At 34.2% G+C, this 288,358-nt stretch overlaps 8 protein-coding genes and 1 long non-coding RNA gene across 26 annotated transcripts; 6 read left to right on the top strand and 3 right to left on the bottom strand.

The window, feature by feature from the left end:
* Positions 1-2,478: 2,478 nt before the first annotated feature.
* Positions 2,479-7,214, top strand: LOC126817815 (dimethyladenosine transferase 1, mitochondrial). The gene is made up of 5 exons (XM_050544981.2): positions 2,479-2,752; positions 3,953-4,244; positions 4,815-5,169; positions 5,952-6,105; positions 6,882-7,214. The coding sequence occupies exons 2-5, from the start codon at positions 3,969-3,971 to the stop codon at positions 7,174-7,176; spliced, it is 1,080 nt and encodes a 359-aa protein (XP_050400938.1). The 5' UTR covers positions 2,479-2,752; positions 3,953-3,968; the 3' UTR covers positions 7,177-7,214.
* A 12,157-nt stretch (positions 7,215-19,371) lies between these two features.
* Positions 19,372-24,384, top strand: LOC126817820 (uncharacterized). The gene is made up of 4 exons (XR_007679126.2): positions 19,372-19,484; positions 19,968-20,059; positions 22,045-22,132; positions 22,971-24,384. It is a non-coding gene; the product is annotated as an uncharacterized LOC126817820 (long non-coding RNA).
* A 58,409-nt stretch (positions 24,385-82,793) lies between these two features.
* On the top strand, positions 82,794-115,349 carry LOC126817818 (ankyrin-1). Its single transcript, XM_050544984.2, has 24 exons — positions 82,794-82,906; positions 87,943-88,044; positions 88,419-88,619; positions 89,267-89,365; positions 89,521-89,622; positions 89,827-89,928; positions 91,765-91,863; positions 92,654-92,782; positions 94,409-94,537; positions 95,254-95,370; positions 96,218-96,316; positions 96,503-96,703; positions 97,205-97,303; positions 97,805-97,912; positions 98,467-98,571; positions 99,652-99,753; positions 101,577-101,675; positions 101,805-101,942; positions 104,353-104,460; positions 104,955-105,152; positions 106,786-106,992; positions 107,374-108,739; positions 109,656-109,805; positions 110,539-115,349. Exons 1-24 carry the CDS (start codon positions 82,871-82,873, stop codon positions 110,742-110,744), a joined length of 4,302 nt encoding a protein of 1,433 aa, XP_050400941.2. The 5' UTR covers positions 82,794-82,870; the 3' UTR covers positions 110,745-115,349.
* Positions 115,350-116,462: 1,113 nt separating this feature from the next.
* On the bottom strand, positions 116,463-156,934 carry LOC126817812 (inositol hexakisphosphate kinase 1). 4 transcript variants are annotated; one of them, XM_050544972.1, is made up of 6 exons: positions 156,875-156,934; positions 126,359-126,657; positions 124,134-124,335; positions 122,843-123,021; positions 121,784-121,959; positions 116,463-120,693 (listed from the first exon to the last, which is right to left on the bottom strand). In XM_050544972.1, the coding sequence occupies exons 2-6, from the start codon at positions 126,552-126,554 to the stop codon at positions 120,196-120,198; spliced, it is 1,251 nt and encodes a 416-aa protein (XP_050400929.1). In that variant the 5' UTR covers positions 126,555-126,657; positions 156,875-156,934; the 3' UTR covers positions 116,463-120,195. The 4 variants fall into 4 exon arrangements, with proteins under 4 accessions (XP_050400929.1, XP_050400931.1, XP_050400930.1 ...); XM_050544974.1 differs by lacking the exon at positions 156,875-156,934 and adding an exon at positions 130,853-130,876; XM_050544973.1 differs by lacking the exon at positions 156,875-156,934 and adding an exon at positions 128,120-128,244.
* A 2,014-nt stretch (positions 156,935-158,948) lies between these two features.
* On the bottom strand, positions 158,949-166,479 carry LOC126817817 (peroxiredoxin-like 2C). Its single transcript, XM_050544983.2, has 7 exons — positions 166,138-166,479; positions 164,278-164,314; positions 162,847-162,878; positions 162,578-162,631; positions 161,834-161,942; positions 161,203-161,325; positions 158,949-160,797 (listed from the first exon to the last, which is right to left on the bottom strand). The coding sequence occupies exons 1-7, from the start codon at positions 166,348-166,350 to the stop codon at positions 160,670-160,672; spliced, it is 696 nt and encodes a 231-aa protein (XP_050400940.1). The 5' UTR covers positions 166,351-166,479; the 3' UTR covers positions 158,949-160,669.
* A 4,653-nt stretch (positions 166,480-171,132) lies between these two features.
* Positions 171,133-212,676, bottom strand: LOC126817803 (uncharacterized). 3 transcript variants are annotated; one of them, XM_050544952.2, is made up of 32 exons: positions 212,503-212,676; positions 212,075-212,131; positions 199,954-200,035; positions 199,190-199,339; positions 194,248-194,378; positions 193,613-193,756; positions 192,852-193,052; positions 192,578-192,689; positions 192,192-192,310; positions 191,139-191,780; positions 190,761-190,836; positions 190,278-190,357; positions 189,940-190,057; positions 189,552-189,660; positions 188,801-188,909; positions 188,166-188,351; positions 187,601-187,732; positions 186,698-186,858; positions 185,987-186,122; positions 185,657-185,726; positions 185,061-185,267; positions 183,526-183,698; positions 182,989-183,057; positions 177,160-177,282; positions 176,445-176,586; positions 175,987-176,100; positions 175,503-175,585; positions 175,258-175,325; positions 174,940-175,003; positions 173,847-173,943; positions 172,608-172,675; positions 171,133-171,318 (listed from the first exon to the last, which is right to left on the bottom strand). In XM_050544952.2, exons 1-32 carry the CDS (start codon positions 212,554-212,556, stop codon positions 171,280-171,282), a joined length of 4,116 nt encoding a protein of 1,371 aa, XP_050400909.1. In that variant the 5' UTR covers positions 212,557-212,676; the 3' UTR covers positions 171,133-171,279. The 3 variants fall into 3 exon arrangements, with proteins under 3 accessions (XP_050400909.1, XP_050400910.1, XP_050400912.1); XM_050544953.2 differs by lacking the exon at positions 212,075-212,131; XM_050544955.1 differs by lacking the exons at positions 199,190-199,339; positions 199,954-200,035 and having other exon boundaries at positions 212,503-212,562.
* On the top strand, positions 212,638-226,685 carry LOC126817814 (minor histocompatibility antigen H13). The gene is made up of 11 exons (XM_050544980.2): positions 212,638-213,024; positions 216,451-216,549; positions 217,027-217,109; positions 218,869-218,957; positions 219,315-219,400; positions 220,260-220,385; positions 220,724-220,781; positions 221,482-221,602; positions 222,556-222,664; positions 222,978-223,063; positions 223,756-226,685. The coding sequence occupies exons 1-11, from the start codon at positions 212,836-212,838 to the stop codon at positions 223,829-223,831; spliced, it is 1,122 nt and encodes a 373-aa protein (XP_050400937.1). The 5' UTR covers positions 212,638-212,835; the 3' UTR covers positions 223,832-226,685.
* Positions 226,686-229,347: 2,662 nt separating this feature from the next.
* LOC126818969 (dual specificity protein phosphatase CDC14A) lies at positions 229,348-253,801 on the top strand. 5 transcript variants are annotated; one of them, XM_050546693.2, is made up of 16 exons: positions 229,348-229,726; positions 230,600-230,690; positions 232,800-232,875; positions 234,614-234,706; positions 236,287-236,366; positions 238,881-238,947; positions 239,686-239,748; positions 242,069-242,156; positions 243,196-243,426; positions 243,628-243,766; positions 245,456-245,621; positions 245,939-246,051; positions 246,397-246,594; positions 246,982-247,023; positions 248,755-248,884; positions 252,097-253,801. In XM_050546693.2, exons 1-16 carry the CDS (start codon positions 229,678-229,680, stop codon positions 252,115-252,117), a joined length of 1,647 nt encoding a protein of 548 aa, XP_050402650.1. In that variant the 5' UTR covers positions 229,348-229,677; the 3' UTR covers positions 252,118-253,801. The 5 variants fall into 5 exon arrangements, with proteins under 5 accessions (XP_050402650.1, XP_050402649.1, XP_050402651.1 ...); XM_050546692.2 differs by lacking the exon at positions 242,069-242,156 and adding an exon at positions 241,121-241,208; XM_050546694.2 differs by lacking the exon at positions 246,982-247,023.
* A 4,366-nt stretch (positions 253,802-258,167) lies between these two features.
* LOC126818974 (uncharacterized) lies at positions 258,168-269,197 on the top strand. 9 transcript variants are annotated; one of them, XM_050546701.2, is made up of 7 exons: positions 258,168-258,435; positions 264,023-264,082; positions 265,564-265,667; positions 266,215-266,401; positions 266,892-267,029; positions 267,433-267,562; positions 268,123-269,197. In XM_050546701.2, the coding sequence occupies exons 3-7, from the start codon at positions 265,576-265,578 to the stop codon at positions 268,263-268,265; spliced, it is 690 nt and encodes a 229-aa protein (XP_050402658.1). In that variant the 5' UTR covers positions 258,168-258,435; positions 264,023-264,082; positions 265,564-265,575; the 3' UTR covers positions 268,266-269,197. The 9 variants fall into 9 exon arrangements, with proteins under 9 accessions (XP_050402658.1, XP_050402657.1, XP_050402661.1 ...); XM_050546700.2 differs by having other exon boundaries at positions 265,560-265,667; XM_050546704.2 differs by lacking the exon at positions 258,168-258,435 and adding an exon at positions 260,264-260,357 and having other exon boundaries at positions 265,560-265,667.
* Positions 269,198-288,358: the final 19,161 nt, after the last annotated feature.

The following is a 288,358-nucleotide window of genomic DNA, read 5'->3' as shown; positions in this document are numbered from 1 at the left end:
ATTAAATACTGAGTTAGGGGAGTAGCTCCTTAAAATAAAAATCCCACAAAAGCGAACTTGAACTGTAAGTCTCAGGACCGACGGAAGCAATTCTTGATTTGGGGGCGGGGCTACCTTCCCAGGACTTTATGCGAGGCCCGTCTAGGCCCCGGATAGGGGCAAAGTGAGAGGGACGTAATGACGAACTTTGCGTCATGGTTTTGAGTTTTGTTCCTCATGCAAAATCATGGGTCACCACGCCCCTGGCCCCGGAAGCTCCTGGGGATCTAGATCGTCAGAGACGCTTTCTGGCTAATGAAATAACTCAGCAATGAAGTTAAATTTTATTTCTTTTCTAAATATCTTACCATGCAAACACAGTCGATGGTGGTTTCCTGCGATGCTTAACTTGACAAATAAATATATAATAATGTCAATGTTGTGGACACTCTAGAGGTCACAATTTTTATACGATTTTATTTCTTTTCTAAATATCTTACCATGCAAGTCGATGGTGGTTTCCTGCGATGCTTAACTTGACAAATAAATATATAATAATGTCAATGTTGTGGACACTCTAGAGGTCACAATTTTTATACGATTTAATGAAACTGACAATGTATGTTTATAACCGAAATATCTCGACATTTTTAGCTTGCGGTGCCCTCTAGACCTCACAGTTTTTATTTGATTGTCAATACCGTTGAAATATATCACCGTAACACCATAATGACGACTGAGTTCAAATTTCGTAAAAATCGGACCGAAACTGCCCGACAAAATGGCCGCTATCCTTAAAACCATGTAATACCCAGGGCCCTGTTTCTCGAAATCTTAACTAAAGATAAAATCCAAATTTTAGTAGATACTTCAATTTTGATTGGCTAAGCACTAAAATCAATCTAATATTATTCATTCAAATTACTAAAATTTGGATTTTATCTTAGTAAAAATTTCGGGAAACAGGCCCCGGTTTTGAGGTTCGAATTTTCATCCAATTTTGATATATACCAAAGGTCTAGGTTCCTTTCGATATTGGCGCGTATTGGACCGTAACTTTCTGGATTATGGAGAAAACCCACGAGGTTGGACAGACGACCCTACCCTATGTCACGTACAACCGGGGAATCGAAACCACGCCAGTTGACTCAATGACAGACCTTATGATACAGTGCACGTGCTAACCATTCGACCCCCCCCCCCCAAAAAAAAAACCCCCAAAAAAACAAAAAACCCCCTTATAACCCCATCCGAAGAAGCCTAGAAGTTACAATGATTAATTTAACTAGTAGATATTTACTTTTATCACCCAATAATACATCCTACAGTAGATATCGCTTGTGTGATATATTTTCATAATCTACTGCGATATAGATATCGCTTTACATGAATTTGATTGGTCAGTTGAAAAGGAACTACTTTTTTTTATTTTCAAAGAACAGTTCATTTCTTATTAAAAGTACTTTTTTAAAATTAAAAATGAACTATTGTTATTCAATTGACCTTGATGGAAACACTGGGTCAATATAAGGACTTTGCAATGGTTGAATTGCTGTCAAAAAATGATGTATCACTACGCCGTAATGTTCAGTAAAAGTGAAATCTACAGCAAAGAATTATATTTATCTATTTGTGCATGTAAGAAGGGATTGAGTGATAAATAAAATCTCCTACTCGTCTTTTTTGATATCTCTATCTCAACACTGGAAACAAACACCCGTGAATGTGTAGGCTACATTTTGACCCCTGCCTTAGGAGAAACTGAATTGTATTTATACTAAATCCTTCGGCTAAATTTTTTCGTTGCAAAATATATGTTCGTAAATTTTGAAAATCTATCAGGGGGGCTTTAATTTAGACTCAGGAATTAACAAGTCTAGCAAAACCATATTAACGAACCATTTCAAGGTTTACATTATCATCGTCAACATAGTAAGTTTAAGCTTATTATTGTAGTTTCTATGTTTTATTAATCTGTAGACTATATACACCCTACGCAAGCGAATGATTGAAATAAAACTGAACTATGTGTTAGTCCCGAAATGACCTAGTTTGTGTCGATTGAACGTTACCCCCCTCTCTCTCTCTCTCTCTCTCTCTCTCTCTCTCATTATTTATGATAAATTTATTATGAGGTCTGTAAACGGGGTTAAGATATATAGAAATATCTTCTGACTGTCGCATTGTGAAAATGTTTCAGGATAGGCGTTTTAATCGCCACTTGACATTACCAATGCCAATACCATGTACCTTAAATGACATGAACTGCAATGTATTTTGTAAAGAGTTTTAGCCCCACCCCACTCTAACTAAAAAAAACTAATTAAAAAAATAAAAATAAAATCAAGTCTTATCAATTAGTGCAATAAATCAGAATATGTCTGTAATTCTACATTTTAATTACACATAATTCCGAGAATAATGGATAACCTTCACTTGTTGCCCGGCTGCGATTATAATTTCGTTTCGTAAATTATTATTGTAATTCCACATTTTTTACCAACCAACATGGCAGCGCCCATGAAATCTAAAACTTCTATTCTAATAATAATTAATGTACACATTTTGTAGTATTCTCAAATGAAGAAATGAAGAAAACGTCTGCGGAATGTATCTCTATCCTGTCTCTAGCTCGTCCAGTTTGAGACTCTCCTCAGTTCACTTCACAGTTTGATCTAAACAAACGATCGTTCTTTCATTCAGTCCCTGCACTCCAGTCTCACTGTATTTGTACTATTTCTATGAAAGAATGATCTTTCCAAATTGATCATAGGTAAATATTCGCTTGGCAATTTTGCAACATTTGAATCTCTGGGCCATTGCTTTATAAACTGGGGGGTCTCGGTTTAAAAGCAAGGTGAAGGTCTGGTGTACCGATTGGCATGCACGTAAAAGAAACCATGAGAGTTGGAATTCTAAATAAAAGTAGCCCGCAACACAGCTGTCGGGCCAAATTTCCCACATAGAATACTATGGCGTATACTCGTCTTCATTAGAACAGTTGGTGCAGAAAAGTTGGAAGTTAAACCTCATTTCATTTTCATGTTTTTATAAATTGAACATGTCGATCATTTACACCAGAACTGAACAATAAACAATTCTTAAACCCTTACAACAACACATTGATTTTCATAAACATTGTGCGAGTGAATGTAAACATCTCAGTGAATAAATGATCTAGTCGTAGACTAATCCTGATAACATGCAGCTAAAAATATACTAAATCCACAGATTATAAAATGAAATGAAATGGGATTTAACTAGACAAATAATGCCAGGAGCCACGGATTAAGAGAGAGGGAGAGAGAAATGTGGTTTAACCTCCACTAGGTCATTTCAAGACTAACATGGTCACATTTTATTTCAATAATTCGCTAGCACGTAGTGGTCTTTAGCAATGGGAGGAAACCAGAGTACCCAGAGCAAACCCACAAGGCTGGATAAGTCGACCATATGACTTCTGAATTTCTTTCACTTTAAAGTGGGGTTGGGTGGTTGAATGATCTTATGCATGTGTTTTAGATCATAAGGTCTGTCATTGAGTCAACTTGCATAATTCCACTCATCTATGTGACAAGGAGCACGGTCGCCTTCCTATTCTCATGGGATTTCTCTGGGTTCCAATTTCCTCCCACTGCTAAAGACTGACACACAAGCAAATTATTTAAATACAATTGTACGACATGTTAGCCCTGAAATGACCTATTTTGTGTTGAGTGGATGTTAAACCCCATATATACATGTATCTCTCTTCCACTTCAGAGATGATCACACCATAAATACTGGTAATTTTTATAATTCGCTACCACCATTTGCTTTTTATAACATCATGCTACTCAAGATGTTTCAATAGTACCCATGTTCTCTTGCAGAAGAGATGACTTCCCAGCAGCAATGAATTGTGATTTCCTATTCAAATGGCGAAGTCATGCTTTTCTAAACAAATATAAACTTTATATATTTTTTTTCACAGACTCGTGATTTACAATATGGCTGGTGTAAGAATAACACGTTTACCTCCCCTGCCAACAATCAGTGAGATTATTAGAATATACAGACTACAAGCAAAGAAAAAACTTTCTCAAAACTTTTTATTAGATATGAATTTGAATAGGAAACTTGTAAAAATGGCTGGTAAATTAAAAGACAATTTAGTGATTGAAGTGGGTCCAGGACCAGGGGGAATAACTCGTGCAATACTGGAAAAAGACATTCACAGTCTAGTTGCTATTGAAAAAGACAGAAGATTTCTACCAGGGTTACAGGTAAAAAATAGTAGACACCCGTGGATGAAATGAAATTGAAATCTGCGAGTTTTCATATTAATTTTAATTTCTATTGTTTAGATGTGTACAATGTTTGTCAGGGTATTGATAAACAGTATCCTAGATTAGTTGATTTGATATCTGAACACTGAACAATCACATAGTTTACTTTCTGGTACCACAGGTTGTATTTTGGGGGCCTGTTTCACTAATTGTCTAAACCAGAGGCCCATGAATCAGTGTGAAATTAGTAGAAACCAACATAAACTTTCAATAGTCATTTAATGAAAGCACAGTTTGATTGTGTAGGCTAGAGTACATGTAAAAGTAATTACTCCATTTAGTCTAGCAGGTCACAAATTTCCACTCAGTACTCAGCTTAACTGAAATTTCAGTAATACATATATCTTATTTTTGAAGTACTCAGCTTTACTGAAAATCTTATTTTTGAAGGCCATTTTTATTTTTTGCATGGAGAGAATTTAGTTGAATGGAAAATTTTCTGTATCCAAATTATTTGATACACAATATATGGGTCTTTGAAACCGAAATAATTTGTATTTATTTCAGTTACTAGCTGACGCTGCTGATAAAGAAATGAGAGTATCACAAGGGGATATTATGGACTTTAATCTAGATCCACTAATACCTGATGAGTTTAAAAAACCATGGGAGGCAGCTCCACCAAATATCCACATCATTGGTAATTTACCATTTAATGTTTCAACACCATTAATTATCAAATGGTTGCAAGCTATCTCAGAAAAAAATGGTGTCTGGAAATACGGTCGAACACCACTTACATTAACTTTTCAAAAAGAAGTTGCAGATAGAATGGTTTCCCCTATTTTAACAGACCACAGATGTAGATTATCAGTGATGTGTCAACATTTGTGTGATGTCTCTTTGCAATTTGTTATTCCAGGTAATATTTTAAAATTGTATGCATGCATCTGTGTAATAATAATGAAAAGCATTTCATTTGAGCAGTACATGTACCCAGGCCCGGTCTTCCGGGTGCAAGTAACCATAAAATCAATTAATATTTTAGGTAAACTGCTAATGCAAAAAATCGATGACTAAAAATTATAATTTTATTCTAAAAATTACAATGACTTTTTGCTCTAAGTCTGTCACAATGTCATTCATTAAATCAGGCACATCTCTGTAGTTATTTTCAATTTGGATTATTATACATTCTGATTAAAAAGTTTCTGATTGGAGGTGAATATAGATATGAATTTTATAATAGTTTGGTTAGATGGGAGGAAAATATAAAGTTTAAAATGGTTGGATGGGCAGTGAATATAAATATAAAGTTTTTTAATAGTTGAATGGGCAGATAATATGAATATAAAGTTTATAGTAGTTGGATGGATGGTGGATATAAACATAAAGGTTATAGTAGTTGAAATAGGTGAATACAAATATAATGTTTTTAATAGATGTATGGGAGGTGGGTATAAATATAAAGTTTATGATAGTTGGAGGAGGTGAATATAAATAAAATGTTGATAAAAGATGGATGGGCGGTGGGTATAAATATAAAGGTTATGATAGTTGGAGGAGGTGAATATAAATATAATGTTGATAATAGATGGATTGGAAGTGGGTATAAATATAAAGTTTATAATAGTTGGAGGAAGATGAATATAAACATATCAGAAACAGAAAAACTATTTATAAATGGTTTTTTTATATTTATAGGTAAAGCATTTACTCCTCAACCAAAGGTGGATGTGGGTGTGGTCAAGTTTACTCCTCTGATAAAACCTCTTATAGATCTTCCCTTTAAACTCGTAGAAAAACTCATCAGACATATTTTTCAGTATAGACAGAAAAAATGTAAACATGGAGCAGCGTAAGTTTATTATAATATAACACCAATATTAAAGCTGTTGATCGTTTTCAGACAATATCTAATATTTTTATGTCTGGTATAATCAATATTAAAATACACTCAAATTGATTATTTAATATTTAGGCCTAATTATAGAAAATATGAACAGTAGGTAATCTCCCAGCTTTGATTCAATGGGATTATAAAGGGGCTCATCAAAAGATTTACTGAACAGGTGGCACTGGCTTGTTTATATCAAGAGGCACCCAGCACTTGCCGTACCTACCATACCGTAGATACACCACTGGCCACTTTTGAAAGAAATCTGGCAACCTATTTTTTCTAATTCACTTTACCGGATCCATAATACTGTACAGCTAGATTCCTTCAATCTCGTTCCCATTTTTTATCTGTTCCATATTATCACCTAAAGATGTTTGGTTGCACATTATTTGCCTCTAAATGCAACACATCTATGGAACTCTAGGGCTCAATTTACAAATGATTCAATCTCTCAGAGTATACAAACTACATCTTAAACCCTGTTTAAATGTTTATATTCAGAAGCTATTTTACTGGATCTTTATGTCAGCTTTTTGACCATATAGTATTGCTTTTTGTCTAGCACTTCATAAGAACCCTTAGTATCCTAATCATCATCAATGAAATATCTGGAATCAAAATAAAACAAAGCAAAAACCTTAGATCTGGTTCCATTATATTATGTTCAACAAAATAATAAATAAATAAACATATGAAAGTTACACTATTGTTTTAGTGATTGTTTTTTATTTCAGGACATTATTTCCCTTGAATCAACAAGAATTAGTAACAGAACTGTTTGATAGAAGTGGTGTTAGTCCCGACTCAAGATCTTTTATGATAACTATGGAAGAATTTAACAGACTTTGTCAAGTTTATAGTGATATATGTGATAGACACCCAGACATTTTCACCTATAATTTTAGAAGTGCTGATAATGCTAAAGCTATCCGTCAAAAAAATCATTTACAAGTTGTACAGTTTGAGAAACAGATTTTATATGGTGATCCTAGTGACTTTAAGAAAGATTTTGATATTGATAAGAATTAGAAAATGTGATCTATTTTTAAATAAAATATGAAAAATAAGACATGTTGGTTTATGGATGTCAGCCCTGTCAGTTCAATTATTGGCCTGTCTGCAATTGTTGTAAACAATATGCAGTGATTGCTAGTTTCTAGGATTATTTGGCTTATTTTAAAAATTATCTCTATCAAAATTCAGAATCATGCATCCATTTTACATGCCGACATGTTAATCAGTTCTTTATTTCAAAACTGTTCAAATGACTAAACTGTGGGGAAGAGTATGTTTGCTGCCTGGAAACCCATGTTTTATGTCTGGCAACCTATGTTGTGTCAATTTATTGCCAAACCTTTGGGCGGGACTTATCGACTGGCCTACTGCTTTGTACACCCGAAGCACGTGGTTTATGTAAACAAATGCCAAGTTAGCAAAATGTCGATTTCTGCCACACCGGTAAAAGCGATATATAATATTTGCTAGTGGGTAATATTGAAATACAGTCTTTACCATTGTAAACTGTCTTTATAGTTTCAGTCTGTTTATCTTTCAAAACAAGTTTAGATACTCCTAAATTTGTCTCCGCAAACAAAACTGCTTCTGTGCAATTATCTTTCATGGGTGCCGCTATATTGAATAATTAGTGATTCCGCTCTGAGCAGTTTGATATCTTTCATACACACAACGGCTAAATAAACATATTTAATTTCATTCAATATGACAATAGAAGAGAAATAAATACTTTCTAAAAGCATACTCAGTGTTTCGGCTAAAATCGTCGATTTAGGAATTTAAATGTCGGTCAATCGGGTTAGGGCCTGTTCTTGGGCGGAGCTAGCTGTAGACAGGCAGCCTAAGTTTGGGATGATCAGATTACTTGCTTCATCTTCTTGGCGTTCAACACAAAATGACACCTGTTACGTATTAAACGGAGACCAACGATGCGTATTGTGGGGGTGGAGGTGTTTTGTAACAGGGGGTATTTGTAATATGCTTTAAGAATCTATACTAATATTTGTGACTCGTTTGTCTGTCTGTCTGTTTGTTTGTTTGTTTGTCTGTTTGTCTGTCTGTTTGGGGTTGGCGGCTACACTAGGTCTGCCCCGAGTCTGAAATTTGGGGTATAGGGGTAGCTCGGACCGGGGAGTAACATAGGCCAGGTGGCGTTAGTCTACCACTTCCGGTTTCGGAGTTATGACCCCCGAGCGAAGCCGGGCATTCTTCTAGTATTATTTAATTTCTATATTTTTACTCTTAGTCCGGAATAATGTTCATCGAATAAGCCTTAAAATTAGCAGAAGTGTAAGTATGTATTGTCGGAAAATACCTACAATTATATGTCTGTGGGAATGAACGGTGCCCAATTAAACGGATTTTGTTTGCCCCAAGATTTTGATACTACCTGTTCTACCCACCGTTTTCGTTCAGTTTGCTGGTAGTTTGGTAACGCAAGACAGGACAGAACTTTCAATGAAAATTTAAATTCTGTTATATAAGGGGAACTCGAAAGAATTACAAAAGTTTTGGATCATAAGTTTAGAACCCTTTATTATTTCAATCATAATTTAACTTTCTCAGTGGGATTTGCGGACACTGATTTTAGAACTAGCAGGTATGACTTTGTTGCTGGTGGGTGTATTATGGAACCTGACAATCGACAGTACATATGACCGACCGAATAAATATGCAAATTGATAGGTCTTTGATCTATATATATATATATTTATATATTCCTGTATGATAATATACGTCAAGAATCTTCTGACATTTGCTAGGACCCATTGATCGTTCTGTTTAAAAGTGTTACTGTAACATAGTTTATATGTTGAAGTTTGTTATATCTAAACAGACTTGTAGGAGTCAGCCATACATAGATGCGTGTTATACAGTGACACAAGTTACGGTAAATAATTAAATATAGAATGCTATAATAAAGGACAAACAAAAAATTACACTTATTATATTCTAGTTAAAACTACATGATCATTTTATTAATGCTCGAGAGAGAGAGAGTTGTTCACACCACACAAAGTAGGTCATTTCATGACTAACATATGGTTTAATTTTATTTCAGTAACTCGCTTGCGCATGGGGGCCTTTAACTGCAGGAAGAAACCGGAGAAAACCCACGAGGTTAGACAGACGGCCCTACTCCTTGTCTCATAAAAAGCGGGGAATTGAAACCACGCCACTTGACCCAATGACAGACCTTATTATGTAATACGCACGCGTTAAACCATTTGCCAACATAACGCCCCTCCAATAATCCTGAAACCAATTATCATCTGATTTTTAAAAAAAAAAAATATATATATATTGTTGTTGTTTTTTTTTTGGGGGGGGGGGGGGGCGAGTATGGAACCAATAGATTAAGAGTTCCGAAATTTTATAAAAAATAAAAGGTATTAGATTGCACCCCTAACACCAATAGCAAACATAGCCAGGAAATGACTAGATCTCTTTGATTTGTGTCTAAAATAAGTCTTATTTCATTCGTTGGTGTGTTTTGTGCGCGGGGTGGGTGGGTGGGGTGGGTCTGAATGGTTAGCACGCGTGCGCTGTATCATAAAGCCTGTCATTGAGTCAACTGGCGTGGTTTCGAATCCCCGGTTGTACGTGGCGTGGTTTTCTCCGGGTCTTCCGGTTTCCTCCCACTGCTAAAGACCCCTACGCGCAAGCGAATTATTGAAATAAAATTAAACCATATGTTAGTCCCGAAATGACCTAGTTTGTGTCGAGTTGACGTTAAACCCCATTTCTCTCTCTCTCTGTTTTGTGGGCTGCGAATCTGTCTTCCTTGAAAATTCGGTGTCTACCTACGGATAAATCCATGGTTTAGATATAACCGATTTCAGCTTCGTCTTTCAAAACAGAAATTTAACGTAGATAAACTGTCCTACAAATTTAATGTAAATAACATGTCCCACATTTGACCCACATCAAATCATGTCAATACTTTATTTTGAATGAAATCAAATAGGGTTAGCTACTTTTAATACCCGAAAGTTTGCCCACTCAATTCAAAGGAATAAAATAAAACCCAGTACAAAATTCGAAGTCCTAAAAAAAAAACGGTATAGGCAAAATAGTGTAATACGGCAAAACAGTGTAATCAGCATATGGACTGTTCACCGTGTACAAAATACACGACAAACAGTGGTAACAGGTGTCCGGAAGAGTAAGCTTACCCTGTCTGGCGCCACACCCGCCATGGCTGCATCCAAACTAATAATAGGTTTAGCATCCATTTCTCTGCTTCGACTGGGCTAATGAAGAAGGGCATGGGGAATATTTCAACTGCCAATGTGTACACGGTTTTTCGTCCCATCCGAACGACTATACGTTATCCCTTGCCAGGACCTACATCATGTATCACTGGGTGAACCACGTAGGAAAATCCCTATGAACTTTTTCGATCAACACATGGATCGAACACGGGACCTCAAGGTTAGCAAGCCAACGTCTCACCCGCTGAGCCACCAATTCAACCAATTCTTGTGGTACTTAGAGACGTTTGGGCATATAATTTATTAGTCAACAGGTGAAGAAGTATGACGTCTGTCTAAACTCTAGACCTGCAGAAATGTTTTAATTAAAATCGCTGAATTACAGACATTGCTTCCGGTGTAAAGAAAAGCCAATGATTTTAGAGATTTTATTCAATGTTTAAATAATTCTATCGAATTTCGATCATTGTGCAATGAATTTTGATGACGAAGACCTGAACAATATTGACTCATGATTTATTTTTCATGTTTAACGCTTAATAGTAAATAAATCTTGAAAAAGATATGAGAAAATAAATCTAGGTATCTTATAAATTCAAATTACGTAACAAATTAGACAAATATTTAATTTGTTAAGCAATACTTCCCTTATATGATTTTGTAAATTTATAGTTTGTTTTCTGCGTGGTGTAGTATAAATAGTCTTTTATTTTTGGTTTCTATTTGAATAAATGAACAAAAGGAGCTGAACTGGAAACTAGATAACATCAACGACTACAAGCCCAACCTAACATCAAAAATGCATTAGACATCGACGTGGTCTAGAGTAAATTAGGAAATTTATGAATGGTATAAAAACATATCTTTTATTAACTGTAATTGGCTCATCAAATTGATAAACGAATCTGAATTGATGACGGTATTGATAAATTGAGTTTATTATTGAACTATATTTTTATAATATGTATAAGTCAGAAAATATCAAATAAACACACAGTTATTCTGACGACAAGATGAAAGACACACACACTGAAAAAAAAAGCTTAATAATGTTTAATGTTATCTGTATTTGATAATAATTAGAGATTTTAGTAAATTTACTTAAGAGCTGTGGTTATAGAAAAAATAGACTTTAAACGGCAATGTTTTTTTTAGTGCTTATCGCCTATAAAGTGTTATAAGATATTGTTGTAATACCAAGTATGATTTTTAAATTGTTTTTTAAAAAGTGTTCAGTATCTGATTAAAAATTAAACATGGCTATGACGTATAAATCTATGGATATTAAAGAATTAGAAGACCGTTACCCGGGCAATAATGTAAGTAAAATTTGCATTAGATAGGGGTTAATATACTTCATGTGGACAGACATGGGCAACGCCAATATACGATCACATCAACATGTTGGGACAGTAATTTAACGTAATAGGCCTAGTCTAGTCAAAATACGCCAATATGGGGATCAATCCACCACAAATTCCTTTAGACGTTTTTTTGGTACGAATTTGATTAGCGCGTTTCCGTGTATACGGTCCATGGTTAATTCATCAAACCGAAAAACAATGAAATTTCACAAACCAAGGGTGCAAAAGCTGCCATTTTTTCTCAACGGGAAGTAGAAAATTTGAGCATGTGGGTCTGTTTAATAATGAAATCTATTGAAATCATTCAGCGCTCGGGTCTTGATTTTGGCACAATCAAGAGTTCACATTCCCTTCAGTATGAAGTATAAGAACAACATGACACTTCTTAACAATAATCAGAAAAACGTATATAAAGGTTGTTATCGCTGTCGGAGACCGTGCATTAAGACTTCTCTGGATTAATTGCGGGTTCTTAAGTTCTGCTGGAAGCTGGAGAACCACGCGTTTATGTAATACTAACATAACTTGTGTATTTTGCCGTACAATAAAATCAATGTCTAATCATCGAATTTTATGAGGGGTTATGGTGTATAACAGAAGAACACTAGAACCAGTTTGTTTTAAGCCTGATATATCACTACACTGGACAAATTATTACAATAGGGACTGTATAATACCTCACGAAATGTTAACCGTTATGTTCCTTTTTGCGACTGTGACACACATATAAATAAATGTTACTTTTTTGTTACTTTATCAACTTGTGTTGATATTTTTTGATATCAAAAAAGACTGGTAGAAGATTCTCTATATATTAGTCCAAAATGTTTTTTTTAGAAATAACGCTGCTCAAGAGATCAAGCAATAGTTAGTATATCAGCACATATCACAGTTTACATTTTTGTTCCCCCGCCTTTCGAAGAAATTAGGAGAATATTAAAAATGGGGTTGTCGCATCTTTGAACACATTAACTATGCTTCAAATTCAGGAACCATGTTTACAAACTGTGTATTAGGTGACTGTCTTGATTGTCGATCGATGATGAGCATTATCCGGTCCTATTAATCACCAAACAGAACCGACAAGAGTGGTTTGGGGTTTTTGTCAGTAGCGCCCAAATTTTTGCAAAACGTGACCGACAAGGAAAGACATGTTATAGACATTCATATTCTACGTATCATATCCAAAATTTAAATGATTTCATACTAAATTGACAAAATTATGGATAACTGAAATTTGGAAAAAGCGGCGTACTACCGATAGCGAGGAACTGTAGCATACACCGGATAAACTATTGAAAAAATCGGGTGATAGATATATAATAATATGTCATGTAACTCATATAAAAAAACCCAATCTGTTCAGTTGAATGGAAATTAAGGAAGATATGGGGGTTGTATAGTTGATGCATCTCTCACAAACCATATTTTTCCACCGTTCATATTAGTTTGTGGAAAGTTTGTGAAATTTAAATTATATGTTTATATCCGAAACATATCGGATGGATTCGATTTTGACACACATTGGACCGTAACGTCCTGGATTATTGCTCCCGATTGTACGAAAACCACCGATACATAGCTGGGGGGAGGGGGCAGCATTTTTTTTATATTTTTATCTGGGATAAGTTCCATTTTGCAACTTTTGCGCCCTAACTTCCTGGATTATTGCCCCTGACTGTACGAATCACAAACATGTCCCGTGGACCTTTTAGAAGCATTTAAAGATACATTATGGGAGATTTTAATAGAGAGTTGGCCATTCTTGCTATAACAGTTCAAACATAGATGATGAAAGAAGAATATATTATATTGGAAATTTCAGTCAAATTACTTTATTCTGAACAAAGTTATCACTATTGTAATTTTGACTAGAAATAGGAGTCAACTCTCTCTACACCGTCTCCGAGAATGGACGATCGTTTGATTGACAGGCGTTAACTCCACCTACATAATCTCGATTTTCAAGTAACGTTTTCAATGGCTGTGGTTTGAGACGGGGTTGCAATTCAATTCGTATCACATTTATTTTTACTACAAATTAAAAATAAGACTTTTAATATATAGATAAGAAGCGAAAGTTTGAAAGAAATGGACCAAATCAATGAGGCATAATTATAGCCGACTTTTTGTTAGCCTGCGTGTACTCTTGTACTGTAACTGGTAGGCCTACGTACCTCCCGAACAGTGATCCAATGGAGCTGCAATTCAACTGGGGTGATGTTAACTGCGATGTTTATCAATTTCTATAATTTTTCTGTAAACGCAAGTGACAAAAGAGCGTATAATACCGACATCTAAACTCTCATTTTAACCACAACTAAACATAATATCAAGGCCGTATATATCAAACTTTCAATCAAATTGATTGACATAAGGTCTCGCTCAACAGCGGCCTCGCTTCGTACAATCTATCATTTAGCCTCGATCTAAAATTATTTCCGGGAGTATGACGTCAACGTAACGGTTAATCTCCGCTTACGACGCCATTTAAAAATTTAATCAATCGACGAATTCCTGTTTAAAGCCAAGCCGAATCCAAGCCTTCCGTGGGTCTACAGAGTTGATTTTGTGCTTGTTGTGTAAATAAAGATCTAATTTATGATTTCTATGACATCTGAAGCCTAAATAAAGACTTGCAATAATCAGATTTAGCTCTTGCATAATGTATGTTTAATATACGAAAGTTGTGGACCCCAGGCCACAATATTTGTCTGGTTTAGACGAAACTTCAAATATGTGGTGCACATCGGACTACAACTGTTTAAGTTATGGCTTCTGTCTTTTACGCATAATGTGAAATATGTAAATAATCTATCACTCATATATGATCTGAATTACAAATAAAATTCTGTTCTCTTCTGTACGAAGTTCGTGGACACTCCAGAGATCACAATTTTTGTCCTATTCAAATGTTAAGGAAGGATCAACCGATCTCAGATTAGTTCAGTTGCGGTGCGTATCGGACCGCAACTTCTTTGATTTTGGCCACTGCGTTTTACGCCAAATGTGTAACAAAGATTGAGAGCTTCCTCGACCCTCGTGTAATGAATTTGTGAACACGAAAGCACGAAATCTGTCGATTCTCGTCATTCTATGCAGGTCTTTCTGTCCGTCAGGGACAAACCCTTACGCTAATCAGCATGCCACGACCTAGTACTGTTCCGGGGTCCCCTTGTCGATGCTTTATGGAAAGATGACTGTGCAAGTAATTAATGACCAGCATCCATTCAATTTGGGCTTCAGGTGGGGATCCATACGCTTCAAGGTTGGGCGTGTTTATTATTATGATAAGTTTGTTCCGCCTATTTCTGTAGATTATGTATTGTATAGGTTTATTAATAATACGTAGGCCTACCACACGTGTCTCTATAACCACAAGGGGTGGGGGGGGTGGATGGCTGAATGGTTAGCGTGCGTGCGCTGTATCATAAAGCCTATCATTGAGTCGACTGGCGTGGTTTCGAATCCCCGGTTGTACGTGACGAGGAGTAGGGTCGCCTGTCCAACCTCGTGGGTTTTCTCCGGGTCCTGCGGTTTCCTCCCACTGCTAAAGACCCCTATGCGCAAGCGAATTAGGCCTATTGAAATAAAATTAAACCATATGTTGATCCCGAAATGACCTAGTTTGTGTCGAGTGGACGTTAAACCCCATTTCTCTCTCTCTCTCTCTCTCTCTCTCTCTAACCACAAGACGATGTAATATTATTGTGATATGGAATGTACTGTTTAAACAACAGACACCTGATTAATCATGTTTATTGTTTTGTCAATTAATACTTTTTAGGTAGCCCACTTCTTGCTGTAATCACTTGATTGATTGTATTATTCTCTTTGATAAGTTTATGTTTTCGATAAATTCCGGCAATATCCGGTGCGTTTGCAATTTTTTAAGCAGGCGAAAGTGTTAAACTAGAAATTATTTCCCGTTAAGGACTGGGTGACCCTCGAGTGATAATGCCTATTTCCCAGCAAATCCATTCCATGGGCAATCTACCCCGGTTAAAAAACATGGCAATTAACGTATTTAGATAGGGATTACTTAAACATACATAATGCAAGAGCTAAATCTGCCTATTGCAGGTCTTTCTTAGGCCTGAAATTTGTTATCTAAATTATTAATTAGACCTCAATCAACTCTCGGTGTCAACTCTAGCCTGCGATATTTATTGGATTATTATCCGATTTGCTGCTCATCTTTAATTCATGATTTAATCATGAAGTGGATAATCGAGACTATGTTTTTTTTATCGTACTGACTTTAGTGATGATGATCGTGGCTATAAGGCCGAAATTTCAATCGCTTTATTCTAGGTTCATGGTGGATCAATTTGACTGAAATTTACAGAAAATTGCCTTTGCATTATCTAGTTTTTAACTATTATAGTGAGAACTGCCAGTACTTTATCTAATCTCCCATAATGTATCATTAACAGATTTTAAGCGGAATGCCACCGCTTTAGTGTAGTCCCTTTAGCTTGTGATTCTGAGAGAACTTGTCTCAGTTTACATACAAGTGGGCTAATAACACTCATTTTCCTTGTAATCACATAACGTATCCAGACTGTGTGCTTATTTCACGCATTTCTGTGTAGTCATAACAAATTACAGTTATGAAATGATTGTAACGACCCACATTTTTAACCAATCGGGCTAATGAAAACGGCATACGTCGTGCAGAATGCCCGTTACAAGGTTTGCATATCTGTTATTGCTGTTCATCATGAAACCGGGCAATACTTTACGTTAATAACATTTACTAGGTCATTACGACATGTATTTAATGATATTTATACAAATAACAAAGTCATTTTTTCTCTATTTTCATTTTATTGTCATCTTTGTCAGTGACGAATGTTGGATATATTTGGGTAGCAATTTCATTGAAGTGTGAAACCGTTAAAATCGTCAGGCCATTATCAATAATGTCAATATAATTGATTTCATCATCAATGACCCTTTGTTATCTCTGAATATGGCGTGCAGCATTATGCGCAAACACTGCAGATAAAGGGCTCTAACTGTAGTGATTGTTTTGTCTGTTTATTTAAGGAGGTGTTTTGTTTTGAATAAATGCAAATATCAGGAATATGAAATTTATAGAGCAGTTTTAAATAAGAGCAGCGGCGATTAAATCGAAATTCGTGTGTGTATGCAGGATTTGTATTAAAGGAACCCGGGATTGTCTAAGCAGATATAGATTGAAATAGGTCACTTCGGCGGAATATGGCATAAATTTATGTTCATTGGCCCTTGTAAAAATAACTACTAGCATAGTTGACATTTTTTTTTGTTTTGTTTTTTTTTTTAGGTGGGGTTGTCAGGTGGGGGTTGTGAGTGGGTCGAATAAAGGACATTTTTGATTGAACGTGGGAATAACGGCAGCAAGAATTACACACAGACCAGACATTAATGAATACAATGGTGTGCGAAAAAAAGGGCACAACTACCGGTTGAGTTAGACGTTTTCTTATGCCGCCCAATCATGTGTTCATCAGTTCAAACGGCAATCTCCAAGTCTCACACTCCATCTTAATTAGACGTTGCGAAATTTTACCTTCTTCTTAAACTTCCAGGAATTTCCTTGAACCATGCAGTTGTTTAAATAATATTATGAAGTATGTTTATTCAAGTTATGAGTTGCTAGGTCAACCCATATCATGATACCAAATACACAGCAAAACTATTTATTAAACAAAACACACCATTTCCCGTTTCTACTTAGTTCGATTTTCTTTTATGATGCCAATCAACTATTACTAAGCAGTGACCCCACTAATAATCAATCATCCTGTTTATTTTCATCACTCGCAATAATATCTGAATCGATTATCTCCCTGGATGAATTCTTATATAATAACCAGTCTTTAATATCTCCGACACTCAATTCAAGCAAAATTACAAAAGCTCTTCTAAACGGAAACAAAAAAATAAAAGTTATGCAGAAAAACGTCGATCTCTTCCGATTTGTTTTTAAATTTCTTGAATTAACCAAACGTTTTAAATGATCGTTAAGTACTCGTATCTCAGTCAATTTACATGTACACGAATACAGAATTACATGTACTACACTGAAAAAAAACTTGTGTTGGATCTCAACACAAGTACTTGTGTGAAAATTATTCTACACAAAACTTGTGTTGTTTTGCATTGCATTAACACAAACTTGTGTTCTTTTTAATGCATTAACACAAATCTTGTGGGTTTTTTCATATAATTAACACAAGTAATGTGTACCGTCAACAATTTTTTTTTTTTTAAATTTGAATTTATAAGAAAAGTATTTTTTACTCAGACATGATGGCCAGACAGACTTGGATGCTAATTGGTGTTAAGATGTCTGTAGTTAAAATAAAGTTGTTGATTTTTTATGGACCCAATAAACTGGTAGATCAAAGGCCTATTGAGCGCTCATGCCCGGTGTGATTTTAACAATTGACTCCAAATGCGTTGACAGGAAAATAAGTAAAACTATTATTTAATGTGATTGGTTGATAAAATCAACGTACTATAGGCTACATTTTGTCTGCGATATCATCTCGGTGCAACCGGACATTAAATGAATTGATTGCACACAATTCATTTACCATTTAACAGCGTGCTGAAATGATTTTTGAGCAGTGATATGTTTGACAAATGTAAGCTAATGGTCACAGAGAATAAAAGAACGCAGGTGTGTGTATATATTTATATAAAACAAAATAATACCATGTTTGTAATTTAGCATCGATATTGTTTTTGTGTATAATATTAGTATTTCGTTTCCTTAAAAAAAAATCCAACAATTTAACCCGGAAGTTCATGTTTAAAATGGCGGGGACAGGGAAAAAATTTCGGCATGTTATTATCAAATCTGTTCAATTTTTCTGAAATCGTGCTTAATTAACATTAGTTGTTCGGCGCTACGATGTTGTTCAAATACTTACATTACAGAATCACATTATGTTTAAACCAGAAACGGCTCGACTTGAACCAGCAGGTAAGAATCTGTTTTGAAATTATATCTTGGGAGGTTGGATTGGCGTGGGAGACCCGATTGGCGGCCATTTTGATTCTTGTTTCATGATTTTTTATTAGATTTTGCCAAGAGTAGACATAAACGCGGGCACAGACTAGAAAAAATCTTTTTACACTTTTGTGTTAGTTGAATTGTAATCTAAAAAAAAACAACCTTAAATCAAATAAGCAGATATTTTCCCCAATTCTCCGTTCAACCTCTGACTCTGTGTAATATTATTAGGCCCCTATTTTCCTGATTCAGTCACAGTTAATAAATAATGAAACTAGAATCAGTCTCTCTAGTTTCTCTATAGTTTCATTATTTTTTCCAGTCAGTGATGATATGACTCTTTCCACCTTACAGCAATTATTGAGAATTTACCGTTCAAGGACTCCATTGGCATTGAATTGAAGAAAAACTGGTAACAATTTCATTTAATTTTTATATTTTCTATTTTTTTTTTTTACCAATGTCCTACAATGATTAGTGTATGTGAACATACAATCCCAATTAAGTAAAGTATTTATATGACTCTTACATGCAACAGAGAGAGAGAAAAATGACATAAAACAAGGCCTTACATGTACTTGTATTTGAAGAATCAAGTAGTCCAAGCTATGCCTATATGCATACCGGTAATCAACTACGACGACGATTAGCTTACTTCCGTTTCCACCCTTTCCCTGCACACTGTTCCATTCTACTTAGCCTACAGACGCTAGGTCGTTTCGGGAAAAAGGACAGGTAAGGTTAAATTTAATATGAATAATTCGTTTGCGGGTATGGGTATTTTACTATTTAGCAAACGGAGGAAATCGAATGACCCAGAGAAAAAACTCAAGAGATTGGACAGGCGACTCTACTCCTTGAAATCGAAACCATGCCACTTAACACAATGACAGACCCTGTGATTTCATGTGCATGCATTAACTACTAGACCATCAGCCCCACCCCATATTGAATAAAAGTATGGCTTATTTCAAATATGATATTTACATATAAAGAAAGTAGAGAGACTTCAATCTTACTAGAAAAATACTAGATTACCTGAAATGAAATGGGGTTTAAAGACAACGTCCTACTGTTCAGCTCTGACTGGTCTAATGCAGTGTGCTAAGAGAAAATGTTTGTCCGGGCAACGACACTATGGCCTACTAACATTTTTTGACTTAATCAAAACTGTCTAGTCAATTTAAGCCAACTAATACATTGCATATTTTTTTTCAGTTACCCACCTCGGAAGATCAAGACAGTTGGAAAGGGCTATTGATATTGTGGAAGCGTTTTCTCACAGATGTTGCTTATCAGACAAAGGCTATGTAAGTACCATGCATATTTGCTTTTTGAATCATTAACTGGTTCTATACACTTGGTGGGGGGGGGGGGGTGGATGGCCGAATGGTTAGCATGTGCGTGCTGTATCATACGGCCTGTCATTGAGTCAACTGACGTGGTTTCGAATCCCCGGTTGTACGTGACAAGGAGTAGGGTCGCCTGTTCAACCTCGTGGGTTTTCTCCAGGTCCTCCGGTTTCCTCCCACTGCAAAAGACCACTACGCGCAAGCGAATTAATGAAATAAAATTAAACCATATGTTAGTCCCGAAATGACCTAGTTTGTGTCGAGTGGACGTTGAACCCCATTTCTCTCTCTCTCTATACACTTGGTAATCTAGTTCTTCTTTTTGGGGCATAGTCTAGCGCTATGCCATTTCAAATACGATCAACATGAAACTCAGCAGGCTTGTTTGGTTGATATACAGTTTTGATATATTACTTCAAAACTATAAGATGGATGCAATGTTACACCCTTTCATAATCATTATTATGAAGCGTTCAAATGCATGAATTTGTAAAATATAATTAATATCATATTGTAATACTGTTTGCAATACTGTATTCACAATTGCCTTAGTGGAGATAATTGGTAAATCAAATGATTATTTTTTCATTATTGTCTTTTTTTCAAGACTTTTGTTCTGGCTTCTGACCCATTGAGGCATAATAATCTACCTGGGTCTGTAACTTGAAAAGGCACAATAAGTATTATGCAAAGTTGAAACAAAATAGAGACTCAACGTGTGGAAAAATAAGTTGTTTATTTAATAATTCTGAACCGTAGAAAGTATATTTATTGCCAACTCAACCATATACTATCATCCGGGGTTTATGGACCTTCTTATAGTCCAACCTTCGACGATGGGTTGTATGTTCAATCTAGTTGGAGGTGTACGATTGAACATACAATAATTCAATAACTCACTTCTCTTAGTATAATCTTATATTCTGTAACAATATCTGACAATGATAATATATACATATAATACTGACCCACAGGCTAGGTAACGTAATAAGGAACAGCATCTAAGAAATAACTTGTCACTATATCAGAGACCTGCCCTTCAGTATGTCCCGCTGCCTGCCTGTGGTTAACTCGCCTTTTTCTAATATATACAATTTTCAGGACTTTTATACCTTAGCTTTGTTTCTTAGTTACCCTAACTTTATAATCCTTAATACCTTACTGGATTAACTTTACAATAGATAATAATTTATGAAACAATGTCTCTCTAATATAATTACAGAGTTTATTTTAATTAGGATTCTGGCTAATCTATAATGGCTGGGGCCTCAAATTAACTATGCTCTAATTCTACCTGGTCATAATACTTGAATATTAAGCCATCAAATTATTTTATAATTTTGAAAATGAAATGAAATGGGGTTTAACATCCTACATCCTAGCTCATAAACTGGGCTAATGAAGATGGGCATACACCATACAGTGTGCTATGAGGGAAATTTTGCCCGGGCAGCGGCACTACAGCCTACTCTTATATCGAATTCAAACTGCCAAGGGATCTTTTACGTGCACGCCAATGTGTACACAGGACCTCGGTTTTTCGTCCCATCCGAACGACTAGACAGTTGTCCTTGTCAGGTCCTCCGTCTTGTATCACTGACAAGGGGAAGACACGTCGGAAAATCTGGATGAACTTTCTCAGCCAATTCAGAGATCGAACACCCGACCTCCAGGCTAGTGAGCCAGCGTCGTAGCCACGTGATCTCCTTATAATTTTGAAAAAGAATGTAGTGATTGTAAAAGCTAATAAGTTATCTGTTGCATTTGGCCTGTTATTTAAATATTTTATTTTTGTTTTTAATGTTAAATATCCCTCTCAAACACAATTATATTTTAATTCTCTCCAGAAATTTGTGTAAAATATATACTGTAAATTAAAACTTTCATCTTTTAACTGTTGAGTCAATTTAAGTCATCTAATACATGTATGTTTTTTTTCTCAGTTAACTACATCAGAAAGATAAAAACAGTTGGAAATGGCTATTCATATTGTGGAAACTTTTCTCACAGAGCTTGATAATCAGGCAAAATGTAAGTAACATACATATTTGTATTTTTAATCAGGAAGTAGTTTTATACACTTGCTTGGTAATCTAGTTATTCTTCTTGGGGCAATGCCTAGGACTCTGCTATTTTAAGTACTTGGCATGCTTGATTTTTGCCAATCACATCCATTGATTTCCTTCAAGTTGTGATAGGGCCTATGTGTAATTTTTACAGTAAATAGCAGTAAAATAATGATGGACAATATTTTACTTTTCAAATAGATTTCAATAGATTTTAAAGGGTAATATCCAATTTGTTGTCAATGGAAATAAAATAAGAATGGGTCCAAAAATAATTAGACATTGCCAAGTAAATAGGTGCTGCCATGATGTAGTAGGGAATCTAGATTTGCAGACAATACATGTATGAACCGGGTGAATAGTTGACCTATTATGAGACTTCAGTCCCAAATCTCAAGACTTTTTTCTGACTTAGCCTGACAAGGACAGCTGTCTAGTCCTTCGGATGAGACGAATATTGGAATGCACGTAAAAGATCCCCTGGCAGTTGGAATTCGATATAAGAGTAGACGATAGTGCCGCTGCCCGGGCAAAATTTCCCTCATAGCACACTGTGTGGCATATGCCCGTCTTCATTAGCCGAGTATAGGAGTTGAACAGTAGGACGTTAAACCCCATTTCATTTCATTTTTCTCTCTTTTATCCATTTGATTTGAGCATAATAATCTGCCTGGGTCTTTAAGTGGACAAGACACAATAAGCGTTACGCAAAGTTGAAACCAAATAGAGACTCAGTCTCGATGTGGCAAAATAAATTGTTTATTTAAACATTGTATTCTTATTGCCTACTTTTTATTTTTTAGGCTGGAACACCCTTGAAAGAGTATTTGATGCATGATAACAAGAGAACCCAAGCATCAATTTATTTTATACTTCTGGGAAAGAATGCATTTGACCCAATTTTTAAATATTTATTTTTTGTTATTAATGTTAAATTTTCTTCCAAAACACAATTAGATTTTAATTCTCTTCAAATATGTATGTATAATATAGCAAGTAAAGTGACATATAAATCATTTAGAATTTGGTCGGAAATCATAAAGTATTTAATAGGCATTACTAGAAACCAAATGTAGATCAAATACACCCAGAATTACAAAAAACCTTGACCTACATTAAGGTGACTTTCCCTTGCTTATGAAATGAAATACGGTTTAATATCCTGCTTTTCTGTGTTCTTAGAGTGATTCTACCCTACCCTTATATCAAATATTTCAACTGTCAAGGGTTCTTTAAAGGGAACTCAGGGGTCCGAATGGTTAACACGCACACATTTGATCAGAAGGTCTGTCATTGAGTCAAATAATTCAATTTTCAAGGGTTCTTCAAAGTGAACGCAGTTGGGTTGGTTTCGATTCTGGGGGGTGGGTGGTGGCCGAATGGTTAGCACGTGTGTGCTGTATCATACGGCCTGTCATTGAGTCAACTGGCATGGTTTCGAATCCCGGTTTTAGACAAGGAGTAGGGTCGCCTGTGCAATCTTGTGGGTTTTCTCCGGGACCTCCGGTTTCCTCCCACTGCTAAAGACCCCTACGCGCAAGCGAATTATTGAAATAAAATTAAACCATATGTTAGTCCCGAAATGACCTAGTTTGTGTCGAGTGGACGTTAAACCCCATTTCTCTCTCTCTCTCTTTTGATTCCAGACTTGTACCCAATTATCCCTTGCCATATCCAACACTACTGAAAAGTGGGAACTATGCCGGAAAATCCAGTTGAAATTTCTTGGCCAACGCCTTATACTCACTGAACCACTGTGGCTTATGACTTGTGATTGTATATAAATTTTTTGTACATATATTTTTTTATTTCAATTCTGTAATCTTGATGCTTTGCTTCTTTTATTTATAAAATATTCATTTTGTTTGGGTTTTTTTTATAATGAGGAAAAGGCTCTACATCATTTTATTACTCCTGCAAAATAGTGCATTTTTCTTTTGTTAGTTTTCTGTGTATGCTAGTTATTTCTAGATGCCTCACAAATCACTTGTAGTATGATTTTGTAGCACTTTTTAGTTTTTGAAATTGTTTCAATTTAGTGCATAATTAATCTTATTAGTGCTTGGTTTGGATGTTATTAAATTTAGATATATTTGAATTATATATTTTGGGGTATGGGGTAGGGATACTGTGTACATATCTTTATATTCTCAGTTCTTGTTTTGGGGTAAAGAACAATTTAAATAGCTATTTTATATTTTGTGATGGGTAAAGTGGGGGGGGGGGGGGTCATTATATATAACACAATATAATTAGTATTAGAATTCTCTGTTTTTCTGTTAACATTTCAAATTTTGATGTATTAATTTACTTTTTCCTATGATTTTATGAATAAATAATAATCTTACAAATTTTTTTTTTGTTTCCTTCTTTTATCAAACTTTACAGGTCTAACAGAGCAAAGAGAGGGGTCCTGCATAGAAAGGTTGCTATACTGGATATAAATTGGGGAAAAATACAACACAAGTTTTTGTTGATGGTTATACACAAGTTTGTATGAAACCACACAAGTTTCAGAAATTTTAACACAAGTTTCAGAAATTTTAACACAAGTTTCAGAAATTTCAACACAAGTTTCAACACAAGTATTGTGTAGATTTTACACAAGTTTCAACACAAGTTTTGTGTTGTTTGATACATTTTAACACAAGTTTTGTGTTGTTTCAACATTTAACACAAGTTTTGTGTTGTTTCAACACAAGTTTGTGTTGTTAAATAGAGACACCTTACTTGTGTTGAAACCAACACAAGTTTGTGTTGTTTCAACACAAGTTTTTTTTCAGTGTATTAAAGGACAATATTGGTGCCAGTCATTATCACATATGTGATAGAACTAATTAAACACGTTCCAAATATAATTTTAACTCAAAGATCATTGCTACGATAGCTGAGTTATACAGGATTCCTGAATCGGAAGTGACGAGAGCCAAAGGAAAACACGAGACATACCTCTATATAACTGGCTGAAGTGCCGACTGATAACAGATACATGGGCGAATTTCTGCTCACTAATAATTCCTTCGAAGACTAAAAGTTGTTGTGTGAGACTGTGAGAGGATATCTAACAAGAGAACACGAAAGAAAAACAGTCCGTGCATTACCATGTTTTTATAAGGTAGGGGAAAGCGGGGTTAGTCCGACCCCATTCATATCTCGCGCCCACTCGGCCAAACCTCAGCAGATTCCAGTACCCTACATCTAGCCTCGGCTGTATGACGAAGTCCGCCATTGGGACTACTTTCAAGTTCCTGATTACCAACGCCGTTGCCCATGACGACGCATTTAAAGAATGTTTTACCAAGATTTCAAAGTCTGAAGCTGTTTTTCTTTCAAGTTTATCCTATTTCCTTTAGACACGGACCAGTTTGAACTGAAAAGTCTACATACGCTTCGAACGACGCAGTTTTGAGAACTTCTTTCTAAAAGCGGCAAGTTTTCCTAATAATACCCCCGTCAGACCGGGGTAGCGTCCTTACTTCGCTGCTACGGCGATGGAAAATAGTTTTAGAGCGCGTTAAGATAGCCATAAGCGTAGTGGAAACGCCAGCTATCGTGCTGTAGTCACCATGGTCGCCAATGATCGCCGAGTCACCGCGTTTATTTTGAGCATGTTCAAAGCAAACGCCAAGGTTCTGTGATCTGAACTGTAAAACTATGAGAATACGACTTTTTTTTCAAGTTTGTAGTTTTTGGGGACATTTTCGCGGGTTGTGTTCACGTTTGCCGGCGACCTTGTGCATTTTCTGGTCGCCGTACGGTCGCAGCAGCGCAGTAAGGACGCCACCCCGGTCTGACAGGGGCATAAGTAAACCGGTGCCGCATCGCAATTGTATAGGCGTAGGTACATATCACTTACTGTCATACAGCCGAGGCTTGATGTTCGCTCATTCGGACATGGTGACTTTGAGATGAAATTACTTGGATACGCCTGTCAATAAAACTATTTAATGTATGCCGTAAATTAGCCAACTCCACTGTCTTTAATCTAGTATGGTCTGCGGCAGTGGTTATCAACCTTTTTGTGCCAACGGCACACCTTGAAACACATGAAAAAAACAGCGACACACCCGACTTAATATATATGAAAAATATTTGATTTTTTTGCAAAATAAAAAACATGGCAAATCATAGACGGCATACAACTGTAGCCACAGACTAGTCATAGACACATAGTATGGCTCAAACTAAACGGCACACATAGGAAGATCTCACGGCACACCTGTGTGCCGCGGCACACTGGTTGGGAATCACTGGTCTACGGTAACGTAGCTTCAAAAGTTATCGAGATATGTTGGTTTCATTAAAAATGGTGCGAACTAGCCCCGCTCTCCCCTATAGAATGAATATAAACAAGGGAATGTACGGACTATTTCTATTTTTCTCGTGTTCTCTTATCTAATGACATTCAATTACTGTATTGAATTGTCAGCTATCCTCTTACAGTCCCATATAACAACTTTTGGTCTTCGAAGGAATTATTAGTGAGCAGAAATTCGCCCATGTATCTGTTATCAGTCGGCACTTCAGCCAGTTATATAGAGGTATGTCCCGTGTTTTCCTTTGGCGTTCGTCACTTCCGATTCGCGAATCCTGTATTACTCAGCTATCGTAGCAGTGATCTCTCTGTTAAAATTATATTTGGAATGTATTTAACCAATTCTATCACATATGTGATAATGACTGGCACCAATATTGTCCTTTAAAACAAATCAACCATAAATGTGTATTTATTAAAAAGGCTTCGGACATGTTATACATTAAAGATACATTCCTGGTTACAAACTGGGTGATTTGATGATATATTTGGACTAAAAACATATTCAAACTAATTAATTTATCATAATTGTGCTTCAAATCCTTCTCAAAACATTGCAAATGTCAGGGAATAGCCAGCTATAAATAAATCGACCAAAAGAGGTCATGTTTGTGTCACGTGACACAACGGGTGCGAGGTCGGAGGAGAATTCATTGCATACACAAGACGATGTTGCCTTTATCGCTGACTATTTATTACAAATATCGAAGCCTAATTAAATTCTCGGATTATCCACTGCCCGCGTCTTTTTCCGTGATTTTTATCTCAGAAAGTGTTGTACGTCCAACTCTTCATAAAGTTTATCAACATGTACATCAAGCGCTCAATCTCAGCGCGCAACATTCGACGTCACGCGTACAGGCACTCCTGATCATCGGGCTGTCGATTAGGGAAACCCGTACATTTTTGTCCTGTATGTGCTTCATAGTGTTTTTCAGGGAATCCATTATTTTTGTAGTAAGATTGGATATTTCTACTTTCCATATGTGTATACCAAAATTGCCATACTTTTATTGGAAATAACCACCCGAAAAATATCTATTACATAACTCCCTTGTTTGTCACTTTTCCCAATACATTGGATTTTATTGACCGAAATTGTATACAAAGTTTTATTTATGATTGATTTTTGTAGCCGAGGGTGCCCTCTTTCAGAATCTGTCGGGTCCAAGACGACCGCCATTTCAAATAATCCCCTATAATTCCCATAGTATTTAGTCTAGGGTGCTAATTTTGGTGTCTAGCCGTATGATTTTGGGGCCAAGGAATACACTTGAGATCGTTCATTATGTTGTAGGATGATTAGATGATAGTAAACTCTAAAATGACAGACAATATGGCCCTTTAACTCGCTAGCGGTGGTTGTGGGCGATTATTTCACCAAACCAAACATATCTAATGACAAACTAGATATTTCTAGAAATAGGAGCATATGAGTGATACGATAACACTACATACATGCCTATACAATGCTATAATTTCCACGAAATATTGGGTTTGGCCTCCGGAATATTGTTGGTCCTTGTCAGTGATGAGTAGTGCCCGCTCAAAGTGACAGACAAGGTGTGTGAGTTAGTTGTATTTTACGTCCGCTTCTATCGAGATGATGTCGCAGACAAGGAAAGGTATTTTATTGATATACATATCTAACACGCCATATCCAAAAGAAGAAGCCGTAGTTAATGTGGATAAACTTTCTGGTATGTGTCATGCAACGTACAATGTGTCTTGAGATAGCTTTTAAAATTATTTGACATTTTTATAATATTGGCCATGTGTGGATTCTATATTACATGTGAAATAAACATAAACCAGTGGATTGTATATTACACCTGTAATAAACATAAAGCAATGGATTGTATATTACACCTGTAATAAACATAAACCAGTGGATTGTATATTACACGTGTAATACACATAACGCAATGGATTGTATGTTACACGTGTAATAAACAAGGACAAATGGATTGTATATTACACCCGTAATTAACATAAACCAGTGCATAGTATATTACACCTGTAATAAACATAAACCAGTGGATTGTATATTACACCTGTAATAAACATAAACCAGTGGATTGTATATTACACCTGTAATAGAAATAAACCAGTGGATTGTATATTACACCTGTAATAAACATAAACCAGTAGCAGTTGATTTAAGATGCAATACAAACGGATCCGTGGCAGTACATGCTGACCAGAGTAATTTACATTAACAGTCTAAATGACATGGATAATTGAAATCTTAACAAAGAGACCAACTAACGAAAATGGTGAACTATAGGATGAATAAACTATTTATTATAAAACTAATAATATTGATATCTATTCCAATGTAACTATTTTGGATATGGTAAGCAGCAGATATACATTTTTCTTATATTTCATCGTGTCTGTACGTTTTTGTCGTGTCTTGGTCCTAGTTTGTGACTGTATCACGCTTATTGATAAAATTCCGGCATGGCTTCCCCTTACAAGATTTACCTCTCATAACACACTGCATTGCGTATGCCCGTCTTCATTGGCAAGTAGGACTTTAAACGCCATTTCATAGATTTAAAAAAGTATGATTGCTTCAGATATGGCTTTCTCAAAATTTTAATTTTGTTAAGTTTATGAATATGATGTGTAGAATATACAATGCACATCTATAACATACACTTTCTTGTCGGTTACTATTTGCAATGGTTTGCGCTAGGCCCAAAAAATAAATCCGCACTTCTCTGTGATTAGTAAGATCGAACAGGAAATTCCTTCTTTTCGATCTAAATGCAAAATAAAGTACAATTAGTCAAATCATATATTATTGATATTATTTTGCAGTGTCCAATATAATATAAATCTGACTAAATCCTCTTATATATTGTCGTATTTAATAGCCAAATCAAGTTTTTCAGATTAAATAAGCAAAGGCTGATTTGTTTGATATCGTTAGTTATTTCTCACAATATAAATTCGCTAAATCGCCATCCAATCAACGGACTATTTTATCAATACTATAATCTGTTTTAGTAACTCGTCTAAACTTCTTGGTTATTAAGTGAACAGCCCGTTGACAGATTTCTGATTTTACTAGACATGTGTAATCAGCCAGAATTGGCTTTATCTGTATTTGGTACTGTAAAGCAGTGGTTTTATGGTTTCTAGTATTCGATGTCGCTTGTGTTTCTAATTTGTTTTTAAGATAACCAACTGACACTACTTTGGCACATTTCCGGTGCAATTTTCGTTTTCATGTTTACGGAGATTGACTTTGAATTTGGAATTCTGTTGTGAAGTGTAACACACTAAATGCCAATTTCTGTTGGGTTTTTTTTTCTTTTTACTTTTTTTTCTTTCTTTTTTCATGAACGTAAGTAAGCTTTCCGGATTCCATTGGATATATGCTACGTTATTAGTTAAATAATGCCAGGTAGGGTTCAATATATTCTTTATTCTTTGATGAGAAGAATAATGTCGCTGTAGTATCACAGTAGCATTTACTTTAAAATGATGCGGAATAATAATTAGAATTAAATAATGTTATTTTTTGCATTTATATTACATTTCAAATTAAAGCCTGTTGTGTGCGGAGAACTGTCCTAACACTGGGGATATTACTTGAAAAGGTGCGTCTTACTGTCTTAGGGAAATATTTGTACGTTTTGACTGATTTAATATTTTGTGGTAGGTTGTTCCACAAGTCGGTAGCATTATAAGCAAAGGACTTCTTTCCAAATGGCGGGGTTAGATGGACGAATTATTGAAATAAAATTGAACCATGTGTTAGTCCCGAAATGATCTAGTTTGTATCGAGTGGACGTTAAACCCCATTTCTCCCTCTCTCTCTCTATACTGTTGGACTCTCTCTCTCTCTCTCTCTCTCTCTCTCTCGCCCTCTCTCTCCTTTAGTTTTTATAGTTTCTGGTTTATAGATCTCTTATAGTTCTGAGTGGTGTATATTTTGTAGAAATTCATCCATTGACATAGATAACTTGAATCCGGGCCGTATATAGAAACCTTTGTAGATATATACAGGAGAGTATTGTATTCTGTTTTGATTTCATAGGATGCCAGTGGAACTTGCGAGTAATCGAATTTTGGATAGATTATTTAGTTGGTCTTGTGATATATTTGTGAAGATGCTATTGCTGTAACCAGGCCGCTATATGATGAATATGGAAGCGTCCAGGGCTTTAATCATACTAAACTTACGCTGTTTGTCTACAATAATTAGCTCCCCTTGAGAACAGACACTAACCTAGTTGACGGACATTTTAATCCTAAATACTTCGAGAAATTTTACAAGTATTTATTCCACTTCCATTTAATAAATTTGAAAATGTTTATATAATCGTTGTGTATGTGACATAATGTGAAACGGAGTAGAACCGCATTACAAAATAGTATACTAATGTTTCGATATGGCGGCCAATCAGGGCAAAGATCTATTCCCGAAGTATAGATTGTTCTCGGTGTTCAGAGATAGATACCGCGATATAAAAATAGGTAACTTGTCAACTTATTGTGATCGTTGCGATGATTTTACCCTTATTTTGCCGAGTTAATTGACTCAATGCACAATGTTGTATGTCGTCATTTCGTTTTAAATGGGCACAGCGAAATGGAATATGTTGACAAAGCATTATCTTATAATGTAAACGTGTGCACACAAAACTAAATAATGACGTACAACCAAGTTGTCTTTTCAGGGGTAAAATCGTCGTAACGATTATAATATGTTGACACGTTCGCTAAATATCGCCTTGCGCTATGTCGATATATTTTACTACAGCGAAATGGAATATGTTGACAAAGCATTATCTTATAATGTAAACGTGTGCACACAAAACTAAATAATGACGTACAACCAAGTTGTCTTTTCAGGGGTAAAATCGTCGTAACGATTATAATAATTATGTTGACACGTTCGCTAAATATCGCCTTGCGCTATGTCGATATATTTTGCTACAGCGAAATGGAATATGTTGACCAAGCATTATCGTATAATGCAAACGTGTGCACGCAAAACGAAATAATGATATGCAACAAAGCGCTTTGATTCATTTAAATCGGCACAAGTTGTCTATTCAGGGGTAAAATCGTCGTAACGATTATAATATGTTGACACACGCTTCCATGGATGAGGGATAGGGTTCCGACGGATAATACAAGCGTAGTTGCTGCTGAGATATAGAAAGGAGTCTACCATGATTTATATTCTGAAATACAGTGCCAGAAATTCAATTACTTCAATTAAATTTATTTTTCAGATTCCAAGTTTCATGATTTGTTTAAACTGAATACTGATTCATTTTGATACTCAATAGTTATAAGTATATATTTACATATCATTATTTGAGTCAAGTATGTTTGATTGTAGGATTGTCAGACATAGTGGTTCGTAACAATACATTGACGTGGAATGATCACCTATTCCAGACTATGGTGATATAACATCATATTAATATGCAATAAATATTTTCTAACAATATCTACTAATCTACCGATAATCCCCTGGGCACGACCGTCTCTTAATAGATTTCTAATAGCATCAATCATCCATTATATTTATTTATTACGATAAATTAGGCTTTCATATGAATATATCATAGAGATATCTATAGATAATCGAAGTCTTATCACTTCATACACTGTTAAATATTAAGCAACGGTTGTATAACTGCCCTACAACAATCCCTGACCATTACACATCTGTACAAAACCACTATGAAACTTGAAAATCACAAGCATTTTAAGGTTGTTATTCTATTTTGATTTGTTTATGTTAGAATATAATAATTATGTGTTACAGAACGATAATGATTATTAAATCCCATAACATCAAAATGTTTTAATATAATAGAGTTCTGCGTTTTTAGGAATTATAATAGCGATATCCACTCTAGAATATAAATATTGGATATATCGATTTCAGTATTGTTGTGAATCTTCATCAAATAATATTGTGATAATTGAGATACTGTGAACTTATTGTATAATTAGTGCTCTGTACTGAGAAATCACAGTACGGCCACAGTCTATTACGCCACACCTCTATTTTAACAAGGTTTTTACAGTGTATAAACGATTTGCTTTCAGCAATATTTGTGCCAACGCGTAGAATTAATTAATAATTTACCCTTCGGTGTAAATATCGTGTGGTGCTTTACCTTGTGGACCGTTATGTGTAATTTATAAATTTGAAAGGTTTAGTTGACAACCCGTGAAGGATTTAGGGTTTAATATGGATATGTTCTCAACGAATCAGATTTTATTAAATGGTTTGACAAGGTATTGGTCATTTATCGGCAGTTGGTCCTTATGTTAAATTCTATAATGTTTTATTCTAATTATATACCAAATATTAATAAGCTTTTTTTTACGGGTATGCAGATACAGTTACAACCCACTCAAGTTAAATTAATTGCGTAATCCTTTGAAAAGAATGCCAATCTAGTCCTTTAATTTTATTACGTGCTATCATAGCTAACATTATCGATAGTTTCTGATAATCTATTTACCAAATACCCCAATCTGTGTTTCATTTGAATACAAGGGAGGACACGACTCACGTGGATTGAAAATGGATCTTGCAATATTTGAAGTATCACCGGAATACATGACGAGAAACATTTCCGAAATTGACAGGTACTGTTTGTTCGGTTTTTATTTTTGCACGGATAGTTGAATTAATAGCGGAAGTCGGCTTGTTAGCTATTACTAGTTTTGTTTTGCCTTTAGGTTTTGAAGGTTAAAATAACAGGTGGTAACTAAATAATAGCTTAATCTACGCCGTTAAAATTTGTTTGTTGTAAAAAATAAACTACATATCCGGATTGATTTAATCGATACTTTCGTTTTTTATCCAAATGTGGTGTTTTATTAAAATATTGTTTGATTTAGGTTTTAATATTGGGTATTAACATTCCATGTTTAAAATATCCGAAGAAACATAACTGCAACGTACATGTACATGTATTTCATGATTATGAGTAATAATAGGTACTTGTAAATAATTCAATTATGGTTCAACGGCGGTTCAGCTAGGTTTAATTCCGGTGTTAGACGTAAAATGCACAATCGTGTATACGTTGTCAATAAACCAATTATTAAGCATAAACATTATTTATCAATAACACAGTTATGCACTTTTAATAATATTCAACAAATAATTAATTATACTCCATTTCCTATTGATTGTTATATTGTTAGGAGCGGATCACTCAATGCAGTTGCACGAACCGTAGTTTCCGGTGTGAGGGAAAAACCAAGAGTCTGTATTTTTAAAATGTATGGTGTAGCTAGGAGTGGGTTTACTATCTAGTGATTAATTGGCTGTGAAATGAATTTATACACAAAGTGTTACCAAGTTAATGCTATGCGTCACAGAACGTCACAAAATTAACAGTAAACGTCACTAAAGTAAAAGTAAACGGTACTACTCGTCACCAAATTAACAGTATATTAAACGGCCATCTCTCAATTAACAGTAAACATGACACATTTATCCCCACCCTCCAATCCACCCTTACCAGTGAAACAAGTCCTTCAATGAATTCTTAGTTGTTAAATAAATGTATAGACCAAACTTTACCAAAACAACAGTAAGGGTCACCAATTTAACGTCACAGAACGTCACCACATTAGCAGTAAACGTCACTAAAGTAACAGTAAATGCTTCATCAAATTAACAATAAATTAAACGAAAATCTCTCAATTAACATTAAACGCACGGGAAGTAATTTGAAAGCAATTTGCAAGAAATGCATCTCCCCACCCGTTACGGTAAATCAAGTCGTTCAGTGATTTAGTGGTTGTTAAATGAATGTATAGACTAACATTATCAAATAAGCAGTAAGCGTCACCAATTTAACGATTGACGTCACATAACGTCACCAAATTAACAGTAAACGTCACTAAAGTAACAGTAAATGCTTCACCAAATTAACAATAAAATAAAGGACAATAAATCAAGTCGTTCGGGTAATCTAAAATACAGAGGACTTCCCCCAGAAATCCTTTGTAAGAAAGATTTGGATATTATTTCAAGAGATTTATGATTTAGGGAATAAGGATTCTGTCTTGTTAACAATAAAAAAAAAGATTAATCGGATTAAATATTGATTTGTAAGCGTGTTGATCCCTGATCATATAATTTTGTTTTGGTTACCGCCCTCATAAGATAAACTTTAAATCTGTTAGATCAAGGAAGGGTTTCATTCATAAAGTTTGTCATTATCCGGTCTTTTATCAGATCTATTAGAATCTATAGACCCATTCGTCAGTTAAAGCATGTTCCCTTATCAGCCATAATATTGAATATTGACTGAAATAATAGAATTTCACACAATATTAAACCAGATTGATTTTGTTTAAATATCTCGCAGTTTTATGAGCTCCTCAAAACATGGGAACTATTATGTTTTATACATAACGACGATTACATTTCTTCTCTCCGTTATTTGTATTGCGCAGCTTTACGAGCTATTCACATGGGAAAGAGCCCTAGGTTACCTGAGGTAAAATCAGGAAATTATTCATTACTAAAGTTTTTTTCTATAATTATCATTCATTAGATATTTGATATGACAAAATTAGTTGGGCTGTAGGCAACCAGCACTCCTGAATAGAAGAATGGATTTTCTTAAAGAAGCGAAATGATTTGGATAAAGTTGAAAAGAAATGTTTTTTTTATTTTGTTACAGGTGTATTAATTTGATATTTAGTCATTTTTGTGGTAATTAGTTATTTAGACTACGTTGGTAAAATGCTGAAAGGATTTATTGTAAGTACATATATACTCATCTACTGGCTTTATGTATATTGTATACATCTGTCCTTTGGGGCTTTTCGCGAAAAGTTCTTAATGTTTGCAGACATTTTGACATTGGATTTTTAAAGTCATTTTTGTGGTAATTAGTTATTTAGACTACGTTGGTAAAATGCTGAAAGGATATTTTGAAAGTACACGTATACTCATCTACTGGCTTTATGTATATTGTATGCATCTGTCCTTTGCGGCTTTTTGTGAAAAGTTCTTAATGTTTGCAAACAGTTCGACATTGGATTTTTTAGCAGATTAGTTCATAATAATTTTGATACAGAATTAAAAAAAACATGTTCTGCCTTAAAGTACAACACCGTAATAGAAACAACCAAAAGGAAATATCAGAATGTAGATTTCCTCCGCTCGTCGTTTCGATGTTCCTGGTATTTTAGTTGGTTATATTTAAAACGGGACTAAATTAAAATATCATAAGCACCAATATCTGAGACGGCGCTACTTGTTCTTTTATGAATATCAGCTTGGAATTAATTCCTGTTATTTGAAACTGTATGTTTAGTTTGGTTTGTTGCTTGTATATGATCGGTTAGTTGGGGAGTTCACATATGAGCACGTGTGTGTATGTGTGTGAAATAGCTTTATTTAACTCCGCTTCCACCGAGGTGATATCGCAGACAATTACATGTTATATGTTATAGATTATTTACAATGTGATTAGCGAAAAAGGATTAAATGGATAATTAAATATTTATATATATGTACAGAAAACAACAAATGACGGGACGAAACGTTATATAAGAGTGCAAAATAAAGAAGTGCGAACAGAGACAATCATAGACATTTTGCAAACGCACAACACGAATATTTGACAAAACAGACATGAATGTGGACGAACATTTAGAAAAAGTGACATAGGTCGGTCTAGTCGATTTGTCCGCTGCATCTCTTCCTTGGGGCTTGTTGGCGAGTGTAGGGCCTGGTCCATTCTTCCTTCCATTTCTTATTCTAGTCCGGCATGGTAGTTGATTCTTTAAATGACACCTAGAAGCACGGTTAACTATTCATAACTTGAAAACGTGACCTATATGTGTTACGAAACGTCGCTATTGAATAATAGAGAAGTAGTTATATCCATAATATACCGTGTGTTGTGTTTTGTTATGAATGGTAGTTGATCTCATCTTTACTTCTGTTTGTTCGTTCCTTTTGTTCGTTCCCTTTGTTATTGGTCCTCTGAAGGAAGAATCAAGCACCTGAAAAGAAAGAAAGGAGGGAGAAAAATAGTGTATTTGGTCTTACAGTGGTTTTGGTTTCTTCTAATAAGGCTTCCTGGGGGGGGGGGGACAAAAAAGGATCAATATGGCAATCTAAATGTATGTTTATACGGTTCATTTATATACATGTATATAAATATTTTGGAAAATAATCGTTATTTTAATTTCATATGCAATTACAATACAACATTTAAAGTAGTTACATGGGTGTGCAATTAATCGTAATTTAAGAATTGGCAAGATATCAGTATAATACGTGTAATATATCTGTAGCTGTATATCTTGTTTTGGCACTATTTGATTAGATATCTTTATGTAAAGACAAGTGTTACCATAAACGGTGGCCTCTGCATCATTATAATATACTATAACTCTGTGATATGTCTAGACAAAATAAGACATCATAATGATAATTTGGAGCAATTTTGAATTGTATATGGTGTTTTTTTCCACGGGCGGTTGGAAGTATTTGCTCAAGTAAATGTCTCACTAAGACTTAGTTCATGTGTTTTGATTCTTACTCTGCCTCTGATAGTAATCCGTTGATACATGTCGACCTGGGTGAAAATCCGAAAAAATAGGCACACTGAGGGTTCGGGCGGGGGATTCCAATCCTTAAAAGGACCATATCCACACTATTAAAACATTTATCCGGCACTTAGTTGGAAACCTTACTTTTTCACAGTTGAATCATCCCTTAAGTACATATCTTTGATTATTCTAGAAGAGTTGTCGTGGCAAAGTGAACTCGTTCAATAGCTTTCACTATAGTTTCAGCCGATAGACCATGGGTGTAAATATTAAAATATGATATTTTTAGGTTAAGTAAAGATTCAACTTCCCAAAGGAATCATGTGCCCTATGTTTTATCATTTTAAGTCCAACCTGTGTACCAATATAGTTTCCTTATTTCTGTGTATAAGACCAGCAGAAATCTCTTAATAAATTTGTCTGCGATATCACCCTAGGTGGAAACGGACGTCAAGTCTTAATGAACGAGAGGTGGCGCGGGGACAATTTGAAATGATCGACAAAATGTCAGAAGTTAAAGAATAAATGTTGAATTTGCGCACTTTGAATAAGTTCGCTATCAATGAAACAATGAAAATCTAGTCGGTAACTTCGTAAATTTATGTCCCTTTTATTAACATTGACAATACTAGTTTTCATTAGGTAATAATGTATTCATAATGTTCGAAGATCTGAAAACAAATGTGCAAGGAATTCCTGGTGACTAATTATTAGACAAAATACTTCATATTTAACAGTGACAGGATGACAAAAAACTTTAAAAAAAACATGTATTGTTTCAGATGACAGATTGATGGTACTGTTTGGTTTACCTTAGCAACAAACCATCTCCCATATAAACAAATTGATTTTCAAAATGTAACGGACATTTAGGGTTCCGCTAAGAACATCACAAAACCATTTGCATTACCGTTTCTAGGTTGTTTTTTTAGTTAATCACATGTGCTTTTAGTGTTATAACGCATGCATCTTAACGGTTGGCATAATCAGATTTTAGTTAGCGACACTTGTAGAGTTATTCAGGATACGACTTTCTGAGTTGATCAGATATTTGTAGGGAAGTTCAGCTTTAGGTTTTTATATATGTTAGCGGTACTTGTTGTTCATGTTAAGATTGTATTACCGAGGTACTATCAGTTTGTACATAAGTCTATGTTTAGTTTTAATGACTTGCTGGATTAAAATAACAAGACTTTTATTAAGCATTATTTGTTGGTGTGTTTTGTGGAATAACAACCGTATCTTCACCGAAAGGTTAACGTCTATAGACACATCTAACGGTTTTGTGTTCTACTGTCGACGAAATTAAGTTAAAATGTAAATTAAGAATTTGTAAACAATTTAATAGCATTGCCAACAAATAATCGAGTAACACATAAAATCATCCCAATGCAATACTATATTTTTCTCTAAATCAAACAGGTTTAGCTCCTATAAGACTTAACGCGCGAGTGATGTCTGTAAAGTTATTCATGCCAAGAATGTAATAGTGATATCTGTTATCAAAGAATTTTCAGGATAGTTGTTAGTTGTATCTGTACAATTCTCCCTATCAGTGTAATAATCAGATTACCTTTAAATGAATTGCAGTATATCGCAAATTTAAGAATGATGGACGTGTTGTTGTTGGTATCTCTGTACATTTGTAAAGGTTAAAATTAGCCTTTGAATGTATTCGGATACACCGTTCATCAGATTAAAATTCCATCTGTAACTTGTTCTGATTAATATTCCATCTGTTGTTCCGATTAATATTCCATCTGTTGTTCCTATTAATATTCCATCTGCTGTTAAGAATAACATTCCATTTGTTGTTCAGATTAACATTCCATCTGTTTTTGAGATTAACATTTTATCGGTTGTTTAGTTAAACAATTCATATGTTCAGATAAACATTTCAAGAATATTAAATAATATCCATTAAGGCTCATTAGGTAGGCGTATCCTTCTTTTTATTGTTGTAATGTTGTGTTGATCGGAGAGCGATTTAAATCTCGGTTTTCCTTCTGGTGTTCTGATGAGGTACATGGTATGGGCGATTGGTGGAAAGCTTTTTAATTGATAGTTTTAATTGCTATTGTTATCTGCTTTATTTGTGAAATAGGTACATTTTATCGTAGCTATTTTTGTATTGTATTTTTCTATTCATAGACAAATGGTGATATAAAGATTGTGCATTCCCAGAACATAGTGTTGTAGTGGTGTTGATTAAATAACGACAATATCTCTGCTAACTGGCTGTCACGGTTTCAATATAACAGTTCCGTTTGCCACATAGTGACTTTGTATTGCCTGCCTCTCAAGGAATTCCGGTGGCTTAATTTATAAAATCTAAAATGTTTCTGGATTACTATACCAGTGTGAAACTATTCAAAAGTGTATGAACCATTGTGTAAGGTCATAAGTTAAGTTTCGAATACAAATATTGTATTCAAAGATTGATACATGAAAATGGAATCTAACGATAAAAAACCTATAGAACCAGCTGCACCAGTTGACCCACAGAAGTCTTCAACACCAGACGATAAAGTAAGTAGTCTTTATTACTCCTCCAAACCTTGATCAAACATCAAAGATTCGGGGACAGGGACCTATCTGAGTTTGGAATTTAATCGTTATTCATAAACTCTTTTACCATGTACCTTTGGTGTCTCAAATCCATTTGGCTCCCAGTAGTGACGTGTCATGTGCATGACACAAAGCATGTTTACCCTTTTTAGAACACAACTGATTCCTATTCTCACATTTAACAAATTTATGTCGGTTATTTGTTGTACATGGATAGTGATGTCCGTACTGATTATAGTACCGGTTAACCACTTTGTCAACTGTTTCAAAACAATCTTGTGTATTCCCGTTATGAGGCCCATCGAAGCCACAGTGACTGGCACTGGTTCACAAACTGACCAGTAGGTCCAGGGATTTTCAATTCTTGTCACGCATTGTCAGAGGTATAGAACGGAAGACATTGCAGGGAAAAGCGTCTGGCTGTTTAGATGTGACAAAAACAGAAGTTCCGTGTATACAATTGGCAACACATTAAAGGTTCTCTGAAAATTCGAAATGTAACTTTTGGCCACGACCTTAAAACCATAAAACACAGGCTGACCATTACTAGTTTCCGTCATGCAGGCGAATATTCTGCGACTATTCGTCTGGATGAATTGTCAACATCTAGTTCACTGGATAGAGTAACTGGTCGTTTATGTTATGTGCGAATTCTATTTTTTTTTCAGCCAAAGAGCATAATTAGGGAGGTAAATAGTCCCAAAACAAGACGTTGACGCGCACGAAATCATTTTCAAGAATTCAGACAAATATATTTACCTTACCGGGGGGGGGGGGGGGTAGCGAGAGAGAGTGAGAGAGAGAGAGAGAGAGAGAGAGAGAGAGAGAGAGAGAAATGGGGTTTAAAGTCCACTCGACACAAACTAGGTCATATCGGGATTAACATATGGTTCATTTTTATTTCCATAATTCGCTTGCGCGTAGGGGTCTTTAGGGCCTTTAGCAGTGGGAGGAAACCGGAGGACCCGGAGAAAACCCACGAGGTTGGACAGGCGACCCTACTCCTTGTCACGTACAACCGGGGAATCGGATGGCCGAATGGTTAGCACGTGCGCGCTGTATCATAAAATCTGTCATTGAGTCAACTAGCGGGGTTTCGATTTCCCGGTTGTACGTGACAAGGAGTAGGGTAGCCTGTCCAACCTCGTGGGTTTTCTCCGGGTTTTTCGGTTTCCTCCCACTGCTAAAGACCCCTACGCGCGAGCGAACTATTGAAATAAAATTGAACCATGTGTTAGTCCCGAAATGAGCTAGTTTGTGTCGAGTGGACGTTAAACCCCACCTCCCTCTCTCTCACCATCCAACACTCTTAAACATGCATTATACAAGGGCTAAATCTGCCTATTGCAGATCTTTCTTTAGACCTGAAATGTTATATAAACTATTAATTAGACATTTATTAACATGAAAAGACCTTAATCAATCCTCGATGACATCTTATGTGTCGGATTTTCACTGGATTTGAATCCGATCGGCTGCTCAACGCTCATTGATGATTAAATCCAAAATGGATAATCGAGACTATGTTTTTTATTGTACCGACTTTAGTAATGATGACTAAGACAAGGCCTAATATTCAATCGCTGCTATCTTGATTCAAAGTGGAGCAATTTGACTGAAATTTTCAGCATATTCCCTTTACATTACCTCGGTTTTAACTATTATAGTGAGAACTGCCAGCTCGTTATTTAATCTTCCATAATGTATCCTCAAGTTTTGTATTTAAGGGTCATATTTTTTAATTTTCTTTTTGTTAATTCGTCTTCACGAGAAGGGATACAACTCTTTCTTGGCTAAAAAAAGCTCCCATTGCTCATGCGTGACTGAGTTTTTGATTATTTATGTGGTTGATTATCCCGTCACATTTCTTCAAATATGGAAAATTCCGAGACGAGACTATTTACCAAAGATAGCTAACTGTAGAAGAGCGAGGTGAAGACCAGACTTGTTTGTGTTATTTAATAAGTTTATCGTCTATTAAAACCGTCCATATAGGCTAATAATGATATTTTATTATATTGAGTGTTATCTTTTGTTTTAATGGTTATAAATTAATATGGAAGTGCAAGGTATAGATATCATAATTCTGTAGGTTAACAGGGTCGAGATAAAAAGACAGCAAAGTAAAATATAATGTTTTACATCATTGAAACGGAAGTTGGCAAAGTAGTTCAGGGTTTCACAAACGTCATATCAATACAGTGTATTGATTGGACAATTTTATTGCATTGTTGTGACGTCAACGGTTGATTGCCTTAATCCGGTGACCTTTCAGCCAAGAACCGAACAGTCTATATTAAAAAAAAATGTTTTACAATATTAATATTTGTCAATACCTTTTGTCGTTTATCATCACCGACAATAAAAATATCATTAATTATTAGTTCCACTTGATCACACACTGTTTAAGATACAAGATTGTGGGGATGTTGAAGATCCAGAGAGTGTTGTTTGGTGTTTTTTTCTTGTTTTTTTTTTAAATAAAAACTCTCCTGGCATTTTCGCTTCATTTGCAAATATTTCGTCACGTGTCGTGGTTTTATCCGTATCCGGAAATTTACTAGAAATGTTATATAATTAGATTTCTCGAACATTATTCCAATTGTGATGAGGAATGATTAATAGTACTATGTTCGGTCAAATCTGATTAGTAGTTAAAGCAATCAAGCGTTGACGTACCTGTCTTTTTGTTATTTAAAAATTCGTTAGAAGTTTGGGGAATTTAGCTGGTCGGTAATGCCCCCGTCAGACCAGGTGGCGTCCTTACTGCGCTGCTGCGACCGTACAGCGACCAGAAAATGTACAAGGTCGCCACCAAACGTAAACAAAACGCGAGAAATGCCCCCCCACCCCCAAAATTACAGACTTGAAAAAAGTCGTGTGCTTATACCCCAGTCAGGCCAGGGTGGGGCCTTTACTGCGCTGCTACGGCGACGGAAATTGGCCCCAGAGCACGTAAAGATCGCCATAAGCTTGATAAAAGCGTGGTGGAAACGCCAGATATCGCGCTGTGGTCTCGATGGTCGCAAATGATCGCCTAGTCACGGCGTTTGTTTTGAGCATGTTCAAAACAAACGCCGTGACTCGGCGATCATTCACGACCATCGAGACCACAGAACGATATCTGGCGTTTCCACCACGCTTTTACCGCGCTTATGGCGATCTTGGCGGGGCAGTAAGGACGCCCCCCAGTCTGAATTGTAGTAATATGAATAATCTGTCAATTTATTACTAAGATATACACGTTTTAAGATTTGGTACGCGCCCTAGTGCACATTATCGAGTGGCATTTTATTATCGTGTAACGTGGATATGACGTGCATTGTCTAAGCCACGTGATGATCTAGAGTGTTGATTATAGGCTTGTCATCTTTAGTGTCTAAAAACATTTAAGGCCAGAACAAAGACCTGAAATAGCTCTTGTATACTGCCTCTTTAAATGGACGAAAACGCCCACTCATATTACCCTGGTGGCCGGTATACTTAAACTAAATTTGACGAATTTAGCAACTTCTGCAAACCGAAGTTCATTCTGTTTCTATTTTATTAATGATGCCGGCGTTGGTGATTTAGGCTACTGGCAGGTCATAACACTGATCAACACGCTTGAAAACTTGCAAGGGCCCGTGAACCAACTGCTTAAACCATATATCTGTGATTATAATGCAATTGCAGAATACTATACATCCATAATGAAGAGTCGTTACTACTAGTTAGAAACCAGCTGAGATAGATAACATTTAATGTATGCCGAATATTCGAATATCAGACTTATATTCGAATATCGGACTTGTATTCGAATATTGGAATACAAGAGTTATACGATCGATTATATGAGTACTCTGGTCGAACACTACTCGTTTTCCTTTCTTTTAGGAGGTTGAAACAGGGTCAGGCAATGTTAGAACCCTTTAAAAATATAGAAGTATATATATATATATATATATATATATATATATATATATATATATATATATATATAGCTGTAGTGAGTTGTTGTTCTAATGTACAGTATCATATATCATAGTATAAAATATAAAAATAACACCGATTTGCTTCTACATGTTTCAATATATTTTCATCAGGAAGCCATTAGTTATTAGTATCAATGGCTTCCTGATGAAAATATATTGAAACATGTAGAAGCAAATCGGTGTTATTTTTATATTTTATACTATGATATATATATATATATATATATATATATATATATCGTTACAACATCTGGACAAAATCGGTAAGTTTGCAGTGGTCAAAACGATAAAAGTTGTAACTAAAACAATATTGATTTGGAGATACCTCTGTTTCCTAACTATCTATAAAATTGTCCAATAACAACCGGATTTGGTCATCGGTTTTCAATATAACCCGTTTGGTCTCGTCTTAAGACAGGTTTCTCGTTTCTAAGGATATGCTATTTTAATGGATCCGCTAATGTTTGAAATAGATTGTAAAGATAGGCTACTGACTAATAAAACAAATGAATATTTTTTTATGGAATGGTTCAGAAATCGAGTTCCAGTCCATTATGATAGGCGAAATTCAAGTAGACAGCCTTTGAAAAAGATAATAAAGCGAAATATTTAGAGGACCATTGCCTGCCCCTTGAAGGAACTTCCTGCTTGTAGTAAAACACACTGTAATAAAGGCGGTCTTATTACGATTCTATTTCACACATTTTATAATCTGGTAATGTTTCATCAGACATTTCCTTACCATTTAGATGGTGAGTGTTTTATTTTTCGTTTTTTATTTTATTTCACTTGTCATAAATCTTCGAACCACACTTTAATTCGGTTAACATAGAATTGGGTGAAAATCTTGGTGGGAACATGGAACCCGAAACGAAGACTTTTGACCTCTCTCTAGTAGAAAACCCTCAAATTAACAATCAATAGCTCATAATGGATCTTTCAATATTTGATTTAATAAGACATTGATAGGATTGGTTAAACATACATTTTGCAGGAGCTAAATCTGCCTATTGCAGGTCTTTCTTTAGGTCTGAAATGTTATCTAAATTATTAATTTGACATTAATTAACTTATCCAGACCATAATCAAATCTCGATGTCATCGCCAGACTGCGATGGTTATTGGATTTGGTTCCGATTTGCTGTTCGACTTCCATTCATGATTTAATCATGAAATGGATAATCTAGACTATGGGTTTTTTTTTTATCGTACCTAAAATCTCGGTTCAGAGTGGATCAATTTGACAGAAATTTTCAGCAAATTCCCTTTACATTATCTAGTTTTTAACTATTATACATCGTGAGAACTGCCGATAAGAAACGGAAATACATCGATGGGTATATCATGTTTTCATGTATATTTCTTGCGAAGATCAATAATCTCCAAATTAAAATCACTGGAAGTTTGTCATGCCCGTTGTTTCTCGCGAATCTTCTGTTTCATACTCATGATCTTCAGCGTCAGTTTCATAATACGCTCTAATTAAATTACACAATCTTAAACATACATTATGCAAGAGCTAAATCCGATTATTGCAAGTCTTTATTTAGGCTTCAGATGTCATAGAAATTATAAATTAGATCTTTAATATTTACACAACTAGCACAAAATCAACTCTGTAGACCCACGGATGGCTTGGATTTAAACGGGATTTCGTTGACTGATTTAATTTTAAATGGCGTCGTGAGCGGAGATTAACCGTTACGTTGACGTCATACTCCCGGATCGAGGCTAAATGATAGAGTGTACGAAGCGAGGCCGCTGTTGAGCGATACCTTAACAAATGACATCCAAACTATTTAAAAATAAACACAACTCTCGCTTTCTGTCTACAATTAGCTCCACTTGAGAACATTCACGAAGATAGTTGACCGACATTTTAATTCCTAAATCGACGATTTTAGCCGAAAACACTATGGTTCCTTTGAATGAAATTGATTTTTTTATTTTTTTAGTCTTTGTGTGTAAGAAATATATAAAACGGATTTGAACATCATTGCCAAACAGTGTGCTGTTGTGGTTTTTAAATATGGGGGGCCATTCAGGGCAGAGGTCTTATCACACGGTGGATTGTTCTTTGATTGCAGAATAGGTACATATGTACAAATATTGTAATTATTATTATTATTTTTATTTTTAAAGTCGATATCCTTTAAATGGGATAATAGTAACTGTTTCTGTCTAAAAACCCGGTTAAAATGGTATAGGTAGCAAATGGTCGTCAAAAAGGCATATTTAAAGACAAGAGTCCCATTATTATGCCAGAATATTGACCGCGCAAGGGGTTTCACCTGATAAACATCTTTGCCTGACTGTATGTATGCAGTCTTTGAAGTTACTAGGTCACCGTGTGCACGCAGAGGCCAGGTTTCTAAAATTACGAAGCCATTCAGGTCTTATTTCTCTGTATACATTTAGCTTTCATGCACACGACTATTTTACCAGTTTAGTACAATGTTGTGGCATGTCGTGATATAAATATTGATCTATAAAGGAAAAATAAATCCGTCACATTAGATTTCTACCTTTATATCCCTTTAACGGATAATTCTTAGGTTTGTTTTCATAAACACTTTTAAGAGTTCACTTCGATTTGTGAAATTTTAGTTTTAAAGTAAATAATACTTCTAAGTCCATTTTGGTTTTATCAGCCCGTGATATTTCAGAAGAGCGAGACGGATCACATCTCGGCAAGAAGCTATAAACAGTTGCGTCCCTTGGTGCTTATGGCCCAGGAACTAGAACCATAATTTATCTCCCCTTTGATATTCTCCCGTCGTCTCTTGATTAAATGTCACCTTCATACAGTCTACAGTCGATTGACCTGAAACCAAATGTAAATGAAACTTATTAGTAATCGATATATCGATGAAGTATTTAACATGTGGAACAAACGGTTCTTTTCGCACAGGGTCTAACATTATTAACACGGCGAGATATTTTGTTAGAGATAGGAATGAGTTACTTCATTGGGAATTCTTATTTACCACCCTTTCATATGCACAGCTATCCATGGCAATTATAGGATCTCCATAACCTTTTGTCACGTTAGGAATCAATTGTTACTTGGTTTTATGACGCGACTTATACATGTTCACCAAATTAAATAAAATATAAAGAACATTAGAGTGGTTCGTCGTGGGTTTATAGACTTCAATAAAACGATAATATAGGTTGTATAGAATTGTATCTTTGTAATCAGCTTTCACCAATATCATAAAATACAATTTCCCAATTAGACAGGTAATGTATATAAGTATCAATATATTTTCAATCATAAGATTTATTTTTTCAGATGGTTACATCAAATTGTCGTATATCAAGCATAGGGTTATGTTTTGTGCCCCGCTTTGCTTTATTAGGACTACCCCCATCACATATACGTTTTATTTCAATTAAAGGGGGAAAAAGGTTGTCTAAAATTAATAACAGACAATATCGACACAACCACTTAGACGGGACATCGGAATTTTCAAGCGCGGTACTCAGGGGTGGTGCCTAGTTGTTCGGATAGGACAAAAAAGGTCCACACGTGTGTACATAATCGTGCACGTAAAAAAAATATGGACAGTTAGAAATCGAAGGAGAGTATACGGAAACCCCCACTGCCCGCTGCAAAATTATTGTACCTGGCATTGTACACATAAAAATAAGAATTATCACGTGTTTGTCTAAAAATAACCGAAGTGTTGTGTTGACGAGACATTAAACACGATTGATACCACTCTTCGTAACATACTACATATAGTTAGGGTAAGTGCTAAAACATTTCGGATGGGTTTGCCCCAGCCTATTATTTACTGTTGCAAACTCCCCTTTCGTCTAAAATCCCTAAAAGCGCTACCTTGCCGGTGAAATGACGACCGAGTAGTGTTATTATTTCTACTGGGATACATTCAAATTTATTCTGTATGATATCATTTGGATCTTCAGCCCCAGGGTTAACATGTAATATGTCTATATTCAATCACGAATCGACAGTTGCCAGTCTATAACTAAATAACACTTTGGGCCTGTCTAGCATTGCTCAACGGAGAAAACTATTATTTTCCCTCCGGGAATTTGGTTTTATTAGAGACCATATTGTCTATTTACTTACTTAATATTAACAGCTCTCTGCTTACAGACACAATTCAATATACAGATAAAATTTAGATATAAAATGGCTTTTGTCCACATAGCGTCTTAGAATGAACATTTGACATTTCAGAATATTGATAATGTATAGAAACTATTGACATTTACATTTTTATTAATTTTAGTGCAATTGCATTGTCCCCTATCTTTCATTTCCATCAAATCGAAATAAAGGAGTTTACGTACACACTCATCTCTGGAATGGAGGGTACGTTGCATATACCAAATGGTTTGAAATAATTCACTATATACCCTGGATGCCCATTTGATTATTGTTATTGGTTTACTTATACTCTAAATAGCTAAGGGGTCATGCACCCCTTTGTCTTCTTTGTCAGTTTGATGAACAAAATATATAATAGTATACCTCGAAACTTTATCAATGTTGAAATGGACCAGTGTAAGACCTTGTTAGTGCTCAAGTGGCTCTCCGTTCTGATAGTTTACACAAAATCTAAAAATTCAGGTGGTATTCTTGGAATATTCTAGGTCGTAATCACCCACAAAAAACACCTGCCATAAAAGTGACCAATGTAGATAATGCTGTTAATGCACTTTAAGAATATGAACAGGTGGTTTAAGTTTGCCACCATGCCTCCGTGATGCATTTGACTATGGAAAAGGGCGATTGGTGTTGGTTGGCCACACAACATAATGTGTGCCCGTCAGTTATCGACATACTGAGCCATCGGCGCGTTCATGGCGAGAGTAGTGACTTCAAATCTCTGAGAAATAATGCTGAGATGTGTAACTGGAAATAACACCAGCGATCAGACCTTGCCATAGAGATGAAATTCCCAACAGTTAGTCCCAGAGCTGTTTGCTAAGACGATAATGTTAGACACCCTTTGCTCATATCGCAACTGAACAATGTCACGGTCAACACTTTTACCCCACATGGCCCCAATGAGACAAACTGGGTAGACGTGACTACTCAGTGGAGAGCAGTACACCATCACAGGATCGGCAACAGCTAAGAAACTTCATCAACTTCGGCTGCAGATGATTCCCTAACAATCTCTATAGGCGTGAACCCCAATCGAAGAGACGTCGGGATGTGTAGCAACTTTGACTTCAAAGAGAACCATACACCATCACGGGACCTAAATAAATTTAATGGCTCTTTAAGTTGTGATTCCTCAATAATCATCGCGATGTTTATCATGTCTCACTTCCGGGTAGACGTTTTAACAAGAGTCCATTCAGTGAAAACCATACACCATCACGGGTACTGCTAGAGCTAACAATATTGATTGACTTGAGTTGCAAGTGATTCGTCAACAATCTTTATGGGCGCGAACACCAAGAGTCTCTGCGCTGTGTAGCATGTGTCACTTCCAGGGGTGAATGCGCCCATTACCGACTCTGTAACTATCTGACTCCTAGTGACTTGGGCGACTTGTGATAATGGCATCATTACATCCATTACAATATTGATTATACATCGACGAAGCATTTGTTTCTTATAGCTTTTAGTTATTGCAATATTATTCTATACCCCCTCAATTGTTTTGATTTGTATAATATATTATTATTATGCTTTCCTCTTTAAATGATACTGACTGAAATTGGTAAGAAACCAGAGAGTCCATAGACAACCTCCGATTCTCATTTGTGACAGACATGTCTACTCGACATCAGGCGTTTATCTGAAAATTGCACGATTTGAGGCGAACCCTTAAGATCTACTTATTCGTGACATTGCCTTCGACAAATCTTTTCCGGAATAAACATTCATCAGTTCCAGTTTGGCAGTTGGACCATTATCTGTATAAAAGAGATGTAACTTGGGCGGGAATAACTGTTGTTTATAATAACAGCCAACGTCTGAACTAAATGCGTTTCCAATTATCGCTGAATATGCTGTGATTGTCGGCATAATTTACCAATTATTCTATTAAATTACGATCCTTTATTGAGAAAGGCGTTAACAGGAAGCACACCCCTATATCAACCGGTGCTATTATTTACAACGAGTCGATTCCATTTCAGGGAAATCAGGTTTCTTTAAAGTTAATAAAAGTTTGTCTAACGTCGTCATAGACGATCAATGTAGTCTTTTGTGATATAAACAAGCTTTCTATTAGCTTTACAATTGTCTCTTCGTTATACTAGCCACGCAGGAATAGACGCCAGTCGATTATTCTTATTACTTTGTAGATGTCAATAAACACTGAACCCCCCTATTCATTCCTGTGGTTCGTTCGATGTCATCCATCATGGGTACGTATTCTTAGTAACCATGGTGTCATGCTTCGGTGTGGTTTGTAACGAGAGTTTTCGAGAAGTCATGCTGATGTTTGGTATTTTCTATATAAGTTAATGTTAAACAGTTTTATTTTGTTATATCAATTTAAAAATGACGTGTTTAGAAACTGGCGTGATTAATTAACCAAAGGAAATTGAATAAATTAGAACATTTTGAGAAGAATCATATGCTCAGAAGTTAATTTTTGCCACAAAGGATATCAGAGTGAAGACGTCCACCAACTATTCAGATTAGTTTTACAGTTGGGAAATTTTGATTAATTATTGCCGATTTGAATAATTATCAGAAGGAATTTATAAATATTCTATGGATGGTCGTTATATTAATTAACAGGAAGCGTCAAAGATTCTTAAATCGTCACAAACCAAATGTAAACAGATTTAATTACTCTAAAACGGACTTTTAAGAATACGAAGTAGAGTCAACAGGATTAAAATGTCAGAAATATAATCGACATTTATCTGTAATATCTACCATACATGCTTTTCTTTGAGCACATTGTGACTGCTTTGAGTCTGTAGACCATCAGCATAGTATTTAGTATAGATTTTTTTATATCTTTAATTATTCAGATACAAAAACATAACGCTACCGTCAGTTTGTTTTTAAGAACTGTTAAAGTAAAGTTTGTCTATTATTCACATGGTGAACGCTTGTTATTAATTGTTTCTTTGAAAATACGTTGAACTGTTATTTCATCGACCATATGTATGTACAAATTTGGAGCAGAATTTGAACATGCAAGACGTATCGTTTCCAAAGAACTCCCCGTCAGCATTCGGCAAATACCAGTACCATTTTCAAACGAATTCTTTCAAGAAATATAGTGATTCGATTTGTTTCTTTGGATATATTTCGTTGATGTAAACACGCGTGATGAATACGATGTTCCAAATTAGCAATCTTATAAACATTGTTGGTGTTCACAAAATCCCGCCCGTGACAAATTTTCTCTATTTATTAGGACTTTAATTATTAACCTGAAGTAAAGGTGGAATTAGGAGTACAAAAATGTTGAAGTTCAGCAAACAGAATCTTGATCGAGGTTGAGAAAATTAAGGTTAATACATCTTGAGACAATGACGTTTAATAATTGTAAAAGGAGGAATAACTGTTTTTGTAATTCTGCTTGTGTGTACCGAAGAAACTAAACAATATCTATTGGCAAAAACATTTTAACCAACAAAATGGATAAATTGAGTCGGGACGGACGTCCAAATAAATCATCTGCCGCGAGTACAACCAGTTACAGCACAGGCAGCAGTGGGATTGGTTCCTTGAAGAGTGATGACCATTCTGATTCTGCTTCCCAAGGGTCAGATGGAACAAATAAACCCAATTCTAACCGAATTCTGAAGCTGATCCAGAAAGGAGATTGGATAGTTTTAGAGAATATTTTGAGAAATATAGAGAAGGGTCATAATGATCTCTCTCAGAGAGAAGAGGTAAGCTAGAGCCTTTATAGTTTCAGGTTTATAAGTGTGGGGCAGCCTCCGAACAACGTATGGAAGCTTTAAATTTTCTGAGCCCAGATCTAAAAACAATATGTATTCGGGTTTTACTTTTGGAACCCTTTCCGTGGCAATCAGTCCTTTTTTTTTATCACATTTTAATAAAAATAATTATTTACTTTCTGGTTCAGTGGGCTCTAATCATTTTATTAATCAATGGGGCTGGGATGTATCAACTAGTGTCTGTCAGATTTGGCCCTGATTTTGTATTAATGATGTTGGAAACCAACTAATGTTATGTGCCTCAATCAAAGACCCATTTACAAATTGCACTTTACAATGTGATTATAATCAGATGTTTGTTTAATCAGGGTTTTTTCTTCTGTTTTATTTTTCGTATTATACATAATAGGAACCATACAGACGAAACGAAAGAAAAAAATAATTTTAATCAGATCTTTCACTAGAGAACATTTATGTGTAAGTTTGCCTGTACAAAAGTTCACGACCACATGCCGGGATCGATGACACGGTTAGGTCCAATGTTAAGTTTTCCTGTTTGATTGGATGGAGCAGAAAGTAGAACGTTAAACCCCATTCCATTTCATTTCATTCTGTGGATAGATAATCCAAAGATGTAAAACTGAATTTTCACTGCAATGGTTTTTAAAGCTACTATGTAAAACAGTGTACTAAATTTCAATCAAATAAATACCCCAAAGCTTAACCTAAAAACAGAATGCTCATTAATTCTGATTAAAAAGAGCCAAAATTCTGTTTTAAAACTGACGCTGTCTCACAAAACCCAGGCAAACTTGATCGGTATATCCTGTATTATATACAACAGTCCATCAACCTTTAATCTAATACCCCAAAGTGAAACCTAAAAGAATTCCTGAAAACGGTGTTTTCTTTGATTTGAAGTACACAAAGGGCCATAATTGAACAATAATGCGAACTTAATTCATAACTATGTAATATTCAGCAACGCACAAACCCTCAATCATATACTTCGAAGTTTAACCTAAAAATTCCCGAAACCCCAATTTTCGTTTAATTTAAATTAACAAAGGGTCATAATTCGTGGCTAAGTGAGTAAGACGCTGACTCGCTAGCCTGGAGGTCGGGTGTTCGATCCCTGCATTAGCCGAGAAAGTTCATCCCGATTTTCCAGCGTGGATTCTCCTTGTCAGTGATGCAGGACGGAGGGCCTGACAAGGACAGCTGTCTAGTCGTTCGGATGGAACGAAAAACCGAGGTCCCGTGTACACATTGGCGTGCACGTAAAAGATCCCTTGGCAGTTGGAATTCGATATAAGAGTAGGCCGTAGTGCCGCTGCCCGGGCAAAATTTCCCTCATAGCCCAGTTTAGGAGCAGAACAGTAGGACGTTAAACCCCATTTCATTTCATTTCGTTAAAGAAGTAACGGAATCCCACCGAAGGCTAACTTGATCTTAACTCTGCTATATCAGTGTACCATCATCAATCAAATACCTGGAACGTAATATTCATTGTGAACAAAGGGCCATTAAACAGTATCCAAATAATGGATTCCCGCAAAACGCTATCTTAATCTACTATATACAGCCGTTTAATAATGTTCAATAAAATATATTTAAGTTAAATCTTAAACAAATCCGGAACACAGAACACATTTAACACATGGGAAAAAGAAATCTGGTGTACCAGGTCTATCCTCTATTTCCTTTTTCGTATATACTGGTATATTCATCCACATGTATCTGGGCCTGCTGTGTACCGTCGTATTATAACTTCTCTTTCCATCCACGAGAGGACATATTTTCGGTATCTTTTAAATTAAAACGGTATTGTTACTTAGCTCAGGATTAATCATATCAGCAGTTTCAAAACTTTTGTTTTTGAATTCTTTTGTTCAGTTAGACCAAACACTTCAATTCGTATATGAATTCTTTGCTTCCAGTCGTCTCAATAATTACAAAACCGATTTTCGTAGAATGACTTATATAAACTACCGTTCCATAGTTGATTATTTCTTTAATATAGTTTCTATGATCATTTAACCACAGCGATTCCCAAGAGGATGTTAGCTACAGTCTTTGTTTCAAAATTCATACATTTAAGTTTAAATAACTTATATACAGGGCATAAAAGAATATTTTAGTGGTATTGATATCGAATTCGTAATGGGAATACAAATACTCGTAATAGTAAAGAGAATTGTATAGAAAAATACAAACATTCTTCCCAAAATATAATTATGATTAAAATGGTGATTATATAACAGATAATTGTTTTATACATATTTATTTGCAAATTTAAAGAATTCTTTGCGTGAATATGTATCTCAGCAATCAGTAATCATCCAAATGTCCAAACCGGGATTAGAATATCAAAATGAAAAGGTATGATACACGAATCTGGAAAATATTAACTGTCCATGGGTGACAGTTAAAGGGTAGTTTCCATATACTTTTTTCTATATCAAAAATTTAAAGCAAGGAAACCACAAATTGTATTGTATTAGAAACAAAAATTAGATCAATTGTAAATTAGCCATATCTAGTAACGATGGACCCGGTCGTCTTAAATGCTCTTGGGAGGCCTCCGTCACCCAGCCTCCAGGTCTGGAATTTCATTGGCCTGCAGTCAAGAGGTCTACGGGCGAAGAAGTCATTTTACACCTAGAAAGATGCTATTTGAAGGAAACCATTTCTGTTTTAAGTGGATATGCCAAAATACATATCGAATACGATTTCCAGTCATTGCAATCATAACACCACCCTGGAATTCCCTATTCCTGAACTGGATCGCAAACGCTGTTTCCATTCCAGTAATATCTGGCATTATATGATTTGTATTCTCGAGAGGGTATAATTAGTTATGGGCATTTAGACTCTAGACGATAATTATGTCGTGTTCAGACTGTATTGTGTTCTATTCACTCTGGTATTGTAATAAACACTTGATGAACTCCATTTGGGTATTGCAATTTGAGAGCTTTCAAATCACTTATATATAGCAGGATTGTTGGAGATGCCTATAGAGAATATTTTACCTACATGCCAGTTTATCTATTTGTTTTAATTCCATTGTTGGAGCAAAGGCGGCGAAAACGGGAATACAAAGGTTGCGAATCCGGTAATGGCAGACCTGATCGAAACAAGAGTTTACCTGTTCTCCTGTTCTGGGCTATTGCTACCAGAAGCTACATGTATATTGATCCTACCCCCACCCTCTTCACCCAGTCCAGATATTGTACGGACAGGCATTCAAGTCCTTCCTTGGCATCCTAAATCAGTTTATTGTACACCACAAACCTTTCATCGGAAGGTGGTCTGCCGTGACCGTGAGATATACGAATACTGCGGTTGTTGGTTTAAATCGGATGTCGTATATCTCTAATTCGGACATTGATCCCTGACATCGCAGACCCTAGGTTTGTCGCTAGCCTGGAGGTCGCGGGTTTGCTCGCGGTGTTGGCCGAGAAAGTTCAGCTGGATTTTCCTCCGTGGTGCAGGATGGATGGCCTGACAAGGGCGGATGTATATTGGTGTGCACGTAAAAGATCACTTGACAGTGGGAATTCGATATAAGAGTAGGCTGTAGCGCCGCTGTCCTGACAAAATTACCCTCATAGGATACTCTATGGTGTATGCCCGTCTTCATTAGCCAAGCCGGGGCAGAACAGTAGGACGTGAAACCCCATTTCATTTCTTTTTTTTTTGCAGGATTATACGACAGGTCAATTTTAGTTTTAAAATAAATCCTACCAAAGTAAGAACCCTCCAAGTCAATTTATAGTCGCGGAACCCGAGCAATCTGTTAAGGCCTCGGATTACTCTTACTCTTGTGCTTGGAGCTTCAGAGCCTGTATTATTTGCCGTGTCCATTGAGATACCCGCTTAATTTGATTCATGTGTTAGTTCGGTATGGATATTATGTTTTGTGCAGTCAGTTGATACATGTTGGTCGAGTATAGCGTATGGCCACAGCTCAAAATGCATGGAAAATCCCCGTCGTTCTGTGCCGAATACAGGCGCAATATAGATACCAAGCAAAAGGAAATTGAAAATAAATTTGAATGTTATTAGCAAAAGGCCGTATGAGCAAATAGGAGGAATCAAATGGGCGATCAGTGGAATCTTTCTCGTTGGGTTGGTTGCTATATATAATGTTATTGAGAATCTTTATGAATTGTCTGCGATATCACTTCGGTGGAAGCAGGCGTTAAATAAAGCCATTTCACACATTTTTTATACATTGTGTACTTCAAAATTGTTCATTAAAACATTTCTTCTCTATGAAAATATAACTCGTCAGTATCCCATTGTTGTGGGGCAGTGGTTCTCAACCTTTTTTGCTAACGGCACACCTTGGTACACATAAAAAAATAGCGGCACACCAGACTAAATATATATGAAAAATATTTGAATTTTGCAAAATAAAAACATGGCAAGTCATAGACGGCAAACAACCATAGACACAGACTAGTCATTGACACATATAATGACTCAAACTAAATAAAGAAATAAAGAAAAATACAGCTATGAACTTACCAGTAGGCACCAGTGAATACGCAATTGGGATCACGTCGTTTTTCGCATTTTCTTAGTGTGCCGTTCAAAATTGCGCGGCACACTTAGGAAGATCTCGCGGCACACTGGTTGAGAATCACTGTTGGGGGGGGGGGGGTCATGTAAAAATACGATGACGAGAATATAAATGTATACTTTTGTCAGACAGGGACAGACAGGTTTTAATATTCAAATAAAAAAACATGAGATGAGAAAATGTAATGTAAATCAGTTTATATACGTTCATATTATATGCGTTGCCACCCCTTTGTTTCCATTTCTAGTTGCCAAAGAATACAGATTTAGGCCCTTTAACTATATTTTAAAGGAATGTTTTATGAATGGTCCGTAGCCATTCATTTATATACGACTGGCTTATATTGCAAGTTTTTTGGGGAGCATTTATCTGCGATAACACCCTGGGTGGGAGTGGACTTTAAGACCCACGAACGAACGGCGCACAAACATGGGCTGAACTAATAAGCACGCTTGAACTATCGCGATAAAATTATGCCAGGATGCCAGACTGCGATTTCTTCTACCCAGGATGCTCCTCTCAGAATTGGTTAGGGCAAAAGCGTCTCCTTCTAGCGTTTCGTTTAACAAACCGAGCACAGTGAAGTCCCGTAGGGTGCCAAAATGGTAGAGAATGAGAAACCACGCTGTGTGCGAGAAAAATCAGATGAATAAAAAATCTGGGGAAAAAACTTAGCCAGGAGGTCTCGGGTTCGCGCCCTGTGTTGGCCGAGAGAGATCCTCGTGTTTTCCGACACGGTTTCCCATTGTCAGTGGTGTAGGATGGGGTTTCGCGACAAGGGAAATGAAATGAAATGAAATGGGGTTTAACAACCTACTGTTCTGCTCCTATACTGGGCTAATGAAGACGGGCATACGCATATAGTGTGCTGTGAGGGAAATTTTGCCCGGGCAGCGGCACTATCGCCTACTCTTATATCGAATTCAACTGCCAAGGGATCTTTTACGTGCATTCCAATGTTTACACGGGACCTCGGTTTTTCGTCTCATCCGAAGGACTAGACAGCTGTCCTTGTCAGGCCCTCCTTCCTGCATCACTGACAAGGGGAAACCACGTCGGAAAATCGGGATGAACGTTCTCGGCCAATGCAGGGATCGAACACCCGACTTCCAGGCTAGCGAGCCAACGCCTTACTCACCTAGACACCGTGGCTCCTCGCGACAAGGGCGATGACCAAAAGGTGAGGTCCCATGTTAACATGAATGTCTGCGTAAAAACACTTGACAGTTGGAATTGGAGAGTAGGCCATAGCGCCGCTGCAAGGACAAAATCTCCCCCATAACACATTATAACGTATGCGAGTCTTCGTTAGCCCAATGGGTGCAGAAAGTATGACGTTTCATTTCTTTTCAGTTTAATGAGTATAATTATTGTATTATAGCAACCCGTCTTCTTTATCCCAGTCGAAGCAGAACAGTAGGACATTAACCCCATTTCATTCCATGTATTATAACAAGTGTTTACGATACTTTTATGTTCTATAAGATGTTCCAACTAGTTGACGAGTTATTATCGAGTTCTTCCACGGTTGGTATATAACTTAACAATATAGTTAATAAAGCATCAATAAATAGAGATAAGTAATGATATATTGTTAGATGAGTAGTTAGAATATCGATAATAAAACGATTGATTATATAAGTAATCAATTGGTCGATCAATACAGGATAATTAATCATTTAAAATTAGCGACACATTAATTGACGATTGTTTTATCGCTGACATGTGGTCTTTTAATACAGGTTTACTGGTTGTTATCGGATAGGGCGAACGACTATTTGACACTAAACATTTCACCATTATAAATCTGAATATGCAAAATAATAAGAACCATGAGACGATACTAAGAACCAAGAGACGATAATAAGAATATAAATCAAAATACTGGCACTTTTTTTATTTTATTTTCTATTTATTCTATCTTCCAGTGCAACCGAGTAATATTGGGCTATGTGAAACATGCTATAGAGTCGATTTCTAGCTTTATAGTTTTCCGTCAAATTATGCGTCATGACAACTCCATTTCAAACCTTGCCAATGATTATAGCAGTTCCCTATAATAGATTCATTCACCCGATTTGATGATTAATTATAAAAAAAAAAATATTTTCTTTTTTACAGGAAAGTGGTGTTACTCCGTTAATGATCAGTGTTCGGGAGAATAAATTAGTTGTTGTTGAAAGATTATTGGATTTAGGTTGTAATGTTAATGATAGAGCTAAGGTAAGTAATTCTTAACTCATTATTGAATTACTGTTGATCATGTTCACAAACTATCTAATATATTTTCATGCTTTCTGAATTCGTTTACTTGGGAGTTGGACCGAGGACTTCTGTTTAATTACCTCCTTTATCACTGGAAATATACTCTTCTAAAAAATTAGGGGATATTCAGAAACAATACAAAACTTCGGAAATGCACTGCTGTTTTTATTAGAGGTAACCAGTGTATATGTTAATAACAGGCTAATTGCCAACACATGAAGATAAACAGTTCATATGGGCGGCTTATCTGGCGGTCCCATTTCACTCGCAAATAGATACACCGTCAAGAGTGAAAATGGACGTTTTTGATATTTGTCTTAATAATGAGGAATTGCTCCACCAATCCTCATATTCAGCAATTCGTCGTGACATGCTCCTAATCAACCGTCCTATCACGATTTGGGGCAATCTGACCCACTCCTCTTGCAGTGTCACGGCCAATTCTTGCAGTGTTGTCGGTTGACGTTCACGTCGACGAACACGTCTCTCGATCAAATTAAACGTAACACACTAAAGCAAAGATCCACAGTAAATCTTATGCAAGAACCGATAGGAAAGCAAACATGGATAGATAAACCAGCACGCGGGAGTTTTCATCAACCCTTCTTTGAAGTGTCAGATTTGACAATGAACCTCTCCCACGTGTATGGCGCTATTGCGTGTCGCATGTGCAGCTCAGTGGTTCTGTTGGGGCGATAAGTTCTTCATCTGTGAACATACTCTCAAAGCATGTCAAGTGTCCATGACTATTTATCATATCACAACCTGCATAGATATTTGTATTTCAATATGTATATATAAGACACAATTTCGAGTTGTTAATTATAATCAATACTTAAAGTTAAAATAAAAAAATTCTGGCGCCAAGACATCTTTGGTTCGGTGACCGTCATGCTAGGGTCGCTTTGACGTATATCTTGGCCATGATCATGGCTTAATTTTGTAACTAAGCTGACAATCGTGAAAAGGCCTCCTTTATTCGATTCTGTCCGCTACCGAGGGAGGAGTAGGCTAGAATGAGACAACCCCGAGAACAAGAAGGTGATATAGATTTAGAGACAGGCGTGGCCCTCGTGTAAACAGTTTACTTTATGTATGGCCAAGGAGGTTGCTGGTGACCGAATGGATGACAAAAGGGTTCGTGGTAACTGCAGTATTGTACCTGTGTCCAATCTTATCTGTGGCTAGAATTGATACACTATCCGTGGCTTTGCGCAAATAAAATTAGGTTCAATTGCAAAATGTTCAACACATATCACAGTTTACATGGAAATAAGTAATTATGTTACAAATAGTAAAGAACGGAACACTGAAATCGTAATCTTATCTTACCGAACAGTTTTCCTGTCTTTTCGAGGTGATGTGAAATCGCGCGCGTGTTCTAATTCTGGTTCGGTGGACAGAAATTTTGCGTAGCAGTTGGGTTTTATATTATAATCATATAATTATACGGTAAAGTTTCACCCATGTTTCAATGGGAATTGGTTTATTATATGTTAAACATACATTATGCAAAAGCTAAATATGCCTATTGCAGGTTTTTCCTTGGGCCTGAAATGTTATCTAAATTATTAACTAGACATTAATTAACTTATCCAGGCCATAATCAACTCTCGATGTCATCGCTAGCCTGCGATATATACTGGATTCGGATCTGATCTGCTGCTCTACGCTCATCCATGATTAAATCAAGAAATGGATAATAGAGACTATGTATTTTATCGTACTGACTTTGGTAATGATGTTCTCGGTTCATAATGGGTCAATCTGACTGAAATTGGTAGCAAATTCCCTTTACATTATCTAGTTTTTAACTACATGTATTATAGTAGAACTGCCAGCGCCTCATCTAATCTCCCATATAATGTATCTTTAAGCTGTGTGCAGTACAGTTTGGGGTCGATTTAATTGGAAATTAAGGAAGTTTTAAGCCAGTAACTTCTTTGTCATTAAATCATGACAAAAACTGCTGAAAGGATCCATTCACTTGATTTGATATTTGTTTATTTGGTGCAATGTCTGTTTTCCGTCTTGTCCGCAGGTTTATCTTGTAGATTTTTGTTTTGCGTGTAGTGCGGTCCTCCTGCACTTACTATTAGAACGAATGAATGAAATGTGGTTTTATGGCACGTCAGCACCAACCGGGCTATATTGCGCCAAACATATGATGAGTTATACCAGACAAACTAAATAATAATCACAATAGTAATCTATATATACATAACTAAAAATAAATATCACAGAGACTATCAATTAAAAACAAATATCACAACACTTTATATATATATATATATAAACATATGTATATACATATATATATATATATATATATATATATATATATATGTGTGTAAAAATTTGTCTCTTTTAAAAAGTCTAGTAATCTACAATATAGACCCGGTTGAGCAAATAATTGATATAAGGACTGCCAACGGTAATGATTGGATCTAATATCCTTAAGATGACTTACTATTAGAAAGATCCACTACTGTGGCTGGAGCAAGATGGAAGAAAATTAGTGGAACCATTTCTAATCTTCGATGTTCGAGCAGCTTAAAGTTGTCCCGTCGCCCGTGTTGCAATTCACGATTTTGTTCACTTTCCTAAATTCATTTAGCGAAAGAAATAGAACAAAGACAGATTAATTGATTCTGGGTATCATGGAAACATCAATCCAGCTGTAAAGTCTAATCAGAAAGCCGTCCATGGAAATGGATCGGATTTTGGATCCCGAAATAGAATAAGAAATCTCTGAAAATACCAGCCCGCGTCGTTTTTTCCAGGCCCAAGGCAAGTTAATACTCAACTGTTTTATAAAACATACCAGCGTGGTAGTGCGGGGTTAAATGTTGAATTGGGATTATAAATGGTTGAAAACTGCAAAGTTTTAAAAATCGAAACCGAAATCAGAGAAAATTGGATACCAGCCACAATCCATCTTAAACTGCGAATCAACCATTCGAGGGAACTTGTTCAGAAAGGGGGGTGGGCACATAGCCATCTCCACCCATTTATTATACCGGTTAGAATTCTCATCGGATTCAAGCGTTATCAACCATTTTCAGTTTATCTTTGTATTTATAGGGGCAGGGTAAGCGAGTGTCTACCCTCCCAGCACGACTCTGTCAAAATATAGCTCAAATTAATGCTGATTCTTTCATTTCGAAAGCAATACACCAAACTCGAGAACTAGAAACCAACACTGCAAGATGGCTAGGCGTCCGTCTGTCTATTCCAGTACTGAAATTTCCAGATATTAAGTTGACATTTGAAGATACTATGTGGAAATTTGAAGATACCATGTCGAATTTTCATGATAATAAAATTAGATTTGAAGATCACACATTGCAAGTTTCTAAATTCAAATCAAATGAAAAAATAATATAAAACAACATTGACCCGTCAAACTTCGGTACATTTTTCGTTTTTTTTTTAGAATTTTCGTCCAATATTACCGTTTATACGCCATAACGGCACCCCGGAGATAGAAAAGGGGAGTGCGACATGGGAAATTGCTGCGCTGTCTTGCCAAAAGGAATCTAAAATAATCTGTCAGGGCTGTGGGGATGGAGACAGACCTGAGCTGACTGACTAGCGTTGCCAACTTCGTTCCTATCTAGAAAGGATTTGATCCGTTTAGATGCTTAGACGTTATCTGTCTTTGTTTGACCCTGATTTACATCACCATTCTAACATAATATTATCCCAGTAGAATGGAAAGCTCTCATACTAAATTAAACGTACGGTTCAGTATATATAGACACGAGATATTTGAACTGATTGGATTTCAGTGGGAAGTTGGGTGATCCTGGAAGGTGTCACGTTTTGTACTTGAGGCTCATGGCCATGCCGTGCCTGAACCTCAAGACAGTTGTTATGCACATCGCGTTATGTTAGAGTGGAGATGATAATCGGGGTCAACCAAAGACAGATAACGTCTAAGCATCTAAAAGGATCAAATCCTTTCTAGATTGCATATTATGCAATGCCGTGCCTGAACCTCAAGACAGTTGTTATGCACATAGCAGCATCGCGTTATGTTAGAGTGGAGATGATAATCGGGGTCAACCAAAGACAGATAACGTCTAAGCATCTAAAAGGATCAAATCCTTTCTAGATTGCATATTATGCATAAATGTGAGTGACGTCTTTACCATAACCACGCCTTATAGGCTTAAACTAAATTGTTCTTAAGAGTTCATTTCACCTCTAGTTCTGTGATTAACCTACAGATAATCCTGCCAGGATGATTATTAATCGACTTGGTTTCGAAGGGCTTATCTGAGCTAATCCTGTAGGAGTCGAGAGTTTTCACCTTTCGGGATCCTGGGGTTTGAGATTTATCTAATTTTTGTCGGAAACCGGTTTTTCACTCTGGATATTTTCTCCCATTTTGGCAGCCCCTTTTAAAACAGCTAGAATTAGACGTTATTCCTCAGAACCGCCCGAACTATTTCGAAGAGAAGCGTAACACTATGATTTTGTTATTTTGCTGTGTGTACTGGGTAGAAAAAATCACCATCTGTCTTCCTGGCAGCCCTAGAGAGGGCTGGTTCTTATTAAAATCGTTCGCCGGGTGACAGTACCCCCCCCCCCCCCCACACACACACACACACGCGCCACAACACGCGACAACACTGATGATAAGAACTCTCAGCGAATCCCGTTTTAGGAATCCCAGGATGCTGCGGAAAAGCCTAGTCGAGCTTCACTAGCGAATTCTCCCATTCAGGAAATCGTCCGTACATACTTTTGAAATTCGACGATGGGTGTCCATTGTGGACTAGCCTGTCCACTTCATCTTTCCCCTTGATATCTCTATATAGGATTCGCCCTCCCCTCAACACGCGACGACAATCATGATAAGAACTCTCAACAAATCCCCACTATCCGGGGGTTGAGTCCCTAGCTGTGACCGGAATATTCAGTCTTACCCTCTATTAAAATCTTTGCCTACATTAATTCTTTCTGGGACCTAGTCTGTTTCACGAAATTTTAACTAAGATAAAATCCAAACTTTAGTAATTTGATTGGATAATATTAGATTGATTTTAGTGCTTAGCCCATCACAATTGAAGTATCTACTAAAATTTGGATTTTATCTTTAGTTAAGATTTCGAGAAACAGGGCCTTGAATAATTCTTTAGACAGAAAACTGAAAGGGAAAAAAAGCGGCCTACTTGGTTAAATTTTGTTTCGAAAATTTAATCAAATAGGTGGCTAGAGCTTGCACTTAACTAGTTGAATAACTCGTCAGAGTTCAATCAATTCAATACTTGATAAAATTATAATATCCAATTCGAATCGACTTCTTCAATGACATATAGGTCAGCTGATTCCGCACACCGGAAGTACAATTTCGCGGGGGTTCTTGTTGTTAAACAGGTAGGATGGAATATATTTATTTCAGGCAGCTGCGTGGTGCAAGTCCATCTAGTGAATACAATCTAAAACCTACGAATTTAGCACAATTAATAAAGCCTACTTGTTAATGATACCGTTTTTTTTAAAAGAACAAGGTAAACACATTATTCGATCTTATTGATTCTCCCGAAATTGTGTCTTTGATATTAAATTCTGCTATACAAATTACCAGTTATAACTACCGGACATGTAACATTTCAGACCAATGCGGATATGTTTGTATGTATTATATTCTATATCGGGCCCATAAATACATGAATTTTGTGTATTCTATATTTTATTCAGATATATGGCGTAATAACAGACCCATTGAAAATCTAAGACCAGCTTACTTTGAGAAATTCACGAGCGTTTGTTGACCTTAAAAAACATAACAGATATCGTACAGGTGTAGGATTACAACTGGTAAATTGTATCTAAAAATTGTTTAACTTATCAATGAATTATCTGAATTTAACAAAACAGAAAATATCAAAAATAATGATGTTTGTTTTAATTTAATAAAAACCGAGAGACAAATAAACAAGTTTAAAAGGAATTAAATAAGTGAATACATGTCTTTAAATAGCATAATCATACTGTGTAGTGTTAGGTTCACGCTGTAGATTGTCTGGTTTTTATAGCAGATTAAAAGAAAATTGAGAAATATACAAATCCTGACCATCAAGTCATCTGCTTTTCACAGCATTCACCTACATATTTCTTCTCACGTCTACCTGTGTAAATATTGGTTTTTATTTCAATTTAACCAAAAAATGACTAATTAATTTGAAACGAGAAAACTTTACAAGAGAAACATTTGGATAAATTAATGTCATGATAGTGTGTTGTAATATTGGGATTGCTGGATTTGGCTAAAACATGAAACATCAGCAATAAGCTACTAGCTGCTAGGTTTAAGGAAGTATATGACAAAATGATAATTAGATGATGAATCTTGTGTACACTTGTATCGATCCTGAGAGTGTTACTCATAAAAGTGGTCATCTAATTATTTTTGCAACAGTGGAGCCAGCTGTATTGTCTGAGATTGAAATAACTCAAATAAAACTAGAACTGCGAAGCAGTAATGACGGGTTTCACCGGTGCCACGTTACCCTTGAACTTATGTCACTTCCGGTACCAATGAAACCGTTAAACAGGTTTCCACATAATCATTGCACACATGAAATAAAATGGACGCAGAAACAACCAAATCCAGCAATCAATTCATTTGCTACATGTCAGTGATCCTGTCAAAATTACATTACTTCCGGTGATAATGAAAATGTTAAATTGGTTTATGAAATCAGAAATAGCATCATCACATGGTGAAAATTTTATGTAAATCCTATAATAATTGCCACCTTTATAGACCAAAAACCTTGAAAAATGACTTGTAGAAAATTGCCTATTTCTCTGCAACCGTACAAGTTAGAAACCATTTTGAGGTATCTGTATGATCGAATGAGTTCATTCTATTTGTTGATTGGAATCAAATATCATAATTTTAAAAACATTACAAATCTGATTCATTTGAATAAAATATCTGTTTTGAAGGCTAAAAATACAGTTTTTGCCAAAATGACGTTACTTCCGGTGATAATGAAAATCTTAAATTACTTGTATGAAATCGGAAATGGCATTAGGTATCACATAGTGAAAATTTCATGAAAATCGAATAATAATTGACACTTTTATGGACAAAAAACCTTGAAAAGTGACCTGTTGAAAATTACCTATTTCTCTACAACTGAACAAGTTAGAAACCATTTTGTGATACCTATATGATCGTATGGGTTCATTCTATTAGTTGATTAGAATCAAATATCAAAATATTAAACAAACAACAAATACGACTCATTTCAATAAATTATTTGTTTCTAAGGCTATAAATACAGTTTTTACCCAAATTTCGTCATTTCCGGTGACATGGAAAATGTTAAATTGAGTTGAACTAGTCACAATTGACATTACGCATCAAATGGTGTCACTTTTATGAAAATCCAATAATAATTGACTCTTTTACAGACACAATAGCGTAAAGAGTGACTCATGCAAAATTGACCATTTCTTGGCAACTGCTCATATTACAAACTAATTTTGAGATAGATTCTCTTCGTATGGATTAATGCTACAAGTTTATGAAAGTTGCGAAGAAATATTTTAAAATATGAAAAGCCTGAATGGGTTGTAAATAGCTCATTTTTTCACCTTTTTTCACCTTTAAATCAAAATGACCCGAAAACGAAATCGAAATTAAAAAAACTGAGCCCAATGTTTTCTGCGCCTTTACAGGGCACACACTTTCAGTCATACCAGATTTGAAAAAAATAATATTTGCTTTCAAAAAGTGGTACCGAACTGTCAAAATTGTAGTTTTTGCTAAATTTACGTCACTTCCGTTGCCGAAAGGTAACTTTACCGGTAACAAAAAAAATGACATTTTGGATTACGGAGCATATGAACTTTGTTTTATACAAATCGAGCAATAAATAATTAATCCAGGACTGAAAAACTGAATTAGCCAATGGGGGTCAAGGGAATTTACGATGACAAAAAATGGTGCCATTTTTGGTCAAATCAGATGACTCTTTAACCCTGGGTAAAATACCACATTAAAATATTCATGAATAAAAAAGTTTTTTATAAATTTTCAAAATTTGGCGCCTAATATCTCCAACGATTCGTGGAAAATCAAAAATCTAAAGAACCGTGGCTATGTGCCTTGTCTCTGGCTATGTCAAAATGTATCCAATGTTAAAATCCGACGATTATTGTTAATATTACGGCAATATTTCAAAAATCGACGATTTCGGACATTTCGCATTGTCGCAGAACGTTCGAAATAGCTTTAATCTCTAAGTCACACCCACTTTTCCAGTAAAACCGAAGACATCGAATCAATCCGACAAGTAGTTTCTGAGATACAGTCAAATTGGAAAAAAAAAAATAATAATAATAAGAAGAATAATAATAAGAATAATTTTAACAAAAACAATAGTGTTTCACACAAGCTACGCAGTGTGAAACCCTAATAATTTTAACAAAAACAATAGTGTTTCACACAAGCTACGCAGTGTGAAACCCTAATAAAAGGCCTATCGAACCAGAGCTCTGAAATTTAAATTTTAAAGTTTATTTGATAAAAATAATCCAATAATACTATCAAATTACCATTACAAATAAATCTTTATACATCGTATTTGTATGACTTACTTGATAAAACATTAAAACAATGAGATCTTCAGTCACTGCATTTCTCTAGAGACTCGAGGTTATAAATTGTTTATATCATTATACAATATGACAAATGTCTAGTTTTTGTTAGGATATATGCATGATTAGCTCTATACAGTCAAACTTTGCCTGGTGAACTTGACATAAAAATCAAGGGCGGATCTAGGGGGGGGGGGACCTGGTGCATGCCCCCTATCTTGATTTCTGGCAGAAAAAGTCCCTTTATAATTCAGTTTAAATGTATCACTGTTACACTCTAATTTGAATTTGAATCTGAGTTTGAATTTCATGAAAATCGGACCGAAACTGTCTGACAAAATTGCTGCTCCTTGTATGCAAATAGTGTAAAAGTATGTAATACCAAGGTTGTGGACCCTCTAGAAGTCACAATTTGTATCCAATTTTGGCAAAACTTAAAATATATCTTTATATCCCAAATATCTCAGTCCATTTCGATATTCGCGCATTTTAGGCCTTAACTTCCTGGATTATGGACCCTGATTGTACGAAAAATCACATTTTTTTTTAGCTTGTTCTATATCCATCTCTTGCAAAATGTGTATGTATCTTGCCTGGCAACCGCTGGTTGTAACTTTCTGGATCCCTTGTTGTGCGCTTCGGCACTTGCGGCGTCTGTCCACCCTCGACAATTCTTATCACTTGATGTCCTCTTTATCATTTTTTTTACAATTTTTGTATTCTCAATATAATCATGAGCTGTGTGTTAGCTGATGTCTAGATTTATCATTTTGTAGAAAAAAATGGCGGATAAAGAGACAGTATCCCGGGATCCAGGAATGCTTCCCCTCAGAAAACATGATAGAGATACATAAATCTGTAGAGAAGTATAGACATAGGGCAATGTTGATATCAGAGGTATGCCACTCCAGATTTCATTGCTCAACATGTCCATTATCTGCAGTTCAGAGCTCTCGATATTAGCTTTACAAAAAATGTCTTGACAATGAATAAGCTCAGTTTACAGAAAGCATTTAGTCCGAGGACCTGTGTATACCATTGGTAGCACGTTACAGAACCTCGGACAGGTGGCATTCTCAATTAGAGAAGACCATAGTTTTTATTGTTCCTAGCGTTGGTTTGATCATAGGTGAAATACCACAATATAAAGAACAATTCAGAACAAAAAAACCAACTTGATTAAGAATTACTGTGTTTCAGTATCTGTTAGTTCTATTGAAAATGTCATCTGTGGGGTTAAGTTCAGAGGATTTTTTTAAAAGTCTTAACCAAGTTTTAAAAGGTCAAGTGCACATCACATCCGCTGAATTAGAAACACTCGTTCCATGATGATAGTGATGTATTGTTATTAATAGTATTGTTACTGTTGATATTGATATAGAGTGGAGGCGATTATTGTTAGTTTCTCTCTAAATATTGACTACAGGAAGCAGATTTTACCGGTTTCAATATACACAAAGTGAATTTATTCCTAAAAGCATTTATAAATGCCATGTGAATAAAAAGGCTTTTATCAGCAATTTATATAACAGAAGCTGTGTACTTGCTGTTGTGCTGTCATTTTTGTTGTTGTGTTCTCTGACATATATGGTGATTAATGTAATCAGGTTTAATTTAATAGAAGATAATTCATGTGGTCATTCAATACATGTGTAATAGAGTTTTTAATAAAAACAATAAAAAACCCTTCATACTTTATTACATTCTTCTAAACCTGTATGCCAATAAAATAGTTAGAACTTGAAAATCTGTCTCACGAGCAGATGCTGTGAAGCACAAACTTAGCCCACCATAATGCTGTTTTGGGTTATTTAAAGTAGCTAAATCTCTAACTCAAAATCATCCAGTGTCTTCGACATGGAAAACACGGATTATTTGTCAATTTAAATCAACACTGATGTTGTGATCTTATCGGGAAAAGATGGGCTTCTGATATCCAATATTTAAAACTAAATAAACATTTTCCCATTGGTACACGAATCGTTTACCATAATGCATTTCAGCCTTATTTGTAACAAGAGTCTCGAAGAACGAGGCTAGACATATTCCAGAAATCATGTCAAACGGTGACGGCATATTCTTACCTGGAGACCATGCACAATGAATACTATTGATGTAGACTGAAATAACTAGACGCTAGAGACTGAGACGTCTGGCATATTTCGCCGAACATAGCTGATTAGAAATCACAGTAAAAACAGAAACGATTGAATGTATTTCAGTTTATATAGATTCATATTACATTATTATGTGCATTGCGACCCATTTGTGTCAAGTTCCAGGTCCCAAATATTAGCGATTTAGCTCCTTTAACTCAAAAAAGTTTGCTTACAGATTGTGTGGAATCTTTTTGGAAACCCTTGCATACACCATGACTCAGTTCATTGTTTCTGTTCTACGGCATCATGTGCAAAAACTACTGTTAGTATTATCATACCATGTAACAAGTGAAGAAAAAACTGTGCTTAGATTGTGTTTGTGACTATAACACTTGTAATATTTGTAATTAAGTTAATTGTGTGAATAGATTCTGTCAAGTTTTGAGAAGTCTGATAAGATCATCATATTGACATAATTTAGATGATGATAATCTACCTGTCATATATCAAATAAAATGATTTCCATTTATCTAAACATTGATAAAAAAATACAATTACATTGAAAACGCTGGCACTTTCAATGAAATGGAATTTTACAGTCTGTGCTTTTAACATGTGCAAGCTAGTAGTTACGATTGACAGCCCAAAACAAAATCAAATGCAAAAGCTATTATTAATTAAGCCGACGTAGGCTAACCTATTCAACCAGTTCAATGGTTCTCATATTTTTAAAGAACATGCAGATTCGTTTTGTTTGTGAGAAATGGAAATAAATGGGTCCATAATAAAATTAACGAAATAAAATTTGTTAAATATTTGGGTGATTTTGGGAAAAATTTCAATTGATTAAACATACATTATGCAAGAGCTAAATCTGCCTATTGCAGATCTTTCTTTAGGCCTGAAATGTTTTCTAAATTATTAATTAGACATTAATTAACTTATCCAGGCCATAATCAACTCTCGATGGCATCAGATTTCTCCGATATTAAATAGATTAAAACAGTTCAGCCATATTTTGATTTAAGCTAAAAAATGGAGGAGCGAGACTTAACTTTGAACAACCAATACGGTGGTTCAAATTATTGCACGCGTCTTGTCAAACCTTCAAAGGCTTATATCTTCCCTTGCAATAGAGTATTTTGAATGAAATTTTCAAATTATTTATTTTACTTTATATATTTTCGAACTATTATAGCAAGAATGGCTAGCTCTTTATCTAAATCAACAAAAAACAATCAGTGCACAATAATTGATTATAGAGCTTGCATAATTCAGTCATCAAAGAATCTCCTGACAATGTATTCATGTGGTTTAAATTGCTATATATAAATCTTTTTGTTTGAATTCAATGATCCATAGTATGTGATGTAGAATGGTTCTAGTGAAACAATGCCCTGATTTTTTTTTCAAGTCCCATATCAATTATATTGGTTTAGTTTTTTTTAAAGTTGATTGCACATGAAAGGTCACACATTCACTTGTTGGAAGTATGCAAATAGTATTAAAACAATTGTTTTAATTATAAAATTATTTCTGAGACACAAAGTTTCAATTCCTAGAAGAATTACTCCAACTACCCCTTCCTTTCCAAACATAAACATATAGATGATATCTTTCCCATTTTCTAGATTTATTATGGTTCCTATTTTGCTAACTTTAAAATAAACCAGAAATGATTTTTTTTTCTTTATTCCACTAAAAGATAGATGTACATTACATAGAGAAAGAGGTTAATTAAGGTAAAGCATGAAATAAAAAGTGGTCAGTTGGTTGTTGAATTGGTATCCTTAGATACTTTCAATGAATGAGTGAAAAAAATGATCACTGGATATTACATAAGTAATGAAAATAATTGACTTTAGAATCTTACTTTATTGCACTGTTCTATGAGAACAATTTTGTCCTGACAGCAGTGGTATGGCCAACTCTTACATGTATTTCAATTTCCAACTGCCACTGGTATACAATGGTCTTCAGATTTTTGTCCCATCTGAATAACTAGATGCTTTTCCTTGCCAAGGGAAAACAAAGTTGGAAAATCCACTGGGATTGAATCCAGGACCTGCTGTATGGTCGAGAACTCAGCAGCACCTACCTTCACAGAGTCACTGTGGGCATTAGAGCTTTACAATAATGGTTCCCATGTGCTCTTGTGAAATTGATGACATTTATTTGAAAAGCTGTATTATGATATGGGGTAGTGTCACAGTATTGTAGATGGGTAGATTATGTAATATTGGCAGATATTTGATAAAAAAGACAAGAATTCTATTTAATAAGTTAATTCACTCATACATTTATTTCAGGATAATCGTACAGCCCTCCATTATGCTGCTAGCTATGCTCGTGATGATATCATTAAATTATTACTCAACAGAAAAGCGGATGCAACTCTTCCTGGTGGGGTAAGTTATTTTTCCTATTTTGCAGATTCTTTAAGAAAATATAGGTTGGTATTTTCCTAGAATTGAAAACACTGGTATGTTCTCTTTGTAGAAGAATTCCATACATTGGAATTTCTGTTATAAATTCTAATAAAGATAAACAGTATATTTCCTCTGAAAGTTAATATACTGGTATTGTAAGTCACTGTATCACAAATGTAAATAAAGTACTTTATAGGGTGATATGCCTGAGAATAAAATTGGTGAAGAAAAGTAGATTGTGAAACCCCATTTCATTTCTGAAAATTAAAATTTCAAGAAATGCAGCGGCTCAAACAGATTCTTATAACTGTACCAATTTTTAGTTCTTTGGTGTTTTGGAACTAAAAGATGTTGAGAAGAGAAAACAGGTAGTTTCATTTTTTAAAAAAATAAATTTCCCGCAAGAAATATTAAGCAACATTTTAATGGTGTTCTCGAAGAACAAAAGTTCAAATTGGTGGCTTTTTGTATGTGTTTTTGCCTGTCAAGAATTTTGATTGATTGCATATTTAAGGATCACTACTTGATCTGAGAGTAGCCTTGATTTAACTCCGGTAGACAAAAATCTATAAACTGCATGTAGTTGTTGAATAAATGTATCAGAGTTATAATTATTGATATAGATTTTCAAAACGATGTTAATGTAATTTTTTTTCAAAGTTAACAGCATAAAGTTACACAGCAAAAAAATAAATTTTGTGAACTTTTTTTTGCCTGTTTTATTGCTTGGAACAAGTTTTGTAATATTTTTATGAATGGATTTTACCTCCGGCAAAGTTTGTTGCATTATACTAAATTACCTCTTGATCTAATTCAAGACTTCGATTTAAGTGCCAGAGGTTAAGTTTATTGCAGGCTGAATCTATAAGCTAATTATTAAATAAATACAGTTTTTAGCAGTTGAACATCGAATTGTTTAAATATGTAACAAATATGAAACATATATTGAAACCAGACAGGTTTGAAAATCCACTTTACTTTGCACTTGTAGTCATGAAACAGAAACTAAATGTGGGTTGATTCAATACTGTATGCTTTGATCTTAGTTTTTTCACATATACAGTTTTGACCTTAATGTTTAGTATGTTAATATCGAGTTGGATGGCGAAGACTGTATGTTTATTTATTGGAATACGCAACTTAACTAAACACAAAAAGAAAGAAAAAAGTCATTGGGGAATCAATAGATAAGAGAGACATTTCTACATAAATACATGTCTTTATTCAGTTTATTGATTTGCTTAACAGTTAAACATTTACTTTCATCATATTTTTAAAAAACATTGATGAATAGATTAGACTATAATTTAAATTATAGCAATAATAACACCATTTTATAACTTAATAATACTAATAATAATAATTATTTATTCATAGAGCTCCGATAATCCAATATTTTGTTGCCCTATGGCACTATTACATTTTGATAAAAGTACAAATAAAAATATATAAAAAAATATATGAATCAAAAACCATAAAAACTCTAAGGTGTATAAAACATCTCAAGAATAAGATTTAAAAAGAAACCAAAGAATCACCTATCAACATTGCACAATTAGAACTAAATATGGTATGCAATAATAAAAAGCAAACTCTTAAAATGTTTAATCAATTAACACTTAAAATGGCTTTTAAAAAGGTGGGTCTTTAACTTTTTCTTAAATAACAGGCAAGCAAGGGGAATCGTTAATCCTCAGAAGGTAACTTATTTCATAGTTTGAAAGGAGCAAAACTTAAAAAAAAATTCACCAAATGAGGATTGTGCATGATAGGAAATTAGTAAGTTTTTGTTTTGTGTCGTAAGTTTGGGTACAGGAATATATGGGGTGATGGAGCTGTTTGAGGTAGCCAGGTGAATCTTCCATATTAATGATAGATTATGTTAGAGAGAGTATTTTAAATTCAATTCTGCTAGTAATTGGTAACCAATGCAGTTGATAGGGGCGATATGTTCACAAAGTTTAGTTCTAGTTATGATTCGAGCAGCTTTGTTTTGAATTTTTTAGTAGTCTTTTTAGCTAAAGAGAAGGCAAATTAAACAATAAACAATTACAATAATTAAATCGACAGGTTACAAATGAGTTGACAAGCATTATAGAAGTATTGATATCAATAAAGTTTCTTATGCGACCTATATTATATAGTTGAAAGTTGACGGATTTAGTACATGTTCTTTCATGTCAAGATTTTTACCAAATTTAACGCCGAAGTTCCGTAAACTGTTACTTGGCTGTATGATAACACTACCTACTTTAACACAATTTGTAATAATGTTTGTGAGTCTATGATCAGTTCCTAGTTCAGTTTTATCATTGTTTAGTTTTAAATTTAAAAAGTTGCTTTTCATCCAGTTTTTTACATTATCAATACACTTCTCCAAATTACTAATTTGTATACTTTTGTTATCGAGTGTTACAACCACGTATAGTTGGGTGTCGTCTGGGTATATATTGTAGTCAAAATTGTGATCTCTAAAAAGTTTACCAAGTGGGCAAGTATAAGCCGTAAATAATAACAGACCAAGTACTGATCCTTGTGGGACTCCATATTTTATGTAGACTGGTTTTGATGACTGCTTATTTATGACAACAGACTGTTTTCAAGAAGTGAGATACGATTCAAACCATTTCTTTCAGGGCATAGCCAACAATTCCAAAATAATCTTTTAACGTTTAAGTAGAAGTGTTTGGTTGATGGTGTCAAAAACAGCACTTGGGTACATTTATTCTGTCCAGATTATTTATGATATCGTTGTGCACTCGAAGTAAAGCTGTTTTTTTGTAGCTGATTGAAAGGGTTCGTCTAAATGCTGAAATTTTAAGTGATCTTTAAATCCTACAAGTTTAGATAAAAATAATAGATTAGATACTGGCCAATAATTTTTGAAGATATTACTGTCTAAACTACTTTTTTTATGGATCAAAAATCATGCAGTTTTTGTCTCTTTTAAATTTGTTGAATAAGGAATAACTTTTATGGAATGTAAATTTCAAGTTCCATTTTACATCCAAATTAAAGATATTTGTGCACACAATACATATTAAGAGTTCTTTGGATGTAATATTTCAAAACTTTGTGAGATTGTTGATTAGCGTAAAAAGAAGAACCCTATTAGATTTTTAAAATTTCCGATTCTAAATTTCAAGTATGTTTTGCTAGGTTCTCTGTCCCTTTATATTTTGACTTTTAAAATGAAGTCGATGTATCAGTGGGATTGTTCATGGGTATTGGATGCATAAGTTGGATTTTTCAAAACTTGCAAGTATATTGATTTTAGAGTTAGCATGTATGAATTTACTGCTAGTGGAGCCCTTGTGTACATGTATATTTAGAAATACCTCAAAGAATAATTGTACTACTCTTACAAACTGAAATATTTGCTAAATAAGTTTGTAACATGTTTCGTATAAAGATCCTAGGAGCTCAACCATTTGATCCATTTATATTTTTCAGATCAGAATACATGCAAAAAATAAAATAATGTTAAAATCGAGACAATAATGTTTTAATGTTAAGATGCTTATCTTCTGACCAAATTTGTTTAATTTTTATCTTTTAACCAAAATGTTTTGATGCTTACCTTTTGAAAAAATATTTTTGTTATACTTTGTATGATATTATTGATCTTTTGAGAAAAATAATATTACAATCTATGTAAGAACAAAGGACAGGAACTAAGATTTAAGATAAGACCATGCTTGCTAATAAGCAAACATTTATCAGATTCAGCAAAAATCTATGATGATATCTCACATTACTGTTTTCAACTGAAGATCTGCATCCTAGTTATTAAGAGCTATATTTTTATACGCCCACATTTTCATGTGGACATTATGCCGTCACCTGTGTCTGTCCAGACGTCCTTCCGTCCACTCTACAGGTCACAAATTTTATCTGATTTTGACGAAACTTGAAATATATATCTCCCACAGATCTCGGTTCCATTAAATATTGGCATGTATCTGACCTAAACTTATGGTTTATGGCCCCTAATTGTACAAAAAATCACGCTTTTAGTTTGTGGACAATCTGACAATCTAGAGGTCACAATTTTCATCGGAATATTGATGAAACTTTATATGCATGTTAAAGGACAATATTGGTGTCAGTCATTATCACATATGTGATAGAACTAATTAAACATGTTCCAAATATAATTTAATCACAGAGATCATTGCTACGATAGCTGAATAATACAGGTTTCCTGAATCGGAAGTGACGAACGCCAAAGGAAAACACGAGCCATCCCTCTATATAACTGACTGAAGTGACGAGTGATAACAGATACATGGGTGAAATTCTGCTCACTTCCGATCCTTTGTTTGGAAGGGTTTATAAACCCAGATTAAGAAACAAATAGACAGACAGGTCCGGCCAGGACAGGCCACGCAGGTCTGGAGTTACGTCGGACAACAGCCAATTAATATGTTACAGTATTGGTTCTTTAATCAAGTTCTGGATGATGACAAGACTAGTTTAACATCTTAAAATACTTTTATTCTCTGCTTCTTCTAACATATTATATACAAAACTTAAGACTCTGTAATTAACTTGTGTTGATAGAGCCATGCCCTAGCTCTGCTAGGCACGAGTGTGCCAACTCCCAACTCTTACATTACATGGCCGTTGTCCGACGTAACTCCAGACCTGTGTGGCCTGTCCTGGCCGGACCTGTCTGTCTATTTGTTTCTTAATCTGGGTTTATAAACCCTTCCAAACAAAGGATCTTATTAGGCATCTGGCTAATGTATCATATCAAGTTTAACATTCGATACATGCTAATCAGACAAAGAAAGTTTAAATAAAACATGCCAGCAAGTTAACGTTTACATAATCATTACATAATCACATAGACCAAAAACTTCAGGCATGTCGATAACGAACGGGTGTCAAGTTGGCAGGAAGCGTCTTTAACATCAGATAATCTGATTATGTAACATTATGGCCCCTGATTGTACGAAAAATCATGTGTTTTAGCTTGTCGATTCTCTAGAGGTCATTAGAGGTCAAATTTAGAAAATTTGAAACTAAAATGCCCAACAAAATGGCTGTTCTTTGTACGCAAATTGTGCAAAAGTATGTACATGTAATACAAAGGTTGTGGACCCTTTGGAGGTCACAATTTTTATCCGATTTTGAAAACTTAAAATATATATTTATATCTCAAAGATCTCAGTCCCTTTCTTGATTATCTCTTGCAAAATGTGGGCATATCTTGCCTGGCAACTGCTGGTTTATCTATGGCTTGATTGTAAACTCAGAGCACAATAAAAACAGAATCCTTATGGATAGAAATATGGTATTAGCAACATAATTCTTACTTGCTGACCCTACAAGAACCCAAATTCTGGTTTTAATTGACTAAATCATTTTAGAGAATTCATATAACTTATAACGATTTACAACCTGATTAAAATATAGATCTATATTTCGTTTCGTTTTTTATACTTTCGATGGCCTACACTACATGTAGATCTAACAAGTTATAGTGGGAGTTCACGTTCTATGACGTCAGGTACCAAGCAGGCGAAATTTGACCCGATTACGTCAGTCATTCGATTAACCAATTAGCGACCGCCATGTATTTTTTTTATCTACTTTTGCTTTGTTTTGATTTCTATTGCCGCTAATGTCTACCCACAGTTTCGCGCAAAAAGGGTCAAACGCTCGATTCAACAGACCATTTGATTGGCTGACCCCTCATTTCAAGCAGAACACGAGTTAAATAACAACACTTCCAGATCCAGGTGTAGTAAAGACAAGTAAAATCGAAATTTTGAACTATAAAAACGAAACGAAATTGGATCTGTGTTTTAATCAGATTGAACAATTTAGGACTAGAAACAACAATTTTTAAGATTGCTCCCTTCCTAATTACACCATCGCTTGCAAATAATCAGTTGAATTCTTTTGGCAACCCATACAGCCAGGTAGGACCATACTTGTAATTTTATAAGTGATAAGGACACAATCACCCTGAAATACATTTACCAGTATCAGCCATAACTCAAAGCTTTTGAAAAATGATCAATGATCTTTAAAGTTACGTAAATCAGATAAATTGACCATAATGCATTAATGCACAGATAATAGGTTAAATAAATTATTACCTGTAAGATTAATCACTGATTTAACTGTTGATATTATTCCAGGCAATGTTTTATAAAGTAGGTTAGTTACCGTTAGCATTTATACCTTAGAGAATTGTATTTTACAATTATATAAAATACTGAGATGCAGTGTAAACACATCACTGAATTAATTGGAACAGTGGGAAGCCAGAATATGAATTGTAGGTGTTCCCCATTGGAAATGCAACAAAATCTGATCGATGGGAAAATGTCATTTATTAAATAAAAAAATATGACAATGTTAAAATACAAATAAATTATATACATTAACTCATATATAAAACATATAATTCTTGTTAGGTTTAATAATCCAGTAAATTACAGTACAACAAAATAGACTATATTATACATGGTGGAAGGGGGTGAAAATAATACAAAAAAGATCAAAATGAATTAGTTACTGCCATTTAAAGTTTATATTTGGTTTCTGTTGATTTCACTCTATCTTTATATTTCTATATAAAGTAATTATAATATATCTTCATCTACAAGCCATCAAGTTTGCAGCACCAAGAATGAAAAACAAGAGTTCAAGAAGGGTAGAGATTGAGACATGATCTATATAAAAATGTTACGTAGGCAAGTCCTTTTGTTGATTAGAAACCCACAAGTTACATGTTCTAAATGATCGGATCTTGTAGACTAAGTGATGTTTCTAGTTCTACGTTTAAGTCACCTCAACATCAAATGCAATGAAAATAAACCCAATAATCTCCCTTTATAATGATAAAATACCTCTGATTATTTTTTCTATCGACTTGTATATCTAGTTAATGCAGGATTGATGTGATTTAGGTCTGAATGTATGACGAAGATTGTTTAACTGTTTATTCTGTAGAAAAGATATGAGTATGATTAACGTTAACTGAATCAAACTAGTGCAGGACTATGTCATATAAATAGCTAATCCTAATAGCTCTTTCTAATCAATAATCTTTTAGTTATTTCGTTCTATCCCCCGATTAATTATAATATCTGTTTTGTTTAACATCGATATTTCTGCCATTCCATTAAATGTAATTTCCCTGAGCAGAATAATAACATTAGTTCATAAGTCTGTTTAATTGATTTTACAGTGCAATATTTTTCTGATACGTTATCAAGAAATTTAGGATTAAGAATATTTTAGAGAAAACGAAATCAATAGAAACAACGACTGTGTTGACATTTACCTTGACCCATTTCTACTCTTTTGTACAGAAATCCATTGTTTCTGTATTGCATTTTTTTGCATGTTTTCTTTCTGTTCAATTATTTTGCTAAAGACATAACTCCTTCCTTCCATGGTTAAAATCTTTTTGATTTAGAAATCAACTGCATTTAAAACTATGATCTGTGAGTTAGTAAAATGTTTGTTGAGCAAGTCAGCATGATTAAGTCTAAGAGAGCTTTTCAATCAATATTGCTAATCAATACATTGATTATCTATTAGTTTATATCAAGGTGCTATGTATTATATCTTTTTTATTTGCTTTATTTTTCTATTGCATAATATGTTAAAAAATCTATAAACAAAACTAGAAATAACAAACATGAAGTTGAGAAATTGCAGATGCCTGTAAAATTTACATTGTTTTTTGTTAAATGTATTTTTTCAGTACAAACAAACAATCAGCAAAATCTCTCACCAGGACTTTTTCCTCTTTTGTTTGTTGATTTAAAGAAAGCCTATGCTACAGATAACCATGTTAACAAAATGATTATTTGAAAATTTGAAGAAGGGTTCATTTGTTAGAATTTCATTTCATGTAACCCAAAACTTCAGGTTCAGCTAATAATATGTACTCTTTACAATACTTGTCAGTATATAACAATCAAATAAATCAACAGGATCATGTGATTTATTTATCCTTTGTTTCGGGGGTGGGGGGGTCACGGTGGCTAAGTGGGTAAGACGCCTCGAGGTCGGGTGTTCGATCCCTGCATTGGCCGAGAAAGTTCATCCAGATTTTCTGGCATGATTCTCCCCTTGTCAGTGATGCAGGATGGATGGCCTGACAAGGACAGCTGTCTAGTCGTTTGGATGGGATGGAAAACTGAGGTCCCGTGTACACATTGGCGTGCACGTGAAAGATCCCTTGACAGTTGGAATTCGATATAAGAGTAGGCCATAGTTCCGCTGTCCGGGAAAAATTTCCCTCATAGCACACTGTATGGCGTATGCCCGTCTTCATTAGCCCAGTTCAGAGCAGAACAGTAGGACGTTAAACCCCATTTCCTTTCCTTTTCCTTTTATCCTTTGTTTCAAAGAAATTTCAAGTTCAATGTGGTGCCCATTATATGAAATTTGGAGTAGTAAAATGACGCAAACAATGTAGACCTGAATTTGAACCATAACGGAACAAAATAAACAAAGACATTTTAACAACATTAGGACCTGAATTTGAATCAGAAAGATAAAACATAAACAAAGGATTTTTACATTTCCTTGAACATGAATATCAAAAAGGAGAAATGATTGAACACATCAATAACTGAATGTGACAAAGCCAATTGTTGAAAATTATGATTTATTATAAAGTCCCACGAGAAGGACGTGCAAACACAATAAAATATGTTATGCATTGATGGTTTGACATTAATGTTTTATATTCTAATGATGACTTATTGTCAGAAACAATTACTTAAACCTGCATTATTGACACAACTAGTGTATGTCAACTAAATGGATTGATAACTGAGTACAGGAACCTTTTAATCTGAAATAACTGGAGCAAAAGCAGACGTATTCCCCAGATAACACCAGTGGTACTGTAATGATAAACTGCTACCTATATATGTATCCACATAATGATGGATCGTGTTGGGTATGCTCGATAACTTGTGGAATCAATCAAATTAAAACTCAGGTATATAACCTGCTTTTGGGGGCGGGGTGTAGGGATGGATTATGGGAGGGCAGATTTGTATTGCTCCTGGGGTAAAAAAAAATCTGTTTATTTTCAACTATTTCCGACAACTTCTTTCAGAGAACTTATAAAACGCATTGAAGCACTTTGGCAAAGAGAGTCCTATTGTGATTATTCGATTATACAGTGTTCATCCAAATAGAAGCTTTTGATGATTACAATGGGAGTTATTGCCCATGGTTGCTTTGAAAAATCTTGTGAAGCCTCTAAATGCTAAGCCTTAGCACATAGACTGTCCAAACCACCCTAACTACCGCCCCAAACAGTCACATTGAATACAAAGGTCAAAGGATTAATTGTGGTGGAAGCAAAATTAAAGTCCCATCAATACAAAGTGGTGAATAAAAGGAGATAATTACGTTATTTGAAGTTTTAACACTTAGACCTCGGTACAAACTGCAAAACATTGTAGGCTATAATATGCAATATAATTAGAAAATTTATGCTGTAGTGTTTCGATCTGCTGTATAGTCAAGGGATCACAAAGCTACTGGTTGGCATATTTTTCTTTGCCTAGAAAGCTTGAATATGTATATTTTTAAAAATTTCAGCCCCAGAATCAGCTTCCAATCCACATGGCCTGTAGCCGAACCCATGGCGCATTATTGGCGGTACAAGCTTTACTTAAAGTCTCAGGAAAAGATGCCAGATTACTTAAAGATAAGGTTTGTTTTCATTCAAAAATATTCAAAAATATTATTTTTTATATGCCTACCTTGTCATCAATATTCAAATAACAATTGAATATTCAATTCTTTTTAAGAAATTCTGTTTTTGATATAACACTTTGAGTATTCAATTCCATTTTAGAAATGACACTTAAGTATTCAATTCTGTTTTAAGACATGACACTTGAATATTTCATTCTGTTTAAGAAATGACACTGGAGTATTCAATTCTTTTTAAGAAATGACAGTTGGATATTCAATTCTGTTTAAGCTATGAATTATCCAAGCTTTTTCCAATTTTAATGGATGTAATTGAACTAAGATTCCTGTAGGAGATAAAAAAATAGTCAAATTCTATTCATTTTGTTGATACCACAAAATTCAAATTATTTAAATTAAAATATTTGAACAAGCCAATATTCTATCTATTAAGAATTTCTTTGACATTTTTTGTCATTATTACAATTAGAGTTTTCATAATTCCCAAAAATTCTTATCCTAAGATCCGGAGGAAATTTGTTTGCCGTCCATGATTCCTGAAACAAACAGTATTCGCTAAGAGTTTGCATTATCATGGTCGGCATCTGATGCACCCGTTTGCGAGAAAATTAGATGAATTTGAAATCTCAGGGTCCCGAACAGTGGAAACCTAATTACAATAGGCCTATTAATATTTGAAAAAAAGTATATGTGCATAATGATATCTAAATGTTTTTATTTTTTACCAGGCTGGATCCATTCCATTATTTTTAGCAGCTGAAGTTGGTAACTTGGCAGTGTGTCGAGAATTATTACTACAACAGACAGCAGAACAAGCCAAATCACAACGACCTGTAAGTTGTTATGATGGACAGATAGGTGCACTTGTCTATTACAATAATTTAACATTTAATACACACATAGATATATATTTTGAAATATTTATTCTAAACATCAATGTACCAAAGTAATTTAAATTGAAGAATTGTCTTGTTCTTGGAAAATTCTTACTGTGCATAGTATTTCAAAGAAAATTTGGAGTCATAGACCAGAAAGCAAAATGTAAGCATAATATCAAATAGACCTACAAGATGTTAAAAAGGCATTATGTGAGAGATAATCTTGCCTATTGCAGGGCATTTTTCTTACTTCAAATGATATATAAATTTTAGACATTTATTCACATGACAAGCCTATGGTCTCTAGAGCATCTAATGGCTTAGATATTGAATGGATTAGTCACTGCCATATCTGCATTAAATGCTAATATGGACGATTAGGCCAAATTCTTCTCGATAATGCATGACATAACTCATGGATGCTGTGGATAAATGACCTGACAATAGAGTTATAAACAGATATCTATTCTTATATGTTAAACGTTTTATTTAGATTTGACTGAAATTTTCAATATATTCATTTTTCTTTATCTATGTTTGAACTGTTATAGTCAGAATTTCCAGTGCCTTCTCTAAATCCTGCATAATGACTCTTTAATAGAAATTGTATTAAACCAATTTTGTCTTTAAGAGATAATCGTTACACTGTGACATTGTCAGTCTGACATATTACAGTAAATCTTTACACAAAGTTTTTCACAACTTGATGAGAAGTTTGTCTAGAGAAACTAGTTTGATTATGATTATTTTTGACAGGATAATGGAGACAGCGCCCTCCATATTGCCTGCAGACGTAGAGATATTGATCTAGTCAAATTAATGATTGATTACGGAACACCAATTGATCTGCAAAATGTAAGTACTTTAATTCTAAGTTATAATATTCAAGAAAATTTCGAGATCCTGCTGTGATAATTTAATGGCCGACTAGTTTACTTAATTGACGCTTATTAAGTTCTATAGAATTGTGTGGATCTAATTATTCTTGTGGCTTGTTTATTCATCTTCAACTGGTGTCCTGCACTATTGAAATGGGGAAGCAATGTCTGAAAATTCTAATGAATTTTTTCGGACAACACCGGGATCGAATACTGTATTACTGAGTATCAGTATTATCACTGAGTCACCGCTTGTCAAGAGAGGGAAGATATTTTTAAATTATGCCCGATTATTGCTATCAATATATTATTGATATTTGTGTGGTATAAGTTACTGTAGTGTGTCATTATTGCATGAGTGCTGTTTGCCAGCCTATAATTTCTAAAGAATATTGACAATAGTGTAAGACAATAGATGTTTTGAATATTTTATTTCTGATTGTGTTCCGTAATGGTATACATGCAGTGATATTTACCTACTAGGGATGCAGTAGTTTAGATAGATTGGGGGCGTATAAAGGGCTTCAGCACCCCCATCTGTGCTTCCCTATAGTACAAAAAACCTGAGTTAACTTGGGTTCATAGCCAAATCACGAAACTGAATATGATTTTGAATGAACTAATTATCTAGAATGAAAAAATGGCATATGATGTGTCTTGGCATTTTAAAGAGCATAAAATTACAATCCCACCAGACAAGTTTCAAGGATTTTGTCATTTTTATACAACCACATTTCCATTTGGACGTATATTGTCATCGCCCCTGTCCGTCCGGACCTCCATCCACAATTTGTTTGTAGACACTTTACAGGTCATAATTTGTAATGAATTTTGACGAAACTTGAAATATAGGTTTACCCCCAAAAGATCTTGGTTACTTCCAATATTGACATGAGTCGAAACGAAACTTCATGGATTATGGCCTCTGATGGTACAAAAAATCACGTTTTTAGCTTGTTGACACTCTAGAGGTCACAATTTTTATCCGATTTAGATGAAACTTGAAATGTATGTTTATAAACCAAAGATTTTAGATCCTTTCAATATCCGCGCATATCAAAACACAACTTCCTGGATAATGGCCCCTGATTGTACGAAAAATCACGTTTTTAGCTTGTGGTCCCCTAGAGGTCACAATTATTATCCGATTTAAAAAACCGTTCAAATATATCACCGTTACACCAAATTATATGTGTATATATCCTAGAGATTTCGATTTCTTTTGATATTTGGACATATCGGACCATAACTGCCTGGATTATGTCACCTGATTGTTCAAAAAATCGCTTTTTTAAGCTTGTTATTTGTCCATCTCTTGCAAAATGTGGGCGTATCTTGCATGGCAACTGCTTGTTGTATTCTAAAATCCGTTTTAAAAATCAATCAAATTTTGACGGTTTCAATTATACTTTAAACAAAGACATTGATTTTATGTTAGTAATTTAAAGAAATTGTCGAAATTTAGTGGTTTTTGTTAATAAAGTCTGATATTAAATGGTTATATAAAGCTGTTTTGTGCTGCGAAACAACACAAGTAATATTTTTAATAATACTTTTAATAATGTTTTCAGCCTTTTGAATAGTTATGAAAGCCTATAATATTGACCCCCCGGAGTGTCTCCATATAGTTAGTAAACACTCTCATAACCAGTCATTCGATAGCTAACACTTTATTGTGTTCAATATTGAATCATTATAACATGAAATATTTTAAGTAGAATTAAATACTCTTCTGGCCAGCATCTTCAAACAGTTCACATTATAACGTCATCAAAATTGATCGTCGTATGCCATTTATGGTTAAAATCGTGGAGAATTTTTGGGAATCAATAAAAAAAAGTAATTATATTAAAGAGTGTTAAAGAGATGAAAATATTATAAATTAGGTAGAAAATTAATGACAATATTTAGAATGGTTATAATAAAGTATAATAGTTACTGACTATAATAAATAGCTACAGTCAATATTTGTATGTATAGACTTTTGATAAGATGCTTTAGAATGTTAGTTAGAATAAAAATCAATATGCACCACATATATGTGACCTGTGATACTGATAGCAAAATGATACGGAAGTCGCAAGCCTTTTATGATACGAACAACAATGTTAGAATAGGCTTAAAATATATTTTCGATGATATAACACAAAAGATAGACAAGAAGAGTAAACATTTTCCTCATAGTACACTGCATGGCATATGCCCTTCTTCATTAGCCCAGTCAGAGCAGAAAAGTTATGCCCGTCTTCATTAGCCCAGTCAGAGCAGATGAAGACCCCATTTCGTTTGATTTCTTTAGTAGTGGGAGGAAACTAAAGCTATGAATTTGACTGTATCACATATCAAAAGCAAAGGTATTTAAATCAGTACAATGCCTGAGTTAATATACATGCAACATATTTCTCATTAGATCAAAGTGATTGCGACAACCAAAAATAGATTACTAGATATAAAATCAGTTACAAAAAAAAATAATAGACACTTAAAGGGAAGACCAACGATTTGAAACAAGGTTTCTATAAATTTTAAATATATATTTAAAAATTTTCCCTCCTGTAACACAAGCAAAAAAAGTTTTTTAGGCGATAACTAATATTTATTAAAACCAGAAGTGATGTAATTGGCTCACCATGCTCTCTAGTGTTTTTTTGTAAGCATATGGATTTGGTATCAGTTTAACACTGTATTTTGTTCTCGCGTCATTGTTTGACTGAACATCTGATCAAAGGAACTGTTTATTATAATTATATAAACATGAAATTATGTTTTTTAAAGGTTAATTAATACACAAAGCCATCAGTGTAATTTTGGGATTTAAAAAATATGTTCAAACCATGATCAGTCATGGATTATTCCATTTGATTTCATTGTGCACAAATATTAAGGAACTGTTCTACAAGTTTGTAAATATGAAAAAAGACAGAAATACAAAATCCTTGTATAAAGAATTATGATATATAGGCTGATTATATTGACAACAAAGTTTCACTTCGAAAGACAACATGTTTGAAATTTCTCGGCCAATCATAACAGGTTGAAGCTTCTCATGACAAACAAAATGGTGACCTCCAGTGACATCACATGGCCGAAAGCTCATTAGTGCACACGAATATAAGTTTCAGGCCACTTATTCACCGAGAAATTGGCACAGGCATAACTGCATAACAATAGTATACTTGAGAACATGGCCGACCAGCCATCAACATAAGCGGAAGATCGACTATTCTTCCACCAATAATTGTGATTATATATTACCCACCCCTCAACTTCAGCAGATGATCCAGTAGATCCACCATTCATCCACTTAGAATTGTGATAATATACTATTCAAAAAAAGTAGGGGATATTTGATTTTGGGGGCATAATACTAAAATATGCAAATGACTACGAAAAAAGTCACTATAGAACCTAACAGAAGAAACATTTCCAGTTACATGTGACGCCCAAACGCACCAATAGCTACCGCATGGAATGCAGGTGATGCTTGGGATCATCATGGGGGTCCAACCCAAGATTTGCACGATTCTGACTTTGAATGTTACAGTCATTGTGGCATTAAATTCCAGGGTGGAAACATCAGTTTAATTGTTTTAGTGACCAGAAAACAAATTTTGATATGCGTCGGCTTACCCAAAATGAAAGGTTACGTGCCCTTGGCATGCTACAGATCGGCACAACACAGGCGGTTGTGGCGCGGACGATGAATGTTTCTCAGTCTGTCATAAGCAGGCTATGGTCCAGATACCGTGATACACAATCTGTACAGGACAGACCACGCTCAGGTCGACCAAGGGCGACAACTCAAGCCCAGGATCGATTTATCCGTACCTTGGCCTTGAGAAATCGTGTCATCACAGCAAATCAGATCAGCGCTCGTCTTCAAACAGACACTGGTGTGAGAGTGAGTGGCCAGACGATTCGGAATCGACTGCATAGGGGTCACCTTCGCGCCCGACGTCCTCGCGTGATCCCTTGTTTGAGAGATCATCACATTCAGGCAAGACGTCGTTGGTGTAGGGATCGTCAACACTGGGATAATCGACGCTGGAGCAATGTGATGTTTTCAGATGAGTCAAGGTTCACTGTTGATTTTTTGGACAGACGTAGGAGGGTGTGGCGTCGTCGAAACGAGCGCTTCCAAGACGTTAACGTCATCAGACATGATCGATTTGGGGGTAGTTCTGTTATGGTGTGGGGAGGCATCACTGTTGCTGGAAGAACGGCTTTACATGTTGTTGCAGGGCGTGTTACAGGCCAGTTCTACCGGGACAACATCTTGGCAGTCCATGTTGTGCCGTTCGCACGACGTCATGGCCGCCGTTTCATCTTCCAGGATGACAACGCAAGATGTCACAGGGCCAGGATCGTTACAGGTTACCTCCAACAACAGAACATCACCACATTACCTTGGCCAGCACTGAGTCCCGACCTCTCCCCCATCGAGCATGTCTGGGACATGCTTGGACAGAGGTTACGTCAACGTCAACAACGTCCTGCCAATGTCCAAGAACTTGCTGCTGCGTTGCAACAGGAATGGGACAATCTGGACCAAAATGACCTTAGACGTCTCATTAGGAGTATGCCACGTCGGATCAATGCTTGTTTGGCAAACAGAGGAGGATTTACCCGTTACTGACTTGGTTTTGATGCTGTGGTAACTTTGCTGTTTGACCCCGGGTATCATTTTACCCTTATAATGGTCAGTCTGTGCCTTACTTAGTCTAACGATCATTTGGAATAAATCGATGAATGTGAACTTCATTTCATTTTGTCATTTGTTTCTTCGTCAGTTTCATTAGGTGACTTTAATAACACTTAAAAATCAAATATCCCCTACTTTTTTTGAATAGTATATAATACCCATCCCTCAACATCAGCGGGTGATCAGCCATTCATCCACTAACAATTGTGATTATATAATACCCAACAATCAATTGTTCATCCACCAAGAATTGTGATTATGAATTGCATGTACATGTACCGTTCTGGAATTAATAAATTTTATTTTTGTAGGCTGATGGTCAAACAGCTCTACATTTATCAGCCTGGGAGGGTGATGAGGCTATGGTTAAATATTTATATAATTTACGTGCTAATCCTAATGTTACCGATAAGGTAGGATGCTTTTTATTTCCAAAAATATACTATATATTTTAAGGCCATGGACCACTTTAATGTATGTACTAAGACTGTGGACCTCTGTAGTACTGAGGCTGGTGCCATATGTAATAAATCTACTGGGACTGTGGACCTCTGTAATACATGTACTGAGGCTGCGGCCATCTGTAATGTATGTACTAAGACTGTGGACCTCTGTAGTACTGAGGCTGGTGCCATATGTAATAAATCTACTGGGACTGTGGACCTCTGTAATACATGTACTGAGGCTGCAGCCATCTGTAATTATTGTACTGAGACTGTGGACCCGCTACATGTACTGAGACTGTGGACATTATTTAACATTTGGATATTTTTTTGTTTTTCCTCAGTTTGATCGTGTACCTCTACATATTGCTGCTGAAAGAGGACATTCACATATCGTGGAATTATTGGTGGATAAATTTAAAACCTCCGTAGCTGCCAGAACTAAAGATGGTAGTACCTTAATGCACATTGCATCACAGTTTGGTCATCCTGATACAGCCTTGACCTTCTTAAAGAAAGGTGTTCCATTACATATGCCAAATAAGGTAACATAAAAATGAAAGAAAATATAACATCTATTTCAAAGCATCTTTGTATTTTTTTGTTTGTTTTAAGTTACAACCATCCTATATTTGTGTAAAATGTCGTCAACTATGACAATTCTTTCGAATAGTATATGTTCCTTTAAAATACCTAGTAAATATTTTATTGCTTCGAGTGGATTTAAACTGTTATTGTTGCTTTCTATTTCATTGATAAACTTAACCTAGTGTTTCTGACCACTGACAAATTTCAGATTTTTAACTTGTCTGTATATCTGTCCTTTACAACAATTGACTGTGGTTTAAATTTGAAGATAGTCGGGGCTGTAGATCCATTTGATGTTAAACTGCTGGTTCAAGGAGTTCACCTAACGCGACCATTGACCACTGCTACTTTCTGTGCGAATCATTTGTACTCTTAGGCGGTGATGCCTGTGGAAATTCCCAGATGAAACTAACACATTGCTGATTTGACCATTAGTGTAAGCGACTTCCAATGAAATAGTAGTAAATCAATCAAATGCGATTCCTGCATTCATATTCACAGTCAACGTTAGCGCTCAGTGTAAACAGAGCTTAAGACTAGGAGTCAGAGAAGATTATTTTGATGTATCTTTTTTACGAAATTCTTTAATGTATTTTCATTGCAGTCCGGAGCTGTCTGTCTACATGCAGCTGCCATGAAAGGTCATACATCAGTGGTTAAAGCTTTATTACAGAAAGGTGCTTTAGTTGATTCCAAAACGAAGGTGAGATTTATCATTCGTTTTAAAAAAACAGAATTAACATGAATCTCTTATAACTTATCTACTTCACTACGAAAATACTTTGTAATAATTCATTTATTCCTTTCTTTTTGTTTTATTATTCTAATTATGTACTAATAAGAATTTTATTTATTCAGGATGGTCTAACAGCGTTACATCTGGCTATAGAATATTGTAAACCACAGGTTGTTCAGACGTTATTAGGTTATGGTGCTGCTGTAGAACTTAAAGGTGGACAGGTAAGTAATAACAATACCTACTTCATTTAACAAAAAAATTAGTAATGAATTATGCTGTTGTTGTTTGATATTGATATGTTTGTAATTTGATTTCTTGTAATATGTAAAAATTGATAATATTATAAATTTGCAGTAAAACCACATTGGATTATGTTTAATTTATGATATGAAAATGTTATTAAGTGTTTCTATGATTGAATCTAGGCTATGGAAACACCCCTACATATAGCTGCTAGAACACAAGAAGCTGAGAAATGTGCTGAGATGTTGTTAAAATCTGGAGCTGATGTGAATGCAACAAGAGATGTAAGTATAACAATATATCATAGTAGGGGAGACCGGGGCACATTGAGCCAGTTTTTGCATCTAGTCCTCTCATTCCTCACCTAAATCATATGTTGGCTTAAATTCACCTGATGATGTTAAACACTATTATAGCTTACTAGCTGATAATATTTTAATTAAAATCAATTTAAAATTTAGATCTTATTTTGGTTATTGAACCATTGAACCACATTATGGGGCACATTGAATCGTCTTTAAGATAGGGCATAAGAAACAAAATAGAGCCAAATAACAGTGACAAAATGGTTTATTAATAAACAACATGCACAAAAAATGCTTTTTCATACTACTTGCACTTAAATTTTTCCAAATTAATAGAAAAATGAACAAGGGACAATACTCTTTTTGTACCACCAGAGTTCATGGGTTCAGGTAGGCACATTGCAATACTGTTTTCGTCAATACATGAAATGTCCTCAACGACAGGTTTAATAAACTTTCCTGGAGCCTTTAAACTTTGACGATAGAACGAAACTGTGGTGTAAATGATTCTGGCTCATCTGTTTCCGACTCATCTGTATATTTATCTATTATTTTACCAACATACAAAAATTCATCATCTTGCTTTCGCCTGTCAGTTTTACATTTATGATTTCATACCAGATCTTTAAAAAAAAAGAAACCTGTATCAGAAACCGATATTATAACAAATTGAGCAAACAAAAGAATAATAATTACATTATTTGGGGTACATTGAACCACCTGTTCAATGTGCCCCAAAGACTGTGGTTCAAACTACCCCGAGTGACTAATTTTAAAATTTTCTTAATTAAAAATGGTGTCTGTATCAGAAATCTGTATCAGAAACCGATATTATAACAGATTGAGCCTACAAAAGCTCTTTAATAATAATTACATTATTTGGGGTACATTGAACCACCTGTTCAATGTGCCCCGTAGACTGTGGTTCAAACTACCCCGAGTGACTAATTTAAAAAAAATTCTTAATTAAAAATGGTGTCTGAAATTTTGCCACAAAAAGTCATTGGGAGAAAAACTGACCAATGGGGTACTTTTAATGTAGCAATATTCACAAGGTATTATTTCATTATCATATAGAGAAACCTTAACATTACTTTATACTGAAAAATTTACTAAATCGCGTTGAAAACAGAAAAAGTACCATAAATACTTACTAGCAGATTGATGTCCTCTATGAATCTCTGTCAAGGCTAAGGCCTTAAAGGGGAACATCTCCCATTATCTGTAGCTGGATCCACATAATACAATAAAAAATATCATGGGTGGCTCAATGTGAACGTATGGTCAATGTGCCCCGGTCTCCCCTACATAAAACCATCAGGTTTTGGTGACAATTGTAACAAAGCCAGGCCTGAAAATAACTGTTTTTCTTGTACCTGAGAGCATGTCAGGTACTATTGAACTGTTTTTGTTGTACCTGAGAACAGGTCAGGCACCATTGAACTGTTTTTGTTGTACCTGAGAACATGTCAGACACTATTGAACTGTTTTTGTTGTACCTGAGAACAGGTCAGGCACCATTGAACTGTTTTTGTGTTACCTGAGAACATGTTACTCACCTTTGAACTAGTACCTTTCATTTTGAACTTTGTGTCAGACATTAAAAATGTCATTTAAACCCAGAAAAAAAGGACAGGTATCAGAGTTATATTGTCTGACAATGTCTGTCTGTAACTGGTGCCTTATTTCCAGACTTGAAAAACGCTGGTCGATGCTACATTTTATATAACATCAAATAAAGCCCAGTTGATGATGAATAAATACGGTGGGTCACTCTTTTCACGCGGTGATTTGATTTAATCATTTTTATTGTAGAATGGTGAGACAGCATTACATATAGCCTCACGACATGGTCAACTTGGAATGATAAAAGTGTTTTTAGAGGAAGGTGCTAATGCATCCAGTCATTCAAAGGTAATATTCATTTATCTTAATTTTAGTCAGGATTACACATAGATGAATTCCTATTTTAAAGCTTAATTTGACTATATTTGGTTACAAACGTCCAGTTTCAAGGTTTGATAGATATCTCATGTATGATTGTAAATTACTGTTTAAAGAAGCTAAGTCGCTAATATTTGGGATCTAGAAATTGACACAGATGTGTCGCAACGCATACAATAATGTAATATGAATGTATATAAATTGATTTACATTCAATCGTTTCTGTTTTTACTGTAATTTCTAATCAGTTAGGTTCAGCGACATACGCCAGTATTCTCAATCGAATTTCAATCTCTAGCTTCTGGTTATTTCAGTCTACGCCGATAGTATATATTGGGCATGCTCTCCAGATAAGAATATAGCGTCACCGTTTGACATGACTTGTGGAATATGCCTATCCTCGTTTTTTGAGTCCCTTATTACAAATAGCGCTGAAACGCATTATGGTACACGATTCGTGTACCAATTGTAAAATGTTTATTTTGTCTTAAATATTGGATATCAGAGGGCCATCTTTTCCCGGTAAGATCACAACATCAATGTTGATTTAAACTGACAAATAAATCGTGTTTATAATGTCGGAGATTTTGGATGATATTGAGTTAGAGACTTAGCTACTTTAAGTTCAAGTCTACAGAGATGACATAATTTCTTGGACCCAATAAGATTTAAATATGCATCTTGGCAACAATCTCAAAATATTATTATGCATATGAAAGGAATTGATATTGATATATTTTATTAAACATGTTAATTTCAGTCTGGTGAGACGCCATTACACACAGCAGCTAAATATTGTCATTTAAGTGTGGCAAAGGAACTTCTCAATTTTACATCAACCAGATTATCAAGATTAGATGCAGTTATGTTAGCCAATCATCAAAACAAGGTAGATGAAATAATTTACTTGATGCAACAATACCATGCCTAAGTTTGATAATACTCATTTACTATAGTTTTATTTCATCAGTTTCTTAATCTGATTAAAACACAGATCCTATTTCGTTTCGTTTTTTATAGTTCAAAATTTCGTTTTACTTGTCTTTACTACACTAGGATCGGGAAGAGTTGTTATGTTACCGGCAATTTGGTTGAAGTGAGGAATAAGCCAATGAAACAGTCTATTACGTCGACTTCTTGGCATGCCATGCGTGCAACTGTGGGGAAGCCACTAGAAATGCTGATTGAATATTCAATGTCTGACATCATAGGGTCAAAAGCCACATATACAACCCCTGACACGACCTTCAAGTACAACTTGTCAGATCTTCTTGTAGTGTAGGACATCAAAAGGTTAAAAAAACGAAACGAAATATAGATCTGTATTTTAATCAGATTGTCAGTTCCTTGACTAAGTTCAATAATGAAAATTTTCTGCGTTAATGTTTTCGGACACAATAACTCTGCTTCTATTTGAGCTATAATTTTCAAACTAGCTGAATGCCTTCCCTTAGTTCAATGAAGAGCATTTTCTGCTTAAGTTAAGCAGAGAAACACAATTTAATTGGTTGATGCTTTGAGAAACAGTAGCTTTGCTCTGGTTAAGCAGAGTGATAAGCAATTTGAGTAGTCAATTTGAAGCTCAACAACATTAATTCTAATTGATTGAGAATGGTTAAACTTGGCGTATATCATTACATCAATACCTTGACTAAGTTCGATAATGAACATTTTCTGCGTCAATGTTTTGGGACATAATAACTTTTATTCCAACTTGTCGTACATCATTAAATCACAGGGTTCCCACGGTCCTTGAAAATCCTTGAATATCCTTAAATTTAAAATTTCATTTTCAAGGTCTTTAATATCCTTGAATTTCGCGGAAATAGGAAAATATCCTTGAATTTCAGTTGAGATCCTTTATTTTGTTTCAAATGTCTTCAATTCCTTTTAAATATGAGATTATAACGGTAGTTGGTAATGTTTTGGTTATTTTTAAGATGAAAAATTGTAACTTTAGGCTAAAAAATGTCCTTGAAAATCCTTGAATTTGACGTATATTTATCCTTGATTATCCTTGAAAAAATGTTTGACGAAGCTGCGGGAACCCTGTATCAATACCTTGACTAAGTTTGAATACCTTGACTAAGTTCGATGATGAGCATTTGATTAGTGGAGCTTGACAACTTTGATTCTAATTGAGTGACAATGGTGAAACTTGGCGAAGATGATGGATGCTTTTTTAAAAGATAAATATGCAGTTAAAAAATTTGTGTCATCTAATTGAATTTTCAAATTGGTTGGGGACATCATTACTTACTTACTCCATTTTGTCGTCTTCTGAATACATTTCTGTATAGGTTGTGTTCAGTAGTTCGCAGATTGTGATTGGTTGACTGCAGATCAACTGTGCAATCAAAATCTCTGATATAAAAGATTCTTTATAAGGCTATGATTATCAGGACATTTCATTTCAGATGAATGAAAGTCAATTTCATTGCTATTTATCTCAAAGAAGTAAAATGTACAGGAGAGAGAACTGTTACTTACATCTCATTAACTTTTGTTTTTCTAGGAAGGTGAAACACCGGTTCATTTTGCTGCCGAATTAAAAAAGGAAAATGCTCATGGTGAATTTGAAGATACAGATATGATTAGACTCTTATTAGAATATGATGGTGATACAAACATTCAATCAAAACTGGTAAGAATAAAATCATCTAACTTATACACCACAACTTCTGCAGGACAATTTTACCATGATAGTTAATTTATATTATTATAACATTTATTTGCCATAGTGATATTAAGATATACACATCATTGAAGTATGGTCGTATATTGTTAATGCCCTAGAGGCTACTGTTATCATCCGATTGAATTGAAATTCATACAAGGCTTTTATGTTCACAAGAAAAATAATCCTATTGATTTTCAACAATTTGAATTAATGTCAGAGTTATGACCCTTGATCAATTTCAAAATTATTGAGGACACCCTAAAACTAAAGTAATTATCCAATTGACTGGAAATTTATACACAGTGCTCAAGTTGATTTCCGTCAATTTCAAATAACTTTAATAGCTAAAGTTATTGTCTGATACCGGCATATGTTAGCACTAGGAAAAACTAGAAGTCAATCAAATTTTAATTATTTTTGATAATTACTTCATGGGTTGTTACTCTTGATCAGATTTTAGTGTCTTGTAAGTACTCGCATTACCTTAAAAATAATATAACATGTGGGACATCTTTTGTGAACTACTTGGAAAAATTAAATTGCTGCGATGGGTGTATGTTTTGTTGCCTGTCAACCTATGTTTGTTATTCTTTGACAGATGTTGCATAACATAATCACATATTTTTAAATTCCAGTCTTAAAAACTTAAATTGAAAAATGTAAACAATTTTCTATTTCAGACTCATGAAAGTCCTTTACATTATTGTGCTAGAGCTGGTAATGCTAATATATTATTAGAGATTGTACATTTACTTGGTCCAACTAAATTACAAGCTGTTGTTAATAGACAAGCTAAGGTAGTTAGAATAATTGATAATTACAGACCAAATATTATAAAGCATATTATGGCAAATATAAGAGCAGAATTCCAAACAACTTTGTAGATTGTGTTGAGGTTTAATTCTCTAATAATCATTCATCTTAAAAACTAATGACTTAAACTGTGGTTATGTTCGTTTTTACTTTTTTAATGGAGCCACGGTGGCTAAGTGGGTAAGACGCTGGCTCACTAGCCTGAAGGGCTCATGTTTGATCCCTGCATTGGTCGAAAAAGTTCATCAGAATTTTCCCAAGTGGTTTCCCCTTGTCAGTGGTGCAGGAAGGAGGGCCTGACAAGAACAGCTGTCAAGTCGTTCAGATGGAACGGAAAACCAAGGACCCGTGTATCCCTTGTCAGCTGGCATTCGATATAAGAGTAGGCCATTATAGTGCCGCTGCCTGGTTAAAATTTCCCTCATAGCCCACTGCATGGCATATACCTGTCTTCATAAGCACAACCGGAGCAGAACAGTAGGACGTTAAACCCCATTTCATTTCATTTCATTTTTTTTATTTTATTAACAATAAAAATACAATAAAAAATTTGTAGGCCAAGTCAAATCATACTTTGTTTAAGAACTCAACTTTGTTTATCATAAATCTATTAATCTGTTGAGTAAATATGACAATGTTTAGCATATGTAATTATTACTTTGTTTAGCAAATCAGACTAAGACTTTGTTTAGCAAATCAGACTAAAACTTTGTTTAGCTAATCAGACTAAGACTTTGTTTGGAAAATCGTATTATTACTTGAAAGTCAGACCAATGATTTAAATGTTTATCAAAACAGACTAAGTTTAGCTAATCATTTTTTATTTTAAAGGATGGTAATTCACCACTGCTTGTAGCCAGTGAACAGGGACATCTCGAAATTGTTAGAATACTCCTAAAAAATCATGCTCGAGTGGATGTTTTCGATGAGGTGAGTTGTTAGATTTTCATAGGATTTTCGTAAGATTTTCAGGTGATATAATTGATGAAACTTTGATTTTTCTATGATTATATTATACTTCCAAAGTATTATGTAATTTCTATATAAACTGAGCTGTAGTGTGGCAATTCTTCATACTGATTTGAGGATTCATATTAACTGTAAATTTTTTTACAGCATGGTAAAGCTGCTTTACATCTAGCAGGAGAAAATGGTCACGAAGCGGTGGCTGAATTGTTACTTGCTCATAAAGCTTTCGTGAATGCTAAATCAAAACTAGGATTTACACCTCTACATCTGGCGGGCCAGAATGGTAATAACAGACTGGTAAAACTATTAATAGAATCACACGGTGCCCTTATAGACGCCTTAACTCTTGTAAGTTTATTATCCACATTTTACTGCCTTAAGCCTAAAAGACATAAATAAGTATAACTCAGATTAGTAAAATATTTTTTCCTATGAATGTGACAAATTTTTTATATATCCCAGTTTTTAGATATGTTTTTAAAAGTTTTTACACATAGAAAAACTCTAGATTTAACCGTGTGGATAATGTTTTACGGTTAAGTTCTTTTAAATTCCAATCCTATGCCAGGTAAATTGACTGACAGCCAAGTTCTCCAGTCTGTCAGTTTCATGGCCAGTCAGTCAAGACTGGCAAATACAACAGAAACAAGAGCCCTGCTTCAATGTGTACCGCTATTTTTTTGTACTATCCTTATTCCTATGAATAAAAGTTTAAAGAAAAAGTTAGGTATATCAAGGACAATGGTTTTATTAATGCCCTGAATTGAAATATTACTTGGGTTAATTTTAGAATAAAAGTACAATTAGATAATTTAAGGTAGTAAATAAACATCATTTTCAACATTTTAGACAAAGAAAACAACACTACATTTAGCTGCTCAGAATGGTAAAATGGAAGTATGCAGTACTTTATTAAAAATGAAAGCTGATCCTAATGCTACAGATGACGTAAGTTATATTTTATATGATGTTTTATGTTTACTATCAACAGTTACAAGTGTATTGTTTTATATCTTAAAGCCGTTGAGTTTGAATTTTTTGCAATCTACTAGATTGTAAATGTTAAATACCAATCCAACAATTAATGTTTTAATTCTGTTCACTATTTAAAAAATTTATGTATAATAGATTACGCAATAATTGATATCCACTGCAGATATGAACAAGCAAGCGCAATATATGACTGTTGGGTAAAATCATTATTATGAATCCACGCCAAGAGATTATCTTCTGTTCGTAATTGGGTTTTGTTTTCTTAATTAGATGTTAAATAATCAAGTACATTTTAGTGTGAATAATGTAATTTTTTCCAAAATAAGTAATGCTCAGTTGAATTGAGTGAGTGTTAAGCTCCCTTTTCCTCATTATTTGTCTCACTAGTTTTTGTGATTACATGTTTGAAGTGATATTAACCATTGATTGAAAATATTGGATGTTTTTGTTTTGTAGAGAGGTCAGACACCGTTACATCTAGCAGCTGAATATGATCATTCTGATGTGGTCAAACTGTTTTTAAAATATCGACCAGAATTAGTCACAATGGCTAGTACTGATGAGGTAAATTTATTTATAATTTGAGTATTTTATTTTTTTCGTATCTCTCATTGCTTAGACAAATGGCTCTAGGTTGTTTAAGATGAGAATTCAAGTCTTGAATGGAAGATACTACATTCCTCTAATAATCAGAGAATAAGACAATTACACTTTATGCTTATGTTTTGCCCTTTCCAAGAAGAGACAGACATTTTTCTAATTTGAAAAGAAAAGGGTTAAATTGAACATATTTGGCAGTTGATAGAAAACAATGATTTTCTTTAATCTTATGTTTGTCAAATGGAAGATACAGAGACTGTCTGAAATTTGGCTGAAGACAAAACAAATAAAATACATGTAGCTTTATCAAAATTAACTTTTTATGTCTATCAAAATAACTTTTAAGAGAACAAAAAATACATACTGATTTGTCTATCAAAAGTAGAGCTTTTGCTCAAAACTAACTTAATATGTCTTAAAACAACTTTTAGTGAACATAAAATGAAATCTTATTTTGTTCCGACAAATGTGCATGTGGTATTAATAAAATAATGAATGTATATTTATTATTATTATAGAATGGTATGACCCCAGCTCATATAGCAGCAGCTAAAGGTAGTGTAGCTGTAATAAAAGAATTGATGCGTTTTAATAAAGTCATGGTAACAACAGCCAGAAATAGGGTAAGATATTATCACCATATCTGGCTGAAAAGTTCTAAACCTGAAAAGGATAGATCAATGAGTACAATCATTGAACGAATCATAGACATAAGAACTTTAGGGGATGATGACGACCCTGCTTTTCCACAGTAAAGACGTGGGCTGCAGAATTTAAGCATGGCAGAGAGAGCCTTGACAATGACCCGCATCCTGGAAGGCCATCAACAAAAACCAGTCAAGAAAACATTACTCAGGTGCATGTCATGGTGATGACTGATTGACGATTGACCACTTGACATATTGGTGGTGTTGTGGGCATCTCTCATGAGAGGGTTGAGCACATTATCACCAACAAGTTAGGAATGACAAAATATGAGTTTCAACAAGATGTGAACCAAAGCTCTTGATTGCAGATCAGAAACGTGTCAGATTCCTGACGTCCCTTGATAATCTGTGCAGTTTTGAAGCAGATCCTGATCATTTTTTGACCAGATTTGGCACTGTCAGACTCCCACCTGTTTCCAAAAAGGAACTAGTAGGTCATCATTTTCCAGGTAATGATGACGTCATGTCACTGTGAACGAATTTTTTAGCGTGGCTGAAGAAGATTTCTTCCGACCAGCATCCAGGCTTTGCAAAATCAGTAGCACAAAGTGTGTACACCTTGAAGGGGACTATATAGAAAAATAAATGGAAACCATCGACTTTGTACAGGTCTTTCACAGATAGGCTTAGAACTTTACAGCCAGCCCTCGTACACCTTATAATCAATTCTATCCGCTATTTGTAACTTTTTTCACTTTTTTGGCAAAAAATTTACTTTTGGGTAATTATGCTTGAATGAGTAAAATAAGTAATTTATGTAGGGAAATGAATTTATAACTTCTACTCAGTTATTATACTTGAATGAGTTAAATCAGTGATTTATAGGTTATTGAATTTGCTATTTAAGACATTATACATAAATGAGTTAAAACAGTGATTTAGAGAGTGAATACATTTAATAAAATGTAAGTTATTTGATATTTTTAAAATTTAATTATATGTTAGGAAAGAATGCAAAAAATATGAATGAATTATGTGTTTAATTTCTCTGTTTAGACCAATAATTCTACAGCCCTACATCTGGCAGCAGCAGGTGGACATAAGGCTGTAGTAGAAACTTTAATAGAAACTGGTGCCTCGCCTACTGATGAAAACTCTGTAAGTATATTGCTCACTTTTATGGCTCGAACATAATCTTAATTCACCATGGTATTAATTCTAGCAAATGTTTGACCAAAAAGTTACCGTAATCTTTGGTGTATTAGGCACACTTTTTTTTACCAAATATTTTATTTTCTAGAAGGGGTGCACCTTATACATAATTTGCATCTTTATTTGATTTCATGTCAATAAGTTCCCGACTCATAGCCCTCTGACATCATTTGTTCGATTCACCTAAATTAAATTCACAACCCACGGCCCTGTAACCATGCTCTTTAGCGGTTCGTCAAGTAGCCATTCTGAATACATTATTTTTAAAAATTTGATGGAAGGTTCGTTGGTATATTCTATACATTGATGTAAATTTTACATCTTGCCATTTTAAGTTACCAATAGTTTCCATGCAACTGGATTCACTGATTGATCCATTGTTATAATTCCATACATTGATGTAAATTTTAAATCTAGGGGTTTTAAGTTACCGATAGTTTTCATGCAACATGCATTCTCTGATTGATCCATTGTTATAATTTACTGGTATCGTTAATTATCTACCACTGAGTTGTCACCGTATGCTTTATGAAGTTGTTTGTAATTAACATAATTATTCTTTCATAGATTGGCGTTAAATATACTATTGTCTTGTGTAACTGATAGATCTAAATGAGTACGCATGTAGTTGGTGGCGCCATTGACATTATCGTTTGATTGTCAGTTGTTTGGATAGCATATGTGGTTTAAACTAGAATAGTCGTTTCTCAAATTAATTCTTTCAAGTCGGTAGTAGCTGATCACAAAAAAATGATTTCTATGGTTTATATTTCATTTGTTTATAATCAATACCTAACCATTTATCACAGATAATTACAGGATGTCATATTTTTTGTGGGTGGAACTTTAACAACAATTTAACTACAAGCGCCACACGTTTACAGTTAAATTGGAGCAAATTGTTTAATAATGTTGTTTTAATATAATTAATATAAAGGCTTATGCAATTTTAAAAAAATATATACAGTTTGATATGCCATTCAAAATGTATATATAAAGCTTGATAGGATGAAATATTGGTAATGATTATAATGGTAAACGTTCGAGTTTGGCCGAATTACTGGAGCTCGCTGGAATAATGTATGGTATGGCACGTGTTTCACAATGCGCTGTAGAAGGGTGCGCCTAAACCATACAATTTTGTTTTTTCCTAGAACAGCTCTGCCAAACTCACCCTGCACCTTATCTACGCATGTGCCTAATACACCGAAGAATACGGTATATGAAATCAATTTTGATCCCATATCAATAGATTTGATTACCAATGATGTTTAGTTTGCAACATGTCATCAGTTCATCTTGTGTCTATCTAAATTAAGGTCATATTAAAAAAACGTTCTGGATCTCAGACACTGATGTGTGACTTAAAAAATGAAAGATTAAAATTTCTTCATTGATCACGTTGATATTTCCTATGGTGAATTCAGCAATGTCCAAAACCAAAAACAAGGCCTAACAAGTCTTCTCTATATGATAGAAACAAGAAATGTAGGTTAGATGCCATCTTGAGGATAGAATTGAAATATCATTCATGGGAAAAAGATGATGTCCTCATCAAAGTAATGGAATATTTAGATGGCTGTAACTTTTATTAGGATTTCTGGCTTTGAATAATTTTTAGACCAATATGCTATTTAATTAATATATCATTTTGTCAGGATTGTTTTTCATGATAAAAACTTAAAAGGTGCAGATGTATAATAAATAAAATATTATAAAGGATAATCTTTCTTGATATGAAATAACAATTTGCTTCTGTTCTTTTTTAGGATGGAATGACTGCTATTCATTTGGCAGCCAAATACGGACATGGTCAAATATTAGAGGCCTTGAAGGGTCAAATGTCTTGGAAGATTACAAGTAAAAAGGTAATATTTTGATACTTGAAATTTATTAAAAGTAAATATAATATTCAATTGAGATTTTAATAATTTTTGATACAGTATGTTCAGTTAGCCATAGATAGGTTGTAAAGAAAGAGTATGTTTTGTTTTCAGACTGGATTAACAGCCCTTCATGTTGCCGCCCATTTTGGACAAATAGATTTTGTTCGTGAAATGTTAACTAAAGTACCGGCTACTGTCAAAAGTCAACCTCCCAATGATGAATCTACAATCAAAGACATAACAGCAGAGGTAGGTTATATTTATCAAAATAATCGTAATATATGTACGCCTTTATAAAAACTTTTCACCTTAGATAAGGCTTGAGAATTTATTGATTTTCGCCAATACATGCACTTTTATTTATATGTTGATAACCTTTTGAGTGTTTGCTATAATTGGTTTCGAATTGTTGATTAGTAGTTCACAGTTGGATAAAAAGTATTTCACAATTAGAGAAAAAGTCAATATGTCATTGATTTTTTTTGTGTAGACATAATTATGAATAAAACATGACACCAGCACAGCAGGAAATTTAAATCAATATATATTGTAAATGCACTGCGTTTCTTAATTACATGGTCACACCCAATATTGTTTGCAGTTACTTCCCTTTCATGCTTAATACTTAGCTTGCTTACAGACTTCACCCAGCTTGTTCACATATGCTATTTATGTAAATGTGTACCAATTTTGAATGCGGTATATGTATATATATGCACATATTTGCAATCAGCATTCTTCAATAACTTCCAGTAACTTACAGCATATTTGAATAGTTTGATGAAATGTTCTTTATTTTCTTAAGTTGTTGAAGGAAAAGGATTGCTATATGCATTTACTGGTCATATTTATATAAACTAATGCATATTTATAGTCCAATAATCATATGGAGAAAGCGATATCACCTTTGTTTAGTCACAAATGTAATCAATTATCTCCCTTTAATGCATCAACATTTTGGAAGAGTTACTTCCCTTGATGCACAAATCTTCTCCAAATACCCATCCCCCACCCCCCATCCCCCATAAAGATTTAAAAGCACATGAACTAGGAGATAGAATTTATCCTGTTATTTTATTGCACATTTTTGCACTTTATTTTTCACATTAGGAACCAGGACGTGATCTTGATGATTCGGTACAAAGTTTTTAAAATCTATAATAGACATATAGCCTAGTTGAATAGTTGTCAGTTTTTCTTATATATTTTTTATTAGTTAATTCAGGATCGACTTTTATGATGTTATAGATTTTGTAGTTATATTAGATATATTAAATACTATATGTTTCTTTTATGTAATCTGTTCTAAGCTATCTTATAGTCTAGTTCTATCAGATGATATGTGTCTGGTGTTCATTCTTAAGGTCCAAATATGCCAGAATAGAGTTTGAATGTACAGGACGTGGTTATATATTGTCATACCCCCTGTAATCTGTTGGTCATGTAAAATTGGTTGTGAACACTCAGAACTTGAAGTTATCATCCAACTAACTTGAAATTTATACACATTGTTTAAGTTCTTGAGACAAGACAGCAATGTCCAATAATTACTGTCAGAGTTATCTACTTTGATTAAGTTTTATAATTGTGTGGATGCTCTAGAGGCGAAAGGTTTGTATGATTGACAAACAATGTTTAAATCCATGAGATGAAGAATCCTATTGATTTTCATTGATTTCCAATAATTAATGCTTGGGCAACTTATCTTGTTGTTGGCATATGTTACTTTGACTGGCAAACTATCTTTTTGATTTTCGGGATATATGAGAATGTCACACTGTCATGTTTCTCCTTTTAATCAAACCTTCATTTAGTATTAGATTATTAATTAGATAAGTTATTTGCTTGTATAAAGGAACATGAAGCTATAGTAGGTCACTTCCATTTGACAACAATGTCCAATCTCTGTCATTCACTCGCATGCTACCTACCTTTCAAATGGTAATCTGAAAATTTGAAATGTATGATTTAATTAGTTGTCAAGCTATTCGCACAGTATTCTTTTCAATCCTTTTTCTTGATATAAACAGATGAGCTCATGGCCTAGAATTGTGACGCTCTAAATTAACAATAATTTTCCTAAACCATAATGCAGTTTCTCAATATTGTGACAAAACAGTGGGAAAATTGTATTCTTTCAACCATCTATGAATTTGAAATCTTAAGGAACTTGTACCCTATTGTCTTGTGTTCCTTTAACTCGTTAAATGGTATACTCTATCTGTGCCTTGCTTTTGCTTAATCATTTATATATATGTCAATCTTACTATATATATGTTAAATGGATATAAAGTGTAATGCAGCTGTCTGGTCTTTCGGATGAGACGAAAAACCGAGGTCCCGTGTAAACATTGGAATGCACGTAAAAGATCCCTTGGCAGGTGGAATTCGATATAAGAGTAGGCAATAGTGCCGCTGCCCGGGCAAAATTTCCCTCATAGCACACTGTATGGCGTATGTCCGTCTTCATTAGCCCATTAGGAGCAGAACAGTAGGACGTTAAACCCCATTTCATTTCATTTTATTTCATAAAGTGTAATGCTCTGTTTTATTAAAATATCTAAGACCTGTAACTATTTGTCCAAGAACTTGAATCTGTATGTATCTGCATCATCATTTTTTTTTCAAAAATGAGAATATTTGCAACTTTCTCTTTCAGTTTGGATTAACTCCTCTGCATCTTGCTTCCCAGTCTGGACATGAGGGACTAGTACGTCTGTTGTTAAATTGTCCCGGTGTTCAAGCAGACGCACCAACTAACATGCAGGTACTATATTAGCTGTTGTCAAATATAACCAATCATCCCACGTTATTTTATTCCACTTTGAAGAACTCAATAAATAAATCCAAAATTGCAATATTGTAGCAATCAGCGAAGTGAGAGATCTAAATGTGTGTACTGTAGATCAAAAGGTCTGTTATTGAGTCAAGTAGCGTTTCGAAGGGTCGTCGAAAAACCATATGTGGGTTTTCTCCCAGTCCTCCGGTTTCCTCCTACTACTAAAGCTTCTTATGCACAAGCAGATTATTGAAATAAAATTTACCATCTGTTAGTCCTGAAATGTCCTAGTTTGTGCCGAGTGGACGTTAAAACCCATTTCTCTCTCTAAACAAATAATTCCTTATTTTGTATCGAGAGAGTTCCTCTTTCAATTGTGTCAGTAATATATCAACTAACTTTGTTTCATTGATTTGTTAAAATGATATAGAATTTTGTATTCCAATTGTTGATTTGTAAATATTGTTGTTTATATATAACAGGGAACAATACCATTACATATGGCAGCACAGAGTGGCCATGCCCCTGTTGTTAGTTTATTATTGAGTAAATCTACAGCTCAGTTACATATTAAAGATAAACGTGGAAGAACAGCCCTACATCTAGCTTCAGCTAATGGACATTATGATATGGTTACATTATTGTTAGGTCAAGGTGCTGATATCAACTCTTGTGATAAGGTAAGTTTGCTTTTTGTTGTAATAAACCAAGTAGGGTGTATTAAGTAGAGCTGGGCGATATCCCTGGACACCGATAACGCAATATCTACAAAACATATCGCAATATAATCACTATATCGCGATATTGGATAAAATGTCAATAATTTCAGTTTATCACCTTTTAAATGTAAATAAACATGTTTAAAAAGTTGAAAATACCCCCGAAATATTCACTTGACACTTTCTAGTCAATATTATTAAAAGGTTTTAGCATAAATACCGAATTTACAAATAAAATTTAATGAGCTGCTTCAAACAGAGATTTATATAGCCATGACGGCTTGCTAACAATTTGGTTTATGTTGTTGTTTATTACAATTTTAATTTCCAATATATTAATTATGAAATTGTATTGAAGTTTAGAATATTTAGATATGAAGGACGCACAAAAACAGTACAAAACATGAGAAAAAAAAAAATGTTTGTGTTCTTTCGGCTGTGCAAATTTTTATAGCTACGGTTACGAATAGGCTAAAATGCTATTCATTTACCTTTGCAAACTTGTGTTTTCTCATTCAAGCGTATGCCTCCATGAAAATGCAGTTTACAATACAAGAATACTTAATTAAACTATAAAACATAAGTACTATGTCAAAACGTATCCATGGATTTAGTCAAATAGCGATTTTTCAGAACACGGACTGCCATGACACTTCTGACGCTGAATGATAATCAGTCTACCTGTACTCTCATTATTTATATTTCTGCTATATTAAAATTTTTTCAATCGGAAAATCAATGATTCGATCCTCTGGAAAATCAAAGTAACAGTATAAACAATTTGTTAAGATGCAGAGAAATTGATGAGAAGCAGGGATAATTCTTATGGTATCGTCGGGTGGAAAAGTGAGTGAGAAGTCAACGGTGTTTGCAAACTTAGTGGAATGAACAGTTGAGAGTTTATAACAAAGTTTATCACAAGCAATAAATTATCGTAAATAATCTAAAGGGAAAGTCATTTTTTCAATATTCATGTTAAGTTTCATCCAGAAAAATCAAAACAGCAATATATCGCAGTATTTTAGGTTTTTCGATATTTTTCTGAAAACAGTATTTTTGACGTTTTTTTTTTATCTCTGTGACGGTTTTATATCGAAAAAAGAAATATCGCCCAGCTCAAGTATTAAGTTGAACCGTGACAAAGTTACAGTATTTTAAATTTTCATTACACAATATGTGAAGTACAAAGTAAAGTGTTACTGGCTATTTCAATTTTACATGTTTAGGATCCAGGAGAAACCTGTAGAGAAGTAAATCAATTAATCACATATATACGAAGAAGAGGCATGTATCGCACTTCAGTTAATGATACAGTCTGTTTAATATGAATGCTCTCCCTTAGACAATGCTATAGCAATGTCAGATTATGGATTCATTCAAAATTTTTTTATAGATTTACCTCCTGTTACCAGGATAAAATATTTACATGTAGTAATTAATGAACCTGGGTTTTTTTTATTTTTTGGAATAAAAACATGTTATGTGGTCCTTTTGAAGTCAAGCAGGATTAGCTGAGAACAGTATGATGTTATGTTAAAATTTGTATTTCATAATCTTTGTATCTCTGAAAAGGTTTTCTCTTTGTACATTTCAGAATGGATGGACAGCCCTGCATTTTTCATCTAAAGCTGGTTATTTAAATGTGGTGAAATTATTAGTAGAATCAGGAGCATCTCCTAAGTTTGAAACAAAAGATGGTAAAGTTCCGGTCTGTTATGCTGCAGCGGCGAATCATTCCAATGTATTAAGTTATTTAATGAGGAGAGATTATAATACACAACATTTAATGGATGATAAAAAAGTATATATTTAAAACTGTTTTTATTTTATCCTTATATTAACTAGAATTTCAAATATTGAATGCATGCATGTCCAGATTATATAATTATTTATTATTTGGTCTGGGTAAAACTTCTTTTTTTTTTGTATGGCTTGGCTTCAAAAAGCCAAGAGCACAACTTATGGGAAATATGTTTTTTTTAATTTTCAAAGATATTTTTTGAAGTAACCTAAGCAAACAATATACAACAACCAAAAAAAAAAAAAAAAAAAAATATATAAATGCACTTATTTTAGTTTGAAATTAATTTTGTGACTTTCATTGTTGCCCAAATAACAAGGCTGTTGGTGGGTATATATTTTGTTGCTTGGCAACCTATGTTTGATTTATTTCTCTTTTCAGTTTGTTTTTGATCTGATGGTGTGTGGGAGACTCAACAATAATAAATGTATCCAAGAGTTCATCTTACTTTCTCCCGCTCCTGTAGACACTGCGGCTAAAATGTCCAAAAACTTTAGAACTTTAGCTATAAAAGAAAAAGAAAGATCACGAGACATTCTGGCTGCAGGAATTTACTGTGAAAATATGGCTACGGAGTTGTTAGCTATTGCCTCTAGTTCTAACAGCGCTCAACATCTACTGAAAGCCGTGGACTATCATGGAATTCCTTTCCTTGACGTGCTGATTGAAAATGAACAGAAAGAAGTTGTTTCTCATCCAGCTGTCCAGAAATATCTCTCGGATATCTGGATGGGAAATTTATTTTGGGCAACATGGAAAATAGTGATGTTATTTTGTGCGTTTCTTTTTATTCCAATAGTTTGGTTTATCTTTTCTCTTCCGATAAAGCATCGATTCAGCAAAGTTCCAATTATCAAATTTATGGCATATCTAGTCTCCCATATTTATTTAATGGTTTTATTTTGCATGACAATAGTAGTACCCATAGTCCCTATATACCAGTCTGGTAGCTTAATACCACACTGGTATGAATGGTTGTTATTGGCTTGGATGTCCGGACTACTTGTGTCAGAGTTAACTAATCCTGGAGATCGTGCTGGACTTGGAACTATTCGAGTGGTGGTGATAGGAATCTGTGCAGTTGGCGTGTTTTGTCATGTATTGGCATTTGCGTTTGACGAACAGGAACGATTTGTACTCCTATACATCAGAAATAACTTTTTTGCGTGGGCCTTATTGTTAGATTTCGTGTTACTCTTGGATTTCTTGTCTTTTCATCATCTGTTTGGACCCTGGGCTATCATCATTAGAGATTTGATGAAAGACTTGACAAGGTTTCTCGTTATTTTGTTGATATTTATGTTGGGTTTTACATTACATCTTGCGGCACTCTATCAACCAGTGTATAAACCAACAGTGCTGGATAGTGCTCTAGGAGATGGAGATGGAAGTGCTGCATCATCAACACAAACGCCTTTAGATACTTTCGAATTTTTGTTTTTTGCCTTATTTGGACTTGTTGAACCAGACAGCTTACCTCCCTTACATAGGAGCCCAATCTGGGTAACAACGATGGTAAAGATTGTGTTTGGAACATACATGATGGTAACTCTTGTCGTACTGATTAATTTACTGATTGCTATGATGTCAGATACATATCAACGCATAGTACAACAGTCTGATACAGAATGGAAGTTTGGTCGGGCCAAGTTAATACGTAATATGAATAGAACATCGGCCACACCTTCACCTTTAAATCTTTTTACCAAATTATTTACTTATATCAGAGTTATATATAAACATAGAGGTAAGAATATCATCAATAATTTCAATTTCTAATTTACCTGTTGTACATAGACCAGATCTTAACACGGCTAATTTGAGGAATTTCGTATCCCATGGAAGCTACAATATTGTGAAAATTGAATTGTTAAAAATAAAAACAGCTCAAACATGTTTCAATTCCATTCCCTCAGTCATTGACATAAACAATCCAGCTTTTGATGGGTCAGAAGATCATCTAATCTTGTTAATTTTGTTTTTTGTACATAATGAGTACCAGTACATTTTAGCGTGGATTAAGTTGTGAAAAATTAGATATAAGCTTTAATTTATCAAATATTATTGTTCTCATTCAATTTAGAATATATTCTCTTAGATACAGCACCCAGCAATGTTACCTTTTAGAATTATGAGCACAAGTCAATGTTAATATTTGCAGATGATGTAGACACCCAAACACAGTCTAGCTAGCAGTTTTAAGTTGGTTACTCAGTTTAATAAAAAAAAATCATCACTTTTCTTTTATTATTTCTGAGAACTGGGGGGCCTGACAAGGACAACTGTCTAGTGTTTGTATGATACGAAAAAACCAAGGTCCCGTGTCATTGGAATTCGATATACGAGTAGGTCATAGTGTCGCTGCCCGGGCAAAATTTCTCTCATAGCAAACTAGATAGCTTATGCCCGTTTCATTAGCCCAGTTGGAGCAGAACAGTAGGACGTTAAACCACATTCAATCATTCCTCCAGTTGGAGCAGAACAGGAGGACGTTAAACCACATTTCAATCATTCCTCGTAATTGGGATAGTCAATATTTACATGAACCGAGTGATAACGGGTTAACTTGTTTTTAATTAAATTGTATTTTATAACCTATGTGATGGAGATTGTTGTTGAATAATCAGCAGATTTGAAATGTAAAATACTATAATTTCTTTTAGGTAAGCTGTGTTCTGGTCATGCCCAGGAATATATTAATGATGAAGAAGATGATGCTTTGTCTGATTCTAGATCAGTTGATTTACTGGCACAATCATCTGCTAACTGGTTACGTAATGTTGTACGACGTAATACACAAGTAGCACCAGATGGTAGGTTTATACATTTTCTGTTGATAAGCCTGGGAATTGGATTTTCATTTTTGAAATAAAAGACTTTTAGGGTCTTAGGACAGTTTGGTAGATATATTACGATATTGAAATACACACCTGACTTGAAATGTAGATGATATGTAGATATGTAGCTTGCTGTGGATGATTTATGTTTTTTCTTGGTTCTAAATAATAATATGTTTAAGTGGTTGATAAAATTAAACCAAGTCTGGAAATAAGGCATCCATCAGGCACAAATTTTGTCTTGCCCAGATTTATGTTTGTTCAGTGCTTTTCTTCATACATGATTTCTGTCATGTACAACAAAAATAATTATTTTCTGACCTGATTAAATATAGGTCCAAATATAAAGATAAAACTGTCATTAATGAGGTGCAGAGTTCACAAAGCTTTCTCAGACTTCTGTTAAGAATTTACTCAAAATTGTTCTGCTTATTTTAACTAAAATATAGTTTTTTATAAAACTTTTGTTGTTTTAATGTATCAAATACATCAATAAGAAACTATGTGAAAAGTATTGTGTTTCTGGGTCAAAGATATTTTTCATAAACAGTGATTGAAAGTTGAGTAAATTCTTAAGTCCGAGTATACTTTGTGAACTTTGGGCCAGCCTGTGAAATCACTTCATTATGGAAGTAGACATTTGACAACAGCTGTCTTTAAAGTTTATCTTATGCATTAGAAAGATAAATATATAATTATGTCATTATAGGAGGATTTTTAAGGAGTCATGCTCACCATGGTCCACAGAGAATAGAAGATGTGGTTGACTGGGAACTGGTTGTAAAAAAATATCTAGTTATGCAAGGTTTGGAGGAACCAGAAAAGAATGATATTGATGATGACAGATATCCACCACCAACAAGTAATGGACATATCCCTAGCTTCCAGGAATTAACAGAGAGAGTCAAGAGTTAAAACCTAGAAATGCACTTGAAGGGGATGGAACTTTTGATCTTGCGTAAAGTAAAGATGCACTAAAACAGAGTGAGTTGTAGCGACTATGTCTGGCAGTAGGAAGTTTATATAATGTAACACAGGAGCACGTTGAATTTTATTCCTATACCTACAATTTCAGGTGGGAGAATTAATTAATTAGAGAATATATATATATGATAATTTTCTTTATATTGATAATACAGATATATATACATGAGAATTCTCTTTATATTGATAATACAGATATTATTATGAAAATTCTCTTTATATTGATAATTATTAATACAGATATATAATTTCACAGAAATATTGATAAAATTGGCTTTAAATTAGTAGGTCAATGTATAAAAGTTTTAACAACCAGTGATTGTTGAGTTTGTACACATGAACCAGTGAAAATATTATTTGAAAAAATAAACCTGTGTATATTAATGTTTTAATTCCGGTGTTGACAGACTTGCCAGTTAACCCAGTGACTTGTTGAATTTAAATGATATTTATCAGGACATTGAAATAAAGGTATTAATAATGCAAACTTATACATGTATGCAACAAAAAATTATAAACTCTGTAAATTCCTGAATAGGACAGTGGTATAAGGTGTTCTAGATAGAGTCAGCATATCCTGACTTGTGCATGACACTTGATTAATTTATTATCAATTCCATGGCAAAGGGAGTGAATTATTAGTGCAATTGATCTCTGTCAGTGGCTTTCAAAAGGCGAAAGCTGCTTGTATGGATTAAATTTTGTTGAGTCTGTTTTAGGTTCAGACAATTGATTATTTTGTACATAATACTTGTGGAGATTTTGTCGAGCCGTTTTCAATAAAGATTCAGACAAAATTATTTATTCTGTACATAGCTCTATATCGATATTTATGCATAATGTGGGTGAAAATTTCTTGAGCCATTTTGAATTTGAAGTTCAGACAAATTATTTATTTTGTAGATTGCTTTGCATCAATATTTATGCATAATGTTAGAAGAGATTTTAAAATTTTATAGTCAGAATATTTGTGTGATATTAACAACATGTGGGGTAAACTATAGATAAGGCGATATATTTTGGTAATGTTTGTAAATTGATTGGAATCAAGAGATTATTGTGTAAATACTGGTATATCTTATAGCAAACCTTGACAAAACCATGTGGTATGTAATGGTGAATATAAATAATGAAACCTAGTGTATATTAAAGCACCTGTGATAAATTTATTTATTTATTATATATTTAAACTGTTTACTATTTGCATCAGTGTAGATAGAATTATCTTATATAAATACATGTATGTAGGTAAATGTGTACAGTATATATATTTAATATTATTACGATATATTTATAATGCATATCCATTAAAAATCAAAAATTAAATGTATGTGACTTTTGTCTTTGTTGAACTGTAAGGAAGAGAAACCTTGGCTTTATGTCTAATTATTATTATGTTTTATTTCATAAAATATATACACCCAAAGTTATTTGAAAAAATGTTTAGAGAATTGTGTTATTGTTTTGTTATTATTTGCATTTGTTAGTATATGTATCATAATGTAAGATATATTTGACAAGTAATGTTAATACTAATATAAACATAGTTATTATCCATTTCGAAAAATAAAATCATCATTCCAAGATGTCAAAAATTACTTAGCAAACAGATTTATCGATAAATTTTGTTATAAACCAACTTCTTCATTCATATTAAAAATCTTAAATTAATATGCCATTATTTATAATGTGAAATGCACAATGGAATTTATGAAGGATTTTCAGTTTTTGCTAACCAGATAATCCTTAGAATTTTAGTTCTATCCACTTGGTTTTAATAAAGTTTTCTTGTGCAATACAAAATAAATTAATAATTAATTAATTTTAATTATAAAAGTAATATTATTTATCCATAATTATTTATACATTTTATATTTATTAAGAAAATATGTTTATTTTATAGATTTATTATTTCAACCGGTTTTATTTGTTATAAAATACTTTTTTTTAAATTCTATGTCTAGTTAGTGTTTTGCTTATATGTATTGTTATTAACTTTATATTTTAAAATGTTCATTGTTTACATGTATTTGTTTTTATCTACCAGTATATAAACATGCAATTATTATTAACTGTTGAATATACTATAACGGTACACTATATCTATAGTATCCAGTTATATAAGTTGTATATAAAAGGAGAGGTGTTTTTGAAGCAGACCTTCAATGTTATAATTTAGCTTAAAAATAAAATTTATCTTGGTTGTAATATAATATATACCTAAAACAGTTTTCAGTTCATTTGGCTACTATTAGTATCTTCAGGAATAACTGTTATTTAAATAACTGTATCTATCTGTTTCATCATACTGTGTGAAAATATTGTCATTTTTAGCTTATGGACCAGCTTAAATTCACAGTTTGTATTCAATTTTAAAAACCGTTTAAATATATCATTTAAATTTACCACCGTTACACCTTAATGACAGTCGAGTTCCAATTTCATGAAAATCAGACAAAAACTGCCTGGCAAAATGGCGACTGCTTGTAAGCAAATAGTTTAAAAGTATGTCAATCCTAGTTGTGGACCGTCTAGAAGTCACAATTGTTATCAGATTTTGATGAAACTTAAAATATATATTTATGTCGCAAAGATCTTGGTTGCTTTAGCTATTTGCCATATCAGACCAAAGATCTTGGTTGCTTTAGCTATTTGCCATATCAGACCTTAACGTCCTGGATGATGGCCCCTGATTATACAAAAAATCATGTTTTTTAGTTTGTGGATTCTCTAGACTCTAGAGGTCACAATTTTTTATCCGATTTTAAAAATGGTTTAAATATATCACCATCCCACCATAATGAAGGTTGAATTTGAATTTTGAGAAAATCAAAAAGAAACTGCCTGACAGTTCGGAAATTGTGTAAAAGTATATTATATGTAATACTAGGTTGTGGACCCTCTACAGGTCACAATTTTAAATATATCACCATTCCACTATAATGCAGGCTGAAGTCGAATTTCGGGAAAATCGAAATGAAACTGCCCAACAAAATGGCCGCTCTTTGTATGCAAATTGTGTAAAAGTATGTAATACGAAAGTTGTGGACCCTCTGGAGGTCACTATTTTTATCCGATTTTGATGTAACTTAAATTATATCCCAAAGATCCCAGTCACTTTCGATATTTGCACATTTCAGACCATAACTTTTTGGATTATTGCCTCTGATTGTACGAAACATGGCTTTTGTTTTTAGCTTGTTCTCTATCCATCTCTTGCAAAACGTGGGCGTATCTTGCCTGGGAACCAGTGGTTAATTGTGTCCGTTGGTCCGTTTACAATTCTTGTTTTATACAAATTTACTTATATACGCCCACTTGCTATATTATTGACACCCCTGTCCGTAAACACTTTCTTTTACTATCTCTGCAGAGTTAATTTCTTGGTTGATTTTCATGAAATTGACATTATTCGACTCCAGATGATCCTGTCTAATTTGAGCATTATTGTACAAGTACTTCCAGGGTTATTGCCCCCGACTTACATGTACTGATTGTTGATTACTGCAGAAAGTACAGTGTTCAACTGATTTTAATGGAGTTTGCAGAAGTGGTTAGTAATGGGGCCCTATTTGATTTAGAGCATTTTTGCAAAAACAGTTCCAGAGTTAATGCCTCTGACATGATTGTTAATAATGTACATTACCATACTCATTCTGTTGGGGGAGGGGGCAGGAGGGCAAATGGTCTGACATGTGCACTTTAGATCATTAGGTTTGTCATTGAGTTGAGTGGCATGTTATTGATATCCCACATTTCAACGTGACTAGGAGTAATGTCACCTGCCTAAAATCGTACCATATGTTAGTCCCGAAAGGAGCTGGATTGTGTTGAGTGGACGTTAAACCCCATTTCTCTCTCGTTAAACCCCATTTCTCTCTCGCTCAAATATATATATTGTTCTCCAATTTTCACAAGAATATGCTGAGTTATTGCCATTCTACATGGTCAGAAGTCCGGTGCATATCTTTATTCAAATAGAGGAAATCTTTATTAACTGTACTTAGCTACTTGTGGGTTTATGTTCCACTGTCTGACAATTGTGTATCTATAATTTGAAAGGAAAAAATCTTATCTAAAATTAGTACTTTCTGATTATTAATAAACACACATAGTGCATTTTGTGACATTTCACCAAAAAATCTCATTCGAGATTATTCATGAAACTATCTTTCTATAGAATAACACAGGAGACTTGTTACACATACAAGATTTTCTCCCATATAACATGATAACATGTAAAAAACTTGATCAGTTGGTCTCGATTTTCAAATGTCCAGAACAAACTCCTATATTATGTTTATTTTAGAAAGCTGGTGGAAATAAATTTAATGTAATAAATCCAAATATAAGCTGTATTGATGTCATAAATGAATTTGCTGCTTATGGGCGTATACACAGTGTTTGCAAGGATTAATTTATAATATATTTGTCCAGTAAGAGATAATTATCAATTAATATGTACCATAGTCAGTAAATCATTCCCCAGATTAAGGTGAATTTAAAATAAAAAATAATAAAATATCTTTAGAAATATCTAATGTACTTTGTTCTTCCTACAAATACAGTAATCAGACATATTTCTTTAATTGTTTAGATCAGTGTTTCCCAAAGTGGGCAATCAGATACATCCTTACCTTGACTGAGTTTGATGATAAGCATTTCCTGTCTAAGCCATGCAATTTGACACAATAACTTTGCTGCTAAGTGAGGTAGGATATTCAGACTTGGTGTAGATGTAAATGTCGGATTGGTGAGCTACTTCCACTGAGAATTAGCAGAGATAAGCAACTTCATTTTAAAAATAATATATGTTGTGTGTGTGATTTGAACATTGGCTAAAAAGTGGGATTCACAAGGAATATTCTTTGCAGTTCAAAGAAGCAAATTAACCACCACATACTTTCATCTAGGAATAAAGACTGGATTATTACATATTCATCTGAGCATAGTTTTGTCATCTATAAGACCAACATCTGAAAATATATATCTTTTAACCAGCAAAATTAAACAAATAGCATAATTAGAAAATTACACTGGTAATCTATGATTTTTTGCTATGGGTACCCTTCCACTGACAGCCCACTAATGCCATTGTTAAACAGATGAGGGAGCCCAACACCTCTGTTATATATAATGGCAAGTTAACAACATGTTAAAGTTAATGCACCGACTGGGCAGGTGCTATGAGGTAAATTTTCCCCGAACAGTGTCGTTATGGCCTACTCTCATATCGAATTCTAACTGTCAAGGGATCTTTTATGTGCACACAAGTGTACACTTGACATCGGCTTTTCGTTCAATCCAAACAACTATACTTTGTCCCTTGCCAGGTCCTCTGTCCTTCAACACTGACAAGGGGAAACCACGCTGTAAAATCTTGATGAACTTTCTCTGGTAACGCAGGGATCGAACATGCGACCTCAAGGTTATCGAACCATCATCTTACTCACTGAGTCACTATGGCTCCCCAACAGGAAAGAGAGGGTGACCACAATAAATGTGGAGAAGAACATTTGTATCAGAGATAGAGAAAGATGTAAAATACTAGTATCAGTGGTATGTACTAGCAAGCATGGAGAGGATAAACACATTTTAACATTACCCTGCTTTCTCCGAAAACTGTGAACAATAAATTCTAAAACAGAAAACCTTGAATTATTTTATTATGAATGTATAGCATATAGATTTTTAGGTTATTTACAATCCTTCATTTTAAATCAATAATATACAAACTGAATAATATAATAGTGATTATATTCAAATGTCTTATGTATACATATAAAACTATTTGGTTATTAATGTGGATACATATAGTAAAATCTAAGCAAATATTTAATAATAACAGAAAATTCCAGAATTTGGGCAAAAACAGCGAAATTTAACTAAATCAACAAATGAGATAAAATTATGCTAAATATATCAATATGTGCAATTTCTGGTATATCTAGAAAAATATATTCTAAAACAAGATTAAAACAAAAGAATTCACCCTGTATTTTATAAACCCAGGTTTCAAATCATGAACTGTACCCAGATTACAATGTTTCACACAGTAGGTAGGATTTTAAAAATTTTGAATGAGTAGTGGTCCTACACTTCATCAGATAGTGCACCACATGTACAACACAAAAAGCTTTTTGAAAAATTTAAAAAAAAAATAGTGTGGTAGTAGTTGGCAAATAAGTCCAGTAATAACAAACATTTGTGAACTCTATGGAAATGTCAAAGAAATTTTTAGCTTTATGTTTGACAGGCCTTGAATTTGTTTGAACAAAAGCTAACAGTTAAATTCAAAAATACATGTATGCATTATGTCTAGAAAATGAAAATGAGGCCATCATGTTTCACCTGAAACAATGTCTTGTTTTAAAATAAAAGAATTCTTAAATATATTTTATATGTACAATATATAATTAAAACATAAACCGTCATATATATAAACATGTACTAGTACGAAAAATAGAAATATGAGAGTTACACGTAACAGAAGATAAATAGGAATGTGCCAACACAACTTTACAGACATATAATACCGGTACATAAAATCACCTAAAATATAATATACAAAAGGCAGTAAGTGGTATACAATATATACAAGGCCTTGAGTTACAACTAGGTTTATTAATCAAGATTATCTATATAAGCTAGAGTATTATCTAATAGATGTGGGGTGGCTTTTATATGCCCTTATTATAAAAATGTTAATAATCATCTGTAAATTGATAATTTGGTCTTTTTATTTCTATAAATTATATGGATTTGAAGAGCTGCAGGTCTTTGATAGCTGCTCAAGCATATTCAGTAATTATGGACAAATAGATAAAATTATTGCATAAATTGGTTTCAAATTATGGCCCAGACAACAAAGCTTCTAGTGGGTGTATGTTTTGCTGCATGGCAACCTATGCTTAATGATTAATAACCAGAGTAAAATACAACATGAAATGGTAAGGTTTTAAAATTATCTATTAAAGGTTATTTAAGCAGACTTGAGTGGTTATACTGACATACTAGTTAAATTACAAGATTTATATAGGCTACAATATCTATCATAATACAATATATAAATTGGAAAAGTAATAAATTAGAAAAGTAGATAAGAACCAAAACAACAAATATATTCAATGCATTGTAATTACAGTCCAAATATTAATCCTGGCTAGACAATGTTAGAAATGAATAATCAGGAATTTTAAATATATCTAAATATTGAGAGAGAGAGAGAGAGAGAGAGAGAGCCCTAAAAAATGTTGAATCTTGCACTTCCTGTATTTCAGGAAAATAAATTTAAAAGTTTGTAAAAATGCCCAATATATAAAATGAGTCAAAGGTTTCTGTTCCTCTACACACAAAAAACAGCAATAGTAGGCCCTTTAAAACTAATTAATGCATAGGCTAAAGCTTACATATCATACCAAGTCTTAATTGTATGTAAGTCATATTGATTTGTACTATGAAGCTGTGGATGTTTATGCACCAGGCGCCATTAAATTAGCAAGTTACGGATGATGTAGTCCTGATCCCTCCAGTCCAAACTGTCTCTGCAACTAATACTGATCTGAACAAACAAGTGCCAACTGTAGATTGCTGACTGGATGTTCGCGTATTTAGTTATGAGAAATCCACAAGTTCTGCATAATTCAACAAACGGTGAAGTTCATTTTTACTCTCGGCCAATCATGAGATGTGTGCATATCTCTACGACCTTTGACACTCCGGACCAATAAAAATCCATCATACAGCTAAGTTAATGCATGTACTAATCTGTTAACAAAACACAAATTAATAATTCTGGTGAAAGTCAGTAGACCCGATCAATTTGTAGTGTAATCTTATCACAGAATGCTTCATTAAACCAAATCTACTATACATAGAAATATAACGTAAGTCATGAAATGTATGAGAAGCAATCTGTGTGAAGGGGTGGTAGGAGTGAGTAAACCAACAATTTTACCAGTCGATTTAAATACCATAAACCATGACAAATTTAATGATACTGAGGTAGCAAGATGGACGACTAGTTAAAATTTCTTGATCACATGTTCCGGATAAATAATAATATTGTTAACAAAGTAAACCAATGAGATCTTTGAACTATAATCGTTTCTATTTTGCCTCTAATAATTAAAACTAAAATAAAGTCAACATACTCAATAATAACAATACTAATTCTTGTTAATCATCAGTATCAAGGCTTTTCTGTTTTTCTGCTTGGATTGAAAGACAAACTATGGCTTCCCATCTCGTACAATGTTCAGGTCATTGACGAAATTCTTGCAAGCCAAGCCTCCTTAAGACACTTACATATTTATTTACTTACAGTAAGAAAATCACAGAATTTGTTGTGTCCTTAAGTCACTTAAATGAAATGTAACTAATAAATTCTGTTAGTAAATTGAACTGTCAATAAATCAAATAGCCAAGATGATGATACCAGTGTTAGACAAGAATAGAACAACTATCAAGATATATGTAACATATTCAATTCTGAATTTTATAAAAATTGTTAAAAACTGTCAGATATATTGTACTAATTATAATGTAAGAAATATAAATAAAACACTCTATTGGACAAGGTTCATAGTTCACAAAGAACATGAAACATACACATAAATCAAACATTTTAATAGATTTAGCAGTACACGTTGTAAAACTGGCCCCTTATGATACGAATATAGTTGCCTGGTTAACCTCGTGGGTTTTCTTTGGGTCCCCAGGTTTCCACCTACTGCTAAAGACCCCTATGTAAGTGTTGCTATTTCAAAAATTTTCTTGTCAGACATTTTTACGAAAAATAAAGGGCATAACTCTTATCGTTATTTAAGTAGGCGGTTTCAGACCACAATTAAAAGTCATTTGTCAACAAAATATTTAAATTCATATGCTAATAAAAAAAAATATAGGTGAACCTCGGTTTTTTTCATATTTAATTCCTGTATGGTATTCAAATTTATATCAGTAATATTCCTACAAAATTACATGTTGTCGTAATACGATAGAATGAAAGCGTGACGACTACTGCCGACATGTGCAATAAAATTATGGAAATAAATATCTATCATGTAAGTCCCAAAATGACTTATTTTGAGGGCATGTTAAATCCCAGTTATACTAGTCGAAAAAAGTGTCAATTTATCTAGGAATTTTTTTTATTTAAAATATCATGTATATAAATAGTATGCCAGTAACCACATAAAGTGTTTTATTTAATTAAACTTTATCATTTAAACATCGTACACAGATTAACTACACATTATCTAAGAAATATATCTTAACACAAATCATTCAATAAAAAAATACTGACTTGATTGACATGGATAGAAAACACAGTGAACTATTCACTGTTTCTTAATATAGAATTACATTACTAAATCCTGAATCAGCTAGCAGTGTATTCTCCTTGTAATTGCCTGAACACTTTAATTAAGTTTTCTAGTCCAAGTAAATATCCTCGATCGGGTCCATCGTGAGTTGTCTTATCTCCATAAAAACCACGATGTGTGGTATGAGCAAAATCTATCATTCTAACAACCACACGTCCTTTATCGTTATCATCATTATCTAATGACTCATTGTGCAACACTTCATCAGAATTCACCATATTTTCCTGTGATAAAGTCTCAGCACTGTCCATCCCACCGTCAATCCCATCATACATTATTAAAAGTGAGCTGGAATAAAAACGGAATGAATCTTGTTTTTCCACCAAGTGGTGAAGTTTTTTCAGTTTTTCAAGAATAGTCTTTATAATGTCTAATCGTATATTACGACCATCATGAAGATACTGTCGTATTGTCTCACTAAATCCTTCTTCAGATAATGAGCGACCATGATATTTATCTCGACTAGTGTAAGTTTCACTGTCAACTTGATAAACCTGAAAATAAACCAAATAATCATAAAAATATCTGACACTCTATACTATAATTCTGCATCAGAAAATAAATATAAACAAGCCAACAGTGAGGCTGATGTCCTCTGCCTTAATCACGAAATAAACAGATGACACTCATTAAACTGAACATTTTTCATTTTATATAGCATTGAGAAATCAAATTGCTTATCATTCTCCTTAACCCGAGCAGAAAATGCTCATTTCAAATTAATAACAGTATTGAATCTATTTATGTAACATGTAGCTATACAACAAGTTTCGTCATTCTTGATAAATTAGAATCCGAGTTCCAAAGCATTGACAGAGCAAATTATTTTATCTCTGCTTAACCTAAGAAGAAAATGCTCATCATCAAGGAGAATGATAGATCGGAGACGGTCCTGCACATATGACGTCATACATGGATTGTGCATTAGGGTTAGGGTAATGGTAAGGGTTAGGCTTGGTCCAGGGTTAGGGTTACCACTAGCCCTGTTTACGTTTCGAAACTTTGTCAAAATTTGCAGGTCCTAACCTTTACCCACAATCCATATATGACGTCATATGTGCTAAAATGTCCAGGACCATCTTCAATCTAGCATTCTCCCATCATCAAACTAGCCTGGTAATATATCAGACAATATCAGACAACAAATTCAGGATTTGTCAGGCAGCCTGTTGTTCTGCTTACAAACATCTACATCTAATTGTATATTCTACTTAATGTGTCCTAAATCAATCAAACTGGTTATCTCTGTTTAACCTAAGCAAATGTTTATTATTGAACTCAAGTGTGCCTATATATATACTGTATAGTGTATGACAAGCGATTCCTATAGCATCAAGCATTTAAGTAGTATATTGATACTGCACGAAGGTGTTAGTCAAAGTGTCATTTCAATATATCACACAATGTCTTGCTCAAGGGCATTAAACAACTTAAAGTACAGATACACTATCCCCCATGACATTTCAATGAAATTTTCACGCCAATATTTCATTTATATAAAATAATATACCTTTGGCACATTGCCTAACATCAAAAGATGGCATTACATCTGTATTTTAAGTCGTATTAACTTCAATTAATTACCTGCATTCCACAGACACGAACACCTAATGTACTTGATGTAGATTGTTTACATTTCTCCATCTGTAGCCTTTTCTTACTCTCGCTTGCATCATCACCATGTTGTCGTGTACCCATTTTTAAATCTAATATACATGGACGTTTAAAATGAGCAGCTACATTCTCTAGTAATATAAATTCTATCACAAAGTTAGGGAACATATTGAGATTGAAAATGAAAATGTTTTTAGTGGGTAAAAGCATACCTGGTTTCAAGAAAATGTTTACCATTTTCCAGTGATGGGATTTCGCCTGTATATTCAGGACATGTCCGACACTATTTTCCAAATGTCCCAATTGACCGACCACTAATATTACTAATCGGACATCAAGACATGGTGAATAATATTCAAAATTCCAAAATTAATATAGTGTCCTGAGTGCATATCTACCACTCAACCCAATTATCATTGATTAAGTAATTAAGAGATCAACGTATTTACCGTGTCTTACTTTCTATACACCTACCTTGATTAACTACCTAATCTGCCTTGATTGGCTGACCTAATCCTTTGTCGGACAATTCATCAATCCAGTCCTGAACAGAAGTCATTGCTTCTCCTATGTATCAATCCAATAAGAGTGATTATAAACTTAACCTATGTGATTAACTTGGGGTTTCTCTATTGTCGGACATTTTAATCTCCTTGATATCAGTCGACAACATGTAGAAACTAGTCATATATGTCACATATCCTATTATATTCGTTAACTTGTCACACACACACACACACACACACGGTTATAAATAACTGAAAACTAAAGTAGAAATCTTGCGAGACCAGTAAAATTAGAGAGATGTATCACATGTACAGTAAGTCTAATTTTGTGCCTAACAATGTCTGCGACAAGTGTCTTATTTATAGGCTTGAATATAAAATTGGGTCTCCTGTCACTTTTCAGTTTCTTTGAACTTGAATTTTTCTTAACAATTGTGGTAACAGAAATTTGAAGAATGTGAAATATGAGAGAATTATAACTTGGCCAATGCATACATAATGATAATCAGTGGGAAAAGGATACTAGAAGTATCAGAAGATTGTCCCTGATTCCGCCATTTCTTTAACAACATTTTATGGCAGCGTAAACTCCAGGGATTAAGGCTTCCCTTTTTACTGGAATCTGCTGTTGAAAAAACTTTGTCCGTTTGTGTGCTAACTTCTAAACTACCACTTCTTAAAAAACGAATACCAGTACTACTTCTGAAAGAAAACAGATATAAAATTTGAATAAATGACTTGTTATTGTGTTGTTTCATATTAAATCCATACATGTTTGATTATATATAATTATTTCACCAAGTAACCCCAAGCAGTTTGTTATTGAATTAGATTAGTCAACAGTCTGTTACCCAGGCACTGATGCATAACTTCAATAGGCTTGATGAGAGAGAAAGAGAGAGACATACAGAGAGAGAGAGAGTTTAACCTCCACTCAACACAAACAAGGTCATTTCGGGACTAACATGTGGTTCAATTTTATTTCAATAATTCGCTTGCGCGTAGGGGTCTTTAGCAGTTGTAGGAAACCGGAGGACCCGGGAAAAACCCATGAGGTTGGACAGGTGAATCTACTCCTTGTCACGTACATGTACAATCTGGGGAATCGATACAACAGTTGACTCAATGACAGACCTTATGATACAGTGCACAGTACATCTTACCAAGTAGCTTCAGCTTCTGAATTCTAAGCCTAAACTATTGATACATTGAACTGGTAGTAACAGATGTTGTGAATGATTTACGTCAATTCGGGAATAACAATTTTATTTCAATAATTCACTTACGCTTAGTGGATTCAACTGTGGGAGGAAATCAGAGAAAACCTGCAAGGTTTGGCAAGCGACCCTACACCTAGTGTAGTATGAAATGAAATTGGGTTTAACGTCCTACTTTTTTGCTCCTATACTGGGCTAATGAAGACGGGCATACGCCATACAGTGTGCTATGAGGGAAATTTTGCGTGGGCAGCGGCACTATGGCCTACTCTTATATGGAATTGCAAACTGGCAAGGGACCTTTTACATGCAAGCCAGTGTATACATGGGACCTCGGTTTTTCGTCACATCCAAACGACTAGGCAGCTGTCCTAGTCAGGTCCCCCGTCCTGCACCACTGACACAGAGAAACCATGTTGGAAAATCCTGATGAACTTTCTCGGCCAATACAGAGATTTGTGTATTATGACCTAAAGCACATGCATAAGACCAATCGACAACAAACCCCTTAGATAAATGGAGACAGCCCACCAAATTTTATTTGTAGAATGAATGCTTTTCAATTTCCAGTATAGTGTGAATAAAGAAAGTAAATACCCTGTTTTATGTTTAATTGGAGTATTTTTATGAGCAATAGGATACTGTGTTGTTGTTGCCTCACTATCACTACCACTAGATAAAGGAGATGATGAACCACTGTCAGGTTTTAATAAATTATCATCACTATCAATAAGATGTGGATAACCTATTAATGTTATGTATCCATTATTATCTTCTTGTAGTTGTACATCAATCACTCCTAAAAATACAAACAATCTACATGTATACATACAAACTACATACATAAAACTACATGTAGGGGAGAGCTGGGATGGTTAGGACACTTTTGTTTATTTTCACATTTGTGCAACTACTAATGCCCTTGTCTCTGAAGAATGGAAATGAAATGAAATGGGGTTTAATGTCCTATTGTTCTGCTCCGACTGAGATAATGAAGACAGGAATATGCCATACAGTGTGCTATGAGGGCAATTTTGCCCTGACAGCGGCACTCCTCAATAACAGACCATATGATCTAATGTGTGTGCACAAGAAGCCCCTCTTTTCATGGGATAAATACACATTGCCTCATATTCAGGATCTTGCAAGGACAAGTAGTAGTCCATAACTGAAAAGTTAGAGGGGAACTAAATATGGTGCTATTCAACAAACTACATTATAATTCATCATACAAGGGAATACATTCTGATGTTGCTTAAACAGCCAACGAAATATCAGGAGCCATGGTGGCTCAAAGAGTGAGGCCTAGAACCACTAACCAGTTGGTCTCGGTTCAATCCCGATGTTGTTCGTGAAAGTTCTTCTTGCCAGTGGTGCAGGACAAAGGGCCCGGCAAGGACTTGGATCGGACGGAAAACTGCGATATTGTCTTTACATTATGTGTACGTTAAAGAACATTGACAATTGTAATTTGATATTAGATTAAACATACATTATGCAAGAACTAAATCTGCCTATTGCACGTCTTTCTTTAGGCTTGAAATGTTATCTAAATTATTAATTAGACATTAATTAACTTATCCAGGCCACAAACAACTCTCGATGTCATCGCTAGCCTGCAATATTTACTGGATTAGAATCCTATCTGCTGTTTAACGCTCATTGATAATTAAATCAAAAAATGGATAATCGAGACTATGTTTTTCAATCGTACCTACTTTAGTAATGATGATCGAGGCTAGGCCGAAAGTTCAATCGCTAAAATCTCGATTCAGAGTGGATCAATTTGACAGAAATTTTCAGCAAATTCCCTTTACATTATCTAGTTTTTAAGTACCGTAACTGTCAGCTCTTTATCTAATCTCCCATAATGTATCTTTAAGAGTAGGATGTAGCGCCCCTTTCCGGGCAAATTATCCTTACAGCACACTGTATGCCACACTTCTGACTTCATTAACCCAGTCAGTGCAGAAAAGTTGGACATTAAACCTCATTTCATTTCATTTGAAATATCATATTCATGTGACTATTTTTTAAATATATTACAAAGAATTCTCCTTTAAAATATATTTATATGATGAGAACACATTATCAGAAGCTATAATCTCTATAGTCATGGATTTATCATGAGTAAATCTATTATCACGGGTCACCAGTTTGCTTTAGGCAGCATTATATTTGGACTTAAAGTCGGTCTGTTAGTTGGTTTATTTGTTATATTTATATCCAATATAAGGTCTACAATAAAACTATTATCAGTAAAAATACAGAAAGAACTTGGACAAGACCAAAATAAATACCGATAATACAGACAATATTTGTGCAGTTAAATTTGAATGTCACAGGTTTGAAACCCAGCATGACATTTTTCAAGCTCAATCCCCTATTGTCTAGGGTAGCAAACTGTAGGGCTAAAGTGCTTAGATAACGTTTAGATTCACAGACACTATAAAAAGAACCCTTAAAAGTTGGAATTTAATACAGAGTGTACCAGTATATGTACAGGTCAAAAGGAAATGTTTATGCCAAATTTTTTCTCTCTAGCATTGCACAGTGCACACTGTATGTTCGTCTAGAAATCATTAAATTATTGTGTTGACCAGGGACCTTAAACTTTTATATTTTTCTTACCAGGTTCTTCGTGAAAAAGACTTTTTTAAAAACTATTTCTGAGGTTAGCATTTTTATTAGAAAGTCACAAATAAATATGCTTTGGATTAATATCGAAAAATTAAGCAGGAAGTGATTACTATCATTGTGGAACAGACAATGGGTGTAGTTATGTACAAAGTACAAGGAAAAAAATAAATAAAGTACATTACCTCTATATTCAGCAGTAAATTCTTTTAATTCTTCTGGTTGGGTCACATAAAAAAGTTGTTCTCTTTTAACCAATGGTTTACATAAAGTTGTTTCATCATAATGTAAAACAACGGTATGTCCACCGACTTGATGTTGAAATGGCTCCAACTGAACAGCTTGGACGGATGGATGAGATTCCATCAGATGTTCAGGCATATTGTGAGTTGCCTCCCCCTTCCTCTCAAAACCAATGCTGCCTTTCTCTGCGTTACCATTGAAGTGTGTATCAACTGTCCAATACGCCTAACTTATACAATTTCTAAAAAAAGAAGAAACAATCTGTATTTGTTATAACCATGCATTATATTCATTTGCTAGCATGCAAAAATACATAAACATTCACCCAAAAGTACCTACAGCTATGATTTGATCAAACTTGAAAAATGAACAACAGGTCTAGTGGAAGTATAAGTGTCAACCATAAAGTTTAAAGTTTAAAGACTTTATGGTGTGATAAGTCAAACAAGGAAATCTGCAAACTTACTATATTAATTACAAGTTGTTAAATGTAACAAAAATATGGTGACATGGGGAATGTACAGCAAGCTATAAGGATGCCACATATATCACAGATAAATAATAATACTGGTAGGCTACATACATAAACCCACTATTTAATAGTATCTCTATAGTTTTGACTTAAGAATCTGAATTTTCAGCAATGACCAGACAGTACACACACTGATATAGTTATATACCAGAAATCATTCATAAATTATCGGACTGATTTCTTTCTTCTTCCAAAAATATTTATAGTTAATTCTCAGCCAGTTCTACTTTAAAATAGAAAAGTATAAACCATAATATGATACAAAATTGAATTCTACAAAATATAAATATAGACAAAATAATTGTACAAGTTATGCTTTTGAATCGTCTGTGTATTTGTTATCCCTATGGAGATATTGTACTCGCGTCTTCTTGTGTTCACTGTTCTGAGTGAGAATACTGGTCACTTGTTTGTATGACACCTAATGTTTAAGTTAAAAGAGAGTTTATATACAGTTAATTTTAATTGTTTTTTTCTAGAACATCATATAAATGCTGAGTTGAAAACACAATGTTTACCAGACCATGATGGGTGTTAATAAATTGTTATAAACTGTAGATTAGACATACATGATATGTGTCAATACGTAGTAACCTACATAGGATATTAATACACTAGTAACAAAAAAGGTCACATATTCATCTTATAAACTAATGAATACAAATTAATCATTAATACATAATAAAACTAGACTGTCAGACTGGTTTCAAGCAGGTAAAAGAGTTAACAGTGAACTTTTATTAAAGTCCTGATTCACCTTATTAAGCAATAGGAATCCCCTGCAAACTTCTACATTGTAAAAGATGAAGCTCTAAAAGGAATATCCATCCAATAATGGTTAAATTCTGTATTTACAAAGATGTGGAAAAGAAATTTTATCGATCTAGGCAGCTTGCCATTAATAAGCCCTCCGCTATTTTGTTGTCCACAAAAATTCGATGATAAGCCTGTTTTAAATTCAACCCAGGACATTATATCTAGCATTGGTATTTTGATTTTGTTTTCTTAATTAAATGTTTTATAATTAATCCGAGTACATATTCACGTGGTAAAGCCGTGGGAAATTTGACATTTTAGAGACAAATGCCAATGGCGCATCGTTACCTCAATAACTATTTTTTGACTAAAACATCTTAAGTGAATAATCTTATCTATATTAAAAACACTTTACCCAAACCGGTCCGTTATAAAATCTACTCAGTCACATACAGTACCCATGTATTATCATAAACCACAAATTTATACTACAGAACTTTTCTATTTACACTTGACCATCAAATAAGACATTCACACAGTAGTATTCATATTCAAATTCGGAAATCATTTAGCACCTAAATGACACAAACTGTATAAAACCTACAGTAGAAAAGTATAAACATCCTGTGTAATAGAAAACTTCCTTTAATATAACATTAATAAGCCTACTTATCATATTCATGTATATGATGCATGTCAGTGTCAATGTTTTGCACATACATTTAAGTTATTTTTATCGTATCTAAACTCTGGTATTTATACACTTTATAATATTAAAGGATATCTGATAATTCGAAAAAAGTAATTGAATATCACTAGATAAGAGAAAACAATAAACATAAAAAGTCCTTGTTTTTATTCATTCTATACTTAATAAAAACATGGTAATGCACTGACAGTCAATTATTGTTTTGAATTGTCAGATATCCTCCCACAGTCACCTATATAACAACTTTTGGTCTTCGAAGGAATCATTAGTGTGTAGAAATTTGCCTGTGTATCTGTTATCACCCGTCCCTTCAGTCCGTTATATAGAAGGATAACTCATGTTTTCCTTTTGCGTTCATCACTTCCCTATCTTGAAATCTTCATAACGCATATAATATTGTAGCAATGATCTCTGTGTTAAAATTATATTTTGAACATGTTTAACCAGTTCTATCACATAATGTGATAATGACTGACACTAATAAAATACTGTCCTTTAATTAACGAAACGATAAAACATAATTAACAGTACCTCAATTCAATCAATACACCTCTACTGTATCCACTTAAAAGTTTCGCTTTCAACAGTCCAATATTCCGACCTTTCGACTACTGTGTCCTTCGAACTAGCCATGTTTACAAAAATAATACAGATGGATCAACCCATAGATACATGTACCCCCCCACATAAAGAGCCACATAAAATTGAGCATATAAACATATTGATTAATAAATATGATAAAACACAAATATAACCAGTTTAATACAAAAGCTTTATACTGTATCTGTAAAATACATTTCCTTTCTAAAAACATTAAATAACACTAGTTTTGGCAATAATTGAATTTTAATTTACTACATGTATATGGCAGGAACAGCTGTGTAATATCTCCTAAATTAACTTCTAGGTTAAATTTCAATTCATTTAAAATAGTGTTAATTATGTGAAAATTTTATTATGTGGAACCAAGCAAATTATTAAAAATAATAATAGTAAAGTTTTAAGGTTCAAACACAGACAGGGCCTATCAATTGAAAAACATACCCAAACTACTGGGAAACATCTTTTATAAACAAGTTTCAATGATAGCTTTAATGTTTAAACATTTCAAATTCTAAGGTAGGAGTCATCACTCTCATTATAGGTTTCTTGTCTCAAACATGAGTCTCTAGAGCGCATATAGGATTTTTGAGAAAAAAAAATCACAGGCAATAACTATAACTGATAGTAATTATCAGACATCGTTGAAATTTCTCCAGGAATGTCCACAAAATATTTTGAAAGTGATCAAGGGCCATAACTCTGACAGTAATTAAAGGAAATTGTTGAAAATCAATAGGCTTTTGCGTCTCATTAAATACAGTGAATTTCAATGTGCATATATAAAAACTTATTTTACTTGACAGTATAATTTCAATATAATCTGCACAAAACATCAACATATAACATAATCTACAATTATGCTACATAAATACCATGGATTATTCTAATTGCGAAATAGCCTACTCAATATAGGAGAATTTGATACTACCGCATAAAGTAATCAGTTTGTGTTACATATTAAGACATAGTAACATGCAGTTACCCAATACTTCAAGGGTGTATAGCTCTATTCTCTGGAACCTTAAAATAGACAAAATGTGTCTAAAATCACATATTATTTAATGTGATATGAATGTATATAAAGTAATTTATAGTCCATTTTTAAAAGATTTATTGTAATTTCTAATATATTATGTTCAGTGGAATACATGAACTGTCCAAATTATTATATTTTGTCGTCTGTGAATCAAATTTGAAATCACTAATTACTTCAGCATTCGGCGCATTGCCTTGTAAAATATGTTTGTCTTTGCTGATTACAAACGCGGCGGAAACCATAGAGTAGGCCATCTACACCTTGTGTACTGATTTTCAAATGTTCATTGTGTCTTAAATTATATCGGAAAGTAGGAACTAGGATCCTATATTTTCACGGTAAAATAACAACATCAATATTGATTGAAATGGACCAATATTGAATTGTAATTCATGTTTTTAATATCGAATATTATGGAAAATATTGAGTTAGAGTTAGCTACTTTAAAACTAAAAGCCTACATTGAGATGACTAAACCATATAAGCTTACCTGAACTGTGAATAATTCAAACTGATTAAAAACTTCCTTATATGATGAGCCACAGAAAAATTGGGCAATATCCAAAATTGGCTTTTGACCAACAATGACCCGACATACATTTACAAAGATAAGATTGTGTAACATCATATACAAATACCTTATATCATTATCTTTTTTCCACAAACATAAAATAAATAAACATTCTCAACGATCTTATAATACAAATCAATCTTGATGAAAATATATAAAATCAAATGACTTCTCCAATTTCCTTTTAACTTCCACACGGTTCTAGTAGGATAATCATAGACTCAATTACTTTTATATTGATTGGCTGACCAGGTACATGTATTTATAGGAAAGAATACAAAAACATGCCACACCCACTGTATATAGATGGCCTAGCATTTAAAGGAACCAACTGAGCTTTACTAATAGTTCTATACAGCATGCAGTTAATACCGGATCTCCTAACAGTAAAACTCCCATTAAACTGACTAGGTTTAGATTTGATTTGGGTTAAAAATAAAATTGTTCATTTCATTGCATTTTATATGATGATTAGCTTTGTGGGACAATAATTTGTGTGAGTTGAAAACTTTGTCTATAGCTCAAGCCAGTTTTAAAGATACATTCCCGGTTACAAACTGGGTGATTTGATGATATATTTGGACTAAAAACATATTCAAACTAATAAATTTAGTATAATTTTGCTTCAAATCCTTCTCAAAACATTGCAATTGTCAGGGAATAGCTGGTTATAAAAAAATCGATTAAAAGAGGTCATGTTTGTGTCACGTGACACAATGGGTGCGAGGTCGGAGGAGAATTCATTGCATACACAAGACGATGTTGCCTTTATCGCTGACTACTTATTACAAATATCAAAGTCTAATTAAATTCTCTGATTATCCACTGCCCACGTCTTTTTCCGTGATTTTTATCTCAGAAAGTGTTGTACTCTAATTCTTCATAAGTTTATTAAAACGTACATCAAACGCTCAATCTCTGCGTGCAACCTTCGACGTCACATGTGCAGATACTCCTAATCGTCGGGCTGTCGACGATTAGAAGTGTTTTTCAGGGAATCTTCATTAAGTTTATCAACATGTACATCAAGCGCTCAATCTCCGCATGCAACCTTCGACGTCACATGTGCAGATACTCCTAATCGTCGGGCTGTCGACGATTAGAAGTGTTTTTCAGGGAATCTTCATTAAGTTTATCAACATGTACATCAAGCGCTCAATCTCCGCGTGCAACCTTCGATGTCACGTGTGCAGACACTCCTAATCGTCGGGCTGTCGATTAGGGAAACCCTTACATTTTTGTCCTGTATGCTCTCCACGAGTGTTTTTCAGGGAATCCATTATTTTTCTAGTAAGATTGGATATTTCTACTTTCCATATATATATATATACCAAAATTGCCCTACTTTTATTGGAAATAACCACCTGATAAATACTTTTCTGGGAACGTAGCTTTAAGGTGTAACAGATTTTGTGATCTAATCGACACAGTAAGCCAAACATCAAACTAAAATAAGATGGAGAACTTGCCCCATCATTAACTTGAATAACACATCTCATCATCAACCTAATTCAATTATATATTTTTTTTTACCTTAAATCAACCAAATACAAACTGAGCATTATTCTTGCCTAGCTATTGACTTAAGACTAATCAAAATTAGGTTTTCTATTATTCTTTGGGTTTTTTTTATAAATGCTGTTAACATTTACACTACAGTACAGATGTGCAAAAATTAAATTCTAGCACAATAAAGATCTAGATTTGATTAAAATGGTGATATTTTGAAAATCAATTATTACCACCAGCGCAATTCTTCAGAAAAACAAATTAATATGTTCTTTTTTGTTTGTACATAGATTTGTAAAAAACACCTAAAATATAAATTTCTGTCTGCAGCCAAATGCATTTACCTGAATAATTCTTTATCCTACCTTTGAAGATCAGATAATTACTTTTGTAATTACTATATTGATTACTAAACGGTTCTCTAAACTGTAATGTTTTGGTGGTCATGTGAAGAGGTGGGAACAAGTCGCAGGTCCTCGAGCCAGAGTCGAGACCCAAGTCACCGCACCACGAGTCTGAGGTCGGTCCCAAATCATAGACTTTACTACCAATTAAGTCAAGCCAAGCCCCAAGTTTCCACAAACCACCACCAAGTCCGGTTCAAGTCGCATGTTCATCAAATGAATAAGGCAAGTTAGAGTTATGAATTTTATAGCGCAACATCAGACCTGGCAGCAAATTATAACTGTTCAATTCAATATGAATCTTTCTGTTTACAAAGAAACTAGGTTATTCGCTGCACAATTTCCAGAACTATTGTAAACACAACCTAATCAAAATGATTTTGCGAAAAGAGTACAGAAACCATGGACGACTTTACCTGTTTCTGGTAGTTGCTCTTTTAATTTGCCACAATTAAAGGAGTAATGAATATTATTTCAAGTAAAGGTTACGCCTGTTTTCTAACTCTCTAATAGTTTTATAAGCAACATGGTATATTACAACTGGCATCAGGCATTACAAGAATTTCTTTTAACTCTCAGACCAGTTATTTTTATCATTTATTTGTTTACATTGGTAAGAATATTATGTGAGTGGTTGTAAAGGTGATAAAAATAGCCACCAGTAGAATTGGGTAACCTTTAGTTGATAAGTTATGGTGTAATGTCCAGGTGTGTATTTAGTAAGGATAGTTTGACATACATGTATTATATCAATTACCATAAATAACTATTATTAATGAAGAGATAAGATACCAAGAACACTGTAATAAAAACAAATAAACAGATCATTCTTATGTACAGGCACGTATTTTATCTGAAGCAGGAAGTTAAATGCACACCATTATGTATATACATCAACCAGAAAGTACTGAGCATATAGATCATCAAATACCATTTAAATCAAGCCTCAATTAATTCAATTTTAACAATAAAAGGGATGAAAGATTTTCTTCAGATTTTAAACGATAAAATTAGCTTGATGTTCATTGATAGAAATGAGATATTCTTCCATAAAGCTGATTGACAGAAAATGATGACTTTATGAAATCAAAAGAACTTAAAAAGAAATTTCTGATGTCCGTAATTTACATCAGAACTGACCATTGATTTAAATAATTTTGGGTCAATATGTTTTTAATTAACTGAAGGTCTACATATTTATCTTTGTGTGATGAATATTGTGTCTTTCATACAAATATATTTACAATGTGCCATACAGAAATACTTACAATTTGCCATATACAAAAGACAAAAAACGTTGCTGCACACTAATACCTGTATGTAAATTAAAATGTTTCATAACAATTTAGCACACAAGGAAAAAAACATTTAATATTTTTGCATATACATGTATATGTAACCAGTAAAATGTTTCATAAAAAAACTTTTGCCAATTAAATTCTGAGTTTTCATGTTTTATTTGCTTCACTTAAGTATTTTTAATATAAAAGTATAAGCTTACATTGGATTTAAAATGTAGGAAAAAAAGGGTTAATTTCCATCTCGATTTTTTAGCCCATTTCTTTAAAACTTTTTAATTATTATTATTATTAAGTCAGTTTGTCATTGGAGAAGTTAATTATAGGAAATATAAATTCCCAGTGGAGATATAGACTTTGATGTCTGGGTTTTATGATCGTTCACGCTAATGATGGGTGTGAAACTACATAGAAAGTCTAGAATTACTCAAGTTAGTTTCTTTAGATTAAAGTCTCACTACAAGACAAGTATCTATTTCTGTTTATGAACTATATATTTAGTAGAGGAAACAAACAAACCACACCTTTCTGCCAAAAAAAAGATGCCCTACTATATATATATATATCTACTAGCCAGGAGGTTCCAGGTTCGATCCCAGTGTTGGTCCAGAAATTTAATAACATATGAACATACACCAAACAATTTTTACCACAAAAATAATTCCTTCTCCTTATAGTCTTTCTCTCACTTTCCTCCTTTTTGCATGACAATTTTTGTTGACGGTTAGTGTAGAATTGAAGAGAAGGATATGAATTTACATTTCCTGCCAGGTTATGGTTAACATTCAGGTGCGGATCCAGGAATTTTTGCAGGAGGGGGTTTGCCAGGTTCCTGTTAAAGAAAGTTGACAATGCACGATGCCATCATCGTAGGCATACATGTACACACTGAACCTTTTAAAGAGAGAAATCCAACACCCCGTTCGACGTCAATTTTTATAATGGATTAATAGGATCACATTTTTTTCCATTTCATTGATGCAAAGCATGAATTGTGATATCATATATTTATATCATTATCTCACGCTTTGAAAGCCCATCCCCTCCCCACCTCTGGATCAGCCTCTGATATTATTCATGATTTTGATGCAGAAGAATAAACGGAGAGTTACATGTTTAGTAATACTTCCAGTTTTTGTATATCAAGATTTCCATAGTGAACCTCATACTGATCCTCACACATGCCGCCACATGATGTTCCAGCCAGCTGTACATGTAGGTAAAGCCTTTGAGAATAATTTACGTTGAAATCAAAGGTGACCAGGTTGTGACTGGTATGCCTTAGTTTTGAAATGAAAAGTACTTAGTCAGAAAATGCAATAGAAGATATTTTGACTACATTCAAAATGGCAAGGAAAGGAAAGATGTGATTTGACTGCAAAATTCTAATTCTTCAGTTTTTACTTCATTTCCAACAGTAAGAAAAAAATATTGCAATGACCTATTTTGGTTTATTCATTCTACAATAGATGGAGTGAACAATGGCATTACTACAATAAATTTTGTTTAAAGATCAGGACAAATTCACAGAAAATCTTCAGATTCCCTGCAATTTGATGTAAAGATAGGTTGCCAGGCAACGAAAACATACACCCACAGCAGCTAAATCGTCCGGGCAGTCAACAAGAGTTGTCGCATATTTTTACTTTTTTCGGTAATGAAACATTTATAATACACTAAAATTTGATTAAGAGCAACAACTCAGAAAACCATTAGAATTTGTTTGGTTTTTATAAAGTTCTGCCCCATGCTAACGTTTTGTATACAAAACTTTTAATACTGTATCATGGATTTAGCTGTTCCAAGTCATAAAAATTCATTGAAAATCAATATACTTGTTCGTCTCAAGATCTTAAACTCTGTGTATCAATCTGAAGTCAATCGGATATTAACTTTGGCCTCTAGAGCGTCCACAAGATTTTTTGAAGTGATCAAGGGCCATAACTCTGGCAGTTATTATCGGAAATCGCTGAAAATCAATAGGATTCTTCGTCTCATGACCTTAAACACTGTGTATAAAATTAAAGTCAATCGGATATTAAGTTTGGCCTCTAGAGCGTCCACAAGATTTTTTGAAGTGATCAAGGGCCATAACTCTGCAGTAATTATCAGAAATCGCTGAAAATCAATAGGCTTCTTCGTCTCATGACCTTAAACACTGTGTATAAATTTAAAGTCAATAGGATATTAACTTTGGCCTGTAGAGCATCCACATGATTTTTTGAAGTGATCAAGGGCCATAACTCTGGCAGTAATTATCGGAAATCACTGAAAATCAATAGGCTTCTTCGTCTCATGACCTTAAACACTATGTATAAATTTAAAGTCAATCGGATATTAACTTTGGCCTCTAGAGCGTCCACAAGATTTTTTGAAGTGATCAAGGGCCATAACTCTGGCAGTAATTATCGGAAATCGCTGAAAATCAATAGGCTTCTTCGTCTCATGATCTTAAACACAGTGTATAAATTTAAAGTCAATTGGATATTAACTTTGGCCTCTAGAGCGTCCACAAGATTTTTTGAAGTGATCAAGGGCCATAACTCTGGCAGTAATTATCGGAAATCGCTGAAAATCAATAGGCTTCTTCGTCTCATGGCCTTAAACACTGTATATAAATTTAAAGTCAATCGGATATTAACATTAGCCTCTAGAGCGTCCACAAGCAATTGTGGACACCGGACCGACGGACGGGGGCGATGACAATATACGACCACATTTCAATGTGGGCGTATAAAAACCAAGTCTTTCATGGGCTACTAAATTGAGCCAAAATGTCTTTATTTTCATTGCCAATATAATTTAGTTGGGATCTTTAAGTTTGTCAGAATTAGAAAACCATCCAGCTTTCATAGAGAAAATTGGGAACACTGTGCTAGTACCAGTAATATACAACAGAGGCATGTAAATATGTTCAAAACGGGTGGGACCCCATCAGCTCCATTTTGCCAATCTGCTACTCCGGTCAAACATTTTTCCTGTCTAAAACATTATATCCTTGCATTCCCTTTATTTAAAATGCAAAATTCAAGTGATTTTCAAGTGTCAAAGGTTCTTTTATATGCACGTCAATGAACTTTCAATACGGAAGCTATAATTATAATATATACATCAGCTATAGATTGGAATCTCTGGAGTATACAATAGATCAAAAATGTATTATTAAACTTGTCATTGAGTAGACATATTATTGCCTCTTGAGGATACATGAATTTAACATGGAAATATTTTCAGTTATTGTCCTTCTATAGATAATGGCAATTGATTTTGGGTGAATAAACAGACAAACATGTTGATCAAATTTGACTTGAAAATTATTCAAATAAAATGACTTTCATCAAGAAGTGACTGTGATTTTACCATCTATGTAATGATGTAATAATATCTTTGAGGTTCTAAAATCATATCAAAAACTATATTTGTATCACTCTGCTGAAAATATTTTTAATTAATTACCATCTTAATCTGAGATTCCAGTCGGAATTTACATTTGAGGAATGTTCAACTAAACCACCCCTTCAATTTTATTTTAAATTTTGCCACAATATGACACAAAATGAATTATTTTTCTCATAGAATTTGTCATATATCATTGAATTTAATATATTTCTGTCATATAATTATTAAAAAAACAATTTATTGGGTGACTGCCAACTGCTATCAGATGTACATGTATCTAATCACATACCATACATACAGTAGAGCATGCTGTAAACAATACTGAACAAATGCAGAGAGAGAGAGACAGAGAGAAAGAGAGAGAGAGTTTAATGTCCACTTGACACAAACTAGGTCATTTTGGGATTAACACATGGTCAATTTTTTTATTTAAATAATTTGCACGCGCGTACGAGTCTTTAGCAGTGGGAGGAAACTGGATGACCCATGAGGTTGGACAGGCGACCCTATTCCTTGTCACCCTAATCAAATGGAATTATCTACATCCTTATATATTAAATGATTTTACATACCGGTATATATATATATATATATACAGTATGTACATTTGTAATCATGTATCATTGATGGGAATTATTATTAAAAATGATTCTTCATACAGTTGTTATAGAGAATGATTTCATGCAGGTGTATTTAGAATGATTCTTCATGCAGGTGTGTATAGAATGATGCTTCAGTCAGGTGTGGTTAGAATGATGCTTACAGTCAGGTGTGGTTAGAATGATGCTTACAGTCAGGTGGTTAGAATTATTCTTCATTCAGATACGTGTTAATTTAGTAGAATAAAGATATTGCAGTCAAAAAAATTTTTATGCAAGATGCTCTAAGAATACTTGTGATGAATTCAGCATTTGTCAACATTCAAAATCCACTGCAGACGTAAATATTGGATATTTAGCCAACGCAACCTCTTGCTAATCTCATTCTAATCCGATTAAATCCAAGCTGTGCAGATTATCCTTATTTGATTCCTTATTAAATGAAACATTCAATATGAATACCTTTTAGCAGAGATTCAGCCCTGGAAAATTAAACATTTTCCTAAAAATGTAATGACAAACAGAGACAATTTAATAGGAAATTTCAAGAGATAACGAATTCTGAATTACACCTTGGACAAACTGATTTAAAGAATAATCAAATTAAACATGGTACACCTGCACACCGCAAGTATTTATATAATTTTACCATTATAGTCACTTAAATTTGCATATTAAATATTATTTAAGAAGTACTATAAATGTATGCCCTACATGACAGTGAATTATGGTACTCCAGTCACAAAACTTCTGCATGTATTAGACTAGAGATAAATTTACCTGATATACATACACCAATTGAAAATGTTGATAGAATTTAGAAACAAGTTTGACCAGCTTATAGATTATCTTTGTACATGTACTTGTCATTTCTCTCCTTATAATATATTAACATACATTGTATGTTCTTATCCACACGCACCTGAACCTAACGAATTGCTCTAGACAATTTATATTTCATGATGACACTATCTTATCTATTGTCCAGAGTGGACTATCTGCCTATATGTCTCTTGCTGCTTATAATACATTACCATACATGTATTTTATTAATTTAAGCCATATTACATTTTTGGAAATAGTTATTACATACATTTTTCTCTCTCTGTGTTAATATATTCAAACAAATATAATCTGAGAATATTTTAATGTTCTGGTATTTTTCTATAAGAGATTTATTCCTATGATACCATTGAATACTAAAAAAATACAGAGATATCTAATAATCAGCTTTATCCAATACCACCTGGTCAATATAAATAATCAGTTATTAATATTCATATGAACAATAAAATCCCATAAGCTCTTATTCTAGTATCTAGCTATGACACACTGGTGGTATTATCTCAAATGAAATTGACCGGAGTTGGGGTCATTTGAAGCAAATAGATCAATCCATATTCCATTCCCAATCATGATAAAATTACAATATACATGTATAATATCTATCTTGAAGATACATTATGGGAGATTAGATAAAGAGCTCTCAGTTCTCACTATAATAGTTAAAAACTAGATAATGTAATGGGAATTTGCTGAAAATTTCAGTCAAACTGATCCACTCTGAATCGAGAATTTAATTATTGAATTTTGGGCCTAGCCTCGATCATGATTACTAAGGTCTGTACGATAAAAAACATAGTCTTGATTATCCATTTTTTGATTTAATCATAAATGAGTGTTGAGCAGCAGATCGGATTATAATCCAGTAAATATGAAATGGGTTTTAGCGTCCTACTGTTTTGCTCCTAAACTGGGCTAATGAAGATGCGAATACGCCATACAGCATGCTGTGAGGGAAATTTTTTTGTCCCATCCAAACTACTAGACAGCTGTCCTTGTCAGGGACTCCGTCCTACAAAACTTCCAAGGGAAAACCACGCGGAAAATCTGGATGAACCTTCTCGGCCAATACAGGGATCGAACACCTGACCTCCAGGTTAGCGAGCCATCGTCTTACTCACTTAGCCACGTGATCCCCAGGCCTAAAGAAAGACCTGCAATTGGCAGATTAGCTCTTGCATAATGTATGTTTAATGATCACATTGTTCATTCAGAATGGAGAAGACATAGAGGCATAATGTAAATTAAAAGAATGCAACATGATAAAATATCTATATTAAAGATATTTTCCCACAAAAGTATTTATTGGGTGGTTATTTTCAATAAAAGTATGGCAATTTTGGTATATGGAAAGTAGAGAGACCCAGTCTTACTAGAAAAATACTGGATTACCTGATAAAGACCCAAGAAGCCTGCACAAGACAAAGATAGGTTGCCAGGCAACGAAACATGCCCACAGCAACTAAATCATCCGGGCAGTCAACAAGGGTTGTCGCATATTTTTACTTTTTTCGGTAATGAAACCTTTATAATACACTAAAATCTGATTAAGAGCAACAACTCACGAAGTAATTATCAGAAAACTATTAGAATTTGTTTGGTTTTTATAAAGTTCTGCCCCATGCTAACGTTTTGTATGCAAAGCTATTAATATCATGGATTTAACTGTTCAAGTCATAAAAATTCATTGAAAATCAATATACTTGTTCGTCTCAAGATCTTAAACTCTGTGTATCAATCTGAAGTCAATCGGATGATAACTTAAGGGCCATAACTTTGGCAGTAATTATCGGAAATCACTGAAAATCAATAGGCTTCTTCGTCTCATGACCTTAAACACTGTGTATAAATTTAAAGTCAATCGGATATTAACTTTAGCCTCTAGAGCGTCCACAACCAATTGTGGACGCCGGCCGGCCGGACGGACGGGGGCGACGACAATATACGACCACATTTCAATGTGGGCGTATAAAAATGAGATGGTGTCACTAATTGGCAGCCTGACGATTAAGAGCTGTCTGCTGAAGTGACGCCAAAGGTCGCACACGTAGATTGTCCAACCTCTTGCCGTAAGGGAGTGCTTACATGTATGTACATATGTTGATAAACTTAATGGTGAGCAGACATGGAAAAAGTGAGAGACTGAAACGTACAACAGTAGCTGAGATAAAAAACATGGAAAAAGACATGGGCTGAGGATAATCCTAAATTTACTTAAGCATCGATATTTATGATAAATGGACAGCGATTAAAGACAACATCATCTTTTATATATTATATATGCAATGAATTCTCCTCCGGGTTCGCACCTGTTGCTATGTAATGCGACAGAACATCACTGGTTCAAGTCTTCAATGCATTGGTGGAGGGCTGGCATTCTTCACCAAATTCTGCATACTGTGAAATGAACTGAAATGGGGTTTTAATGTCCTACTTTTCTGCACCACCTAATTGTCCTAATGAAGATAAGCAAACATCATGCAGTGTGCAATGAGGGAAATTTATTTCAAATTCCAACTTCAAGAGTTCTTTTACATACACGCAAATTACACCTATGCCCATGGTTTTACATCCCATCCCAATGACTAGCCACTGTCCTTGCCAGAAAATTCTGTAAATTTTATCAGCTAACACAGGGACATAATCCAAGACCTCCGGGTTAACGAACCAGCGTCTAACACACTGAGCCACTGCGGCTCATTTGCACCACAACATATGCCTATTACTTCTTCTGTTTTTACCTCACATACCTATCTTTATTATAATCTTCAATTAAAATATTTATACTACAATCACACTTCCACTTAGCAACTACAGTAATTAATTATTTCTTACATAAACTAATACAATAGATATGTATAGTGTCAGGTCATCTGACTTGACTTAAATGTTTTGTTTCCAAATCAAGGTATAAGGGATATAGGGATGAACTGTTCCAGTATTGAGAATTCGAAGAAAAGGAATCATATCTAGAAACTTAACAAATGATGCACCAATAGTAGTTGGTAAAATTCCTCGAACATTAATTTTACAAACAAGTAAATGGACAACTTAGAGCTGAGTACTTCTATTTATTTCTAAGAAAATGGAACCAATCATCCCCAGTAAACTAGCAAATATGCTGAAGGTCATAGGTGTCAATTCAGAAGCTCATCATTGGAGAATTGAGAATGAAAGTGATAAAGTCTCAGTCACCTTAACATGGGTAAAACAGCCTCAAATCCACCCATCTACCAGTACTGATCTCCAAAGAAGTCAATCATTTAATGAAAGTGGTGAAATAAATGAAGACACAAATCAACTGCGAGTAAGCACAATTTCGGAAACAGTTGATAAACCAACACAGCCATATACATATTCCAGTGGCACTAACCACAAATACCTGTCTGATAAAACAAGCACTGGTAGATCTACTAAACCTATTAAAAAAAATTCTCCTAAGAAAGAATCAGAAACTCAAACAATTAAGAACCAATAAGTTTCACATAGGTTCAAAGTAGCAGCAAATGAAGGTCCTGGAATTGAAGAAATTTGGCAGAAGAAAATAAATCATAGTGGGGCAATTGAGTATCTTATAAAATGGAGAAACAGACCCACATCGGAAAACTCATGGTTGATAGAAAATCGTCTTGATAAAGACTTAAGAGATTACATAAAAACACAAAAGATTCCTGGACCAGTACCAGATATCAAACGTCACAAGACATATCTTCCCCAGCCAGCACCACAGGAAAAACTTAAAGAATATGGTCTTGTTAGCGACTCACCACATCAAGATGGCAAAAGATGTATGATTAATTTCAAATTCTGTGATCGAGAAACTGATATAGTATATTACCAAGTTGAAAGACGGATTTTCCAAACAAGTTGTGTTTTTCAACAAACATATGAATGGGAATGGGAAGAAAAATTACTACGGGATGAGCCTGAATTTCATAAAAATATGCAACCCTTTCTGTTAAGGATTCCTTACTCTAAAAATATGTGGACGCAGAAGATATGAACTTATACGAATGGAGTGTTGTATGATAAAGATGGTACAATTACAGCTTTCTGAAAGTATAATGGTAGCACAGAAACTTCACTTGTCAGTGTTCCGAATGAATTCACAATTTGTATTACAACCATAGTTGTGTACTCCTGCGATATTATTGGACTTGCAGTTTACATTTGATGCGGTTGTCGGTTGACTACGAAAGCTTTATTGTCACTAGCAAATCTTTCAAAGATGTCAACTTCAGAAGAGTGATCCACATGACTGTTTTGTGTCCGCGAAAAGTCAATGGGTAAAGGGACTGTACTTGCAACTAGAATGTCACAGGTTCAAATTTGGACATGCCCAAGAAGAACCTCAGGAATTTGATGATAATTATGTGGAGACGCTGGTGTCTTATGCAAAATTTACCTACTAGCATTCCGTATATACTAGAAAAATATTATATTATTACCATTTACTTAATATCTGGAAATTCACATTATCTCTAAACTGATGCCATCCATGTAAGTACATTAATTACCTCCAAGCCTGACAGTTGTATTTAATTCCTTAATATCGGTAGTGTTCGATCCCTGATATTGAATTCAACCCCTACAATATATGAGCATATTACTCCAGTTTTCTTTCAATTGCACTGACGGCTCATTGTTTTTAGAATTAAATACAAATTACTTTTATTGACATTTAAAGTGGTATGTCACCGTTTTACTAGACACCTCATACATGTTACCGTCATTAGTTAAATATTATTATTAATGGGTAAAAGGCCAACCTTTTAATTTATAGAGAGCCCTTTTTTATGTTCCAACCACCGAATTCATTGCATTTTAGTGTTCATTATCTCCTTAACAACTTTTAAATCTATTGGGCAGCTGTGGTGGCTCAGTGAGTAAGATTCTGGCACGCTGTGCAGGTCTTGGGTCCGCTCTCCCAATGTTGGCCGACAAAGTTCCTCAGGATTTTCCAGCATGGTTTCCCTTTGTCATTATCCCAGTCGGTACAGAAAAGTAGGACTTTAAACCCCATTTAATTTTAAACACATACATTTATATGGGTAACAATTACTGGTTTATTATACTAGCGAGGTTTTTATCAATTTAATTTGCATCTTTCCCCATCTGTATATCAATTTGTTCTTTGATTTTATAGATTAATAACTTAATGTCGCATTTATTTGTAAAGTGCACCTAAATATGTCCATTCTCCACACAAGTCTCGCTATCCAGCATTCTACTGTCGTGGGCTCGCGGACTACACCGGCTGACCTAGAGGTCATTGGTCACGAGATTAACTACATGATGACATCTATCAGAAAAGTTCCTGTCCGGACGTTATAAACACTTAATGAGTTTTAGTCAGTTTTAGGAGAAAAAAATAGTTTAAATTTGCACGTTTCGTGTGTATGTGTATTAGGCCTTACGATCGCGTTATAAAGGTAACCAGATATATGTGTATATATTCCAAAATTAGCACGATGACATGCACAATTCACATTTACTACCCTTTCACCCTGTAATGTTTCGCAAGAGTTCCTTGTATATTTGTAAATACTTTATTATTTTACGATAAGCAAGACCCCCTTTCTATTTTATTATAGTAATAGAAATAAATATATTATCATTTATTTGGTTTCCACTGTATTGTTTATCACTGTCTGTCGATACCTAGAATCTTGGTAACGTAGTCAAATGAGCCGTTAGCAGAGGTTTGTGTGAACTGCAAGGGAAGGCAACTCTGTTGGGGAGATTGAAATATGTGATGTGAATGACAATGATCTACAGGTACAAGTGTTTGTAAAACAGGACAACTTTTCAAGTTCAGGACAGTATAGCATACAATGTACCATGCTTAATTTTTTTATGTAACTTGGTGATAAAACTTACCAATATTCAGCTTTGTCAACAACATTTCAATTTCTCTTTGAAAATAAGCATACGCCAACCCACCCACAGCAACTAAATCGACAAAATTTTCGGCTGCCGCGTTGGTAAATAAAAAACAAAATCTTTGTAATATCCTGGACATATTGACAAGATTCTACCTGACATAATCAAGATCAGAAATTTCACGTACATCAGATGATAACTTTTCCTTGATAGAGCATTCAGTATATTACAAAGTGCACAAGGGCCATAACTCATTTGAACAATTCCTATAAATCTCAAACAAAAAAATGATGACTTTTGTCAAGTCACTAGAGTGTGCATAAAACTCAACAGAACCTCAACAGCATACATTTAGATCGGATATTAAATGTTGACTGTACTCTGTAGAGTACACACAAGAAATTGTGGATAGATCAGGGGCAGGGAAGATGGCAATACAGTAATCAGTATCTGACCACATATCAGTATGGGAATATATTAATGATAAAAATAGCTTAATTCAATTAAATAAAAGTGATCATAATCTTGTATAAAAAAAACCTCAGTTCAGAAACAATTCCTTTACCCTAAAAATAGCCCTTACCTAGAAATCTTACGTGATTAAAGTGAGCAACCAAAAATAGTCTGTCGATTATTGAACAAAACACCATTATTAAATATCACGTTTCTCATGTTAAGAGATGAAGACATTCCTATTTTGGTCTAACAGGATATTTAAAGCAATTACTTCAGACTAAATTAAAATATTGAGATGTTCTACCAGTGCCAACCCATGAAACGGTCAAAATAAGTAACACCACACAGGAGGGGTTTTCATTAAGTAAGATTTGATCAAATGTAGTTAGTATTTTAAGAGATTTTCTCCACATGCACCAATCCGCAGATATGCATAAACATAAAATGCATACATATTAATATTCAAAGAAGTTCAATTGTCTTTTATGGTACTAGCTTTGCTTTTGCCTTTTGGTTACTACAGAGTTGCCAATAATTTTCATTATCAGTATATGAAATGTTATAAAACTCTTGGAGATAAAATCAGCATGTCATTTCTTACATCGTATCAGAAATTAGTGAAACTATACACTAAGTTCATCTCTCCAAAAGTTAGAATCAAATATCAATACCTTGATTAAGTTTGATGATGAGAAATTTCTGCTTAGGCTAAGTAGCGATAAGCAATTTGATTGGTCAAGACTTTGGAACATAGCAACTCTGCTTTTAACTGAGGTAGAATGTTTAAACTTGATGTTCATTTGGTGAATGTCTTGACCAAGTTCAATGATTAACATTTCCTGCTAAAGTTTTAGCAGAGAAGCAATTTCATTGGTTGATGCTTTGGGGATAAGATGACTTTGATTCTAACTGATGGAGAGTGATGAAACTTAGTGTATAGTTTCATAGCCAGGTACTTCAAAACCTTGACTGAGTTTGAACATTTTATGCTTAGACTAAATAGCCTATAGATTGCTCCATACTTTTGAAAAAGATAAATGTGCAATTTATTAATATGTGTTATTTTGGGATTTGGGCAGGGGATATCAGCCTCACTGGTGGCTTGTTTATTACAGCTTGTGTGTTATCTAGAAGCCCATGAGATTTTAATCTGGTACTGTAATCTACAGTCAGGTTGTTGCAATCAACACAATGGATTCCTAATCACTGATGATTGATGGACAAATAGTCGTTATTCATATTGGCATTCAAAAATACAAAAATGATATTATCAACGGTTTGGGTCTATTCTTCATTTGAATATGCACCCAGGTGATACATATGTAATATTTCATACATATGGATGAGCTAGGAGTGGGGGTGTATATAGCTCATTCATGGAGAAGTACCCTGGTGAAGGTGGTCACTGTACATTAAAAGTCCAAGTCGAAATCCATTTCAATATTCCTTTATATACATGTACAGTTAAATATACATAATATATTAGATCATATCAAGGGCTAATAAATGACTTAACCCTATCTTCTATCTCATCTGATTACCTTCTCTTTTTTTTGTTTTTCCCTCTGTCTGTGTAGGGGTCTTTTAAAGAAACTAATTTGCATACAGACAAAAGGACAATCATCTCAACAAATCAGATTAAAATTAAAGATAAAATTAGGGATAAAAATATATTGTAACGAATCAAATGAAAAGTAAAATTAATATATGAATTTCATTGGGTAAACGTTTCATAGTGAAATATAATTTATAGAATCAGTTAATAAGCTTTATATCATAAATAAAGTAAAAACGTTGACAATTGATTGGCACTGATCTGACTGTTGTTAATTCTATAAATCTCTGCTCAAGGTTTATCTTAATAAGCCCAATGGCATCCAGAGATTATAACACAGTGATCAAGACCATTCATGCTTTTAGGCAATTACTTTAAGAGCTTTAAATCAAAATATTAAAATTTAAATCAATGACAGGCAGCCTGATAATATTAAAGTCAGCCATATTGTCTGTATATATGAATATAGAATTAAGAAATAAATTATATAATTATACATTCTTTAAATAAAATTTCGGATACTTAGAGAACACACGTTGACAAACTACATTCCCTGAAAGCTGAACTGTGTTATGTGGTGGAGATGCCAGGTAGAGTAAACAAAATTGTCTACTTTTGATTCCGGTACAGCTAAGCGAGATAAATTGTAAACATATTTGGAAGAAGAAAGGATGGATATCAACTTTATTTTCCCTTCAACAGCGGTAGCAGCAATAAGAAATCTGAATCAACTACCATATGTCTTGGAGTCTGAAACAGGATAGGGGTTCTACAGAAATCAGCTTTAAATGAGGCTTCCCAGAAAATTCATTACCTAGTCCAGAAAAGAAATATCGTTTTTTTGCTAAAACACAAAGGGATAGACAGCGACAGCTAGAATTTTTTGCTAAGAGGGATGCCCAAAAAGTACAGATTTCTGGGGTCTCCAGTAAAAAAAGGATGTGGGTGTTCAAAATGTTCCTGATACTAAAGATGTGGCTGTTGGGAATAACCCTGTGTTAATGGTGACAAGAGAAACAATGTGTCATACTGCCAATAGCCATGATAAAGGTCGTCAAATAAATTTTGACAGTGAGGCAGCGATGAAAGATGTTTCAAGTTCTAGTGCCAAAAGTACCAGCAGTCAAGACCATCAATATGTAGGAATTTGTTCAACAAATCCATCTGAACAAGTGTCCGACAAAGTGCTTAGACAAAGAGTTAAGAACACAAAACAAGAATATCTCATTCCGTGGAAGAATTGTCCAGCAACTTTGAATTTTTGGGTTCTGGAGGAGGAACTAGATTATAGTGCTCAAGAATACATAAATGCAAATTCAAATAGAATACAAGGACTACGTTTACCTGATGAAAACGTTAAGCAGTACAAATTACAAGAACATCATTTTATGCCTTACAGGAATCCTATGTACAGAAATGGGAATTATTATCATGAAAATAGTGATAGATTTATATGTTACTTTGATTAGTCGAAAAAATAAGGATTTTAATTTTATTAATGCTTAAAACATGAGGTCATGTTTTTATTTGAAGTAAGGGGGATATATGACCGATGTCTAGGTCATGTGTTATTTTATTTCTGTTTTAAATTTCAAATCTATATTTTAATATTTATAAATGCTTGGTTAGTCATTAGAATTAGAGGCAGACAGCAATTAACCTGTCAGTCAAATTATGACAGGCAGGCAACTGGTTGATCTGTTAAGTTTCTTCTAACTATTGTTTTAAATGCCTTAAAAGTCTTAATCCTTCAATTATTATATGTTTATGTCAACACTTTCTAAGTAACTAATTTGTATAAAGAGACAAATGTAAGATGATTCATTAGTTGGAGAGACTAGACGGTTTACACTAGTTGGAGGTCCGAATCCGATACATAGGAAATTATAAGTTGTTAAATTATTTGCTCCTGAAATAAAGTGTTGAAGATCCATTGCAAGAATCTGTATTCATTTCAATTTTGGCCATGCGGGACAGAGGTTAAAAATTTGAAATACCTGGTGCACCTGGAAACCTGAAAAAAATTACTGAATTTTAAATGGCGATATCTCAGTGAATTTTTGACCTAGAGAGAGGGGTTCAATTTGGGATTTGTTAGTTTAAGGTCATATACTATAACATATGTTTTTTATAATTTTTTTGAAGGGCGTCAGGTTCCCACCATTGGTCCAGTTGATATGGAATGATGCTAGTATCTAGGGTAAATACAGCTACCTGTAAGCTTCATAATAATCATAATTGGCAAACTGTCATATGAGCTAATGAGCGAACACAAAATAAGCTGATGGAATATATGTACACCCTACAAATCTCTCTAGATAAGCTTACAAAAGTAGGCTAATTAGTACAATAACCTACAAGATGATTGATGTGATATCAAGCTAATAACTACTATTATAAACATCAGGTGATTTGTAAAGTTTATTGTTAAGCTGTAAGTGCATTTTTATTGTTTGTTATCTTAACTGATATCAATGTCACACATTTGTTGTTAATTATTATTAAAGGAAATTTGCACCAATGATCTTGCCATCTTTAAGTAGACCCAAAGGCAAAAGGCTAATATAGCTTGCAAAAGAAACATGTGTTCAGTTCCTTGAAGGCTCTTTTCCTTGTATGACCCGACATAGAAATAGTGATTTTAGTTGTAACTGACATTTTGAGCATCTCTGCCAAACATTTATCATAAAATATCAATATTAAAGATACTTTCCTATGAACAAACTGTGTGATTTGATGATATACATGCATTTGGACTAAAAACATACTAAAACTAATTATCAAAAACTTGCTTCAAATCCCTCTCAAAAATTTGTATTCGTCGGGAGACACCTCAAGCTATATAAATAAATTGTTGTTAGACGCCATGTCAGTCAGTTTGATTCATTGAGGAAGTGTCCATTTTTCAAAATATATTTTTCCTTACTTACTGTCCATTTATCATACATATTGAGGCCTAAGTAAATTCTTAATTATTTTCTGTCAACTACTTTTTCTGCCGTTTACATGTAATTGCAGAGTCTTTTGTACGTTGCCACCCCTCAATAACAACCGCTACCTCAGTCAATCTAGCACACAATAAGCTGGCAGACAACAGTAAGGCTGCCAGTTAGTGATACCCAGACAATTATGCCCAGGGCTTGCCCCATGGGTGTTTTTCGGGTAATCCAGTATTTTTCTAGTAAGATTGGGGATCTATACTTTCCATAAATTTGCCATACTTTTATTGGAAATAACCACCTGATAAATTCTTTCGGAACTGTATCTGAAAAAACCTGAAAAACAACAAATCTGTATCTATAGATGACACTGTCAGTGACAGGCGCCTTCCTTATTTCCATGCTCGCCATTTGTGACAGGTGTCAGAAATAAAAACAATAAACCTTTACTTGGGCTTTCTTTTATAGCCTATTAACTACCACCATATGTTCAATGATTAAGCATTAAGGGTGTTGAATAGTCGAAGATACGCACTAGACCTAACTCTTCAACACCAATCTTAAAGCTACGTTCCCAGAAAAGTATTTATCGGGTGGTTATTTCCAATAAAAGTATGACATTTTTGGTATATATATGGAAAGCAGAAATATCCAATCTTACTAGAAAAATACTGGATTCCCTGAAAAACACTCATGGAGTGTATACAGGACGAAAATGTAAGGGTTTCCCTAATCGATTAGGAGTGTCTGCACGTGTGACGTCAAAGGGTGCACGCAGAGATTGAGCGCTTGATGTACATTTTGATAAAGATTATGAAGAATTAGACGTACAACACTTTTTAAGATCCTGTCCAACCTCGTGGGTTTTCTCCGGGTCCTCCGGTTTCCTCCCACTACTAAAGACCCCTACGCGCAAGTGAATTATTGAAATAAAATTGAACCATGTGTTAGTCCCGAAATGATTTAGTTTGTGTCGAGTGGACGTTAAACCCCATTTCTCTCTCTCTCTCTTTTTAAGATAAAAATCACAGAAAAAAACGCGGGCAGTGGATAATCCGAAAATTTAATTAGGCTTTGATATTTGTAATAAATAGTCAGCGATTAAAGACAACATCGTCTTGTGTATGCAATGAATTCTCCTCCGCCTTCACTTGCGTTGCTAGGTACTGGGATAGGCAAGTCACATGACACAAACATGACCTCTTTTGATCGATTTTTTATAGTCAGGGTATTCCCCGAAAATTGCAATGTTTTGAGAAGGATTTGAAGCAAAATTATGATAAATTAATTAGTTTGAATAAGTTTTTAGTCCAAATATATCATCAAATCACCCAGTTTGTACCTGGGAATGTATCTTTAAGACTTTACATCTTGTTCCATGTGTAAAATGACCCAGAGGACACATAACAGTCCGACCGTTTGTTGTGTAATAATGGAGATACAAGCAGAAAGAAAAAAAAATATTTACAGCAAACAAGGTTTCCCCGATCTAGATCAGTTCACACCGGTCATATCATCTGCACTAATAATCATGACTGCCTTAAGCAACAATTTCACACTGGAACACTGACATCTATCTATATGATGTCCAAAGGAATTCCCACTAAGACGCAATTATCCAGGTCTACCATCTATCGTGACTGAAACATGGTTGAATTTCATTTATTGATGGTCGAAGACTACATTTTGTAATGTATAAAATGATTTTGAGAAGTAAATATTTACTTTTTACATCCGAATTGTTATATTTTAAAACTTGTTGTGGACATATTCAAAGAACTGACCAAAAATGTGTGCATTTTATAGAGTACTCAATACCGTTATGGGAGATTTTTATAAGGAGTTAGCCATTCTTGCTATAACAGTTCAAAAAAAGATGATGAAAGAAGAATATATTGAAAATTTCAGTCAAATTACTTTATTTTGAAAATAGTTATCACCAGTGTAATTTTTGACTAGAAATGGGATTGAATTCCATCTTCACCGATTCTTAGTATGGTCGATCGTTTGATTGACAGGCGTTAACTCCACCTACATAATCTCTGCTATCTTTTGTCTGCTGTCATCATATACAAATTTGTGTTTTACCTTTTTGGATTTTTATAACAATTGGACAAAATGAGTGAGAGGGTAAATTTTCATTCTTACTTGTATTTTGGGCATGCATTAAATCAATTGAATATAGGACATAATATTATAATACAATTATGATAAATCTATAGGTATACACCAGTGGCGTCGTGCCTATTGGGGAAATAAAAATAATTTTATTGATATTATTAAGACAGAAGACCTGTCCGTCTGTATTAGTCATCACACGGTCTCCAGGAATTGTATAATTTGTCATTATCTGTGTTTAGTTTATTGCACTTTAAATAGTTTAGATGCCATTTGTTAAGGTATCACTCAACAGCGGCCTCGCTTCGTAAACTCGATCCGGGTGTATGACGTCAACATAACGGTTAATCTCCGCTTACGACGCCATTTAAAATTAAATCAGTCAACAAAATCCTGTTTAAATCCAAGCTGAATCCAAGCCATCCGTGGGTCTACAGAGTTGATTTTGTGCTTGTTGTGTAAATAAAGATCTAATTTATAATTTCTATGACATCTGAAGCCTAAATAAAGACTTGCAATAATCAGATTTAGCTCTTGCATAATGTATGTTTAAGCTTTCAAAATTGTCCTTTAATATAAGTACCAGAAGATGTAAGTATTTTTTTTGACTATACCAAGCAAATATTTGAGAGCAGTTAAAACAATCAACCATAAAATTGCTATCTGAATATGGTTAATGGTTATTGTGTTGACAATACTCAATACCCATTGCTTTACTGTTAGTATGAGACTGGCTGAAGGAGTGAGAATCATAAGGTTTTGTTTTTTGTGGAGTTTAGATTCAAAAGATTTGGAAAATTGTTAACACACATTCCACCTCTAAAATTAGACAAATACATTGATGAAAATCTGAAATATTCACCTTCCAAACAATGCATCACCCTATAAATTTGCATATTACCGGTAACAAACGTTGTAAACAAAACATTAGACCTACCACCTATCATATGACAAAATGTGTACCATGACTATATAAAACAATACCACCTAATGACCTTGTAGTAAGGTCGGACATTTCGGAAAGTTGAATAAAATAATCTGTGGGAAAACTCCCCCAAAACCTCTGAATCTTCAACCTATAGACCAGAAAAAATAATGACAAAACAAATGAGCCCCTTTACTTTAAATTTTATGAATGCCTTGCCTGTCAACCATCAAAAAAGCCATAAATGTGCTCAGAAAAGAGCCTAATACTATAGTGTCACGATTTGACTCTGCTACATTGTAAGTGCATGGAAATCGAGTTAAAAAGCATTATCAGTTAAGCTTACAAATCTATTTGGTTCACTGTTTTCATAGAACATATTTTATATTAACAACATATTAACGAGAATCATTATTTAATCATTTTGCTTCAATTTTCTTGTCACTGTCTTTATAAACTAATTTTCAACAACCCAAGAGTTTATTATTGGTAAGCAAGTAATAAATATCTTTGATCTGCTGTATTTTTTATTTATGCTAACATTTTTTTCCCTACTAATCAGTATGTCTACTTAGGTCTGTATGTCTTCCATTTTACAAAATTGTCAAGCCCAAGGTCATTTTTTTGTCACTTTGACGCAAGTATTTTAAAGTTTATATCTCTGTCCTCAATTTCATTCAACAACTACACTCGCTTATATAATAGTGATCCCAAACTGGATGGTATTAAACTGTCACATTTTTAAAAAATCATAATCCAAAAATTAGAGAAAATGCCAGATGGCAGTTCTTAATTAACGACAAAAGTTAAAAAATGGATAATGAAAAATGAATACATTGAAAATAGCAAAGTTATAAATGTTTAAAGCTTTGACAAAAAAATAGCCGAGAATTGTCATATTCAAGAAAGGAAATACGGCACATGTGACAGACAATGTCAGGCACAAATTCAGGCTTTGTCAGGCCGCCAGTTGACTCAATGACAGACCTTATGATACAATGCGCACGGGCTAACTATTCAGCCATCCACACCCCCCCCTTTTTTTTATTGTCATTGATATTATTAATACATGTCCAGCACTAATCTGAAAATGTCAGGTACTATTTCATTAGAGCCTGATATTTTGTCAGGTACATCTAAAAATGTTATTTTCAGGCTTGGCCATATTTTATATTCTCCGCTGTCAAGTAACATTGCTTTGATAATAATTGTCAGTCCTTTTATCGTGCACTCTGTGAATGACATTATTCATTTATACCGGAAAATTTCCACTTTGTTCACCTTTCTTGCATTTATTCAGATATGGAGGAGATTGCTTAATCCACTTAATATCTACGCGATCCAGTAATCTAGAGAGTTGATTATGGCTTTTTCATGTGAATGAATGCATGACCAGTTGGACAAGTTGATACACCACTTGGACCAAGACAGAAGACCACTCAGACCAATGTTTTTGAAATAATAAAAGTGTTGTTTTAAAAACTGATCATTGTTTGAAATAATAAAGTGTTATTTTCTTATCTGTGTCTCATCATGCATAAAGCACATCCAAAAAATTCAATTAACAATACATCGACAACCGAGTAGTTATTAATTCTTATCTACTTCCAAAAAGACTTTGTACTGCCTTCTATTGCAAGCTTATCGTGGAATGCATGTCAAAGTTCAGCTTCCGTTTTATCATTAAAATTATCCTTTCAACTGACTCCTGAGTCGCAACTGTTGTGCACCGAGTCTGAAACTTCATCTTTTGTCCCACAATATTAAAACGGCAATGATCAAAGTGCCAAATATTTAAAGCTGGTTAACCAATAATCCTGATGTTTTTGTAGTATATGAAAGAAAGAAATTTTGTCCAAATGTTCTTGAACTGTCTTGGTCGGAGTGGTCTTCTGTCTTGGTCGGAGTGGTCTTCTGTCTTGGTACTAGTGCTCTATTAACAGGTCCAATAGGTCTGTTGGTTGGTCTAAGTAGTCTTTGCCTTTGGACTGTTCTCGGTCACCCAGAACCTCCTAGTCTTCGACGTAAGGAGGATCTGGCACCATTGTCAATATTTGCCGAAAAGTTCCATTGCCCATGCATAACCGGGAGTTTGTTTTTTTATGTGGTTGATTATCCAGTATCTTTGGCCAAGTCAAGTAAGATTCCATAATTCTTGCATTAATATAAACAAACATGGATATGGCACATGAAGAGATAAATTTTACAATAAAAAAAATTAAGAGTGTTGAATAGTGAACAGACAATGCAGTCAAATGGATTTTCTGAAATGGCATTCTTAAAGTAGCTATGTCACTAACTCAATATCATCCAAAATCTTCGACATGGCCTTCTGATATCCAATATTTAAGACAAAATAAACATTTTGCAATTGGTACATGAATCGTGTAGGCTACCATAATGCGTTTCAGCGTTATTTGTAATAAGGGATTCGAAAAACGAAGCTAGGCATATTCCTCAAGTCATGTCAAACGGTGACGCTATATTCTTATCTGGAAAGCATGCCCAATAAATACTATCGGCGTAGACTGGAATAACCAGAAGCTAGAGATTGAAATACGATTGAGAATACTGGCATATGTTTGCCGAACCTAACTGATTAGAAATTACAGTAAACAAGAAACGACTGAATGTAAATCAATTTATATACATTTATATTACATTATTGTATACATTGCGACCATGGGCGTGGATTTAGTGTGGGACGGCGGGGGGACGCGTCCCCCCCTTCCGATTCTCGGGGGGGGGGGGGGGGGGGGCAAATAAGTCTCTGTCCCCCCCCATGATTTTGATCGCCAGGACAGATTTTCAGGTTTCTATCCATTATCCACATGATGGTGAACTTGTTTCTACGTATCTGGAACTGAATTGGGACTTGGAAGAAGAATTGCCATTCTTTAGGCGCCAGTTTTCGGCCAAACCTGAAGTGAGGCAGATGTTCCCTTCTGTCGCAGCTCTTCCCATCTCACACTGCTGAACCCTGCTAGTTCCTGCTCAGCTGAGCGGTCCTTCAGCACTCTGCGCCGTATGAAAACCGACTGAACCACTTGATGACGTGTGCGGTGCATAATGACCCCCTTCATGTCGCCAAGATATTCAAAGAGAACAGTCGTGATCGTAGAACAAACGTCTTTGGACGATTCATTTAACTTCATGAACAATTAATATTTATGCAGCTTTGATGTAGGTAGTCAATTTTTCCATATTGTTGTCATATTACCCCTAGTTACAGCCTTCATCGAAATAACAGTAAACTGTTCGTAATTATTTATTTCGTTTGGTAATAAAATGTTCCAGGTTCCAGGGTTCGTCCGTCCCCCCCAAAAGTTATGACAAATCCACACCCTTGGTTGCGACGCATTTGTGTCAATTTTTAGGTCCCAAATATTAGCGACTTAGCTCCTTTAAATTAATTTCATGGGCGCCAACATTTTGTTTAGGAATAGTTACCTCCCTTAGACTTGGTTTATGATAATAAAAGACCGAATAATCTAGACAATGACCTATTATTCTCAAATGTTGACAATGCATCCAAACTAATATTCGTAGAATATATTTTTGGATGATTAGTGACTATCTATGGACTTAATCTATATTTGAAGTCAGAAAAAAGCCAACGTAAAAGCTTCTTTTTTAAGTATTCTATTTAAATTTGCATCACATTCTGCATGATTGTAGCTCTTACAATGTTTGGACATCTAACATCATTGTGAAAGATAATCTGGGATAGATGATCCTATTTCGACAGTTGACGTTCACATTTTATCCTATAGCATTCAACTGACTTGTTCTGGAGATTTATACCTATCCAATTTCAATATACATACATGGCTTTATAGTTTATTTTTTCATATTTATTGGCCCTATACATGTACTTATGTAGGCCTACAGTTTCATTTTTGCACAAGATGTATAACAGTGTATACATGATGATCATGATGATGTACTTCTAACTTATTCGTTTAGTTATTTCTTAATTTGAGAAGTTTGTTTGAAATTTAATTCAAACAGAATAAAAAGTATTGCAACCGTATTACTTTGTCACAGATATAGACCTAATGCGTTCAGAGTGATCAATTTCATTTGTTTGTGTTTTGTTCATGTGTACTACTTGAGTACAGTAACAGTACAGTCACGGTGTCAAGATCCTTACAAAATACGATAAAATTTAGGTCTCTATCAACATATTTTCAAGAAATCAAAATGGAATCTAGCGAGAACGATTCTTATGAGTTAGTATTTCAACTGTTAATAAAACGTGCACACCTTGAATGAAAAGGCAAATAATATTGAGCAATGGTAATAAAAAAAAAAGTCACTCACCATACGACGATGTTAGTATACTGTCATAAAAACATTATTGAAGAATGTTTTAAAGGGGGGGCTACTCTCGCAAACAATTTTGAAATCAAAAGTAGATAAAGTAAAAGTAGTGTTACAAATTTTGAACACGCCAATGCTGGCGTCTACTAATCACTTCATCTGGTCCATTGTTTATATGTTTATAATGTTTAATACTAATAATAGTTTGGGTTTTTTTTTTTGCAATATTCAGTATACTGGAAAGACATTAGCCTACTGACTGTGTTGTGAATGGCGTTTCTACTTTGATTTTGGATGAGCATAAAGCCAAATAACCTGTAGTTTTTTGTTCCAATAGAATGACTACAGACACACAATTGTCAGTCTTGAAACCAAAGTGAGCAAGAACTTGAATTAAAAAAAATGAGGCATTTATAGTTTATGTGACTTCCATTTTAGGTCCTATCCCTAAATAAAAGTGAATTTCCGTCTATCAGAGTGGATATAGACCATCCTCTCTGCCGATGATAAAAAAATCCAAAAAAAAATCCAAAAAATCTGCATTATGTCATACTCCTCACAGTGTTTCGTTTGATTATACCTCGGGCCATTGCTTCAGGAATATGGCATTATGTAGGCTCATATACAGTTGTAAGTCTTGTGGGTAGTTACTCTACAACACATTAGTAGGCCTATTAGTTGCATTATTAATTAACTAGAAGAGATAGCTAGCTTTAATGGAGCTAAATCGCTATTCTTTGGCACCTAGAAATGGTCACAATTAAGGGCCACAACGCATATAATAATGTAATATGAATGTATATAAAATGATTTACATTCAATCATTTCTGTTTTTACTGTAATTTCTAATCAGTTAGGCCTATGTCTGGCAAAATATACCAAGAGTGAAAACTGAATGGCAGTCTTTGGCAACTGGTTATTCCAGTCTACTCCGGTAGTCTTCCCTTGTGGGATATGTTTGGTCTCGTTCATCCAGTCACTTCATTACAAATGGCGCTCAAAAGCATTCTAGCATGTGATTTGTGTGTCAAGTTTAAAATTTTTATTGTGTCTTAAATATTGGATAACAGAAGCCATCTTTTCACAGTAAGATAACAACATCAATGTTGATTTAAATTGACCAATAAGTCGTATTTACAATGTCAAAGACTGTATGGATGATAGTATACTGAGTTAAACTTAAAAGACTTGTGCATGGCTACTTAATTTACGCTTGAGCTTAAACTTGTGCCATAGCTCGACCCTCCATATCTGTAGATGAGATGTCAAGCCTCTTCCTGTCAGATTCGATACAAACTTTAACCAATAATTTAATTGCTCAAATATCTGATTGTACTTTTAAATAAAAATCATCTGGCAAGCAGCGCTCCAGTGGGATTTAGTAGCCTATGTAGGAAGCGCCAAAGCAAATGACGGTAGGTCTGGAGGTCGCAAGTCAACCCGCTGGGGATTTGCAGGGCAAATCTATTAAAATTGTTTTCTGTTATATACCTAGCTATAAGTTCTCAGCATCATTGCAGGGTCTAGGGGGGTTTAATGCCCTAATTTTACTCTGCCAATTGGGCTAATAAAGACGGACTTGCACTATGAAGGGCGACAATGTATTCACTTAATGATCTTTACCGAATTCTATCTGCCAAGGGTTGTGTAACATGCATAGTAATGTGTACACAAGGCATCATTTTTCATTTCAACCTTCACCACTGACAAGGGGGAAATCAGACTGGTTAATCCTGAGGAAATTTCTCAGCCTAAACCCGGATCGAACCCTGGACAGCATGGTTAATGAGCCAGCGCTTACTCAATGAAACCAATGGCTACCCAGAAAAAACTGCTTAAAAATTCTATTTCCCATTGACAACTCATATTTTGTGCCTACAAAATAAATGTTTATCATAGTTCGGTAGTATAGTCAATGCTTTTCAATTAGTTGGAGTTGGAAACCAATTATTGAATTAGTTTGAAACACTTTTCATCTTGACTATCCTTTATGATAACTTACAGGCAAATATTAATTGAGTACTTTCCCCATCAAATGAGCCTCATAATAACAAAAAAAAAACACAAAATAATCTTTTACCTTTATAATACAATTTATTAAACTTATAAGTTATATAGTGACAACATCCAGCTGCTTTGTGGCACATTTATAGTTAGTTTGGAGTCAAGTGGTCTATCTGGCATATTTTACGAAATTCATTTGTTTCTTCAAAATCAGTTTTCTTGTGCATCTTTTCATCTAGTTGTAATATATTTAAGCCAATATTAAATTTGGGCTTTATAGATATCGTTTAAGAATATAAAATATGGGTCATTCCAAAAAATATAAATAAGCTTGAAAATGTTGTATTTCCTTGAATAAATCAATTTATGTCTTACCAAACAAAGCATTACAAACAAACCTAACATAGCCATTATTGTTAAATGTCTTATGGAATTTTTGTTAAACATCTACTGTATGATATCTGAAATTCCAGTGGATAAAAGGTCAACCAATTTCTACGTCTTTATTGTATAAAAATTGGAATTTTTGGGTTGCCACGAAAAATTTGACAAAACTCAGACTATGCTGCGATGATATATAAATAATGATAATAATAATAATGGACATTTATAGAGCGCCAAGATTCAGCTAGATTAGCTGCTCTGGTGCACTGTTACAATATTCATAATGGCCTGAAAAAGAATTACTGTCACATCAGAATAAGGTTTAAAGATCTCACTGGGGAATCACGAAAGATTTGGTAAAAAATATGAGTTTTTAGTTTCTTTTTGAAAATGTTTATGTTGTGTACACTTTTAAGTGGAAGCGCATTCCATAGTGTCAGAGCAATAACAAAATATACAAAATGAATCAATAAAATATATACTAAACAGAAAACATAATGTAAATATAAAAGTACAGTATAATTGTGTTCTTTAAGTGGCATTTAGTAACTGGGTAGATAAATAAACTATAACACATACTTTGGAAAAACAGCTACTGATCATGTTAGTTGCCGTGTATAGTTTCAGCTTTGTTGTTGTAGTTTTGTCTACATATGTTGCTTCAAATTTTGTTACATTGTATTAGCTTGAAAATGTTGAGAGAATACTCTCCGAAACATACCTAAATAAATCAGTAGCTGTTTTCCAGAAGTATGTGTTATAATTCATTTATATAATTGTGAAGGAAATATAAACGGTTGTACATATTATGAAAAAAACATATATATAGTCAATTAAAAACATTAACAAATAATTCACTTTTAGTTTATTTTAATATACTGAGACTTATTTTTGTGTTTATGGAGATTCATTCCAAAGTTCAGAGGCTGCCACAGACAAAAAATGTTCACCATAAAAAGACTATTTTTTGGAATCTTCAGTAGATACCAGTTCATAAGTTGACAGGAGATAATGGAGAACCCAAAGAAAATCTGTGATGTTAGGCAGGCAGTTCTACTGCCTGTCACTGATATAGCCTTGGACAAAAACTACCACACCTTCCAACAGTCCCACTGGTATTTAGTTTTTACAAGAATTAAGAATCATTGCCAATATGTGGTTGAATAAAAAAACCACACAGTAAATGAATTATGAAATAAATTTTGATTTAGTTTGAAACAAATTCAAAATGAACTAAAGCAAAATCTAGCTTTCCTTCCTTTGAATTAACTGCTTCGTTCACTCTGTTACGTACACATTACAATGGTGATACAATTATTTCCATTCATTATGCTTACTAAATTAAATGTCCCCTTCATAAGCACCAAATTGCAACTCATTATATAAATGACAAGAACTGTAATGAGTTTATATCTGTAATACTCGGGGATCATTAGGGAAACTGACTGGTTGAACACCCGCTTCATGTAATAGATCATTGATTGCTATATGATCTGTCGAACTCTGATCTATGTGAGAAAATTGAAGCTTATCACCTGAAAGAATTAATGATATATTGTTATATAAAAGAACACAAAAAAAGGAAAATACTGAAGAACTTAATGAGATTGAGTAAATCACACATATCATAACAAGGTTAATCCCAATTTAATATTCCTGGCTCTGCAGTTGTTTACGATTCAAGGCTCATTAGTCATTTTCTTTCAGATTATTTCAGATAACGATCACTTTACAGATCTTGTGATAATCAATAGGATTCTTCATCTTAAGAACATAAACAATGTGTATAATTTCAAGTTAATTGGATGATAAATTTAGCCCATAGAAATTGTTGAAAATCTATAAGGTGATTACAAGCAAGTGCCAATGGACAAGGGTAACAACAATACACAGCCACAATAATATGCGGCGGTATAAAATCAATCAAATTGTTAATTTACCTGGACCAAGAATAAATGCTCCTCCTTGCTGTTTAACATCGCCTTGATATTCCCGTACCTTCATAGCTCTCCATGTACTAGTTAATACACCCATAATGAACCCAGATTTTATATGTTTACTACCTGTAATAAAATTAATAATACTTTGAATATAGATAATTTCATCAAGATCAAAACTACATGATGATATTTATACCTAGTTTTTAAAGTTCATCTTTGAAATCATACACATGTAGATAGATAGAATATTCAGTAGGACTACTCAACTTTGAAGAATCTTATTTGTTATTCAGTGTATTGCAAATTATTGAAGTGAAAACACATGAAAGTTGGCAGAGATCCAATATTCGTTTCTTCATTCATAAATGTAAAACGGTTTTCTGATTACATATCTTCCATTGTTGTCTTAGAAGACTAAACATCGAATCGGCTATTATGATTTGTCTGCCACCAAACCAAGTAGACCAGTGAAAATGAAATATTTCACCAATAATTGCTATCCAGTGCAATGGATAAAAAGCTGATAATGTGTACTGTCATTGCTTTGGAATTATACAAGATTCAAACATCTGAAAAACTAAAAAGATTGATATGGCGTTTTCATTTAGTGGAATCAGAAAACTAAACCCACCTTTTAAAGAACCTGAGGTTAATTTCTCACTTAATCCAAAAGCTTTGTATATTTCCCTGTCAGGATCACAATATAAAGTGTAGTTATATCGTGTCGCCTCACGGAAAGACTATAAAATACATGAATAAATGAAATTATTATAAGATAATGTGCACAATAATGAGGCACATAACCGATAGGCATACATATAGGCTATAATCCACCTGGAAGTCAGATCTATTGTTTCAAACGAAAATCTTCATAACGGAAACATGGCAAGTAGATAATACATTGTAAAGAGAAAACAATAAGAGTCAGACAAACCTATGGTCTAACTACAAAATTTATTTAGTTTGTTCTTTATATACATTTATATATACTTCAATCGATGAGGGAGTCACAGTGGTTCAGTGAGTAAGATGCTGGTTCACTTCTCAGTGGTGCAGGACAGATGGCCTGGTAAGAAACATAATCTGTCGTTTAGTCGTTCAGATGGGATATAAAAAAAATGAGGTACCATGTATACACATTGGCGTGCACATAATTAAAAGAACCAATGGCAATTGGAATACGGAGAACAGTGGGCAGAAACGCTGCATGTCAAGGCAAGATTTTCATCATAGTACACTGCATGGTGAAGAAAAGTAGGACGTTAAGCTTCACTTCATTATATTTCATTTCAATTAATGTCTTTGAGAAAATTTCAGCTGCATCACAAAATAAAACAATAATTTTCAAATAACACTGAAAACAGGTTCAACTTACTTTGATGAATTTATGTGGTGCTGGGCCAATCACAACAAGTCTTACATCTGCTGCCTACAAAATCAGATTAGAGTATAAATATTTTTTTCCTAAAAATGTAACCAGATTATTCAAACTTGTTTCGGTTATTGAAATTATTATTTTTTTCTACAGCTGATTAAAAATGTCAATATAAAAAGATAATGGGGAACAATGGTATGTCGAGTAGAGCATACTATAAATAAAATTAATAATTGACTTTCGTGCAGAAATACATTTAAAATACTTACCTGTAAGTATTCCAGTGGTATCAAAGCAAGGTCTAAAAGATCAATAAATATAATTTCTATTACATGTGTAATTGCATAAGGATATATTAAATATTCAGAGATGTCAATAATTATTTCAACAGAATGTTAACCCGTTAAGCATGATGTTTTAAAAACGTTAACTACCCTCTATTGTGTAATTAATTTGACGAAGAACTATGTACTATGTTCTAAGAATAGGTTGGGGAAAATACCTCCAAGGCGTTATATTACGCCCTGCACACAGTGAGTGGCAGTTGTCCAGGACCTAATATAACATCCTCCACATGCTGCGATCGTGGGGGAATTCCCAAGTGACGAACTATGTTCTAAGAATAGGTTGGGGAAAATACCTCCAAGGCGTTATATTACGCCCTGCACACAGTGAGTGGCAGTTGTCCAGGACCTAATATAACATCCTCCACATGCTGCGATCGTGGGGGAATTCCCAAGTGACGAACTATGTTCTAAGAATAGGTTGGGGAAAATACCTCCAAGGCCTTATATTACACCCTACACACACGTCAGTGAGTGGCAGTTGTCTAGGACGTTATATAACGACCTACGTAGTACTTAACGGGTCAATTGTTCTACATCATAAAAATTAAAGACTTTGTGCATCTGTTTTGCAAATTATCAATTTTTCCACAACCTAATCCATACTTAAATGTACTCCATTTGATTATTTCATATTTAATAAAGAAAACAAAATCAAAACATAAACAGTAGTACTTTTCTTCACCAACTGGGCTAATGAAGACAGACACACATTAGTGTGTTATGTGGGAAATTTTGCCTGGACAGCAATTGAACTCCAACTGTCAAGGATGCTTTTACATTCATGTCAACACGTACATGAGACCTTGTTTTTTTGCCCCATCCAAATGATTAGATGCTATTGCATGCCAGGCCCCCTGTCCTACACCACTGACATAGAGAAACCACGCTGAAAAATCCTCAGCCAACACCAGGATTGAACACCAGCCCTCCTGGTTTGTGAGCCAGCATCTTACTCACTGAGTCACTGTAGCTCACAGTAGATTTAAATCTCTTAGTGTGGATTCAATCAGATTAAAAAGAGGCCCATCAAGAGATTTTAGCGAAGATTACAGGTGGATCAGCCTTTTGACTATAGTCTCATTTATATTGTGTCTGTACATTTTCCATTTATCGTATCTTTGCAAATACTAAACAAAATTGAACCATTTTGGACAGATATTCCATTTAGTGATTCAACTGTCACAGTTTTGTAATTTGCAAGAAATTTTTAAATGACGTTCAAACTTCAGAGACTAAACAATAATTACAAAATCATTCATTTGTGATCCTTAATATGATATCTCAAAATGATTATAACTCGTTACTTAATTAAATACATGTAGGCCTACATTCAATTGCCAAATATTGTCCTACCTTCAACATACTCCTTGCACATGAAACATAAAAAATGCTGCAATTAAAATTTGGAAATTCAATAAAGTGAAACACACCATTATTAATTTTTGGAATGTAATATTATTATAACATATTATTAAGGTATAAACTACAGGAGAGAGAGAGAGAGAGAGAGAGATGAGGTTATAACATATTATTAAGGTATAAACTACAGGAGAGAGATAGAGAAATGGGGTTTAATGTCCACTCGACACAAACTAGGTCATTTCGGGACTAACACATGGTCCAATGTTATTTCAATAATTCGTAGGGGTCTTTAGCAGTGGGAGGAAAGTGGAGGACCTGGAGAAAACCCATGAGTTTGACAGGCGACCCTACTTCTTGTCACGTACCACCGGGGAATCGAAACCACGCCAGTTGACTCAATGACAGACCTTATAATACAGAGCGCACATGCTAGCCATTTGGCCATCCAACCCCACCTTATAAACTGCAGTAATGATCTGACAAGTCTTGAAGTAAAATGTCAGTTATACATAACTTAAAATACAGTACATTTAACAGACTTAACAATAATAATAAAGGAAAAAGAAATAGCCCAAATCTACAAATAATAAACTACTGTATTGATTATAAAGCTCCATGACAAATTGCAAGTGAAACAACAGGATAAATCAATTCTACACTGTTATAAAATAAGTTCCATATGAGAACTGACTTAAGAAATACAAATACCAGGTAAAATTTGAAATCCAGATATTTCCCATTTCTGCTGTTGTGCTCAGTTTCTTGTGCACCACTGGCAATTATTGAGTGAAGCCAAATCTGTTTTTGGGCGAACATTGCAATTGTACAATCCCACGTCCACCATTTACACATGGTTGTAGAGACTTAAGGGAACGTTAAAGGTGTTAACTTATCAAGGGAATACGGAAACATCCGACTGGGGAGTGATCGATAGAATGGACTGATTTATAGATCTTTTATCTATCTTGAGTCCCATCAAACGAACAGATACTATCAGTTCATGAATGGAATAAACAGGCACGCAGAATATAAACCATACCGCCCCTGACAAAACTATTATAAACTGGGGTGTTGGCGAGGAAGCTAAACCCATTAAGATGCTTATATCTAAACTAGTTCGAAATCGCAGGGGATTTTAAAGCTGGATAGTGTTGGATTCAGAAATACTATAAACCAAACCAGTTTAAGTATTTTGATCTCGTCGGTTAAAGGTTAAGAGTTAAAACCACACGTACATGGGCACAAATCGTCAATTTGCTGGTAGTTTGAGCCGATAGATTTTAAGCCAACCTGTTAAGGCGTCCATGAATCAACAGCTTTTAACAAAAACCTTTCTGGAAGACAGTTAGAGAGCTAGGGCCGCGTTTTAAATTGGTTTATTTGGCCCACATTTGCATTCAGTTTAGACCTGCAGTCACGTTAAATGGGTTCAACGATTGCCTGGGTTTTTAACCCAGTTTAACTTCCACGTCTGAACAGGGTTATAAGCGAGTAGTAGGCCATTCACTTGATTTGGTACTTGTTTATTTTTTGCAATGTCTTGAAATTTGAGTCAAAACAGAACGTAAAACAACAAAATGTCGTAAAATGGAATCAATATAACATTTGTTGTGCAGCCATCATTTGTCAACATCACCTGACAATGTCTCTATGAACAGTGGAAGTGGTAGATGTTTGGAAATTCAAAATGAAGGTTTGCCTATAAAAGATGCGGCTTATTAAATATTCACTCAATTCCAAGTATGTGCACTAATTATGAACCACACGTGGACAGGAGAAATATCTCATCTGTATCTTGATATCAATCAAACTTTCACACACACATTGTAAATTAATATTTCAGTTAGTTACCCTTGTGAATACTATGATCGTTTTCTGTTTCTTGTAAATATCACCAAATCTAATTTTGTTTCCGTTTTCATCATAAACAGACATATTGGCCACTTTGGCAAGCTCAACATCTTCAAGTTCAATTTCTTGTCTCGGACCTCGAGAAATTTTTATGTTTTCTTTCACGTCTTTGATTTCTTGGTCATCTTTTTCTAAAATAGACGACGCGGACATTTTGCTGATTCCAACAGGATAACGTTTCTGTGAACAAAAGTCAGCTAGTCTAAAAAATAAATCTTATCACATCAGAAAATAAATGCATGTTATTTAGTCTTATAAACAAATCACAGCGCCTCCTGGGAAACGTTAGAGTTATCTCCCCAAACAGGTGCTCGTTGCTAAGAATAGATTGGATTAGATTAAAGTAGCTAAGTCTCTAACTCAATATCATCCAAAATCTTCAACATTGAAAACACACATTATTTGTCAATTTAAATCGACATTGATGCTGTGATCTTACCGGAAAAAGATGGGCTTCTGATATCCAATATTAAGACAAAATAAACATTTTGCCATTGGTACCCGAATCGTGTACCATAATGCGTTTCAGCCCCAGTTCTAGCAAGAGACCCGAGGAACGAGGCGATGATAGTCTATTTGAGTCTATATACCTTTTTTTTCAAAGAGAGGGGTTCGATGGCAGGGTTGGCACGCGCGCGTGCTGTATAAGGTCTGTCGTGGAGTCAACATAGCGTGGTTTCGAATCACCGGTTGTACGTGATAAGGAGTAGGGTCGCCAGTCCAACCTCGTGGGTTTTCTCCGGGTACTCCGGTTTCCTCCCACTGCTAAAGACCCCTACGAGCAAGCGAATTATAGAAATAAAAATTGAACCATGTGTTAGTCACGAAATGACCTAGTTTGTGTCGAGTGGACTTTAAACCGCATTTCTCTCTCTCTCTCTCTTTTTTCAAAGATTCGTACGAGTATTTTTAGACCTAAACTTAATCAACAACTTATTCGGTTTCTCAAACATTCTGCACATGCAACACGTAAGTTTTACGTGTATAAAGTACCGTAAAGCAAAATTCCTTCTTAAATATTTACGTGTAATAGTAATACAAACTCCCGACGTACGTGTAGTTTACAGAAACATACTTGATTTACCTTAATACTAACTTCTATGAAGTTGTTATACATGTACATTGAATTTAAAATTCAGCCAATGAACAAACAGTCTACTCTTGGATTAACTATAATCAATCTTTTGGCTAACGGATAATGAAATTGACATTTCAGCAATAGAAATTTAACGGACCGTTAACAAACGACAGCTAGGTTAGCAAGACAACGGATCGTTAAAATAACTTAGTTTTAAACAACCGGCCCCTGGCCCGTAACTCGCCTGCTGGCTACGGAAAGATGGTGAACTTTTTAAGGGAAGGGGGGTCTGTCCCCACAGACGAAGCTGGGGTACCGGGGTTGTCCACCGTAAAATTTTAAAAATAATAATCGATGCCCCAAAAATGTCACACAAGATAGAGAAGCTACAATTAAACGTATCGTTAAACTGTGTTTAACGCTACAATTGATATAGTCTAAGACTCCTTACGCAAGTTTAAATAGGTTCAAACGCACAATTGTCAACTCATATCATTACAGTTTGTATTGGAATAAGTAATTCTTTCACAAATAGTGAAGACTGGACCACTAAAATAGTTACCGAGCAGTTTTTTTGTTTTTTTTTTGTTGTTTTTTCTCTCTGTTGTGGTAATGCGTTTTCTACATTTTCAAAGCGATGTTTCTTATAATGTGAAAGCCGCCGTCAGTTGAAATAAGTTCGGTAGTCGAGACATTTCGCGTAGCAGTTGGGTTTCATATCATGTAATTATGCGGTAAGGCTTCACCTTTATTTCAATAGGAATTGGTTTATTATTTATATATATTATGTTAAAGGAGCTAAATCGCTAACATTTGGAACCTAGAAATTGACAAAAGTGGGTCGCAACGCATATAATACTGTAATATGAATGTATATAAACTGATTTACATTCAATGGTTTCCGTTTTTACTCCAATTTCAAATCAGTAATGTTCGGCGAAATAAGCCAGCAGTTTCAAGCGAGTGCAAATTTATACAGCGTCTGGTTATTCCAGTCTACATACGCCGTTTGATTTGGTGCAATGTGTCTAGCCCCGTCCCTCGAGTCTCTTGATACAACTGGGGCTGAAGCGCATTATGGTACACGACGTGTACCAATGGTAAAATGTTTATTTTGTCTTAAATATTGGATATCAAAAGTCCATCTGTTTCCGGTAAAATCACAACATGAATGTTGATTTAATTTGATAAATAATTCGTGTTTTCAATGTTGAAGATTTTGGATGGTATTAAGTTAGAGACTTAGCTACTTTAAGCTATGTGAAGTACAGTTTTGGGCCAGTTTATGTGTAAATTAAGGGAGCTATAGGCCAGTAACTTGCGCAAAGGAACTCCGTAGGACGTGCTGGGGTGAGGCGGAAGACATCAGTAGTGGAACCATTTCTAAAGATAGAGTGGCTCCAGACAAAATGTTTTAAACCATCGTCAATTCGGTACAAATTCGTTACATTCAATTAAAAGTAAAGTAAAAATAGTGTTTATTAAATTTCGGGCACTTTATTTTGCCATCTAGATGAAATAATATTTTTTTTCACTTTACCCGTCTGCCCGAAAAGTCAGATTGCCCGAAAGTTTGGGGGCAGTAGAAATGGTTCCACTAGTGATGTCTTCCGTCTTGCTCCAGCCACAGTATTGGACCGTCCTAGGCCTTCCTTTGAGCAAGTTCGTTAGTCATTTGACTACAAAAATGTTACTGGCCTATAACTCCCTTAATTTCCAATCACACCAACCGCAAACTGTACTGTACATACCTTATACTATTATAAGGTCCATGATATAATAAACCAATTCCATTGAAGTAAAGGTGAAGCCTTACCGCAGTGGTTCTCAAACTTTTTTTGCCAACGGCACACCTTGGAACACATGAAAAAATAGCGGCACACCTGGCTAAATATATGTGAAAAATATTTTGATTTTGCGAAATAAAAACATGGCAAGTCACAGACGGTATACAACCGTAGATACAGACTAAGTCATAGACACATAGAATGACTCTAAACTAAATAAAGTAGACATAATGACTCAAACCAAATGAAGTGAAACACAGTTATGAATTTAACAGTTAGACACCAGTGAGCTCAGCCATTTTCTTAGTGTGCCCTTCAAAATGTTTGGGCACATTTAGGAAGACCACGCGGCACACTGGTAGAATCACTGAATTAAATTCATCTGGTACATGAACCTCTGTTATATTCGGGTGTTTTTTTTTTTCTTTTTTTTGTCATTCGTCTGGTGAACCTGTTACATTCTTTGTCATTCGTCCGGTGAACCTGTCATTTTTTAGTCATTCATCTTAGAATTCTGACTTTATCGGTGTCATTCGTTGGGTGACCCTCTGGATCGTTCCGTTTGTCATTTGTCTTATAGTGTCCCTCAGGGTCGTCTGGTGAACCTACCTGTCATTCTCCTTGGCCTTCGTCTGGGTGAACATGTCACTTATTTGTCATTCGCTTGTCTGGTGTAATAGTCGTTGTCATTAATCTGGTGAACCTCTGTTATTCTTTTTGTCATTCGTCTGGTGAATCAGCTATTCTCTGTGTCATTCGTCTAGTGAACCTCTGTCGTTCTGTTGGTCATTCATCTGCTGGAACTGTGTTATTCTTTTTGTCATCCATCTAATGACCATGTCTTTCTTTAGTGGTCAGGGTAGCCACTTGTAAAGAAATATTAAGTTTCTACGCAGTCCTATTTATTAAACCCATTCCATAAAATGGTTAAATTTCATTGTCACTCGTCATTCAGATTACAGATTAGGGAGTCCGTCATCAAATACTCTTGTTATCGACGGTTATCTATCAATTTATATCGTATTTTAAAACAGGTAATTATTGTCAAATTATTATTAATGTCATGAACTTAAAACGGATCGTAGGCATAATGTGAATGATATTGAAAACATGATATGCTCCAGTCACTCCATTCTGGTCCCCGTTATCCTCAACTAAATATGTCGGACGGACTCAGTTGTGAAACTGAAACCCTGGTCCAGAGGATCATACTTAATGCTACGATTCCTGCCATACTGACCAAATCATATGGAGGGAGGAAAAAATATAAATTGATTAATTTTGTACAAAAATGTAATTAAATATTCACATATATGTCTTATGATTGAAATTTTCAAATGCACTGGCAATTTGTGGACAGAGACAACTTTTTCCTAAAGTTGTTTTTTGAACTTTGTCTTTATATAAGAACAGTCAGGCTAAAAAATTCATATACACAATATTTGTTGCAGTCAAAGAGAAGACAAATGTCAAATCTTGACCAATTTTTCAATTCTGATTAACAAAGCCAAGGCAGCTTTTTACATTCCTGAAATTGTTTTATGAACAGTGATAAATAGTAGGAAGCACCTTGATTATACAACCAAAATGGAGGAGCCACGGTGGCTAAGTGGGTAAGACGCTGGCTCGCTAGCCTGCAGGTTGTGTGTTCGATCCCTGCATTGGCCGAGAAAGTTCATCAGGATTTCCCTGACGTGGTTTCCCCCTTGTCAGTGGTGCAGGACGGAGGACCTGAAAAGGACAGCTGTCTAGTGGTTCGGATGGGACATAAAAAAAATGAGGTCCGATGTACACATTGGCATGCATGTAAAAGATCCCTTGGCAGTTGGGATTTGATATAAGAGTAAGCCATAGTGCCATTGCCCAGGCAAAATTTTCCTCATAGCACACTGTATGGTGTATGCTTGTCTTCATTAGCCAATTCGGTGCGGAACAGTAGGACTTTAAACCTATTTTCATTTCATTTCACCAAAATGGATCTGTTCCCTTTATTGGATGATCTACCTAATTTTGATCATAAGTACAATATAATATATTCAATGTGGAAATTGAAAACAAAAACAAACTATATTGTTTCATAAAAACCCTGAATTTATTAATAACACTTTCCCAGAACACTATCACAGTAGGCTGATAAATCAAAGTTCATTAAAAGATAAAATTTAATCCCAATAATATGTACTTTCTTTGTTTTATTTTTTCCAGTAGCCAAATGATTTATGGTGGTCTTGTTTTTGCTCCATTTTTGTTGAAGGACTGAAAATAAAGTGAAAAAAGACATTATTAATAAAAATTTTGAATGGGAATAGATAAAATTAATATCTTGGGGGTGTATACTTCTCCATGTGTAGGGGGGATTTGATGGCCGAATGGTTAGCGTGTGCGCGCTGTATCATAAGGTCTGTCATTGAGTCAGCTGGCGTGGTTTTGATTCCCCGGTTGTACGTGACAAGGAGTAGGGTCGCCTGTCCAACATCGTGGGTTTTTTTTACGGGTCCTCTGATTTCCTCACACTGCTAAAGACTCCTACGTGCAAGCGAATTATTGAAATAAAATTGAATCATATGTTAGCCCCGAAATGACCTAGTTTCTCTCTCTTTCTCCATGTGTATGCACTTTGATCTGATCACTAAATAATATTATAATTCAAGCTGAGATGATTAATCAAATCTGGAGATTTGTATTTTGTATAACAAAAAAGCAGATTTGCATCTAAGCTTGTAAGCTTATATCTTTTGGTGGTAATTAACTTGAAGTGCAAATCTGTAATATTGTAAATGCCTTACTACTTCTTGCAAAGTGAAGAATTAAATGATTAAAAATAATGAGATTTGTATGAATAGACACAATTTTATCTCTAACCGCATTAAAGAAGGACTATGTAAGATTTAGATAAAGAGCTAGCCATTCTTGCTATAATAGTTCCAAAATAAATAATACAAAATGGATATATTGAAAATTTCATTCAAATTACTTTACTCTGAGTGAAGATTGAAGGTTTGACAAGATGTGTGCATTGATTGTAACCACCATACTGGTTGTTCGAAGCTTAGCCCTGCTTGAACTCCATTTTTAAATTAAATCATTAAATGGCTGAACCGCTCTAATCTACTTAATATCAGAGACATCCGATGGCATCGAGAGTTCATTATGGTCTTGGAATTGTTAATAAATGTCTAATTAATAGTTTATGTAACATAATGCCTGTTTAAATAAAGCAATCCACTTTAAACAATTCTGGTATAGTTATGGTATTTTCTTGGTAGTCGTTGTCCTGCACTATACAGGATAATTTTATTATCTGTAATCCCCTGCTCCCTTATACAAAATTACATACAGAAGATTTATGTCAAGCATCGCCAGATCGTCCAATCTAACTTTATCTTTCTTTCACGATACATACATGTAATTCCCTGCAAAGGAAACAACTGCCATGGGCCATAAATAAAAAGCTCTATTCAAGTTGTGTTTTTGGAATAAGTGACAAACACCCAATGAAGCTATAAAATCTACTTTAATATTAAATACTAATTACAATATCTTACCCACTGTTCTGGTTTTTCTTCATTTAAAAAAAATCTCCTTGAGCTAAGATCATTAAAAGCTTTTTTGTCTGAAAGAAAACAAGCCAGAAGTGAGGCTGATATCTCCTGCCTTAATTATAAAATAGATAGACAACATTAATTTTTACACATTTATTTTTTATCGAAGCATTGGGCAATCAAATTACATATTGCTTTGCTTAACCTAAGCAGAAAATGCTCATTATCAAACTAAGTAAAGGTAGGCTATTGATTTAATAAAACTATACACTATCATCACTATCACTTTGACCAATCAAACTGCTTCTCTCTGCTTAACTTATGGAGAATAAGGTCAATATCAAACTTACTTAAAGTATTAAAGGGCATATGGCTCTATTATTTGGTTCTAAAAGCACATAGAAATGTAATATGAATGTATCTAAAGTGATTTATATTCAATTTTTAAAACATTTATTGCAATTTCTAATCAATTGTGTTCGGTGGAATATGTGAACAGTTCAAACTGAACGGCAGTCGTTTACGCCTGCTTAGGTCCATTTTACCTGATTATTTCAAATATTTTGTCTTTTAGGAATCAGTCATTAACAATTGCTTACATACATATTGTCTTGTAGGATATGTTTTTCTTTGTCCATTGCAAATGGGCATCCGAAACCTTGAGTACACATATCGTGTACTGATTTTAAAAATTTTCATTTTGTCTTAAATACTGGATATTAGGAGTCCACAAATTGAAATGGTCCAATATTGAATTCTAATATTGTGGAAAATATTGAGATAGTGGTTAAGCTCCTTTAATTTAATGAATCTTGACACCATATTTCATCATTCTCACCCAATTAAAATCAAAGTTGTCATGTTTCAAAGTATCGAAAAATAAAATTGCTTAGCATAAGCAGAAAATGATCACCATCAAACTCAGTCATGATATTCACCAAGTTTGAATATTCTACCGCAAATAATAGAAATGTGATGGAAAGACGGATCGATTGACAGACCCATTTTAATAGTCCCCAACTTTCTTCAAATGGTTGGGGATAAAAATTAGTCTTAGAAAAAAGGGTTATTATTAAAATTATAGCCTTTTTACAAAGAACAATTAATTTAGAAATTCCAAAATATTTATTTCGTTTCGGTTTTTTTAGATACAGAAAATAAGTTTAACATTTTAAACCATACTATGATTCTAACACTTTCTAATTAGACCAACTTTATAAATAATATTCTATACTCAGATACCTAGATGAAGTGATGTTTTATCTTGTAATGACCGTAGACAGTCTATATAAGTTGATTGACAGGTTTTATCACCGCATGGTACAGGATATCGAGGATCCTATAATTAAAACAAGAGGACTAGTCATCACCATCCCGCACCCTTGCACTTGTTTGGAAGGCATAAGGAAAAACAACTTCTTGGAATATTAATGGGACTAGTCAGAAGATTCATACTCTGATCACAGACCCTGCCTTATTGAGCTACTGTGATTCACAGAAGGAAGGTCATCAGAAATAAAATAATAGGTTGATGAATGTAAAAGTGTTACAAAGGTATCTTGAACAATTTCTGAGATATGCTCTTGAATAATAATTATACATCAAAAAATAATTCAAATGTGTAGTAACAATTCAAAAATCATTCAACAGAGAATTTTGTTTCCATGGAAACACAAAAGTTATTAAATCTGACAAATTTCTAATTAGCAAAAGGCACAACTACTGTAATAGGATGATGTGCGTGCAAAGTTTCAAAAAGATATTTCGAAAGGTTTATGAGAAATGCTCCGAAAACAAAATTTGTTTCCATTGAAACACAAAAATGATTAAATCTGCAAAATTCCAAATTAACAAAAGGCGCAACTACTTTAATAGGTTGATGTTTGTACAAAGTTTCAAGAAGATATCTTGAATGGTTTATGAAATATGCTCCAGAAACAAAATTGAACATGTGGCAGACTTTTATTATTTATACTATTCCCAAACCCCGGTGGAGTTTCCATGGTCATTAGTTGGCGGGGTTACCAGGGTTGGCCTCTTGGCGGGGTTTGCGAATTTGTTACTGGGGTCGGTAGTTGCTTACCGCGATTGTACAGAGGTTTGACAACTGATCGTTTAGATTGAAGTGCTAGTGTCTATAATTTTGCTAACTAGGATGCCTTTGGTTGGTTTGTAACATTGTTACTTGTCATAACAATAAAGGGTGTTGAGGTAACACCCGTGAGAGGATTTAAGGCTAAATATAAATCTAAAGTTGGAACACTCAGGGGTACAGAATTGTACACCAAAAATAAAAATGGTTGGGGTGCCTAAGTTTAGATATTATTACACTTACTTTACATGGACCGATAAATGAACTTCCAACACATTCTGCAATATATTTAAACCCATACTCATTCCTGAAAGTAACACAAGATAAGATTATCACATAATACATGAACTGATAATATATGAACATTCTGCAGACGAGCTACAACAGGATATGGTGACCTACAATCTTGCATAAAATCTTTTGATTGGACTCTTTTGATGATATTTTGATATTATTTTTTTTAATTGAATGTTAATTAATCATTTTGAGTATAATGTTTAGCATGGATTAAGGCGTGCAAATCACAATCAGCGGCTTTAAGAAAGTGTATAGTATACTGACTTTGCTGCCATTCCACAATGATTAAAATCTTTGACTGTCCTTTGATAATTTGTTAAAACCATTAAAATCTACAAAAATACAATATTTAAATTTTTAATAATAAATAAAACACACAAAACTAAATCCAAATTTTGTATCACCTATAAAATATCACTAGCTGGAAAGATGGGAAGGGAATTAAAGGAAATCATCCTTCACCCCCAAATTCTTATTATATACACATAAAAACAACGTAGTACACATACCCTATATGCTGCTGGAGTTAGTTTATCGTATTTATAATCTTTTGTATCATAGTCAATATATTCTAATGTACCATGACGAAATACTGAAATTACAAAATAATTTAATTAATGTGCCTTGATAAGAATAATAAAATAATTAGTATTGATAGAGTGGTTAATAATTGCCTGCACACCATCAAAAATTTCAAACCATTCTCTTTTTATTTTTTTGTCTTTGTTAGACCTACATCTAATAGACAATTTATATGTTTAATCCACATGCACACATAATACATCAACACAAAACAAGTCAAGGTTGGTTTTGTTTGATCATTTTGATAAAAGAAATCCAGGATTTCTGACTTTTATCTGTTCAAACCATTGCAATTAACTTCATTGTACCTGCACATAGCGTTTTTTTTTTGTTATATTGGTAACTAACAGCTTACAAAACAGCTAAATTTAACACACCAAAGAGCCCCCCAAAATATATAACACAACAAACCTATATTCCAAGGAGCCATATCTTCATAAAGTGGTAAATTTAAGAATTTTGCATAGAAATCATTCTTCTGTACTTCTATTAATCCCATTCGTAGCAATGCTATTAAAGAAATAGCTGGAAAAAATTAAAACGCTTGTAAACAGGGGCTTTTGAACGATTTGTTATTTAGTAGTTCAAATTTGACTAAAATATGTTTACTTTTACTTTAATATTTTGATTGAAAGGGTAGTAACTTATCGATCAAATTTTACGACTATAAGATCTGCAATAAACTTATTGTGATTGAAGGCACTGTAAAGATTATTCTTAAATACTGTAATTTTTCTGGCGAAAATGCGTATTTTGGTCCAACTGACTGACTAATATGACTGGGATTCTGTAAATGACCAGAATAACATCTCCGAAATGAGAAGATCTATTGCCTATATTTTGATTAGACTGACTGGTTATTGTCTTACCATTAACATTTCCATATGGTATTTTAAAGCCATCCTGCTGTCTGACCAGATGGACATCGTAATGTGATTTGTTGTAGCTCACTACATGTTGAATATATTTTCTCTGATGGCCATCCAAATTAAAATCAAAATGATGATCTACCTGCCAATTAAAAAAACGATTACAAAATATTATAAATTTCAACTTGCATTTCTTGACTTTATTGTATAAAATTTTGAGAGTTCAGACCAGCTAAGTTTTATTGAAAGGGATGGGACTGTGTTTAACATCTTGATATGTGAATCGGAGACGAAATGGCTATTTCGTTTTTACATGGTTAGAAATTGGTTTAACTAGGTTATTTCAGGACTACCCAGCCATATCTAAATCTTTCTTTCACTAATTCTTTTATGCCCTTGGCATGCTTCAGAACAGGGAGACACACGTACCTGGCACCTGGGACTGAGACGGCACAATCCTTGGAACTAAACTATGACACTAACCATGATATAAAGTAAATGTTAGACCATTTAGCCACCCAAACCTTGAACAAAGGATTAGAAATTTGTCCAGTCAGCAGCAGTTTGACTAACTGCAAAGTGTTCTTTCATACATGCAGGATGCCAACATACCTGGCTGGTAGTAACCAATGCCTTTTTTTACCTACAAGTAATTAAATGTCAGCAATAAAGCATGTGACAGTACAGACACATAACAGCACCTAAATTCATTTACCTTCACTTTTAACTGTTTGATGTCTACTCTAATTAATTTCCATGGTAATTTTATTCCATCCTGGGCTGTAATATCAGGAATAATTTGTGTTTTTATATCAATGTCTACATCAGCTTTGGCACTCTGCAATAAATTTATACATTCAATACCAGAAGCCTACATTAAATCGCTTTTATACCATCTGTGAATTTTTTTCATTACAGAAAACTATATTTTTGGGAAATATTCCCTTTTTTGTTGATTGTTTTGCTTATTGTTAGTTTATTTTCATTTTGAGTGAAGTCAGCTAGTATTGCTATGTACAGGTCCAGGACTGCACATGGCTGCAGATCCATTCACTTGATATGTTTGCTGTTTATTGTTTAAAATATCTGTGTATATTGTGTGTCTTTTCCAGGGGTTTGTATGCTGCTAGACTTTAAATACTAATACTAGACAAGTGTTCAGTACGTACAGGAGTCTACTTTATTTTTCTAGTCAGTATAGTAGGTGACAGTAGTAGGTGAAATCTCCTTGTATTTTTTTCCAAAATACGAAACATCCTGGTTAACAATGCAACTTCAACATAACTATTTTTTCAGGAGTTTACTTAATTTATAATATATTAATTCTTCGAGTCGACTCAAGTTCCATGATGGTGTGATATCTGTAGCCATGTACTATGTAGCTGGATCAATAAGAGAAAGGTAATTTGCAATCCTATATTCAATAATAACCCATGCACATAATGTAATTTTATGCTTTATGCAATTATATTATTATTTTAATTATGTGGAAGAGCGATAATAATTTCTCCAGTCCATATGTTTAACATTAGCCTGATTATTTTATGTGTTAAGTAACTTCGACTGGCTGTTATTAATAAACCCTGGATAAATATTGACTATTATAGACTTGGTCAACCAGTACCACAACAAGTTGAGACGTATACCTTGATATCGATATTGCCAATGATCAGTCAAATCAATCAGTGATCGGAGATCAATTGCAAAATAATCGGCAATATCAATTGATCGCTGACAGGTTTAAATCACGTCTCTACTGCGTTTGGGTCATACCACTTGACAGTGGACTGGTCTAAATCTTATGGAAGAGTCCACTTTTGTGTGCAATAAAATAGCAGGAAGTATGATATTGGACTGAGCCGCATACAACGAAGGTGTGTGAACGCCGTTATCCGAGCTTTATTACCCAACAAAAGTTGTGAATTATTATTAATAATGGACCAATCCATTATTGATTTGTTATAATACCTGGACTATTCCCACTTTGATTTGAAACGGTATTCTAGTGTGGTTTTACAGTCAGTGGACGGAGTGGTGAACTAGATTATAAACAACATTAATAAACGACAAAATGGCGACCCAATATCAACAGAATCAACCATATCAAAAGCCCATTCAACAAGACTGGGCCAATAGAGAATATGTGGAAGTTATAACATGCAGTATTAAAAAGATTTCTGACTTCTTGAATTCTTTTGACATGTCATGCAGGTCTCGTTTAGCAACACTAAATGAAAAACTGACAGAGTTAGAAAGGAGAGTGGAATATATTGAAGCCAGGATAACAAAGGGAGAGACATTGTCTTGAGAGCTCAGAATTGATTAACTTGTGATAGAAGATGAAGACATTGACACGATTATTGGAATGATTTTATTATTCACCATTTAATTGCTGAATATTTTTAGACTCTATATTTCTCTCCCTAAATAACACATAAATTATTTGTTGTTAACCTTTGGATTAAAAAAAATCTAGTTCCTTATAATTGAATTGGAATGGACATAATACACATCTTTACTTTACTCTCACCATGGATTTGATATATACATATAATGTACCGAATGGTGATGTTCATCTGATTAATGAAAGTGTAGATTACAACTTTGTTGAAAATCCAGATATTGTCAAACCTTATTACTACTATTAGTGTGATGAGTGTGTCGCTTTGTCATTTGACATAAAATGGGTTCATTCATGGCATAAGTTTTTTTAATTGTAAACTGAAGCCATAGTTATAGTATACTTTTATTATATTAAAGACATTCCTGAATTCTTCAATAGTGCTGACTGTGCAAGTTATTTTTATGTGACCAGCATGAAACCGGATCACAATGTGTTGTGTTTTTTATGTCTGCAATATCATTATCATGCACAGTAAAATGGGCACAAACATCTTCGGTATTTGTATTTAAAGAAATAAATATATAAAAATATGATGTTAGACTATTGTTTAATATTTATGTAACAGGGATGTAAAGATGTGCTGTTTGTATATGGTAGTGGGGAATTCCCTTTTGGCTCAATCAAGTCTTAGAGGTGCATTGCACACCCATCCTCAGTAACCCCAATGGTATTGTTCCGTTCTACTCCACTAACCCCTGGGTCCATTCACGGGGGAGACACATATTCAATTTATCCACCCTTGATAATAGTGCTATTTTCATCTACCAATCAAAAAACTTCAGAGTGGGTGTGGTTAAGTAACTCGTATTTTATTGCAATTTGTCCAAATATTTTAGGACAAAGTTTTGTGTGCATGTTACTTCTTTGACATTAAATTTTCTGCAACCCTTCTCATAATCGATCGTACAAACTGCTTTATTGTGGTGAACGTACACCATGTACTTCTATGGCATAAACAAGGATGCTAAGACTGGTATGTAAACGGTTTTTTTAAATGATTTGTGGTATCAACCTATGATCAAGGGCAGATAATTTGAATTTGTGAATGAACCCAGGATTTAGTGGAGTAGAAGTAAAACGGAACGATACCACTGGCGATATTGACAATGATGCATACCATGCCTTGGTTCGCAGGTTTTTTGATACCCCACAGGAGCATCCTGTCACACGTGACTTATAACATTTATCAATGTCCAATCTCGGCCTATACTTTTAGGGGAGCCACAGTGGCTCAGTGAGTAAGTTTTCACCTTCTTACCTAGAGGTCCCGTGTTCGATACCAGCAATGGCTGAAAAAGTTGATCGTGATTTTGTGGCATGGTTTCCTCTTGTCAATGGTGCAGGATGGAGAGCCTGGCAAGGGACAGTGTATAGTCTTTCCGATGGCGATGAGATGAAAACCCGAGGTCCCATGTACACATTGGTGAGCATGTAAAAGATCCCTTGGCAGTTGGAATTCAATATAAGAGTAGGCTTTAACACCACTCATAGCACACTGTATGGCATATGACCGTCTTTATTAGCCCAGTCGGAGCAGAACAATAGGACGATAAACCCCATTTCATTTCATTTCTCTACTTTTAGTAAATGTAAATAATTAATATACATGTACCAGGGGCCAGAAAATGATACATGTTATGTAGGACAACATCTGAACCCCCATATTTACAAGCACCTTTGATGATCGTATGGTTTTCAGTGCAGTAAGTTACCGTATTTGACTGTGTATATTTTATATTGCATTCACCCAAACCCATGGCAAATTTGTGCAAACATGTACATGTAGGCCTACCATCTTCAAGCTCAAAACATAAGACATCAATTTATGGGTATTTGGCCAGACTGGAATAAAATCTGTGCAATAGCTGATAGTTATCCCCAAATTGCAAGAAAAAAAGCACTTTCTCACCACATAAAACTTGTTTTGGAAATATTAAAACAGATTGACAAGATCATTGGTTCAATATGAATAAAACTCTGTGATCATTAAGTCGAAGCACGTATGTTTGTGGATGGTCAATGTCGAGGGGGTTCCATTTCAATCTGCAGTAGCCTATACAGTAGTTTACACATAATTAAATAATAATATCTACAATGATCAACAACACTATTATAATTTTATTATTTGTGACACTAGTCTCATTGCAAATGATAACATCTATTCTAACACTGATGAGGTCAATATATTGACTGTGCAACTGTTCTTAATTATGCAAAAATGCCCTGTAATTGATGACAAAAGGTTATAGGCTATTTACTCTTAGGCTATATTTACTCTTCAAAAAAAGTAGGGGTTGTTCAGATGCAAATACCTATGCGGGTTGTGATATGATAAATACTAGTAGTCCTGGGCACTTGACATGCTTTGAGAGTATGTTCACAGATGAAGAACTTATCGGCCCAACAGAACCACTGAGCTGCACATGCAACACACAATAGCACCATTGGGCCTACCCGTGGGAGGGGTTCATTGTCAAATTTGACACTTCAAGGAAGGGTTGATGAAAACTGCCACGTGCTGGTTTATCCTATCCATGTTTGCTTTCCTATCGGTTCTTGCATAAGATTTACTGTTTAGCGTATCTTTCTTTTAGTGTGTTACGTTTAATTTGCAATGAGCCGTCTTCAACATGATGAACGTCTACGTGCTATTGGCATGCTTCAAATGGGTTCTACACAGGGAGCAGTAGCCAACATGCTTAATGTGTCACAGTTTGTGATCAGCAGACTGTGTAGTTCAGCTCTGACCGTAGGTCTCATTACACTCGAGGTCGAGTGTAAAATGAGACCCACGTTCAGAGCTGAACTACAGACTGTGGAACCGGTACCAACAAACACACAATGTTATATAGACCTCGTTCAGGTCGTCCTAGAGCCACTACACAAGCCCAGGATCGATACATTCGTACACAGGTCCTGCGAAATCGAGGACAAACGGCAAATCAGCTTTCTGTAAACTTGTACCAAGTTAGAAATCGGCTACATGCAGCCCATTTGCATTCGTGACGATCGCGTGTTGTACCTCCATTAACTCGCCAGCACATGGCAAACAGGCGTCAATGGTGTAAGCAGCGTAGAAATTGGGGTAATCGTCGATGGGCGCGTGTAATGTTATCAGATGAGTCCAGATTTACTCTGGATTTCACCGATAGGCGTGCTCGCGTTTGGAGGCGTGTACAAATGAGCGTCATGCAAACGTTAACGTCAGACAGCATGACGGATTCGGGCGTGGGTTTGTTATGGTGTGGGGAGAAATCACCATGACTGCCAGAACGGACTTGCATATTGTTCAAGGAAGGGTCACTGGTGTGTACTACCGTGACCACATCCTGGCACCGATAGTTCTGCCCTTTGCTCAACGTGCCATCTTTCAAGATGATAATGCCTGTGCCCACCGCGCTCGTGTCGTGAATGACTACCTCCAGCGTCCCCATATTGTCTATAGGGCCTATGCCTTGGCCAGCCATGAGTCCTGACCTTTCCCCTATCGAGCATGTCTGGGACATGATCGGGAGACGTGTTCGTCAACGTCAATCGACAACACTGCAAGAATTGGCCGTGGCAGTGCAAGAGGAGTGGGTCAGATTGCCCCATTAAATCGTCATTGGACGGTTGGTTAGGAGCATGCCACGACGAAATGCTGAATGTCTGAGGATTGGTGGAGCAATTACAAAATTCAAAAACGTCCATTTTCACTTTTGACAGTGTATCTCTTTGCGATTGAAATGGGGCCGCCCGATAAGTCGCCCATATGAACTGTTTATGTTCATGTGTTGGCAATTGGTCTGTTATTAAAATACACTGGTAACCTCTAATAAAAACAGCAGTGCATTGCCGCAGTTTTGTATTGTTTCTGAATATCCCCTACTTTTTTTGAAGAGTATATTACGCATTGTCTTGCTCGACACCATTAAATAACTTAAAATACAGACACTATCTGACACATGCATTTCAATGAAATGCATCACACGGGTCCAATATTTCAAATAGTATAAATAATACTTGATTGGCACGTTGTCAGTACCATTATAAAAAACAATGGTTCGCCAACATCAAAGGATAACGTCACATCTGTATTTTAATACAGTAAAATGATGGCCAATTAGATGGTGATATACATTAAAACACTTATTTATTTACCTCATAAATTAAATCTCTTTCAGCAGTAATAAATGGAGGTAGAGGATGAATTTCTGATAAATGTAAAGACTGAAATATAAAATATTTTCTACTTCAAATTATACATTTAGATGTCCGATTGCCCTGAATGTAGATCTGAATCTCTCCAGATTCAGAGTCCAGTCAGTTTTCTAAACATTTTCAAATACAATACCAGGTATACAAATCTTTGAATCTGTCTTGTGGTGTTTATTTTTTGGATTCGGAATGGTCGTAGTTCATAAGTCAAAGACATCACATGTCTCAAGAAATCAAATCTGGATTGATAAAACTGTTTGTGACCCGAATTGGAAACGAAAATCAGCATTTGGATTCTTTGCAATCAAACACACCCTAACCCTTTATGACCTGCTTGATACAATGAAGACATAAATAAAGCTAATTAGATTCAATCAAATATAGTTAAATATTATGTGGTTGATTAGTTATTGTGAAAACCATAACAAACTAAGGCGTGAGTATAACTTTATTTGGTGTTATCACCCAAGATATTCTTACCTGGTCTTCATGTGAAAATATATCTGGATAAAAGGTAGCAGCACTGAGTGAGAGTATCTGAGCAGACGGAACTTGTAAAAATGTTGTAACACCAGTTGACAAAATATTACCTAACATTGAATCAAATTCAGATCGCATTTGTCTGCCTATTGATCGTAAGAATTCTGTATATCCTGCAACAATTTAAAATTTACAGAACACCATGGTAATGTAATATTCAGTAGCTGTGTTATATTTTGAGCTATAATCAGTTGTTGAATTGTTTTATAGGTAAAAAATCTTGGTTCAATGGATTGTTTATCTTGAGGCTTTTCCAGTTTGTGTTTGCTAGAATTTGATGATAAAAAAAGAAAAAAGCCCAATGACTTTATTCTGAACGGAGTTGTCACTGTTGGAAGTTTGGACTAGAAATGGGCGTCAACTGTGTCCGCACAGCCTACGAGAATTGCCGATCGTTTGATTGACAGACGATAACTCCACCCACATATTCTCGATTATCAAGTAACATTCTCAGTGGCTATGATAGCCTCTCTTGGTAGGCCTTTCATCACCAGTTTCCAGTAGTGACGTCAGTGACTAACGGTAAACTTTAACTTGGTCGGCCATTTTGTGATTTAATTTCAAATGGACGACTGTTTAAATTTAAGCTGTATCCAAGCCATTCGAGGGTATACCGAGTTGACTTTGAGCTTGTCGTGTAAATAAAGGTCTAATTAAAAATTTCTATAACATCTGAAGCCTAAATAAATTAAGACTTGCAATAGGAAGATTTAGCTCTTGCATAATGTATGTTTAAGATAAAAGAACGTTTGTTTTAAACCAACCCCCTGCACTTGCTTCAAGTTACCTTTCCAATTTTCTGGAATTCAATGGGAGAAAAGTTTCCCGGAAAACCCATAATCAAAATAGTAGCTTAGACTATTGCAACCATATTATCTATTAAAATTAAATTCTTGAGTTTGTGTCAAGTTACTGTTGTCTTTTGTTTCTAACTGATTACCGTAGCCGAAAAGAAAGCTTTATGATTATATGTTTAGTAGTGGGATCACATAAATAAAGTCAACCCATAATTGGTGATTTTGTTTGTGTAAATTTGTTGTAGTTAAAGTACGACTCGGGATTCAAGGGGAGAGCAAAATTGAAATGTGAACTTAGGGTTTCCTTTATGAGTGTTGTTTTTCTCTCTAATGTTGTATCTTGTGGCGCCACCAACAAACTAATCCATCTGTCTACTGCATGCATTCCTATCCTGTCAGTGAGAATGCAAATTTTGATATTTTTCTACTTCTTGAGGATGACACTCTTCAAGAAAGGCTTAAGGTTCTGCCCATTCACGAACGATCGACGTGACATTTAGCATGCTTGTTCCTTGGATAATTGCGCATCGATTGATTATCCTTGATTTTTTATATTACATGACAATTTCAAGATGGATGTAATGACGCCATGCTCAGTTCCTGGTCCATAGTAGACCTACACTTGTACTTGTTTTGTTACAAAATCATAGGTCTTAGCTATAATAGTTTATATTTTACCTATAAATTGGTATCTAAATATATCTGGACTATGTAATAGTTTATCTGTAAAATCTGTATCTAATATTTGGTTAGTAACTGCTATATTATTTATTGTTTTATTATAGACTGTTGTATTATATAATACTTCGTTCTCTCCATCTCTATCTCTCATTGCTACAAATGTACTGTTAATATAACTACTAGCTAAATATGTTAATATTCTATCTGAAATAAAATAAATGAAACAATTATCAACAACTAGCAAAATATACATTTGTATAACAATGTTTCCAGGTGGATCCAGATCAGGCAGATGAGTGGATGACTAGAGAGTCCCGATGAAGTAGACATATTGCACCCCACCATTCATAAAAAAAACTCTTTACATTAACATGTTTTATCTTTTTAAAAAAATACACAGTAGATAAACCAAAAGTCAAATATTATGGATTATTCCTCTGCTTGGTGATAATGCCAATTTGCTGAGCACACACTTGATGTTTATGAAGTATAATTACAATGTTTAAAACAGATTATTAGACACCCAAAATGTAGAAGGGGAATGATGTGTAAACATTCTGTTAAGGTAATTAATAATAAAAATAAACACCTACTATCATTATTTACATCCAAAAATAAAAAATGTTGATCTTTTATCTCAGATTTTAACTGTTGTTTTGTTTGCTGAAATTAGGGGTTTATATCATAAAAACAGTTTAATACAATTTATGATAAAATGTTTCAGAAATACATTTACTCTTACATACCCGGTACTTTATTCAAAGAAAAACCATTCAATGCTTAAATTATTAATATATATAATGGAATTGAACTATTTTAAACTATTTTATAGATTCAACTTTCTCAATACTGTAGTTTGCCATGGATTAACAATCCTTCAAATGAGAATCAGAGATGATAATATTTACAAATTAATACTATACCTGAATACTATAATCTTGTAGGATTGTATTATTATTAGAATAAATATGATATAATGTTTTGTTTGTCCATAATATATATAATGAACACATATCTTTTACAATAGGTAATAGTAAATAACTCCCATATAACATGGCTCTGTAAGACAAACAAAAATAAGAACGACCATTAAATAAGTTTAAAGTCCCATAATTTTTAAGTTCTGGCGAGAAATATTTGTTGAAAATTTATCTGAACCACTGTGCCAAGCAACTTTGTATTGTATACTTTTAGCATCATGGGCTATTATGGAATTTTGGTCACATTCACTTGATTTGATATTTGTTTATTTGATGCAATGTCTATTTTCTGTCTTGTCCGCAGGTTTATCTTGTAGATTTTTGTTTTGCGTGTAGTGCGGTCCTACTGCACTTACTATTTGATATACATGTACAGTTGTACATGTAGTATACTGTTTGTATGAATGTATTGAGTTGTCTATGTAATATGTGTTATTGAATGTAAATGACTATGTCTAAGTGTATATGTACGCATGCTGTCCTTCATGGACGTTTTGATGCAATAAACATCTTATCTTATCTTATCTTATGGCACACACCACACACACTATGCTTGCTCCCTTTAAAGAGGAATTTAAACACAATCACAACCCATCTTGACTGAATTATTCAACAACTTTCTAGCAGATTAAGGTCTATCCATTTTATTCTTACCTTTCTGGAGCTTGCAGTTTAAGTAATATTAAGAAATGTAAGTTAATAGATGTTGATAAATATTTTTTTCGATCCGTCTGTTTTGATGAACTGTCAATGTTAATACCAGATTTGGCTTGATATGATAATAAACCTGTGTTACCACTACAATCAATTTTAACCTAAAGAAATAAGAAAATTAATTTATTTCATAAATCCTTTTACCTACATTTAATTAAACTAAGTAGAGCCTTCAACTTATGAAATAAATTTACAGTTATGATACATAATTGTAGAATGAAAAACTACAGGGTAAAATATGAAATACCTCAAGAGAAACCTTTTTGATATGTTATTTCAATTAGTGATGGGGCAAGGTCTGTCTGATTAAATTTTGGTTTGAAATAGTAATAATTTGTGGAAGACACCATCAGTTATATCTTATTACTGGCTTTATCAACAAGTAAATTTTCAACACAAACTAACATATAAAATACCCATCAAATCAACAATTTTTTCCTGGTTCAAATCCAAAAGTTCTAGGCATTTTAATATACATGTAGCAACATTTATGCAGGATGTTAAAGGGCAGTGTATGCGTAATGCACACACTATCAAAGGCTCAATGGTTGATGCTCTGTAATAATTAACATAATATACTATAACTAACTTATGAGTTTATTTTGCAATTTATAATTATTTGCTCTGTAATAATTAACATATACTTATGAGCTTATTTTGCAATTTTATAAGTATATAGTTTGAGTTTGATTATGTTTGATATTATACAATTTACCTGTAGTAGATCAGACATGCCCCACAGAACATAACTAAATAAAAGAACAGGATGGACTTTAGGTATTTCATTAAATCTGGGATAAAATTGGATATGTTATGTCAATCTGAGACAAAATAAATAGTTACCTTTCTTTTAAAAGATTTTAATCGTATTAATATCAATCTGGTTTTATTGTATTTTCTATCTTTACCATTTGTTAGTATCTTTATAGGATAATAATCAGCTTGTACCTGGTGTAAGGCTTGATGAATCAGGCCCTGTAATAACAAGAGTTATCTACTCTTGGTTTTCAAGTAAAAATAATTGGATGGTTAAATATCCAGAATTTCCAAATACTACTGGTAATTCAATTTGAATATATAGACATGTAATTGATCCTAGCTTCGCCAAGATGTGTTCATAAATTTGCTACACTGTCCGGAGTTATCTCCCGTTAGTCTTCAAGTAAAATATTACTCTCTGTCCCAAAGTAGGTAGTCTGCATGGAGCATGGTCACCTCAGATTTCATCCAAATCTATATTTACCGAAATTTATTAATAGGGTATCTTTCAAGAACAAGATGCATAATCTATAGACAACCATGTACAATTGCATCAAAATTTCACATGCATTAATATCATCCATGCCAAAAGAATATATTCATTTGTATTCAATTAAAATATTTTTTTTTTTTTTATTTTGATAAATACCTTCGTCAACTGTGTTAGATTTAACCCCAGAGTTGTTCTCTTCAACATGTCAATAGCTTTTTCTAATTGATGTAAAGAAGGTAATTCCAATATTGTGTTTTCAGCATTTGTTAATAGTTTTCCAAGGTAGAGAAGAAAGCCTTGACTAGTTTGTACAATATTTGTAAAAATATCCATACCTAGTACCTATAATGAAAATTGTTTAAATTTAGAGTACGCTAATGAATTAAGTAAACATCAACAGATCATATTATTATGTCAGGAACCAAATAAATAAATATACAAAATGGGAGAGGAAGAGAGAGAAATAGGGTCTAACATCCACTCGACACAAACCAGGTCATTTTGGGAATAAATATATGGTATAATTTCTTTCAAGAATTCGCTTGCGCATTGGGGTCTGACTGTATGAGAAAACCAGACGACCCGGAAAAACTCCATGAGGTTGGGCAAGCAACCCTACTCCTTATCATGTTCAGGCTTGGGGTTGAAACCATGCCACTTAACTCAATGGCAGACCTTATGATCTCAAGCAAATGTATTAAACCACTCAACCTCTCTTACAAAAATTTAAAGTCAATGGAGATAGGTTGTACTGAATGACTGAAGCTATTTAAAGTAAAGGAGTAACCTACCTGTAACTTAAATATTTGTGGTAATTGATAGAATTGATTAATTAAACGAGGTGACATATTACTGTTAAATACCAGATTATTATATTGTGGTAAAGATGATATTACTCTTCTGAAAAACATAAACATGCTGCACAAATAGAAATTCGTTTACGATATTTAATGACTAAGTAATTGAACATTATTAACACAAGGTACAATTGGGACTTCTAGAGGGTCCACAACCATGATATACCATGTATTTACCCTATTTGCGTACGAAGGGTGGCCATTTGTCCGGAAGTTTTGGTTCGATTTTCACAAAATTCGAACTCGGCCATCATTAGGGTGTAATGGTGATACATTCAAACGCTTTTTTTTATAAATCGGATAAAAATTGTTACCTCTAAATGGACCACAAGCTAAAAACGTAATTTTTCGTACAATCAAGGGCCATAATTCAGGAGATTATAATCCGATATGCGCAAATATAAACAGAAATCAAGATCTTTGGGATATAAACATGCATTTCAAGTTTCATCAAAATCAGATGATAATTGTGACCTCTAGAGTGTCCACAAGCTAAAAAAGTGATTTTTCGTACACTCAGGGGCCATAATCCATGAAGTTATGGTCCGATACATATTCCAATATCGAAAGGAACCGAGATCTTTGGGAGATAGATCTATATTTTCAGTTTCGTCAAAATCGAATAAAGATTGTGGGCGTATAAAACGTTTTTTACTGTTATGTGATTTTTAACTGAATTATTTACCTGCATTTGGCTGTAATAGTATCTTCATCAGCAGGTAATGTAGTTAAAATATCTGATGTTGGATATAATAAAGATAGTTTACTACTTAATAAACAGTGATCACCTCTACCTGTATAAATTTATAAAAGTGACAATTCAAATCTTGTTTACCAATGCCGACTTTTGTTTTACATGGCTAAGCATTGAGCCCTGTGAGGTGACATATACTGGTACTATTTGTACTTTTTGGGGAACAGATATAGTCTCTATGGTAAGCTGGTGGATTGGATAAATAGATTGAATAATAAGAATCCCAGACATCTGAGGAATATATCTCGAATGCTAATGTCTAACATAAGTTGAAGTTGTTTTTATTATTGATTCGATTTTACGATTATTATTAACTTACCATACACGAAGATGTTGTGTTGATTTTGAACTGGTAGTATTTTGAATACATGTTTCTTTATCTTTCTCCAGTTGTAATCAAATAAATTCTCATCAAAATTTACATATTGTGGAGAACTCTAAACATTTAACAAAAACATGTTATTATTCAAATAAACAAGAGATAAATCAAACGATGTTAAAACTCTGTAATTATAAGGGTCTGTTGGGGTTGGGGAATTCGGGTGTAACCCCATTATTCTAATGTATTGGAGTTGGACATAACCGTTGCATTATTGGCAATTGAATCAAATCATTTCAATACAGTAGAATTATTCTGAGATTTTTCCATTTACTTACATTTTTTGGCAATTTGTCTTGATAGCTTGTGTTTAGTGTTGTAACTTTAACTGTGAAACCATTATTTAATGTTGGTATAGCTGTAAAAAAAATCTGTACTTTTATTGAATAGAAAACAGTAATGTCAATAAAGAACTAATGTCATGGTGCATAGGAATCGTCTGAATACAAAGGTAAATTGAATCCTTCTTTGTCAAGTATTTAATTTTCTTGGATTTCTAGAATATAGATTTACATTTATCAAATAACAAATATAAGAGTCTTTTTGGATATTACAAAATCAAGAATATCATATCATGCATCTTGTGTTGTGAGCCAAAAGTGTATTTTATCATACTTTTATCCCAGCAACAAAATGTTAAAAACACCATAAATATATTATCAATACACATTTCCCCACCATTCAAATTCATTCTTTACAGAACAATTCTAAGGAAAAAGGCAGATATCTTTTGAAATTTGTTTTTTAAAATTCTGGCAAACCTTTCGATTGTTTTCTTAAATTGTAAATAAACCCATTTGAATAACTTCTATCAGACGATATAGATAACAATTTCCTCTGAAAAAAAACCAACATTTTTTTAAATGGGCAATCACTTAATTGCAATGATATAAAGGATTTGATAAAAACGAGAGATGCAGGTCAGACTGTTGAAATTAAATAAATTTGCTTGAAAAAATATCTGATAAAACAGGGTAATTGTAAGTATAAGTACTGAATTGTAATTGTAAGATACTTCTGAAGAATGTTTGAAAAGAGCTTAGCTACCTACATGATCTTCATTTTCTTAAAAAAATATATATACGCAGGTTGACCAAAATGTGTATCTTTCTAAATCAATTATATTCTAATAGACAAACCTTTCTAAAACCAAGTTCATTTAATTTGCCTTTTGTTGTATTATTAGCTGGTATTTCAGGATCTTTAATATGAATGTTACCATTATTCTCTTTTCCAAGTAAAATAGATGACAATTTATTTGGTACTTTAGTGTTACGTGAATCTGGTTCTACTTTCTCTAGACTATTCACCCTTATTCCTTTGTTTTCTTTAAATAAATTTAATTTTTCATATTTGTCATTTAACTCTTTTGTATCTTGTTCATTCTTTGACATTAAAAAAACTTGTGTAACCCTTGTTCTTGTATTTAACTGCTTTTCCTTTAAATGATTAAGTCTATCTGGTAAATTTTTGGTATCATATTTCATTTTGTCTCTAGTGAAATTTTTGAAATTGTTTTTAAATTTGGCGTAATGTTTCTTCATGTAACTTGGCCTATATGGAATTTGTGTTGATTTTACAAATGGTTTTGTTAAATATTCCAAGCCCATCTTAACTTGTTTTTCTTCTGTTGTTATAATAGTGTCCATCACATCTGGGGAAATCAGTGCAGGTTTTAACTTCCTCTTCAAAGATTGTGACAAATCATTGAGTCGGATATTCTGACTTTGGTCAAAGTTTTTATATGGATTATCATCAATAGATCGCTGTCGATCATTCACCTTAAAAATAAATTTTATAAATTTGTATGCATAATTCAATTTCTGCAACCCTCGTGAAAATAAAACAAATTCTTAAGCATTAATGGCCAACCCAGTCTGTGAAGGAAAAAGAGTTCTTAGAAAATGCCCCGTCATATACCAGTATCATTCTCTATTCTCTTTAACAATCCTTGTAACTAGTGAGGACATTTTGTTCTGAGAAAGGTCCCTAAATGCTGCATATTCCACCAATACTGTCCTAGTCTACTTCCTCCTCAAATAACACTTCTTTTGTTTATTCCATAGATAAATAAACTGTCCATGATAAATTCATAATCATTGAGGTAAAATTTATCCTGAGTAATCCAATCTGCTTAAATTGTAATAAACTTTCTAAGATCTATTTCTATTATTATATTTATAACTACCAACCCACATTGATGTATAGTTGATGTTGCCACCATGTAAAACTAAATTTATATCATATTGTTCATTGTCCACTTGTCTTAAAAGTTTTGAGAATACATTTTCCATTGTGGTTACAGCTGGATCTATATACAATAAAATATATAACACTGTCAATCAATCAATTTAGATTAGGTTTTAAAAAAAAGAAAAAAAAAGGTTAAACAAAGAATGATGACTTATCTGGAAAGGACAAACTAAAACAGTGTCAAAAGCAAAGAAAGCCAACGGGCATTTTCAAATTCCCGGACTGCAATGGGTAAATGACAGCCATGTTAGAAAGACATATATGTAAATATTAGTAGTCATAATCATAGGAAATGATAATGATATTTCTTTTATAATTTATTTACCAGTTTGTAATATTAAATCAAGTGGAAGGGTGTTACTGTCAACAGTCTGGTTGATCCTGCCATCATCTGTAAAAATATCCACTGCTTTTCCAATATTGTATTCTAAGTAACACTATGAAAACAAAAAAATATATATATAGATATATATATATATATTATATAACGATTAACTTTTTCTATCTCAAATTAATCAATTAGGGAGATTTTTTTTTCAGCTTTAAGAAAATTAAAAGTTTGAAATGAGAATGTCATTGTTAAAGCCTGTTTACTCTACCTGTTTTCTTGTATACTGTGAACAGAAAGTTTCAGATAGTTCCCTTTTACAATGATTTATTTGGACATGTATCGCAACTCTCTCCATTTCCCATAAATCAGATCCACGAAGTATTGATGTTTTACAGTCCAAATTGCCAACATTGCAGGCTTTATTTAATAATTCACTTGGCCTCTCCCAATTGTCTATGAAATAGGATTCCTGAAAAATGATACCAGAATAAAGATTAAATAGTCAAAAGTATTTTATCAAAAATATTTTGGTCCCCAAATTATCCAACCCATCAATTCTATAGCTTAACATATTCCAATTTAATGTTTACATTAGTTTGTATAGATCTCACACCATGATCATCATGTGTCAAATAAAGTAATAATAATTTAGCTCTCTTAATTACGTACAAGTCAGTCACTTCTCCATGAAGATTTTGTTAATACCAATAGGTGTGCTTAAATACAGCATAATTTTTTATATTTGAAATATATGTAAAAAGGGATGCAGTCTTTAATTTGCAAGAAATTGATCAAATTATACATTTCTGCCCATTTTTAATAAGCCAATACGAGACCAGGTACCATTTTAGAAGGCATCAACTTGAGCTGGGATCAAATGTATACAAGATCTGCACAAAAGTGGTGTCTTTAGGTAGCCGTATTTCGAGAATGGTCAAGTACCGCAAAATAATTTATCACTCTCTCCACCAGCCCCCCCCCCCCCAATATTAAAACTTAAACATAAACAAAACAAAAAACAATCAATACCTGTCCTTTAGGAAGACTAAAATCCATCACAAACACTTGTTGGGAAACTGATAACATTTTTGCTGTTAATTTTTCATATTCATGAGGGAGAAGACCTACATTCATATCTGTTATCTTGCTTATTATCATATTACCAAGTAATAACTGGGGAAAAAATAATGACTAAAGAATATGTGTCACAACTTAAGAAATCAATTAAAATCAAATTTTTCGCAAAAGAAATTAATTAAAAGCATCACAATGAAAAATATAATTCAAAGTATTCTAAAAAAAAATAATTTGAATGCAAATTAGATTTTTAAGAGGGTTGATTTCAGTTGTTGGCAATATGACAAAAATAGGATTTACCAGCAGAGGTGGCAAAGCATCAGAGTTTTTAGATAAACGTGTGTGTTTGCGGGTATAAATGTTGTTAGCAAGAGGGCCAATTTGCTTGATATATATATATATATATATATACGATCACCAGAGTAAGTATTCTCTAATAGGCCAACTCTTAGTTCTGCCACAGAAAACGGACCTTTTCTTATAGAATATAGCATAATAAGATACTACACATTATTTCTATTTTCTATGAAGAAAATATCAACAAATTATTTAAAAATCATTATCAAGGAGAAATATTATAGACTAACCGGGTATGATACAATATTCTCCTCTAACCAATTCTCAATATCTTCATATCTCTTTATTTGTCCAAGGTGAAAATTTCTCATATTTTTAGAAAAGTGTGGGGAATTTTTACATTGTTTTACACTGACATCATCTGTTAAAATAAAATAAAGAAAAACTGGTAACACTAACACAATTATGCCCTGACTCCAACATAATCAAATGTGTCAGATAGTACAGCCGTTTTGTGTTGTCTGGGATAGGATTAAAATAACAATTAAATAGTTATTTTTCATCCCCACCTTTCTTGTCAGGGTATATTGCCGTCACTGCTGTCTGTCGAAATTCACAATTCTTGTTAACACTACAGATCAGAATTTTTGAGAATTTACTTTGAGGATTATTTATATAGGAACAGATTTAGTTTATCATCTTTTTGATTAATTGTTTTCTATCTTGATCATTTTTTTCCGCATCAATGATATTTGCGTAACCTTTATTCTGCTATTTCACTTCCTTGGCAATTGTGGCCAAACATGTTCCTGCTAGTAGAATTTACAGCCTTTTTATAATGGCAATAAAGACAAAGAATTAACTAAAAACACAATTAATACACAAACCACGGCTGAAAGAGACAATCATAATCCCTCAAAAGATTCCGAGAACAAGGTTCCTCCTAAAATAACAATGTAGTGAGAAAAACAAAATTACTTCAATGTCAAATAAAAGTGAATGGATTCGTCTAGCAAAACTAAAACGACCACAAAACAATCCGATTCCGAAAAATCTAGGTCAATTCAATCTGAACACTGGAGAATCGCATCTTCAATTTTTGTTGTTAAAGGGACAATAACACTCTTGCTGGCTTGACAGCTCCAGAAAATAAAAAATAGCCTTATTCTAAGTACTAGATGTGTTAGTGTCCTAGCTGTTGTGTAAATTATCCATTAAATCCTATTTTACTTGTCCAGAGGGTTCAAAAATATTTTTAATTCCAAGTCACATTTGAAAAGCTTTACGTCAGGCTTTTCAAATCATTTAGTTGAATTTTTCCAATGTTTTAAATTAGGTGTGTTAAGATGAAATTTGTATCATCAATTAATTGGGATATTGTAAAATAGTACAATTTGTTGACCAGAATAAAGATTGGGACATATTATTCAGTTACAACAAGAGTGATATAATTTTATATTATGTATGAATACTATTTTATTAAATACTTGATTTTATGCGCGCAGGCCATGTTTTGTCTTGTATTTTCGTATAGTATGTAAGGTTTATATTGTCTATCTATGTGAGAGTTCTGAATTTGTGCTCATGCATAATTTTTATACTTTTATTTTATATCTTTAGTATGCATCAACAGCGGATATTATAAAAACTAACTCAAGTCCTCTGTCCAAAAAATTAACTCTTAATGGAGACGCTCTGTGAATTAACCATTCCAACATTTACCACCTGGTTTTTGAGGGCAAACATCGACAGGTTCTCAAAATAATATAAATAGCCTACGAATTATCTTTAATAATTATAAATTAAAGCTTAAACATCAAAAATCAAAAATGTCCTTGTAAGCCTTTCACATGGAAAGTCCAAATTGTCAATTGTAAAAAGTACATTATTGTCAAATGGGATCAAGTTGAAAGTAACCAACTGGGAGGGGGAGGGGCGGGGGCTTTGTAAATTCACCCTCGCCCAACCTATTAAATCTAACAACATTCGTAGCATCTCGGAATTTTGTCGCCATGCATATACTGACATTTATACTAAGCAGCAAAAGAAACGGCAGGTTGGTATGTTACTCTAATAGACGCATTGCATAAAACTTTCCAAATGTTTTTATTGTATATTTGTGACCACATCTCCAACCTTACCTGAGCAATAAGGCTCCATCCCATGAAATGTTCTCAAAAAACGCAACCTGACTTCTGAGATGGTAATGTGTTCTCCATGATTTTCATGAAACTCATGCTGCACGTGATGTTCAGCCCCATCAAACGCAAACCCATACCTGGTTGAATCATTCACACTACAACGTCAGGAGCATGCCACGACTCACGACTGCTCAGAGGAACCAGGCACTTGGAAGATCTGACGCTGGCCACACTGCCCAAGTCGTTGCCAATCACTTCCAGGTCAGTGTTCGGACAATCTGCAGGCTTCGGCAACTGGTAAACCCAGGGTTACCACAAGGCGACAAGGCCGCCATGTTGTGCGAAAGCGCGTGCAAAATCCCTTTACACAGGCATCTGAGATAGCACGTCAGACACACGGAAGACTCATCAGTACCGATACAGTGCGCCGATGTCTCACCAGAGAGAACATCCATTGTCGTAGACCTTACTGTGGACCGATCCTCACCCCTCGCCATCGACGTGAACGTCTACAGTTTGCCCAACAACATCAGTTCACAGATGAGTGTCGGTATTGCGTATCACTGTCAACTGCAGATGACAGGACCAGAATATGGCGTCGGCGTGGCCAGCGTTATTCTGACGAATGTGTCTTGGAACGAGACTCATGGTTAGGTCCAAGCATAATGGTTTGGGTGGAATCGGCCTGAAGCAGAGAGTGGGTCCTGTTGTGTTCCAAAATCTTGGTCCAGGAAGAGGAGACCGCTTCACAGCAGCGCACAACATCGATCAAGCTCTCAGACCCCACGTCATACCACATTTCGCACGTCATCGAAACAACGTTTTCCAGCATGACAACGCCCGCGCCCACACCGCCAGAGTTACTCGGGACTTTCTACAGCAGAACGGTGTCAACGTTATGCATTTGCCAGCCCTTAGTCCGGACTTAAACCCGAGTGAACATATTTGGGATGAAATTCATAACGTCGTACCGAGACCAAGCACAGCCGATGGATTGCGCCAGGCTTTTCTGAGAGTGTGGTTCCAGGTGCCAATGGCGTTCATCAATCGCCTGGTCCACTCCATGTACAGACGCTGCGCTGCTGTTATTGACACTCGCGGTGAACACACCAGATACTGATGTATAGACTGTGTACAGCCTCTAAACCTTCTCGTAATGTCTTGGAATTGTGATGAATTAATCACTAATGTGTCAACATATTGTTCACAAAAAATTGTTTTGATCCATTTAGTAAGTCATTTTCTAGAATGATTGGATTAAAGTGCCTCTCGGATTTTGAAATCGTACTGACGTTTTTTTTTTTTTGTAACTGTTTAGTATATATGACATCTTAAAATAAAAAAAATATCTAGGTCAAACATGAAATAAAAACATCGCGTATTTTATTCAGCCTCCATAGAGGACATTTACCTATCCAACCATCATCCAAAACTTTCATCGTTAAATTCTATTAATTTAATAATTAATTCATATAACATCCCTGCAACCAATCTTTCAAAAACTAATGTCACTGTCAAGTTAAAAAATAAATGCAATACTCTGTCTGTACACGGAACTCACTGTCACATCGAACAATTAAGAACAAGCTACCTTTAAAAGGCACTAACCTAGGCCTACCTTAAAGTTACAATTTCATATTTTCTAAGAAAGTCAAAACATAATTATTTCTATGTCTTTTGCTCAATAGGTTGTCCACTCACTATTATACGATCATAGGTGTCATTCTCACACTTAAAACTCATTTACACCGGAAATAATAACACAATTACCTCCCAATTACCTCCCTTGTTTTCTATTCTCCACCATGGAGTAGTTATCTTCAAACGTTTGAATTTGAAGATGAAAATGATATTTTTGCCAATTTCTCAACTGGCAATACTAATAGTATATTATAGGATTAATAGGACTATTCTTGAACAAGGTAGGACTGTTTATAGATACCATCTTTTTAAGGCTTTATTTTAATAACCTGGAGGTCGGGTGTTCGATCCCTGCATTGGCCGAGAAAGTTCATCTCGATTTTCCGGCGTGGTTTCCCCTTGTCAGTGATGCAGAACGGAGGGCCTGACAAGGACAGCTGCCTAGTCGTTCGGATGGGACGAAAAACCGAGGTCCCGTGTACACATTGGCGTGCACGTAAAAGATCCCTTGGCAGTTGGAATTCGATATAAGAGTAGGCCGTAGCGCCGCTGCCCGGGCAAAATTTCCCTCATAGCACACTGTATGGCGTATGCCCGTCTTCAATTAGTCCAGGTTAGGTGCAGAAGAGTAGGACGTTAAACCCCATTTCATTTCATTTCATTTATTTTAATAAATTTTAAAAATATAACTTAAAAATATGAAATTGCAACTTTAAAACAGTAAAAGTCAAAAGTTATAAACGGCAATGCTAACCCTAGGACTAGGGGCTAAGTGAGGCGGACGCAATGACGGTTTTGAGTTTTTGAGCTCCCTCACAAATGGCAAAACATCACGCGGTTTCAGTGCGGTTTTAAACATTATAATCATAATCATAATGCTCGACCAGTGTCAAACATATACCGTGGATTAGATATGCTAGAAATCGACTTTAGCATGTTCCACACAGCCCAACATTACTCGGTAGCACTGGGAGGGGATGCCACCCCATCCTCTCCCCTGCACACACATTTAAATATTGGTTTGGGTTTTTTTATTGGGCCCGGGCGGAATCTTTTTCCTCATGCAAAAACATGGATTACCACGCCCATATCTGAGACACGGCTCCCACGGTCATGAAATAGTAAGTGAACGATAATATAATAGTCCGGGGTGTGGGGGGGGGGGGTATGTACCAAATGCCCAAATAGTCGAAAATGAATGGATTGTAATTTCTATGACGATTTAAATATATCCACACCATTCTTCACAAGTCCTCTTCTCTTGTTGCTTTTGCTTTAGCTTTAGCAGCAAGACTTTAAAACTCCAGCCAAAATAACCAATGCTTTAAACATACACCCATCGAAAGATCGAATTTGTATTCTTTTAAAGTTTTTTTATTTTGCGCTGTTCTGTCATATGTGTTTACGTTTTTCAAAGAAAAAGAAGAAAAAATGAACTGACATAGTGTACCTTGAACTATTGCGAGAACAGTAGACTCTGGTAATTGAGTGGCTCCATATATTGATGTGCAACATGCACCAATTTCTACTATACTTCCAGGAACTAGTTTATACTTTATACTATACCATAGTCCTGGCGCTTTTCGCTTTTGGGTAGGGTCTGAAGACAAAGAAACAAATGCGTTTATACTGGAGATTGTTATGTGTAAATAAATTTGGATGGACTAATACCATGTTTGTTTCGCAATGCAGACGAGCTGATTCATTGAACTTTGATTAAGAATTGGATTCATCTTTAAATTTCAAAATATAGAAAATAATCTATGTTGATGAGTTTATTTGTAAAGAAACCAATTTCAATGTAATTATGCGACAGTTGATTGGATTTGTTTTGCTTCCTTTCTAACAGTATATACATTTTATGTATGTGGAGGCTGTATGTGTCTCAGAAATGGAATCTCAAAGTTTAGAAACACAGACATGAAAGTAAAGGTGACCTCCAACATTTCACAGAACATCCGTTGATGAAGCGAATTTAAGTATGCAAATCGTGTAAATGCGAGTTCATAGATTTTAACTCAAATATTGAGCTATTTGGAAGGTTTGTGTCATAGCATTTCTTTCACACTGAATTGGTTCGTATTAATATCTGGGGCGTCTCCTATAATTCTGACTCAAAATATTCATCAACAAGACCTGGGAAAAAGTTGAGCATTTCAAACTACAATTACCCGCACGGCCAATTCAATAGAAATCAATGTAACTAAAATTTACTTGTATCCATTTGAAGTATTCCGGAATTAAACATAGACCAAAACATATCCATTAAACTGATTTTTTTCCCTGGACTTGAAGTCTGAAAACATAGAACAATATATATAGATAACGGGCATTTTTTAGATACTGACTGGTTGGGCAACTTCAAAGTCCACTAATTTAGCCCACCAAATCAATCAAAACAGTGGCCAAAATTTTACCAAAATGTACATCATAACCACCCCAAAAACTTTATCGACGTAACAGACTTTACTTAGTCATAGCTTGATGTTATTTTTGAAATATTTTCCATGTTACAGAGGCGCCTGTGATTGTATACAGTTTTAACAAGACAACAGATGTTTGTGGATGCGTGCCATCGTATGATCTGTTCGGTGCCCTATTTAAAACAAATGGAAATGAAATAAATTTTGACTTAACGTCCTACTGTTCTACTGGGACAATGAATATGGGCATACGCAATACACAGTGAGGGTATCTTGCCCGGACATCGGTGCTACGACCTGCTCACAAGGCTTCTTTTACGTGCAATGCGAACGACTAAATGTTGTTCCTTGCCAGACCCCTCTTCCTGCACGACAGTCTTATCAGTAAAAAAAGGATATTTAACAACAGGCATGGCATTTACTGGATATGATTTACTCGAAACATAGCAGGCCTAGTGTTGTATATCGAGGGCTGAAAGCCAGAACTGCATATCTCCAAAATTGACGTTTTGAGAAAATGAAGATTTAAAGTTTGACTAAATTTTAAAAATCGGGTAATTGTTGGATTTAGATGATTTTTGGTAATTACGTGTGTATTAATAGTTGACAACAAATGCTGAATGATCAATAGGGTTATTGCAGTAGTTTTCAATTTATTTCGTAATAATGGATATAGACACTTCTGGTTGATATAAATTCCCCCAATATGGGGAAGTCAACATTGAAGCTATATGTGCATAATGCTCATACCAAGTTATGAATAGACTGTACTGAAGTCAGAAATTCAGTATGCAAGCCCTGTGCTATAAGGGGAATTTTGTCTAGACAGCATTGGCGGATTTAGGGGCTGCTATAGGTGCCCAGGCCCCCTAAACTTGGACAACACAGCATAAAAACACTGGTTTTTTTTCAAAATTTGTTTAAAATAATTATTCGCCCCCCCCCCCTCTCACCTATTTCAAATTCCTAGATTCGCTACCGCCGCCACTGAAATGAATAAATGAATGAACTACTTTAAAACATTGAAAAATGCATTTAATTCAAACAAGTAATTCAAACACATTTTAACAAATTGAACATTAACTCACAGAATTATTATTATTATTATTAAAACGATATTTATACAGCGCTCGTCTTGCACTGCAGAGCAATGCTCAGAGGCGCTTTACAAAAACATAAATTGAATCAATATAAAATTCAAATGTACATAAAAGTTTAAATGATAAAATTACATACATATAGAGAATGGCATAATCATATGATAAAATGCAAGATATATAGAATCTTTTTAACTAAAAGCCTGTGTATAAAAATGTGTTTTTAGTGATTGTTTGAATATTGTAATAGATTTTGCTGACCTTATGAAAAAAGGGAGCTTATTCCAGAGTCTCGGTGCCTGGAAAGAGAAGGGTCGTTCTCCGAAAGAAGAAAGATTTACAGAGATGGGTATAAGGAGAAAGGGGTCACTAGATGATCTCAAACATCTAGTTGGCGTATATACAGTGATTAAATCTTTTATATAAGAGGGTGAAGTGCCATTAAAACATTTATAAACCAATAAAAGTATTTTTAAATTAATGTGGTACTTAATGGGTAACCAGTGTAAAAAAGCTAAAATTGGAGTTATGTGGTCATGTTCTTTCGAAAGAGTTATCAATCTGGCAGCACAATTTTGAACTTTTTGAAGTTTATCTAGGTGTTTTACAGGAAGAGCAGCAATGAGAGAATTAAAATTATCAATCCTAGAAGTTATAAAGGCACGAACAAGTGATTTAGTTGCATCTAGTGAAATGTATTTTCTAGTTTTACATATATTGTTCATGTTTTTGTCAAAGATAACACCAATATTTCTTGCAGAATTAACAGGTAAAATGAAAGACTTAGCAATAGATATGGATCTACAATCAGCTATTTTGCTTAAATTATTATTTGATCCTATAAGAATATATTCAGTTTTGTCACTATTTAACTTTAAAAAAATATCTATTATCTTGTGTGTTGTCTTGTTGTCCATCATCTTGTGTGTTGTCTTGTTGTCCATTATCTTGGGTGTTGTCTTGTTGTCCAGCATCTTGTGGGTTGTCTTGTTGTCCATTATCTTGGGTGTTGTCTTGTCCATCATCTTGTGTGTTGTCTTGTTGTCCACCATCTTGGGTGTTGTCTTGTTGTCCATCATCTTGTGTGTTGTCTTGTTGTCCACTATCGCGTGTGTTGTCTTGTTTTGCACCATCTTGGGTGTTGTCTTGTTGTCCATCTTGTGTGTTGTCTTGTTCATTATCGTGTGTGTTGTCTTGTTGTCCACCATCTTGTGTGTTGTCTTGTTGTCCATCATCTTGTGTGTTGTCTTATTGTCCATTATCGTGTGTGTTATCTACCATCTGGTGTGTTGTCTTGGTCTTCATGTAAATCATCTCGTGCCTTGTTATGTGCAGAAGATTTCTTTGTGGTAAAGAACTAAACATAAGAAGTGTCATCACCCTCGGAATCAGACGTTTTATAATCTGGGTCATTATCAGCATCATCAAATTCGCTTTCCATATCCTCTAATAGTTCCAGCGCCTCCGTAGCATCTAGACATCGTCCTAAAACAAAAACAATAAAATATTTCAACTTCCTTATTATTAATTGCGAAATATCAATATTGTAACATTTAATATGAATTAAAAGTGATCATATTTTTGTCCTTGGTCGTAGGCCTACTTCAGCAAGAAATGGATATATCCATCAAGGACTAAACTAAATTTTAATGAAGTACTTTTGGAATATTACATTATTTTTGTATATAAAGTTATACTAGTTAAATTAAGTGCCTCTTACCTTGTCTACCAGCCATTTTAACAGATCACAAAAGTGAAAACATCAATTTTATATCCTTTTCTGGAACATTAACAAGGCAGTTTAGGCAGTGATTCAAGGGAAATAACTCTCAACATATAAGTGTTTTATCAGCAAGAACTGGACAAGTGGGATATATACATATCTTGCACTAATGTAGCAAAACAAAATGACAGCAAGAACTCTCTATCTGGAGATACGTTTTTTTGCTTGGAAAAAAAATTAGTGGTTCTGTACTTAACAATATATGACTTCTCTGTTGCGTCATTATTTATAAAGATAGGACTTAGATAATTTTTGCAGAGAAACTACACGAAATTTCGAACTGTTTGGTGTATTTAACTCATTTTTGGCAATTTTGGAGATAGACACTTCTGGCTTTCAGCCCTCGATATATTAAAATCTAGAGCTCATTTAAACTGTCAACAAATTTTGAATATTGTAAACGTTTTGGTCTATAATTGTATGTTAGCCTTGGGAAAGTTGGATACTTAAGTTTGAGATAGTAGAGTGTGCCCATATCGAAATACATTAACATATTGTTTTAATAAATCACCCTAAAAGTTGGCCAATATTTCGAGGTTTAAAAGAGTTAGATATTTTTGATTTGTGTCCTTAAAAATAGTTTAGATGTATACAGTATACTCAACCCTAGTCACCTTCCTCAATGAACAAAATAACATTAAACACACATAGGTAAGTAATTACATTCATCGGACTGTGTTTATTTATTAAAAACGCAATTTACTAATATTCTTGAGTGAATAAGACAACTTAAAAACGCTTCCAATGCATTAATAAAACGCTCCATTCCATTCTCCTTTAATCAGTGAACTAACTAACATAGACAAACTGAAAATTAAAAATCGGACGAAGTGACGAATGCCAATATTTGTCGTTTTGCTAGAACTCAATGGTACAATGCAGACATTTTCATATTCTTGGGTCAGACGCTGGCTCGCTAGTCTGGAGGTCGGGTGTGGCGGCAAAAACTCAAAATTGGAAAATATTCAGAAACGTGACGAATATAGATTTGTGTTATCGCGTGTAAAATTGAATAACCAGTCGGTGAGAGATAATTGCATGCCATTTTTTATGGCCAAAGTACGGGGGCATCTGCCCCCCCCCCCCCTGCCCCCATACTGAAAATCTTGCCCTCATAGCGAAGCTAAAATATTTAAGGTGCGGGGGAATGACTGGTCATTTAGGGGGAGAGCCTCACCCCCCCCCCCTCCCTTGCCCCCGCAGTTGCAAAATCTTAAAAACTGGCCTGAATAACTGCATAACTACATATTAACATAAAACTAAAACAGAATACCTCTATTCTTTTGTTTTTCATTTCGGAATTTTGCAGTGATAAATTAAAACTTTTATAGATATTAAGTTTCTCAATGTCGGACAGTGTTACACTCGAATCAAAATAATCCTTAAAACCCTCCACAGCATCTTGTGAATATGCAGCGGGAACCTGCTCCCCATCGCCGTTATCCTTCAAAGATAATAGCTTCCTTATTTTATAGTCCTTGATTTTAAGAATTTCATAACTATTCACACAGTTTATAATAAAACACACAAATATTAAAATATGTTGTCTCGTCATATTGTATTAATATTTACTATTACCAGAAGTATGATAACGAAACTCACACTGTGATAACAATACACTCTAAAATGTATTGTTAATAATTCAATAAATTTAAAGGGGGTCATCTCGAGTATATTTCAGTGAAACACCAACAGGAGCTTGCCAGACGGAAATAAATGAAATGAAATGGGGTTTAACGTGCTATACTGTTCTGCTCCTAACCTGGACTAATGGACTACAGTGTGCTATATGAGGGAAATTTTGACGGGCAGCGGCGCTACGGCCTACTCTTATGTGTACACGGAACCTCGGTTTTTCGTCCCATCCGAACGACTAGACAGCTTTCCTTGTCAGGCCCACCATCCTGCATCACTGACAAGGGGAAACCACGCCGGAAAGTCTGAATGAACTTTCTCGGCCAATGCAGGGATCGAACACCCGATCTCCAGGCTAGCGAGCCAGCGTCTTACCCACTTAGCCACGTGATCCACCTTGCCAGACGGTGATACAGGCAGTACTGCGGAACTAAAAAACAAACCTGTCTTTTTCTGGTCCCAATGATCAATCCACTCCGTTAAAGACATTTACAGACAACTCTGTCTGTATCACAACCTATAAATGGTTGAAATATTATATAGTTTACGATTGAATCAAATGAACAATCGCACCAAGTTTTTAAAAATTCCACCCAGAGTTTGTCCGGTGCCTTGTTCTCAAACTTCAAAAGCCAGAATGTGAACGATAACATTATAGCTCTGCGAAAGGCGAACGAAATTTACTATTCGCATATATATAGTTTGAAATTTGATAAGTTTCTTTTTTTCTCATACCCTCAGATCAACTGGTTTCTTTGGAGCCCCATTGCGGTTAAGAACACGTGATATGGCGAGAAAATGAAACAAAGCTGCACCCCAGTCATAACCTTCTTTCCTGCACTGACCGGTATAATGAAGAAGGATGGTGATGTGAAAACAATAGAAACGAATTTACACTTCAAATAGCCAAAACATTGGAATTAATCGATCTGAATATATTTGGGATCAATATATTGGTGTTTGGTTTTGTTCGTCCACTCTGACATACATTCGGGTTTGTCCCTTTAAATAGTGTTATACTTTACATGAAGATATTCAAGTGTATCATGAAATAGACCAGATTTTATATAGAGGTATATGTTATTTATCTATCAATCTCAATTCAGCTTAGTCTAAAGTCTGATATGAATATTTCGAGTCACGTTACGTTACACATAGGTCCAGATTTGATAGGGATTTTACTCAAGAACTCAAGATATGTAAATCGTAAAAGTATCCACACAATATCCGATTCTGTGTAGTCTGATATTAAAACTATTGCGGATACAGAAGAGAGGATGCGGGGGTGCGTACAAACATACACCTCAATTGTGGGATAGGGATGGTTAACGTCATTTCGGGACTAACTTGATCTGATATGTACGTTTGTTTGTGTTGTCTGCGTATTGTGTCTTGTCCGTAAATTTGTTTTGTGTAATTGTTTGCAGTCCCCTTACACTTACTAATAGGGTGCCATTTTATTTCAATAATTCCCTTCGCGCAGGGGTCTTTAGAAGAGGTGGGGTGGAGTGGAGGACCCTGGGAAAACCCACGAGGTTAGGCAAGCGACTCTACTCCGTGTAGTACGGAGTGTCGAAAACCAGACGAACGCGTTAGACCATTTGGCCAACTATAGCTCCCACCGAAAATACTGTCATTATAATTATTGTCAATTCTCTATAAAATTGCAATATCCCTATTTTTCATTCATTTACTCACAGATTTCTCGTTATATTAAACTTTCACTATATTTTCTTAACTGTCGAGCAGGGGGGGGGGGGGGGCGAATGGTTAGCGCGTGCGCGTTGTATCATAAGGTCTGTGATTGAGTCAGCTGGTGTGGTTTCGATTCCCCGGTTGTACGTGACAAGGAGTAAGGTTGCCTGTCCAACCTCGTGGTTTTTCTCCGGGTCCTCCGGTATCCTCCCACTGGTAAAGACCCAATATACACGCTTGCGAATTATTAAAAAAATGTACCATATGTTAGTCACGAAATTACCTAGTTTGTGTCGAGTGGACGTTAATCTCTCTCTTTCTCTCTCTCTTAACTGTCGAGGACTCTCTCTCTCTCTCTTAACTGTCGAAACGGTGACTTTTTTGTGTTTTTTCGTTTGTTTAAAGCGAACAGGAATATTAAAATGCCGAAAACTGTAACCTAGGCATTGCTGTTTTGAGTCGACTTGCCATGGTACTAATTTTCTCAGAAAAATCATTAGAAAGGTTACACATTGGTGCGAACACAAAATAACCTTATGCAGTTGGATTAAGAAGAAGGTGGAGTTGGAGGGTGGGTCTAGGAAGCACCGTTGTCAGAACAAAGTGTCCAGCATAGCACAAATTGGTCATAGCGGCCAATTTTACCAAATTTATTGGCCGTTATGACCAAACTGTTTGGCCGTTATAACTAAACGCTTTGGCCGTTATGACCAAACTGTTCAGTCGTTATGACTAAAGTAGCGCCGTTTTGATCTTATGACCGAACTAGTTTTGGCCGTTATGGCATAGGGCCGTTATGACCACATCCCGGTTAAACCCTATTACCTTTCCAAGCACTATAGTAAAGCATAGTGGACAAGGGCCACAATTCAATAGATAATCGATAAAAATCTTAAATATTCAATACGGCGCAAAATTTAAAAAAAATTAAATTGCAGAATTTATCCAACCGTATTCATAAATATGTAACAAAATAATAACAAAAATATTTACTAAAAATGTGTTAATGTTAAAGGCAAACGGCCGTACTCTTCGGGTGAATTTTCAGTGGTCCATGGATTGGACCTGTGACAAATTAGAATTAATAATTGAAAAACCAACAATTCAATTTTATTTTATTTTTTTTTTTATTTTTTATTTTTTTTTTCTACCGAACTTTAATGATTTAATTGCTTTCACGGGATATCTTGAGGTTAAACCCCATTTCATATTAATCTTTGTGGCCGAATAAAAAAACGGAGTCGACCCTAAGTCCAAATCAAATAGTCAGTCGAATAAACCGGTCGATGGCTTATTAAACCATAGAACTAGAATACTAACGGGAACGCCCACCGTGTGACGTCACTACCTTATGTGACGGCGGGCCTCTGACGCTGATATCGGGCACAGCTTACTTCCGGTTTCTGCTCGCACTAACAAAATGCCTGGCGCGAATTGTGTTTTGTTCGGATGTTCCGCCTGCAATAAAAGAAATCGGGGTTGATCATTATATCGCTTACCCAAAAACAACATAGAGTGGAGAGAGAATCATTACGTATCATACAGTCTACCAGATCAGACCCGATAAATGACAAGACCTTGACAATATGTTCAAGACACGTTGAGCCGGATTATTTCGTTGAAAAAGTAAGTGAAAACTCAAATCAAAAGAAATTAATTATGTAGATTCTAGTTGGCAGTCCACCCTGACAACCTACATTGAAGTTAAGTTAAACCCATACTAGCTGAATGTCTGTATTTTCATGTTTGCCCGTTAGATTTTACCCTTTCTCTCATCAAAGTTGTATGCATATAGGTTTGTTTACATTAGTGCCGTAGCTAGGCCTAGTCTACTTGCAATTTGTTATGAAATTGACGAATACTACACCCGATGAGTGTGTGACAGCATGACGATTCTCTCTCAACAATCTTCTTTTACTTTAATTTTATGAATTACTAATTATTATTTTTTTTTAAAGGTCAAAGTTTTAACTGAGCAGCTCCATAAAAATTAAAATTGTATATTTATTTATGACTGACCTTGACCTGTCAAATCCTTTTACTTTTAAATTCCGAAATAATCTTGTTCCCGGTATGAATAATCAACAAGCATGGAAAAAAAATTAATTATATCTGAACCTTTTGTTTTGTATGTAGGAACCTTTTTATTTTGATTTTATGAATATTTCAGATGTTTACAAAAATTCTGGGTCCACATATCGAAGATTAAAAGAAGGGTTAGGGAGACTATCAACCTTAATTCTTCTACAGAAAAGCGTAACAACAAAGAAATTGAATCCAAGGAAGTCACCGGTAACTTAAATTTCTGTTAACTTAATTATGAATATGAACATTCGATGTTTCCTTATAAAAGATCAGTATATGAACATTTAATTCATCAATATTAAACAGACATTATGCAAGAGCTAAATCTGTCAATTGCAGGTCTTTCTTTAGGCCTGGAATGTTATCTAAATTATTAATTAGACATTAATTAACTTATCCAGACCATAATCAACGCTCGATGGCATCGCTAGCCTGTGATATATACTGAATTAGAGCCCAGTCTGCTACTTCTGATTAAATCAAAAAATCGATAATCGAGACCATGGTTTTTTTTTATCGTACCGACTATAGTAATGCTGATCGAGGCTAGGCCCAAAATTTAATCATTAAATACTTGGTTCAGGGTGGATGAATTTGACTGAAATTTTCAGCAAATTCCCTTTACATTATCTATTTTTTAACTATTATAATGAGAACTGCTAGCTCTTTCTGTAATCTCCCATAATTTTATTTATAAATACTTGTATGAATATCCGATTCTTCTTTATATTTACTTTTGTAATTTTTTCGATTTTATTCAGAAACCGAGAAAATTATGAATACATGTATCAGAATCCAATTCTTCTTGTTTTAATTGAATTTTATGAATTTGTCTATTTTATTCAGAGTCCAAGGAAAACCGAGGAAACTCAATGTTTACATATGAACGAAGTAACCTTTCAGATGTTGCAGAAATCATTTTTATGTCAAATGTCTGCTTTGTGGCTATGTCAGTCTTCAAGTGATTATATCTATCTGTTTAAAACTGAAGATAAAAGTGTAACATACCATTTAACCATTGACAAGGACTTGAATTGTGAAGTACAATATAATAATTTTTGTTTCCTGTTCAAATTAAAGTTACATCTATAGATTTACTTATAAGAACTGTTGAGAATATGAAGATATGTGGGGGCATAACATCAAAACATTTACAGTCTTATTCTCAATGTCAGACTACAACTGTAAGATATATCAGACAGGTTGATATTTTCATGAACACAAATAAGTCAACATAGAAATTACGAAAGCTGTGTACTTGCTTCTGTATGTAATAGTTTTGTTGAGGACACTCAAAAAGAAATTTGTTTAAGTTGTCGACAGATTAACAGAGATTTACAGAGAAAGTAAATAGTAATAATAATAGTTTATTTCACATATATGGCTACATAGCACATTGCATATTCAGATTTTGATTGACAATATATAATTCAAAGAATCAATATTTACATACTTGTAAATGTAATTTACAATTCAAAAATAGCTTAGCAATAATATATAGTTGCCATATAAACGAGCAAACAGTGATATAATATAATCATGTGGTATGAATTTGATTAAAATGTAGATTTCACTCCATTTTGATTTATTTCTTCCAACTAACTCGACTCCACATAGATTTGAGGTCAAATGAGAAGTTATAGAGTTAAACTGTGATCAGTGATGTCAGGTATTTTATTTACAGCACTTTGCTGCAAGCATTTCACACAATGAAAGTAACAAAAACACAGATTATACAGATAATTTCATACAACAAAATAGAAAGTGTATAATTAAACTAAACATTTCCTGGCTCTATTGGAATTAATATCAATATTGGAAGTATAAAAATATAAATGTGATTGAATCTAGGATTAAATCTAGAACTTAATCAGCAGTGTTCTACAGATTTTGTATTTCTTGTTATTACTGTATTGTAGTTAATAAGTAATGAAAAGAAAACAAGGCCCCAAGTTCACAAAGCATTCTCAGTCTTAAGTTAAGGTTTTACTCAAAATTGTTTGTCTTATTTTAACTCAAATATAGCACTTTACTAACTATTGTTGTTTTAATGTAAATATATCAATAAGAAACTGTGCAAAGTTTTGTGTTTCTGGATCAAAGATATTTCTCAAAAACAGTGATTGAAGGTTGAGCAAATTCTTAAGTCTGGGAATGCTTTGTGAACTTGGGGCCAGGTTGATAATAGTAAACAAAATATATCGAGACGCAATGAAATAGCACCTCTGAGATGACGTGGCATAACTTTGCACCTTCCACAAAACCTAGCTTTTTAAAAGCTGCATTATATACCCCACGTGTGTACCAGAAAAATCAACATACTGATTCTGTTGGGTTTAATTTTTTTGATTGAGAATTGTTCGGGGTGCGTTTACGCAATCTTCAAAACATTCTCACATGTTATCATCGTAATATGATGTTGTTACATCCTTAATTGCAAGATTAAAGCAAATCTTTAAAACAAAATTGAGCTGAAAAGTACTAAGTAGGGCGTTAAACCTGGATTCATTTCAAACAAGATTTACATTCATCCATTTATAAAAGTGATGTATTATTTTTATTGCATCTCAGTATAAAATATTAACAATGATAACAAAATTTATATAAATTTTATACAGGTGCACAACTTGTAATGTGTGAGCTTTATAAATGTATTAAATTATTCTTAAATATACATTATGTAAGATTTTGATAAAGAGCTAGCCATTCTTGCTATAATAGTTCGAAGATAAAAAATGTAAAATGACTAATTTGAAAATTTCATTCAAATTACTCTATTGCGAGCGAAGATATTAGCCTTTGAAGGCTATTTTAGAATATTTCAATTAATTGATGATACAAATTTCATCTTAACACACCTTATATAAACAATTCAACATAATGCTTTGAAACGTCTAACGTAAACCTTTTCAAATGAAACTTCGATTTAAAAATATTTTCGAACCCTCTGGACAAGTAAAATAGGATGTAATGGATAATTTACACAACAGGTGGGACACTTAAACATCTAGTACTTAGATAGAGATATTATTTATTTTCTGGAGCTTTCAAGCCAGCAAGAGTGTTATTGTCCCTTTAAAGTAAATATTATACAAAATAAAAGAAACTGTTCCAAAGCAATTTGGGATCACGTGGCTAAGTGGGTAAGACGCTGGCTCGCTAGCCTGGAGGTCGGGTGTTCGATCCCTGCATTGGCCGAGATTTTCCGGCGTGGTTCCCCCTTTTCAGTGATGCAGTACGGAGGGCCTGACAAGGACAGCTGTCTAATCCTTCGGATGATACGAAAACCCGAGGTCACCTGTATACATTGGAATGCACGTAAAAGATCCCGTGGCAGTTGGAATTCGATATAAGAATAGGTGATAGAGCCGCTGCCCGGGCAAAATTTCCCTTAAATCACACCTTATGGCGTATGCCCGTCTTCATTAGCCCAGCATAGGAGCAGAACAGTAGGACGTTAAACCCCATTTCATTTCATTTCCAAAGCAATTTGATCGTTTGAGAAGTAAAAAAAATATATAGACATGGTCGAGACTATAATGAGTTTCATAACTTGCCCATTTGCTACGAACACTATGTGACTATATGCATGTATGTTGTATATGTAGAAAACTTACGGATGCTACTGGAACGACAGGTTGAGATGTCTCAAACAAATCTTTAGCAAAGAAAAGCTGTAGTAAAGAATACACATTTTTTTTTTTATAAACAATATTTTTATTCAAGATGTCTGAATGGGATTGGGGAACAGGCTTAGCCTATGTAAAACCCCTTGTTATAAACAAGAAAAGGGCACTGGGAAACCAGCCAAAACTGGCACGGACATGCCAAAGGCTAACAACAATATACACAAAACAATAAATAAAAAAAATAAAATGTGAATGTCATCATAATTTATTAATAATAATTTTATAATATGTAGTAGAAAATGATACACAAACGTGTGTTCGGATAATTTAATGTCCGAAAATAAATGGTTTATACTCCCGATGGTATGTTATATAACTAATTTAAAAAAAACTCATTAAAATTATGAATAACTTACATCTATTACACCGTCAAGTTCTTGAAATTCCAGGACGTCTAACGCTTCTGCCATGTTGACATACGGCCGGAAGTTACTTGTGCCTTATTGACTTCGCGCATGCGATGTACAACATAATTATGTCATCACCGTTATACGTCACCGAGTGGGCGTTCCCGTTAGTGTTCTAGTTCTATGATTAAACTTAGGGGAAATTGAAAAAACGTTAATTTTCCAGCTGGAAGACCTCGACTAAGATTATTGATGACGTGTAAGAAAAAACTTGGATCGTAGACGTCGCAATTCCGGACATGACTAGATAATCAAAGCTATCTTCGTGTACGTCACAGCAACATGGCAGACAGCATGGCAGAAGAAGTAACTGTAAACGCAACTTTAAACGAAACCGCCACCAATGGCACCGGTAAAATTCCAGCAACACCAGAGGGAATGGCCGTGGCATATACAAGTTTATTCTTGATGGCCATTTTCCCCATATTTATTGGTTCTTTCCGTTCTGTGAAGTACCATAAGGAACAAAAGGTAAACACAGGATTTAATTCATAGATTAGTATTAGTAAAATTTATTAGTCTTAATAAGACACTTATTATAATAAAATTGTTATTTGGTTTACATTTCCTTACAGGTTACAGAAAAGACGATTTATAGTTACTAATATGCATCATTTTCTCTTTACACAAACAGCTTGCTCAGTAATTCTGACGGTACTGTGTGAACCATCGTAAATTTTAAACAGATTTCTTCGATTATGAACAAACTACTTAACTTTGGTTATTATAAACTTACCTGTGTGTTTGTAATGAACTCCCATTCGATAAAATCCATTGCACAACTAATTATCACAACGATGAAAACAAGTTCTCTCTTGAAAAATTTGAAAATTTACTTGTAATTTCGACAGAGTCGATGTCAACAATATCTTCGTGACGTATTGGTCGAATCCAATATACCTGTTGCGGGGGTTGGTTAACATTGAAAGATAGTTTGACAGCGCGATCATTTTGATCGTATATGGGTTTGGACGACGAAAAATATCAATTGAAGGCAATTACATAGGAGATTTATATGGAAACCATTGATCGCCAGTCTATCAAATTTTCTTCACAATTAAATTATCACTGATTGCACAGATACTCGTAAAAATAAAGTCATATATAAACTATAAATATCCTATCTTCTTTCTGTTATAAATAATTTAACAAGGATCATGAAGCTTACCTCCGAATTCTCTGAGTGTATTTTTAATTTTATACGCATTCTTTCGATCGAATAATAACCGCTTCAGTAACATCTTTAAGCGTGTTGCGACAGCCCTCAACGTGCCTATTGGGTGCCCGGGTGGGTATATAATGATACTAAGCCCGTATGACCCCGTAAGAAGCGGAACATTAATTCTCGATTCGACAGTTTTGACTGAAGTGTGATGAAGCCCGTAAAACAAATGTATAGTTGTGTTTGTGCGGCATGCGTGTTCAAAAGTAAATTATCCCATCCGAATCGCTAATCAAATAATTAGAACAAAATATTTCAAAAAGTAAAGCTATAAAATTTGCAGAGATTTTACTAGAATGTAAAAGACGGTAACTAAAATGCGGGTAGTTATGTGTGCGAACGCTCAAACTCTATGCCAATTGTCGTAGGTATCCAGACCACTCGGACCAAAGACTACTCAGACTAAGACCAGTCGGACCAAAACAAGACCAGTCGGACGAATTAAATTATATTATTAGGCTAGACAATATGCTAATTATTTATTATTAAATCACAATACAAAGAAGCAAATAATTCTTATACGGAATTCTTATATTTAGAGTTGTTTAGTTCAATTTTGTGTACGGAAAATAAATCAACTATTAGTTTTAAAATTAATTAATAATGGTGACAAAAAAAAATATCAATCTAATTTTTCTTATTTACTCTTGCAATGAGACTCGGTATGTCCAGACTTTTGACAGTTTCTACATATACGGGTATATTGTTCTTATCTGATGGCCTAATTTTACTTTTTCCACATTCGCGGTATCCCCAGTGGTTTCATTCCGTTCTACCCCACTAACCACTGGGTTAATATATGGGGGGGAGGGAGACACGTTTTCAAGTTATCCGCCCTTGATGCGTTAATATAAACAGCCCATAATAATACGAAGACCGGACGTTTATAATATACACCTTTTTAAACGTGACTACAAGTGTGGTTCTCGATATTTTGCGATTTGGGATACAATTATCAATTTATTCAAACAACACGTTATTATTAGTTCGAGTAGTCATATTAAAACACACACAATTAGCAATTTATTCAAATAACACTTTATTATTGGTTCGAGTAGTCATATTAAAATAAACACAATTATCAATTTATTAAAATAACACTTTATTATTGGTTCGAATAATCATATTAAAACAAACGCAATTATCAATTTATTAAAACAACACTATATTATTGGTCCGAGTCGTCTTTCTGTTGGGTCCGAATAGTCTTTTTGTATGGTCTGAGTAGTCTATTTGTTTGGGCTGAGTGGTCTATCAGTTGGTCCGACTGGTCTTGAACCGGGTGGTCTTTGGTCCGAGTCGTCATGGATTCTTGTCGTAATTGTACTTGAATTTCCTATGCTGTCACCCCTAATACGAAATGATATCCTCCGCAGAGTGACGTAACCATCTGCCATATTGGTATTATTCTCTGGGAAAAGTTTGTGATATTTCAATTTTTCAAGAGAGAACTTGTTTTCATCGTTGTGATAATTAGTTGTGCAATGGATTTTATCAAACGGGAGTTGATTACAAACACACAGGTAAGTTTATAATAACCAAAGTTAAGTAGTTTGTTCATAATCGAAGAATTCTGTTTAAAATTTACCAAGACTCAGACAGTAGTTACTTTAGTAACAGATTCTATTGGGCTCAGTCTGCTATCCGTAGGGCTACAGACTGACGCTATAGACAACTAATATTAATATTTATCAAAATAAGGCTTTTCCTTCATCTCGGTTCTAAGGCTAATACTAGTAGCGATTCATGTAGTGCCACCACACACTTAAAATAATCTCAAAAACTACTAGTAATAAAAAAAGATATAATTTTTACCAAACCAAAAGATGTTACATCCTTTAAGTTTTCATGAATGAGGGCCCAGATCATTGATGGCCATCATGATGGTTGGACGGAAGCCCTTCAACATGTTACCATGTCAGAAGTGTTTGCTTCATCTGTAAAAAACCTTGGTGTTCATGTGGACTCCCACATCAGTTATAGTTATATGCAAGGTTTCACACTATCACCTAAAAAACATACCGTTGATAAGGCACCTCCTTACTAGGGATGCCACTGCCATCCTTGTACACTGTATGATCATGTCAAGACTTGATTACAGAAATAGTCTGTTAACAGGAACCTCGAAAAAACAGCATTCAGAACAACTGTGCCAGAATGGTCACTAGGACTAAACTGTGTTCTCACATATCTCCAGCTCTAAACTCTCTACATTCAGGAACGGATCGAATTTAAATTGCATTTCAGATTGTATCAAGAATGATTCCACCCTATCTACAAGATATTGTTTATCCATATGTTAAATCAAGTTCCCTGCGTTCTTAACTTCTACAGATCAGTGCCTGGTTGAGACACCCAAATACAAATTGAAAACATTTTGGTGCCAGATCTTTTTCATAAAAACTAAAGTCTGCTGAAACATTAACTTTATTTAAATCAAACCTCCAGACCCATCTTTTCAAATGTTAACTATAAATGGGACATTATCGTGTGATTTTTTTGTTATGTGTGCTTAGTGTGTGGTCAATGCTTAGAGCATTTCCCCATTGTGATGTGAATTTTAGCACATTCTAAGTCTCATGATTATTATTAAATCAAACTCAAAGAATTTCTGAAATTATGTTGACCCCCAACTCCCAATATTGTTTAGAGTTAATAAATTAAAATATTTGTAGGATTCGGGGGAGAAGCCAGAGACCATGTCATCTAAAGATGCTGCTATGTTTCCAATTATTGCTAGTTGTACATTGTTTGGTATTTATATGGTATTTAAGGTAAGTAAGCTTCAATATGGACTAATACAATATTTTTATACGAACGAGATCTGTAGCTTAAAGTCTACTCATTTGATCTTTGGTAACTACATGTACATGTATCATTGTACAATCCTACAGTACTGTTCTTTAATCAACATTGTGACATTTCGGAGACCAGTAGTAGTTTCTTTTGAAAGATCATAGGTCAAAAAGATTTCATGCTATATTTACTAATGACATCTATGTGTTTTACCTCGTAAAATAAGCTATAATATCTATTTATAAGCTTACACTTTTTATACTAGAAAGGGTTTGGTTTTGAAATTTCAAGATAAACACAAACTGGGTACAACGGTGCCTTATATTACATGATATTGAAATCATATGAGAGGACAATACTAGTACTATCATTATTATTAGTGCTACTGATTTTATTTCTTTGTTCATAATATGGGTGTTTTGTATAAATGATATTTTTTAATTCATATTTTTCAGATATTCTCTAAAGAATACATCAATTTATTGTTAGCTGTTTATTTCTTTTTCTTGGGAGTCTTAGCGATGGCGCATATTGCAAGGTGAGATTCATTTTGGCCTTTAGAGCTCCATGTCAAAATTTGCATAGTTTTAATAATATTGGTGTCAAATTTGTGTCCGATATCCAATCTTTCAAACAGAATAATTAATTGGTAATTATTTCAGTTTGTGTCTGTTTGGTTGTGTGGCATTCAAATAGCATTGGCCTTTTCGAGAAATTATGGTATGATGCTATAATAGACCAATCAAATTATCATAATGTTCTATAAGTATAAGAATATTGGATATACCAGTATTTTTCTGTTCATGTACACAGTACCCAATTCTATAGAAAACAGCTACTGAATGACATTTCGACCCGGATTCTCTAGTCTTTGCCAAGAAAATATAATTGTATCCTGTGTATTTCAAGTTCAGTTTCTAAAAGTGTTATTTAAAATTTTTATTTTAATTCATACCAGAAAATCTAATTAAAATGGGTGATTTCTTTGTGCTCACTGTTTTGTCAAGATAAATAAGTTAGTTTTGATTTTTAAAAAATTGGGACAGGTTTTTCATGTTAAAATGTCATATTATGTTATATTTATAAGCACAGCTTTCGTGAATTAACAGGTTTAAACATCGAGGTCGTAGGCCGAGATGTTAAACCGGTTAACGAATGAAGTCTGCTATAAATCCACACGTACCTCTCATATCTTGACTGCTTTAGCCCATTGGTTTAAACTTTATGGAAGTCAAAGTGTAAATATATTTGTTTCATTGTTGAAAATTAAAGTTAAAGTATATATCATTCACGTCAAAAAGAAGGATATGATAAGAATCTGAAAGCGCGGGAATTTGAAATAGGGTCTTTTGTATGGCACTGGTACCCACCTTCCGCAAATCAAAAATTTGGCTAAGAATGGTGGTAAGATTGACCATGTCTTTGGGGTGCTTCTTCTAAGGTATTTGCCATTTTTTTGATGAAGTGATTGATAATGGTCGTACACAACTCTTTGGATTAATTTTTTTGCAAAATAAAGTCTGATTTCTGAAATATATATTATAGGTAAAATTAATTATATTTATGATATGTTCGTTAAAAAAGTATTAACATTAGTGTTACGTTGCTCTTATTTTTTGAAAAAAATTTCACAAGTTGTTTTCCTTTATTTTGTTAATGTAGAATGGTAATGAACTGCTCTTTTCATTTTCTTTGTTTTATTTGTTTTGTTTGAATTTGATTTATCTGTTTAGTTTTTGATTGTTTAATTTTTGTTAATGAAGCTGATTCTTTTAAACTTCGTTTTTTATTTTTGAACTCTACTTTGTGTAGGTGTTCATCAGGTAATACCTCGACTGAGTTCGATATAGAGATTAGCCGGTTGATTTGTTGGATATAAACCTTTGAATAATAGCGCCTAACAGGCAGCTGTGTTTAATTATGTTCTCCTGATTTTGATTGTTTCTGTGTGTTTGAAGTATATGTTTGTGATATGCGCTTAGAAACACTTCACGTGTAATGAAGCGCTATATAAATCGAACAATAATAATAAATGAGTTGTAACATTGACGCCTGCTCAACATGCTTGTTGTTATTGCACAGAAAATTCACCCCACTTCTCTATGTGATTTCTACTAAAACTAGTGTAAACCAGCAAAAGAGTGCAATAACATTGAACATGTCTAGTTATTGCACGGTTAAGCTCCACCCAATCTACTTGAGGGAAAACAATCTGCTTATTCAATGAAAAGAACAAAGGAATATTCCCCGTCCATGTTACAAAGTTTTATTATTGCATAACTTTTAATTTTTGACAGTCCAATTATATCAAGATTGATGCCATCTGCATTTCCTAATAAGGAATATCATTTAATCTTTACACAAGGGAAAGGAGAAAATAAAGAAGGCAAGTATAATACCAAACTATTTTATTTCTAATAATTATTATTTATGAAATTTGGTATAAATTTGATCAAGTTTATTATAAAAAAGATTTTGATAGTTTTATCACGATATACAGGAGATAGTCCATCAGTATTCTAACTAGAAAGTTGATTAACCGGTACACTAATTACAGTCACACTATTTTCTGTGTTCTCCCCAAGCTGTCATTGTTAAAATGGTTATTTTTGGACTTTTACTACCTGTACTTAATTTGTTTGAGTAATGGTGGCCCATCTCCATCAAGTCAGATTTTGGTATGTTTGCGTAATAGGCTTAATTCCATATGTACTTTTACATTAATATCTTTGTATTTTTATAGAATTGATGAACTATGAATTTGATCGTAAAGATTTGGTAACTCTAGGTGGTTGTGCTGTTGTAGGAGTGTGGTATCTAGTCAAGAAGGTAAAACTAGAGATTGTATATGCTCAGGAAAGACAATTGACCGTTACAACAGTTTTTTCATGGTAAACCATGATTATTCTGGAGCAATTGTATTGGGATGGAATTTTTCATTAGAGGCCAAAAAATGATTTAAAGATACATGAAGACAAAACATATTAGATAGAAAGAATATTCTGGTTCTGAGATACCACAAAATCACCTGTTTGAATTTCAAAAATTAAACAATAAATACATTATAGGCTACTGCATGTTTATGGTTCCTTGATCAAAGGGAAGTAACTCCATTATGCATTTATTTTTAAATCCTGAGAAGAGGTGTAGAACCTTGAAATCTAATGTTTTTGGTAAGTCATTTGGCCACACAATCCTTTGTGTTGTATTAGAAATTGCATTATGTAAGAATGTTACTTAAAGATGCATTATGTACCATTTAGATAAAGAACTGGCGATAATATTAAAAAAAAATAGATAATTACTTCAGTTTGAGCGCAGTTATTGCTGTTAGAAGAACGGTGTAGTCTCGATTGACAATGCTATCTTTGTTAAGATAATAAACAAAGTCTTGATTATCCATTTTTAAATTAAATGATTAACTAGCAATCATGTTTAAATCTGTTAAGAATCAAAAGCGTGCTGTTGATTATGGACTTGGCATGTGAATAAATGTCTCATTAACTAATTATATAACATTTGAGGCCAAAAGAACGATCTACATTAGGCAGATTTATCTCTTACATAATGCATCTTTAAATATGAAACAACCATAATTTATAAGAAAAAAAAATTGATTATTTTGTTCACAAAATATTAAAAACATTTGCTATAATATATAATATACCAAATGTGATGTATATTGCAGCATTGGATCGCCAATAATTTATTTGGTTTAGCATTTGCTGTAAATGGTGTAGAAATTCTATCTTTGAATAAAATCAGTACTGGATGTATATTATTAGGGGGTCTCTTCATCTATGACATCTTCTGGGTATGTATACATTATCTATAAAGACAAAATGTGTGCACTACATAACACACCTTTACTACCACTTATATGTAACGTGATTTTTGCGTCTGAAGAAAATGAATGATTATGTAAATACTCAGGCCAAAGAATTCAAATTTGGATCTTTGCCGTACAGTTCAAGAAGATTGAGAAACAGTCATGGGCTATATGACCTCTCTCCTAAATGAATGAGTATGGTTCCCACATTTCTTGAAATTGCCAGGAATTTGAACCCAAAGAACTTGATTATTTACTGTGTGGTGCTTAAAAATCCTGGATTTGTACTATGCATTGTATATGATATAAATTGTTTATTACAGGTGTTTGGTACAAATGTCATGGTTACAGTAGCTAAATCATTTGATGCTCCTATTAAATGTAAGTAATCAAAGGTTCCTAGTCTTTTCATAATACTGTATAATAATACACTGTATTTTAGTCTATAATCAGTAAAAGTCTGTTATTGAATAGGTCAAATGGCTATTTAACAGAGATAGATAGGGACATATTGATATTCTTGCCTGTCACTAAACAAAAAGATTGCTTAAACATGCATTATGCAAGAGGTAAATCTATCTATCGCAGGTCTTTCTTTAGGCCTGAAATGTAATATAAACTATTAATTAGATATTTGCTTTGCTTAGAGTGAAGCAATTTAAATGAAACTTTCAGCATAATCCATTTACATCATCTAGTTTTTTATCTATTATAGTGAGAACTGCCGGCTCTTTATCTAATCTTCCTTTATATTATGTATCTGTAATGAGATTTTACCCCCCTTGGAGTATTATTTTGTTAACGCATTATTTTAAACCATACAAGATGCAGGTTGTCAACTGGAAATACCACTAGAATTTTGTTTTATTTCTATTGTTAAGTCTAAGTAAGTCTAGAAAAGTGCAACAGGTATAACACTTAACAAATCTTTGTTGTGTTGAAGATTGTTGGTAAAAAAATTAATGCAAATTGAGATAACTAAATATCTTAATATGCAATGGCAGTTTACAAATCATAAAGACAGGGAAAGCTGTATGTTTGAATCTGACAATTATTTTAAAGTATATTGTCTTATTTTTAGTGGTGTTTCCTCAGGATATTTTAGAGAAAGGATTAGCAGCCAATAATTTTGCTATGTTAGGATTGGGTGACATTGTTATACCTGGTATCTTCATAGCTCTTCTACTTCGATTTGATCTTAGGTGAGTAAATAATACTGTAAGTGATGGATTGTTGGCAATCATCACTACATAGTTTTATATGTTTCCTGCGAAATCAAAAAGTTGTTAAACCCCATTCCATTTATAAAATCTAAAATGGGTCTAAAGATACTTTTCCGCATACAAACTGGACTAGAAACATATTCAAACTAATTAATCTATCACAAAAGAAGTCATGTTTGTTCACGTGACTTGGCTGACACAGTTACTAGCAACGGGTGCATAGCCAGACGAAAATTCATTGCATATATAAGACGATGTTGTCTTTAATCGCTGATTATTTATCATAAATATCAAAACCCAATAATTTCTCCACATCTTTTTCCGTGGTTTTTATCTCAGAAACTGTTGTACCATCAAGTTTCTCAACATATACATCAAGCGCTCACTAACGATGGGAGATCAGACAATCTTCGTATGCGACCTTTCACGTCACTCGAGAAGACATCCTTAATTGTCGAGTTGTCGGTTAGAGAAACCCTTATATTTTTGTGCTGTATGCACTCCATGCGTGTTTTTCATGGAATCCAGTATTTTTCTAGTAAGATTGGATGTTTCTACTTTCCATATATACCAAAATTGACATATTTTTATTGGAAATAACCACCCGATAAATACTTTTGAGGGAAAGTATCTTTAAATGATTACTTGGTCATATTATCAGTTATAAATGTACTCTGGAAGTAAATGTGAAGCAGTGCGACCATGTTGGTTGCTAAAGTTCTATCAACATAACTGTAATTGTCTTTTCTTAAATAACATTAATTATTTTACATATTATATAACATGGAAGTTACTGTTAAAAATAATAGATGATTACTCAGTTCTAAGCAGATCTTTGCTAGATAATTATTGGTGCCATGGAATACTGTTTGCTCTTATATTTCTATTCTGTTGACTAGACATAACTTTAAAATATATGTGTTCTGTTTCAGTTTGAAAGCAAAGATAAAGAGTAAGACGTATTTCTATGCTGGATTTATTGCATATATCTTGGGTCTTCTTACAACCATTTTAGTCATGCATTTCTTTAAACATGCTCAGGTGAGTTATAAATAAATTTTATCCATATTACCGATCTTTTAAATTTTATGTGGATGTATATGTCATCATGTTTGTCCGACAGTCCATCAAAATTGTCTTTTGAGCGCTCTAACACAGTCCAGTTCTTTTTAAAAAGGAAGAAGCCTATCAAAATTCAAATTTATTAATTGGAAATTTAGAGTTCTCTTCCCATTTATGTTCAAACTTATGAAAGTTGTGCACACAATTAAAAAGAATCATGTAACATGTCTGTTCTGACTCACCTTAAATTTAACTTTTAACCAGAACTAATGTTATTTTGTATTTATTGCAGCCTGCTCTGTTATATCTAGTACCTGCTTGTATTGGTATTCCTGTTCTGGTAGCTTTAATTAAAGGTGACATTAAGGCCATGTTCTGGTAAGTTAAGTTTGGATGCTATGAAGCTATGTTTGTCATCACCGTCCTGCTCTGTTGATTAGCTAGGACACCAACTCAGTACTGTGTATTGGCATTATAAGTATAAGCATTATAAGTATAAGCCACTAGAGAACTAATCAATTGAATGTGTCTGTGTGTATACACTACTGTGATTAGTTCCAGGTCTGTCTTCAATTAAACATGCATTATGCAAGAGCAAAATCTGCTTATTACAAGTCTTTCTTTAGGCCTAAAATGTTATCTAAATTATCAATTAGACATTAATTAACTTATCCAGACCATAATAAACTCTCGATGTCAAGGCTAGCCTTCGATGTTGGCTGGATTAGATTCCTATATGCCGCTAACGGCCGTTGATAATTAAATCAATAAAAGCGGATAATCGAGACTAAGCTGTTTATATTAATGATTTTAGTAATGATGACCGAGACTATGCCAAAATTTCACCCGCTTCTTTCTCGGCTCATAGTGGATCAATTTGACTGAAATTTTCAGCAAATTACCTTTACACTATCTAGTTTTTAACTATTATAGCAGGAACTGCCATCTCGTTATCTTATCTCCCATAATGTATCTTTAAGTAGCAATAAGTAACTTAAAAGAAGATAGTCCAAAAGAAACCAAATAATTGAAAAAAAGAACCCAATAACAATATTCATTTTATTTTACAGCTATGAAGACCATGCTGAAAAGAAAGAAACCAAGAATGACGAAAACAAAAAAGAAACTGTTAAAAAAGTGAACTGAAATCAAACTGGGAGAAAACCCAAATCAAAATGTTGACAAATTTGGACTATTTTATTTTGTTAGATTTTTATGATTTTGCTGTCATTGTTTTGAAGAATACAGACAATTTCACAGCAATTTTGTCTTCTTTATTACATTGTATGAGTGTGTTGAATGTTTGTACAAATAGCTAATTGGGGTCGGTTTCCTGGTGGAATTTATTGGGTATCCACTTCAAAGGACCCAGTTCTACATCTTTTTCAACTGAAAAGATAATTATTTAGTCAGATATCTTTTAAAGTTTTGTCTTACAAATTTTGAAGATATCAACCCAGATGAAAGATTCAAGGCCACTTTTGTGTACATTGTAAAACCTCTGCCAAAACGATTGATGTAGCTTTGAGGGAACCCAAAAAGGATTACGCAAATGAAAATAATATAATGTCATATATTATGTTGAAAACTATTTGCAGTATTTATTTAAGGATTAATAATTTATTTAGAACATTGTAAATACCTTCATTATCTTTCTTTTCATCTTCTTAAACAAGCATTATGTAAGAACTAAATCTACCTATTGCAGGTCTTTCTTTGGGCCTTTGTTATATATAAATTATTAATTAGACATTTATCAACATGACAAGACCATAATCAACTCTCAGTGCCATCTGATTGCTCTGATTTTAAGTAGATTAGAACAGTTTGGCCATTTGGTGATTTAATTTAAAAATGGAGAAATGAGGCCAAGACTTGAATGACCAGTACGGTTGGTTAAGGTCAATGCAGACATCTTGTCAAAACTACAACCATTGGTAACTTAGTTGAATTTTAATGAAATTTTCAATATATCAATTTTGCATTATCTGTTTTTGAAATATTATAGCAAGAACGGCCTGTTCTTATCTAAATCTTACATAATGCCAATTTAATTTCCACTTGATTATTAATAATAATATTACACTGGATTATATTTTGAAATTATATATTGCTTTATTGTTGACTGCTGTCTTGCTATTATTTATTGTACAGGTATATTTATTGTTCTTTCAAATAATATATTTTCTAAAAGTAACCAAGCATGTAATTTGGCTAAAAATTTAGGTCAAAGAAAATTTTGTTAATTTTTATGGATTAAATATCATATTTTGCTATTGACTATGATGTAATTTCTTCTCAAACCTTGGAATTAAAGTGTTGTATGGGGTAGCTTCAGAGGCATTATTCACAAAATATTTTAAAATTACTAATGGTTAATTAGCTAAACACTAAACTAATAACAAGAAGCTCTTGGTCAATGAAAAGGCTGCATTCTTAAAATATTTTAGTTTACATATTCTTGAATAAGGCTCCAGGCATGGTTTCTGTTCCTAATAATATTCTAATGAATATATATTGTAAATGACATTCAAATGAACATTATCCAAAACTTGGAATAGTAGGTACTAATCTTCAATGTTTAGATATTAAAATTTTATTTTCAACTAGACAATTTTGAAAGATGAATATCATCCATTTTTAGACATCAGGAAGTACAACCAAACTAATTAGTGATTTGAACTTCACAGATGAATAATAGGGCCTAAATGGTATCATGTTTAGAGAAAGAACAACCATTTCTAAACAGAGAAATTGTTTCCTGGGACATAGTACTGATTTCTTTGTATATTGGGTTATAGGCACACTAATAAAACCAATCTACAAAACAAATTGCATAAATTTTGCTAGTAGCTTTTGAAGTTACTAAGTCACCATTTGCATGCAGTTAATTTCTCCGTTGACATGTATTTGTCTGGCACAAAAATATATTTCCTGATTAGTTTGGTATAAATATTGATCATACCCATCATAATAAGATTTTTGATTTTAGAAGTGGGAAAGTATTTGATGATTCAGTTTTGATAGTATAAATCTGCCATAATAAAATAAACATCAATGGATAAATTTTCAATGTCTGTAAATTTATTTTCTTTGGATTAGCAACTTTGCAATGTTTCATTTCATTTTGTAAACAATTATTCTTTATTTTGTAATATGGATTTAGAATTGGAAGATTATTTTGTAGAATTTTAATGTCAATTATCATTGAATTTATCATCAATATAATGACCAAGTTAATGTATGCCATTATTGTTTTAATGTCTTGGAAGGGATGAAGGCCATTCAAAATGCTGGTTTAGAGTTTTGTTTCTTATTTATACATTTAGTGTTGTTTTAAGAGTATAAACATCTTTTCGTTTTAGATAGAAATCATGTTATGTGAATTAGAGAAAAAATGAGAGTGGACTGAGTTAATGAATTTATTAGTATAATAATCAATTGATTGTGCCTAATATGAAAGAATTTTGAGAGACTATTTTAATATTTTAAAATATATGTATTGGTTGAGGAAAACATGTTATAAATATGTCTGTTTATGTTAAATATTAAAGGTTATTCCATTTGAATTATACTCCCAGTCTTAGCCTACTTCTGTGTGTCCATTCCATTTTGCTTCAAAAAGATAACTGAATTTATTCAGTCAAATTAATCCCATGACATGTTTGTTGAACTTAATTATTCACCACTTGCAAAGTAAAATAAGGTTTGGGAAATCATATTTTACTTTAAATTATCATAGTAATTGAATTTTACATTCAGTCAGACTTACTGAATGTTCAGCGCTGAAGAAAACGGTTATTATTATTTATTATTATGACATAAAATATTTAAGATAATGTTGCAACTTCCTCTGATGTGAAAGATTGAATTTATTACACCCTTGTATATTTAAATTATAGATCTATAAAGTATATTATTGGCCTAATATCAAATGGAATAACCCCTTGTTGTAAACTTTTCTTGCTGTTGCAGGTTTCAAATAAACCACTTCATATTATGTTTCTACTTTATTATTGTTTTTCTCATTGCATAAAACTTTGACAAGGTCTGTCTGATCCCCTTAATGTGCCCACCAGCAGCTAAGTCATCTATGCTAGCTTTAAAATTCATTACAATAAATCCTGCTGAGCATGTTACAAGCCCACTTGCTTTACAAAATTTGTTTTCAAAAACCTATGTGATTTGATTATAAATCTGGACTAAAAACATATTCAAAAACTGATTTATATATCAAAAGTTTGCTTCGAATCCCTCCCAATACATTGTTTTGTCAACAAAAATACACCATGCCATAAAAATCTATTTTAAGCAATTTGGTTTGTAACGAGACGGGAATCAATTTTCAGCTTGTATTTGTTGTAATTCAGTGTCCATTTACCATAAATATCAAAGCCTAAGTAAATTATTTTGCTCAGACAGTGGCATTTCTGCCAAGTCTTAAGCAAATTCGGACAGTCAGGGGTTCTTTTACGTGCACACCAAACGTCAGGATGAAAGATCCTGAGGAATTTTTTTATCTCGGTGAGCCAGCAGCATTAACAAAGATGGGTTAAACATGCATCATGCAAGAGCTAAATCTGCTTATTGCATGTCTTTCTTTAGGCCTGTAATTTATAGTGTAATGTTATCTTAATTGTTAGACATTAATGAACCTAACAAGACCATCAGATGCCTGCAATATTTAGTGGATTCAAATACGTTTTGTGCTGGATGCGGTTACCATAAAAATGGAGAATCAAGACTTTGTTTATTATTGTAACAACGGTATTACTGACAATCAAGACTAGCCTATAATTATATCGCCAATTCCTTGGTTCAGAGTAAAATAATCTGACTGAAATTTTCTAAATATTCTCTTTTCATTATCTATTTTTAATTATGATAGCGAGAACTGTCCGCTCTTTATTGAATCTTACCTAATGCCACTTTAAGCGTGAGCGTTGTTATATGTTCAAAGACCAATAAAAGTTGTATATCTATAGAATTTAATTGGCATATTTGCTACAGTAGGCCTATATCAGTTAAGAATCATAGATCCTAAAAAGTATTAAGACCCAAAGTCCATTGATAGATACCAAGGAAAAAATTGGTCTACTAGTACTAGAGGAACATACCAAAATAACTGACATTCCCATGACAAAGTATTATTATATGTTTTGAAAAGATTACATACATGTTAAGACCAGCTTAATTTTTGTCAAGGTCGCCGAGATGTAAATAAGGTTAGGGCATCTGATTGTTGTCAAGATTGTAGGTTAGGGTAAGCATTGGGGCTAGGTCCAGGGTTAGGGTTAGGATTAGCACTAGACCTGTGACCTATGATGAAAAATTTAGCTGGCCTTATCATTTAGCACTAACCATAGAGAGATACAGATCTTTTAACCTTATCAACAATCCCTTAAACTACAATTTTTTTTCAGTTCAGATTAGATGATAATTATGTCTGAGTATAGTGTCGTGTAGTGTACATAATTTTCTTACCAGATGTAGGCCTACATACATCCCACTACAGATTCCGTCATAGGTTATGACGAGATTGTGGGTTAGGGTTAGTGTTAGCACTTGCCCTTTTTACATCTCGTGATCTCTGACCAAATCTGCATTGGGCCTATATTAGCATCCACTTGACACAAACTAGGTCATTTCAGGACTAACACACGGTCCAACTTTATTTCAATAATTCGCTTTAGCAGTGAGAGGAAACTGGAAGACCTGAAGAAAACCCATGAGGTTGGACAGGCGACCCTACTCCTTGTCACATACAACCGGGGAATCGTAACCACACAAGTAGACCTTATGACACAGCATGCACGTGCTAACCATTTGGCCATCTAACCCGGCTGTACAAAATGCATTAGGGAGAGCGAAATGGAGTGTAACGTCCACCATTAAGTCATTTTGGGACTGACAGATGGTTCAATTTTATTTCAATATTGCACTTTAGCAGTGGCAGGGACCCGGAGAAAACCCATGCGGTTTGACAGGTCTTATGATCTAAAGCAATACGTTAAGTACCGTATGGATTCAGCCACCATAGGCTATATAATTTTCATGCTCTATTCAAAATATGACCAGAATGGAATGTTTGTGTACAAACGTAATAAATAGCCTGTCGATCTAGTGTAGTTTGTTTTGTTTTTTTTTGGGGGGGGGGGGTCAGTTGGAAAAATATAAATAAATACAATATTTTCCGTAAGTTATAGGCCTACTGCGCATTGTAGAGCGTATTGCAGGATTTCCGTGGGGGTAAAGACTATACAGATTTATATAAAGGGAGATGTTTAAAGAAAAATTATTGATTTATTTTCAAACTTGGCGGGTTAAAATCTGTCAGTAATATGATAAGCATGTGTTGACATGTCAAATCTCAAAGTCGACAACAATGATGCTGTTTGACTAAAAATACAACTTTGTATGCAAAGGTGATATGAAACGGAGCGTGCCGTGAAAACTGTCAAGGCGACATAACTTGTAACATTTAATGTAAACAATGTGGTAATTAAAAGTGGGTTATGAAGATTATACATGTATATTCCCTTTCTGCACTGTTTCCAAACAGCTCTACCCAACAAACGTTTCATTGGTCAATTCTACAATCACCATGGTGACAATTGTTCCGTGCCACGTGATTGGTGGAATTTTGGTCACATGCCAAACGTTCGGTTGCTTTCAAACATGGCCGTCAAGAAATAGAAATTATATCGAAGTTTCAATTTTATAATGTTGTGATTTTAATATAAGGAATTTCGCCAATATTTTTAACTGCCAATGTATTTATACGACATTTTAGCTGAATACATAACTTTTAGTGCTCTGGAATACTGAGTTTGGATAATATAAACCCTGTTGTGCTGTTACGGAAGGAGAAAGTATTTCACCACATTCTGATACTTTGTTGAACGAACGTGTGTTATAAGATACCGTAATACGGCTATTTTGTTTTCGGGGTACAGATTTCCTGGATTTTACCTTCATACCTACCTCAGAGGATGGCAGATGAGCACGAAGTCATTGGCAGTGCATCCGAATTTATAAAGGGTAAGATTGTAATCGTGTAATGTACCGTAAGATAAATTTGTGTGTAATACTAATACAAGTAGCCTAATGATTTCAATGAACCAGGTCAACAACGACAGGATGGGTGCACTCTTCAAGCTGCTCCACTCAAAATATGGATGAAACCATGTCCATGATGATATGTCCGACAACATGTATATAATACTGCTGTTTTGACCAGGACATTATATTTAAATTCCTTATTTGTTGAGAATTACATGGTTCTAAACTAGCCTAATATAGTAAATGCAGGGGGACTGCACCACACAAAATTTAAACAAAAACACGGACAAGACATCATACTCAGAAAAACACAAACAATTAAAAAAAAGTGAATGTAGGCCTACTACTACTAGCTAGGCCCTGTTGGATGTGGGTCAGTTCATCCCACAACCGTTTCACCCCGGGCTGTTTCATCCTAACCTGATTTTTGATCGGGCTGTTTCATCCCCCTTGTTGTTATTATAATAGCAGTCAATTACATGAGTTGTACTAATCTTTAAATAAACTGTTAAACACTTACTTATTGTTAAATAAACAATAATGTATGGAATAAATAAGTTTTACTACCGATCACAGCCGAGATTAGTTCACCTCTGTATATTCGTATTGTTTATTGGTATGGTATTGTTAGTTAATTTCCGTTATGATTTTAGATTAGTTCACCGATGGTTTTGTAATAAAGTGTACTCGTATTGTTTGTAAGTTTATGATGTCTAACATCATTTATCTTCGTTATGATTACATATTGACAGCTGATTTACAACTTGGGCACCAGACTAATGTCAATCGGTTAGCCTAAATTTGTAATTGAACTATGAATGAAATATTTAAATAATTTTTTTTTTTTTTTAGATCGACTGTATTTTGCTACACTCCGATCAAAACCAAGATCTACTGCACACACACATTATTTTTGTGTCGACGAAGAATTAATTTATGAAAAGTAAGTTTAATGATAAAAGATAGTCAACTCAAACCTGATTCAGCCTGTACTTGTTTGTAGTACAGGACGAGTGTAACAAGACTTCAGTTTTGACTCAAGAGCTGAGCTAACCCAAACCCATTCATGATTATTGTCTATGACTATGAATAACTCACCATTAAATTTTGAAGATGGGGTGAGCACAACCCATGGTTGCTACATGTATAAAGGGGTAATAATTAATGTATATAGATAATCTGACCAGAGATTTTCAGATGGATAAATTCAAAATTACATGTTGATGTACCGTAGCCAGATATTATTTATAGTTTTGATACAGGCTACATTTTCTGTACATGTAGCCTGCCGTTCTTTTTTCTACATATTTCTCAATGTTGTTCAAACATAAAGGTATATCAGTGTAATACTAATGTCTGCTGATACATGTGTAGCTACAATATGAAAATATCACACGTCCTCTCCTCAGTTCTAAGGCTATTTTGGAATCCTTACCGACTATTTTTCATCATGATTCTTCTTTGTTCCCCAAAGAATCATTTTTTTGCCACAGCTGACACACATTTATAATAATTCAACACTATTTTAAAGAAGAATTTCGCGGTTAAAAACATACACAAAATATGTTTGAACTGATCAGCCATTACGAGACTCAAACATGTGCAGACAGCATGTTTAGTTAATCACCATATTCTACTTGAAAATATTATTGAATAATTATAAATTTGTGTCAGCTATGGCGAGAAATGATTCCTTTTGGCAAAAAATAAAGAATCACATTGAATCACAGTGACAAATACTCAAATAGAAGGTAAGGGTTCCAAAATGTAGACATTCATTCACATGGCAAGCCTATAATCAACTCTCTAGAGCATTGGAAGGCAGAGATTTAAATGAATTACATTACACACAAGATTTTAAAATTTTAACAAATAAATGAATAGTCAAGACTTACTCGTGGTTGTATTTGTCAAGTAACGTACATGTAGCTACAATATTTTTAAGCGAAATCTTCATAACTTAACCCAGAATAAAGTAATTTGAATGAAATTTGCAATATATTCATTTTTGAACTATAGCAAGGTTGGCCAGCTCTTATCTAAAAGTAAATCTTACAAAATGCATCTTTAATTAATGCTAAAATGAATTGATTATTTAAAAATTTTATTAAAAAAATAAATCAAAATATCATTTTTAGATAATAATCTTCTGGCTTGGATTCAATCTGAATAAAACAAGACAGATCAAAAGACGACTCTGACTTGTTTACAATGATTATCATACATCATACGTACATACAGACGAACACCCTTACCAAAATAGGACAAAAATTGGGTCAACAAGGACATAACTTTTAGTCAAATAAAAATAACCATACATGTAGATTGGTCATGGTCATATTATGGCCATAAAATCTACATTGTAAACGATCAATTAAATAATTGTTGTTTTAAACATACATTATGCAAGAGCTAAATCTGCCTATTGCATGTCTTTCTCTAGGTCTGGGGATCACGGTGGCTAAGTGGGTAAAGCGCTGGCTCGCTAGCCTGGAGGTCGGGCGTTCGATCCCTGCATTGGCCGAGAAAGTTCATCCAGATTTTCCGGCGTGGTTCTCCCTTGTCAGTGATGCAGGACAGAGGGGCTGACAAGGAAAGCTGTCTAGTCGTTCGGATGGGACGAAAAACCGAGGTCCCGTGTACACATTGGCGTGCACGTAAAAGATCCCTTGGCAGTTGGAATTCGATATAAGTAAGAGTAGGCCGTAGTGCCGCTGTCCGGGCAAAATTTCCCTCATAGCACACTGTATGGCGTATGCCCGTCTTCATTATTAATTATACATTTATTAACAAATTTATTACCATAATCAACTCTTTATGCCATCTTATGTTTCTGATTTTCATTGGATTTGAATCTGATCTGCTGTTCAGCGCCTATTGATGATTAGGCCTAACCACAAATATGGGTTATCGAGACCCATCAAGGCTACAGCGATTTTAAATATGGTTTTCTCGGCTTAGAGTGAAACGATTTGACTATTCTATTCAAAAAATTCTTATTCTCTTTTAAATATAATAATGAATTGTTTTTTTTATTTTTTTTTTATTTCAGTTTTTATGCAGATTTTGGACCATTAAACTTAGCCCAGTTATACAGATATTGCTGTAAATTAAATAAAAAATTAAAGGTATAGTTTTGAAACGTACATTATTCGAACTACAACTGCACTTGCGCCCAAATGAATAACCAGCAGAACTTTTTAACAACAACGCGGATAGAGAATGATAAATTAAATGCAGGTTATTTAGTCTTTAATTTGCATCAAAATCCAACTATTTGTGTTAACTGGAGCTGGTGAATGCTGATCTCACTCTCTGAATCTGTTAAAAGTATATTTCTCTTTTATTGAATCGTGAACAGAATTATGTCAAGATTTTCTTACCCCTTTGTCGCAGGAAGCGCGGCCTAACAGTGGGTTATTCATTTGATTGAATGCAAGGGTGAGATTTTGAGACTGTTCCTTACCGAAAAGTCACTTTTTAATGTTTTATAATGCAACAAAGAATTTATAGGTGAATGGTGATAGAACAGTTTCTCTGAAGCTACAGAACACGATTCTAAATTACCATAATTCACCAAACTGGAACCTTGATATTCCTTGTGGTGCTCAAAAGCTAACATACATGTTCTAGTAGCAATTGTTTGTTTGTATGTACAATGTACACGTAGTAGCTGCCAGTAAAAACAGCTTGTGTATTTTTACTTAAAGATACTTTTCCACAAACGTATTTATTGGGTGGTTATTTCCAATAAAAGTACATGTATGGCAATTTTGGTGTATACTGGATTCCCTGAAAAACACCATGGAGCACATACAGGACAAAAATGTAAGGATTTCCCTAATCGGCAAACCCACGGTTAGGGATGTCTGCTCAAGTGATGTCAAAGGTTGCACGCGAAAATTTCTGATCTCTCCGTGTTAGGGAGTGCTTGATGTATACTCTATGTTGATAAACTTGATGGTGAGCGGACTTGGAAAAAGTGAGAGACTTAAATGTACAACAGTTTCTGAGATAAAAACCACGGAAAAAGACATGGAGTGTATAATCTGAGAATTTAATTAGGCTTCAATATTTTACATGTATTGTAAATGGATAGCCATTAAAAACAACATTGTCTTGTATGTGCAATGGATTCTCCTCCAGCCTTGCACCATTTGCTAGGTACATTTGTACAACATCAGCCAAGTCACGTGACATGTCACAAACATGACTTCTTTAATAGATTTTTATACCTTGGGTATACAATGTTTCAAAAAGGATTTGAAGCAAAATTTTGATAGATTAATTAGTTTGAACATGATTTTAGTCCAAATATATCATCAAATCACCCAGTTTGTACACGGGAAGGTATCTTTAAACATGAACAGAATAATAATAATTTAAAATATTGGCAAAAGAATGTGGCTGTTGTAATGCAGAATGAATGAAAGTTTTATATAGTACATGTTTGTTGAATGAACAATGGAAAATAGCAGGAGAATTAAATATTTTGCTGACCTAAAAATTGGTGATTTCCCAAAAAGCTTATACATGTACATGTCTACATGTATGTTATTCATGTTTATATTATTATATTACATGGTACATTGTACATGTACATTACATTGGTATCAAAATTTTCCGAATATCAAAGTTAGCGATTTGTTTTGTAGGTAAGGAGCCGGCTCAGATTCTCTGTAGAATCATTTGCTTCAAATGAATCCAAACCATGTACGTGTAGCATGTAACATGGTATTGAAAATGTTTTAGAAATAGTGAATTATGTAGGCTTTGATAATCAAATTTGATCTGAATCTTCAAGCTTATACTGCTGTACCGTAGTGTATTATATTTTCTTCTACTCACTCTGTTTTTTTGTTTCAGTCTTTTTCTTTAGCCAAAAAGAAGATAATTCATTATACAAGTTTTGATGCTAGAAAACGTGCTAATGCAGCATTCCTTATTGGTGCATATGCTGTAAGTTTGTTTTTTTTCTTTCCCAAAAAACTTTTAGGTCTGACAATAAATTACGTGTGAAAATAAATGCTCATTTTAAAAATTTGTTATGATACATGTATTTATGATGTAAAGTAAAAATAGTTTCTTACTGGGCTGACCTTAAAAATATCTTTGTTTCGCCTAACGCGACCGACTAACTAAAACCACCCCCGACTTAAATTATTTTATTGCACTTTTCCACGATCTTTTTATTTTATTTTGTGTGTCAACCTGAAATATATCATGAGAGTTATTTCCCTATACTATGGCTATGGTTTGATTCATTATTGAAACTGGTTGATCAAGACGAAAGCGTCATAGGTGTCGCTTCTCAACAAAATGGTTGCAGACGAATACACGTCCATTCCCACGAAATAATTCTGCCTCTATGTCTGTGGTGCGTAGTTTTAAACATGACGACGATATTTTCAATATCCGTTTTCGAGAAAAATGAAAGCACAACGCGCACTATCGTTAAAAACATGTTGAAGGAGTTTCACACTTCAAGTTCGTGGCTAATCGTGTGCGAGTCGGGCATCACGAAAAATCCCGATGTCATTGATTTGTTTGCCAATAAAGAAGACGAATGTTTCCACCCGGAAAATTATTAAGCTGTCAAATTAGCTCTTAAGTTTAATAAAAACTTTCAGTTCGTTACTTTTTACGTCAGACCCCAAATTCATTAAACAAAATTAATGAATCTGTAGTATACAGCTAATAAGTTTTCTGTATTGATTTCTCTGACTTTAAAAAAAAATCTGAAAAAAAAACCGACCTACCGACCCTTCTCCTCGATTGTGGGTCGGGTTTGGTGAAACAAAGATATTTTTAAGGTCAGCCCTGTTCTCCATAATATGATTATGAGATTGAGAAAACTTAATTGATTTTAAAATTATTGAGTACTACACTCGACTGTCTGACAGTTGATAATCAATGTTGTTTTTTTTTTTATCTAAGCAACATAACTACATGTACATACTTGTCCTTACATTACTATCCTTATGTTATCAAATGATTTTCTACTAATGATTTATAATTCAATAATGTTAAATCCACTGATCATCATTTTGCATTTTGGGGATAAAATCTAATGTTTTATTGCCTTAATCCTAACCCATACTAAGATGTCAAGAAATGTTTTGACCATATCACTCTTCAGAGGATGTCAAATGTTGACAAATTTTCAATGTATCATATTTTTGTAAATACTGAAACAATACTGAGCCATTTTTGGACTTTAATTCCTATTTTACACGTTAGGTGTTCTACATATGTAGTGATAAAAGAAAAATCATCCCCAAATGATGATCAGATCCTTTAATTTCCTGATAAAATCATGATAAAATTCGTCTTGTGGAGCAAGTTTACTAATAAAAGTCATATTTTACTATAACAGTATTTATATCTTTGATTGACAGAGTTCATGTAATTTACAATTTTTTACACATGTAATTTTATAATTCAATACGTTGGAAGAGGCAGATTTACACTCATTTTGTATGAAAGTTAAAGGTAAATTTTATTTCTGAGTGCTTGTTTCACACCTATTATTTTTCCAGGTAATTTATTTAAAGAAAACCCCAGCGGAAGCTTATAAACCTTTAGTATCCGGGTCTAATCCACCATTCTTACCATTCAGGTGAGAAAATAGCTCAGCTTACATTTTGTGTACTTGTTTGAGGAATGAATAGAAACTGAATAATCTTAAATGGAGAAACATTGATTCTAGTTGAAAGGGGTGTCATACAATATTGCATGTGTAGAGTTTCCTCTATAGACTGTATCTGCTTACATTTAAAGGCTTAAGCAATTTAATTTTTAGTTCAGGGTTTTGATCAATAGAGACAGAATGTTTTGTTAAAATTTCAAAACTTTAGCATTTGAATTTGAAAAGAAAAGCCAAGTACTTTTGGTATGAAATTAATTTTTTCTCAAAGAAATAAAAAGCAAAAAATAATAGGTGTTCCCAAAGAATTCAAATTGGTATGGCCTAAGGAGTGTACTAACTAGTAATTGAGAGAGTTCAATTTTATTTCAATAACCACGCTAGTTGACTCAGTGACAGTGCAATCCAACCCCCCCTCATGGCCTAAAGTAAAAGAGTGTACTATTACTAAATAATAATGTATGATATGGATTTACAATTACATGTAAACATAATATCAGGTTACTATGTTACTTCATTCATAATCTATAGAAACAAGTTGAAATGTCTTCATTTAGGGTAGTCTCAATCAACAGGTGATTATGAATAAATCTAGATCAGGTGGTTAGAAATAGAGCAAGACTAGTGGTGGTCAGAAAGAAATTATTGTAGTACATGAATTCCTATATTTTATTCAATAAGCTTGTGAACAATAGAAAATCAATTTATTTCTATTTATAGACAAATATCTGGGATAGAGAAAATTCAATAAAAATTAAGGCAAATTATTAATGTAGGTGTTTCTTAATGGAGAAGTATTGATTGTGTGGATATTATTGTACTCGTTACATATATGTTTGTTTATTCTAAAGAGGTTCAGGGTTTTGACTATATTTAGATAGTGTTTTAGAGGGACAAGTGGTTTTAAATCTCTTTTACTGTAGCACTCAACTAGGATATTTATTTACTCTCAGCACTTGACCAATTATACAAAACCTTTTTGAATTGCATCATAAAGGGCGGAAAAAGCTATAAGAATTATGCTTATGGCCGATCTCTCTTCAACCCCTGACCCGCCCAATGTGCCACTGACATCTTACCTTGTAAGGCTACTTTAGCTGATCTTGATAATGAGTCATTATACATGTACACATAAGCTAACCGAATAGAATATTTACTTATTTATATATTAAAGTAGGATGTTAAACCCCATTTCATTCATTCATTCATAATACTTTATAATAATATACACTGTACTTGAAGTGACTAAAGGCTCAGGTCATCTTGAAAACTATTGAATCAAGTTACAAAATTTAGTGTACATAAATTCTTATATTACTACCTACCAGAAATACATAGAACTCAATGACCATTGTAATTTTATTCTATAACTACATGCAAATCTCGACATACACTGTTCTATCAAAAAACTGTGGTTGCCTAGTGGTGACATCATTACAGTTTGACGTAATTCTGAAAGTGATGTCATTCTGGACAAAAGTAGTATGTGTCCAAGCCATTGAATTTACAGCCATAGGTTACATGTATTCAGTGGCTGTATTCAATGATATTTGCATGTAGTTATAGAATAAAATTACAGATTTTATCATGGAAGCTAGTCTATCTATATTAAAGTTTTTATTTACATCGTTGTAGAGTAAGCAAATATTTGACATTCACTCATAACTTGGACTTGGTGTAAAATTAGTGTACATGTACTCTTCACTTGTGTTATTTATATTCGGCTACAATATGACTTGCAATAACCTCTACAACCATAAAACAAATTTAATTTAAATAGCATTGCAGTGAATCCAGGGATAGTAATATGCTATAGTATAAAGTGTGTACATTTACATGTATATAGTAGAGAAAACTGTATGTAGGTCAGAAGCTGACACCTGTTATATTGATGTAAATAATCTTTGGGTCAGGTCAAGGTTGCTGATACATATTCTTGTGTTTACAATTCATGTGTTTACAACTCTCCATTCTGCAAGAAACATTATAAATCTTCTTATCTTCTACTGACACGATCTCACAAATTCAAAAATAATCAGATTTCTGAAATACATACATGTGCATGTACATGTACATGTATGATAAAAATATGTATGTGTGACTTTTCCATATTTCTACATCAACAAAATTTACATCTGTTGGTACAAAACCAATTTATATAGAAAATAAAACTACAATATTGTTTTAAAAGAATTTCTGAGTACATGTTGATGCAATTGCCTGTGATGTACTGTACAATTATATGGCTTCTATAACATATACACGTACATGTATGTCTACAATCTTATGTGGCAATCACTATATATATATGTACTGTACTTAATACAAATGTCCAGATAATAATGATATTATATTTTATATTCTGTATTTTCTTGAATGTCATAAAGATATATTTGTGTAGTTCTATATGTAGATTCACTACGTCTACATGTACATACTGAAAAGTGAAAATCTGTTCATTACATGTATTTGTTTTGTTTGTTACAGAGATGCTTCCTTTGGTCCATGTACATATAATCTTACATTACTAGATTGTCTTCAAGCTATTAGCAAGGTAAAATCTACATAATTCCAATACCATCAGATCAGCAGTTACTGTAATCACGATGAATCTGATCATGTTTAACGTTCTAATTTAAATGCTTGACTTTCATTATACATGTACATGAGGTTTGTGGGGGGCAGGATTTGCTGAGTCAGCAACAGTAAATCATTTATTTCTGTCAAACCGATATCACTGCATATCTATCATGTGTCGATATGGCAGCAATTTGTAATGAAATGAAAGGACTATTTTGCTATTCTCAAATCATTTGTTAATTTTGACTATAGAGTGTAAAATTTGAACATGTTTAGACTGCAAGCAATTGGAGGACTTTGTAAAATATTAGTACTGTACTCTTGCACCAGACTGGTGCATGAAAGTTCATGTTTATACTTTTGGATCTCGATAATATAATTAATTCATATCAGTAAATCTGAATCTGATGGGAATATTTTCGCTCTTCTGCATACAATACACACAAGAATCGGCTGGGGCATAATCTATGATTACATGTATAAAGATGAACAAATGGAAATACTTCAAGAAATAACTACACTAATGCTAGCGTGAATCACATTTGTGTAAGCCAGACAAACTTGCGATTTCCTAGCATGTCTTACATGTTCATGTAGCACCTTCATCCCAATTTTGCTGGGGGTTTTTTCAGTTCACGACCACAGTTGGGTTGAAAATTGTCTTTCAAATAATGAATAATAAATAACTGAATTCTTTCTGTTTGTATTTCAGGCTTTATCAAATGGTTTCTTTGATTTTGAAAATTTTGATGTAGATGAATATGAACATTACGAGGTATGAAAGTATTTAATATTTCGACCATCAAATTCAATTAATCTTGATTTTCTTCAATTGTTTCTTCACCTGTCCAACCTCGTGGGGTTTTTTTCCGGGTCCTCCGGTTCCTCCCACTGCTAAAGACCCCTACGCGCAAGCGAATTATGGAAATAAAATTGAACCATATGTTAGTCCCGAAATGACCTAGTTTGTGTTGAGTGGACATTAAACCCCATTTCTATCTCTCTCTCTCAATTGTTTCTAAGTCAACTAATTTTGGTTGACTAAGTAATTATAAAGTTTTTTTTATGTAATTGTGCACATACATAAATTGTAGAATTATATTTTTATACGCCCACATTTTCATGTGGACGTATATTGTTGTCGCCCCTGTCCGTTCAGACGTCTGTCCATCTATCTGTCCGTCCAGACTTCCATCCATCTATCTGTCTGTCCACAATTTGCTTGTGGACACTATATAGGTCACAATTTTTATCTGATTTTGACGAAACTTGAAATATAGGTTTATATCCATATAGACCTCGATTCCTTTTGATATTGGCATATATCGGACCGTAACTTATTATGGCCCCTGATTATTTGAAAAATCACGTTTTTATCTTGTGGACGGTCCACAATTTTATCTGATTTTGATAAAACTTGAAATGTATGTATATATTACCCTGATGCGAAAAATCATGCTTTTAGCTTGTGGTCCCTCTAAGAGGTCACAATTATTATCCCATTTTAAAAACGTTCGAATATTTCACCGTTACACCCTAATAATGGTTGAACTCGAATTTCGTGAAAAGCGCATTTTGGACCTGAACTTCCTGGATTATGGCCCCTGATTGTACGAAAAATCATGTATTATGCTTGTGAACACTGTAGAGGTCACAATTTTTATCTGATTTTAAAAAAACATTTTAAATTTATCACCATTACACCCTAATGACAGTTGAGTTCGAATATCGTGAAAATTGGACCAGAACTGCTTGAAAAAATGGCCAATCCTTGTGTGCAAGTAGTGTAAACGTTTGTAATACATGTACCAAGGTTTGTGGACCCTCTAGAAGTCACTATTTTTATCCGATTTTGATGAAACTTAAAATACATCTTTATATCCCAAATATCTCAGTCACTTTCGATATTTGTGCATTTCAGACCATAACTTCCTGGATTATGGCCCCTGACTGTACGAGAAATTGCTTCTTTTTTTTTTTTTTAGCTTGTTCTCTATCCACCTCTTGCTAAATGTGGGCGTATCTTGCCTGGCAACCGCTGGTTTCAAATTGGTTTTGTGTATCGTGATGATAATCAACATGATTCAAGAAAAATTACTTTTCTTTGGATTAATGATGATGAAAATGAACACTAAGTGTATTTACAGAAAGTAGAAAATGGAGATTTCAACTGGATAGTACCTAATAAATACTTGGCTTTTTGTGGTCCTCATGCCAAATCCAGGATAGAAAATGGTAATTGAATGGGAAATGTTGCTAAATACATGTATTAATGTTTTATTTGTGTCGACTTCCAAGTTTTCATCAGGTTATTTAACATGCCTTCACATAGCATTAAACGAGACATACTTGTTTAGGAACGGTGAAAGCGTGACAAATATATTTATGGGTTCAGTGCATAACAAGCTTAATAAAGATTCTTAAAACATTAAAATGCTTTTATAAGATGACAGAAATGGCGACAAGATATATATATTACATTGTCATTAATTTGACACATTACATAGTTTAGCTTACATGGAAAAAGGTTATGTGACATCAGTTTAACATAAATTATACAACATGAACTTGTTTACTGTGCTTTGCTCAGTTTTTATTAGAAATTAAGTAAGCCCCCAAAATTTAAATTTCAGTAGTAAGTTGAAACATTTTGAGATAAAATAAGTTAAATTGGTAAATATTCAAGAAAAATAAGATTGTTTTCACATGTGGAATGTTTATTAAATATCTGTAATGCACTTTTTATTCAAATGTGTAAAACCTGGTGTTTTTAGTAAAACAGAAAATGTGAAGGTTTGTTTACTTAACCTTAGAAAAACAGCTTGTTTCTTGAAAGGTCATCTTGTTACCACTTTATTGAGGTGAAAGAGAAGGAATTTCATTATTTACATATCAACCACATGACATTTATAAATGTTATATTTATGGATATATCTATTGTGGTTTCATTCACTGAAATCAAATATGTGTCTTTTTCACCTAAAAATAAAGATAAAGATTAAGTTGACCTTGAATGAAATGATGGAGTCTTATATGTTTATTAACCAAGTACATGTATTTTAATGTTTTTGTGTGCATGGATTTTTTTTTAACAGCGAGTTGAAAATGGAGATCTTAACTGGATTCTTCCAAAGAAGTTTCTTGCATTCAGTGGTCCGCACCCAAAAACACGCCTCGACAGTGGTATGCCAAAGTCGTAGAATTTGCTCTTTGTTTTAGTCATTAGCATGTAGACTTTATTTCTGTATTTATCTATTTATTTTTGAATTTAGTTGACATTTCACTTTCATTTTTTATTGGTAATGAAGTGGTACTTATTGATCTTTCATTTTTAGAAAGTATATTTAGATACTTTAGCCTTTATACTTAATTTTTTATATTTTTTAAAAATTTAAAATTTGATACACAATGAGCTCATGATACTTTATACATATTGTTACACTTAATAACTGCAAATTCAATTTTTTTGAAAGACATTATAGTGTAGAAAAACTAAGATCATCTAATTTTGATAAAACTGTCATTGACTCATGGATATGTAATACTACATGTATTTACTTGGATTAATGTATTATTACTATGATTCATGACTTTATTGTATAATACATGTATACTAATTGGTCTATGTGTTATGTATGTTGTACATGATAATCCTCTCGCTGTATTATGTCTGTGTATACTATAAACCATAAGCTGTGTTAAATAACTAATCATTATAAGCTTTGCTATACATGTAATATGTTGATTATGCAGACTATTATTATGCTATCTGCTATAAATGACTTCGGATTAATTATAGATAATATAAAAATATGTTTGACTATGTCCTGTTCTGCTGTGAAAAAGGATAAAAAATATACTTTCAGCAATCGTGTTTTAAGAATAAGTAAAGCTGGTTTTGTCGGTTTGCTCCCTACGTCGTCGTAAGGATACAAGTATAGAAGATGATGACACACTTTATATCCTGTATAAAGTTGATAGTAACACATTGAACCAAAAAAAAAAAGAAAAAAAAAAGAAGCAATTCAACAAACCCTTATAAATTACATAATGAATGTTTTGTTAAACTATGAACATTTTTAACATGCATGTAATTCAATGTCTGCATAAAGTAGATTATACTTAGACTTTACATTCGAATTATTTAAAATAACATTATTATGTAAAAATAAATGTTTTTTTCACCCTTTTTTCAAATAAGTATTTATTTTGACTTTTTTAGGTTATCCACTACATGCACCAGAAGCTTATTTTCCGTATTTTAGAAAGCATAATGTCACCCACATCGTAAGATTAAATAAAAAGATATATGATGCCAGGAGATTTACAGATGCAGGTTTCGATCATACAGATTTATTCTTTATTGATGGTAGTGTACCCAGTGATTCAATTGTCCGACAGTTTTTAGAATTATCAGAAAATTGTGATGGGGGAATTGCAGTTCACTGTAAAGGTAATTAAAATAGTACCTTTTAAAGCTCTTTGAAGATATTTCATATTATATTTTATATTTTATTAATAATGTAATGTGGTGTTGCTTTGCATGCTAACCTATGTGATAAAAATTTATGGAGTGCTGCAGTACCACCAGTGTTACATTATGTGTACAGAACATTATATTTGGAACTAATTAATGATATTTGTTATTTTGTAGCTGGGTTGGGAAGAACAGGAAGTTTAATATGTTGTTATATAATGAAACATTATAAAATGACAGCAGGTGAATGTATAGCATGGAACAGAATCTGTAGACCAGGATCAGTTATAGGACCACAGCAACATTTTCTAGAAGAGTAAGTTAATAGTTTAAAAGGGAAAACCCAATGTCAAGTTGCTGATGTGTGTGTCATTACTATTATTTTTATTCACTTTTTTTTTCTACTTCAAGTATATAAGCATCCTTTGTTTCAAATGAAATAGTGAAAGTTATTATTTTTATAGACCTGCTTCAGTTTAGTTTAAAATGGTCGCTTTTGAAAGAAGAATTGGAGGTTAACATTGTATTCAAATTAATTCATTCTAACAGATTTTTCTGTGTTTCTTCTGAAAATTTATGCCCAGATTTTATAATTAAACACACATTTTCAGCACACATATGCTGAAATTTTCAGCACACATATGCTGAAATTTTCAGCACACATATGCTGAAATTTTCAGCATACATATATTCTATTTACATTATCTATTTTTATACCCCACATTTTCATGTGGACGTATTTTGTCGTCACCCCTGTTCGTCCGAACGTCCTTCCACAGGTCCGCCTGTCCAACCTCGTGGGTTTTCTCCGGGTCCTCCGGTTTCCTCCCACTGCTAAAGACCCCTACGCGCAAGCGAATTATTGAAATAAAATTAAAACCATATGTTAGTCCCGAAATGACCTAGTTTGTGTCGAGTGGACGTTAAACCCCATTTCTCTCTCTCTCTCCCTTCCACAGGTCACAATTCTTATACGATTTTGACAAAACTTGAAATATAGGTTTACCTCCAAAAGATCTATTCCTTTCGATATTGGCATGTATCAGATCCAAACTTCATGGATTATGGCCTCTGATTGTAGGAAAAATCACGTTTTTAGCTTGTGGACACTCTAGAAGTCACAATTTTTATCTGGTTTTGATGAAACTTGAAATGTATGTATATTACCCAAAGATCTCGGTTCCTTTCGAGATTTGCTCATATCGGATCATAACTTCCGGAATTATGCCCCTGATTCCACAGGTCACAATTCTTATACGATTTTGACAAAACTTGAAATATAGGTTTACCTCCAAAAGATCTATTCCTTTCGATATTGGCATGTATCAGATCCAAACTTCATGGATTATGGCCTCTGATTGTAGGAAAAATCACGTTTTTAGCTTGTGGACACTCTAGAAGTCACAATTTTTATCTGGTTTTGATGAAACTTGAAATGTATGTATATTACCCAAAGATCTCGGTTCCTTTCGAGATTTGCTCATATCGGATCATAACTTCCGGAATTATGCCCCTGATTGAACGAAAAATTGCATTTTTGAGCTTGTGGTCCATATTGAGGTCACAATTATTATCCTATTTAAAAAAAAAAGTTTGAATATATCACTGTTACACTGTAATGTTGGTTGAGTTCGAATTTCGTGGAAATCAGACCGAAACTGCCTGACAAAATGGCCGCTCCTTGTACGCTAATAGTGTAAAAGTATGTAATAAGAAGGTTTTGGACCCTCTAGAAGTCACAATTTTAATCCGATTTTGATGAAACTTTAAAATATATCTTTATATCCCAAATATTTCACTCCATTTTGATATTCGCACATTTCAGACCATAACTTCCTGGATTAAGGCCCCTGATTGTACGAAAAATCCCTCTTTTTTTTTTTAGCTTGTTCTCTATCCATCTCTTGCAAAATGTGGGCGTATCTTGCCTGGCAACCGCTGGTTTAATATGGCAAGAACTGTCAACCCTTTATATAATCTACCATAATGCCCCTTTAAATTTCAGGAAGCAGGCTTGGCTTTGGATGCAAGGTGATCTATATAGAGCCAAACAGAAAGAAAGAGCAAGGGGAGAGAAACAAGGTTGTGTTTCGAAAATATTATCAGGTGTTGATGATATGCGATTACATGATGGACAGGAAAATGATCGGTATTACAGCAATTATGACAGTGTAAGTGGAAACGGCAAAGAAACAGCCCCTTCTGATAACAGTTCCTGCACAACCTGTACCTTTTATCAAATTCAACAATTTTTTATTTCTTTTTGCCACAAAATATCAGAAAAGGTGATATGACTGATCTTCTCGTTCACATTTATATTAACTTTTATTAAGAATATGATGCTTTGACTTATTTTCTGTCATAAATCCTGAAAATTCGGGAATGCATAGAAAATGGTTTTACGGTTGGTGTCGATTTCAGATCTTAAAAAGTTTTATTTATAAGTTGATAAAATTTCCTGAAAATTTGTTTTCTATTTATTTTATAGATATATTCTGGTCCAATCACTAGAAGTTCTATTATTGAAACCCAGGGAGATAAACTAAACCAAATTAAAATGATGAGAAAGCATGTCCGCTCAGCAACTACTGGCACAGTTGGGTAAGGAACTGTACATGTTAATTGTTTTACTTAGTTGTTTGTAAAAGTTTATCAGTTTTGACATCATTTCGTGTAATTTTGACTTATATACCAAAATGTAAGTATAAAAGATGGACAAAACTGCATGTATGTAACACCATCATTAAGGGTCTATTTTATTATTTTCCTTGTGTATATGGTTTAATTAACTGGATTTGTTGATTGTGATCTCTGCCTATTAAACCCTTGCAATCAAATAATCAGAATTGACATTTATGAATTCAAAATATCGATATCCTTATACTGTTTGGATTCATTTCATTTCAAAATATCAGTATTTTATACTGTTTGTGTTTGTTTTATTAGGGCTGAAGATCCGAAAACCCACAAAAGAACCACAACACAACCATTAAGAATGTCTGGTTCAAAAAGTGCACAAGGGGTTTCTTCGCCCATCAAAACATCGAAAGCTTCCTCATCAGTGCTAGCTCACAACCAGGCTAATGCAAGTACAACAAAACGTAGTACACGCCTTTCACCAGGCTCATCACCGAGCGCCAAAAGGTTTGTCAATCTTTTGATTTTAGAAATTAATGTGGTGTGAAGCAGACTAAAATTTCATAATTCATCACACATTGCACTGTTATTAAGTAATTTCATTTTCGGTATGCATTATTTGGAGTCAAATATTTAGAAAATGAAACTGTTGTGGTCAAGGTTGAAAGATACTTGATACATAGCCTGTGATGCCTATTACAAAACAAGATACACGTATTAGAGAAACTGGGCTATTACAAATGATAGGTGTTCATTTTGGAATACTTTAAGCTGACTTTTTCCTCTTTGGAGGAGAACTTATTATATCTTGGAAGGAATATGGGCAATATAATTCAGAAGATTAGAAACCTGTATTAAAAAAATGTAATTGATTTTGATTGATTTCATTTGTAGAAAACATCAATCATATAGTTTGAGGAAAAATGTGAATTCTAGGTAAAACACAATGTCATAAATTTTGATGTCGTACTGGATTTTTTTTTTTACCCCAAATTATGTTTTTGTGTTTGCTTGATCTATATATCATTTACCACTACATATGAAATGTGAATGCTTAATTGTTGTCAAAGTGGCTGGATTACCGGTATATTTGAGGATTGTATGACTTTTAGTTTACTATTTTGTATAGAGAAGTATGACTACTGTGTTGATTCTGTCAATAGATATTACCTTTTCATGAAAAGAAATTAATCGAAAAATTTGGGAGTACACATGTACATACCCCGTTGGTAGACATGTATAGGACCACTAATCTGTTATATGGTCACATGTTCTTATATTGAACGATTGTTAACTGTATCTACTACAGTTATTTATCTAATATTGGTGATTCACCTGTTAATTTATATGTGGCTGTACAGGCTGTGTTTATAAGTAAGATTAAACTTTCCATAAGATATTAACAGTACCGGTATTTAATTGATTATTTAATCCAGACCGCTTAAGTTTGAGTGTTTGTTATTATTTATTTAATCCAGTCCACTTGAGTTTTAGTGTGGGTTTGGGTTTTTTTTTGTTGTTTTTTTTTTTTTGATCAATTTTGTTATTAGGTATTATGATAGGTTATTGTAATTTAAAAGTGATGTTTTGCTTTTTTCTTGATTGTCTTGGATTTATCCTTTCAAACATCCCCATTTTAGGTAGATGTGTTTGTCAACTGATTTGTGATTTTGATGTGTTTGTTTCTAACAGTAATTTTGTCTATACATATATTTTGATGCTAATGGTGCGAAAGATGACAGACTAGCCCGTCTATCATCTTTCATGGAAAAATTGTTCCTGTTGGTCTAAAAATAAGCTGCATTTTATTTAGATGTTAAAAATCATTTCTGAGTGTGTGGTAGAAATCTTATTTACCCCTAAAAGATGACCGGGGCATTGCAGAACCCAAATGGAATAAACCCGAACTTGTAATTCTTGCAAAAATGTGAACTGTGTTTACCGCTTGTAATGGAAATGGATATTTTAAACCCTCCACTTGATTAGATTTATTATTCAAAGTTTGGATCCTGAATTTATACTTGAAACTAGAATGCTTATTAATTCTTATTATTCTCATCCCTAGCACATCTATAATTTAGTCCTAATTCACTAATAATATATACATTTTTTTTGCTCATTACATATCTTTTATTTATTGTTTTAATTGAAAATGTAATTTGTCAAATAATGTATAGATCAGATATTTTTACAATTTTTTTTTTTACCACACATTGTACTATAGTATGATTTTATAGAGTTTGGATCTATTAGTTACATGTACATATAGGAATAAAAGGATACTGAATTGGTAGTGTTATAATATTTAATGGCATGAATAACTACAAATTAGTATACATTGTACTGAAATTGTAATTTATAATGTCTTGGCACAGTAGATAGATACTAATATTTGTTGGCAGATAATACTGCAATATCATGTGTGTAGTTAGTAGTAGTTCACAAATGTGATGGAGAGGATGTTCAGACAGTCTAGTCTAACATGTTTGAAAAAGAATAAAATTAAGTACTTCTTGGACAATTCTTACTCATGGAAACAGTTGATGAATTGTTGGATTTGAACATCCTCTCTGTGAACTAACATATACACTGTACATGTAATAATACAGTTTAGTGTTTATTGATGAATGTGTATTTTAAATATGACTTGTATTTTTTGTTTAATAGCGTATCAAGCAAGCTAGGTTATGATTACGGCTATACATCAAGTCGTTTATCAGGATCGTCTGATATCTATAATAGTATAGGGGACTACACCTCCTGGCCTTATAAGTATCACTTACGATCAAACTATACAGTAAGTCTATTAAACCTGCACCTATCACCACACTTACTACTCAACCATTAATTAATTTATGTATCAACATTTTAGTTAAATTGCTGTGCTGTGGTTTTTTTTTTTATTTCTTGCAAAATTAAATTTTTAAGGTAACAATGTATTGAGACCTATTTTCAAGGGGGAATAAGAGGAGAATAGGCATACCAGTAGTAGGTATTCATTGCTGTCAGGCCTTACAACAGAAGTCCATATTTAATTGATGAAGATCCACAACATCTACAAAACAATTATAATACTCAAAATCAGTGAAAATTGATGAATAAATAGTTAATGGATTAAGACAAATATATCTGTCTCTAGTCTGTAAATTAAAATAAGCTCATATTAGTATTGAGAGATTTAATTATTTTTTTATTTGTCCTGTTTTTGTAGATCACAGCTTTAGTTATTTCAACTTAACTAATTCATGTATTTAGTTTCATATTGCATGATTTTTTTAACAAAGCTTTTACTACTATTATTTATTAATTCAATTTCTTAATATACTATTCAAAAAAAGTAGGGGATATTTGATTTTGGGGGCATAATACTAAAATATGCAAATGACTACGAAAAAAGTCACTATAGAACCTAACAGAAGAAACATTTCCAGTTACATGTGACGCCCAAACGCACCAATAGCTACCGCATGGAATGCAGGTGATGCTTGGGATCATCATGGGGGTCCAACCCAAGATTTGCACGGCTCTGACTTTGAATGTTACAGTCATTGTGGCATTGAATTCCAGGGTGGAAACATCAGTTTAATTGTTTTAGTGACCAGAAAACAAATTTTGATATGCGTCGGCTTACCCAAAATGAAAGGTTACGTGCCCTTGGCATGCTACAGATCGGCACAACACAGGCGGTTTTGGCGCGGACGATGAATGTTTCTCAGTCTGTCATAAGCAGGCTATGGTCCAGATACCTTGATACACAATCTGTACAGGACAGACCACGCTCAGGTCGACCAAGGGCGACAACTCAAGCCCAGGATCGATTTATCCGTACCTTGGCCTTGAGAAATCGTGTCATCACAGCAAATCAGATCAGCGCTCGTCTTCAAACAGACACTGGTGTGAGAGTGAGTGGCCAGATCATCACATTCAGGCAAGACGTCGTTGGTGTAGGGATCGTCAACACTGGGATAATCGACGCTGGAGCAATGTGATGTTTTCAGATGAGTCAAGGTTCACTGTTGATTTTTTGGACAGACGTAGGAGGGTGTGGCGTCGTCGAAACGAGCGCTTCCAAGACGTTAACGTCATCAGACATGATCGATTTGGGGGTGGTTCTGTTATGGTGTGGGGAGGCATCACTGTTGCTGGAAGAACGGCTTTACATGTTGTTGCAGGGCGTGTTACAGGCCAGTACTACCGGGACAACATCTTGGCAGTCCATGTTGTGCCGTTCGCACGACGTCATGGCCACCGTTTCATCTTCCAGGATGACAACGCAAGATGTCACAGGGCCAGGATCGTTACAGGTTACCTCCAACAACAGAACATCACCACATTACCTTGGCCAGCACTGAGTCCCGACCTCTTCCCCATCGAGCATGTCTGGGACATGCTTGGACAGAGGTTACGTCAACGTCAACAACGTCCTGCCAATGTCCAAGAACTTGCTGCTGCGTTGCAACAGGAATGGGACAGTCTGGACCAAAATGACCTTAGACATCTCATTAGGAGTATGCCATGTCGGATCAATGCTTGTTTGGCAAACAGAGGAGGATTTACCCGTTACTGACTTGGTTGTGATGCTGTGGTAACTTTGCTGTTTGACCCTGGGTATCATTTTACCCTTATAATGGTCAGTCTGTGCCTTACTTAGTCTAACGATCATTTGGAATAAATCGATGAATGTGAACTTCATTTCATTTTGTCATTTGTTTCTTCGTCAGTTTCATTAGGTGACTTTAATAACACTTAAAAATCAAATATCCCCTACTTTTTTTGAATAGTATATTATATCTTTTAAAGGACATATTCATTTTGTGTATGCTTCATATTTTGCGCCTTTGTAGAGTTAGGAGTTATTTATTGACAATATTTTAGTTGGAACTGTTTCTCAGATACCTTATGTTTGAAAGAAAATAGATGGATGTTTTTTGTTTAGTTTTTATAGTTTATCAAAAATTAATAAGATGGACAGTGGTTATATTTCTTTAAAAATTAATATGGTTATGCTATAACTAAAGGGAAATTAAATTCTGATTCATGAAAACAACAAAGAAGACAGAAAGAGTCGTCTAAGAAATTTTACTTTAACTTTTAAGTATATTTTCAACTTGTTCACATGGTGATATTTCTTTCCTTTACATTATGATAAACAATTACAAAATCAAGTGATTACAACATGTATCTGTCTTAGTAATAATGTTCTGTAGGTAGTCCTATGCTTTGAACCATGGATTTTCCCAAAGTTGTCATAGGTGACTTAGTGGATAAACCTCATAATGTTCCAGCCGGGTTTTATTTCCATTATTATGGTGTCATAAAGGAGATTAGATTGGATATTGATAAAAGTTGGTACTATTAATTTAAGGAAAATAGACAGATAAGCAAATATGTATGTAGGACTCTTTTGAATTTTGTTTAATAGTACTTACAGGGTTTTCCCAAATTCCAAAATAAATATAGGATTAGTTTTCCTTATTTTTTGATAATCCGTCTTCATTAGCCCAGTCAGGAGCAGAACAGTAGGACGTTAGACCCTATTTCATTTCATTTATTGTTAATAAATTAATATGGTTTCAATAAAGACTCCACAAGATTGAAGGAAATTGTAACGGGTGCCAAAATGAATTTAATAGTCATTGTGAATTTATTTAGTTTTGGTTTGATGTAGTCTCGTAATAAATATAAGCATGATGTGATTGTATTATAGGCCTGTGTATGGCAAGGGTGTTTTAAGTAAAATATTAGATAATACATCTGAATATTAGAAGTTTAGAAAATAAATAATTGAATTGTATTCTAATTCATGAAAGTCTAATTTCAGCCTTGCACCATTAATCTTTTATTGTGTATTTACTTTACAATTATTTTATATCTAACAGAATGCATGTGTGTACTTTTAAACTCTAACCGGATGCCTTATGTTTTAATTAACATAATGCATTGTATGTAACTCAATTTACCTTAAATTTACCTTAAGTGTTTCTAATTAAAACTTTGTTTTAATTTCAGATCGGTTCCTCTTACTCGTAGTTCCAAAACGGCCATGATACGATGACACCACACTGAAGGAACAGAAGAAGGATAGACCTATTTTCTATGTGGCCTTATTGTCAATGTTTTTTCTTAATTATTATTATTAGCTTTAAGACTTCAGCTTGTTATTTTCTTCAACTTTGTTGTTCTCTGACATTAATTGGCAGCCCTATTATCAGAAGAAGCATAAAGAACAAATAGTGAAGCTAAAAGATTATAGTTTTAGATTTTTATTATTATATTAACTAGATTGTTACATAAATATCTCTTTGTTTTACTCTCGAATATCTATTTTAATGCTGTTTTCTACACTTTGTTGATATTTTAGCTCCCCTCGGTTTTATTAACTGTATAATATTTATTATGATTTTTATAATTCTAAAAGATCGCTGGTCAATTGGAGGAAACACGCCAGAGTTATCTCCCTTTACTGTGCAGGGAAATAATGATGATTGATTTGAATTATTAGTTGTTAAATTTTGAAGGTATGAAATCATGCATTGTTATAAAAAAGATGGAGTAGGAAAGAAAACCAATAAATAATACCGGTATTAAATAACTGAGTGTATAGTTATGAACACAGTATAATCCAATAATCAGTTAATAACACTGTATGATTATTACTTCATAATATATTGGAATATATGTATTTAGCTTTGTAAAATATAAATATTTAACCATTACAAAGAACAGTAGTGCCCTGCCTTAAAGTTATTGTACAAGCATGCAGAATGCATTTGCACTCTTTTATATTTTTTCACTCGATTTCATATGCAATTGATGAATGTGAATCTTTTTATCATAAGAAAAATTGTGAAAAATATTCGAAACTCATTGTAAATAACCATTTCTTAATCTTATGGTGATTATTATAAAGTTAGTTTTCTGATTTAAGCAGCTAATATTTTATATAAAAAATCATGAAGAACATCAATTTTAGTCATAATGAAAAAATCATTCATAATTAAAAAGAGGAAAATCTCCATGTCTTTTTGTTTTCAAAATGAATGCAAGCTCCTAATTTCGATTTTTAGAGGAGCTGGGGCGGACCTCCCTTTATATGAATTACATCTGTAACCGCTGAAAATGACATAAATAAAAACCTATATGTTAAACTAGTACATATAAAGAATAATATTGGTAAAAATTTATGATGTATATTAGGAATGTTAAATATCCATGAATCCCCTACTCAGCCCTGCTAGATTTCGTAGTATAAAAAATACTGAGATAAGCAAAGTTTGTTAAAGTTTTAGCTAAGGACTTGAATCCGTGTGTAACCAGAAATTCACTTATTAGTAGTAAAAACAGCGGTTTACATGTATATTTTTCTAATATTTAATTTGTAAGCAATTGCTACTCCTATAATGTCTGTTTTGTCTTGTTGTAATGTAGACTTGTTTTAATTATTCAATGAATATTGGAAAAATTTTTTTTTTTAGAAATCTTTAAAGTTAAAACATAATAAAATGTTAATTTATTTACTAGCTACTCATTTTACTTGATTCTCTCTATGTGAGAGTTTTTATTCTTTTGTTTTGGGCAATACAACTACTAATAGAACCTGGGAGTGTTGAATCCATAATTTATCAAATGTGATGGGGATTCATACATTTTTTAGAATTATTTAAATTAACATTAATGAGGGTGTGTAGCCTGTCACAAAATTGCCGCCAAAACAGCATTATTTTATCTGCCCAGATAATATGCTTGGAACCTGGATTATTAATAAATAAATTCTGGTGGGAATTTCATATTATATTAGTTTAGTTTTTATTTCTGAGATAAATTCTAGCAGTAATTTAACGACCATTTATGTATATTAAGCAATACAAAGCTGGAAAGCAATACTTTTTATATCTCTTTAATCATGTTAATAATATATGTTAAAGGTCACAGTAAGTTTTTTTTGAATGACATAAATTAACAGTACCTATGGAATACCTATGGAAAAAACGATATAAGTAGACACATGAATACATGTAGATTGTAAACTATGGATCGATATAGGTATATTTATATGTTTGCAAAATTAAAAATAGTTTTTATTTAGTCAAAGTATTTTAGGACCTTATTTAAGAACCTTCAACTAAAACTTGTTAAGTAAGCTGCTTTTTTCATTGGCTGAGTATTAAAATTTTAATGCAGATATAACCTCTTTTTAGGATCGATTTAAGCCTTTGTGAATAGGACCCCATATAAAATTTTGTGAAAATGTGATACCTGTAAATTTATTTAGATTACTGTCCTCATTGATTGAGTATTTTCTGCAACAGCATATTATAAAATAAACCTTTGCAGTTCTATGCTATTTTTCAAATTTTGTCCTATGGTTTGGATTGTGGATTGTTCATACTTGGTTTTATTTTATTTTATTAGAAATGTTATCTCTATATAAGCTATAGATAAGATATATATGGTAGTTTTATTACTAGAATTAATGGTTATTATTTAGAAATATATACATGTCATTGTCAAAATATACTTGATTTAAGCATTCATGGTCATCTTGTTTCATATATTGAAACAGGCCTTATCTTCTACAAATGAAACTGTAGGTGTCTTTGTAAGGCATCAGGAATCCTATTATTTGAATGCTATTGATTTTAGTTAACTTGTTACACTGGTTTGGTCAAAACAGAAAACAAATTGTATTCTCAAAGAATTACTCCTGTCAAAATCTGTTAGAAATGTTTGTAACTGTTAATGTTTTTATTGTGTAATGTTATTCTTGTTCTAGTTTTATTATCATGTCTCTTTGTATCTCTCCTCAGTCTTCTTCACAGAACAAAAATATATACATTTTATAACTTTCAAACCTATTTAATAAAAACTTTAATTTTCCTGGTGTGAAGATTTTAATAGTTTGTTTGCATATTGAAAACTCCATGCAGAGCTAAGTTATTTTTAAAACTTTTATTTAACCTTTTAATGATAAAATGGTTTGAAATTAAAATGTATAATTCTGTTCTGTGAGTTTATGTTTGTAGATATATTGTTATATTGTTTATACATTAGAAGGACAAGTTTATATATATTAATATAAAGTCTATATAGAAAGATGTGCATACAGTGAAGTTTATGTTATATTGTATATATAAAACAATTGACTTTTATTTCTTAACCTGTATATTTGATACTATTTTAACATATAAATTGTTGTATTCAATACCTAGCATATTATTCAATGGAAAAATGAAGTAAATTATTTTACAAAAAAATGAAATGCGTTTGTATTTTAAATGCTTCACATCAAATTTGAAATAAATCAGTTGAGAAGTGTAATCTCTGTCACAAGCATAAGGTTTTCAGAAAGGGAGATAAATCCAGAACAGAAAGTTAGGGAATTCTGAATATCGATAGGGTTCATCCTCTCATGACTCAATTCTTCGCACCAAATTTGAAAAATCATTTAAAACTGTGGCCTCGATCGCGTTTACAAGGCTGTTGGAAAATGGGGCATAACCCAGGAATTTGTGATTCTTAACACGTATTTAGAGTGTCCACAATCTTTGTATATGTATTAGGTAGTGGGGTGAATTTTAACACGAGATGAGACAAAGAAAGGAGATCAGACAAAGAAAGCGATGTATTGGGTTTGTTTTGCCAAAATTTACATACTAATTAACAAAAGGTGGGTATGACACCACCCTAGGGGATCAGGGCATGCAACAAAATAAATAGTTGCGGTCTTTACCGTATAAGGAATAAATATGCCAAGTCCCAAGATGATCCATTAAGAATTGCAGTCTGTAGAGGATATACACAAAAATTATTCATAATTGCAACCTGTAGAGTATTTACAGACAAAAAAGACGGCACACTAAGCAAAATGGGCGTGACTCTGCCCCTGGGGATGGGGCATTGGCCAAAAACAATAGGGATCATCCTTAGAGTATAAGGAATAGGGATGCAGAGTTTCAAGACGATACATTAAAAATTGCGGCCTGCAGCTGACACACAGACACGCAATATGCCAAGTCCCAAGATGATCCATTAAGAATTGCATTCTGTATAGGATAAAGACAAAAATTGGGCGTGGCTCTACCCATGGGTGCTGAAGATGGAACAATATAATAACCCTGTTATTGATATGATTGATATGCTGAATTTGAACAAAATCTATATTCATAATTGCAACCTGTAGAGTATTTACAGACAAAAAAGGCAACACACAGACACACTAAGCAAAAATGGGCGTTACTTTGACTCAGTGGATCGGGAATTTACCAAAAACAATAGGAACCATCTTTAGGGTATATGGAATAGGTATGCAATGTTTCAAGAAACTGCGGCCTGTAGCTGACAGTGACACGCAAAGAGAAAATGGGCGTGGCTCTGCACCGGGGGTCGCGACATGTACCAAAATAACAATATTTTTTATACCTACTGAACGTAGTTGAGAAGAATTTGAACTTATGGGACGTACTTCATAGAACTGATTATAATATTTAAAACAAAAATTCTGGTTCGGGATGTTTTGTATGTGTTTTCTGTGTAGCCTAATGTAACTCTAATATCAAGAATGGATAACGTATAAAGATGACCTGAAATTAGATGGCCTAACAAGAATCGCGTCTAGTCGTTCGTATGGGATGGAAAACGAGATCCCGTGAAAACGGCGTGCACTTAAAAGAACCCAGGCAGCTGGAATTCGAAAAAAGAATAGACTGTAGTAACAATGCCTGGGCACCCCTCCTCATCTTAGATTACCACAAGGCGTACACTTTCCGCAATTATCCCGATTGGTGCAGAAAAGTAGAAGTTAAACCCCATTTTATTTAGAGATGTAATCAGTTGTAATGATACATTTGGTAGCCCATTCTACAACTCTCTAGTCTCTACCTCATTACAATAAAATTATTGCCTAAAAAATACACCATTCCCCGTACTCGATTGTTTGATTGGACGTAGTACTTTTCGAACATATTAGATCCTTAATTTTGTGGCTGTAAGCATCTGATAAATCAGTTATAAAAAGTTCGCAAACGGTATAATCCGGAATCTATGGTATAAAGGCCCGAATACAAACGAATTACAAAGTAGTGTAATAATGCTCGTCATTATTTCTTAATTGCCTTTATAAATCAGTACACGAGTCGAGTATTTCTATGGTTTCGGGTGTCATTTGTAATGAACAAAGAAAAACTACAAGACAATGCGGACCTAACTAGTAATGACTGATTCACAAACGACAAAATAATAATAATAATAATAATAATAATAATAAAAACGTATAATGGACTCAAGTTCAACTTGGACTGTTTTCGTATCGAAACCATGCTGACAAATTCCGTGGAACCTTTTCGATCAATTTGTTAGTGGGCCAGCACCTTTTCACTGTTACCACGTGGCTCCATCTGTCAGGAGATTTTTAACATGCTGTCAATGGTAAATACCGAACCTCGGTTTTTCGTCGCTGTCTATTAGACCGTTTTGTCAGACTCTCCTTCTTCTGCCACTGAAACCAGGGACCTGTTTCACGAAATTTTAACTAAAGATAAAATCCAAATTTTAGTAGATACTTCAATTTTGATTGGCCAAGCACTAAAATCAATCTAATATTATCCAATCAAATTACTAAAATTTGGATTATATCTATATCTAATATTATCCAATCAAATTACTAAAATTTGGATTATATCTATTTGGTGAAACAGACCCCTGTTTGGAAAATCCAACGATACAAAAAAAAAAAAAAATGGTATACAGGGTCATAAGAACACGTCGTTTTAGACTGGTTTAGCCGTCTAAACATTCATAAATATTCAAGGATAATTTTACTGAATAGACAATTATAAGATCGTGAATGATGGGGAAATAATATTTCTTATGTTAATCATAGGTACATTTTTTTTTTATCGTAATTATTTCAGTGAAATAAACTAACAGTAAATATGTGAACTATATATAGACCTATGTACTATCACACATTGTTTAATTTCAACTGTATAAATAACACTTTTCAACACTAGCTTATACCTTTAACCTCGGTGACCTTTTACCCGTAGTCCTATATATCTAACATGATAATAAAAACCCGGTAATAGATCAATATAAGTCTGTGTGTATACACTGTATTTATATGTCACGTTACGGTCTACTTCAGAAGCTTTGTGTTAAGACTACAGAACAGGTGATATCGAGTCATAAAAACGGACCACGAAATAAGAAATAATAATTACAAATGTCGAGAACTATGAACATTTGCATCAACTTCAAACAATCCAGTTCTGGATATGTTTGAATGTTTCATTTAGTTACAGGAGTATACTCTCTAAACAGAATTTCAAGAACCAAGACGTCATGAAACAAGTATGTATAGTCTACACATAATATTTTCTATTTTAGGAATCCTTTTTATTACACAATTTACTTCATTTAAGCTGTAATACACATATTTTAAACAACTATAGAGAAATATCTTGATCGTTTGGAAATAGGTTGTTATTCACGAATCAGCGAAAATCCGATCAATATATATCAACTTAATAAGTATACTTTCTTCAAAATTAAAATTAAGTTTACGCTGATATACAAAACAGGTGGCCTCGTGTTTCTATATATAGATCTACCGGTATGTTACAGAACATTTCGTGCTAAGTAATGATGTTTTATGATTATGCATGTGTGTGTCTGCAATTTAGAAGGGTTGACTATTTCCATGGCAAAGTTTATATCCACATTCTGATATAAAATCTTATGTAATGGACATAGGTAACTGAACGAATGAGATCCTATACTATATTATTGTCACGAATATGCGTTACGGTGACTGAAACTTATACATGGAGGTAGAAGGAATTTGTAAATATTTATCATACCTTTCAGCACAGTTCTATTCATGTAAACACATTTATGACAATTGTATTTCGTTATTCTATATTGTGGATAATGTACGTAGTCTTTGGCAGTGCAGTGTTCTGAATCGAGGAGAGGTTTACAGCTAGCCCGGTACACCATAATATATGGGATATCAAACATATTACTTAATTACTTATAGTACGACCAAATATGTGCGCACCCACACGACCCACAGACCCCGCCCCTCCCCCACATAGGTAAGCGTGGTATTTCCAGTGAGTTTCCACTTTTCTAAAAGTCAGATTATCTATTAAAAAGTTTCGCACCCCTCTCGTTGGAATTTCTGAAAGCAGAAAACAAGAGGCTTAAATTGAACCATGCCGTGCATATACAGACATATAGTGGCTTATTATAATGTTGTATCCCTGCATAACCTTCTTTCCGGTCAATTTGGTATTGGAGCAGTTAACTTCATGTCCAGTAGATTATCTCCTATACATTGTTTCTTCGATTCAAGACCATCTTCAAATAATACCTTATTTTATTAGGACACCTCCCCACCCAACGCACACTGCTTTTAGAGAGAGAGAGAGAGGGGGAGAGAGAGAGAGAGAAAGAGAGAGAGATGGGGTTTAAAGTCCACTCGACACAAACTAGGTCATTTCGGGACTTATGGTTCAATTTTATTTCAGTAATTGGCTTGCATGTAGGGGTCTTTAGCAGTGGGAGTTAACCGGAGAACCCGGAGAAAAACCACGAGGTTGGACAGGTGACCCTACTCTTTCACGTAGAACCTGGGAATCGACATTACGCCAGTTGACTCAATGAAAGACCTTATGGTACAACGCACACGCGCTAACCATTCGGCCACCCCCACAGCTTTCAGGCTGATCACAATACTTTTTACCATTTCTATGGAAGTTTGACATTTTGTCCGATAATATTTTCTCGAATGTTTTTTTTTTTAGCATTATAAAGTTAACCTATTATTGGTTTGTGCTCGATAAATAGATAAAAGAAAGTAAATGACTTGAAGTCATAGTTTCGAATAGGGTCATTCATAATTTGTAAATAAAAAAACCAAACTATATTGTCAGATATTTAAATAGCTTGACAGCTCTGCTGTATCCTTGTTGAAAATTCTATTTTATCTGTAAATAATGACCCAGTTTAATATGCATACGTGTAAAATTAATTTATTTCTTTACTGGCAGTCAAATAAGAGAAAGATCGCTTGAGTCAGGAAAAGAGTCAAGTTCTTCAGGATATAAGATGTCTGTATAACCATATCATATTATATGCACTATTTATACTAATGTTGATATGTCGTGTTAACCTAGAGTTAACTGTTTTTTATTCATCGTTTTATTTATATAGTTTCTTGGAGATAAGGATATCATTTTAATTTATGGAAGAGGTTGTTCGCATTAAGGGTTAGTGTTAAGGAAACTTTTATTGGGACTTGAGTATAATACACAAGAAAAGGGAATACTTGAAAGCTTCAATTGGCTACGGTTAAGGTTGGGTTAGAGTTGATTGGTCATCCATGCTTCAAAAGTGTTTACGACGTAATCATAATTCATAAATACAGTGTTTATATGAGGTAATCTTTATTCTCAAAAACCGTTGTTATGAATAACCCCGTCCTTGATTTATTATATTGATATTATTTATATATTAGCGTTATATTCAAAATAGTTATCTGTCGTCAGCACACCTTTAGTCTAGATGAGAGATCAAATTGCTTGCTTGCTGGTTTGTGTGTGTGGGAGTGGGGGGGGGATGATTGGGAGTGGGGGGCAATTATAATTTTACCGTAACTAACACCCCCCCCCCCCCCCCCGAAAAAAAACCCCCAAAACGACAAGGAACACACAATCCAAGTCACTGATGACCAGATCGGAGTATAAGAATCAGAGATCATTTTGAACCGGAAAAGCAATCAGGTTGCCACAAGGGAGGTAATGTACTAGATTTGTGTCTTTATCGGAATAGAGAGAGAAATGGAATTGAACGTCCACTTGACACAAAATAGGTCATTTCGGGACTAACATATGGTTATTTCAATAATTCGCTTGCGCGTAGGGCTCTTTAGCAATGGGAGGTTGGACACGTACAACCGGGCAATCGAAACCACGCCAGTTGACTCAATGATAGACCTTATGATACAGCGCAAAAGTGCTAACCATTCAGCCACCCACCCCCACCCCCACCCCATTATCGGAATAAAAATACCTTAATTTTATACACCTTTTCGTTATATTTTGTTCTCTGTCAGTTTTTGTATATTTTATAAGTGTATCTAGCTTTGCTGTTTTCACGTATCATTTGTTCAACCCGTGTTTTGTTGATTTGCGTAACATGAAATCGTGGGAAGTCATTCAAATACCACAAATGTTTGAAATTTAATGATCTGTTTTTCGTAACTAGTTAGTATTGTTTTGTAAATAGTTTATTAAATGTTGTCTAAATGGGTATACATGTCAGCGGATGGTTCAACCAGATTATCGTATGACTAGTATCCCAATCTACACCGCTACAAGTAAAATACGTTGTTCATTTTATCTTGATCCGCTCAAATACAAATTCTTCGTGAAATGCTGTGAAGATTTTTTTCACAATAAAACTAGTCTGTGGTATTTTCATTCAGATGTATATACCCCCCCCCCCCACCCTCTATAATGTCATTGTATGGGCAAAATATTAGAAATGCAATGGGGTTTATTATCTGACATGTCGGCACACACGGAAGAGAGGCGTACGTCACGACGTGTGCTACTGGGAAATTTCTCTTTCTAGCTTTTACATGAGATTTTAAAGTGCCAGATTGCTAATTGGGGTTCGCAAAGTTAAAAAGAAATTTTTGTCAATTTTTAAATTCTAATGCACGAGATAGTGTATGCTTACTGACTCGAAAGCCAGCGATGCCACTTCGCTTCTGGTTTCTTTGGGAAGTTATGTCACCTAGATTGAGAGATTTACGTACACAAGGCATAGTATGCTTAACCCTTCTTGATTATCCAGTGCTCTTGGTTGATATGGAAATTCAGATTAGGGTGGCGGTGATTTGGTTTTTGTCCATCAAAGTAAGACTTTTCAGATATTTCTTTCTTTCTAGTAACACACACAATGCACGAAACAGTGTATATATTATACTTAAAGGATCTAATCCTCTAAATAAGTGATTCCCAACCATTAGTTAGTTGCGACCCCATTCCAGAAACCATCATCTGATCGCGGCCGCTCGAAGAACAAAGTCACCCTTTACTATGAAACGTCATCATTATTTACAGATCAAAATGCTGCAATGAGAGACTGGAGAAGCAAATCGTGAGCTTGAGAGGAGAAAGAACGATTGGCAATGTGGCAAGAGGTGTTTAGGTCAGAGATTAAAATGTTTTTAGCAAAAGGTTTAGAGTTGTCCGCCACGACACCATGAAAAGTGCGTCGCGACCCCAGTTGGGGTAGCAACCCCGAAGTTGGTAACCTAGGCTCTAAATCAGTATTTTCCATAATATTCTAGATTAAAAGCACGAATATAGGTCCATTTTAATCAATATTGATGTTGCTAAATGCCGTGAAAATATGGGATCCATATATCCATTATTTAAGATACAATGAACATTTTATAATCACTACACAAGTCGTGCATTCTATGATTTCGGGCGCCATTTGTAATGAACAAAGAAGAACAAATCCTATAAGACAATGCGGAAGTAATTAGTAATAGTTGATTGACAAACGACAAAATAATAATTTTGAATAAACGTGTAGAATGGACCAATCAGGCGTAATATATATCACTTTATAAACATCCATATTACACTAATATGTACTTTTAGACCCATTTTCGTCTTTTTTAAAGTTCCAAAGAATAGAGCCACACCCCCTTTAATATGAGTGAACTATAATATACACAGTTTAAAGTGTATAAAGTTTCTATTCATATTTCAGTTGGTGTTTAGAGGAAATCGCTATTTTTTAAACGACAAATGTTCGATTTGTGTTACTGTTCTTTTAGTTTATAATCCGAAAGAAACCGCCCTCATATTATTTTTGTATGGTCACGAGCATAATGTATCCTGTTGTCTTAAGATATGCCATGTATATTTTTGATGTTCATGTGGATGTGGTTTCTGAGGTCATATACACCCTGCTATTTTCAATTTTAAAGTTTACACGTAGGAAATAACAAAACAAAACACAGGGTATCTTTTTTCTGTCTTATTGACGGGTTTTAGTGTGTTGAGGTCAATATATCATGGATTTGTGATTTCGTGCGATTTATTTCTAGGTTATTAGACACGGAACACCAGGAGAAAAACTTAATGAAATTTACAAAAATACTTATCTCCGACGATGATGCACAAATGAATGTATTATCTATTCGACCGATTTTTGTCTTTTTTCTAATTAAAGTAGTAAAGTCTCTAACTCAATATCTTTCAAAGTCTTCGACATTGAAAGCACGAATTATTTGTCAGTTTAAATCAACATTGGTGTTGTGATCTTACCTGGAAAGTATGGGCTTCTGGTATCGAATATTTAAGACAAAATAAACATTTTACCATTGGTACACGAATGTAACAAGGGACTCACAGAACGGAGCTAGACATATTCTATACAAGTTGGAGAGTATTCGCAATAAATACTATCGGTGTAGACTGGAATAACCAGACGGTAGAGAGATTGCCATTCGATTGAGACTTCTGGCGTATTTCGCCGAACATAACTGATTTGAAATTAGAGTACAAAAGACACGATTGAATGTAATATATATATACATTCACATTACAATATTATATGCGTTGCGATGTATTATACATCATTATGTATTATAACTGCACCGATGATTAATATTACCAGGGCATGTGTTTGACGTCCATCCGATCACTGCTTTTTTTTCCTACAAATTGACACCAGGTACGTTGACCCTATCGTGAATAACTGTTTCCCGATATGACTACATCTTGCCAAGTTATGATATAATAAGTTATGTTATTTTTAATCTATCTTGAATTCAAGTTTACAATTTAGTAATAATACCTGAATTTATCACATACTATATTATTCTTGAAGGTTTATGTTTCTTCTATAGGCTCTGCCAGTAACAGGCAAGTGAATGGGGTGATATTTTGAAACAGGCGAAAATTCGTAGGTAAGAACTTTTAGTCTATTAAACCGTTATCTTTTGGATGCTATAAAGTAGAAGCATTTGATATACATGTATTTTCTTTCAAACTTCTCAATTTATCATACCGCCATTAAGATTTGGTTGATTTTGTATTAACGACAGAAGACAAATCTTATTGGCACTGCAAGTCGTTGCTTAGGAATATTGTAGCAGTGTAAATCTTCGATAATAAGTACAGACTGGAACTATCCTTGACACTATTTATTACCGGAAAACATTAAACATCATATACGGAGAACAGCACGTCCGACAAGCAGAGTAACTGTCCTGGAAACGGGATGAAACCTAGAGTGCTATATAATTGTACAAATCGGTATTTATAATAAAATGGTATCTAAGGAATTAACAATATACCCCAACTATACTAATAACAATTAAAGAGGAAAGATTAGAATATAAAAGACATTGCAATAAAATAAAACAATAAGGTAGTAATTAAACTCATTAATGTGTCAGCTGTTAAGCGTCTGTCAATAGATTAGTATAGCTTAACGTCTAATTAAAATGAGGGATTAACAGAAATATAAGAATAATAGAAACGGTTAATTGAATGAATGAAGAATGGATGAAGGAATTATTGAAAGAATATAATAGAAATAGTTCATAAATTTATCACCATTATAATATGATTCCTTTTCGTTGGCTTAAATATAAGGCAGGTCAGGTTTTTCAGTAACGTGTTTAAATTCATCAAAGATCTGATTTTAGCTGACAAGGTCCAGTCTATGAAAAAAAGACACAAACCGACCGATTTGGCACAGCATCCTGAGATAACAAGTATTTTAATATATTTGGGGTCAGTCTTGATTGCTGCATGCAATTTTTATATAAAATCTAACTTTACTACCCGAAATTAATAGTCAAATCATGTCAAATCGAAATCTTTTATTATCGACGGCGAAGATCCCCAAACGGCTACCGATCCTTTAAGAGGTCAATTAAAAGTCACGGAGACTCGTGATAGACAGGTGGGATTTTGATATCTCTTTTAAGGTCCACGTTTTATTTTATTCAGATGAAAACAGGACGACCTTTGTATAGTAAGTGATATTCTGATCACCAATGCTAGAAATAGTGCAAATACAGCTTATAAAACTTTGCATTAAAATATCAGCGACTCGTTCTTATGTCACGACATAACAACGTATTATTTAGGTATATTTTTTCCCCAAATATTTCAACGAACTGGCAGTACATTTTTTTTATACATTATGGAGTAAAGTCAGCGTGCATTATGAGCTCGTGGTCCATTTTGTAAAACCACTATTATTTCACCAGTATGAGTTAGTGTAATGATTGTGTAACACGATTAATTTGACAGTTCCATTTTAGTGTGTTGAAATATTACCCCCATAAGTACTTAAAAAACTGTATCTACATGTATGTTTAATCGTAATCATCTGACTATTATATCGATAGCTATTTATATTTCTTGTTTAAGTTAGATAGGAGAAAACATGGCGGGTAGGGAGTCATCGAAGTATACCTATTTTGACAAAACTAAACTTGAGATTAAACCAACTAGCCGCCTTGTTAATATCCTGTACGGGTAAGTATTTTATTGCTACTGTCACAAGATATATTTTAACCACACTATAAAGATCACATACAAGATATGATTTAACACACATATATTTACATGCTTACAGGCCGATACAAGAATTCAAACTATTCTGGTCTGTCATTGAGTGAACTGGCGGTGTTTCGATTCCCCGGTTGTACGTGACAAGGAGTAGGGTCGCCTGTCCAACCTCGTCGGTTTTCTCCGGGTCCTCCGGTTTTCTCCCACTGCTAAAGACCCCTACGCGCAAGCGAATGATTGAAATAAAATTGAACCATGTGTTAGTCCCGAAATGACCTAATTTGTGTCGAGTGGACGTTAAACCCCATTTCTCTCTCTCTCTCTCTCTCTCTCTCTCTCACTATTCTTATAGTCCCAACATGTCATATTGAAAATCAAACACTTTAGACCACGTCAAGGTGTACTTGCAACTCAGACCCGGTGGAGTGTGGGTGGGACTGGGTAGGGCTTTAGAACCCCCAATAATTTGGGCGGAAGTACTCCTTTCTCCAGGTTATTTGATTTTTTTTTCCAGACCATTCATTAAACACAATTTTTTGGTTCACTGTGGAATTATCCTAGAGAAAGAAAATGGAAAATTTGCAGCCAAGGAGCGTTTCTGGCATATATTTCCTACCGGTGGACGATATAGTATCATAGGCGACGCCATTGCGTTTTTATTCTGGTACATATTTCTACTGTATCCGTTTGTTGCTATTGCTGTAAGTATTATCAGCTATTATTAAAAATGTTCTTACAAAATATGTGATTTTTAGTCACTTGCAGCAATTTGTACATCGGATGTCTACTTGGAAGTAACTGTATGAGTGTACAGATCAAAGAAGAATATACTTGTCATGTAACTTCAATAAATTTGTTTTCTCTACACAACTCTTAAATCATGATCTGGTTTTCCGACTTACTTAAGGTGGCGTTTATTTTTTTTTATTGAACTCTGCTTTCTGGTTACTTGGATTTTGACTTACCATTACTATTTTGCTAACTCGTTGTGAAGGGGCAGGGCGATTTACCCAATTTTACCCAATATTTTACCAACAAAGTGAATATAAGTTACTCTTAGGGGCATTTTAGACTTATCAACACTCATTTGGTGTTATCATACCCCGGGCAGCCCTGGTGAAGCCGCTAAACCCGAGCAGATAAACAAACATTCCCGTTCTTTATCATAATTATTATATTGTTATGTTTCAGGTTGGATGTTTTTGTCGGAACCAAGTCAATATAATTAATGCTGTTATATTATGTATAATAATGATGTACCATCTAATGACTGTATTTCAAATAACCAAAAATATTAAAAAGTTTAAACGAATGTGGTACATATCTTTAGTGAGTATTACTTTGCCTTCTTTTATCTGTTTAAGGACAGTAATTTTAACCAATATTAAATAAAAATGAAATGGGTGTAACAACAATTAAAATAATAGTGTTGATAAAGGCAAAAACGAAACCATCAATGACTAAACGCCCATTCTGTTGTATCAACCATCTTCATAAATCGAAAAAAGGTGTCCCCAACATCCATGGCCCTCATCGCCGCAAAGCTCCCCATACAGTGGAATCTGCTGCTATGGCGACCATGGTCGTGAATACCTCTCCGTATTACTCCCCAGAAGTTCGAAATCACCTGATCGTATCTGATGTTGAACAGGGCTACATAATGTACTTTTATTACAAGTTACCATTGGTTATGATTTGTATCTTCTATAATTTATCCATTTTAAAATTACAGATTGAACTAAAGACGTATCTAGGTTTACAGAATGTAATTTATCAAGTTGGCGTATCTGATGTAGATAGTCTAGAACTTATTCCTTGTGATAAAAGGAAGAAAATTACACAAAAACTATGTCAACACCCAGGTTAGTGTAGATATATAATTAATACGAATAAAAGAAGCTGTATTTATTTTACATCTATTCAATATTAAATTCTGCAAATCGTCTATATCTGATTAAGATTATAATAAAATATAAAAACAAGTAAGAGCGTATGTAGGGATCAGGACCCGAGTTTGACGGTTTCGCGGCCATCTTGAATTATTGACGTAATCCGCAATTGCCCAAGGAACAAGCAAGCCAAGTTTCGGTCGTACTTGTATTGGTGGAGCGTCGCCCCCAAAGAAAAAGAACAACAAGATATGTAGCGCTTGAGGATTAGTTCCTGATGCAAGCATCTTCACCGAAATGACAAGAAGGACACGGGGATGTTGCTATGTTCAGTACAGTTTTAAGAGTCAATAATAGCGCCCCTGTGCGGAAAGACTTGTTTATTCACGATATAACAGCTTAACATTGCATGTTTCGGATATGCTGTTTTCATTAAAAGTTAAGTCTGCTTTTTCGTTTAAGATAGTGCTTGAATAGTGACGGTCAAGGTTACAACCGATCGTTAAAACAATCATTTATTATGTCTATTTCAGATGCCCGAGTTATATTAATGTTATGTACCAGGAGTTTTTGGAGTGGTTGTTTTCTCGAGCCTGTTGTGTGTCTGTCTTTAGGAGCCTTCTCTTGTCTTATATCTGCACTCGTACAACTAGAAACAATGAACGGTCTCCCCTGAGATAACCGTTGCAGCCACAGAATTATCTTGTAATTATTCAATCGCTGTTATGGTATTGGTAAACTCACCGACAGCACAGTGTTATGGCCATTGTCAACCAAATGTGACTCAGTCGGAAAAGTGTTTCTGAATTCGGTATATTCTTTTCACATTTGAAATTTTGGATAGTCCACAACCATACGATAGCAACTGCTTGTTAGAAGGCCTTATTGTTTGTGATGGAGAACAATAAAACGTGAACAACAATTATTTTCAAACACAAATGTGTCTTGTTTCCAACGTCTGGACTATGGCCGAAAATTCCATAATGATTGACGTAGAAGGGACGAATTTCGTTAGAAATTGACGTAGAAGGGACGAATTTCGTTAGCAACTGTGTGAAAATAGTAACAGGATCCGGACTGGCATCGTTCATTCCAAACGAAGAAACCAAATCCGAACACTGAAACGGATGACTTCTCAAAAGGTGCTACCATTGAGGATAATATGGTTAAAGGGCAATGTTGGTGTGGACCAGTTTTACATACTTATGTGATAGAATAGGTTTCAACACATTCCAAGTATTATTTTAGCATAGAGATATGTGCTACAGCGGATTCTTATCAACGACTTAAATTTACCAGTAGTGGTATAAAGTAATTAGTTATTGTTATTGACTGAAGAAGAGAGTGATTTAAAAATACTACATATACGACCTTTTTAGCTCTCACAAACTTGTAAAATGTGAAAAGGTATTATCTTGTAAATATATGACGAATAGTTGTACAGTTTATCATCTCATAAACATATGAAAACTAGCTGCTGTCAAATGAAATATTCCCGCTTTTTATATTTTTTTATAAATCATATTTGCTAGCTTTTAAGAAGAATTTTCACCCCACTATAGTGATAATTTTGATGAATTTTAAGATATAATAAATTATAATGTGTAATATTTGCATGTCTTGACTCGATCAGTATTATTGACATTTTTTTGTTAGATGCATATTGAGTGACAATTAGAGTTAAACAGCCCACCACACAAGCCAAAATGTTAATGACCGGCATAATTTGTAAAAAAAATATCCAGTTCGTAGGAACAAATACAGGTTAACGAAAGTGCTCATATTCACTCCCCGACGATCCCGAATATCGAATAAGCACCTAGTATGACGCCATGTCTTGCAATTATTGAAGTCCGTAATATTGATTTTATGCTTTAAGTCTTTTTATTGAAATTATAGAATATGCTTTTTCTGAAATGGCCCTAAAAGTTCAAACATAAAGACCTTTTTTTAGATATGAAATGCAAGGTTGAGTCGAAAGGCCCTTTTAACTATGTATTTTAATTTTCATAAAGTATGTTGACAAGGAGCATACTAACCTAAAACTTTTATTCTTTTATTTTAAATCTTACATTTACTCTCACAATGACTCTAAAATAGTCCCTGTTGTAAAATAAAATGAAAAGTCGAGTTCTCAAAAATAAGTTAGGGGAAATCCAAGTAGACGACAGTTATTCCCCCCCCCCCCATTCTAGTCCTGCTTATTATAGACAATACTTTCTGTCATTTTCTCACATTTTACTTGCAAATATCTGTTTACTTTTGGTCAAGAGTAGACGAAAAAAGTTTGAATTTCAATTTTCTACCAGATTTTGGTTATCTTTATAATTTGGACGTGCTTGAAATATGGAGAAAAACAAGCAGGACAGAGTACGTGTGCCCAATTGAAATCAGTTGAGATTTGACGATGCAGACCACCATTACATTTCAACATTTGTAGTTACCTATAGCAATTACCCCTCTCTCCCTCTTCATCCCTTTTACGTGGCCATTTTAGTTGATTTCTTGGTCTAGCAGCGAAGAAGAGGGACTTGGACGGTTTGAATTAAGATTTTCTGTCTGGTTTTGGTAAATATTCATGATTTAGAGGCGAAATGATGACAGATTTAATTGGTTGGTTACAATGATGTACGACGGATAATTTGGAGCAAAGACATGGTCATTTGTTGCTCTGTCTGTAGTGAAAGGCGTTCAGTCCAACGAACATTTTTGAAAAACATTGACGTTAACCGGAAAATTAGTGGTGGTCTACATTCTATTCCCACACATAACAATGGAGTTATCTCCCTTCATACTCAAGACATGTTCACAATAAAAATACTTTCGTTGGTAACTTTCAGAAAATAGCCTCACAATTGAACTTTCTAGCTTCTCTAACTTTTGATTTTATTTCAGCCTTTTGAGAAATTATGCAATAATTAGCAGTATCTGACTTTAACATGATCACTAAAATCGACCAAAATAACAAACCTACAATTCACTAGATTACAAAATGATGTTATGCATGGTTGTATGTCTTTTTTTTGTACAAAGAATATTCTTTAGTATATTTATCTGATCACGTGGAAATATTTCATTGAAATTTTATCCTGGAGCTCCCTCTAAACACACCTTCGCCTTTTCTTTATACTGCTTTGAATTGCGAGATCAACATGTGTTCGATGGGAATTGAATGGAAATCAGTGTTCTAGGGAAACTGTTTAAAACTAAGGATTTCAACAAACGTTGTGCAATAATGGCCTTTAATAATGATTTGGAGCTACGTTTCAAATTTATTTTATACGGCATTGTTTCTTAAATTATCGGTTGAGAATTGTATCTTATAATTAGAACAGTAAGCGAGTTTATCTTTAATTGTCAGTTGGGAATTGTAGCTTTAATTATTACTGAACAGTAAAAGAGTATAAATTATCGGTAGATCGTTATATATAGATCGTGTGAAACACAGTGGTAATATTTATGATAGTTACAATGTTAAATTGTTATCAGTAAGTAGTGAGGTATCGATAAGGTATCTATGAAAACTCGACCTTTATTGGGTTATCTGTAGGACTTCAGTTTAGTGGGGTTCAGGTATAAAGCCATGTACATGCTATAGGTAATTACAGGTGTACTGTATATAATTTGATTAACAAGTAAGTAGATTGATTATTATTACGAGGTGGGGGTGGGAGATTCTTGGTTTGGTATCATTATTTCGTGAGAGGTATACTTATACTTATAAGATATCACGTCATTTCTGTTTCATTCAACCAATGCTGAGATAAACCTAACAAGATGGTTCAACCCTCGAAATATTTTCATTAATAAACGCCAACACTAAACTAATTAGAAATTCATTCTACCCATAATGTAATCGTTTAATTGGAACCCTTGGCATATCACAAATAAAAATTCACCTAGATGGAATCAAAACGCTACATCCGAATTCCTTTCCTTTGTAGTCTTCGTTTTCTTCCTTTAGTTGTATCCCCCAGTATATAATTATTGTCGCTACATAGCACCGTATACAGTCTCATAGTATAGGCACGTTTTAAAAACGACTTTGTTAAAATGTGTAGGTTTGAATGGCAAAATATTTAAATCAATAGTTGAACTCTTGATTGTTGAATCATTTAACCTCGTGGGTATTCCCCGGGTCCTCCGGTTTCCTCACATTGCTAAAGACCCCTACGCGCAAGCGAATTATTGAATTGAAATTAAACCATATGTTAGTCCCGAAATGACCTAGTTTGTGTCGAGTGGGCGTTAAACCCCATTTCCTCTTTCTCTCCCTCTTGAATCATTTAAGCGGACACTACAAAAGGCCAATTTTGTGGTAGTCTGCACAAAATAAGCATGACTTAAAATGTTAATCGACGGTATATCAGATCATTCATAAGATAAAGACGTGTCATAAAATGTATTTTAGTCCGTCGGGAGTTCGAGTTTGATCTTTAAAGGGAGACAACCGTTCAATCAAAATGTACCGCATAATTTATTCACCTGAAAAACGCGGATATCTATCTTCTATATATATATTTGAGACTGTCGTTTGTCTGTCTGTCTGTCTGTCTGTCTGTTCGGGGTTCGTGGCTACACTAGGTCTGCCCCGAGTCTGAAATTTGGGGTATAGGGGTAGCTCGGATCGGGGAGTAACATAGGCCAGGTGGCGTTAGTCTACCACTTCCGGTTTCGGAGTTATGACCCCCGAGCGACCCCGGTCTGTTTGGGGTTGGCGGCTACACTAAGTCTGCCCCGAGTCTGAAATTTGGGGTATAGGGGTAACTCGGACCGGGGAGTAACATAGGCCAGGTGACGTTAGTCTACCACTTCCGGTTTCGGAGTTATGACCCCCGAGCGGAATCTGTCTGTTCGGGGTTGGCGGCTAGATCTGCCCCGAGTCTGAAATTTGGGGTATAGGGGTAGCTCGGACCGGGGAGTTACATAGGCCAGATGGCGTTATTATACCACTTCCCGTTTCGGAGTTATGACCCCCGAGCGAAGCGCCGGCCTGTTCGGGGTTGGCGGCCACACTAGGTCTGCCCCGAGTCTGAAATTTGGGGTATAGGGGTGGCTCGGACCGAGGAGTTACATAGGCCAGGTGGCGTTATTCTACCACTTCCGGTTTCGGAGTTATGACACCCGAGCGAAGCGCCGGCCTGTTTGGGGTTGGCGGCCACACTAGGTCTGCCCCGAGTTTGAAATTTGGGGTATAGGGGTAGCTCGGACCGAGGAGTAACATAGGCCAGGTGGCGTTAGTCTACCACTTCCGGTTTCGGAGTTATGACTCCCGAGCGAAGTCTGTCTATTCGGGGTTGGCGGCTACACTAGGTCTGCCCCGAGTCTGAAATTTGGGGTATAGGGGTAGCTCGGACCGGGGAATAGCATAGGCCAGGTGGCGTTAGTCTACCACTTCCGGTTTTGGAGTTATGACCCCCGAGCGAAGCCGGGTATCCTGCTAGTTGGGAAATAAAATACAATGTCATGAGTCAGTATTTAGGTGTTGTAGAATTTATAGTACATCTTTTGTGGTCCATTAACACGAGGCTCTACCAAAACACCCAATCCGTCAAATGCACAATAAAAGTACAACAAACATATTAACTATGTTAACTTCTGAAATATGTGAGAAGTCGAATTTATCAAGTATAGTGGCATCGATAAGTGTCCTACAAAGAAAACTCCAACAGGTCTGAATATTGAACTGCAATGGTGAGCCGTTTGTATTCAACACACAACAAATCTATGATCTGAACAGATATAAAACCAGTTTTTTTTTTTATACTTACAATAATCAATGACGCCATGTTTTTGTAACGGGTAACCATCAATCTCTCTACATCCGATCCCTAACAGTTTAGTCTAGCTGTGTTCTACTAACACGTTATCGGTCCTATATTTTAAGAACGATTTTCCTCTACTGTATTTTCTTTACCAAATTAGTTATTAAACCCATTGTGATATCATCAAACATCAGGGATTGATATTATTTATTTCATATATTTAATTGAAAGATGAACCCACTCTCTGAATTTGGTTTCCAAATGGGTTCCACTCTCTGTCTTTGGATTCCGCCTTAAATGGCACACGTACTCTCTGTATTTGGACTTAAGTTGGGCCCTTTACTCTTTATATAATTTGGAATGGTAAATGGATTTCATCTTGGTCCTATATCATTTCCATTAGTAATCTAAAGCGTCAGAACAATTTCCTGCGAATGCTTAAATAATAACCAAACCAAAATACAATTATTCTCGGATGTATGCTATTTGTCAGAAAAACTTACTGGATTTGTTCAACTACTTACTCATAGTCTCAGAATTATTAACCCTGCCATCGAATCTTTGTTTGTAACGGCTTACTCCAACACATGCAATACAAAAATCAGAAGGAATGGCGTGATCGTGTGCGCGGACGGGTGTGGGGGTGGGGGTAGGGTCGGTGGTGTCTAGTTTCCATGTTATCTAAACCTTATAATCAGAGTTACAGCATTTAAGATTTTCTTTTTCAAGGTTTCTCGAATTATTGATTTTTTTACCACCTTTATAAACACCTCTGGGTGGTATAGGCTTCGTTGCTTGTCAACCGATCTCATGAGTCAATCTCTAAATTGACATAAACTGGATAGAATATCAGTTTTTGGGCGCTGAATCTTTTTCTTTTGTGATCAACATATACTATCCGATATCATTTCTCACCCATGGTCTTAATTTCCATCCACCAATGTGACCCTATACTGGACATTTGGCAAACTAAAAAAATCAAATTCGCTGAGATGAAACTAAATAAAGCCAAAATTTTAAAATATTGCCAAAATATTCCACCGTTCACCCTCCGATTCCACCTCAGTATGCAAATAACATGGTACCAATAAACGCCCACTTCCACTGAGAGTGATATCACAGAAAATGTACATTTACCCCTTAATTCACAGTAAGTGTTAAATAATTACATATAACTTCAATGTACCTTAAGCTGTAACTAGTTACACTAAGTCGTACATTACATAAAGCGTCGTTACATGAGTCGATCTCAAGAATTTAAATGAAGTTAGAGAACTCTGCAAATTGTATTAATATCTCCAAAACCTCCTGTAGAAATAACTATTGCACCCTTTATTCTCATGTCGGGGGTCGAAAGATCAAAACTGATAAAAATTAAAGAGATAAGATTAGGATAGTTTGGGTCACGATGTAACCATTGTGTTAAATAGGATAACGCCGGTGTAATTTTTTTTAGAGGGAGGTGGATTTAAAGATACTTTCTCGCGTACAAACTGTGTGATTTGATGATATATTTAGACTAAAAACATTTTCAAACTAATTAATCTATCAAAAATTTGTTTCAAATCCCTTCCAAAACTATTTTTTTTCCGTGGGGAGATACCGAAAGCTATAAATAAACTTTTTTTTAGACGCCATCTCTGTCAGCTAACTTCATTGGGGTAGGGTCCATTTTTCAGCATGTATTTTTCATTACTTACTGTCTATTTACCATACATATTGAGGTCTAAGTAAATTCTTAATTATTTTCTGTCAACTTCTTTTTCCGCCGTTTAATTGCAGTCTTTTGTACGTTGAAACCCCTCAATGTTCCCCAAACCGCCTAACCATTTCGTAAAGAAATAACAACCGCTCCCTCAGTCAAGCTAGCACAAAATAAGCTAGCAGACAACAGTCGGGTTGCCAGTTAGTGATAGCCTGACATTTTTGTCTAGTGCTTTCCCCATGGGTGTTTTTCGGGTAATCCAGTATTTTTCTACTAAGATTGGGCGTCTATACTTTCCATATATACCAAATTTATCATATTTGTATTGGAAATGACCACCCGATAAATACTTAGGGACAATATATCTTTAACGTCCACTCAACGAACAAAGACATTTCGTGAGTAGCATATTCGCTAGCGCGAAGACAAATTTTAGTGGGAGTGGGAGGAACTTAAAGTACAAAATAAAATGAAATGAAATTGGGATTAACCTCCTACTTTTCTGCACCAACCGGGTTAATGCAGATGGGGTTTAACGTCTTGCTTTATTTTGAATTCAAACCATCAAAGGCCCCTTTATGTGCATGTCAACGTGTAAACGAAACCTGTTCCTTGTCGGTCCCCCCGTTCTGCACCATTGATAGGGGGAAACCATACCCAAAAAATCCCAAGGCACTTACTCGGGCAACTGCTCGAACATTGTACAATCGTGGTATAGAAACTACGAAACTCGAACCGATGACAGACCGCATGACTGTATAATGACCGTTAGACAACCTGACCAATCAAGGGAAAAGAAAGGCAAGCATGTACAATCAAAAATCTTCAGGTTATAATGACTCCTTTCGTTTTCCTTACACGCAGGCATATTCATACTAGTTTGTATAAGGCAGTTTAGGAATTTATAAAATATTATGCTATTACCGAAATGTAGACCATTTTCCGTTTAGATATTTGAGTGTTTTTTTTAAGGCATCGTCGAACGCTCGTGCAAATATAAATGCAGACTCAGATTTTCGATAATTCGGTTAAGTCAGTGGGGCAGTTATCCCACAGTGTGAGTCAAAGCAGGTCTATGGTTATTTTAATATGAATATAATTCATTATCCAGGTTATTATGCACCTTTTATAACCAAAAATTCGTTATTAAGATATATACACTAGTTTGAACAACCGTTGTAACACCAAAATGTTTTCTAAAAAGGTTCATTTTTCAAAAGCTCATATACGAAATTTTACATAACTGTTGGAGTTGGATATTCGAATATTTTTAAGGATTCCATATACTTAACAACCATTTGATAATTTGTGTGCAGGTCACATTGTCAAGTCTTCAAATGATTATGAGCAAAACTGTTCAGCGTTGCCAACTGCATCATTGAAAGTATTCTTAAATATGAATAGCAACTGATCGAAGGATATTTGAAATTCAAAAATTCAAACCAAACAAGATTAACGAAAAATTTCAAACCAAAGATTTGAATTAAAGACGGCTCACCTGTTTCAAAACACTAGAATATTCATTTTGTCTTTTTGTTTTTATTTTTACTTTCTTTTCGTTGGGTTGCATTTTGTTTATTTTGGCAAGTTGGTGCAGTTTACAAACTGAACATTAAACATCTTTAAAAACCTGGAAGATACCCAATGAACCCGAACAGCTTTCTTCAAACATTTGACAGTTTTTAAAGGAGAGAAATTCGAAGAAAGTGTTTGACTATTTTGCTAATATTGTACTTTTGATCTATACAAAGGAGTTTGTTAATTCAATATAATTGGTCCTAACATTGTACTTTACCAAAGATTTATTTCAAAACATCGGATCAAATTTTGTTTGCCCTGTCAAAGTTTGCATAATTATCCCATATGCCATTTGCGAGTTGCAGATATAGTGCAAGCAATAAAAAAAACTAGAGCAAAAATCTTTGGAGATATGAACTTCTCTAAAAAGTAAAAAGCTGGAGTGTTATTAGGTGCCCTAGAAAGAATAAGTCCAATTTGGAAGATAGCACCGCGCAACGACAATTAAATATGCTTCTAGTACAGAAACTTAATTAATTGTCTTTACTAACTCAACAGCGATGGTTTAGAAGACATGGCTACACGGAGGATGACATCGGGTCACCAATCAAGCTGTTTAAATAGTAAATAGAAGAGCAATTTATGTAAACTTCCCAAATAAACGAAGTGACACCAGATGTTCAAGTGTAAGTATAACATGCCTCTTGCGCTACACTTCCTGGGCCTGGATTTCAAAACTTCACGTTACTGGATTGAGGTTAATCTACAACGTAGTCTGTGCCTCAAAGCGGCATGGCGCTCCGTGGTTATAAAGTTCCCTACATGACATCCAACGTTATTTGAGTTTTGTAGCTAGGAATGCTTACAGAATTATGATATTATATTAATTTTTTTAATTTGCCTGTGCAAATAAGATATAGTACGTTAGTGGCTTACAAATGCTTGACAGACCAGCGTTTCTTGCAGTTAGTCGCATTTAGCTAGTTATACCCACAAATAAGAATACCTAATTAAATATAGTATGACATATTTTACATGTCTGCTGGTCTAGATTTCCATTATTACAGATTTAAATTAAATATCCAGCCAAGTAATTAAGTAACCTATTTTATTATAAGGTGTCTTAAATTAAGTACTTACTTAGGGGTTTACGCCCCCTTCCACCCGACATTATATTTCCGATTTTCTACGCTACATAGAAAGTATGGAATATAAAGCCAAAGCAAACTAAAAACTAACTGAAAGAAAGTATGCTTTTAATAAAATTGAAAAAAAAAAATATATTTTGGAAATACATTCAGATTGGCTTAATATATTTCTCATATGTTCTCTGTCTAGGTGAACAAGACCAAAGGGGAGCAGATAATCATTTAATATTTACTAAGTCTCTTACTTCCTTTAAGTGTTTATAATCTTTTGTTCACGGAACATGCATCAAAACACGATGTTATGAATTTTAAACTCGAAGCACGATAAGCAAACAGGCATATTATTGAGATATTACTCATCCGAATCGTCTAAAATCCCGACAATGTTATAACTTAAACTGTCAAGTCGAAATCGTCTGTTCCTTTTGTTGACACACACCATTTTTCTCTTCAGTGTTTTGTTTGTAAATCGCCGGTCAACCCCCTAAAACAAAGACAAGAGGATGTGTGTCGCAATGGGTGCTTGTTGGTTTCCCATGAGAATACCAATCACTAGTGACTTTTAGAGGCTAACTGGTGGTCTGGCCTCAGAACGTAGAATTACTACACAGTACACTATTGTTAACAGCTGCCATTAAACTGACCCTTCCAAACACACCATCTTTAAGTAAATTGTTACAAATCCTGCTGAGAATGGCTAATTGGTTTTACTGTTCTTAAGCATTTAAATTATTAAAGATGTCATATGTAAGATTTAGATACAGAGCTGATCGATGAATATATTGAAAATTTAAATCAAAGTACTTTATTCTGAGCGAAGATATGGTGGCATTGTCTAATCCACTCAATATCTAAGCCATTAGATAATTAAAGTTATCTCCCGAAGGTTCACGGCATTTCTACTATTTACTCAAACTATTTAATAATCAAAACGTTTATAATTTAGATATATTGTCTCTTTGAATTATTAGTTGTTATACATTGTGCGCTAAAAAATGTTATACGTCTAAAGGGACAGTAAAATATATTGGAGTTGTGTTTCATTCCTAGAATAACATAGGGACCCTGTCTGAAGATGTCACTTGGGCCCTTGAATCAACAGTGAAAAGGGGGTCATATTCCAACACATGCCCTCTGGTTGCCTTACCGTAGATGCTAAAATGTTATGCCCCCTCTTAACATATGGTTCGAATCCCCGGCTGTACGTGACAAGGAGTAGTGTCCTCCTACTGCTAAATACCCCTACGCGGAAGCGTATTATTAAAATAAAATTGAACCACAATCATGTTAGTCATCTCTCTCTCTTAACATGTGCCATTTATTTATGGTAAAAAATTGTTTTTTTTAAAACAAATTTGGAGATCTCCATTAATTTTGGAGACCCTGGCTGCAGCACAGTCAGCACTCTCTTAGTCTGACCCTGGCTGCTATTGTGAATTTTTAATATTATGATGTTGTAAACTGTTAAGAGTCACAATAACACCCCACCTGAAACTGTTCTTCAAGCGCTACTCGTTTTGTTCTTCTTGGAGGTGACGCTCTTCGAAAATGACCAAGGCTCCGCCTGCTCAAGTACAATCGAAATGTTACTTGGCATACCAGTTCCTTGACCAATATTTCGATTATCTGACACCTGTAGTGTGATAAACAGAAACTTGGCGTCACTTCCATTTTAATATAAACAATGGTGATATTACATGGATATGGTAAATTATTGATTTCCACTATATTATTGTCATAACACAAGCCCCCCTCCCACCCCCACACGATTCCTTTTTAGGGAAATAACCACATTCATGTAGTTACTGGAGTAAAACCCAAGTGATAAAATAACAACAAATAAGCACGAAAGTGTCTGTATAGGCTCCATGCCAAAAACATTTGATTCATCTTTCTTTGGAAAAGTGACAATTTTGTGTCGTGTACAGAGTGTTTTTTAGCGGATAATGGCGGCTCTTGGTTTCCGAGGCATGAGGATATGAGAACTTCGATATGTTAACAGTGTGGTTTATACCTTTATACGAAAATAACGAAACTGAGCGAGACACCATTTTGTTTTGATATAATAATATTACCTGGGGGTGTGGGAGGGGGGGGGGCTGGGGAAGAGGGCTATTTAGAATGACTTTATAATTAGTCTTTTGATACAGAAGAAGATCTCGTGGAATGATATTATATGGCGAACGCGAGGTCGAGTCGTCTAACGCGTGCGATATAGATAAGCAGTACCCCTTACTCACTTTCCAATGAGTCTCTTTGACCTGCATCTGATAATCTGGAAAGAGTTCGAGCTCTCCGATTTATTTCTAAATAATACATTATCGGTAGCGTAAAATCAGAATGACTGACCAACTCGTTATTAAACTTGCTATATGAAACAATAACATTTATAACGAACGGGAATAGTGCATTTTTATAAAATCTGAGAGGAGTGGGGTTCCAGGCTGCTTGTTCCCCAGAGGGTGCGAGAAAATGTTTTGATTTCGGCATGCCTAAGAGTGGATCTGGCGTATAGACAGAACAAAAGCGGACAGGTTCGTAGATAGTACTCCGAGTAAGACTTCAAAAAGCAACAGACCCGTTCCCAACAACACCATCACGAGACAGATATCGGGGGGTAAAGGAAGGCAATCAGTGATAATGCTTCAGAAAGTTCAATATCACTTTAAATCTACTATTTTTCATTAATATTATACTTTATTCTGCGCTTCTTCCAGCTTATATACAACTATCATATTTCTGAATAGAAACGCTATAATATCACTTCTGATTTTAATTGGTATTATTTTGGTTTGTGCGGTGGGTGTTACAAGTGTATGCTACTTTTCCTTTCTAAAATAGTACCACGAGCGCTTAATTTTCACTTAATTCTACGCTTCTTCCAGCTTGTACAACTATCATTTCTGAATAGAAACGCTATAATATCACTTCTGATTTTAATTGGTATGATTTTGGTTTGTGCGGTGGGTGTTACAAGTGTATGCTACTTTTCCTTTCTAAAATAGTACCACGAGCGCTTAATTTTCACTTAATTCTACGCTTCTTCCAGCTTGTACAACTATCATTTCTGAATAGAAACGCTATAATATCACTTCTGATTTTAATTGGTATTATTTTGGTTTGTGCGGTGGGTGTTACAAGTGTATGCTACTTTTCCTTTCTAAAATAGTACCACGAGCACTTCATTTTCACTTTTTCACAACACCATTGGTATCGCCCCACTAGTTCTTTATTGTTTACAAAGCCGGGGACAATTGTCTCCAGCAATGTATTAAACAATGCCCCGAAAAGGTACTTTCTGTCTGAATTGAAATGGTAAAATATTTTATAGATATAATCATGGGTCAGTCACTGGCGCCACGCTATACTATTATACTATGATCCACTTAAACAGAGAAACCTAGAAATGTTGAAAATGGAAGTTTAAAGACAAGCTTAAACAAAGATGTAGATTTCTACCAACAACAAAAACACAGAACTATTGATCCGTCAGCCAAAATCATCCCAAACTTTGCCAAAACTTTATCGACCGACATCTTGTGAAATATTTGACCCCAGGTTTTGTTGACTTGGGATGTTACGAAACTAAATGATACAACGCTGGCTTTGCTTGCTCAAACTCCCATATCCTAACATATTGCTTGTGTTGTTTTATTCGTGTTTATTGTAAAATTCTTTGTTTGACAATTCTTGCTCCAACTATGTGACAATGGTAAACACATATTTTTGCCGCCTTTCAATTTTTAAAAAAAACAAAGATTTGAAAATCTTTTAATCGACACTGATTTAGTTGCCCTAACGTGTTGGAAATCTATAATGTGGGTTCTCGGGTAGCCTTCGTCAGCCAACACTGAAAATAAATGGAGACTTAGCTGTTGAATGCTATAGCAGCGATTTTCACCTGTACGACGAATATTCGAATCTAGGCTGACAAACATGGAATACATCGCCGATTTTCTTTCGATATGTTGATGATTTAAAGTGAGGAAAGCTATTGCAATCGTGCTTCAAACAATTCCCTCATAAGCAGCCTCGGTTCAAGCACCCCCCCCCATCCCCTCCCTCCTCCTTCCACAATTTCACAGCAAGCTGTCGCCTCAATTGAACTCACGACTACTTTGTTGTTTGTTTCATAAATTTAGAGCCCAGAGAACCTCAATTGTTCTCACTGGATTCTCAGATATACGATAAGATTCACCATTTTGAAAACAATAAATATTTAGATTCAGCGCAAGAGTCATTCGATGACGCGATATATAATGAAACTTGAATTGTTCAGAATGGATTCCCTAATACAGATATATGTCCAGATTTAAAATCTTGAAAACAATTGAAGATATTGTGCAAGAGTCATTCGATATCGACAAATCTGTTGACGCTTAAGCCGAAATTCGCAGACAATGAAAGTCCCACTCGGTTTGCTTAAAATGTATATTGAAATCGAGAAGTACATGCTATACAAGGAGTGAAAATATTTGTTAGACTTCTTCATGGTGTTTAATATTTTCATAGATATTAATTGATATTTGCGTCCGTGTGATCGACAAAGCTGGACTAATGTTTTGATGTTCGTGTCCACTTGTGATTTTACTATGATACTATAATTATTGGTTCCTGTAATTGCACACAGAAGAAATAAGTCAAGGTCTCATGATTACGGCACACAAGCTTCCATAATACCTTGGTTTGCGGGACCTAAAGTTGGGTGTCGAATCAATGTGCCTTAAGTTGCATAAATCAATACACAATCCAATGTACTTTAATATAATCGGGTATAGTTCAAATCAAATAATTAACAAACTGAAGAAATTCAAAGAACCAAGGAACTGCCTTAATTCTTAAGATCTCTGATACTTAAAATGGAAGTATATTGAATGATAACAGAACACAGTTTTTATGGGAAACAATCACTGGTTTATTCTAAAAGCAAGACGTTTCGGCAAGTATCCTCTTATTGTTATGATGATTTTTCATCTTAAGCAAGACTTTTCATTTTTATTACTTACTTATCTCCAGCGATTCTGTTTACAAATCATCTTTATTTGTAATACGTTTGTGTGGAAACACACAATATTAAATTAATAGTTCATGGTGGCTTTTCTGCACTGTTTTAATCAAAATAATCCTTTATATTTTATCGTTTGATTTTTTTTAAAACAACATTTTATTCATTTGAAAAGGATAGATCAACAGACAAGACATATAAGTTTAGGGATCCCTGATAATTAACTAAATGCTTCTTAGCAAGTTCAGTTGATCATTGTACTGATCTCATAAATTCAGTTTAAATTCAGGCACCCCCCCTCCCCTCCCCCATATAGTTTATATAAACAGTGAAGGATGTAGAATACGAGGTCTTGTATGCTTATATGTATCTGGGAATTTCAGATGGCTAACAATTCCGGTGGCAAGTTTTGCAATTAACTGCATCTTTGTGTTATTAAATGTGAACATAATTATACAAATCTGGTAGAAGAAGAACAAGAGAAAGATAAACTGCCAACGGCCATTGTCATTTTGACTGAGAGCTGCGTTGGCTCAGTCAGTACTGGAGGTCCCGTGGTGATTCCTGGTGCTGGCCGAGAAAAAACAGTCAGGAACAGTGTCTAGTCATTCGGATGGGACGAGAAACCGAGGTCGGGTCTACACATTGGCGTGTATGTAAAATAACCCATGGCAGTTGGAATACGAAATAAGACAGGCCGTAGCGCCGTTTACCGGGTTAAATTTTCCTCATGGTACACTACAAGGCGTATGCCCGTCTTCATTATCCCGGATTCACCAGAAAAGTTGGATGTTAAATCCCATTTCTTTTCATTTGGACTGTTAATATATTGTTTGAGAATAACGTAACAGATGTAAAACTATGATAGAAAAAGTGTATATGGACAATATACTATACTTTGCTATTAAATATCTAGCATTCCTATTTAACTTAGTAACACATGGTTATTAGGTATCTAAAGGGGTTTGTATTTTGTGAAGAAGTCAGATAAAGATAAAATCACTGTAATTATTATTTTCACTAAGGAAGTTTTAGTTTAATATCAGACTTTTTGGCATGCTTTTGTAGCTATTTGTATGCATATAAATTGTACAATATTTCGAAATAGATACCATTTAACATGTAAGCAGGAAGTAACGTAGGAAGATCATTTAATTACTAGAAAATAAGGACGCCATTGCTTAAAATATGGAGCCATTGCTTACGATATGAATTTAACAACGCCACTCCCTGCTTCCTAGTTATGTTATGCAAATATCAAAACTTTTAAAATATTGTCAAGAATATGCGATTTCTTCATTGTAAAATCAAAAAGGGGGAGGGGGTGTTATTTAGTTATAGTTGTCCAGTGACTGTATTGTACAATATTTATAGTTCATTACGAACCCTTATTTTGGACAACAATCCCGATGCATAGCAAGTTAGCCATTTATATTTGGTTGGTTTTGGCCAAATCATCCACATTATTTTGGTTTATTGGTAAGTTTCCTGTATTTGTTCATTAATAGAAATTGTGTTGAAATATTGAATGGTCGTTTGATAGAGAAAAACAAAAGGAAATAACAAGACCAAAGAGATATATCAAAAAATGAAAAAAAACAATTCAGAACCATTAACCTTATGACCTGGTAACAGGACAGCGGCACTGAACCAGTGTAGCTAAATATGTGGTATCAGGTGTCCCAGCCAGAGTAAGCATAACGTTATTGTACGTGATTCATACTCGAAACTACATACATGTAACTCACATTAAAAACCTCAATGGGTTTGTTGTAGAAGTAGAATACGTCAGTAATTATTCTGTGATGAATTAGATTATTTGAGAATGTCGAATATCAGTTGCATGTCTACTGATTCCATTGATTTAATTTATCTCCCAATCATTGATTATATATTAGTTTTATATATAGTTTATTGTATTGTAAAAATAGGTTATTATTGTCTCTCACTTATCACACGCTTTCATCAGTGGCATTTTGTGAATAGGAAGCAATTCTATTTGTACCATGAAATCAGGTTTACCAGGAAGGTTATATTTATATGTCCCAAGGGCTTCTAATGGAAATCTGTAAGATAACCATTCCGATTTTTATACAAAGCTACATGTATCAATGATGTCTTCAAAAAAATTCTGATAGACGTTCTGATTTTTATACATTTACCCAGGTAAGGACTTCTGCTGGAAATCTTCAAGGTCCCTTCGGAATTTTTATACAGTTAACATGTACCGAGGATTTCTACCGGAAATCTTCAAGGCATCCATCAAATTAATTTGCTCTATAATTTCAATATATTCCATAACAGAAAGTATCAAAATATTTTAAGGTAAGCGTGCCTCATGGATAATAGAAATACAAGATTTACAAAAAAGAGTTCAGATTTGTATGCAATGGATCGGCTAACGTAACACCATTTTTTAAGCATGAAAATGCATAGTCATTCAATCAAGATTTATTTTTAGACCGAATAAAAAATGGTGAAACTTTTATCACTTAATATTGGGGAAGAAAACACCTTTGTTTTACCGAATATTTTATTATAGTCAGTAGAGTGCAGAGAGTGGATTTTTGGGTGTACAAGCTGTCATATTTGATTTCCATAAAAAAGTTTATTTCATGTGTTTTGACATATTTGAAATGGCTCCCTTTCTCACATTTGTGAGTGCCAGGCCCAATATCTGAATAGACTACATGTTGTTATACAGCCATGTGATTAGTCAAGACTTGCCAAATCATCTTGATATGTACAGGCTTACACCAAAGGTTCAATCGAGTGGTTAAGAAAATAGAAATGGAGAAAGTTTTGGGGACCCGTAGTATAGTAGAATACTACTACATGAAAATATTTACATGCCATAAAGAATTCATCTCTGGCATGATACTCTAATATTTGTGTTATTGGTCACCAAAAGGAAACATGGACCGGTGACTTTAAGACAAAAGACTAGTATTTCTTCATTGATGGAAGCCGTAACATAATTCTTTGTTCTCCACCTTGGGACTATATTGACTTAGGGAATTTCTTTTCCGCTGCCTCGACAAACAAACCGGCGTTTTCTCCCAAGAAGATTTACATGGACTTCCGAACGTGGCCTGCTCAATGAATACGACAGCAGAAACAATTTGATCACGTGATATGTCTGGTAAATTTGTATTGGCGCGTTTTTCTACACAGCGTCCCTGCCAAGCTACTTAGAATGATCCCATATTCAATATTGTTTCATTTGACAGAGTGAATAGACGGAGTAAAAGCTCGACTCGTCTCACAGCAAATCTACCACGTTCACATCAACATGGATGAGAGGGTACCAGTCCGAGAGCACACCGATGTCCAGTCAAGATCCAGCTGCGGTACTCAATGTACTAAGATACTCTCCAAGGACAGTGCATATTGACCATCACTGCCCAGTCTGATGAAGTGCCTGATGTCTTAGCACACCGTTGCTCAATACGTCATGCTGATTGTAGGCCTACCTTAACATATTATAACTTTAATATATTCTACTTATTATTACATAGGTAAGTTACTAACATAATTGTAATTCAAATTTTTTATTTATATTTTTTTTTTAACATTTAAAAAAAAAAAAAATTAATATCGTCGATAACCATTATCTCTTTTCTCAGAAAGATCGCCCCTTTTATTTATCAAATAATGTTTTCCAATATGAACTGATTTCTGAAATTCATTTTTAAAAATCATTTTAATGGTAATTGATTGGCCCCCTACTACAATATTGACCGTATTACTGAGTGTTGGGGTTGGGGTTTTAGGTGGTGGTATATTTTGTGTGTGTGGTGTCATTATATTATAGCCAAAGTATACAGCTATGAATAATTTTATTGTAACAATTATTTTGAGTTATCTTGAGTTTACATTTTAATTTTATATTCAACTGGGGTAGGTGTAAATTCAGATATAACCTTTTCAATGTCTAAAATTACTATACATGTGTTTTTGTAGTTAAAAAATATATTTAACTGTTAATTGTTTCTTTTCTCCCGTTGGCCATTTTCGACTGTTAAAGGTGTGGGAATCTGAAACACTTAAAGAGAAATGTAAACCAAATATAGATAACTTAATTAGTCAATTAATTATAAGTTATTTCCAATATTTAAAGTATAATAGTTTTTTTTTTAACTATATGGACAAAGAGGGTCATCTTTGTGAGGTGCAATCGGTTATGAAACACGACGATTTTTTTTTATATAAAATGTTTCTTGAATATTTCTATATAATTTTCTATAGATACATGAAGATGCATGTTCATCTAAAAAAACAGTTTAAAACTAGATTATTATGTTTTGTTTAATAAATAACAATATGTTTTGCGGTAGGGCTATTTAAGAATCGGTGGTTCATGGTTCTATACCTTTATATGATGCGCCTGTAGCTTATGAAGCACGGGTTGGTTTGTTAATATTGCAGAGAATGGTACGCAGTAAATTCTAATATTTTTTGATTATATACATTACTTGAACGGGCAACAACAAATAATCTATTTTAATTCGAACACCAAAAAGAACGCAAGCTAGTTCATTTGGCGAACAAGAATAAATAATTATAAAACAAACACCATCGGTCATTGGATAAGATGTACGTTCGAGAACTGGAAGTTAAAAAATTAACTTATGACGTTTACCGCTCGTCTGCAGTCTGTTTGTCATGTCGAGGCTAATATTGACTGAACAACCGGAAGTATGTGCTTAGTTACCCATCTAGTACCGATGTGTTAGTATGTACAGTAAACTCCTGGGTTTTGTTGTCTTAGAAAACATTTCGACTATTAGTTTTAACCTCTACAAGAGTTAAATCTTCTATTGAATAAAAAAAAAATGTTGTAATTTATCCCTTACGCGACACATTCATGAATAATAACAAGGTTATTAACCAGTTATCTGTCACCTCTGTCTAGGTCCTACATTAAAAGTAGACAACACTCACAGTAACAATATTATGAAAGCCTCCCTTCAGTTGGCAAAAAACTCAAATATCTGAATATATAAAGCTTATGTGTTGATTTTTGAATAACATTCTGGGAAAACACATTATTCTATTTAAGTAACAGTCGGGATGGGCAACATCTCAGAAAATCTTTATTTCGAAGAGTTGTAGAAAACTAAGATAAATAGTATCACGGGTGTCCACTATAAACAATAATACGTTAATGCGGCACCATTTCAACATCTAGAAATACAGAACACGGCTCTACAGTAAGGTGAAACTTATTCGTATCACAACCTCGATAACATCTCCTTCGCCACCCTTTTAATGTCGTTAAATAGCAGCATTTAAAAGATTTAAAGTTACATGTAGATTTAGTAAAAACGAACCCGTTGTTAGGTAGGCCCTATAACTGTCTCTACCTGTCAATTCTGCTTGACAAATGACTTTAAAGTGTCTTAGTGTGTTTAAAACACTCTTTACTGTAGCCTAAAGCCCATCTCATTAAAGGTCCAATTATTTAATAAGGGTCGACTAATCGCCGATCAACCGTATAATTTAAGAATGCCCTTTTATACTAAAGTGTCAATTATGAATTGACATATCAAGTCATAATAGGTTATAATAAGCAGTTGATAATGTATAATATAATGTATATACAATTAAACCTCCAATATATCGTTG

Source organism: Patella vulgata, chromosome 4 (assembly GCF_932274485.2).
Source record: "Patella vulgata chromosome 4, xgPatVulg1.2, whole genome shotgun sequence".
In the NCBI taxonomy this organism is placed as follows: Eukaryota; Metazoa; Mollusca; class Gastropoda; family Patellidae; genus Patella; species Patella vulgata.
Note: the sequence above shows the minus strand (reverse complement) of the source record. Positions and strands in the feature narration are given on the sequence as shown.

What these genes read in the sequence shown, in the direction of transcription:
- LOC126817815 (XM_050544981.2), top strand. Translation starts at nt 3,969, where the DNA reads ATGGCTGGTGTAAGAATAACACGTTTACCTCCCCTGCCAACAATCAGT. An exon ending in GATTTCTACCAGGGTTACAG is followed by an intron (nt 4,245 to 4,814) that starts GTAAAAAATAGT and finishes TATTTATTTCAG; the next exon opens with TTACTAGCTGACGCTGCTGA. An exon ending in AAATGTAAACATGGAGCAGC is followed by an intron (nt 6,106 to 6,881) that starts GTAAGTTTATTA and finishes TTTTTATTTCAG; the next exon opens with GACATTATTTCCCTTGAATC.
- LOC126817818 (XM_050544984.2), top strand. Translation starts at nt 82,871, where the DNA reads ATGATTGATTACGGAACACCAATTGATCTGCAAAAT. An exon ending in CAATGGCTAGTACTGATGAG is followed by an intron (nt 97,913 to 98,466) that starts GTAAATTTATTT and finishes TTATTATTATAG; the next exon opens with AATGGTATGACCCCAGCTCA. An exon ending in TCAAAGACATAACAGCAGAG is followed by an intron (nt 101,943 to 104,352) that starts GTAGGTTATATT and finishes TTTCTCTTTCAG; the next exon opens with TTTGGATTAACTCCTCTGCA.
- LOC126817812 (XM_050544972.1), bottom strand. Translation starts at nt 126,554, where the DNA reads ATGCCTGAACATCTGATGGAATCTCATCCATCCGTCCAAGCTGTTCAG. An exon ending in ATTTACTGCTGAATATAGAG is followed by an intron (nt 124,336 to 126,358) that starts GTAATGTACTTT and finishes TTGTATTTTTAG; the next exon opens with GAGTGATTGATGTACAACTA. An exon ending in CCAATTAAACATAAAACAGG is followed by an intron (nt 123,022 to 124,133) that starts GTATTTACTTTC and finishes GTTTTCTTTCAG; the next exon opens with AAGTAGTACTGGTATTCGTT.
- LOC126817817 (XM_050544983.2), bottom strand. Translation starts at nt 166,350, where the DNA reads ATGTCCGCGTCGTCTATTTTAGAAAAAGATGACCAAGAAATCAAAGAC. An exon ending in CACCACATAAATTCATCAAA is followed by an intron (nt 161,943 to 162,577) that starts GTAAGTTGAACC and finishes TGTATTTTATAG; the next exon opens with TCTTTCCGTGAGGCGACACG. An exon ending in AGCATTTATTCTTGGTCCAG is followed by an intron (nt 160,798 to 161,202) that starts GTAAATTAACAA and finishes TAATTCTTTCAG; the next exon opens with GTGATAAGCTTCAATTTTCT.
- LOC126817803 (XM_050544952.2), bottom strand. Translation starts at nt 212,556, where the DNA reads ATGGCAGAAGCGTTAGACGTCCTGGAATTTCAAGAACTTGACGGTGTA. An exon ending in ATCTAACACAGTTGACGAAG is followed by an intron (nt 187,733 to 188,165) that starts GTATTTATCAAA and finishes TTGTTATTACAG; the next exon opens with GGCCTGATTCATCAAGCCTT. An exon ending in TATGGCTCCTTGGAATATAG is followed by an intron (nt 175,586 to 175,986) that starts GTTTGTTGTGTT and finishes TTGTAATTTCAG; the next exon opens with TATTTCGTCATGGTACATTA.
- LOC126817814 (XM_050544980.2), top strand. Translation starts at nt 212,836, where the DNA reads ATGGCAGACAGCATGGCAGAAGAAGTAACTGTAAACGCAACTTTAAAC. An exon ending in AGTACCATAAGGAACAAAAG is followed by an intron (nt 213,025 to 216,450) that starts GTAAACACAGGA and finishes AAATATTTGTAG; the next exon opens with GATTCGGGGGAGAAGCCAGA. An exon ending in GAAAGGAGAAAATAAAGAAG is followed by an intron (nt 218,958 to 219,314) that starts GCAAGTATAATA and finishes GTATTTTTATAG; the next exon opens with AATTGATGAACTATGAATTT.
- LOC126818969 (XM_050546693.2), top strand. Translation starts at nt 229,678, where the DNA reads ATGGCAGATGAGCACGAAGTCATTGGCAGTGCATCCGAATTTATAAAG. An exon ending in CAGCAACATTTTCTAGAAGA is followed by an intron (nt 243,767 to 245,455) that starts GTAAGTTAATAG and finishes TTTAAATTTCAG; the next exon opens with GAAGCAGGCTTGGCTTTGGA. An exon ending in GCAACTACTGGCACAGTTGG is followed by an intron (nt 246,052 to 246,396) that starts GTAAGGAACTGT and finishes TTGTTTTATTAG; the next exon opens with GGCTGAAGATCCGAAAACCC.
- LOC126818974 (XM_050546701.2), top strand. Translation starts at nt 265,576, where the DNA reads ATGGCGGGTAGGGAGTCATCGAAGTATACCTATTTTGACAAAACTAAA. An exon ending in ATCCGTTTGTTGCTATTGCT is followed by an intron (nt 266,402 to 266,891) that starts GTAAGTATTATC and finishes GTTATGTTTCAG; the next exon opens with GTTGGATGTTTTTGTCGGAA. An exon ending in GAATGTGGTACATATCTTTA is followed by an intron (nt 267,030 to 267,432) that starts GTGAGTATTACT and finishes TTAAAATTACAG; the next exon opens with ATTGAACTAAAGACGTATCT.